The 234963-nt window shown below is 54.7% G+C and overlaps 4 protein-coding genes and 1 long non-coding RNA gene across 10 annotated transcripts; 2 read left to right on the top strand and 3 right to left on the bottom strand.

Annotated features, from left to right (window-relative positions):
- Window positions 1-2628: 2628 nt before the first annotated feature.
- MXD4 (MAX dimerization protein 4) lies at window positions 2629-17718 on the bottom strand. 2 transcript variants are annotated; one of them, XR_009503407.1, is made up of 7 exons: window positions 17563-17718; window positions 17363-17462; window positions 13670-13699; window positions 7432-7546; window positions 6252-6414; window positions 5292-5940; window positions 2629-4682 (listed from the first exon to the last, which is right to left on the bottom strand). XR_009503407.1 is itself a non-coding variant. In XM_059923734.1 (6 exons), the coding sequence occupies exons 1-6, from the start codon at window positions 17624-17626 to the stop codon at window positions 5786-5788; spliced, it is 627 nt and encodes a 208-aa protein (XP_059779717.1). In that variant the 5' UTR covers window positions 17627-17718; the 3' UTR covers window positions 2629-5785. The 2 variants fall into 2 exon arrangements, 1 of the variants encoding a protein (XP_059779717.1); XM_059923734.1 differs by having other exon boundaries at window positions 2629-5940.
- A 9897-nt stretch (window positions 17719-27615) lies between these two features.
- Window positions 27616-141194, bottom strand: ZFYVE28 (zinc finger FYVE-type containing 28). 3 transcript variants are annotated; one of them, XM_059924295.1, is made up of 13 exons: window positions 141124-141194; window positions 85864-86004; window positions 77565-77702; window positions 76066-76268; window positions 74851-74940; window positions 73585-73674; window positions 66959-67060; window positions 58677-59939; window positions 33434-33567; window positions 31789-31905; window positions 30612-30716; window positions 28305-28408; window positions 27616-28131 (listed from the first exon to the last, which is right to left on the bottom strand). In XM_059924295.1, the coding sequence occupies exons 1-13, from the start codon at window positions 141160-141162 to the stop codon at window positions 28000-28002; spliced, it is 2658 nt and encodes an 885-aa protein (XP_059780278.1). In that variant the 5' UTR covers window positions 141163-141194; the 3' UTR covers window positions 27616-27999. The 3 variants fall into 3 exon arrangements, 2 of the variants coding, with proteins under 2 accessions (XP_059780278.1, XP_059780279.1); XR_009503500.1 differs by lacking the exons at window positions 27616-28131; window positions 28305-28408; window positions 30612-30716; window positions 31789-31905; window positions 33434-33567 and adding an exon at window positions 55823-55974 and having other exon boundaries at window positions 58534-59939; XM_059924296.1 differs by lacking the exons at window positions 27616-28131; window positions 28305-28408; window positions 30612-30716; window positions 31789-31905; window positions 33434-33567 and adding an exon at window positions 55823-55974.
- A 587-nt stretch (window positions 141195-141781) lies between these two features.
- CFAP99 (cilia and flagella associated protein 99) lies at window positions 141782-184590 on the top strand. Its single transcript, XM_059924294.1, has 16 exons — window positions 141782-141937; window positions 148370-148496; window positions 158174-158318; window positions 158669-158763; window positions 162346-162458; window positions 164035-164212; window positions 167214-167294; window positions 167446-167520; window positions 168401-168472; window positions 168698-168789; window positions 169411-169615; window positions 181790-181931; window positions 182041-182192; window positions 183008-183213; window positions 184172-184334; window positions 184474-184590. The coding sequence occupies exons 1-16, from the start codon at window positions 141879-141881 to the stop codon at window positions 184588-184590; spliced, it is 2022 nt and encodes a 673-aa protein (XP_059780277.1). The 5' UTR covers window positions 141782-141878.
- A 1176-nt stretch (window positions 184591-185766) lies between these two features.
- On the bottom strand, window positions 185767-187661 carry LOC132366690 (uncharacterized). 2 transcript variants are annotated; one of them, XR_009503499.1, is made up of 2 exons: window positions 187280-187661; window positions 185767-186164 (listed from the first exon to the last, which is right to left on the bottom strand). It is a non-coding gene; the product is annotated as an uncharacterized LOC132366690 (long non-coding RNA). The 2 variants fall into 2 exon arrangements; XR_009503498.1 differs by having other exon boundaries at window positions 185767-186105.
- A 171-nt stretch (window positions 187662-187832) lies between these two features.
- RNF4 (ring finger protein 4) lies at window positions 187833-229666 on the top strand. 2 transcript variants are annotated; one of them, XM_059923732.1, is made up of 8 exons: window positions 187833-187916; window positions 206487-206648; window positions 210060-210174; window positions 212262-212341; window positions 225656-225665; window positions 225985-226144; window positions 226854-226902; window positions 227474-229666. In XM_059923732.1, exons 2-8 carry the CDS (start codon window positions 206640-206642, stop codon window positions 227621-227623), a joined length of 573 nt encoding a protein of 190 aa, XP_059779715.1. In that variant the 5' UTR covers window positions 187833-187916; window positions 206487-206639; the 3' UTR covers window positions 227624-229666. The 2 variants fall into 2 exon arrangements, with proteins under 2 accessions (XP_059779715.1, XP_059779714.1); XM_059923731.1 differs by lacking the exons at window positions 225656-225665; window positions 225985-226144; window positions 226854-226902; window positions 227474-229666 and adding exons at window positions 217440-217508; window positions 222137-222352.
- Window positions 229667-234963: the final 5297 nt, after the last annotated feature.

Here is a 234963-nt window from a genome sequence, read left to right as displayed (position 1 = left end):
CGGTGTTAGCCTCCAGGGTACAAATGACAAATACTAGAGAGTTAGCTACCCAGACTCAGAAAGTTTTCCTTGGGAACTTGACTTATTAGGTCACTTCTTTACTTGAGGTTGCATTTGGAATTTAAGAAAGCAAGCGTGTTACACTTACTTCCAGGACAAGCTTTCTTTCCTCCAATCAAAATCATTTGGGGTTTTAGTGGGGAACCTAGGGAGTCAAAAGGTAAAGGGAACCGGTAATGATTCTTCCCTGAGAAAGCCCGTGAGACTCAGTTGGACTAAACAGAACAAAATGTGTTTGTTATTTCCTTCCTTCCTGTGGAAATCTTTCTTCCCCTATTGATATTAAAAAGAATTTTAGGTTTTGGATGATTTCTTTTCAGATACGTTAAACTTCAGTCTGATGTTGAAGATCTTTTGTTTTCAGATGTGGGGATAGCTTTCAGTGGTGGTGGTGGGAGTCCATCCTTCAGGTGGGGGAGTGACACTCTCACACAGTGTTAGAAGTTCGATTCTGCAGTCACAAAAGTGACCATCGGTGGCAAGAGACAGATGCTGGGAGCATCCTGTGCACTGGCGGGGGTGGGGAGGTTGGGGGGGGGGGGGTAGGGCGGAGAGCGGCCTGGAGGGCAGACGCCTGGGGCCTGATGGCTAGGGAGAACCAGAGTCTGGATGGACTCTCCGTGTGCAGCTGAGCAAGAAGTGGCTCTTGTTCCTTTTCTCCCTCCTGGTCCTTCCCCTTCAGAAGAACACCACTTGTGTACCTTACACTGTGGTGCTGCAGGAGGGTGGGAGGAGAGCGCGCTTGTCCTCCATCGCATTGACGATCACGTGACGAAGGTGAAAACTCAGTCCTCAAACTCCTGAGTGGCTGGGGGTGAGGAGGTGACCGAGATGACCCGGTGGGGGTGGGGGAGATGGGGGTGGGGCAGCAGCGAGGCACCTGGAGGGGGTTGGCGTCTCCTAAGGAGCACCAGGACAGGCTGAGGAGGCGGCAGGCAATGAGGAAGGAGGGGTTGAGAGCCACCGCAAACTAGACGGCTAAGAGGATAATCCCACTGACATTCTGGAAAGATCTCTGTGGGGCTAGTGTGCCCTGAGGCTTGGCCTGGCGAGGAGCTGGGAAAGGAGGGAAGGAACCAGCCTGAAAAGGGCCCGGCCACTGAGTAGTCAGCGTACCCCAGCACCGATCTGGGCGGCCATAACCCCAGCAAAAGTGTGATAGGAAGACCCACTTCCCAGAGGAGTTGGGAGCTGGGAGCTGGGAGCCGAGGGGTTGGTGAGTGTGGAGGGACGGGGGAGGGAGCTGGGGTGGGCTTGGGCAGAGCTGAAGGCACAGGAGTGGGTGGGGAGAGGACAGGGCAACTGGGTTTGATCCTGGAGGCGATGGGGGCAACAGGACCACCAGAAGCCATTCTGGCTGCCGAGGAGAGCGCGGGCGGGAGGGTTGAGACTGAGGCAGGTGTCCTCCCGCTTGGGGCGTGGGTGGTGCTTGCTATAATCCAGGCCTGACACTCAGAGATGGCACTGGGCTGTGGAAGGGCTTCCCAGAGGGCTAGGTCGGGTCCCAGGGCCACCACGTTCCGGCGGGCGACCTGAGGAAGGCAGGCACCTTCCCTGAGACTCAGCTACCTGTGAGACAGGCCCAGGGTGAGGACCTTAGGTGCTAAGTACCTCAAGTGCTTAGCCCTGACGCCCTCAATAAAAAGTGATGGTGATTTAAAGTCATAGTAATATTTAGATTCAAATAGTCCCACTTAAATTCATACCCAAGTCCTGGCGGCTCAAGGCCCCAGCTGCATTCCCAGTAGGATTCCCTTCTTTTCTAGAGGTGCCCCCAGGGGACTCACACAGGTTCAAGAGGCCAGAATACTGCTTCCTGCTGGGGGAGGGAGGACGAAGTCAGGTGCCCCAGGGCCCCTCTAGGTCCTCTCCCACGGATGCACGCCAAACCCGCTGGCAGGTCTCGTGGAGCCGCCTGCGTGTGCTGTGCCTGAGCCCAGCTTGGCAGCCCCGGTTCCCAGGAAAGCCCGGTCCTGGCTACCCGACTCTCTGGGTGGGCACTTCCTCCCCGGGCTGCCCTCCCTGGGGCCACACTGCTTCACACCCCTATCCTGCACAACAGGACATTCTGGGGACGCTGAGGACAGGTCCAAGGAGGGTTTCCTTGCGCTGCAGCCCTTAGAGCCAGCAGCCGCCGTGCAGAAAGGGCACAGGCACACGCGGGTGGGCTGCGGGCACCAGCAGAGGACACCTGGCTGGCACGGAGCACCCTGAGGGCCTAGCTGTCCTCATGGGGCAGTGCCCCAGCCCCAGAGGCAAAGTCTGAGGCTGGCAAGAGCTCCTGCTTGGCAAACAGGCCAAGGCGGGGGGGGCAGGGCTTCCACCTTGACCCCCACCTCCGTCTCCAGGTGACTGTCCAGAGAGGCAGCTGTGATGGTGGCGTCTTGGTGGCCGACTTGTAGGAGGGGGAGGCCCGTGGTCTCCTGGGACTCCCAGAAAGCTGAGGCTATGGGCAGGGTGCTGAGGACCACCAAGGCGCCCAGTGGGCTCAGGCTCCCTATGGAGGCCGAGGGGAGGGGAGCCCAACACGGTAATGGAAAGAACCTGGAAAGAACGAAGCCAGAGAGGTGAGGTATAAAAATCTGTATTTATGTTACAAAGACAGAACGGTACAGCACAGTCCCTCCCGGTGCACAGGCTGAACGGGCGGGTGGGTGGCCCATCTCTCTCCAGCGTGGCTCTTGTAACATGCCCACCTGGCCAGCACCAGGCCCCCTGGGCGGCCCCCGACTCTGGCGCAGAACCTGCCCTACTGCCCAAGACGTGGCCGCGTGTGGTCTGAGTCCTTTGTGCACGCCAGTGGCGGGGCCCCGGTTAGCTGGCCCAGAGAGACGGGGTGGGAGAGTGCGGGAGCCCCTCCCACCCAGCAGGTGGGAACTGTCTGGGGCAGACGTGGGGGCGGGGGCCCTCGTGGCCGTAGTTGAGCTCATGGCTCCATCCGCCCGAGAAAGTGAGCTTGGGCGCCGTGCTTCTGAGACCCGCTCTGCCAGGGCAGAGGCAGGGCCCACGGGGCGGGGGGCTGGGGGGAGCCTTCCTGCAGCCGCCCCAACCGGCTGGGCCTGCACTGAGGCATGAGGGCCGCCTCACAGTGAGGGCGTGGACCCAAACCTGAGCCTGGGCTTCCAAGCTCTTGGCCATCGAGGTCCAGGTGGGTGTGGGAGGGCACACGCAGAGAGGGCACAGGATGCCCTGGGCCCTGTTCTGGTCCCGCTGGCTCTCTACGGACCCCACAACACTCAGGTTTGCTCTTAACAACTCTCTGGGTCCCCCTGGCCAGCAGCAGGGGCTGTGCCGATGGCCGGGGGAGGGGGGGGTGTGGGTATGTGAGTAGCTCTAGCACCAGACCCTCACTGGTGTCTGCTGGTGGCGAGGAGTGGCATCTGGGACCCCAGCACCTCTGGATGGCCAGTGAGGCCAACTCCCCGGTCCACATGGGAACCGAGGCCTGAAAAGCCATGGGCTGAGCTGCCCGGAAGGTCGGCTGAGGGCCACAGCTAGTCACCTGGGTAGGATTCTGCCAGCCAGGGAGGGGAGCAGAACCTCCCCCACGTGTTGGGGCTGGCTGGAGAGCGGATGCTTTAAGAATTCAGAACACGGACCATCCCGGGGACCTGGAGTTATAGCTCCTGAAGAAGGCTCTTAAACGTGGGTGTTACTGCCCTGCTCAGATGGTGTGGGGTCCTCGCAAGGAGCGCTCAGTGGGTGTGCTCCGGCAGACGGCAGAAGCCCCTTCCGGGCACGCTGGACCCCAGGGGACCCCGGGGGCGCTGGAAGGAGGTGCCAACACAACGCTTTGCCTTGCAACCACCGGCAAAACGTTCAGATGGTCTCCCTGGCCGCGTGCACCGCCCCCCGACAAGCCTGCTCTCCACCGCCATCCCCGGCCCGTGGAGGGCAGGTTCTGTGCCAGAGTTGTTTCCAGAGATCCCTTTCTGCTTCAGCAGGCCACCCCGCTGGGGTGTCCGTCAGCGTGACAAAGATAAACACAAATCTTCCCCCTGCGATCTGGAAATCGTCTGCAATGCACCAGACAGGGTGGCCGACGCTGCTGTGAGTCAGCCCAACAGCCCTCCACCTGAACGCTGCTGTGTGGTCCCCGGGGACAAAGACTCAGGGACAAAAGGCCAGGAGAAGCCTCCTAATGCCCAGGCCAGTCGCCCAGGGTGAACAGCTGTCCTCAGCAGCTGCCGAAGCCTGACACCCGGAGCCCTTGCTCAGGTCCGGAGGAGGCAGGCTTCAAGCTAGGTGCAGGGAGGAACCTATTTCTCTGGTAGCAGCCGCACCCACACCCCCACCCCCGGCCCCAAGGAGGCCAGGCTGCATGGGTCACAGCCCCTCCCACCAGGTGACAGAGCGCCGCCCTGCTGCTGCACAGCGGCGACCTGACCTGGCCCGGCAGCCGCACTCCCAGGAAGCCTGGCGGCCGGGAGGGGCGCCCCACGAGGAGGCGGCCAGGAGGGCACCTGGGGGCGTCCCGTGAGCCACGCGGGAGATGCTGGTGGTGGCGGTCGGGTGGAGCCAGACACGGGACACAAGGCACGCTTGGACAACGGTGACAGACAGACGAGTCCCTGAGACGCTGGGTCGCTCCCACCCCTCAGCAAACAAGGACGCGATAACGGCTAGGAAAATAGAGTAGAAAAATCTCGTACAGGAAATAGGCGACACACACCGACATCACGGCCTCTTTCTCTTTTTAAAAATGTTTCTCCTTGGTTTTTTGGGAAAAGCTTCTCTCCCGGGAGCCTCGTTCTGGGCTGCTGGGCAGTGCAGCAACTTTTTGTTTTGTCTTTTAAAGGGAGACGAGCAAGCCCTCTGAGGACCCAGTGGTTTCAACTCGTAGCCCCCAGCACTCCTCAGCCCCTGCTGGGAGGAGAAGTCCCTTCCCTGGCCAGACTGGGCAGGGGAGCCGGGGGGTGGGAGGAGGAGCCAGGCACAGGCCGCGGGCCACCATTTGCCCAACTGACCCTTGAAGGCCCCAGGACATGTGCCCTCTGGCTCACAAGGACCTCTGGGTCCAGTGACCACGTGTGTCTGCATGTGTGCACGTGTGTGCGGGCAGGCGTGTGTGCCTAGGTGCATGCGTGTGTACATCTGAGGGGTCTAACGACAGAGCAGAAGCCGCCCAGATCGGAGTGGGGTAGCCTGGCACTCCCCAGAAGCCCAGCCCTGGCTCCTGACACTTGGGGGTGCAAAGGCCCCCGTCCGCCCACCTGCCCCAGGGTGCTCACCCGAGTCCCGCCCTTCATGGATCCCTCTGTCCACGCCTCAGGAGCCTACGTGGACCGACAGATAGATGGACGGATGGACGGAGAGCCACGCCTTCCTTCCTTCCTCGGTCCACTCCTTTCTCCTGGGATCCGGGGTTGGGGTCTGAGCTCCCCGTGGTGGTCATTAAGCCCCTCACACGGCGCCCGCCGAGGTTTGCAGCAATGATATTTAATACTTCTGGAATGATTAGGAATCTGAGAACAGACCGTGGGCGGCTATGCGGGGCTCCGGGACGTGGGAGCTGGGCCCCGCCTCCCCGTAGGGGTCCCTGCCTGGGTGGGAGGAGCGGCGGCGCCGCAGGCCCTGACCGGCAGGCGGGCGGAGGCGGGCAGCCCAGGCGGCAGCCGGAGCTTCCAGAATGGCACAGCAGTGGGCCCGTGGAGAGACTTCAAGGACCGGAGGGTTGACACGCTCGGCTGGGCGGGCAGGCGGGCCGAGGAGCAGAGGGCAGGGCCTACGAGAGGCCGGGGCGGCCAGGCCGCCTGCAGGGGGGCCCGTAGCTGCCGTGGCTGCAGCCGCCACGCAGGCTGTAGTGGTCGTCCACGTCACTGCCGCTGCCAACACTGTCCAGCTCGCCGGTGCCAAACTCCATGCCCTCTACGTCCACTTCTGCAGAGAACAGACGGGGTGGGGTCAGAGGCCGTGCCAGTGCCAGCTAGGCCTCCCGAGGCACGCTGCCGGGCCCGAGCCTAGCTCTGGCCCTCACGTGGGCAGGTCACCTGGCCTCCACGCCTCACCTTCCTCATCCCGTCCCCTCTGCCACCTCACACAGGGGCCCTGACATGCCTCTGACATGCCGGGGACTTTCGACCCATCCTCCCCCAGGCCTCCCCGAGGCCAGCCCCACCCTCCCAGCTTCCCACCCAGGGCCGCACGACGCCCACGCCCAAAGCCCCTGCAGGCGGCCCGCACGTCCCCACCTTGCTCCGAGTCGTCGGTGGAGACGGCGGAGCCTGTGCTGTCCGTTCTCACGCGCTCCAGGCTCTGCACCGACAGCTGCTCCAGGCGCCGCTTCAGGAAGCGGTGCTCCCGCTGCAGCTGCTCCTTGATGCTCAGCGCCCGGCGGTCCTGCTCCTCCAGTTTCTGGGGGCACAGGAGCTGTGAGCCCGCGGCGGGGCACCCCCCGCCACCGGGACGCGCCAGGGCACAAGGGCCAGGGCAGGTTCCCATCCCCCACTCGGCCTGGGCCCCAAAGGCCTGATGCACCCCCTCCTCGCGCCCACCGGGAGTTTATGTAGGTGCCACCCCCAGCCCCGTGCTCTGCGTCTGCTGACCAGCTCCAGAAGGCCTACGGCCACCAGCCAGCTTGGCCAAACGGAGTCACGTGTGGGCCTGAAGCCCTGGGACAGCGCCGCCCAGCCGTGGCCTGGCACCCGTCCCAGACAACAGCCCTGCCCACAGGGGCTCTTCCCTGCACAATCCGGCCGCCCTGCCCGCCCGACTGCTCCACACCTTCCCAGGCACTGAGCCGCGGCCTCTCCGTGAGGGGCCCAGGGCACCGGCTGTGCCCCCTCAGTGCTCCTGCCGCCCTGCCTGGGGGAGCGCACACCTGCGCAGGCTCGTGGGGGGCCCGGCGGGAGGACTGAGACCCTCCCTGTTTGGCCCAAGTGTCCCTAGACCCCCAAGCCAGTAGGTCTCCGTCCTAAGACTTAGGGGGCCAGCCCGAGGTAGCGTCTCACTCAGCCCACACCCCACCGCCAGGCCCTGGAGACCAACCCCTACCCCCGCCCCAGAAACTCCCTACACATCGGGGCCGCCTGCTTCCCACCAGCCTCCAACGATGGCATCGGCATGGAAGGAGCCCCATCCCACCCTCCCCCAGCCTTCCTTCCAGCTGCTGCCACTTCACACCCCAGGGTCCGGGGGGGCAATGTGCAGCCCATGCCCGCCTCCCACCCCCACCCAACAAAACCCAGCCTGTGCCTGCCGCTCCCTCAACCCTCAGCGGCTCCCGCTGCCGTGCCCCTCACCCACCAGAGTGCCCCCCACCCTGGCCCCGCTGTGCACCTGCTGGGCGGGCTCCCCACCCCACCCTCAGGCCCTCTGGCCACTCCCCAGGGTGCACGGGGACCGCCGGGATGGCGGCGCGGCCCTGCTCACCTTGATGTGCATCTTGGCACGCTTCAGGAGGCTCAGCGTGGTGTGGCGGGTGCTGTCAGGGCCCAGGGGCACCAGCTGCTTGAGCTGCTCCAGGTAGAGCCGGAGCTTGGCTCGTCTGAAAGAACCAGAGACGGAACGGTCAGGCGGGGGCGGCACAGCCCGGCACGGTGACAGTGCAGCAGAGCAGCCCGAGAGCTTTGGGGGCAGTGGGGTGGGCAGGGGGCGGCCAGCCGGAAGCCCGCACCGACCTGCTGAGGGTCCCTCCCTGGGCTCCCCTCCCAGCCCCCGGGAGCAGCCTGGCACCCACGGCCCTCCAGAAGCCCCAGTAAAAGGGCGGGGCCTGTGGCTGGGCCCGTGTGGCCAGCCAGCCCATCATGGCCCCCAGAGCCTCCGAGTGCTACAGCCAGGCTCTCAGAGCCCCAACTCACCCTGTTGTCCCCACCCTCCCCAGTGGGGTCCAGAAGGCGGTGGGGGGAAACTTGGAGGGGGAGAGGCACAGGGCACTGGTCATGCTCTCCTGGGCGGAGATCCGGGACGCCCCAGACAAGCCTTCCGTCCCCCACCTCGCCAAGTGCAGGGTGCTCTCTGGTCACTGTCGTCACCACAGAAACATGAGTCTGTCCAAGTCAGGGAAGGCCAAGGACGAGCCCCTCCCACCCGAGTCTGGGACCCCTTTGCAAACTGCTTTGTTCTAGGTTTTGTCCCCCCCGTCCATGAAGATGAATGCAGTTTTCCCACGGAACTGGAACCGTTAAACTCAACAGCGTTTGGTCACCTACAGGGCGAGGAGCTGTGACCTGGATGTGCCCTTCTTCCCTGGCTCATCTGGTCTGGGGAGGGTGGGTGGCAGAGGCCACGGGGGGGCGGGGGCACGGGGCGGCCAAGGTTCACCCCCAAAGCACGCTGATGGCACGTGACCCACCGGAGCCCCTGCAGGCTGCCCAGGTGGTTTCCAAACAAAGATGCCCTGCTTAGGCGAAGCTCTTAGGAGAGGACCGCAAGGGCACATGACAGGCTTCCCCGAGGCTCTGACGACCCACTGCCCCCCATCACCACTGCTGGCGTGCTCCTTCCCCCGAGGGCGCCAACCCTGGCGGCCCCACCTGTCATCCCCCATGATCCAAAGCCCTGGCAAATCCAGTCTCCCTTAGACTCTGGAAGGAAATCGGGCAGCAGTGGCCATGTCCCTAGGACAGAGGGGGCCCCCGAAGCGCAGGGAGGGAGTGGGCAGCTCAGTGCAGGGCAGGAGCCCATCTGCGGAGCAGCGATAACAGCCCCACCCGACGGGAGGAGGGCCCTACGTCTGTCACCCATGTCCACACGGCACCCTCCTGCTGACGAAGCTCCTCCCCACCCGGCACCCCAGCCTCTGGCACCCGGGGCCTAGAGTTCTCCTGGTGAACCTGAGTTTGACCTTAGAAAGAACTTCTAGAACACGAGACTGAGGCTGCACTCGGACACCAGGCCACGCAGAGCAGGGGTCTGAAGCCTGGACACCAGGGATCTGCGTTCCAAGCAGGCCCCAGGGTCCACCTCAAGGCTGGAAGATCTTCAGAGAGGAGCCCTGCCCCCACGCTCACACAGGGCTGCGGAAGGGGGCACACCAGGGGGCTCACTGCCGCGTGGTCCCCAGGGTCCGGCAGCCTCAGCCTCCCCACCTCCAAGGTGCTGGGACTGTGGGGCAGGGGGCGCAAAGCCCCCCCCCAGCGAATGGCGCTATGTGCTCAAGCACAGCTCACAATCAGAGACCCCGGACCCACCACCTGCACCAAGTTCACAAGCGGGGGTCCCTTGTCCACTCATCATGGCAAACGGCAATTCTTACAATCTACCGTTTGAGTACATACACAGTACGTGATCTTTGTGGAAAATTGGAAGATGCAAATCAAAAGAAAAAAATAAATGAAAAGTACCCCCCCAAATTCTACCACCCAGAGGCAAGCATATCATCATTTCAGTATATTCCACATTTTCACATCACGAACAGAAGTGAAAATATCAGAATACAAAACCACCTATGTGACAACTAACCCAAGATAGGGTCAAAAATAAAGCAACAGATGCACACGAGAGACTCCACGAGACACAATGAAGAGCAGGAAGCATGCGTCTCCGCGTGACGTGGTTGGCAACGTTTATTTCTTTGGCTTTGTGCGTTTTTTGTATTTTCCAGATTTTCTATGCTAAAAAACCCACATATTACTTTTACAATCAGAAAAGGACATATTTGTACATGAAAGAAAAAACACAGGTAAAAGACAAATAACAGCAGAAAAACATCTGCAATACACATAAAAGACAAACCGTTAGTATTCATGCCGTTTTGAGTTCATACACACCAAAACTAAAAAGAGGAGGATCTTAACGTGAAAACAGGCAAAGGACACAGACAGGCAAGTTGCAGAACACAAACAGCTAACCTAACACAAAACCAACTCCATCTGGCAGCGATCTAGAAAAGGAAAGCTTACCGAGGAGATGGTAATTTGGGCTGAAATGAAAAGGTGCAACTAGCTGTCGAGCTGGCCAGCAGGCAGTTCCGGCTTCCCCGGTGGGATGACAGTTCTGAAGGGCCACCAAGGCGATTCAAGCCCTCAACCGGCATTTCTAGGTCTAGGACTGCGGCCCCACAAATCTACCCCCCAGCACCAGACCCAGCAGACTGCAGCACCGTCTGTGTTTACTGGAGAGCCATCACTCAGAACCCTGCGGCGGTACAGCTGCATGTCCCGTGCGGGCACCCAGCCTAGGGGACAAGGAGGATGCATGGACACAGGCGGACAGGGCCCGCGGGGTGTCAGGGGAAGGGTCAAGTTAGGAAATAGCAGGTAACGAGGTTCTGTTCTTATCCCTCAGTACCCATGTGGAGGAGGAGGAGGAGGCGGAGGATGCAGGCTTGGCCTCCCCACTGCCTAGGATGCCGTCTCTGGGGTGGGGCACAGGCGGGTCCTCGCACGTCCATGAACAGACCGCTTTAGTAATCATAAAGCAGAGGCTTCTCAAGAGACAAAGAGAGGCCGCCGGCTGCAGCCGTGCCATGTTCAACACCGGACGACACGCCAAGCCAACTCCCGGAGAGCGTCCAGCGGGGCTGCAGGGCTGGGAACCAGCTCCGGCGGGGCCCCGGGCAGGCCCCCACCCATCTGAGCCCCAGGGTCCCACCCCTGTGGGGAGTGGGCATCGCCACCACCTCCCTGAAGCTGGAGGAGGTGCCAAGGACCCGGGCTACACTGGGCTCTCGCTCGGCCCTCCTCTGAAGCGGCTACGGTGCCCAAGCCCCGCGCCAGCGCCCCTCAGCTGTGCCCAGCATTCCTGGGAGCTTTGAAAACCCGCCGCTTCCTGAAGGAACCCCGTGCAGACCTGCATCGCTGTGAATGGCAGCTCCTGCCCGTGCGGCTGGCCCCAGCCCAGCCCTGACGCAGGCCTACCCAGCTTCTCACCGAGAGCCCCCTGCCCCTCAGAAGAGGACCCAGAGCTCCCACACCAGATCCCCCAGCCGCCGGGCAAAGCCACGCTCTGAACCTCCCCAAGCCTGGCTTCGGGAAGAGGCGACAAGGACACCCACCCGTGGTTCCTCAGGGGGTGGGACGGGGAGCGAGGTAGCCCGGTGCTGCCCGTCCCCCTGTATTTCCTAGCTGTTGGGAGGTCTCGTGTGGCTGCATCAGGCAGACGGGGCAGCTGCAGAGCAGGCCTCCCTCCTCCCTCGGAAGGATCCACCCAGGACCCGAATAACCATCTCCATGCTGGGGAGAGGTGGGCAGCTCCACTGAGGGCCCTGGGCTGGCCTCTGTGATGGGTCCTGCCCCGCCAGGGGGGTGCTGAGGGCCCCCTCTCCACCCCCCCCACAAAAGCGAAAGCCTGGAGCTGGGCCTGGGCGGGAGCATCCTGCCAAGGAACACGTGGCCATCACAAACCCCAGTCCCCGGGGTCAGGAGCCAAGCACTGGCCTGAGCAGACCAACTGGAGCTGCTGTCTCTGAGGGGAAGGGGAGGGAGGGGAGGAGGAACAGGACAGGCTAGGGTGGGCCTAGGGTGGGCCACTGGCTCCGAGCACCCGCAAGGGGAAGTCCCGCAGGCCCAACACGGCATGCCTCCCGGGGAAGGCGACATCCAGGGCCAACCTCCCCGGGGCCGGCCGGGTGACCCAGCCAGGTGCTTCCTTCCTTCCTTGGGACGGCACACGGCCCTTCCTGTGGCCAGCAGCCAGGGGCATCCGGCATCAGCATCAGGCGGCCACAGGTACAGCCGTGACCGAGGGCCCCAACAGGGTGCCAAGCCCCAGGTCTGTGGGCTCCTCAGGGCGGACCACACCTGCTTACGGGCCAGCCAGGAACAAAGGCCCCTGCACTGGGCTGGGGGGAGTACAGAGAGACCCCAGGCTGCCCACCCGCCCCGCCTCTGGGTCTCAAAAGGGCCCCACGAGGCCCAGCCTAAGGGCAGGCTCTGGGAGGAGGAGGCTGAGGCCAAGACCAGGGTCAAGGGGCAGTTGCAGGGGTCAAAGGCCAGCCCTCGTTCTCCTCCGCAGGCTGCCATGCCCTAGCCACCCACCCTCCCCCCACGTCCCCCGCCCCCCGCCCCCGTCTGCGCTCAGGGGCTGTTCTCCAGGTGCCACCGTGGGAAGCCGTCCCCAGAACAGCCCCACGTGCCTGCCCCGGCTCCGGGCCCCAGTCAAGGCTGGCCGTCTCCTCCAGCCAGGGAGCAACCCCAGGGCCGGCCTGGCTCTCTGGGCGCCTGCACCTGCCCCACCTCCATGGTCCCTCAGGAACCCCCCAAACGCACAGCAGCAGTCCAGGAAGTGCGACTCCTCCAGAGAACAGAGCGTCCCGGCCCCGCTCAGCGCCCGCCCAGCAGAGGCCCTGATCCCAGGGGAGAAGCAGCTGGCGCTGCCGTGGGTGCAGACATGGGGGGCGGGGACACAGGGCTGGCCGAGCTCCAGGGCAGCCTGGGAGAGTTCATCTTGTGTGCAGACCCCCATTCCCCACCCCATCCCAAGCCAAGAAAGGAGGAAAGAACTGGCCCATTCCGGAGATGGGAGCAAAGGTCAGGAGAAAGCTACCGACAGCATCCCTCTGGGAGTCACCCCTGGGCCTGGCTTCAGGGCTCCTGCCTTTGGGGCCCCTGTACGCACACACAGCTCCCACCAGCCCGGCTGCGATCGGCCATGAGGACACCTGTCCACCGCACCTCGTCCCCACTGCAGAGGGAGGCCTGGAGCTCGAGTAGCAGGCCGAGACAGCCAGGGAGAGAGGACGGCAGTCAAGAGCACAGGGCCCTGGGGCTGACCGGGGCTGGAGGGCAGAGGCCCTTCGGGCAGCCATGCTGTCCCTCCGGCTTCTCACGCAAGCCCCCCAACTCCCCAGAGGAGGACCAGAATGGACCCATCCCTGTGGTCCATGGGCGGGCACGAAGTGGACTCCCCTGGATCCTGCCCATGGGTGGGCACGAAGTGGACTCCCCTGGATCCTGCCCATGGGTGGGCACGAAGTGGACTCCCCTGGATCCTGCCCATGGGCGGGCACGAAGTGGACTCCCCTGGATCCTGCCCATGGGTGGGCACGAAGTGGACTCCCCTGGATCCTGCCCATGGGTGGGCACGAAGTGGACTCCCCTGGATCCTGCCCATGGGTGGGCACGAAGTGGACTCCCCTGGATCCTGCCCATGGGTGGGCACGAAGTGGACTCCCCTGGATCCTGCCCTGGGCCACAGCTTCCCAGCAGGCCCACGTGGCCAGCGACTGGCTGCCCATCCCACTGCCCGTGGACAAGACTCTACTGGGAACTCCTTGGAAGGCAGGCCCCAGGGCACAAGGGGTCCCAGACCAAGAGGGCTGAACCTTCCCGGTGGCAGGCCAGCATCCTAAGAGCTAAGGACCTGCTCCCAAAAGGGCTCAGACCCCCCAAAACAGACGGAGCTCCTCTTCCAGGGAGCCGGCCCTGAATGACACACAGCACAAGGGGCCCTGCCCCAAGTCACTGACCCCCACCTGGCTCCGGACCCCAGGCTGAGCTCGCAAGAGCAGGGCCTGGCCCCCCACCCCTGCCTGCTAGCATGGGAGTGCCTGAGAGCAGAGCCTGGCCTCTTCCGTCAAGAAGGCCCCTTCCCAGGACGAGGGCCATAGCCAGGACACAGAGGCAGGGAGAGGGGCTGGGGCTGGCCACAGCATGGCCGCAGCAGAAGGGTGGGTGGGGTGTATCAGGCGGCTCACGTGGCGGAGCGTGGGGAACAGGAGATCACTTACCTGTGCTTTTCTAGTTCATTGTGTGAAGACCTGTTTAGAGAGACACAAAGACAGAGCTCACTTCGCTGCCCACCACCAGAGCACCACCAGAGCACAGGATGAGGGCCCTACTCAGGGGCCCGGGGACCTGCAGACAGCGTGGGGATGGTCTGGGCCCCAGGATGGCCCAGGACAGGCAGGGCTGGGGCAGGTGAGTAGCTACTGACCAAAAGCTGGAGGACCTTGCACCCAATGACGAACAAGAGAGACACAGAGGTGCAGCCGTGTCCAGGGGTGCCCGGCTGGCAGGAGGGTCCAGTTCCCTTTCAGAAGGGGTGGGCCGGGCCCGAGGAGCCGCAGTAGCCGGTCCTGGGGCTTGGCCACCCAGTGCTTCCAAGGCTGCCTGGGCACCGAGCCACCTGCCTTCTCGGCTCCCCACTCCCCGAGGCTAGCGGTGTCCTGGGAGCCACCTGGGCTGGCACAGAAGGCCAAGGGCAGGTGACCACAGAGGCCAGGACTTCAGGACACGGGCGTCCTGGCCCAGTATCACCAGCCAGAGAACCATCCCCACCCCACCCGGCTCATACACCTGCATGATCATAGCCCACCATGCCAACGGGGACACCTGGCAACAGAGTGGTCCCGGCCCATGAGGGATCAGCCCAAAAGGGGGGCTCTGGGACAGGGATGCTTCTGGGCCAGTGGGGAGACCGAGGCTGGCCCCTCTGCTTCCCTGAGGGGCCAGGGCCTGGCAGGACTGGCCTCTCTGGGGGCGGCGGCCCCATCTGCTGCCCAAGCCCTGCCCGCCTTCAGACAGGAGCACAGAGCCTGCGTACCACAGAGAGCAGGAGCACGGTGACAAGGAGGCAGCGCAGCCCAGCTCCCGCTCCCAGGTCACCCTCCTCGTCCAGGCAGGAACCCTGGGGGCCAGCCAGCGCTCTGAGGCTTCCCAGGCGGCCTCACACGGGAGCAGAGGACCCAGGCCCCCGTGGAGCACACCCAGACCAGGCCCTGCGACCCCTACCCCTCACTCCTTCCCAGACACTCTGCCGCCCCTGCCTACCTGCCCTCGCTCTCTCCTGCTCCAGGAGCTCAGGAGTAGGTGTCTCCCATCCCTACCCCTCGGGCTTGCCCATCCTGCCTGCCTGCGCACCTGCCAGGGTTCATGGTCCCACCACAGCCAAGTGGGGCCCAAGGCCTCCCCTCCTCCCACCAGGGCAGCCGGCTCCCGGGTTGCCCTGTGTAGCCTCAGAACCTCCAGACCCAGGTTCCAGGGCCTCGAGGGCCTTGCTGGTCACATGGGCTGGGCAAGGAGCCTCCGAACCTCTGCCAGGGCTGGCTGGGGCCAGGAGGGGGCACGGCCATCAGGCTCCTCGCTGGCCTGAACCGCAGCCCGGCGCTGTGGATCTGTGGGTCTGCTCACTTCTCAGGGATGTGAGGGGCAGCGAGCGTCCCTCAGTGCAGAGAAGCCTGCCAGCCTGCCCCTCACGGCTGGCTGGACCCCATCCTGGACGGACGGGGCGCTGCTCGGGCAGCCGGGGGACGTAGAGGGGCCAGAGCCCTCCTGAAGGCCTCCCCTGGTCCAGACACTCGTAGAGCCTTGTGGGGAGATGGTCACTCAGGTCCCAGGAGCACAGTGGCCTGGGGAGGGGAGGGACTCCCTGGCCAGGGCCGTGCTAAGTGGGTTCCCAGCTTCACCATTCACTCATGCCTTCAACCCCTCGAAGTAGAGGCACCCTTCTGCCCACTTCCCTGCAGGATCTGATCCCTGGCAGGCTGGCTCCAGCCCCCTCCTGCTGAACCACTGCCCCCGAAAGCCCTTGCTGAAGCCCTGGCAACCGTGGAGGCCGCCGTCTCCTCCAACACACGTTGCCCTTCTGCCCCATGACTCACGCCTCATCCTGCTCCTCGCTGTGCCCATCCCTTCCCCTCACCTCAGGGGGACACAGAGCCTTGGAGGTGTGGAGCTGCCCTGCCGAGTCAGGGCTCTGCATCCTCTGGACCCTGCACCGCCCTGGACCCTGGGCTGGGCTGGCTGAGGCCCCGCTGGGCCAGGACAGCCGCGCGGGGCCGCCAGTGAGCCGTGGGGTGCCTGAAGCACTGGGGGAGCGGGGCTCCACCCAGAGGAGCAGCAGGGAGGTGCACCCTGGCTCGGGAGACCCTCTCGGTCCCTCCGCAGTGCCCTCAAGGTCTCCATCCCAGCAGAATGTAGGAGGCCGGGATCGCACCTCAGAACAGGAGCCCTAGAGATGGGAGGGTGGCCCTAGCAAGTAGTTCAATCTCCCTGTGCCTCAGCCCTAAAGTAGAGATAAAAATAACATTTCCTTCAGGCAGTGGGGTGACTATTAACTAGCACATGTGTGAGAACCTTAGCTATGATCCTGGTTATCAGCTTTGGGTACCCTATACCACGGAAGTAAAAGGTCACAGCCCAAAGTTTTCCACGGGTGGCAGGGCACTTGGGATCAACAAGTGAGAACCAACAGCAGGGGCCCAGCTCGCTCACTAAGGACGCCTGAGGCAATGGTGTCCCCCCACCCATGCATGTCCTTTCCCAAACTGTCCCCAGCAGGGCACCAAGGGCTGGGACTCAGAGGCATGTCCAGCCAGAGCAGATGGAGACTAAACCAATTCCTTGCCAGGCCCAGGGCGCCAGGACGTCACAGGAGATGGGTTCTTGTGCCAGCCTTTCTGTTTCCCAAGAACAAGTAGGCCACAGGAATGAGCCACACCCTCTGCCAAGGGGCCCCAAAGCCCCTGGAAGTACAGCTCCCAGCCTGGTGACATGGTCCAGGGCCAAAGTGGGCCCCTGTGCAGTGCCAGGTGTGCTGTGGTCCCCACGGCAGCCAGGGGAGTGGAATCCCATGGGAGCCCTAGCTGAGGGTCCTCTCTCCCACCCAGGGTTGTGCACGCAGTCTTTCGGGATTCCACAGCCTGGGTACAAGGCCAGAGGAAGGGGAGGATTACTGGCACCAGGAGAGACTGCTGCAGAGCAGCCTGCAGGCTCTTCCGGTCCCTTAGAAAAGGTCTTCTGACCCAAAGAAGAGTGCCCCTACACTGGTCGCTGGAGTTTCACTTGTGTCAGGACGCTGGGTGCGAGCGGTGGGCACCACTGTGCGAGGGGTGGGGGCCCAGGGCAAGGCCTCCACGCTCCGTCTTGCCTTCTTCGTGCAAACCCCTGAGTGTGGGAGAACTCAGCCCAGTAGCGGGTCTCGGCCCTTGGAGACAGTCGGAGAGATGCAGCCCACCCGCCCGCGGCGAGCAGAGGTCAGGGCGGGCAGCTCCATGCTGCTCTGCGCCGAGCCTCAGTTTCCCCAGACCCACGGGACACCGGCCAGCGCCCCTCAGTTTCCCCAGACCCACGGGACACCGGCCAGCGCCCCTGACAACACTTTTCCTGCCCGTTAAAGTCCAAAACAACTTGGGGGCGGGGAGCTGCTGCGGGAAGAGACCCCGGGCGGCGGGCGCTGTACGCGTGGCACTGTTTACGCGAGACGCCGAGGAGGCGCGGCCCGCGGGAAAATGGCGACGGTGCGGGCGGGGCCGGCCGGGCGGGGCTGCCGCGGCCCGGACGCGCCTCCTCCTCCAGGCTGGCCGCCGGGGCGCGCGGCGGCAGCCGGGCTACGGGCTGGGGCCTGGGCTGGGGAGGACGCTCCGGGGGCGTAAGCCCCTGGTGTCGGGCCGGGGCGGGGGAAGCCGCGCGGGGGGCGGTACCTGTTGTTCGGGGCCTTGCGCACCAGGCCGGCCGCCTTTGTTTTCTTCCTGGCGAAGTCGCCGTCGAAGGGCAGCACCGAGGCGTAGCCGTGCTCGGCCTCTGCGGACAGACGGCGCGGTCAGCGGGCCCCCGCCCCGGCCCCGGCCCCGCCGCCGCCCGCCCGCCCGCGGCCCGGCGCACAAAGGGGCGCGGGCGCTACCTCGGTCCCTGCGCTCCAGGTACTCGGCCGCCTCCAGCAGGATCAGCAGGGAGTTCAGCTCCATCCTCCCGCCCACCAGCCCGACCGCGCGCACGCGCGCGCTCCGGGACGGCGGCGGCCGCTGTCCGGCCCGCTCCGGCCGGCTCCGCTCGCCGCCCGCCCCGCGCGCCCGGCGGCCCCACTTCCCCGACTCCCGCGGACTCCCTGTGCGCTCGGCCGCCACCCTCCGCCTCAGGCTCTCAAATTGACACATAAGGGCGAGCGACGGCCGGTGCAGCCAATGGAAGCCGGCACTCCGGCTTCGGGGGCGGGCGCTCGGCTGGGCCGGGGCCAATGGGAGCCGGCCGAACGCCTCGGGCCGGGCCGAGAATGTTGACAGATGCGAAGCTCGGTTCCGATAGGCCCGCCGCGGTAGTAACAATTTAGAAGCGCAAGCTTAGCAACAGCACGTGGTGGCCCGGCCCCCGCGCTCGCTGACTGGCGGCCGGCGTGCATGTTAAGTAGGCGACGCGCGCCGATTGGCCCAGAGCGGTCTATGTAAAGTAGGTACGGCGGACCAATGGCCGGCTGCGGGGCGCGCGGCCAATGAGGGCTCCGCGGCCGGAGTAGTTGCCGAGAGGAAGCGGAGCGCGGTGGTACAACCCGCTGCCGGGCCCCGTGCGAGGGCCCGTTAGGGCGCTGGGAGCGTCACGGACAGCCTCGTCGGTCCGCCGGGTCTGCACCCTCTACGCAGGAACCTGTCACCCCGGGCCTGCTGCCACACTGGCTTCGCGGAAGCTCGGGGTCTCCCGTGGGGCTGCAAAACTACAACCCTCCCCGCCGGACATAGCGCGACCCCAGGAAAGGCTGGGGCTTGGAGAAGGAGCGTAGACGGTCTGAGCCTAAGAGCCAGGCCTCCTTGAGGATCTCAGTGGGGAAACTGAGGCCCAGAGCAGGAGGGATCCCTCAGAGCTGCCCAGTGGAAGGAAGGGTCTGAGAAGAGAAGGGGACAGAGATCTTTCACCACAGTCCAGAAGGGCTCCCATGAGTGGAGGACTTCGTGCTCACGTCTGGCCCAAAGGGTGGGGACATTCCAAGAGGCTAGCACTTGTCCCCTCTGGCCACGGAAGCGCTTTCTAGGGAAGAGAATTGCCCTTCCTGGGAGGGGAGAGAGCTCCTCATCAAGCTCCCGGCTGGCTGGCTGGCCGATGGCCCTGGTGACCCCTGACCCTAAGCTGGCCCAAGGGAGCAGGACTGGCAGCCTGGGGGCAGCCCCGGATTGGCCTCAGTCCCCCTTGATGTTCCCTCTCACAGGTTGTTGAGATTGATGGCCTGGGGGCTCCTGCGGAGGGGACCTTCAGGCTGGAGAGTGTGGGGTATAAGTGACTGTACCCACCCACCACACCCCACCCCCACTGCTGCTGCCAACAAAACAGAACGAAAACTAAAAATCAAGCACTTTCAGTCCTAGGACCTATTGACTGCTCTATATGGGTTTCCACATCCTCAATTTACAGACAAGAAGCTGGGAATCCTGAGGTTTAGGGACTCACCAGGGTCTCCCAGCAGTCCCAGCGGAATGGAGATCAGTGCTGTCATACACGTGACCCAGGGCTGGTGACACAGGAGCGTGGAGACCAAATCACCTCCTGGACCAGCACAACCTGATCTGAGAAATGGGGTTAGGAATGTGTGCCCCCCTAGGGTGTAGGACCCAGTGAGGAACTTGGAAACTGGCATTAGACAGCTCTGCGTGGACAATAAAACAACACCTCAAGGGAATTCCCTAGCGGTCCAGGGGTTAGGACTCTGCGCTTTCACTGCAGAGGGCCCTGGTTCAATCCCTGGTTGGGGAATGAAGATCCCGCATGCCGCGCGAGGCCAAAAAAAAAACCAAAAACAAAACCAGGGCTTCCCTGGTGGCGCAGTGGTTAAGAATCCGCTTGCCAATGCAGGGGACACGGGATCCAGCTCTGGTCCGGGAAGATCCCACATGTCGTGGAGCAACAAAGCCCATATGCCACAGCTACTGAGCCCGCGTGCCACAACTACTGAAGCCCGCGTGCCTAGAGCCCGTGCTCTGCAACAAGAGAAGCCACAGCAATGAGAAGCCCGCACACCGCAACGAAGAGTAGCCCCCACTCGCCGCAACTAGAGAAAGCCCGCGTGCAGCAACGAAGACCCAACGCAGCCAAAAATAAATAAATGAAATAAATAAATTTTAAAAATGAATAAAAATAACAAAAACAAAAACCTCGACGTTAACCCTGGCCTTTTCTGCCCCTGCTCCACAATCACCCCAGGGCCAGGGCAGAGCCCTATCAAGGGCTGGGTGCTGTGCCCCTCCAGCTTAGTCTGGAGGGCTGCTCAGGGCTGTGTGGGTAACGGAGGGCGCCCAGCTCTGGGGAGGGCTGGGTGCATTCTGGGCTGTGGGGTGTGGGCGGCAGGACACCTGGCTCACCACTTGGTGTTTGCAAGGTCACTCCATCCCTACTTATGTGAGGGGGGGCTGGCCCCAGTCCTAAAGCCTGCACTTATGCCGGTGTGAGTGCACCTGCTGGACGCCCACCGTCCTTCCTGCCGCGGGGCATGACGTGAGCTTTGTGCCACAGCGGACAGCACAGGTGCTGGTGCCGAGGTGTGACTGCAGGGGAGGGGCGTGGTCCCCACCTTGCCTCCGACTACATCTAGGCCTTTTGGGGGACCCCTCCCCCAGCCACACCCGGGACGAGCCACTTCCCCGTGCCCGCGGGGTCCACACTGCCTGTGAATGTGGGCACCACCGCGCCTCGAGGAGTGCGGGGAGAAGTGGGCGGGGCCGACGACGTGAGTGAAGCGTCGGGGTCCCAGGCCGAGGGGAGCCCTGCGGCGCCACGTGGGCCGGACGGCGGATGGGGGGAGGAGAGAGGCCTCGGGAGCAGCGGGCGTGTCCTCGAGCTGGACCTCGCTCCGGCCCGACGCGCAGCTGTGAGCGAGTCCAGAGCTCCCCGGGGAGATTCCGGAGGACGATGAACCGCGGGTTGGAGTGCTGGGACGGGGGAGGATATATAGGGGGATGGCCTTGCCCGGGACCCGTCAAGTCTCCACACGGGAGCCTCAGTGAGCCCCTGCCCCCAGGTGGGAGGGGCGGCGTGGGCGCCGCTGGCGGCCCTGGGTCGGCGCTGTCTGGTCCAGGTCTGAGGACAGCGCGAGGTGCCGCCCCTAGGACCTGTTCCATAGGGCAGGTCTCCAACAGGGCCGAATCACCTCCTCCAGGAAGCCTTCTCGGAGCCCAGGCTGGGCCTGCTGCCTCCTCGCCTACCCAGCTCTTACTGCCCCTTCTCCTGTGCGGGGACCTTCCGAGTGGGAACCGGCAAAGGCCATGCCGGGGAGGGAGGAGACGGGCGTCTCAGGCCTCCTCCCTCTGGGAGCCCAGGACCCCACCCTTACCTTCCTTCAGAGCCGAAGACAGGGCCTGGGCCGCTCCTGCCCTCAGCCCTGAATCCCCTCTCGTGCACCCAGGCCCCTAGGGGCCCCCCTTCAGTGCATCCCTCCTGGACCAGCCCGCATTACCCTTACTGCCCCATCCTCCCGGACTGTCCTCCCTCACTGCCCTCTGGGGAAGCCCAGCTCTCCCGAGCTCCCAGCCAGGGGCCCTGGGAGAGAGGGTGGGGCCTGAATCCAGAAGGGACTTAGGGATTTGGGTGGAAGGCGGGGTCTGCTCCCGGCGTTTCCTCCACCTGCCCACCCCAGCCTCAGCTTCCCTGGCCCTCAATTGGGAACGGCAGTGCCCAGCTCCGGGCACTGGGGGAAGGAGTCTGGTGGGAAGCTTGGGAACGGCTGGCTTGCTCCCACCCCCGGAAGCCTGCCAGGTATCCCTCTGAGGAGGCCCAAGGGAAAGAAACCTCTGGGAGACTACTTCCTAGCCTCCCCCATGCTGAGTGGGCCTGGGCTCCCCTTCTTCGGACCCCGTATCCCACCCCGCCCGCCCACCTGGCCACCACACACACTGATTTGGGGACACACCCGTGGCTCTCCGCGCGGCATCAGGAAGCACCCCCGCCGCTACCCAAGGTGAGGAGGTGTGTGAGGCCCTTCTTCCTCCAGAACGCCCCTCACACCTCCAGGATGACCTGGCCCTGGCCCTGCCTCCTCTCTTGCCCCGTCGTCGGTCACTGGGGTGGATTCCTGCTACCACCAGCGTCCCCAGGCCCAGCATTCGGGGCAGGAGGCTGGGAGTGAGGGTCAGGGCTGGAATCCTCCCCCAGCCGGACACTGCCGCTCCTCAGACCCCAGGCGGTGGCAGGTTCAGACAGCTCCCTTCCTGCAGGTTCTGGGTCTGTGGGGCCTGGGGACAGATGACTTCTGGGGTTATCAGGTGCTAGAGGGCTGGGCCTAGCCCAGCATTGCGACCGGCATCCCAGAAGCCTTGGCTCCCCTGTGCTGAGACGGCCTGGTGTGTGCCAGGACCAGGGGTAGTTCTGGGGGCTTCTGTCACTGGGTCCCTCCCCCAAAGCCACCCTGGATTCTAGTCTGGCCACAAGACCTTGGCCAAGTCCCTTAAACCTCTCTGAGCCTCGGTTTCCCCAGCTATAAAATGGAGTTGGCAGTAGCGACCTCTTAGGGTGGTTGTGGGGTGTGATGAAGGATGTGTGTTAAGCCCTGGGGAGCAGTGGGCTCTGGGTGGGGGCAGGAAGTGGCAGGGGTGTTAACGTCAGCCCCAAATCAGCAAGTGCTTCTAGCCCGGGCCCTCCACGTGGGGAAATGGGGCAGGACCTGTCCAGTCACCATCGGTCAGTATCAGAGTCACGTCAAAGAGCGCCCAAGCCACCCAGCCAAGGGCATTTGGGGGCCTTCTAAAAAGCTTAACACTCAGGAAAAATTGTCTCCAGAATACAAGAAGACAGCAAAATCAAGATGCATGAAGATGTAATAAATGTCTGCATAGTCAACATAATGTCAATATCATTTTTAAATTTAAAATAAGAAAAAAGTTCATTATACTTGTGAACAATGTGTGGGGTAGATTTTTTTCTCACTTTACAAGATTTTCCCACTCTACTCAATGACCCTGGAACAATTTAGACAATTTAGACAAATTGAATTAATTTCTTGTAGCCAAAAATGTCCAAAAGCAAGACAATGAAATTTTCTTTTAAAAATTTTTTACAGGAAAAAAAAGTTATGGAGGAGGGATGTAATGCAGATTCAGGCACTTGCTGTGGTGTCAGGTGTGGCCTCCAAAAATGAGAGGGTCTGGACCTCTGACAGCTCAGGGCCTCCTCCACTCCCAGGGGCTGGACCCAGGCTCAGGTGGGGCAGGACAAGGGGCCCAGCTTGGCCCTGCTGCTGCTCCAGGGGCCCTAATGGCTGTGATTAAGGGCCCTTTCTTCCCCGAGGCCTGGGGAGGATGAACCTGGAGTAAACAGGCAGATCTCCCTCCCTTGAACAATAGGTGCTTCGGGGCTCACCCCAACACCCCTCTGCCAGTCCTACCATCTAGGGTTCTCTGGCCTAGGCCTTCCTGGCCTGCTTCCCCACCTCTTCCAGGAAGCCTTCTGGGCCTTCCAGGACATGCCCAGGTGGCCTTCACTTGGCCCTGGCTGCTACACACAATCATAAGATGGAGACCTCCTAGTCTCAGGCTGGATGCCCTGAGGGCCTGAGCCCGGGAAACCCACCCCTGCCCCCCACGCCGAGGCCCCCCGTCAGTCATCCAGCTGCTTCTAGACCCAGAGGGCAGCAGATCAGGCTCTGGCAAGTGTGCCCTGAGCCGCCTCCGTCGGAGGGTGAAGAGGCCTCTCAGATCATAGCCCACGTGGCTCAACAGGGTCCTGAGTGATGGGGGCGGGGGAGACGGCAAGGTCAGAGCAGTGACCCTGGCTAAGCCATGTTACTGCCTCTGATGGAGCAGTGCGGGCCCTGGCTTCAGCCCCACCAACTCATCCTCCTTCCGAGGGGCCCAAACCACAAATCTGACCATGTCCTCCCCTGCTCAGCAAAAGCCCAGCATTTGGTGCCTGGGGTGACCCAGTCCTGTTCCCCATCTGAGCTCCACCCTCACCCTCACCAATGGGATCATCACCATTTCTAACTAGGCTGTGTCTTTGTAGCTCTGGCACCCCATTTTCCACTGACATCCTGCCTGCCCGCCAAGACCCAGTCAGCTCAGCCAGCTTGCGTGGCTCCCAGACCTGCAGCCCCCCAAGGGTTAGGGTTAGGGCAGGTCTAGAGTGTCTGGGTGCTCATCTTTGCCCAGTTCAGGTGCAGGATCCAGCCCTGAACTCCTGGAAGCAAATGAGCACACCAGCAGAACCCAAGCCACATGTTTTTAAGTCTTTGGGGTGAGGTTAAGTTTGAGCTTGTGCTCGCCTGGAATCCGCCCCTCCCCAGTCTCAGAGGCAGGAGAGGCTCTGAGAGTTTCGCTGACTCCTGCAAAGGGTCCCAGACTCTGCTCTGAAAATGTGTGTGAGGGTGGGGGCTTGGGGGAGCCCCTGTCTGGGAAGGCTGCCTGGAGGAGGTGGCTCTGGGTGAGCTGAAGAGACAAGAGCCGCCAGGACTCTGGGTCAGGTCATGGCGGTGGCCTAGGGCGGGCACTTTGGGTCCTGCTCACCTTCCCCCAGCTTCCACTGCAGAGTCCAGAGAACAGGAAGAGCTGGGAATGGCCGCGAAGCCACCCCTCCCCACGGGGTGTCAGCCCCCACCCCCAGCCCTGGTGGTCTGAAATGCCCAGCTCAGACCAGGACCCCTCTTCCCCACTCCCCCAGCCGTTTGGGGCGTGGTCTGCCCTGCCTGTGGTCCTTGCTGGGCCAGGACGCTCTCTGGAGGACTAGGGCCTGGCCGCCGGGTGCGTCTGTGCGGGGGGCCCTGCTTGGACCTGGAGTGCCCACCCACAGTGGAGCAGCTCCTGCAGGCAGCGCTCCAGCTGCCCCAACGCCTTGGCCGCCGGGCCACAGTGGGAGAGGAGGCGTTGGGCGGGGCGCCCCCTGGTGGCCATTAGGGGCTGCAGCAGGGACCTTGGAGGAGCCCACCCGGTGCCCTGGTGGGGGAAGGGTAGTGTCCCCAGCCCTGCCCCGCCCGCCCGCCTCCGGGGTGATAGTGCCCCACCAGCAGCATCAGTCTCCAGGGCACTGACAGTCTTTCTCCTCTCCTTCCCGCGCCCCCGCCCCGTGTGGGTGTCCGCCTGCCTGCCTGCCTGCCTGGGGGGGTGGGCCGGGCCTGGGGGCAGGCGGCTGTATGCGGGCATATTTGTGGGGCAGATTAGCCACGGATGGGGGCCGGCAGCAGGGGCACCTCCAGAGGCCAGGGTGTGTGGGAGTGGGAGTGGCCTGAGCCGAGCCTGCGGTGGAAAGGGCAGGACCGGGACCGGGAGAGGAGGCGGCCTTCTCCCCACCTCCCCGGGGACCAGGCTCAGTGGCTCTTCCTGTCCCAGGGCCTCCCCGACCGCTGGGACACAGAGAGCTCTGGGTACTCCCACCCTACACCCTCCCTCCTTGGACTTGGTGGTCTGCCCTGCGGGGATGCTGCAGCCTGCGTCTGGGTCCTGAGAGCCTGTGGGGGACCCAGCCAGGCCCAGGGCCCCCGCCTGTTGCCGGAAGCTCGTGGGGGGAGGTGCTGGAGCGCTCCCGCGGCTTTCTCCCCAGGCCTGTGCGTTGCCCCAAAAGGGGGTGGGGCGGGCTCCTGGCAGCTCCCCAGCCCCCCTCCAGCCACCAGCCCACGGCGTGCCATGGGCACTGTGTCCAAGCTGCCCTCCCTGGAGGTGGCTCTCCAGGCACAGCCAGCTGGGCCGGTGCTTCCTAGCACCCCCAGGTCACAGGGCTCCCTTCTGCCTCTCGCGTGACCCTCCTAAAGGCCCGTGGCCTGGATGGGCCGCCTGCTAACTTCTGTGAGCCCCGGTTCCCCATCTATGACATGGGATCCTGCCCCCTCAAGGGACTGTCACTCGAGGGATTGTCATGGGGAGCGGAGGGGACGGCCCTCAGGAAACAGAAGCAGGAACGAGGACAACGACGGTGACGACGGGGAAGCCGAGGCTCCGGAAGGGCACCTGCTCGAGGTCCAAGGCTGGCTCCCAAGGGCTGATTCCAAACCCCTGCCCCCACCAGTCCCGAGCCCCTGCTGTAGGTGGGCAGCAGGTCATTCCTTCCAGATCCTTCCTGAGCGGGAAACTCTGCCTTGGACCAACCCCTCCCCACCCCCAGGTCCTGGCTCTACCCTTGGGGTGGGGACAGCCCTGTAGAAGGGTAGAGTGACCACACGTCCCCCACTTAGCGTGGAAAATCCCGATTTCTGGGCAGATGGGACGGCTACTGACCCTCGTTGGGGGCTCCCGTGGCCACAGGCCTTCCTGCAGGACAGCTGGGGGGTAGGCTGCCGTCCCCTCCCACTGCACAAAGGCGGCCCAAGACTGGCTTGGAGACCACCCCTCTGTCCGCTGGGGTCTAGGCCGTCCCTCTGGAGGGCAGCTGTGTCTGGGCCGAGGGTGGACATCGGGGCAGACCCTCCTTCCTGGGTCTCCACTCCCTCTCCCACCCCGACCTGGTGAGTGAGGAGGACCACCACGTCCCAGGTCTGGAAGGTGACAACTGTGGGTACCTAGAGTAAAGGGAGGGGGACCCCCAGAGCATAGCTTCACGGGGGCTTCCTGCAGGGGGCTGACTTCTTGAAGGCACTGCTGTCCAGCCAGTGACACAGGCACCACCATCCACAGGGGTGGGAGGGACTCTGTCCAGGTGGGCAGGCCTGGCCTTGGGCAGCTAAGGACGCAGGTCTCCCTGGATGCCACTTCTCTTCTGCTCCCAAAGGACTCAGCGCTGCTCAGAGGAGCCCCTGCGTTCTGAAACACTTTCTCACCTACCAGAAAGAAAATGGGTGTGGTGGCCATTGGGGCCTCTTGCAGCCATGCCCCCATTCTCTGGCCTCCCAACGCCCACCTCAGAGGGACTGGGCACCCAAGTCCCAAGGGAAGGCCCCATCGCCTTGGCAACCCCAGGGTTTGGTCTGCCCTCCTGCGTTCTCTCCAGGGCCCCAGGTGGGGTGTCCAAGAGCACTGCCCACCCCAATGCACACAGAAGCCAGGGATCTGAGCTGAAGACACACGAGGAGAGGAGCTGGGCAGGGTGGGCGGGCAGTGGGGAGGCTGGAGCCATCGCAGGCAGCAGGAGCTGGGCGGGGGGCGGCCACCCCTCTCCTGGGGGCTGGTGGGAAGTCAAGTCCTGCCCTTTGACTGTCCCAGGAGTCCAGAAGCCCCCAGCTTCCTAGAGGACAATGAACTTTAGCAAGAACCCCGTCACCTGCCAGACCGAGAAAAAGGAGTCCATCCATGTTCACATGAGGAATAAGAGTGTCTGCAATCCTTAAATAGATTTATGGAAATGGTTTTGAATTACAGCATTTAGAAAATAAAAATAATCTCCATACATAATATACCCTCCATTATATGCTTTTCTTCTCCCACAGAAGCTGTTTTTGTGCGTATGTATTCCAGTGTCAAATAGTAATTGGATTTTATCCTATAAAAGAAGCAGTAGGTGTGTCATCTCTCTAAAAATAAAACTGCAATCGTCATTGCAATGTGAAGCCTGAGATTTAAGCCTGAGGACGTGTCCGTGCTGGGGCCCGGGGCCACTCTGGGGTCTGAGGAGGTGGGCCAGGGTCCCAGGGGTGCAGAGGGAAGGGGGAAGTGGCAGCCAAGCGGGCAACATCGGGGGTCCTCAGCCCCCTGGAGAGCCCTGGCCTCGGAAGCTGGGAAACCTCTGCCCGCCGCCTGACCCTGCCATCGGCTGGCAGACCTGGGTGGGCAGACGGCAGCAGGGGCGTGCCTGCTTGCCCAGAGGACCACCAGGCCTGCTTCTGCACGTCTCCTCTCCGACAAGAAACGAGACTCATGCTGTTGAGACAAGGTCCTGAGGGGAGCAGGGCGTGGGCAGCTGTGGGCTCAGGGCCCTGGAGAGAGAAAGGACAGCCTAGTGTTTCTGGTTTGGCCAGCATGTGGGGAAGCCCTGCGGTGCCCCAGGCGCCCCCCCCCCCCCCGCCGCCCCTCAAAGGTGTCCACCATCTCCCCAGACTCAGCCCCAGGGGCTGAGGCTGCCCTGAGCTCAGACACCATCCCCACTTTCCCCTTCCAGGGCGGACCTTCTGCTACGGTTCAGCCTCAAGGCAGCATCTCAGCAGGGCAGGGGGTCAGGCGGACGGGCAGGAGGAAAGCCCACCCCGCCCAGGCAGCCGCCTGGCACCCCCAGGTCCCCCCACTGGCTGAAGCTGCCCTCCTGTTGGCCCCTGCGGCTGGCCCGAGGTCCCCACGGGTGCGGAGGCCAGGGCGGGTGGGGCGGAGGCCTTGGACGTGCTGGAAGTCAGAGCGGCCCGCAGCCCCGGCAGCGGTGGTGGCGGCAGCTGGATGAAAGGCGGTGAAGACCCTCCCGTGGCCGGAGGCCTCCTCCCTGGAGTCCTTTGGGGCCCTCGTGGGCTTGGGGCACCGGGTCAGATGCCCGCCTTGTCGCTGTAGAAGGGCGTGACGTGGAACATGTAGCAGTGCGTGCACACGCGCACGGGCTTCACCTGCCCGTAGCGGGGCAGCGGCGCCGAGTGCGAGGAGCAGCGAGAGCAGAAGATCTGGAAGGCGAGCAGCGGGCGGCGGGGCCGGTGAGCTGGGCGGGGCCCCCAGCAGCGCCTGCGCCCCACCCCTTCCCGACTTCCGGACCTCGGCGCCATGTCTGCGACGGCCCCTGGGATGCCCGCAGCGACAGCCCGAGGGGCCGCGGGACGACCTCGGCCGCCCCACCTACCTTCCCACAGCTCCGGCAGTGGTGCTTCCTGCGGATGACGGTGAAGGGGGCTTTGCACGCGGTGCAGAAGCCGCAGGCCTCGTCTGGGACCCACTCGGGCGGGTCTGTGACAACGACAGGGGGGGACACGTCAGCCAGAGGGACCCATGCGGTGGCGGCAGTGGGGACCGGTGGCTGGGGTGGGGGTCGGAGGCTGGCAGGTGTGCAGGAGCCTCCGGTGGGGCAGCCTGCCCCCCACTCCTCCCTCCGGTCCTCCCTGAGGCTCGGTACCGGCTGTGGTTTCAGGAAACTGACGGTGTCCCATGGACGGGTCAATCTTTGCAGCTGTCGGCCGTGCTCATCGATCGGACCCCAGCTGCGGCCTGCACCTCGCCCCAGGACTCGGGGCACGGGCAGGGAGCGTCCACCCGGACAACCCTCTCCCAAGCCTCTCCCGGCCGGCACCCAGCCTGGCAGGGCCCTTGGGCAAAAATGGGGGCTGAGAAATGAAGAAATCAGCCCCCTGTGTGGACCCCTCCGTCAATCAGCCCCGCCCACCCCAGCTCCAGGGCTGTTCTCAGGCTCTTGAGGAGTGGGTGCTGAGGGCGTCTCACAGAGACCGAGGCTGGCCCTGGCCCCTTCCGACACCTGTGCAGCCCGGCAGCTGCCTGTGGGCCTGTCCCATGTCACTTCTCCAGGCGATCACTGGGGGAAGCCTCTGGGCATTTGCTCTGGAATTTGGGTGGGAGGGTGTGTGTCGGCACTGGGAGAAGCCATCTTGAATGGGGGGACATGCCTTTCCTCCCACCCCAGACATAAGATGCCCACTGCGTACCAACCCCGAGCCCAGTACCGCCGCCCAGAGGGGGAGCGAACACCTGGACGGCTCCCTGGGGCCACAGCGTGGGCTCAGGGGTCTCCCGTCCACTCTCACACAACCCCCAAGGGAACTCATCAAGGCCGCCCACCCACCAGAGACCGGGGTCTCCTCGCCTCCCTCTCGCCCCCTCTCCTCACCAACCTGCACCTGAAGACCTGCCCCTCCCCCGCCTGCCGCACAGAACCGCCCCTCCCCCCACCCCCTCCCACCCAGCTCTCCCGCTTCTGCTCTAGACCCCATCAGCTCACCCCCGACTGCAGGGAGATGGCTTCTCATGCTTGCCACCCGCCCCCGCCCCCGTGGGAAATCCTTGGCCGGCCCCAGTGACGCCCTGGACGGCGCCCGGCAGCTCCGGGGCCACGCCGGGCCACGAGGCCAGCTCCAACACTCAAGTCGAGACCCCCGCCTGAGGAGGATGGTGAGGGTCCTGAGGACTTGCTGGGTCCAGGCCCTGCCCCGCGAGCCACTCCCAGGAGGGGGCTGGACTGGCGGCCCACGGGGAGACGTGGCCCTGGCTGTGGGCTGGGCCCCTCCAGACCTCGCAGTTCACCACCTGCACGCTCCTCGAGCAGGGCGCTCCGAGTTCCCGGCAGGAGCTTTATTTATGGCCCGCGTGCAATTTTCACAGGAGGGTAGAGAAGACCAGGGCTCAGGGCGTTTAGGAAGCAGGGAAGCTTGTGTGGCCGCCCCCAGGGGATCCCGGCCAAGGCAGCCCCACTGCACACCCGGGTCACCAGGCAGTGCGAGGGAGGCCCTGAGCCGGGACCAGCAGGGGCCAGCGCCGCCGGCCAGGCACACCGGGGCTAGCCTCCTCCTTCTCAGCTCCGGTCGCATTCGACGCTCGCTCAGGCCTGTCTGCCGCTGCCCATCTGAGCACCTCTCCAGGCCTCCGGCCCCTTCCAAAGGCCTTGGGCGGCCCCCTCCCCCCAGGTGTGTTGCCAGTGCCCCCAGCCCACCCTGGACGCTCCTTCCCTGACTGCAGCCGGCCGACCTCCAGGCTAATGGGGGAGCGGGCTCTCCCGGCTCCCAGGCAGCTACGGGAGGCCTTTCCTGCGGGGCAGGTGAACACTGGGGGGTCGGCAGTGTGCCTGTGGCCTGGGACCAGCCACTTCCAGCTGCGGCCAACGGCCTGGACCCCAGCATCTCCTTGCTCCTCACACCCTCCCCCTGCCCCCCAGGCTGAGATGTTCAATAACGGGCCTGAGGTTAGGTGGCGGCGGCTCAGAGGACCTGTGCCCACCCTGGGAGCCCAGGAGGGAAGCTGGAGTAAAAGGCTGCAGCCCCTGGGAAGCGGCACGTCTAGGCCTCTGGGGAGGGGCCCCCGCTGGAGGAGCGCTGCCCGCCCCGAGCCTGCAGTCCAGGGCAGAGCGGTGGACACATCCAGACAGGGCTCCTGCTCTCCGCTCGGCGCGCAGTGCGTTGGCCCCGGCTCCCGGCCCCTCACGCACCTTCCAAGTCTCCATCTCGGGTCTTGGCTGCGAGTTCGGAGGATGACAGGGTCTCCTGGCACAGAGCACAGTCCTCCAAAGCCGCGCTCCGCAGGGTCTGCGTGACTAGAAGAGAGAGGGTGGCCGCTGGGGTCAGTGGGCCACCGCCTGTCCCTGGGAGGTGCCGCCAGCAGGGAGTAGCCCCCGAACAACCCACAGTCCCGCATGCGGAGTGGGTCACCGCAGCCCTCACCCACCGTCCCCGCAGGCTGGGTGCTGACCCCGCAGGGGGCCTTTCCGTCCGAGTGCCCTCAGGTGTGCAGCTGGTCCTGCCTGTGGGCCCCTAGCCCCGGGACCCACCCTCCTTGCTTGCCGAGCAAGAAGGCAGCCCCGCCCAGAATTCCCTGGCAGATGGGGGCAGGGTTGTCCAGTGGTGTAGACCCTGGGGGGCACAGCTGGGTCGGCACACAGTACAGACTTCTCCTCCCTGTGGGCGAGGACGTGCCCTCCAGGGCTGGCCCAGCTGCCCCGTGTGTCCAGACGTTCCTGAGCAGAAGCCCCTATGATGGAGGTTGCTCGCCCAGAATGGGAGCCTCAGCCCAGCAGAGGGTGGGCGAGCAGGGCTCGGGCCCCTTCCCCACGCTGGGACCCTGCCACCTCCTTCCAGGGAGCAAGGGGCCAAGCTCCCTGTGCCTTAGCATCCCCTGCCTGACACCTGCTCCCTCACCAAGTAACTCTGTTCTGTGTGCGTGTGTGTGTGCACGCGTGTGTGAGTATGTGAGGCAGCTCACAGACGGCCGCTCCCCCGAGCAGGGGACCCATGTCCCCTCCTTGGCTCTCGGCTGGCCTCTGGCTGCTCTGACAGACAGGAGTTTGGTAGAAGTGACAGCGTACCACTTCCGGGTCCCGTCTCCAGGCTCGTCGGCCGTCGGAAGTGGGGTGGCCTGGCTGGGGCGTGGGCAGAGGGAGGGGAGCAGGAGCTGCACGCAAGGGTGTGTGCACGTGGGGCTGTGACCCTCATGCGTCCCGAAGCCCACCTCTCGGGGTACCCGGGGCCTGTGGTGTGTGCCCCCCTGCCCACAAAAGCCAGGTGGCGGTGCTGGGCCAGGCCTGGGGGTGCAGATTTCCGCAGGTCCCCCACTTCCGGGGGCATGACGGTCAGCCTAGGCCTCAGAGCCTGTCCCGAGCTGGCACTCACCCTTCTTTAGCTTTTCCTTGTCGTCCGTTTCCGGCTTGGTGGCCATGACCTGGAAGAGGGTCTTGAGAATACTTCTGAGGTCGCTGGCGTAGTTGGTCTGCAGCTGGTCGGCCACGCCTAGGGGAGGATGCCGGAGGAGGGGGGGGTTAGGTGCTGGCAGCTGGTGAACCCAGCCAGGGCTCATGGTCAGAGACCAACATGTCCTCGGATGAGTGGGCACAAGAAGAGGCCGCCCCGCCCCCGTGACAGCTCCTTTGGCAGAAGCAAAAGCTCAGGAGTCAAGGGAAGGTGGTGGAGGGGGGCAAACTACCCAGCAGCCCTCCCCCGGGGGTCAGTTATTCGCCTTCGTGCTTTTATCCTGGCCCCTCACTGAGGGACGACCCCAGAGCCCCCAACTGTGCCCACCCGCATGGCAGCACCTTCCCCCCACAGCCACCTCGACTGCGGGGGTGCAGTGAGGTTCCACGTGGCTGGGGGCCGAGGGTGGACCCTGCCCAGACGGGGGGCCCAGCACCGGCTCCTCGACACCCCCCGCCAGCCGGCCCCCGCTCCCTGGCAGGACAAGGCTTCTCCACCCTCACGTGCAGAGGTTTCCTCTGTCCCCCAGTCAGGTGGACTCGGCCCTTCTCAGCGAAGAGCGCTGCTAGCTCTCCAGGGGCACGAGGGGCTGCCGTTAACAGCAAAGCCAGGGAGTGGCCGTGCACATCCCAGCAGCACGTGGGCACCCCGGGACCCACCGCTGCGCTGATACCGTGGCCGGCGCATCCTTGCGTGCCAGCGGCCGCGCTGAGCACCAGCTGGCATGATGTTCCCCAGACCTCTGAACAAACCCGTGTAGGATTGCGGCAGATGTCTGAACCGGAGCTCAGAGTCACCCCGAGGTCCTCGCGCTCCCACCCGGCCTGGCTGGCGGCGGTGCGGAGGGACCCCGGGGAATCGTGACCCCGACTCTGCAGCGTCCGCCAGCCCACAGGCTGCCCCGCGGCTGCCCCTCCAGTCGGGGGCCCGGGAGCGCCGCGGAAGCTCCAGGCCAGGGGAGCTGGGCTGCGGGACGGACACTGTCTGCACCCGGCCGCCCCGGGGAGGTGTCGGGAAGGCAGGCAGGAGGCCAGGAGGGCGGACTTCACCGCACACTTGTCATACTTTTAAACCATGAGGACGCGGCAGCTATTTAGAACACACAAAACTAGGGAAAGCGCTGCTAAGAAGACCCCGTTTGTGCTCACTCCCCTCACTGAACTCCCCAGGGAGACAAAAGTCATGGTCCCCCGCCTGCCACCCCAAGAGAGGAAAGGAGGCAACATCAGTCGGGGCAGGACGCACGATGAACTCTGACCTACGAATTGAACAGAGTCTCCCGGTGTGGGCGGCAAGGGGCCACTGGGACCAGAATGGGGTCCCCCACCCTGCACGGGAGGGCCTGGCGAAGCACGGCGCCCGCCTCTTTACCGGGCCAGGCTCACGGCGGGGCTCGCGGGCGAAGGACAAAGTGACGCGGTGGGGAGGGCCCCAGGCAGGGCCGGCCCCCCACAACCCAGCATCAGTGGGGAACCTCCCGCACCCGGGCCAGCCGCTCCCCTAAAGCGCGGCCCCCCGCCCCGTGTGTCCCCAAGCCCACGCCCCGCCCCAGGCCCAGAAGTGGCACCTGAAATGCAGACAAACAGGCGGTGGGTCAGGTCGTGGCTGCCGTGGAACCGGGACCGGATCTTCTCTCTGAGGGCCACGGGGCCTGCGTCCGGCCCCATCTCGTCTGAGGAGCAGGATCCCGCCGCGCAGCCGCTGTGCAGAGAAGGAAACACAGGAGCGTGGGTGGAGGAGGCGACGGAAGGCGAAAGCTCTGCCCGGAGGCCCCCTCGTTGCGGGAGCGCACTGGGGCTAACGCCACGTGCTGAGTCCCTCCCGTGGGAGAGTCACCGCCCCTACTCACACCCTCTGCAGTGGGCTGACGGGCCCCCAAAAGATGTGTCCACACCCTAACCCCTGGACCTGCCAGCAGGACCTGTTTGGAAGAAAAGTCTTTGCAGCTGCAATCAAGGAAAGGATCTTGAGACGAGACATCATGGATTACCTGGTGGCCCTAATCTAAGGACAGATGTCTTTGTGGGAGACGGAAGAGGAGACACAGACACACGGGGGAGGGGAGGAGGCGAAGTGACCACGATACAGAGATCAGGGTGATGTGGCCACAGCCTGGGGGTGCCCGGAGCCACCAGAAGCTGGAAGAGGCAGGAAGGACCCTCCCCCAGAGCCTCCAGAGCGGGGGCAGCCCTGTCAGATTTCAGATTTCTGGCCTCCCGCCTGTGAGAGAAGAGATTTCTGCTATTTAGAGCCAGCCCCCAGGTCGTGGTGCTCTTTTACTAAGACCCGTCCTTCGTCCCCACCACGCACTTCCCTTCCCACGGCCCAGGGCTCCTGCTGCAGGTGTTGTTGCTAGCTCTGCTGTTCAGGGGTCACCCTGCGCCCTAAGTAGTGGCCGCAGTTGAGCCTAGACTGTTAGGGCGTCCACTGACCGTCCTGTAATTAAATCATTTATCTCCCATCTTCTATTTCTGCCGTTTTGTCCCACTTTCTGGGAAATTTCCTCCATTGTTTTTTTTTTTTTCTCCGATTTTCCCCTTGACATTTTTGCTACCACGTTTTTAATTTCCTGCTCTCTCTGTTGTTTCATGGATGTGAAATATTTTATCTATCTAGAAACATTAATTATAATTTTTTTTTGATTTTTTTTTTTTGGCCGCGCTGCGAGGCACGCAGGATCTTAGTTCCCCGACCAGGGATCGAACCCGTGCCCCCTGCAGTGGAAGCGCGGAGTCTTAACCACTGGACCACCAGGGAGGTCCCTCATTATAATTTTGTAAAAGTTGCCTTCGGTGGCCTGCACTATCTCTGTTTCCGCTTTTCTGTGGGGGGGTTGGGTTTTTTCATGCCAGAGGCCTGCCTCAAATGCACGGAGACCCCTGTCAGAGAGAGGCCCTGGCGTGGCCTCCTGGCATGGGTGGAAGAGCGGGCGTCCTCACATCACTGGTGGGAGTGTAAATTGGTGGATGACTTTGGGGAGACGCTCTGGCACCATCTCAGTGAAGCTGGCACACTCCTCAGCCCAGGGGCCGTGGTCGGCACACACCCAAGACCCTGCCCTGTGCAACTGCAGATGTGGCAGAATCTTCAGGGCGGTTCTGGAAGTCCCAGTAAAATCCACCAGTGACGGAGGAGGAGAATCCACTGTCATCTTGTCATGCCGTGGCCCGCCTGGTTGTGGGGGGTGAGCAGTCCTGGCCCCTTGTGGACGTGGACGACCCTCGCCGACACGGCAGAGACGCGCACAGCCGCCCGATGTCTCGCTTAGGGGAACGTCCCTTGGTGTCAAACCATCAGGAAGCTCGGAGATGTGACGCGCCGAGAATTCAGTGCAGGCGGTGCTGGGGCTGGAAGGGGCCCCAGACTGGCTTCACGGGCTCCCCCTGCTCAGCCAAGTGGGGATGCACGAGTGCGCGTCTGACTGGCACACTCTAGCGAGGTCAACATTGGTTTATAAGTAATATTTCTTTTTTAAAAAAATTTATTTTATTTATTTATTTTTGGCTGCATTGGGTCTTCGTTGCTGCATGTGGGCCCCTCACCGCGGCGGCCTCTCCTGTTGCAGAGCACGAGCTCCAGGCGCACGGGCCCCAGCAGCTGTGGCACGCGGGCTCAGCAGTTGCGGCTCGCGGGTCCCAGAGCGCAGGCTCAGCAGCCGTGGCGCACGGGCCCAGCTGCTCCGCGCCATGTGGGATCCTCCCAGACCAGGGCTCGAACCCGTGTCCCCTGCATTGGCAGGCGGATTCCCAACCACTGCGCCACCAGGGAAGTGCCCTTATAAGTAATATTTCACCAGAACGTGGAGGAGTGATGGGAGGCTGAGGGTGACGCTGGGTGCACTGCTCCACTGGGACCCTCGTGATGATCTACAGCTCTGCCCTCCCAGACCACCTGCCAGGTTTCCAGAGACAAAGCCCCTGACTTTCTGCCTGGGGCGTGTGGACTTGGCGGCCCCTGCCCTGGGAGTTGAGTAAGGAAAGGGGATGGAACATCAGTGTCCAGGGTGTCAACTTCCATCAACACCCCCAGTCTCAGTTCACAGCCTCACCCAAAGATTGGAAAGCGGGAGCCCAAGCAAATACTTATACACAATGTTCGCAGCAGCATTATTCACAAGAGCCCAAAGGGGAAACAACCCAAGTGCCCATCAACAGATGATAGATAAACAAAATGTGGTCCCGCCATACAATGGAATATTATCCAGCCTTAAAAAGGAAGAAAATTCTGACACCAGCTACCATATGGATGAACCTGTAGGACATTATGCCCAGTGACAGCAGCCGGTCACAAAAGGACAAACACTGTGTGACTCCACTTACGTGAGGTCCCTGGAGGAGTCACATTCACAGAGACAGAAAGCAGATGGTGGGTGCCGGGTGCTGGGGAAGGGGGCTTTAATGGGGACAGAGTTTCAGTTTGGGATGATGAAAAGTTCTGGAAATAGAGAGTGGTGATAGTTATACCACATTGTGAATGTGTACAATGCCACTGAATTGTACACTTAAATATGGTTAAAATAGTAAATTTTATGTTATATGTATTTTGCCAAAATTAAAAAGTAGGGAAAAAAAAAAGATTTAGGACAGGGGAGAGCAGAAGAAAGGGAACTGAAAAGTCTAAGTAGCGAAGAGAGCTGATGGATTTGGCATCAATACAACAGGTTGAGTGAATACATGCTAAAAACCATTAAATTATACACTTTTATAGTACATATTTTTAATAATTAAAAAATTGAAGTATAGTTGATTTACAATGTTGTGTTAGTTTCAGGTGTACAGCAAAAATTATACACTTTTAAAGGGTGAACTGAATGGTATATATACTATATATCAATAAAGCAGTTACTGTTAAAGACCCAATTATATTAAGATATAGTAGCAATAAACAAACTGAAAATGAAATTAAGAAACAACCCTATTTGCAATAGCATCAAAAAGATTTAAATATTTGGAATAAACTTAACAAAAAAGTGCAAGAGTTACACACGGAAAACTACAAAACGTCACTGAAATAAATTAGACCTAAATAAATGGAAAGACATCCTATGTTCATGGTTGAGGACTTAATATTGTTAAGATGGCAATACTCCCCAAATTGGTCAATAAGTTCAATGCAATCTGTATCAAAATATCAGCCGCCTTTTCTTTTTCCATGCAGAAGTTGACAAGCTGATCCTAAAATTCATATGGAAATGCAAGGACTCAGAACAGCCAAAACAATCTTGAAAAAGAAACAAACAAGTTGGAGGACTCACACTCATGACGTGGACTTTAGTATGAAATGCCGGTAAATAAGACTGAGGCACTGGCATAGGACACATGACGATGGAAGAGAATTGCGAGTCCAGAAATAAACCCACACATTTGTGGGCAACTGATTTTCAAAAGGGGTGCCAAGATCATCCAATGAGGAAAGAAGGGTCTTTTCAAAAGATGGTGCTGAGATAGAGAAAGACCGTCTCTCCAATAAGTGCTGCTGGGAAAACTGGAAGCTGCATGTAAAGGGATGAAATTAGAACGTTTTTTCATACCACATATAAAAATAAATTCAAAATGAATTAAAGACCTAAATGGAAGACTGGAAACTATAAAACTCGTAGAAGAAGACACTGGCATAACACTTTCTGACATAAGCCATAGCAATATTTTTTTTGGATCTGTCTCCCAAGGCAAAGGAAACAAAAGCAAAAATAAACAAATGGGACCTAATTAAACTTAAAAGCTTTTGCAACAGCAAAGGAAACCATCGACCAAATGAAAAGATAACCTACTGAATGGGAGAAAATATTTGAAAAAGATATGACCAACAAGGGGTTAATATCCAAAATATATAAACAGCTCATACAACTCAATTAAAAAAAAAAACAGATTAAAAAATGGGCAGAAGACCTGAATAGACATTTTTCCAAAGAATACATACAGATGACAAGCACATGAAAAGATGCTCAACTTTGCTAATCATCAGAGAAATGCAAATCGAAACCACGAGATATTACCTCCCACCCATCAAATGACCATCATCAAAAAGACCAAAAATAACAAGTGTTGCTGAGGATGTCGACAAAAGGGAACCCTCCCACACTGTTGGTAGGAATGTAAATTGGTGCAGCCACTTTGGAAAACAGTATGGAAGGTCCCTCAAAAAACTAAGAATAGAACTACCATATGATCCAGCAATTCCACTCCTAGGTATATATCTAAAGAAAACGAAAACAGAAAAGATACATGCACCCCAATGTCCACAGCAGCATTATTCACAATAGCCGAGACATGGAAGCAACCTAAATGTCAATCAACAGATGAAGGGATAAAGAAGGTGTGGTATATACATACAATGGAATATTACTTAGCCAGAAAAAAGAATGAAAATTTGTCAATTCCAACAACATGGATGCATGTGGACGGTATTATGCTAAGTGAAATTAGTCAGACAGAGAAAGACAAACACTGTATGTTATCACTTACGTGCAGAAATCTAAAAAGTAAACAAATGAATATAACAAAACAGAAGGAGACTCACGGATATAGAGAACACACTAGTGGTCACCACTGGGAGAGGGAAGGAGGGAGGGGCATGATAGGGGTAGGGGATTAAGAGGTACAAACTATTAAGTATAAAATAAATAAGCTACAAGGACATATTGTAACAGCACAGCGAATACAGCCAGTATTTTAGAATAACTTTAAATGGAGTATAATCTATACAAATATTGAATTTCTATGTCGTACAACCTGAAACTAATACAATATTGTAAATCAATTATACTTCAATAAATTTTTTTTTTTCTGGGAGAACTGCATTTCCACACACAAAAGAATGAAGTTAGACCTTACCTTATACCATATACAAAAATTGACTCAAATAGACCAAAGTCCTGTATCTATTCTAAAATTCTTAAACTTAGAAAGAATTTTAAATTCTTTAAAAGAATTCTTAAAAGTTCTTAGAAAAGAACAGGAATCTTTGTGGTCTTGGATTAGGCAACAGTTTCTTAGGTGTGAAACCAAAAACAGAGCAACCAAAACCAAATATCTTATTCAGTAGTTCCTCAGGCAGTATGACACAGCAACTCCACTCTGAGGTATCTACCCAAGAGAACTGAAACACATATTCACACAAAAATTAAAATTAAAAACTTCTGTGCTTCAAAAGATACCTTCAAGAAAGTGAAAAACCCCACAGAATGCGAGAAAATTTTTCCAAATCATGTATCTGTCAAGGGTATAGTATCTGGAATACAGAAAACTCTTGCAACTCAACAATAAAAAAATAAATAACCCAACAAAAGAATGGACAAAGGATTGGAAAAGACATTTTTCCAAAGAAGATATACAAATGGCCAGTAAACACATGAAAAGATGCCATCATTAGTCATTTAGGAAATGCAAATTAAAAGGATAATGTGCTATTTCATATCCATTACGATAACTATAAGAGTTTAAAAAGAAAACAGAACATAACAAGTGTGGGTGAAGATATGGAGAAATTGGAACCCCTGTACATTCCTGGTGAGAATCTGAAATGCTACCGAACTCTGGAAAACAGTTCAGCAGTTCCTCGTGCCGTATGACCCAGCAATTCCACTTCAAAGTATCTACCCAAGAGAACTGAAACATAGATTCACACAAAAATTTGTACGTGAATGTTCATACATACTAGCCGAACAATGGAAGCAACCCAAATGTCAGTCAACTGATAAATGGATAAACAAAATGTGGTCTAGCCACACAACGGGATTAATTTTTGGCCATAGAAAGTATTGATAGGTGCTACAGCGTGGATGAACCTCGAAAGCATTAGGCTATGTGACAGAAACCAGTTACAAAGGTCACTTATTGTATGATTCCATTTCTTTGAAAAGTCTAGAAAAGTCTAGGCAAACCCAAGAGACAGAAAGTAGATTAATGGTTGCCAGTGGCTGAAGGGAGGGGAGAATGTTTGGGGTTTCTGTATGGGGTGATGAAAATGTTGAGATTAGATACTGGTGGCAGTTGCACAACTCTGTGAATATGTTAAAAACCACTGAATTGTACACTTTAAAAAGAATAAAAGGATGTTTTCCTTGTAATCATCTAGCGAACTCATATTCAAGAAAGAGCTCAAGCTAAATGGCCGTCAATAGTGGGTTGATTCAGTAAATTAGCTCACAGTCATACAGTTTCCACGAAGGACAGTTAATGACGCTGGAAATGCTAAAATATTAAATAAAAAGGTAGCATTTTAAAAATTAGAGCTATCATATGTACGTAAGTGAGATTTGGGGAAATACAGTCAAGGCAAAGCATTAACATTACATTTATTTGAATAGTAGGACTATGGATTATTTTCTGAGCATCTTCTAAGATTGAGTATTACTTCTATGACCAGAAGAATAACTGTTAGGCTGAGGAGAGGCAGCGCCTACAGCAGGAGCCACTGCAGCCCTCCTGAGGCACAGAGTTTGTTTCTTAGTGGAGGGAAGGCATGCTCTGGGGCTCAGCCCCGCAGCCCCTGCCCCTCAGATAAAGCCCTGGAAGCGGGGAAGCCTTTCTGGACAAGGTGCTGCGGCTGGCAGGCAGCTAGCCTGCGAGAAACCAGGGGAAGGGCCCTGACTGTCAGCTGAGCGTTGAGAGCTACGAAGCCTGAGGCTCATGTTGTGCCTTAAAAGAGCAATGAACCCTCCCAGCAGACTGAGACCGAGGCTGGCCCACAGGTGGTGGGTGGGTCAGATCGCAGCCATGGTCTCAGCCCCAAGCCCTCAAGCCCTCTCCTGCTGCTCTGCAGAGTGGGGCGTGTGTGTGTGTGTGTGTGTGTGTGTGTCTGCGTGTGTGTGTTGGGGGCGGGTGTGGATGGAAAGAGAGCCAGAGGCTCCATAAAGAGCCTGGTTCTAGGCAGAAGAACCAACAAGGTGCTGCCCGCGGGCAACCCAGCTGGGCTTGGAAGGGCCACCGGGAACAAAAGAACAGAACACTGGGGGTGGGGCCTGGGATGTCACCTGGGGCCTGAGCTTGGGGCCCGGCCGGGTCAGCCCAGTCCTAGGGGCCACATAGATGGGCATTGTTTGGGCACCGGGGGCCCCAGGAACACTGCCCAGGGCCACCCTTTTGGAAGGGCGCTGGTCCTCCATGGGCAGCTGCTACGCAGCAGGCTGGGGACATGGAAGAGGGGCCCAAGGATGAATCAGACCCTGTGTGTGGCCCCCAAGAGCCCAGTCTAGCGGGGGGGCCACACGCTTTAACAAGACAGAGCTGAGAGGCCGGCTGGCGCCCAGTGGTCCAGGTCTATGGTGAGGGCAGGAACAGTGAGGGTGAGACATGGCCGGAACTTGAGACGCAGGGGGAAAGTGAGCGAGAGAGGCTAGGGTGAAGGCGTGAGGGGCGCCCACCTGCCAAGGGCTTCCTCTGTCTCACCAAGCAGTCTGAGCTCCTGTCACCAGCCGTATCTAACCAGGCACTCAACTTCAAATCCGCATGGTCACCTGGATGTCAAAAAGTCCTGCACCTTCTGTGACCGACGGCCAACTGGATTCTGTTTCCTGCCACTCTCTTTTATTGAAGGCAGCACATATTCCCCGTAACAACTCCACTTAGGTTTGAATTACTAGGAAGTGTCAATTTTCTAGTAGCAAAAGACAATGCAATTCTAAAGTTACATTAATACCAAAGGTTTTGTCCAGCCTGTGTCTTTGGCCACAGTCCATGTCAGGGCCCAGCATAGTGGCAAACTTTCCAAAGGGCACCCTCGAAAGGCACACGTGGAGAAGCATCTGATTCCATGGTCAGAGTAGAAAAAATGGCCTTTTGACAGGAAAAGGACTTTGTCATTTTGAAGTTCTAGGGGTCTGTGAAATAAGAGATAACACAACTTGGAAAAACTAATAGCATTACAAGTTGTTTCTGGCTATGACATCACATGGATGAATCTGTGAGCCTTTGAAACCCTTTGTAAAGGCCTAAGTAAGAGAAAAACAAGGAGGAACAAGAGGGACTGATGGAATCCAGAAGCAAGGTTTATGCTTGGATGTGGGGAAATGGAAAGTTTGGACGTTTGCACAACCACATACCAATTCTAATGAGCCAGCTTGGGCCCTGTTAGCTCCTCCTTACAAAATCCATCCATCCATCCATCCATCCATCCATTCATCCTAGTATGGTGAGGATTTAGCAGGGAGGTATGTGTGTGCTGATATGGGTTGAATTGTGTCTCCCCAAATTCATATGTTGAAGTGCTAACCCCCAGTACCTCAGAAAGTGGCTTTTTTGGGATATAGTCACTGCAGATGTAATTAGTTAAGATGAGGTCATTAGGGTGGGTCATAATCCAATATGACTGGTGTCCTTCTAAAAATGAGAAATTTGGACACAGGTGCACACAGAGGGAGAATGACATGTAAAGAAAAGGCAGAGATCAGAGCTTAGCATCTACAAGCCAAGGGGCCCCAAGGATTGCTGGCATCCATCAGAAGTGAGAGGGCAGAGGCCTGAACAGATCTTCCCTCAGGGCCTCAAAAGGAACCACCCTGCTGACACCCTGATCCAGGACTTCTGGCCTCCAGAACTGAGACAATCAATTTTTATGGTTTACCCCCAGTTTGTAGTACTTTGTTACAGCAACCCTACAAACGAATACAAACGTGATGGCACAAAGCTGACAGGCCCAGGCTGCCCAGGGGGTGTCAGCACAAATATCTTTGGGGCAGCAAATATGCTAATTTATTGTGAACAGACCAGATTTTCCTGCTTCCTCTACTCTCCAGCCATTTGCAAAGTCTTTTTTCTAGTGGTTTTAATGAATGACTCTGCGTTGGGAAGGAAGACAACTCTTACTCCAGTGCAACGTCCCCTTGGGGTGAGCACAGGCTGGGAGGGAGTGGGAGGAAGGATAAACCCCTCTCCCCAATGAGACCACAGCACACGGCTCAGGTCCACAGAGAGAACAAGAGAACAAGAAGAAATGACTGGGACCAGGAGGGCTGGTGCCGACCCAGGAAACAACCCAAAGGGGCTGTTTCAGTCTCTTCTCACCAAGGGACGGCCAACAGAAACATCGACAGCTCTAGATGGGAATGCAGCCTGGCCTATGCCTGGCTGGTGAGACTCTGAGCCGAGAACCCGTCTCACCACACCAGACACCTGACCCACCAACACTGAGATAATGAACGGGTGCTGTTAGAAGCCACTAAGTGTGTGGTAATTTGTTACGCAGCATAGCTGACTAATACAACTGGGCAGATGTTGTAACTGAGTGACCAAGTGGAGGCTGGCACCCTGAGTCAGGACTGATAGCAAAATGAAACCACTTTGGTGCAGAGAAGACTGACCTGGCGGGTACGTCCAGTAACAGCTCCTGTCTTGGGAGGCTCGGGGCATCCCCGGGGCTCACCTGAGTCCGTGCAGGTCACCACACCAGGGCCCAGGTCCTGTGGAGCAGCAGGAGGAAGTGTGGCCGCCACCCAGCACCTGTGCCTGACACTCTTGGTCAGCTTGAGAAGAGCCTGTGCAAGTGGACAATAAGCGATGGGTCCCCCACGGCAGGGGCAGCCACGTACACTGCCCAGTGACAGGCGCCCTCTCAGGGCACTGCAGGGTGGTGCTGGGGGACAGGGGCTGGCCTCAGAGCCTCCCCCACTGCTGACCAATGGCAGGCACAGGCCTCTAGTGGCCACCACGCAAGCTAAACACACAGGGGTGCTCACACCCACAGGGAGACGCCCGGTCTCCACACGCATCACATCTGCCGGGGCCTGTCCCCACCCCCGCCGAGGCAGGAGGCTGATGAGGGCTTCTGGGGGTCCAGGCAGCCTGGGGACTCTGGGGGTGCGGGCGTGTTCACTCTGAGCAGGGCTTGAGGGTGGGGAAGGCCCAGGCAGCCTGGGGCTCCACTGCTGACCACAGACCTGGACTGAATGCCGGGGGGGGGTGGGCTGTTCAGAGGCCAGGCCCCAGGGCTGCTACAGAGCCCCTCCTGGTGCGGTGTGCACACGGGGCGGCCCCTGGCGGGGAGCCCAGCACCCAGGACCCACCAGGCACAACTCCCCTGACCCTGTCAGGGGCCGCCACAGGAGCTGCAGCTCCTACCAAGACCCCGCAGGCCCCGGACAGAAAATCTTCTCAAACAAAATTCAGACCATATCCCTCCTCTGCAGACACGTCTCACTCCCTGCTTCCCAGGTTACTTGGAGTAAAAGCCAGAAAGCCTTCCTGAGGCTCGAAGGGCCCGGCGTGCTCTGGCCCTCTCTCTGTCAACCTCCTCTCCCACTCTCTGCTTGTAGGCGCCTCCCAGCCGTGCTCCTTGCTGTCACAGACACGACAAGCGCACTACGGCCACAGGGCGTTGCATGGACATCGCTAGGCCCAGAATGCATTTGTCTGGACGCCCCCAGAGGCCCCCATTCTTTTGATATCCGTTCCAACATCCTCTAACAGAGACGCTTTCCTTGGCCACCAACAGAACTTCCACTTCCTTCCCCCACCCCGCGTTACTGCTCCTGGGGCGCTTGTCTCCCCGACGCAGCACACGTGTGCCGACTAGCGGTCTCACTCCGGAGAACGCGGGGCCGGCCGCGCAGCGACTTCTGTCTGTTCTGTTCACTGCTCTGCGCCCAGCATCAAAGACATCCCACCCCCCACCCCGCGAGCCTCCCAATCTGTATCCACTGAACACACGGCACAAATTCATTAGACACAGAGGAAAACTAGGTGCGGGCTGTCTGTGGGAATAAAGGCTTTCTCCTGTGGTCGAGTGCCAGACGGATTCGGGAACAAATCAACCCGCAGGGCCTCCTCAAACCTCACAGCTTTGGAGGTTTCTGTCTCTGCGTCCTCCTCCTCTCCTGCTGCATCCAGAAAGTGTCTGACGGAATGACTCCTCGCGAGGGCCCCCCCCCCCCCACAAAAGACATGTCCACATCAAATCCCCAGACCTGTGACCGTGACCTTATTTGGAAAAAAGGCCTTTGCAGATGTCAGGAAATTAAGGATCTTGAAACGAGAATATCCTGAATTACCTGGGTGGCCCTAAACCCAATGACAAGCGTCCTCACAAGGGAAAGGGGAGAAGACAGAATCAGGGAGACAGCTACGCGAGCATGACGAAGAGACTGGGCTGAGGCAGCCACGAGCCCAGGAACACCCGGAGCCGCCAGGAGCCGGAAGAGGTGACGAAGGACCATCCCCAAGAGCTTCCAGCGGGGCTGCTGCCCAGCCCGCAGCCTGACTTCCGGCCTCCAGGACTGGGAGACTGTACATCTCTGCTGTTGAAGCCGTCCAGTCTGTAGTGCTCCGTATGGGACCACAGGACACCAGTCCAGAGGGGAGGCTGTGGTCCAGTCCCGAGTCCATCTCTCACCCGCCGGGCGACCCAGGGGGTGACATGGCCCAGACCCTGCTGCTCAGGCCCAGAACGGGCAGTAAAATAATCGCGGGTGGGTGCAGTGAGGACAAGGACGACCACGTCTGAAGGGCGGGCCCATCGCGGACGCCTCGGCGCCCGAGTGCTGGTGGGGGAGTGTGAGGCCACAGCAAGGGGGCTTGAGTGACGGAAGTGTCCAAAGCAGCGGGCACACCGACCACGTAATTCACAGACGGGGCACCTTCAGGGGTCTCTGGCAGTGAGACGGCCCTTCTCCGCCCGAGTCTCCCCTCAGCCAGTGGGCCCCGAACTGGCAGGGGGGTGGGGGCCGCCCAGGACCGTGATGACAGCCTCCCAGAAGATCACAGCTGCATCTTCCCCGAAGTTCCGAGCAGAGGCCACGGGGCTCACGAGGACAACCCCGAGGGCTCACCATCCCTAAGAGCGGCCCAGTACGTATTGTGCCCAGATAAGCCCTGACTTTCATCTCATTTGAGGACCAGCTGCAACCTCGAGTTCACATATTCCAGCCCCGCCTACCTGTGACCAGACCTGGTTCTGCGGTGGTTTTCAAACCCATTTCTAGAACACGTTGCGCTAGAGCTCATATTTTTAGAAGATATAATTTATTTGTATATTATCTGTGCATTCCTTTAAAAATGAATCCCGTCATGTTTTAAAAGTGAAAAGGTTTTTTCTGGCGGGGGGTGCCCACTCTGTGTGGCTTGCGCGATCTTAGTTCCCTGACCAGGGATCGAACCTGCGCCCCCTGCCACGGAAGTGCGGAGTCTTAACCACTGGACCGCCAGGGAAGTCCCGGAAAGGACTTTAAATGAAATCCCAGGTGTGTTACATGCTAAAGAGAGACCGTCGTTATGGGAAAACACTGTAGCTTGTCAGGCTGGACCATCCACTTACCGAGCAGGGCTGTGCCCTCAGACATCTCCTCCCCGCGGGCCAGCGCGGCCTCCTGGGTGCCATCTGTCCTGGGGAGGGGAGGGCAGCCAGGGGCCTGCACCACTGGGGTCCCCCACCAGCCCCCTGGGAGGCCCGGGGAAGGAGCCTGGTCCTCACTGGTCAGTCCCTGTGGCCACGGGGTGGGGGCCAGGACAGAGACATGCACACAGAGAGAGAGTGGGCAGGCCCCTAAGGGTGGAGGCCTGCACAGCCGTCGGGGCACGTGTGGGTGTGGGGACGAGTGTGACACGAGAGCACACACGCTCAGGCTCCCGTGACCATGGGAACAGCAGCGGTCTCCGCATGCTGCACTCGTGCACACCGGGGTCTCATTCACACGTCGTCCCTCGAGGGATGGTTTCGGGCCTCATCATTTTCTTCTATAACATGGGAATAATTACACCCACATGGCAAGGACTAGGGACAGTGCGTTGAAAGCGGACGTGCCTGGCCTAGGACAAATGCTCCGGAAGCTGCAGTACTTTCCCACTGGATTCCCACAAGACTGGAGATTAAGGAAATAGAGCAGTGAGTCCACAGCCAAAACAACAACACAGCGTTTTAACAAGGCACCGTCACACACAGATCCGCACTGTGGGATCCCGTGGCACTCGGGGTGCAGCCCACCCCCCTGCCTCCCCTCCCTGGGGCCCTCACGGCTGCTGTTCCCATTCCACGAGGTCAGCAGGACCTCTGAGGGCCCCCGGGGAGATCACTGAAGGACAGTAAAGACTGCAGTTTGGTTCCAAATACTAAATGTAAACAAGACACTGAAAACTAGCTCATTTCCCGTTTCCTCTAGTTAAGCAGCACGACCACTGATGTCCCGTGAGATGAGCCGGTAGGAGGGAACAAGCATCCTTTGTGTTCTCCAGACTGTCTCCTGCCCACCTCCGTCCGAGCCCACAGGCTCCTGCCCTGCCCAGGCCCATCAGGGCTCCCATCTGGGGAGACAGAAGCAAGTATCGTGTCATCAGAATCCCATCAGCGCCTATGCCAGCTGGGGACAGTCACCAGGCAGCAGGGAGGGCTTCATGGGGGCGGAAGCACGGCCTGGCAAGAGGCGTGACTCTACCGTCTGTAAGTCCACGAAGACCCCAGCCGCCCCACACACGGGGCCCATAGTGCCCGAGGACTCCGCCTCCCCAGCCTTGGGCAGCCCCACCCGGCGCCTGCCACCTATAAGTTCCGACCCGGTTCTGCTGCCTGCGACCCCTGCGGAACCGGAACCCTCAGGGCTCCCCGCCTCCCCACCTTCCCGCCACCTTCCCGGCGCGGCGCGGTGCTTGTCCACCGCACACACACCCCGTAGCCCTGCCTGTACCCGGGTGGGGCATTTCTCGCAGATTCTGGCCTCAGGGCCCACTCCCCACAGAGCTGCTGACCACAGCATCTGAGAAGTGCCGGCCTCCCTCCCCCCCGGGCAAGGGCTTCTGCCTCCCGGGCCCCCATCCTGGCCCCAGGGCCAGCGCCCAGGAAAATCAACCAGGAGCCTGGAAGAGGGCCTGGCTCTGAGGAGGTCAGGCCCCTGTCTGTGAAGTCAGGTGAGCACCTGCTACTGGGTTGGGGGTGGGGGCAGATGAGGCCCTAGCTGGGTGCACCTGCCCTCGATGGGCCCTGGGCTGGTGGCAGGGAGGGGAGGCCCTGCCGTGGGGAGGGCTCCCAGGGTGGGTCTGGGAAGTCAGGAGAGGTCAGACAGCTCAGGCTGAGGGCCTTTGGGCATCACTCCCCTGCTGTCTAGGCAGGAGAATGTAACCTCCCAGGACCTCAGTTTACTTGTCTTTAAAATGGGAAAACAGTACCACCACCCAGGGTCCTCTGGAGAAGGACTCACAGTGGGGGTGGGATGGTGGGTGCGCGAGTCTGCCTCGTGCTGTGTGGCCCTGGGTCTCTAACACGGGGCTAATCACAGCCTCTGCAAAGGGCCGGGGGTGCCAGCTGTGAGGCTGGGGGTGGGGGAGCGGCCTCAGGGCCACAGGCTCCCACCACCACCGTGGTCCAAGAGGCCAGCCCCGGAAGGTCATGCAGGAGCTGGGCATCAAGCAGGGCCCAGTCCAGGAGTGCCCGAGGTCTGCCCCAGGCTGGTCTGTGGGCACACGTCCCACTGTGACCACCTGGAGTCTCTGGTCATCACTATGGTGATCCAGAAGGAACGTCCCCTGCGACACTTATGGGGAACAGCCAGGGAACCGCAGCCAACCCCTTGTCACCAGGGACACTCTGCAGAGACCTTAGGGGCTGAGGAAGTTCTGGGAACCCGTGGCTTCCCCAGACAGGGAGGAAAGAGAGCAGACACCCTGCCTGGTGCCTGCTGTCCTCACTGAGCCATCCTGCCCTGGCGACTGACTGATGGCGTGGCCTCAGCCAGCAGGGTGGACCTGGGCTCCATCAGAGCCACTTCCCCTGTCACAGGCCACAGGCTGTGCTCAGAGGAGGAAGGCCACCCAGGCTGGTCCCCCTGGAGTCCAGAGGGAGGGAGAGCCAGCGGCTCCCAGGTCCATCTCATCCGCCGGCCACACCCCCCCAGAGGTGGGTCTGTGAAACAAGGGGCAGCTCCTCCTCCAGGGCTGGGGAGGGCCTGATGCAATGGTGCCATGTGACTGGAGGGTGGCAGCCCCAGCAGGTGGCCTCCCGTGTTGCTATGGCGACCCCTCCATGGATCCCACAGCTGCCCTGGCAGGTCCTACGTGTCCACCAGTCCCTGGCACATGTGCCTCTTCCAGCTTTGTCCACTCATGAGGCTACAATGTTGCCAGGGCTCAAGGGGGTGGCGGGTACAGCAGAGCTGGGCAGGGCCCCCAAGCAGCTGCTGACACCCACCACCTATATCTAGTAAAGAAATTGAAATTGTAGTTAAAAACCTTTCCATAAAGAAAACTCCAGGCCCAGATGGCTTCACTGATGAATTCTACCTAATATTTAAGTCAGAAATAATACCACTTATACAAAAAATCTTCTGGAAAATTGAATAAGCAGGAATGTTCCCCAACTCATTTGAGGATCTCAGCATTACTCTGATACCCAAACCTTAAAAGGACATTACCAAAAAAGGAAAGTACTGCCTAACATTCCTCACAATCAGATGCAAAATCCTTAACAAAAGTTTAGCAAATTGAAGCCAACACTACATAAAAAGGATCACACCTAGTGACCAAGTAAGGTTCATCCCAGGAATGCAATGGCTTAACATCCGAATATCAATCAATGTAATTCATCACATTAACAGACTAAAAAATTATAACTATACGACAATCCCAAAAGATGCAGAAAAAGTACTTGAGAAAAGTCCAGCAAACCGGGAATAGAAGAGAACTTCCTGAACCTGAAAAAGGGCATCTATAAACATCCTACAGCCAACATCACACTTAATGGTAGATACTGAATGCTTTCCCTCTGAGAGCAGGAACAGGGCAAAAATGTCCTGTGTCAACTCTTCTGTTCAACATTGTATTTGGAGGTCCTCCCCAGTGCAAAAATGCAAGAAAAAGAAGTAAAAGACATCTAATTAGAAAGGAGACATAAAACTGGCTTTATTCACAGATGACAACATCTGTGTAGAAAATCTGATGAAAATCTTCATAAAAACTACCATATCTAACAAAGTGAGTTTAGCAAGGTTGCAGGAGATAAGATCAATATACAAGAATCAAGTATATCTATATAAGCAATGAACAATTGGAAATTGAAATTATAAAGCAATACCATTTACAGTAGCATCAAAAATATAAAATACTTAGGGATAAATCTGGCAAAAGATGTGCAAGACCTCAACAACACAAACTATAAAACTTTACTGAGAGAAATTAAAGACCTAAATAAATGGAGAAATATACTGTGTTCATGAATTTGAAGATTCAGTATTACTAAAGTGTTAATTTTTCCCTAGTTGATCTATAGATTAAACACAATTCCAAGCAAAGTCCTAGCAGGCTTGTTTTTTTTTATTTTTTATTTTTTTGGTAGAAATTGACGACCTGGTTCTAAAATTCATGTGAAATACAAAGGACCCAGAAGAGCCAAAACAACTTTGAGAAAAAGGAACTAAGTTGTAGATTTATACTACCTGACTTTAAGGCTCATTATAAAGCTACCATAATCAAGACAGTGTGATGTTGGTGTCAATACAGACAAACAGATCAATGGAACAGACTAGAAAATCCAGAAATATATGGTCAACTGATTTTTGACAAAGGTGCAAAGGCAATTCAGTGGAGAAAGGATAGTCTTCAACAAATGATACTGGAATAATTGGCTATCCTTATGCAAAAACAAAATAAAACTTTGATCCATACCTCACACCATATACAAAATTAACTCATAATGGATCATAGACCTAAATGAAAAACCTAAAAGTATAAAACTTGTAGAAGAAACAGAAGAAAAATCTTTGTGACTTTAGGTTATGAAAATAACCCTTAGATACGACATCAAAATCACAATCCATGAAAAAAACATGGATACATTGGACTTGCTCAAAATTAAGAAATTTTCCTCTTCAAAAGATACTCTTAGAATGAAAAGGCAAGCCATAGACTGGGAGAAACGATTTGCAAATTATATATCTGATAAAGGACTTGTATACAGTATAAATAAAGAACTCTCAAAACTCAATAAGGACCCAATGAAAAGAAACAGCAAAAGATCTGAATAGACACTTCACCAGAGTACAGGCCGATGGCAGGTGAACACATGAAAAGGTGCTCAGTGTCATGAGTCCTTAAGGAAAGGCACATTAAAACTGCGATGAGACACTACTCACACCATTGGAACAGCTAAAGGTAAGAAGCCTGACCATGCTGAGGGCTGGCAAGGTTGTGGAGGAACTGGAACTCTCATACGCTGCAGTTTATCGTATGACAATTATATTTCCATAAAGCTGTTTAAAACAACTTTAAAATACCAGACTGTGTTCTCACTGTGCTTACACGCTACCGCCTCAGATGCTGGGCCTTCCTCCCGGAAAAACATCACCTGCCCTGCTGCCCTCCAAAGCTCTCTGGGGTTCCCCACCCCCACCTCCTCTTGCCCCCTCTGCTCCTTCTGGCACCTGGGCCCCTCTATTCAGGTCTCAGTGAAGTCACTGCCAGGGCAGGTGCTCGCTGAAGGAGCCGCCCTGCACCCGGCCGGCACTCTGCGTCTTAGGAGTCAAGTTTATCTTCCCCGGGACCAGGGGCCTTGAAGGCCGGCACTGGGTGGGATCACGAGGTGGGGCGGGTAGCCTGGGGGGGGAGCCGGGCCAGGGGCTGTCCTGGGTGCCGGGCTCAGTGCCCCTGCACCCGCTCCCCCCCAAACTGTGGCCGCTGCCCCGCCAAGCCCTCCTCCTGGCCCAGAACACAGCGCTCAACACCCAGCTGTGAGTTAGTCAGAAAGACTCCAGACGCTGGGGAGGCCCATCTAGGAGGAGGGCAGCACCCCTCCCAGGATCCCCAGACCCAGCCCTGCCCTCTGACCCCAAGCCGGTACTCAGCCGGGCTTCTCTCTCACCCCGCGGGAGCCCCATCACTTGTGAACGGTTGGTCTGATGACAGTCATTAGGCCTAATCTGTTTTTCAAGCGTCTCATTAATTCCAAGTTCTCCTCTATTTTTAAACCGCTCATTCTCGTTTTTCCTTCCAGGGGCAGGACGTGGGTGGGAGACCCCGGGGCTCCGTGCGGCAGCCGGGACACCTGCCACGGGGACAACGGCTTGCGCCCACTGCCCAGCCCCAGGGAGGCTCTGGCGACACAGCCGCGATGTGTCCATCCCGATGGGGCGGGAACTGGGCACCGGGCGGGGGCGGGGGTGGGGCAGGAGCTGGTGCCCAGGGTCACACAGCCACCAGGAAGGGGTTAGGGTTAGATCCAGCCCGACCCTGTCACCGCATGCCGGAGGTGGTCCCCTGCGGGGCCCCCAGCAGCCCCCAGCAACGGGGCAGGCGGGGCCAGCCAGCGGCTCCTGAGTCTCGGCTCACTGAGCCGTCGGTCAGTCCAGGCAGTGCCCTGTCCCCGTCACTCCCATGTCTTGGTTCACACCCCTTACCCTCGGGGGTGCCAGCTCAGGACGTGCACCCCATGACACCCCCCCCCCCCGGTCCCGACGGCCAGCACCAGAGGCTGTGGGTGTTGATCGTACACTGGAAAAGGAGGCACATCCTTCCAGGCCATGGCGGCTGGTGGACAGCAGTGGCCCTGGGACAGGGCAGGGGCTGACCGGCCCCTGGCTCCATCTGCTGGAGGGAAAGTGGATTCAGTGAAGCGTGGACAGAGCAGGTCAGAAGTGCAGCCCTGGGCCTCTGGGAAGGTTTCCCAGTGACAGAGACCCGCTCACCACATGCTGCTCGAGGAGGCTCAGCCGTGCCAGCTGCATCCGGCCCTCCCCGGGCTGGGCAGCAAGGCCGGGCTGACGTCCACAGGCACTCGCGGGGCGGCCTGGAGGGGCCCAGGAGGACCTCCAGCAGCCCTCTCCGTACGGGGAAGCAGTCAGTGGCCGTGGGGGGCTGGAGCCCTGCTCCAAGGAACAGAGGATGTGGCCTCCTCTCTGTAGCCCCAGCTGCTCAGGGCTGGACCCAGGGCGTCCCCAGGTCCCTGGGGTCCCCACCCCGGCACAGGGCAGTGGAGCCTGGGTGGAAGCACCGGAGCGCCGCGGCTAGCAGGAAGGCGGGCGTCCCCTGGAGTCGGAGCCAGGCGGGCAAAGAGCACAGTCAGCGAAGCACAGAGCTGTCGGCCCAGGACTAAGCTCCGCCGCGACGTCTGCGACCTCCCTGTCCAGCGGCCCCCCCCCCCCCGCACCCCGTGGGGAGTGAGGAAGTGGAGGAGGGGCCGGGAAGCAGTGAGACCGGTGATGGGGCAGGGAGGCGGCTCAGGACTGGTAACAGCAAAGGACGAGGCAAGTAACAGCCCAAACAGCAGCGGCGAGTACGGACCAGGGCGGGTGAGATGCGAGGGAGCAACAAGGAACGGAGTTACTCGCTAACAAGAGGCCTCTTGGCTCCTCCTCAAGGGGCCGCCAGCCCACGGGCGCCCTTCCTCCCCTGGACCCCCTCCCGCTGCGTTCACGGGGCAGGAACACATGCTCCAGGGCCACCCCCCAGGCAGGCGAGGAAGCACCGCGCGTCGGAAAGTCCCCTCGAGGAGATGTCCCCAAGGTCCACTCTTTGCCACTACCACCACACTCAGCAAGGAAGGAGCACGTGTCACCAGTGCTCGGGGCACAGGTCACCAGTCTAAGGGCAGAAGCTCAGAGGCCTGTGCCCTTCCAGATTCCTATCATTCTAACCAAACTGACAGCCAGGGAGGCCCCCTAGTGGGGAGGCAAAGGCACCGCCAGCCGCGGAGCTGAGTAACACAGAGCAGGCCAAGCCTGCCGGTGGCACAAGTGGTGACGGTTCCTGAGCCCTGAGCCAGGGCCCGGGGTGGGCCTGCCCATGTGTCACGATGGCCGTCGGCCCTGGCCCCCTGGCCCCCTCCAGTGGGCGGAGACAGCCTCAGAAGGCAAGCCGGCCTGGGCCTCTCACTACACACCAGGGCAGAGCGGAGGTAACGGCAAAGAAGGAGACCCTGGGACACCAGGAGGCAGTGAGGGGAATGTCACCCGGCCTTGGGGTGGGAGGAACGGCACCGCAGACCGACTGGAGGAAAAGAGAGGCAGAGGACCCGAGTCTCTAGAATGCTCATGAATTTAATTACACAAAACAAAATTGAAGACATCTGTAAATCGGAAGACGTCAACAAATAAGACCAAAGGGCAAATAACAAATTGGGGAAAGCTACCTTCAACAAAGACACCAGGCAGAAGGAACATTTCCAAGTCAGCAAGAAAGACACGAAAACCCAACTGGAAAACAGGCAAAAGATAGGCAGAGTCAATTTGCAGAAGAATCAGGAGGAAATGCCCAGGGACACCGATCACCAGAGAAACACAAAGCAGAGCAGCGACTCCACTTTGCCTCCCAGATGAGTCAGTGCAGCCAGCGCTGCCCAGGCGGGAGGAAGGGAGTGTGACGGCAAGGGTCATGCCTTCGCTGGGGCGACTCTACTCCGAAGGGTGGATTCCAAGAGACAGACACAAAACCGTAAGGAGAGGGACCACAAGGCTAATCGACAAAGTACGGAAATGGGAAAACGTACAGCAAGTGAGCGTTAAGTCCTACGAATACTGTGTTTCAATGAATTTTGCAGATAAATGATCATTAAATAATATTCAGTGAAAAAAATAATAAAACTGCTCATCAGATTTGGAATGGTTTTTATTTCCTTCTTTTACTCTTTTTTATGTTTTCATAAGTTTCTACAATGAATGGGGACCACAATTATAATTAGAAAAAAGCAAGAGTCAGGGTTATTTTTTCAGGAAGGCTGGAAACACACTTTAGTAAAATGTCCACAGAAAGGACCAAACAGACCCAAGAGAGGGCGAGTTTCCGTCTTCTAGACCAGTGAGCTCTCCAGCCAGCCTCGAGAGTGTGGACAGTTCTGGATGATGAGGTGAGTCTAGGCAAGAAACAGGAAGCTTTTAAAAACGCTAAGTTTTCCCCAAAAAAGATTAATCTTCCAGCACTGAAAAGGTAAGAAAGAAAAGATCTGAAGGACACTTGGTTCTGAAACATTCTGCCCAGGACTGTGCTGGGGCGACGTCCCCCACCCCGGGCATCAGCACGGCTGGAACCGGCCTGTGTGCAGCGGGCTGAAGGCCGGGCCTGGGGGAGTGTGCAGGGCTCTTCCCGCCCGGGCCCTTGCTCCAGGACCCACCTCCGGCCTGCGCCGTCCCCCCGGCAGCCCCGTCCTTCCACCCGGAGGCTGTGCGCTGCTTGAGTGGGAGGTGACACTCCGGGCGTCCCAGGGGAACGTGGCCCCAAAAGCAGACTTGTGGTCATGGCTTGGTGCGTCCCCTTCATGACACCCGACTCAAAGGTGGCACAGAGGTCTGAGGCTGCACCCGTCTGACTCACGCACGGGGCCACACGTGCGGTCACTCCTCCTCCCGCGCATGGCAGGGACCACAGGGGGACCTGCTGGACAGGCAGGCCTCATGGTCAGCTCAGGATGTCGGCTCGTCACGGCCGAGTGATGACCAAGCACGTCACCAGACAGACGGGCTCTCGCTCAGGCAGGTCAAGGGTGATGCCGGCCCCTCCAGGCACTTTGAGCCACGGCGGGTGCCAGCCTCTCCGGGGTCCGTCTCTCCGTCTGCCAGGGGCGGGGGGTCACCTGCACCTGACACAAGCCTGGCTGTGTTCATGGGAAGCTGCGCACCGATGGTACTAACAACGCCAACCGAGGCCAGGGATCTCGCCGTCCGAGTTCTGGCGAACTTGCTGCCTGTGTGAGGCTGGTCTTCTGTGTCTGTCCGTCTGTTTCAACAGGCTGCTTTCGCCCCTCCATTCGTGTTAGATCACGTTCCGCAAGGTCGGGCCGCCTCTCGCGCACCCTGCTCAGCCACCCAGGAACCCACGTGCGACGTGAATGGATCATGCTTCCCGTGTCTGCGCTGCCCGCGGAGGGCACGGGCGCCACCTGCTGACCTGATTCCCAGCTGCTCCTGGCGCAGTGCTGGGCCCCGGGCGCCGCTGTCCACGGTCCTGGCCCAAAGGCCTGGCTGCCCTGATCCCACGGCCACCCTCAGACCCTCTGCACCTTCTGGAAATGCTTCCCTGGGAGACGGGAGCGTCTCCCGAGGCCTCCATGGAGGCTGTTTCCTGTTCTCAGCTCAGCTTCTGCGTTTGTGCTAAGCCGGAGGAGGCCTGGGAAGCTGCCGGCCTGACGTGAACGAGCAGTGTCCACGGCGGGACACGTCAGGAAAGCAGGAGGGGGTTCCAGACAGAGTAAGTGTCCACTGGCTGTCACCTGGACACAGAGCAAGAAAAGGGGGGCAGGTCAAAAGTTGAAAAGTCCATATATCTGGTCAAAGAATTTGTGATGGTTTCATATCAGCCTTGTACGAAAATGATTCACTTACCAATCAACTCTGGGCCACTGAGTTGGAGGCCCTGAGGGAGGAAGCCGCCCCTTAGGTTGTGGACAATAATTCATTCCACTGGACATTATGATGTTGGGCTTGCACCTAAAAAACGGCCTCATCAAAAAGAGCTGCTCATTGGGACTTCCCTGGTGGTCCAGTGGTTAAGAATCCACCTTCAAATGCAGGGGGCGCAGGTTCAATCCCTGGTCAGGGAGCTAAGATCCCACACGCCATGGGGCAACTAAGCCCGCGTGCTGCAACTACTAAGCCTGCGCGCTCTGGACCCACGTGCCACAACTAGAGAGAAGCCCACGCGCCACAATGAAAGATTCCGCATGCTGCAAGGAAGATGCCGCATCCTGCAACTAAGGCCCGACGCAGCCAAATAAATAAATAAATATTTTTTTAAAAAAATAGCTGCTCATCGCAGCGCTGTCTGTAAGAGCAAGACTGGAAACAACCACAAGGCAGGTGGCAGGGCCTGACAGCGCGGTGGTCCAGCCACACAGTGCGGTCCCACGTGGCTGCAATTGACAGCGGGGACATCTCTAGAAACTGTCATGGACAGGCCACAGGCTTTCAGGCTAGAAGGTCAGGAAAGCAAGGCAGAGAAGGACGAGGTCCTCTTCCAAAGAACAGGAGCGGAAAACATGTGCCCGTGTGTGTGTGCCTGTGTGTGTGTGCCCGTCTGTCCGTGTGTGTGTCCGCGTGTGTGTGTGTACATCCTTGCTTCTACTTTTTAGTGTCTGTGTGTGTGTGCGTGTGTGCCCATGTGTGTGTGTCCGTGTGTGTGTGTGTACATCCTTGCTTCTACTTTTTAAATGGAAGGATAAATTATAAAAAATTGGAAAACTGTAGCTTTAGCAGAGGAGGAGAATAAGGTGGAAAGACAGATTTCTCTGGGTATATCTTATTTTGTAGATTTGGCCAGGAACCATGCAAATTTTTCACATAATCATAAAATTAAATTAAATGCAAATGGCAATCTCTATACAGCTCATGCTAAACGGAACAAATTAACCTGCTGTGGGTAAAGCTTGGGCATGACCTCAGAAACAGAACGATTCCAAGTGAGCTGAAAGCAGTCACTCAGCTGTATATTCTAGTGGGATATGCCCGAAGGTCAAAAGAACTGTTAAAAAAACTCTGAGACGATGACAAGTATTGGTGAGGACGTGGAGAAAGAGGAGCCTCGCACATGACCGGGGAATGAAAACTGCCCGTGACAGCTCCTCAGAACGTAGAGGCACCGTGTGAAGCACTGATTCTCTCCTAGAGAGACACCCAAAGAACTGAAAACTCACAAACACACAAAATGTTCACAGATGTACACAGATGTTCACAGCATTACTCAATGATAACCAAAAAGTGGAAACGACACACCCGCCCATCGACAGATGAACAAAATGTGGTCCATCCGTACAGTGGAATATTATTCAGCCATAGAAAGGAAGTCGCGACACCTGCATGAAGGTGGGTGAACCTTGAAAACATGATGCTCAGCAAAAGAAGCCAGCCACAAAAGGTCACATAATGAGTGATTCTACTTATATGAAACGTCCAGAACAGGCAAATTCACGGAGCCAGAAAGTAGATTTGTGGCTGCGAGGGGCTGGGCAGTGCCTACAGAACCCGCACAGAAAAGACTGCGGCGGAGCCTCCGAGTTCAGCTCGAGAGGAAAGAGCGGCCCTGAACCCCACGGGCTCCCGGCCAGCCCCTGCCCACTGCTGGGGGAGCCGGCCACACGCTGCTGCAGCAAGAAGGCGGCCGCGGCTGCACAGCCCTGCAAGGCGTCTGCCCCTGCACCCAGACGGCCCCTCCCTGCCGACCGCCCCTCTGTGCACAGCTCCCACGGCTGCGGGCAGGGGCCTGTCCAGCCTCCGGGCTGAGCCCCCTCCCCTCCCCATCCTCCCACCTCCCTTTGGACACAGTGAAGCCAGGATGGGAGTCTGCAAGGCAGGGTCTGGTGAGAGGACAGTGCAATAGCCGCGTGTGAAGCCCCGAGGCTGGGCCCAGCTCCTCCTTTCCCACGTCCAGGATGGGGGCCGGGGGCATGTGGTGGGCGCCGGGGCAGTGCTAGTTGAATCTGCTTCATTCAGGATAAAGCCCCGGGTGTGGGGCAGGGGAAGGAAGAGCTGCCGTGAGTCAGAGGTGCAGGAGCCAGGGTGTCACAGAGCCCCGCCCCCCCTTCCTGCTCAGCTGCCTCTGGGGGAGAGAACAGGGTCCTGGGAGCACTGCCCGAGAATCTGCCCCAGGGTGGTCTCGGGATCCCACCGCTGCCCCCGGGTCAGGGCTGAGGGTCTGTGTGGCTAACCGCGGCCCATGGGAGCTGCCACGCCGGTCAGGTGGGTGCTGGGCCCCAGCCCCGGCCGGTCCGCACACGCCGGTCACACCACAGCAGTGAGAAGGGGCGAACCGAGGGCCCGGCGCTGCGCCCACTCACCTGAAGGTGCCCGTCACGCCAGAAACGGGGCGGTCGGGGCTACGGGGCACGCTTCTCGGTTGGATGTGGCAACTGGGTCCCGGAGGGCCTGACCAGCAGCTAAACCGACTAGAGGTGAGTCCAGGGGCCAGAGCGGCTCTTACCTGGAGCCCGACAGGTGCTGGGGCTCCTCCCCGGCCGCCCCTCCACGCCGACTCTCCTCCCCGGCCTCTGCCTCCTTTGGCTCACTCGCTCCGCCGCCCCCTCCAGGCAGCCCGTCTGCCGCGTCCACCTGGGGCCCTGAGGTGTGTGCCAGGCACTTGTCGGAAGCGGGGGCCTTGGGCTCCTGCCCGCCGGGGGCGTCTTCCGCGGGCCGGGGGTCCGGGGCGCCCAGCGCCGTGGGCAGGGCGGCCGCGGCCGGCCGGGCCTCCAGCAGTCCCGCGGCCGAGCCCTTGGCGCAGGCCCTGGCGGAGCCCACGTAAGAGGGGCGGATGGCGCCTCCCGCGCCGCACTTGCCCCGCAGGCTCTCCGCCGCGTCCTCCCTGCTGCCCGCGCAGGCCCTGCAGCACACGCAGGAGTTCAGGAGGCTGTTGGCAGCCGCGGCGCCGAGCTCGTGGGCGCCGCCCTCCGGCTCCCCCGGGGAGACGCCGTTGCCGGGGACCTCCGGGTTGGCGAGGGCAGAGTCCAGGGAGGTGGGCGACTTGGGGTTGAAGATGACCGTGGCCGAGAGCTTCATGCCCCCCGTCCGGTGGGCGATCAGCTCGGCCGTCTGGGCGTCCTCCGCACTCGCCTCCCAGCCGTCCAGCTGCGGCTGCGGGTCCAGGCAGCTGCAGGAGCCGGGGCCCCCCGCCCGCGTCTCGTCGCCGGGCGCGCTCGTGCTGCTGCGCAAGTCCTCCCGCTCGGCTGCGGCGGCTGCTCTGACCCCCGCCTCTCGGCTCTCCCCGCCCCGCCCTCTCTCCCGGGGGTCGGCCCTGGCGTCGCCCGCCCACCCAGACCGGCCGCCCGGGGGCTCCGCCGCCCCGTCCACATCCTCCATGAAGAACACCCTCCCCTCGTCCTCGTCGCTGCCCGGCGGCAGCCGCGGGCAGCCCGGGGATGCCTGCCCGAGGGGACCGCCCTCGGCGCCCGGCCTGTGCGCGGGGGGCTGGCAGGCGTTGGGCGGGGACAGGAGGGAGGACATCACGTCCCCGGCCCTGTGCACCATGCGGCTGAGCTGCTCCAGCTCCTGGTCGTCATTCTGCATGGAGCACGCCAGCTCCGCCTCTGCGTGCCTGGGCTCCGCCGGGGCGAGGGGTGCGGGCAGGGCGGGCTCCAGGGCAGGGGGCACCGGCGCGTCCGCCCGGATGGGGAGCTCCACATCTTGGGAAATACAGAGGTTCCGTTCCAGCGTGTGAAGCTCCTCCTCGGTCAGGGTCCGCAGCAAATCCCTACAAGGGTCAAGGCAGAAAAGAAGAGTGTGGGTCCCAGAGGCCACACCAGCCCCCAGGCCGAGTGGGCTCGGCACCAGCAGAAGAGCAACATGGTGTCCACTACCTGCAATTAACCTCCCACCATGTCGCTTCCTCCACCAAAAGAGGTGCGTCTCCAGGGGTCCCCGGGGCCGCGGGTCAGGACAACAGCCATGTGGGTGGCTGACTGTGATTCCAGAATGTGCTCTTCCTTAAAAATGAGACTCTGAACTCTCTTGCTGAAAACAAGAAAGCCCTGATTCTTCGTGATAATGATGTTAATAAATTAATAAAATTATAGATTAATAAATCAATTAATAAAAACTTTCAGGAGTGAAAAGATATCTATTGGTTTATATATAGATTTTCATCCTTTGCTTCAACAAATATTACTGAGCACTGCCTATGTGCCAGGCCCTGGGTGACACACAGGAAGACTGGCATGGTCCCTGCTGTGCAGGTTCCGTAGGAAGAGGCAGATAATAAACATATTTATGAGCGAAGATTGAAGTACAATAATGACAACAGCAGCAAAGGAAGGAGCCCACCAGAAGGAGGGCACAGCAGGGTGCCTTCCCTGGGGGAAGCGGCATTGAACCGACCCCCAAGGTGCAGTGACTCTAATGACAATGACGGGATGAGCCCATGGCGGGTCCCACAGGCCGGTGTGTGCTGCTCTCCGCTGGGAAGAGCTCAGGCCTGAGGTCTCAGCGCCTGGTTCAACATCCCAGTGCAGTCGGGGAAACACATGGAAAGGTGCCCTTCTCAGAACCGCTCAGCTGTGGATCTTCATACACTGAACACACCCTGCAAACAGTACCCAGATCAAGAAATACAGCGCTACCCGGGCTCCCAGGCGCCCCCCACGTGCCTTCCTGGTCACTCCCCGCCGTGACCACCATCCCGACTTCCACAGCGGTGGTCTCTCCTGTTCTCCTTCTCTAGATAGATGGCAATCTGTGGTCTGCACTCCTCCGTGGCAGGCATGTTTGCCAGTGCTACGTTTGTGCAGAGGTGCCAGATGAAACACAGGACACCCAGTTAGACTGGAATTTCAGATAAACAGCAAATACTTTTTAGAGTAAGTATGTCCCAAATGGCCCCCACTGGGGACATATTTACAGTAACAAAGTATTAGCGTTTATCTGAAATCTAAATTTAATTGCACTTTTTTTTAAAATGAACTGTTTTTGTTTTTTTTTAATAAATTTATTTATTTATCTATTTATTTTTGGCTGTGTTGGGTCTTCGCCTCTGTGCGAGGGCTTTCTCTAGTTGCGGCGAGCGGGGGCCACTCCTCATCGCGGTGCGCGGGCCTCTCACTGTCGCGGCCTCTCTTGTTGTGGGGCACAGGCTCCAGACGCGCAGGCTCAGTAGTTGTGGCTCACGGGCCTAGTTGCTCCACGGCATGTGGGATCTTCCCAGACCAGGGCTCGAACCCGTGTCCCCTGCATTGGCAGGCAGATTCTCAACCACTGCACCACCAGGGAAGCCCTGCACACTTTTTTTTTTTAAACCTTTATGTGCAATTACATTTTATTTTTCCTATGCTTTTTTTTTTCTTTTTTTTTTTTTGGCTGCTCGGCTTGTGGGATCTTAGTTCCCTGACCAGGGATTGAACTCGCACCCTTGGCAGCCGAAGTGCAGAGTCCTAACCCCTGGACCACCAGAGAGCTCCCCTTAATCGCATATTCTGCTGTTTCCCTTTGCCAGCTCTGACAGCCCTCTCTGGTGAGATTCATGGTCGCTGTAGATCATTCTGTCTCCTGGTGGAAACGCATCACAGCTCACCTCTGAAGCTGATCCACCCCGGAGGGGGTCTGGCTGCCGGGGACCCACAGCTTTGAGCCCCCGTCCTGGGGAGCATGGGGTGCGTTTCTGCAAGCGCGCATGCTGAGTGCTGGCGAGGGGTGTGTCCCTGCCGACAGCCCACAGGGTCCGCTGACAGTTCTGCGTGCCCCACACCCTCATGGGCACTTGGACTTTTCCACTTCGTCGTCTCTGGTGAGCGTGCAGTGGTATCTCGTTGTGGTTTTAAACTGCTTTAGCCTGCTCATTCAGGAGGTCGTGCACCCATTTATACGCTGATGGACCCTTAGACAGCCTCTCTGAAGTGCCTGTTCAGGACTTTCGCCCATTTTTTATTGGGTTAACTGCCTGTTTCTTACCGACTGACAGGAGCTCTTTATGTATTGTGGATTTGAGTTCTTTACTGGATGTTGTGTCCAACTCTGCGGCCTTTTCACTCTCTCAATGGTGTCTTTTGACAAACTGTGAAGTTTTAAATTTCAGTAAAGTTCAAAATGTCATTTTATTCTGTGATTAGTGCTTTTGTGCCCTGTTGAAGAAATCTTTGCCTACTCCAAGATCACAAAGATGTACTCGATTTTTCCCTCTGAAAACGTTCTTTTACTTTTCACGTTTGTATCTGCAGTCTACCTAGAATTGATGTTTTCATATGAGTGTATTAAGGATCTTTTTCCTTGTATGGATATTTACTGATTCAGCTATTCATTGGAAAAAGCCAACCATTCTCCACTGTTCTGCTCTGTCACCTCTGTCATGAATCATGTGTTGGTCGCTCCAGACCCTCTGTACCATTGAACGCCCTGTGCACTACATCTCTGCCGGTACGACTACAGCTATACGGGAGGAAGTGTCTCCAGCTCTGCTCATTTTTTTAATGAAGCATACCCAGCAGAAATGCACACATACGTTCCAAGCTTGGTCACACCAGCACTGTCTGGAAACGACCCAAAAACCATCAAGAGCAGAACAGATAAATAATATTCTTCTTCTTTGTCCTTTTTCTCCAGCAATCTTTTTCTTCTTGGCTATTCTAGGCCCCTTGCCTTTCTATAGGAATTTTAGAATTAGTTTGTCAATTTCTGCAAAAGAAAAAACCTCCTGGGATTTTGATTGAGGTTGCATTGAATTCATAGATTAATCTGAGAATCACTGATATTTTCTCAATATTAAGTTTTCCACTCCCTGAATATGGAATAGCTATTTACTTAGGTCTTTAAAATTTTGTATAAAAAACATTTTGTAACATTCAGTGGAGGTCCTAGACATCTCAGATTTATGCTAATTAATATTTATTGACGCCATTGCAGATGATATTTAAATTTTTTATTGTGATAAAATACTTATAAAATTTACCATCTTAACCATTTTAAGTGACAGTTCAGTGGTATTAAGTACATTCATATTGTTGTGCAGCCATCACCACCATCCATCCCCGTAAAAATTTCATCTTGTAAAACTAAAACTCTGTTCTCATGAAACAATAAATCCCTGTTCTCCCCTCCCCCAGCCCCTGGCAACCACAGTTATGCTTTTTGCCTCTATGATTTTGAGGACTCCAGGGACCTCATGTAATTGGAATCATTCATTATCTGTCTTTTTGTGACTGGCTTATTTCATTTAGCATGTCCACAAAGTTCATCCACATTGCAGCATGCGTCAGAATTTCCTTCCTTTTTAAGGCTGAATAATATCCCAGTGTATGGCTGGACCATGTTTTGCTTACCCATCCATCCGTCAACAGTTGCTTCCATGTCTTAGCTATTGTGAATGATGCTGCTATGAATACAAGTGTACAAATATCTCTTCAAGATGCTTCTTTCAATTCTTTTCGGTATAAACCCAGAAGAGGAACTGCCAGATCATATGGTAGTTCTTTTTTAATTTTTGGAGGAACCTCCACAGCAGCTGCACCATTTTACATTCCCACAAACAGTGCACAAGAGTTCTGATTTCTCCATATCCTCCCCAGTACTTGTTTTCTATTTCTTTGATAGTAGCCTTCCTCGTGGGTGTGAGGTGGTATCTCATTGTGGTTTTGATTTGCGTTTCCCTGACGATCGTGATGTTGAGGATCTTTTCACGTGCTGTTGGCCATTCATACATCTTCTCTGGAGAAATGTCTATTCAAGTCTTCTGCCCATTTGCATCAGGTTGTTAGGCTTTTTGTTGTCGAGTTTTAGGAGTTCTCTATATAGTCTAGATACTAACCCCTTACCAGATATATGATACGCAGGTATTTTCTCCCATTCTATGGGTTGCCTTTTTACTCTATTGTAGTGTTTTTTGATGGACAAAATTTTGAAATTTTCACAAAGTTCAATTTGTCTACTTTTTTCTTCTGTTACCTGTGCCTTTGGTGTTACATCCAAGAAACCACTGCCAAAATGCAATCTCATGAAGCTTTTGTCCTATGTTTTCTTCTAAGAGTTTTGTAGTTTTACCTCTTACATTTAGGTCCTTGATTAATTTTGAGTTAATTCATATTTATATGGTGTTAGGTAAGGGTCCAACTTCATATGTGTGTGCATATGTGTGTGTGTATTTCTTATCAGATTAAGGAAATTCCCTTCTATTTCTAATTTGCTAAGAGATGTTTTCATCATAAAATAGGCATTAATCTTTCAAATTATTTTTCTGTAACTTTCAAAATGATTTGGTTTTTCTTCTTTTTTAAAAAATTAATACAGAAAAACTGATTTTCAAATGTTAAACTATGATGTATATAATTTAAACTCCACAAGACTATTGTTTCGTACAGCCCAGATTCACTTATGTTCATTCACATCAGGGTCTTAAGTCTCTCCTGTGCTTCCACATTCCCATCTGAGATTTTTTTCCTTTGCAGGAAGAATTCCAATTAGTTTTTCCTTTATGTGCAATCTGCTCATAACAAATTTCTTCAGCTTCGTGTTTCTGAATAACCCACTATTTCACCTTCATTTCTGAAGGATATTTTTCCTGGTTGTAAAATCCTGACTGGCAGCGATTTTCTTTCAGCACTTTATTATTTTTTTTAATATTTACTTATTTATTTATTTTGGCTGCACCGGGTTGTGGCACAAGGGATCCTTGTTGCCACATGTGGCATCTTCGTTGCAGCATGTGGGATCTTCTTCTTAGTTGTCGCATAGGGGATCTTTAGTTGCGACATGGGGGATCTTTAGTTGTGGCATGCAGGATCTTTTAGTTGCAGCATGCATGCAGGACTTAGTTCCCTGACCAGGGATCGAACCCAGGCCCCCTGCACTGGGAGTGCAGAGTCCCAACTGCTGGACCACCAGGGAAGTCCCGCTTTCAGCACTTTAAATATATATCATTTCATTGCCTTCTGGCTTCCATTGTCTTTGAGAAGACAGCTGTTGATGTACACTCTTTTCAAAGTAATATGTCCTTTTCCTCTAGCTGTGTTTAAGGTTTTTTCTTTGTTTTCAGCAATTTTACTGTGATATACCCAGATGTGTTTTGTGTTCATCTTGCTTGTAGTTTTCTGTAACAGTTTCCTGAATCTGTGGACAGAGATTTTTCTTCAATTTTGGAAAATTCTTGGCCATTATCTCTTTGAGTACTGCTTCTGCCCGTTTTCTCCATTCCTTCCTTCTGATTCCAGTTATGTGCGTCAGCCTTTTGAGTATGTCACGCGTCTCTGACGCTCTGGACTCTTCCCCTGCCCAAGTCCCCAGCATCTGGCGTCTCCCCCTCCCCCCTCCCCTCCTTGCGCCCACCCTTCCCCCCATGGCCACTCCCAGCCGTGGCCCAGGCCACGCGCTTCCCTTCCTGGCCCAGCATCGTCCGTCCTCTCCCCTCCTTCCTTGTCTCCTCTCCCAGCTGGACACCCAGAGAGGGCAAGAGCCTCGGCCTCTGGTTCCAGGGTCAGGTCCTGCTAGGGACACTCAACTGTGGCTCGCCCACCCTGAGCCCACTGACCCTCCAAGGACCCCCCGGGTCACTCCTCACTGGATTCAGAGCACGTTTGGCTCGTGATGGGGCAAAGGGCAGTTTGCAGCAGGCTTCTGTGCTCTCTGGCCCCCAGAAAGGACAGGCACCAGCAGAGGAAAGCCACCCTGGGCTGGGAAGTCCCGCCAGACCCAGGAAGGGTGTGGCAGGGGTCCACGGGGTCAGCCCTGGACCGACAGCCTGGGAAGAGGGCTTCTCGGAGACCAGGGACCATGGTAGGAAAGACCTTGGCATCTGAGACCACGGGGCCAGGGAGGTGCTCAGAGGACATGCGGCCACAGCCCTCTGCTGTCCCATTCCTGCAGGAGCCGGGCCCTGTCAGCTCACAGAGATCACCAGCAGTGAGGGCTCCACACAACTTGATGTGAGGTTTCTCAAGGGAAGGTTGAGGTCAGGGGTGCTGGCTGGAGGGCCGGCTGCTGAAGGGCAAGGGAGGCCCTCAGGGCAGAGCTCGGTTACCCAGGCCAGGTGTCACAAGCCCACAGGACAGCACAGATGGTGCCAACGCCACCCAGGGATGGTTGGGGGGTGGGCAGGATGAGCCACAGCATGGGGCGCCCGCTGGTCACTCAAGAGAACTGAGCACTTCACCCCCTAAACTAGTCAAAGAACTAGTAACAGCCCCCAACCTGGGCCCCAGCCCCAGCCAATGTGGAGGGCGTGGCCTGGCCCAGGGGGACGTCCTCCCCTCGCAGGCTGTGTGGCCCTGGTCCGGCCCACACCACCCCGGTTTCAGGGCCTCGCCTGTAAGATGGGCCCCATCCGTCTCGCAGGGCCACAGAGACGTTTCTGTGAGAAACCAGAAGAGGGTCTGGTTTCCAGGCCATAAGCCAGGGCAGCTGCTGTCTTAGGACCGGACATTTGCGTAAAGGTCTTAACGCTACTGGCCAAGAACAAAGAACTTGTTCTGTGAGGGAGGAAGGGTGTGGGGTTAAAGGAGCTCCAAACAGTAGAAACCAGGAGCCGACGACAGAGACCAAGGTCCCAGCACCCCCAAGGTGGACAGAAGGTAAAGAATTAGCTCACACAGAAGTGTGAGGTTTACCGCCCTCTAAAGCTCAGCAGGGACAAGCTACCCACCCTGGAGGTGTCCTGTAAAGGCAAAGCAAAACCAGCCTTGTCCAGAGAGGTCATTGCCAGCCCCCAGGACCGGTCACAGAAGGGAGGGGGCTCAGGGGTAAACACCGCCCTCCCCTCCCCTCCCCTCTCTCCCTCACCCCACCACCCCCCGCAACCTGATTTTCCGCAGCAACGTGTGGAAGGGACGGAAGAGCTCGGACATGTCCTCTGCCTTGCGGTCCAGGTTCAGGGGTCCATCCGCATAGACCACGAGGCCACTGTATCCAAGACACAAAGCCAGCCTGACGTAAGGTCCTGCAGCCGCGTGGCCAGCCCAGACCACACCCCGCACACGCTTCCGCTCTGCGATCGAATCGTAAGTAAGTTTAGAAAAAAGCAGTGAAAATTATTACCCAGATTTTATCCTCTTTCGAAGTTGATTAGCCTATGTTTGTTTGAGGGATCATAAAATAATGATAAAAATATGTCTGCACACCTCCCAGCTGCAATCAGATAAATCAGCATCAAGATATGTTGCCTCCTTGAAAATGGAAATACTGGATTTGTGTTTAAATATACCACAAATGCAGAGGTTTGTGAGAACTGGCCCTGGAACCATCTACTCCAAAAGGGAAACAGGAGTTGGAGGTGAAGCCCAGCCCAGCCCTCCCACCAGCGTGGAGCCCTGACCCCAGGGCTGGCCCCTGGGGGTGTGGGTCCTGCAGGAGCACGGCGCAGACAGGGCGAGATTTTCCAGACGGCGCCCTGCAGGCTGTCCTCCCAGCTCTCCCACCTCTCCCTCGTTCCGTCCACAAGCCCCAGGTCCGGGGGCTGCCCGAGACTTTCCAACTCACACTGGCCACAGCCTCTCCCAGTTCCCGGCCCCGCCGGGCTATGAATGTCGTGTCCCAGCCACTCCCACCCTTTCCAGGCTGTCTCCAAAGCCCCCTTCCCCTCCCAGCACTCTGGCCCATGGTCAGGCACCCTTCAAGACTGGAGCAGCCTCCTGTCACCCCTCAGGCAGGATGGACCCTCCTGCTGGGCGTCCCTGTGCCTCGAGAGGACCCCCTTCGCTGGACTGGGCCCCACGGCCCGTCTGACTCTGCTCAGATGCCAGCTCCGGGCGCCCCGATTCCGCGGGGGAGTCCCGTGTTCACCTCCGTAGGCACAGCCCCACCCATCTCCAGGCGCATGACCATCATTCCAGACCCGTCTCTCGGAGAGAAGACCTATCCCTGAGGACCCTTCTCTGGATGCCTCCTGCGCCTCTCGGGTGCCCAGGGACCGTCCACCCATGAACACGGGCCTGTCCCCTCGCGGCCCCATGGAGCACAGATCAGCACCTCGGGGGCTTGTTTGTGTAAATGAGGAGCCGCCAGCACTTCTCTGAGGATGAACAGGATCTTATTTCAGGCCTCAGGGTCTGGTCACCCATCCAGCTGGGAGCCCCCACTAGTTCTGGAAAACATCCAGTTCAGTGAGAAAAACTGATAAACAAAGTTGAATGAGGAGACTTTTCCCCTAAAAAAAGGTCCGTTTCATGGGCAAAAAGATCTCCTTTTTTTCTAAAAACAGGAGAAACATGGGCTGTGAGGCCCCCCTGGGGCACACCTGGCCGCGACCAGCATGACCAGCGGCCTCCAGGCCCCGAGGAGAGGCCAGCTCGCCCGGCCAGCGGGAGGGCCTGTGTCCTGAGCCAGCGGAGGGCAGAGGGCACGGCCGGGCCTCCATTCCTTCTGGGCTGTTTCACGGATCTTCCATGAGCTAACGGTCATGGTTCAACTAACCGTGTTTGAGGGACGATTTCCCAAGACAGAGCCTTAACTTGGTGGGTAAATGCGGTGGTCTCAGCGCAAAGGCAGAGTGAAAACAGGCAGAAGAAAGGCGAGTTTGGGGAATCCTGGCCATCTCCTCTTTCAGAAAGCAGCGAAGGGGGCAGGGAGGGACCCTGTCTCCTCTCCTGGGTCCTGGGGAGGCCTGGGCTGCCCCCCAGTGAGCAAGCAGGGGCCCTCCTGCCCAGCACGGCCTCATGGAGCTGTGAGCCCCAGAAAAGAATCCATTCAGCAGGAGAGCTCTGTGCACAGACCCCTAAAGCCACCGTGCCCACCCCCTCCGATGGGGGATCGGGGGACCTAGGCCGTCCCCACGGCTCTGTCCAGCGGTGCTGCCACGCGCCCAAGCACCCCGGGTTCCCTCCCGGGAAGTGCCGCCAACTGCCAGGATGGGCAGAGAGGAGGTGGTGGAGCGGCCACGTTTCTGCGTCCCCACGACGGGGCGCCCCTGGGGACAAGGGTGAGGCTGGCCTTCGTGTCCCAGGACGAGCTCAGCAGACACCTGTTCAGTGTCCAGCTGGCCCGGGTGCTGATGCAACGGGCGCGGGTGGGGAGGGGAGATGGGGGGAACCAGGCCTGGAAACAAGCCATCGGAGGGCGAGCTTCAGCCCCAGAGGGCTGGTGACCCGGGCATCGCGCCCTCTCAGCCCACACAGCCCGCGTGCACGCAAGGCAGCCCCACAGCGGAGCCTGGCAGGCACGTGGCTGGGCCTGGGGGTGCCCCGGCATAATGCGGGGGATGGTGAGGGGTCGGCCCAGGTCCAGCTCACGTGGGCCGGGGGAGCGCGCCCGGCATGGAGGGAGGGCCCGCCCCACCCCCACTCTTTAGGTGTCTTTCACTTTCTTGGTAGTGTCCTTTGATGCACAGAGTTTTAATTTTGATAAAGTCCAATGTATTATTTTTAAAAATTTGTTGCTCACACTTTTGGTGTCAAATCTAAGAATCCACCACCAAATCTCAGAAGACAAAGATTCACCTCCTCATATACACACTACTATATATAAAATAGATAACTAATAAGGACCTACTGTAGAGCACAGGGAACTCTACTCAATACTCCGTAATGCCCTATATGGGAAAAGAACCTAGAAAAGAGTGGATATATGTATATGTGTAACTGATTCACTTTGCTGTACACCTGAAACTAACAGCATTGTAAATCAGCCATACTCCAATAAAAATTAATTTAAAAATAAGAAGAAAAAGAAAAGAGAAAGATTCACATGTGTGTTGGTCAGAGTTCTCCAGAGAAACGCAACCAACACACATGCGCACATGCACGTGCTCACACACACACACACACACACACACACACACACACGGTTGCACGATGTGAATGTACTTAATGCCATTGTGCACATTCAGAAAGGGTTAAAATGGTCAGTTTTATGTCATGCATATTTTATCACAATAAAAAAGTAACATTTATTGCTTTGATTTCTGTTACAAAACTTATACCTATCATGTTCAGAAATCTAGTAGAGACACACTGGTGACGATTTTTGTACTTGATACACTAGGAATTCTTCTCTGACATTTGAGATTCATCCTTAATGTTGTTTAAATAGCTAGAGTATCATTTTTAATCAATCTCTTAATTCTGGATCTATACCACCCCCATCAAATTTTTATGATGAAAAGTAAAACTTCAGGGAAAAACTTTACAAATTCATATTTGTGCCCTGTCAGATCAGCACAACAAAATTCTGTGAAAATTCACCATACTACCACCTGCCAGGCACTAAGGACATGTGAGTGAATGCGGGTGAGCACCGCTGCCCCGTGACACTTATAGGCCCGTGGGGGAGACACAAAAGTCACCCAAATCCTATTTACATGAAATATCCCGAACAGGCAAATCTACAGAGAGATGGGATTACAGGGTGGAGGTGATGGCTGAGGGGTAAGCGGTACCTTTTCAGTGATGACAATGTCCTGAAATTAGTGGTGACGGTTGCACAACTCTGCAAATTGACTAAGAACCACTGAATTGTACACTTCAAATGGGTGAGTCATATGCTATGTGAATTTTATCTCAATAACATGGCTTAAAAGTAATCTCCTGGGGCTTCCCTGGTGGCGCAGTGGTTGGGAGTCTGCCTGCCAATGCAGGGGACACGGGTTCGGGCCCTGGTCTGGGAGGATCCCACGTGCCGCGGAGCGGCTAGGCCCGTGAGCCACAATTGCTGAGCCTGCGCGTCTGGAGCCTGTGCTCCGCAGCAAGAGAGGCCGCGATGGTGAGAGGCCCGCGCACCGCGATGAGGAGTGGTCCCCACTTGCCGCAACTAGGGAAAGCCCTCGCACAGAAACGAGGACTCAACACAGTCATAAATAAATAAATAAATAAATAAAAGAACGTGAATTTCTTAAAAAAAAAAAAAAAAAAAGTAATCTCCTGGGAGGAAACATGTGAACACCCTGTGCAGGAAGTGGTGAGCACCAGGGAACGAGTGGGCTGCAGGTGAGGCGGGGAGAGAAGGTTGGAGGGGACCCTGAGATTGCGGGGGGTAGGGCAGGGGGCACTGTCCACACTTGCCTTTGCTCCCACGGGCTGGAGCCACAGGAAGGCCCGAGCCCTCGGCTGCCAAGAAGCAGGTGGGCCAGGGGACTGGAGGGGAACCTTCGCTGGCCCAGGAGAAGAGATCCACCCCAGAGGGTCCCTGCACCAAACCCCCAACCACATCCCAGCATCCAGAATACTCCATGGCAACTGCCTGTCTTGTGTACGTGTGCGCCTCCCTCACGGTCATCCCCTTATCTCTGGGGACAAGCACAGAGCCGGCATGCAGTAGGCGCTTAATACGTGCTCACAGGTGAATCCAGGAAAGAGTGAGTCCTGGGCCCCAAGCTGGGCAGCAGTGGCCACTGTGGGCAATGAGGAATCGAGAGAGGGAGCCGGGTGGCTGCACCGTGGGTCCCGCAGGGACCCTGTGAGCGTCCCCGAAGGGGGCGGCTGGCTCTAGGACCAGCTGCTTACAAGCCAGCTCTCCCCGCTCCTTCTGGTTAAGCCTGGCGCTCCTCAGACCCTCAGACCCACAGCCTGGCTCCGAGGTTAGAGACCTGCTTCTGATGGGGGGCTGCGGGTTCTAGGGGGCCTGAGGGCTTCTCAGTGGCCACCGTGAAGCACCCCCCAGACTCTGGGCTCCTGCTCCCCCTCCACTTCAACTTCAGACCCAGCCTCTGCTCGCTGTGACTCAGAGCCTCCCCTCATGACCTCGGAGGTCCCGCGGCTCCGCTTCCAGGCCTCCCTCCAGCCTAAGCTGGAGAGGACCCCACGCAAGGCCTCCAGGAGGTGCCCGACAGGAAAAAGGCCCCGCCCAGGGCACTCCCAGGACAAGGACCCAGACAAGTTCAGGTGTCAGAAGGTGGCCTGAGGTCAGCAGAGAGGGCCCAGTGACCCCACTCAGGGAGAAGTGGCCTCGGAAGGCCAGCTAGTGAGCATGGCGAGGCCGGACAGCACCATCCTGCACACCCTAGCCTTGGGCTGCAAAGAGCTGAGCACACACCACGGACTCGAGCACGGAAACCCAGAGACACGTGTTTCTGTTCAACGTCCTCGCTTTTATCTTAAGACAGGCGTGCTGTCTAAGAGTCTCTAGCCCTCCCCTGAGATTTAGAACAGGTTCCCTCTAAGACAGTGGAAAGTGACGGGAGGTTCTGGAAAGGTTCTGGCTCCTCCCAAGACCACTGCAGAGACCTCCCAGAGGGAAGGCAGCTCTGGAGCACAGTGAGGCCAGGAAGAGCGAGGTGGAGGCCAGGCCGGTCCCCAAGCCCAAGGGAAGACGCAAGTGCGGGGCGCTGACCCTGCACCCCGGAGGCGGCCGCTCAGGCTTTCCCGCAACGCTGGGCACTGGCAGCCCCACCCCGCCTGCCCCCCCCCCCCCCCAGGCCCTCATCGCCAAGTCCTCTCTGCGCTTCACGGCACGTCAGGCTCCCTGCCATTACACCTCCACGGTCCCGGGCAGTGGAGGACGCTTCTGGCCCGGCCCAGGGTCGTCTGCCCGGCCTGCTCCCCACCCCTCCTGCACGCGGCACACGACTCGTCCAGCTCCCTGCGGCCCAGGGACGCCCCTCTGTCCCAGAGGCTGGGCCATCCTGCAGCGCTGCCACCGCCCCACGGACCTGCTGCAGGAGGTGCTCCCCCGCAGCGAGGCCTCCCCAGGCCTGTGTCCACCCCACGCCCCCCAGGCCAGTCCGCTGACATCCACACCTACAGCCGGCTCCCTGCCTAGCTGCCCCCCCGGGCCCCCGGGCCCACCCGCCCCACGCTCCCTCACCTGGCGGGAGGGAAGGCGGTCTCTGGGAGTCCGGGTGCGGCTGAGCAGCAGCGGACCGAGCCCAGAACAGCTGGGCTCTGACCTTGGCTCTGAGAGGCTCCGCAACGCTCAGCACATGACCGAGTACTTCCCGTCAGGCGTGCTTGACGACCGACCCCACGTGCTGCCGTGACACCTTTGAGGCCACAGACCCCAGAGGCCTAACCCAGCGCCCCCCTGCTCTCAGCAGCCGTGCTCCCACCCCATCGCAAGGCCGGCGCCACCCACCTGCCCCTCACCCAACAGGCTCCACCTCCCTGCCAGCCCATGAATCCTCCAAACACGCCCAGCACATCCTCCTGCGGGGACCAGGGGCACCTCGCCTCGCGTCCCTACAAAGCCGCTCCCACAGCCCCTGCTGGGCCCCCGTGCCTGAGCGTGGAGGCCTCCCCCCAGGGCTGGGAGCGCACGTGGCTGTCGTGCTCACCCGCCCCGCACCGTCTAGGCTGGCTGAGTGGGGGGCACTCGGAACACCTGGCTCCTGGGCTGCTGGGACAAGGGCAGGACCGCCTGGCAGCTGCTCTGGGGCGGCTGAGCAGCCACCTTCGGGGTACGAGTACCACTTACCACCACCCAGAGGGGCCTGGCACCACGGACCCGACAACCCTGCCAGGTTTCTGAGAAACGACCGTCCCGGGCAGGGGGACACTCACCACACGATGGCCAACCTGGGGATGGTGAACATGAGGGCTGGCTCGTAGTCATCGATCATGTCCTGGGTCAGGTACCCGAAGTCCAGGGCCCTGGCAGGGGAGGGAGAGAGTGAGCAGGGGCGACCCACGGCCAGACGGGGGAGGGGAAGGCAGCCGCGCAACCCTCACCCACGTCCGCGCCCGGCGGCCAGCTGCTGGACGAGCCCCGCTCTGCAAGGTCCGGCGCAGGCGGCCGACGCTCGGCCTCCCCCATCTTCCCACTTCCCGACCCCACCGCTGACGGGAAGAAGCAGGGGTGAGTGAGAAGTGCTCGCCGAGGGGAGCTGGTGAGGACAGCTATGCTGTCCGGCGTCCAAAGCGGCAAGAATAAACACGGAGCAGGAACGCTGCTCTGAACCATTTAACGCCACCAAGAAACCCGAATTGCTCTCCTGGATTTCTTCTCTCTCGCAGGCATACGAGACACTTTCTCTACATGCATGAGCAAGCGCTGCTGGCATCATCATGTTCTAAATAAAAGGTATTTCCTGTCATCTTATTCTTGGGTGATTTGAAATATCTCTCAACATATAACAGTGAAAAATCCGTCTTTAATATTAACAAACTTACGATGTGATATTAGACAGCTTCAAAATCTACCTACTACTGAAGCACAAATCACATATAAGGAACATTCTAGGTTAAATCTTAGTCCCAAAGTCTATTCAGAAAATCTGATCTCAAATCTGACCCTACACACCCCATACAAGCCATGATGAGAATACTGATGATTCACCCCCAAAACCCAGCTCAGCAAGGGTTCCATCCTGGCCTGTAGGGAAGAGGAGTGGAGGAAAGGAAAGGAGGAGGTGGGGAGTGAGGAGGTAAAAATGTGAGGAGATGAGGAGAGGAAGAGGTGAGGAGATGAGGAGAGCAAGAGGTGAGGAGATGGGGAGGTGAGGAGAGGAGGAGTTGAGGTGAGGAGGTGAGGGAGGTGAGGGAGGTGAGGGAGGTGAGAAGGTGAGGGAGGTGAGGGAGGTGAGGAGTGAGGGAGGTGAGGGAGGTGAGGTGTGAGGGAGGAGAGGAGGTGAGCATGGAGCCCTTCCCAACCATGTGAGCTCCACCTGCAGGGTGTGGGCCCAGAGAAAGGGGACGCCGGGGCTGAGGAACAGGTGTGTGTGTGGAGGCCCCGTGGCACATGCACATGGTGCCCCTGTCCGGGTGCAGCCCTCGCCAGGCCTGGGGCAGCAGGAGGAGCCGGGCCCCGCCATTCCCGGGTGGCCTCACCTCTCCACCGTCTCACAGAACAGCACGATGACCTCCTGCTGCACGTAGTACTCCCGGGGGGACTTCACGGGCACCATGGCCGACACGTAGCTGCAAACAGAGAGAAGGGAGTGAGGGCCACCTGGTGTCTCCCGGAACCGAGGGTGTCTTAACTGACAACCAAATGAGGTCCCTCCAACTGCAGCCCGGCCGCATCTCAGCAGCTTCATAAACACACCCCCCCAGCATCACCGTTTATATTTTGAGCCAAAGCTTCTCCCTGGGTCAGGCCTCAACCAGCGCCTCCTTGGGTCCCACAGCCCTGCCCATCCTGGAACCGCCACTGCCCACTGCCGCGACGGTCCCCAGCCTCGAGGGAGTGAATGACCCTGTTTAGGGCGGACGGACAACCCCTGGGCCCCCACGCAGAGCAGGGCCAGGGGGCTCCACCCACTCCCCAGGTGAGAACATTTTTCTGTCACTAACTAGTTTTTCTTGTTACGAAAGCTCAGTTGGAAAGATGTGGAGCAGACAGAGCCGGCCGAAGCTATAAACCTCACTTGTGGCGCCCACTCCCTAGAGAACCAGCTGGAATGCCTGACTTCCTTCTGGGGCCCACACGGCACAGGACGGACAGCTTTCATTAACCGGGCCACCGTGGACGGGCTTTGGGGTCCTGCTCCTCATCTACCTCCAGCGTCTCCGTGTCTGTGGACACGGCGCAGGCCCCTCCCCGCAGTCCCGGGTCCTCCAGAGCCCGTCCCGTGAGGGCCCCAAGGACCACGCCATGTCCTCAGCCGCGGGTAGGCACGCCCCAGGGAGCTGGTGGGGGTGGGGAGGGCAGACCCGCTGCTTTGGAGAGGCGCCCACCTCACCCCACGGAGCTTGGGGCCCCAGCAGGCCCCTGAGCGGCCACCACTTCCTCCTGGCTTCTGCCGCGTCCCACGTCCGGGCACAGAGACGTGCTGGGGGCGGGGCGTTGTGCTGACCGTGACCTTCACCCGCAGGACCACCAGCGGCAGAGGTTCTGGGCGGCACCCGGCGTCCCCTGCGTCCCTCGGTCGCCTCTGCCCGCCTCCGCCCCTCCCCCTACGCCGTGCCCCCGCCCCCCCGCGACGGCCCGGAACCAGCCCGCGCCTCCCGCCGCGGAGCTTCCCAGCTGCAGACGCAGAGCCCGGCGGAGCTGCCCGCCCCCAGCCCTCCCCGCGGGGCAAAGGGTTAGGGTTCCTCGGTCACCTCAGCTCGAACTCGGCGAACAGCACGTCGAAGTGCCTGAGCGCCTCCCGCATCTTCTCCGTGTAGGTGTTGAGGTCCCGCAGCGCCTGGTCGCGGAGGGCGCCGCGCACGTCCTCCAGGCTGCGGGTCAGCTCCTTGGCCAGCGGCCGCATGGCCATGCTCTCCAGCTCGCGGTTCATGATGATGGAGCCGGCGGCCAGGCACTGCGGGCGGCAGAGGGCGTCAGGGAGGCCCCACCCGCGTGTCCTCGGCGCCCGGAGCGTGCGGGCTTCCGGAACCCACGACAGCGGGCGCTGAGAAAGGCCCCCCCACCCACGGCGCCCGAGAAGACTGTACAGCCAGAGGTGGGACCGGAGGGCAGAAGAACGGCGGGGCTGGGGCGCCTCATCCCGGAGACGCCTCCCGGGCCTCCCTTCCGGGAGCCCCTCCCTCATATTCCTGCCCCCCTCCCCCCTCCGCTCTGGGGCGCCTGCTCCCTCCTGGTTTCTCTTAGATGCAGAGCCATCATGGCGGTGAGGACAAACGCCCTCGGGTTTGGGGGCTCCATGCAGGGGCCTCCGGGCCATGTGACCCCTGTCCCCTCCCCACCCGGCCCACAGACACCAGGTTCCGGCCATACTCCAGGTCCACCGCACCGGGGCTGACCGCGGCGCCCCAACATCTCCAGGCGTTCTAGGAAGCAGACGCCTCGTGTCCATAAAGGCTCCCTGCATCACCTCATGGCTTCCACAGCTGCCCCTGCCCCTGGGACCCGCTTTGCAGAGCTGAGCACTGAGGCTGGGGGGAGAGACGGCCTACCCAGGGCCCCAGCAGGGACGCCCCAACCAGGTGCGGCTCAGAGGAGCCGGGTGGAATGGGCTGAAACGGGGGAGCAGGTGGGCACGAGAGCCCGGCAGCGTGGGGGAGGGGGGCATTCCAGGAGTCCTGCAGAGCTGAGGCGGGGAGGACCGGGCCGCGCACGCCCCTAGGGTCCCGAGAGCAAGGCCAGGGGGTCGTCTGGGTGTCCCACGGGTCACCCCTAGCTGGGGTGAGGCTGGTCCTGCCTCCCCGGGCGGGCACCTCCCTCCCGTGCCTCAGGCTCCTCCTTGGGAGGTGAAGACCAAGACCGGAGGGGCTATGTGAGTGGCGGCTGGAGTGTGGGCCAGGGCGCAGCGGCCCCGCCCCGCAAGAAGAAACAGTCCTGCGGGTGCGGGCGGGCAGTGCTCTTCCGAATACCAGCATTACTGTCATAAAGAACCGCTTTTAGGCCCTACGTGTCTGGGGGCCTGAGAACCTCATAGAAATCACATGTGAGGCCTCCTGTCTGTATCTGCTTGTGTATAGTTTCCAGGGAGCATGTTCTCGCCTCCCCGCGACCCTACAGGCTCAGCACCATGTGTAACCCCTGGAGGAGGAGACGCCAGGCCCTGCACCTGTAGCTGCACACGGGTGAGCGTCGTAGAGGAGCAGCTGGGCAACGCCCAGCATCGTGACCCCGGACCCCGGCGGCCACCCACTACCTCGGCGCCAAACCAGAGCTGGCCGGCCAGGTTGTCGTGCCGGATCTCCTCGGGGAACTTGACACAGAAATCCCGCGGGGCGCGCTCCTGGGGGATGCACACATCCATGATCTGGTTAATGATGTTCAACACGTTGTCCTGAAACAGAAACAGGAAGTGCGCTAAGACGCAGCTCCAGCTGGCGGCTGGCAGGACTGCTTGGAAAGTCAGAGAAGCAAGCCCAGTGCAGCTTAGGATGACCAGGTGATGTGGTAGCACACGTGGGCCTGCTCTGCAACTGCTACAAGGAGCTCAAACTTTCCAGAAGTATCCAGAGTGAAGAGCACACCCTTCCCCACGTCCAGGTGTCTGGAGCACCCGCCATGAGGGCTGAGGGCGCTTCCCACGTCAGTCACCAAGTTCATGGTGCATCGCCCTTTGTGACGGCTGTACCTTTCCCTGCTGACCCGCACCTGGGCCCCTGCAGCCTCAGCCACGATGGCCGCCCCGAGCATCTCGCTGAACTCCTGTACACACATTTCTTAGGAGAGAGCTGGAGAGATGGAATTGCTAGGTGGACAGACACACAAAAAGTGGATTTTCTCCGCCCACTTGCTGTGCTTCTCTGATTAACAGTATAAGTCTGTGTCATCCTGGGCATGATCGCGACACAGTCAGGCAAGACCTGCTGTCGGGACAGACTTCAGTAGGAGACCACATGTAAGACTGGTCTTCTCCAACCTGTTTTACTGCATCTTAAATCACATCCCATTCTTTTCTCAAAATTGTCCTGTTCTTGAAACATCTACCATCCATTCAGTAGAATTGCAAGAACGTTGAAAGTTTAGTTTGTTTCTTTAATTTGTTAAAGGTAAGATTAATACCCATTCATCCCAGAGACACTGGAAACATGGGAAAGTGAAGGGGCAGGGAATGTCCTTGGGACAGTGTGACTGCAGGTGGCACGCTTCCTTCCGGGTCTTGTCCCCGTGGGCTGCTTCCCATCAGCACGGTTGGGATCATCTGTGGACATAGTTTTGTACTCTGCTGCTGTCATTTACTGTTGGGACGTGTTATCACCACTTGCCACAAATCCAACTTGTGACGGGGAGCCACGTAAGATTCCAGCACGTGGACCATCCTTTTAACTCCCTGCTTCCTCTTCTGCTGGACATTTACGTCATTTCTAATTTACCGTGAATAACGCAATCACCACTGTGGTGCCTGACACTGAATTCTGGGTTAGTCCCTCAGAATCCACTCATCCCTAGAAGTGGCATTACAAAGTCAAGAGTGTGAAGTGCATTTATAGGCCCTAATTACATTCCACCAAATTGCTTTCCAGAAAAAGACAGCACACCCTCACCCTCAGCAATTCTGTATCTCAACAGTCCTCCTCTCCACCCTCTGAGGCTTGAGTTTCATTTTTCTTAGGCAGTAGATGTGAGCGGGAAGCATGACTTTCTAATGCAAACAACTGACGCACTGAACTCTGAAGGAAATTCTGCACCATAAGGAAATCGCACAAAACATAAAAATAAATCCAACCAACATCAAGTGGTCCTACTGTCAGCTCTATTTAAAAGGTTTTCTGGGTGGGCAGGTCTCTTTCTCACGATTCAACAAAGTAATGAGCAAATAATGGCAAAAATAACAGCAAGTGCTCAGGAAACGTCAGCTGGTATTGAGAGCCAGGGATCTCAGCCCAGCAAGGTGGCAGGGCTTACCCAAAGTTGTGTGGCCTTTGAGTGGCAGTGATCCCACCCTGCCCAGCCTCAGGACGGCAGCTGCCTGAGGGTGAGGTCTTTTTTCCTGCACTGATGGGTCCCCAGTGATAGAGCAGTGCTGAACACATGGTGTCCCTCAACGGACGTTTACTGGGGCGTCCCATTCCAGCCAAGGTGGAGCAACATGCATGAAATTTACCTCTTCAAACAACAGTAATGGAAGCAAATGAGACAGCGGTTCTCCAGACACTGGATGTCAGGCAATAAGTGATCCCAGAGAGAAGAGAAACAAATGAGGCGGGAGCTATGACTGCCCAGCTCACTGCCTGGAGGGAAGTTTCAGGTCACGGCACGAACAGAGGGTACCCACGTGGGACCCAGCAGACCCCCTAGTTGAAGAGATAGGGCTGAGAGCCCGGGGAGACCAAGGCAGCCAGAACCCAGAGGACAGAGTAGCAGACGTAAGTGAGCTGCCCAGGGAGACAGCCTCTGGGGAGACCCCTGAGTATTCAGCTGGGCACAGGGCCAAAGAGTAGAGAAGTTCACGGTTCACAGGGCATTGGGTAGATACCCAAAAGTGTCTCGCCTCAGTAGCAGACTATTCTTAGCCCCAGACTAAACACAGCTCTGATCCTGCCTCACATCTTAAAGAAACAGGATGCAAAAGGATCAAACCATTTCTAAGTAACCAAACTGTATCACAGAACAAAGCTCAAACAAGTTTATGGAAAAACAAAAATATTCAGCTCTCAGCAAGGTAAAATTCCCAAGGTCAGGCATCCAATTAAAAAATTACCAGGCTTGGGCTTCCCTGGTGGCACGTGGTTAAAAATCCGCCTGCCAATGCAGGGGACACGGGTTCGAGCCCTGGTCCGGGAAGATCCCATATGCCACAGAGCAACTAAGCCCATGCACCACAACTACTGAGCCTGCGCTCTAGAGCCCGCAAGCCACAACGACTGAAGCCTGCGCGCTGCAACTACTGAAGCCCTCGCTCCTAGAGCCCGTGCTCCGCAACGAAGAGAAGCTACCGCAATGAGAAGCCTGCGCACCGCAACAAAGAGTAGCCCCCGCTCGCTGCAACTAGAGAAAGCCCGTGTGCAGCAACAAAGACCCAACGCAGCCAAAAATAAATAATTAATTAATTTAAAAAAATAATTTAAAAAATTACCAGGCTTGCAAAGAATTAAGAAAATATGACACCTGATGAAAAGAAAAAGCAACCCATCGAAACCAACCCAGACCTGACAGAGGTAATAGAACAGGGGATGAAGGCAGCTGTCATAACGGACTTCCGTGTGTTCAGAAAGTTACGTAGAATCAATGAAGAAACAAAAAGGTCTCAAACTGATCCAGAGACAAAACTTACAGTATCTGAGGTGAAAACAAAAATACACCGGATGGGATTAACCTCAGATTAGACAGGTCAGAAAAAAAGAACAATAAACCTGGAGACATAGCAATTGAAACTTTCCAAATTTATCAGAGAGAAAATACCAATAATAATAATAGAAGAGACCATCAGTGAATTCTAGGACAACCTCAACATGTCAAAATACATACAATTCAAGACCCAAAAGGAGGAGAACTGAAACAGAAAAAAATATGTGAAGGAATAGTGACTAATTTTTTCCCAAAATTTAATGACAACTATAAACTCACAGATCCAAGAAGTTCAATGAACCCTAAGCACAGGAAACACAAAGAAAGCGATACAAAGTCACAGCATAATCAAATTGAGGAAAACTAATAAAAAGAGAAAATCTCACAAGTAGCAAGAGAAAAAAATTTACGTACAAGGAACAAAGGTAAGATGACATTAGAGTTCTCACTGGAAACAATGCAAGTGAGAAGAGTGGAAGAACATCTTTCAAGTACTGAGGGGGAAATGATTAACAACTTAGGATTCTAAACCCAGCAAAAATAGCTTTCAAAATTGATGGCAAGATAAGAATTCATGACCAGCAGACTCGCACTACAAAAAATGCTAAAGAAAGTCTTTCATGCAAAAGGGAAAAGACACCAGATGGAAACTGAGATCTTCATGAAGGAACAGAGAGACCAGAAAGGGCGACTGCACGGGAAAAATGCAAGATCCTTTATTATTGTTTAGTTTTCTATACAAAAAATTTGACTGTTTAAACAAAGACACTGACAATATAGTGTGAGTCTAAACACATGTAAGACGAACATGTATGACATAAAGACATAAGACTGCTTTCAAAGAGTTCGATACCACCTCACACATACAGTAGGAACCTTACAGGGGCTTATCCCATCTGTCCCTCCTGGATCAGCTGCTGTTACTGCTGCTGTTGCTGTGGGTGATGGGGCGGACAGTAATAAAAATAGTTAATGAAATCGAAATGTAATTTACCATATCAACAAACTAAGAGGAAAGAAAAACACAGGATAACCTCAACAGACACAGAGAGAGCATTTGAAAAAAATCCAACATCCATCCATTCCTGATAAAACTCTCAGCAAGCTATGAATAGAAGGCAACTTCCTCAGCCTGAAAAAGAGCATCTATGAAAACCCTACGATAGCTAACATCACACTGAATGGTGAAAAACTCAATGCTTTTCCCAAAATTGATCTATAGATTAAATGTGATCCCAATCAAAAACTCAGGCTTTTTTGTAGACATCTACAGGCTGTTTTTAAGTTTCATATGGAAATGCAAAGAACCTAGAACAGCCACAACAACTTTGAAATAGAAGAACAAAGTTGGAGATCTGACGCCCTCTGATTTTAGGACTTACTTTAAACCTACCATAATTAAGACAGTGTGATACTGGCCTTAAGACAGATCAGCAGAACAGACTAGAGAACCCAGAAATAGACCCACACAGATATGGACAACTGATTTTCAACAAAGGTGCAAGAACAATTTAGTACAAAAAGGACAGTCTTTTCAGTGAGAAAGGATGGTCTTTCAACAAATGATGCTAGAACAATTGAAAATTCATTTGCAAAAAAAAATATGAATGTTGGTTGAAAGCTCACACCATATACTAAAGTTAGGTCAATATGGATGAGAGACCTAAATATAAAACCTCACAACTACTGAAGCCCGTGCACCTAGAGCCCGTGCTCTGCAACAAGAGAAGCCACCACAGTGAGAAGCCCGCACACCACAAGGAAGAGTAGCCCCCGCTCACTGCAACTAGAGAAAGCCCTCGCACAGCAACGAAGACCCAACGCAGCCAAATAAATAAATATAAAACCTTTCTTTCTTTCTGAAAGAAAATGAGAAAATTTGATGACCTTGGGTTAAACCAAGATTTCTTAGATATGACACCAAAAGCATGATGTATATAAGAAACAAATAGGTAAATTGGGCTTCATCAAAATTTGAAACTTAGGCTCTTCAAAAAACTGCTAGGAGAATGACAAGATAATCCACAGACTGGGAGAAAATGTTCGCAAATCATCGTCTGATGAGGGATTTAGTGTCCTCACATGGTCGTCCCTCTGTGCCTGTCTGTGTCCTAACAGCCTCTTCTTGTAAGGACACCACTCAGATTGGATCAGGGCCCACCCCAGTGACCTCATTTTACCTTAATCAGCACTTTAAAGGCTCCATCTCCAAATGCAGTCACACCTGCGGTACTAAGAGTTAGGGCTTCAACACATGAATTTGGGGCGGGGGGGACACAGTTCAGTGCATAACAACAACCCAGAATTCATTTCATCCTACGGCGTCATCAGCATTTCTTAAATCCTTTATGATTTTCTGAAGCAAGAAGGAAAACGAAAACCCGTGCAAAAGTCATCAGAAACCACCTGCATACTCATGTGTGCCCTAGTCCACAATTTTCCTGAAGAAAGTTTAGTTTATGCAAAAGCGCATTACTTAGATTCCTTCTAACTGGGATGAGAGTCAGCCCAGTGAGGCTGAACCGTAATGCACCTGCCTCACCCTCCACAGTGCCACATGGGAGAAGAAGCAGCTGCGGTTCACTGGGCCTCTGCTGCGTGCCTGGTCAGGCTGGAGACTTAGCTAGAAGACCCCATTTCGGGTCAGAAGGTTCAAAACACCACACCCAGCATGGCACCAGCCTGTCCAGCTGACCCCAGCCAGAAGGTATGACCTGAGCAGCCCTGAGACCAACGTGAGGACCCGCAGGGGCCCCCGGAAAGCAGAGCTGGGCCAGGCTGGCGTTGCCATGCGTGCTCTGAACAGATGCCCCCTGCTCAGCTGAGGGTCCACCTGGTCTGACGGGACCTGGGAGGCCTGAGGTGCCCCTGATAGGGGGCTGAGCCACTACCCACGGCCGAGAAATTCATGACCTCTGGGTACTTGGCAGGGGCGTCCACATCCTCTGGAACTGACTCACAGGTGCTGGGAACTTCGGGGGATGGGGGACCAGCTACATCTGGAGTTGGGTGACCTCCCCAGGGCAACCGTGCTCTAAAATCAAGGCCAGCAAGTGACCCGGCAGAGTGGGCCGCAGCCAGCCGCCTCCGTCAGACCTGCACGTTATCTCGGTTCTCGTGCTGTGATCACACACATCACCCCGTGCTCTCGGCCTTTGTCGAAGCCCCTCCCTGACCGCAATGGCCTGCCAAATGCCCACCTCCCCTGCGCCTGCCTGGCTCCCTCCTATGACATCATCCACCCTCTGCCCAGGGGCACCTCTGCAAGTGAGCGCTGTCGAATGAATGAATGAATGAACGAACTGACAGCATCATGAAGGTCAATGAAGATTAGAAATGGCAAAATGCCTGTTTCGGGGAGTTCCCTGGTGGCCTAGTGGTTAGGATTCCGGGCTTTCACTGCCATGGCCCTGATTCAGTCCCTGGTTGGGGACCTGAGATCCCACAAGCCGAGCGGCACAGCCAAAAAAAAAGCCTGTTTCAAGAAAGATGTTAGAAATGAAAGTGACTTTCCAACCTAAATAGCTGAGCTTTGTAGAAATTCACTGTAGTGGGAGCCCCTGACAAAACAAGGAGCCCCAGTAACTGGCCAGTGAAACGAATGTGACAGTGACAAGCCTTTATGAAGTTACGGTACACACGGGGAGGCTCACTTTGGCGCCTCTTCTAAGTCCATTTTCCTGGGGCGGGCAGCTGAGTACAGAGCCAGCACCCAGGATGCCTCAGCCATAACTTTCAGCCACGCGTTTGTGGGGAGAGGAGTCCTCCCAGCGGGCCTGGCTGCCGCCCTCTGCGAGGCCTGCGTGCGGGGCTGGCGTCGGGGAGCTGGGGTGTCGGGATCGGGGGCTCCCTGGGCCTCCCCTGCTGTGTCTGTGCTGACACCCTTCCCCCCTCCCCGGGGCTGCAGTTCGGTGTGTGCCCGGCAGAGGGGCCTGCGGAGCCTGCGGGCCCCCAATGAGAGCCCCGGTTCTGAGTCTCTGACGAGCTTCCCTGGGGACAGCGTGTCGCTGGGGGTGGAACGCGGCCCGCGTGACTCCGCGGGACGGGGTTCTGGAAGCTGGCGCCTGTTTCCTCTGGACCTCGCCCCCGGGCCCTCTCCCTTGGGTGGTTCTGCTTCACAGCCTTTCACTGTGATGGATCAGAGCCCTGAGTATGTGAGCCCTATGTGTCCTCCTGCTGGAAGCCCAGGGTGGCTTTGGGGACCCCGACACAGGGGTCTTCAGAGAGGAGTGAGAAATGAAAGATGCTTGTGTCGCTATGTGAGCGTGAACTACTTTAGCTGATTTTTATGACTTGTTTCTCGACCTTTTTAAAGCGGCCTCACCCGCATCCAGTCCCAGGGCCGTCCTCCCTCTCTGATTTTCCCTGTGGAGGCTCTGCAAGGCACAAGCTGAGTTTCACCCCACTCGGTCACTCTGTGTAACATGCAGTTACAATAGCCAGTGAGCGGGCATGAGTGGCCTTGGGAGTAAACACAGTCCCCTGCAGGGAGCCCTACCCTGCGGTGGGGGGAGGGGGCAGAGAGAGGCCTCCTCGCTGCCAGCGGTGGGCGAGCTGAGGGCACAGGAAGGACATCCTCCGGTGGGGAAGCAGGGCATCGACAGACCAGCCAGTCAGGAGACCCTCCTGTCCCCTTGGTCCCTGGACCCTCCTGAGAGATGGGAATGGGATGGGGTGTGCTCCTCCCGCCCCCTCAAGCATTCTGTAAGAACCCTTGATGCTTGAAACACACGACGGGACATTTGCTTCCCCGGACCCGCCCTGTGATCTAGGACGCACAGCCCTCACCTCCCCGGTGGAGAGGCTCAGACTGGTGGGCTGAATACACCGAGAAGGTTCCAGAACTTGGTGAACGACCCTGACGGTCACTTGACAAAACTTGCTTCATCTACGTGCTCTCGTGCTGGTGTAGCCTCCCGGGTGTTCGGGGAACCCAGAGGAATTCCCAGCATGGTGTCCAGGACCAGCTGAACCCTACAGCAGGAGGTCGCCACCGTGCCAGCTTTGCGGCGGCCCCGCGGGCCGTCGTCCCCTTCCCCGTGCCGGCTCCTCGTCCTCCCACGTTCCTCTTGGAGAGTGTCCCGCGAACCCGCCCCTTCCAACCTGCTCTTGTCCCCGGGATGTCCCCCCCGCCCCACTCCGGTCCGGTTTCCCTCCCTGAGACGGCTCCCCGGGCCCGCGCCCTCCTTCCCCTCCGTCCCGCCGCTCACCTGGCAGGAGCGGAACTGGCTGACAAGCAGCGTGCAGCGCTGGGGGTCCTTCCGCCCGTCCAGACTGTCCAGCTCGGCGGCCACCTGGCTCAGCTCCTCGTCCGCGTGGTAGAACTGCGCCAGCAGCTGCGGGTCCGACCGCTGCGGGGAGAGAGGGCGTGAGCGCCGCCCCGGGGGGCGTGGCCTTGTCCCCACCGTGGGCGGGGCCGTCGCCCCGCCGGCTCCCCTGATGCCCCGGGGGCGGGGAGAACGACCCCAGACCAGGGCTGGGGCGGGGCCGGGGCGCGGGACGGTGGAATCAGCTCTCAGAAGGGAGTTTTAGTCCTAAACTAAACTGAAGTGATGAAGGCGGCCGCTGAAGGGAGGACGCGGCCCGCTCCCCAGCCTCCTCCCAGCGCTCAGCCCAGTTTCCACGACGCCAGGAGGGGCGGGGCTTTGTGGCGGGAAACGCTCTCTCAGGGGCTCACCTCCCACGAAAGGCACGGGGCGTTCTCCTGATTCTGGGTCTTCAGGCGTAACCCCACCCTTGGAGCGAAGGCCCAGCTCCGTGCGCCTCCGCCCGTCCTGCCGGCCACCTGACCGCCCCGGTCTGTCCCCAGCTCCAGCCCCACCGGCCACGTGCTGTCCTGTCCACACGCTCACGCCCACCCCAGGCCTCCGCGCTGTGCTCCCTCCAGCCGAGGTGCCAAGGTCTGTCCCCTAGGAGCTGAGTCTCCAGGATTAGGACAAGCCCACGGGAAGGGTGGCAAAGCCCTCAAACATGTTTTTATAAAAGGTGCCCTTCATGATGGGACAGCGAGATACAGAAGAGAAGGAAAGACAACCAATCAACCCTCGGTTCCCTCCTCCTTCTACCTAAGAATCAGCACATGGCTGTCTTTACGCTCTACATTTTGTTGAACATAAGGTAACTTATTTTCGTAATTTCTCTCAGCTCACTGCTCGATGGAGCTCGTGTTCTGCCCCTTCCCGCTACGTGGCCCGTCCCAGGGTGGTTCTTCCTCCGCTCAGTGGTCTTGGTCATTCATCAGTGCCTGACTCTGGGTCACTCGCGAGGCTGGCCCAAACCCCTGGGGTGGTGAGGAAGCCCCTCAGGGAGGCTGAGCCAACCTCGGGCAGGGGGGAGGGGGCTTCAGTGATTGGCCCAGGAGGCGGGCATGTGACCCAGGCAGGGCCAATGGGAGACCTCCCTGGGACTTTCCACCGGAGAGTGGCAGGGGTTCACTGATCCATGCACCAACCCAGCAAAGGCACCTGAGCACCCACTGCCAAGGATGCAGGGCTGGGGACACGGCCAGGAATGCGGCAGGTCCAGACCCTGGCCCCCTCCATGGGCTCAGCTGACTCATGCCCAGGAGGGCCACCAGTGACCCCTCTGTGATGAGACAGGAACCAGGTTGGGATCAGGGGCTGGCAGTACATTTTTGCCCCTTTCCTGTTGTGCTGACCGGAAGGAAAGACGGAAGGAGAGGGTCTGGGAGGTGGGGAGCCGGCTGACTCCCTGAATGGTGCCCTCACGCACTGTCCCTACCACCCTGGAGTCAAGCTCCCTCCACCCCGACCCACATCCCTCCATTAAGGCCCATTTGGACCCATTTCCCACCCTGGAGCCTCCTCTTAGTTTCAGAAGCTGGGAGGAGGGAGAGACACTCTTGCCCTCTGACCCCCCAACCAGGGTTCAATCTCGTACCTTCAGGGCCTGGCAGACACCTACATGGGGAGAAGACAAAAGGGAGCAGTGGGGCTTGTGGAGAACTGGAAAGGGCCTGCCTGCCCGGGGAGAGGCCAGGGAAGAAAACAACAGCACCCAGTACTGGAGGACCCCAGCCAACCACCGCAAGCCTTGCGTGGGCTAAACGTCTCCATGACCACGAACAGCCTCCCGCTCTCCCTGTGGAGGGCACGGGGTGGGCGTGGTGGAATCTGCCACCTTGGAATCGATGCACAGAGACAAAGCCTTTGGGCTCACCTTGCTTTGCTTTCAGTAAATCAAAGACTTTAAGAGCAGACCTACGAATGTGTTGACCATTAGCAAAAAGAGAGCTGAGCACACACACACACACACACACACACACACACAGCAGAAACTAGAGAATTAAGAAAAAAAAAAATTTAAACCTAACAATTATCTTTATTTTCTTGAGACACAAAAGACCTGTGTGATTTTTAAATTTTAGTGATACTCCGAGACAGCTTTCCAGCCCCCTCAGGACTGGCATTTCCAAAGAAGAATCAAAAGTCCCCTGTGTCTCCCGGGGGTGCCGAGGAGCAGAAGGAGAACCTCACTGATTGTGGCAGTCACATTCACCCGGAAACCCCAGATGCTAGGGAGACAAAACCTCCAGGCAGAAGTCCAGGAAATGAATGAACACAACTTACAAAACTCAATCTGTGCTGATTAACAGAATCCAAAAGAAAATTTTGGTGCTACATTTCCATTTCTAAGTATGCAGAGAATGAAGCAAACACAGCAGTCTCCAGCCGGCTGATCACTCACAACTAAATGGGTCCAGCAGGGCAGGGTCACCCTCAGGCCAGCTCGAAGGCCTGCCGACTGGAGGAAGGTAAAGATTAGGAACAGGAACTCTTTCTCTTTGGTTTGAATCAGTCAGCCTCATTCAACAACATTTAAAATCAAACTATAAATTAGACTTTTATTTATTTATTTTATAGTTATTTATTTATTTGGCAGCACCAGGTCTTAGTTGCGGCATGCAGGATCTTTGTTGCGGCATGCGGGCTCTTAGTTGCAGCATGTGGGATCTAGTTCCCTGACCAGGGATCAAACCCGGGCCCCCTGCACTGGGAGCGCAGAGTCTTAACCACTGGACCACCAGGGAAGCCCCTAAATTAGACTTTTAAATGTCCCTAAGTAAAATGTCCACAGCAAAGAGAACCAATTGATATAAATACGAAGAAGTACTCACCCTATTTTGAAATAAAAACTATAAGAGAATAAAATAGAGCCCAGTAGTAATGTCTTTTTTGGCACACGATGTCAATATTTTCTCAAAATAAATTCATAGCAATGACAGTTTTCACTGTTACAAGACAAAAATAAAACTAATGAAGGTAGCATTTAGTTTAGGAGGTTAGAAGAGTAGTGAACAAGCAGCCCCAAAGAAGCCTCAAACACCCAAAAACACAGCAGTACTGAATCAGTCCAAAGTGCAAAAGTTGACTAATTCAGAACTAATTTTGTAAAGCTGATGAAATTATCCATTCATTCAAACACCTGTTCTGCGATGCAGGATGGGGATGCGGGATGCAGATGTGAATGCAGATGTGGGATACAGGATGCAGGTGGGTGTGAGCTCAGGCCCCGCCCTCAGGAGCCCATCTGAGCCAGGCATGTGACAATGCTGGAGGGACCCCGCCTTTGTGAGGCTGGCCAGCTGGGCTGTGGCAGAATGTGGCATGAACCATGAGTGTCCCCAGCCCGGTGCAGAGCACTGGTTGTGCCTCGGCGGGTACCACCCAGACCCCTCTGTGAGGTGGCCCAATATTGACCCAGATGAAGAAGACTAATGGCCAAGCTCACATCCGTGGACACGGCAGAGCTGGCAGCCAGCCCAGGTCTCACTCTAAGGATACTCAGGAGCCCATGTGGGAGAGAGGAGGAGGTAAGAGTGACCAGGGCGGGATCCCTCTCACGCCTCTTGCTTCCCAAACAGGAAGTGAACACTGCAGCGGAAGAGCCTTAGAAGGATGCCTTGTCACTGTAGGGCAGCAGCGCAGTCGCAGCCAAGCTCCAGGAAGGGAACGAGAAGAGAAGGCAGATGGTGGGACAGGTGGGCGGGACAGATGGCAGGTCAGGCAGCACGGCCAGGGCAGAAAGGACCAGCCCCCTCACTCCCGCCTCGCAAGCTCAGCGATGGAGTGCAGCCCCGGGTGCGCAGAGTCCCAGCCCGCTGCCCCGCCAGCAGCCCCCCAGCAGCTGTCCCAGGACACGACCTGGGCTCCGAACGCTGGTTCCCGAGACGTACTACCCCACGGGACCCCCACCACCCTGACACTCTGCAGAAGAGAGCCTTGCGGATCTCGCTGGACCCCCCAGGTGGCTCTTCAGCTGGACAGAGTGCAGGGAGCTCAGGGGTGAGGGATGGGTGCCTAAGAGGCCAGCCCAGGCCCTGGGCCTCGCTTGGACCAGTTTTCCAGTAAAGCCTTGGACTCCCCACTGCAACACCCAAATCCAAGAGCATCGCAGAGAAACCAGAGAAAAGCCTCAAGTCACACACTCTGAATCTGGCAGCTCCCTGTGCTGTGCGCCCGACCACCCGCTGATCCTCAGGCCCCGGGCACGGGAGAAGCTGACCAGGCCATGCTGGACTGCCAAGGAAACCCACTGACCACTGGTCACCAGGGCTGGGACCCCTCACTTCCTCCAAACACTCACCCAGACCCTCCTGCAAGTCTCCACCACCCTTCTGTCCCCTCTGAGTCCTGGAGTGCCCGGGAGGCCGTGACCCATATCCGCAGGGTTGGCCTGGTCCACATCAGTGCATCAGTACACCAGCGCTGACCTGGCGGCACCACCAGCCACCGTCAGCGGATCTGGCGCCCCAGATAGGCACACACTCCTGTAGTCACGTGGTGGCAGCCCTGCCATCTGGCCCGTGGATGGCTGGTGGCCGGTTACTCCTGCCCCACCCCCACTCAACTGCCCGCCTTCCCCCCAGGCTCCTCCACCAGGGCTCCCGCTGGGTGCCCCTCCGGCCCCTGCTCTCTCTCAGGACTCGGGCACCTGCCCTCCCTGTGGCCATCAGGCCTGGGTGCGGAACCGACCAGAGGCACGTCACCACGCCCGTAGTTCACTCAGTCTGCCCAGCACCCCCCATCAGGGAGCCCCTGGGGAAGCCAGCTGCTTCCTACCGAGACTCGAGGGGCGCCCATCCCTGGTGGTTGTAGGAATTGGTGGCCAGGGTTCGGGTGCAGTTTAATCACAAAGATAACCACCCAGAGCTGAATGTGTGTCATCTAACTCCCCTAATCCAACACCTCCACCTCCCCAGAAGGTAAGGGCTATTCCCCAATTTACAGAAGGAGAAACTCAGGCTCAGAGAGCGAGATTCATAAATCCACCCAGTATCCCATACCCAGTAAGCAGTCTCACCTGCCACTCGGCCTCCCTGACAGAGGAAGGCCTTTTCCCGTGACTCAGTTTCCCTACTGGCTCCTGCTGGGTGATGGGGACAAGAGAGCACAGAGCCATCATCCCGGCTGGCACCATGTGGCCCTGAGGGCGAGCCGGCAGGTCCCACCAGGCCTCAGGCTCTGTGGCTCAGGGTCCAGGCTCGTGGGCCCACAGTGGGTCAGCTTGCACCAGACACCACGTGTCAGGTCTGTATGCCCGGGGAGCGTCCATCCCCCCGGGAGGCTGGCCCTGTCCTGGGCTGCAGACCAGCTCACTGCCGAACCCCAGGACCCACCCACCCTGGGCAGGTGCCAGTGGACAGTCAGCTGGCCCCACACGTGCCTGCAGCCTGACCTGGCACCACAGGTGGCCTGTCCTTAGCTGTGCGGAGGCCAGCCAGGCCACTGTGAAACCTGCTGCCTCTAGGGCACAGCCCTTTGCAGCAAAACACTGCCAATTGCTTGCCCAGGAAAGGCTGATGGCTTTACCTTCGATTTGCATCAATAAATATTTTACCCCTATCGTATAATAACAAAACAAGCCATTTCGGTTAGAGGAATCAAGGGCCCTCCAGAGCATGGGGGCAGAGTCTGAGGCTCAGACAAGAGGTGGCAAGAGGAACCAGGTGGGCACCGAATGTAGAGAATGCGTGCTGGACACGGGTCCAGGGTGGGCTCCAGGTTCAAGTCCCGCTCAGTACCTTACCGGCGGTGACCTTATCCCACGCCTCAGTTTATCATCTGCAAAGTGGGCTTAAAGCACACGGGGTACCTCGCACGGCGCCCGGGGGTCTGCACCTGGTGCAATCATCGCGGCGGTGGCGTCAACTGACCGTGATAAGTGAGAAATGAGACGCTAAGGAACCACGTCATTCCTGAGAACATTGCCGCCACCCCCAGCGCCCTGTCCCGGAACTCGGCTGAACACGCCCTGACGTCCTGCCGGCAGAGCCGCACGGGGGCCTCAACCCCAGGAGGCGGCGTGACCCACAGCGAGGGTGCGAGCGACCCCTCCACCCGGAGTCCCAGGCCGGGGACAGGCGCAGCCACCGCGCATGCCCCCTGCCCACGGGCCGCTGGATCCTTCGAGTCAGGCAGAAGGGGGCGCCCAGAGAAGGGCGGGGAGGTGGGCAAGGGCGCAAGGGCCGGGGTGCAGAGAACCGGAAAGGGGTAGAGGGCGGGGCACGCGGAGGGGCCCTGGGACGCAGGTGTCCAGGTGAGCCCGGAAGAGCGAGCGCGCGGAGGGGAAGGAGGAAGAGACTGGCGCCCCAAACGCGGGGCCCCCCCACATCTCGCAGGGCAGGACCAAGTCGCGACGGCCAGGCGGGCGCAGCGAGGGGGGGCCTCGGGGCCACTGCCCCTCAAGGCGGGGAGGTCGCAGTGTTCGCAAAGCGCGACGTGGGAGGAACAGGAGGCCGAGGACCAGCAGCCCCAGAAACGCAGGCGAGCAAGAGGGTAAGGATGCCGGCGCCTCTCCAGGGCTCCCAGGGGGCGCTGAACCACCCACTGCCCGTGTGCACCTGCGGGGGGGCGGGTGTGTGTGTGTGTGTGTGCGCGCCGGCGCGGGCTTCGGGTTCTGGGCCGCTCAACCGCCCACCTGCAGAAGTGGACCTGGGCCCTCGGCCTGCCAGCCCTGGCCCACAGTCCAGCACCCAGAGCAAGCCCATCCCTAGTCTCTGGCCCTTCAGAGCCCCGAACCCTGGGCCCGACCTGAGGACACGTGGCCAGCGCCAGGCCTGGCTGGTGGGAAGCACTTCTCCAGACTCAGGCTCAAAAATGGCGCAGCGCTGGCTGGATGGGCTTGGTTCCCAGTGGGCCAGGGGAGGCCCTCCCCAAGCCCTCCAGCTCGGGGCCTGGGCTGGAGTCTGGGTTAGGGGGCTTGGAGAGGCACCTCCACTCCAGAAAACCTCCACTGAGCCAGCTGTGGAATGAATTCTGGAAGGAAAAGTGGACACACATGGTCCAGACACAGAATGGGGTGCTCCCCCCTACTCCACAGGAGGGGTGCCTATGGGAGGGCAAGTCCCTTTCTAGTGGGAGGGGCACCTCCTCCTTAGCAGGGCAAGGCAAGGACTTAAACACCACACCAGTCGAGTGGTACTCAGGAAGCCCAGGTGAGCGGAGGCAACCCAACCTCACGGTGAGCTTAGACACTGCCCTAGGCCACTGCCCCAACACAGCCTGGGGCTGAACGTGGACGCCCAAAAAGAAAGCACCACATCTCAGAGAGATCTGGGGGGAGGGGGGAGATGCAAAATGTAATTACATCTAGGGTCCAGTTACTCCAGCAAAAAATAGTCCTGAAATCTTATCCACACCTAAGAGATTCATGTAAATCCTGAGACAGAGTTTTATTTTATTTTAATTAATTAATTTTTTTACGTTTGGCTGTGTTGGGTGTTCGTTGCTGCACGCGGGCTTTCTCTAGTTGCAGCGAGCAGGGGCTACTCTTCGTTGCAGTGCGCAGGCTTCTCATTGTGGTGGCTTCTCTTGTTGCGGAGCACGGGCTCTAGGCGCGCGGGCTTCAGTAGTTGTGGCACGTGGGCTCAGTAGTTGTGGTTCGTCGGCTCTAGAGCGCAGGCTCAGTAGTTGTGGCGCACAGGCTTAGTTGCTCCGCGGCATGTGGGATCTTCCCGGACCAGGGCTCGAACCCGTGTCCCCTGCACTGGCAGGCGGATTCTTAACCACTGCGCCACCAGGGAAACCCTGAGACAAGTTTTAAACCTCACTAAATTTTTGTTTCAAATACTTTTATCGCTGTAACCAGTGTTGTCCAAAATGATGTTTTATAAGAACCTTGTTATGCAGAGCTGACCGTGGACTGCACTGAGGCAAGCCCAGGCTTCTGCAGCTTCCCAGATGGTCTGCTAAATTAGTACCCTGAAAGCTTTAGACTCTGGGACCAGTTTAGATATCCAGTAAGTCAGTTCCCTGCACCTGCTATCTCACCGAGCGGTGCTCCTCCCAGCTGACTTGGTCTCATTTGTAGTGAAATCCACAGCCAGCTCCGAGGGGGCGGCTTCCCCACCGCCGGCCACTCTGGAGAGCAGCCCAGCAACGGCTCAGGAGAAAACCCTCTGACTGCAGAGGGTCCCTGCCCGTGGGGCACAGCGAGGGGTCCCTTTATAATTCTGCTCTAGTCTCATCTGGAGACGGATCCCCATCATGGGAGGAAGTTCTCCTGAGTATCAAGCCCCCAGCCCTGGGAGGAGGCTGGATTGGCCCTGTGAGAATGAGGTGTCCCCTATCGGGCTGGACACCCCTCTTCCAGGGGAGCACCTGGGCTCGGGGCCCTGCAACACCCCAGGTGACCACACTTGCCTTGGCTGCAGTATTTGCAGACACAATGCCTGGAGGTAACTGAGCGTCTAGCGAAGGGTTTTCAGAAGGAGAGTGAATTCTCAGATAAAACTCTCAATCAAGTGCTGTATAATGACACGCCAAGAACACTGATTGCAAGAAATTTAACTGCAGCAGCTGCAGTGGGTCATAAAGAAGCTCTTCCGTAACTGCAGAGGAAAAGAGCCCAGGGTGGCAACAGACCTCGAGGGGGAGTGTCACCGCAGCACCAAACGGAACAAATGGTATCTGACAGTCGGGTTTTCACACTGCAGGAGATCTTGTCTTTGAATTTCAATAGGCTGAAGATTCTTTAAAAAGAATTTTATTTTTAAGACTATTACATAGTAAACCTGTTAGGATGCCCATCAATTCTGTTCCCATTCTGCTAACAGCCACAGGACACTGTCCCAGGAGCCCTGGGCCTTTGGGGTGCCACTGGCCATGCCCTATTGCGGGGACAAGTCCTGGGCTTGGCCCGGCCTGGCTGACAGCAGCCCAGGAAACAGCTGAGGGGAGGTCGCAATCTTCTCAGCTTCTAGGACGGATGGAAATCCGCTCGTGGGAAGTGGAAATTTAAATTGTTTATTGTGAATTATTCCTCTCCTTCAAAAAGGATTTGAGTGACTTAATCAGAACGCATGTGAACTGAACTTATCTGTTTAATCAGAGGAGCAATCAAAAAGCCCGAACAGGGGTCCCGGGTTCCGGGCCACGTTGATTACTGCAGGTGGTCACCCTGATCTCTGCTTTGCCGACCCAGGCTGGGGCCCATGAGGGTCCCCCCCACTCCTGGGCACATCACCCCACCGGGCTGGGACGAAGTGGGCTGGCAGAGGCCATTCCTGCCTGGGTCCCAGGAACACACGGGTTGGGGAGGAACATGGAATCCCAAGGGATGTCCCGAGGGGAGGACCTAAGAGATCGGACGTCACTGGAAGCCACCATGAGGGAGGCCCCTGGTGCAGGAGGGGGTGATGCACAGTTCCAGACCCCTGAGGGACCCAAGGACTTAGAAACCCAGCATGGCTGCTGCCACCTCGGGCCCAGACCCTCTGGCCGCACCTCACCCGGGGCCACCTGGGTGGTGCTGCTCTGTGGACAGGCAGCTCCAACGGGTGGGGACGAGCCCAGCGACCCTGTCCCCAGAGAGTGTAATCCTGGCTTCTAGAAACACTTTTATTGAGATGTGACTTACATCCCATAACATCCTCCTGGTTAAAGTATGCAGTGCAGAGGGTTTACTATATTCACAGAGTCTGCACCGTCACCAGGATCTAACTTTAGAACCTTTTCATTGCCCCAAAAAGAAGCCTCACACCCATTTCCAGTCATCCCTCCACCAGCTCCTAATCTACCGTCTCTATGGATTGGCCTATTTTGGATATTTCAAGTAAATGGAATCATACAAGATGTGACCTTTCATGTCTGGCTTCTTTCACATAGCGTGTTTTCAAGGTTAATCCATGTAGTAGCATGTGTCAGTACTTCATTCCTTTTTATAGCTGAATAATATTCCACCATGTGGATGGACTGCATTTTGTTGATCCATTCATCAGTTGGTGGGTATTTGTTTCTACCTTAGTTATTATGAATAATGCTGCTATGAACAGGTTTTTGTGTGGATATGTTTTCTCTTGGGCATAAACCTAGAAGTGGAATTCCTGGTCATGTGGTAACTGTGTTAAACTTTTCAAGGAACTGATTGTTTTCGAAAGTGGCTACACCATTTAACAATCATATAACAGCAAAGTTGCCATATACAAAATTAATATACAGAAGCCTATTGCATTTCTATACACTAACAAACAAGGAACTATCAGAAAGAGAAACTAAGAAAACGATCCTATTTACAATCACATCAAAAAGAATAAAATAACTAGGAATAAATTTAACTAAGAAGGTAAAAGACGTGTACTCAGAAATCTATAAGACACTGATGAAAGAAACTGAAGATGACACAAACAGATGGAAAGATATACCGTGTTCATACACTGAAAGAATTAATACTGTTAAAGTGACCATACTACCCAAGGCAATCTACAGATTCAATGCAATCCCTATCAAAATACCAATGGTATTTTTCACAGAACTAGAACAAATAATTCTAAAATTTGTATGGAAACACAAAAGACCCTGAATAGCCAAAACAATCTTGAGAAAGAAAAACAAAGCTGGAGGTATCACACTCCCTGATTTCAAACTATACTGCAAAGTTATAGTAATCAAAAAAGTATGATATTGGCACAGAAACAGGCACACAGATCAATGGAACATAATAGAGAACCCAGAAATGAACCTACACTTATATGGGCAATAAATCTATGACAAGGGAGGCAAGAATATACAGTGGGGGAAAGACAGCCTCTTCAATAAATGGTGTTGGGAAAAACTGGATAGCTACGTGCTAAAGAGTCAAACTGGACTACTCTCTCATACCATCTACAGAAATAAATTCAAAATGGATTAAAGACTTAAATGTAAAGCCTGAAACCATAAAACTTCTAAAAGAAAACCTAGGCAGTATGCTCTTTGGCATTGGTCATAGTAATATTTTTTTGGATTTGTCTCCTCAGGCAAGGGAAAGAAAAGTAAATATAAACAAATGGGACTACATCAAACTAAAATGTGTCTGTACAGTGAAGGAAATTATTAACAAAATGAAAAGGCTACTTACTGAATGAGGGAAGGTATTTGCAAGCGATATATCTGATAAGGGGTTAATATCCAAAGTATACAAAGGACTCATACAACTCAACATCAAAAAACAAACAACTCAGAAAATGGGCAGAGGATCTGAATAGACATTTTTCCAAAGAAGACATACAGATGGCCAACAGGCACATGAAAAGATGCTCAACATCACTAATCATCAGGGAAATGAAAATCAAAACCTCAATGAGATATCACCTCACACCTGTCAGAATGGCCATCATCTAAAAGAACACAAATAACAAGAGTTGGCGAGGGTGTGGAGAAAAGGGAACCTTTGTGCCCTGTTGGTGGGAATGAAAATTGGTGCAGCCACTGTGGAGAACAGTATGGAGGTTCCTCAAAAACTTAGGAATAAAACTACCATATGATGCAGCAATGCCACCTCTGGGTATTTATCTGAAGAATATGCAAACACTAATCTAAAAAGATATCTGCACCTCCGTGTTCATCACATCATTATTTACAACAGCCAAGATATGGAACCAACCTAAGAGCCCATCCATAGATGAATGATAAAGAAGATGTGGTACATATACACAATGGAATATTACTCAGCCATAAAAAAGAATGAAATCTTGCCATTTGAGACAACATGGATGGGCCTAGAGGGTAAATGCTTTGTGAAGTAAGTCAGACAGAGAAAGACAAATACTGTATGATTTCACTTATATGTGGGATCTAAAAAACAGAACAAATGGACAAACATAACAAAACAGAAACAGAGTTATAGATACAGAAAACAAACAGGTGGTTTCCAGAGGGGAGGGGGATGAGGGGAGGATAGAAATAGGTGAGGGAGATTAAGAGGGACAAACTTTCAGTTGCAAAATAAATGAGCCACGGGTATGAAATGTACAGTGTGGGGAATATAGCCAATAACTGTGATATCTTTGTATGGCGACAGATCATAACTAGACTTATCCTGGTGGTCATTTTGAAATATCAGATCACTGTGTTGTGTAACAGGAACTAACACAGTGTTGTAGGTCAATTATACTTCAGAAACAAACCAACAAACTCATAGAAAAAAAGATCAGATTTGTGGTTACAGAAGCGGGACAGTGCGGGGAGGGGGACTTGGAAGAAGGGGGTCAAAAGGTACAAGCTTCCCGTTGTAAGATAAAGAAGTACTAGGGATGTGATGTACAACATGATAAATATAGTTAACACTGCTGTGTGTTATATATGAAAGTTAAGAAAGTCCTAAGAGTTCTCATCACAGGGAAAAAATTCCGTCTCTTTCTTTAATGTTGTATCTATGAGAAGATGGATGTTCACTAAACTTACTGTGATAACCATTTCGTGACGTATGTAAGTCAACTCCTCATGCTGCACACCTTAAACTCATGCAGTGCTGCGTGTCAATTACACCTCAGTAAAACTGATCATGTAACAGCAGCGTTGAAGGTCCGATTTCTCCATGTCCTCCCCACCACTTGCCGTCTGGCTTTCTGATTCTAGCCGTCCCGGTGGGTGTGAAGTGCTGTGTCATTGGACTTGCGTTTCCCTGGTGACCGGCGCCGTGAAGCATCCTTCCGTGTGCTGCCATCCGTCTACCTGTAAGTCTCCTTTGCTCCCACCATCTTTCCACACGCGAGTGAAGTTGCCGAGGTGCTCTCGGGTCTGACCAGATCTACTCTTCCACAGCCCCGTAGACAAACGCACGGTCTACACTGGGCCTTCTATCTGGAGGGACGAGGTCGCCATACGACCTCACCAAAGCTGTGGGCAGGTGTGGACTGTGCAGTGCGGCAGCTTCGCCAGGATCAGGACCCAACTTGCTGTACAGAGAGTCCTTCCTTGGGACAAGGCAAAGGGGCTCCCCATCACCTGCACTGGGACCCCCGAGGTGTTCCCTACTCACCTGTAGCAAGTGGGATAGGTGGCCCTCAAAAGTCCACCCGGAACCTGTGAATGTGACCTTCTTTGGAAAACGGGTCTTTGCCGATGGAAGGAAGGTAAGGGTCTTGGCATGAGACCCTCCTGGATTGCCCGCGTGGCCCCACCTCCTATGACAAGTGTCCTTACAAAGGAAGGGGACATACACACAGAGGAGAGGCCACAGGAGAAACAGGCAGAGATCCGAGGGACGCGTCTACAGGCCAAGGAACGCCTGGAGCCCCCAGAACCTGGAGGAGACAAGGGCCAGACTCTCTCTCAGAGCTTCCAGAAGAAACCAGCCCTGCCAACACCTCGCTTTCAGACTGTGGCCTCCTGAGCTGTGAAAGAATACATTCCTGTTGTTCTCAGCCGCCTACTGTGTGGCCACAGGAGCCACGAGAAAGGAACGCACCCTCCCCGCCCCCCACCCTGACTACCAGGTGCGCCACAGCACAAGCAGGCAGGAGAGGGGACCACCGTGCCCCGGTTGTTTTGGGGGGCCTGGGAAGTCCCTCTTCTTTTTCCAGCTTCAGTCCACTGGAACGTGTGTGAACGTGCCCTGGGCAGCAGCTCCGCCCAAGGCCCTACGGACACACGGAGGTGAAAATGACCACAATCCTGGGTCCTCCAGAGCTTGCCCGGATGCCCCAGGCCGCAGACAGGGAGTCAGGTTCACGCGCCCTGGGTCACACGAGGGGGCCGCGGGTCTCCCCACTCGCCTCCTGTGCCTCCGAGAACAAGCCTCACCCCACGTTCTGGACACTCTCTTCCCACAAGCCTTCCGCCAATGCAGGGGACACGCCTGCAGGACAGAGGCGGTCCCGGACCCGAATGCTGCTGGCCGAGTCCCGAGGGATGCGGGAGGGGCCTGGTGAACGGCTCGCCCAGAGGGAGGGCATGATCCGGATCCTGCCTCTGTTCGTCATGGTGGTGCTGCCGTGGGCCCTGCGTGGTGTGCCTGCCCAGGGCACCGGCTCGCATCCCTTGGCGGCTGTCCCCCTGCCCCGCCCTTGACTCCGATGGCCTCCCTCTGACGGCCCCACGGAAGCAGGATGGGCACCGTGCCCTGGCCTGTGTCCGTGCAGGGCTGGTGTCGGTACCGCCGACCTTTCTGTGTGATGCGGAGGGTTCCAGATGGTTCCACAAGAGGACACAGTGCCCACTCTCCACCAAAGTGCTGCACAGGAAAGGCGACGGGGTCTTGACGTGGAACACAACACGGGGGAAGTGTTCGCAACATGGATTTGGAGTCTGGGTCTTCGTGTTCAAACCTGTTAGGTTTGGGATCCCGCTCCTTATGGGAGAAGCAGGGGGGGCGACTTGGAGCAGAGAGAAGGGGGAGGGGCCTGGTCTAGGGTGTTGAGTGGGGAAAAGGGAGTGGGGAACGGGGTGATGGCAGGGAGAGGGCAGAGGGGCCCTTGGACCCGTGGGCCCAGCCGGCTCCAGGCCGTCCAGGCCGCTTGCAGATTCGCCGGGGCCCACACCGAGCTCCCTTGGCAAATTCTCCTTTTTATTGTGCTTGCTGCTGAGTTTATCAAATAAAACTTAGAAGCACTTGACTCACAGGTTGCTATTCACTAAAGGCAGGGATCAGAGACAATGAGCTCTCACCGTTCTTTAAAAATAGCCATCCTAACAGAACACCTGTTCTCACCAATGTGCCGTTTCCCCAGAGGATAAAAATTATCTGCAATATAGTCCAGCAAGAGCCTGTATTTGGTTTTTATGCATTTTTAGAGGAAAAAATACAGACGGACGTTCTGACATATGGCAGAAGAGAAACAGCTGGGTGTCTGCTCAGAGAAAAACAAGGACAGGGTCTGCGGCGAAATAATTCAGATGCAAGTTCTCAGGTCAGGGCCAAACCACACACACACACAAAATAAAAAGACTCCCTTCAGCAATAGTGGACAAATAATTAAAACTCTTCACGTGAATCCGCAACAGTGGCAAAAGCTGAACAGCCCGTGGGCTCCCACTGTGGACGCCCCACCCCCGCCGTGTGCCCGCACCCGACTCCCTCGAGGTGGGGAGAGGCGGGGAGAGGCGGGAGCCTGGGGGGCTCCTGCAGACAGGCTGGCCCACCCGCCCGTCAGCGGCCACCTCCTGAAGATTTGGGCTGAAGTGGGGGCCCGGGCAGGGCAGGTCCTAAGCGCTGGGCCATCTGGGAGGCAGGCAGGGTACAGCATCAGGGACAAGCCCTCAGCCTGTGTCCACAAGGGGCCACCTGAGGGCTCAGGTGAGAAGGTGGCCCAAGTCGGGGAGGAAGGGCAAACAGGGCCATCCAGACCAGAACGGTTACCCAAAGAAGAGTCCTTTTCTCCTTGGATGCTTGGAATGTTCTTCCTCAAGGGCACAGACTTAGTGTCACAAGGCGCTGTTTCCTCTTCTTATTACCTGGTTACATCCTCCCAACGGTGTGAATGCTGCACTTTGGGTTCCCGTGTTTAAAACCAGCCTACAGTCAGTGCCACCCAAGTGGGTGTTTGGGTATAGAGAGGGATGGTCTAGGCTGTTACCGTGCCTGGGGATGCCACAGAATGGAGAGTCCAGAAATAAACCCACACATACACGGCCAATTGATTTTTGACAAGAGTACCAAAGAAATGCGATGGAGAAGAAGAATCCTTTCAACAAAAAGTGCTGGAAAAATTGGACAGCCATGTGCAAAAGAATGATCCTCAAACCTTGCTGATCACACACACAACCATCAACCCCCAAACAGAAAAATCTTAGTGACCTTGGGCTGGGCAAAGTTTTCTTAAATGGTTCACAAAGAGCATGAACTATTCAAACAAACAAACAAACAAATAAATAAATAAACTGGACCTCACCAACATTCAAAAGTTTGCTCTGTTAAGAAAATGAAAAGTCAAGCCACAGACTTGGAGACAATATTTGTCAAACATGTCTATTTCAGAGGACTTACACCTGAGATACAGGAGAACTGTTACACCTCAGTCAGAAGACAACTGGATTTTAAAATGGGCAAAAGATTTGAACAGACACAACTAAAGAAGACCTACACGAGAAGATGCTCAACACGTGGTCATCAGGCAAGTGCAAATTCAGGCCACAGTGACCTACCACCTCACACCCGCCAGGATGGCTAAAGTTTAGAACCCGACCATACCAAGTGCTGACAAGGGTGCAGAGCAACTAGAACCTTGTACAGCTGGTAGCGATGCTAAGTGGTCCAACCTTTGGAAAACAGTTTGGCAGTTTTCTCAAAAAGTTAAATATTCACCGACCACATGAACCAGCCGTTCTACACCCAGTTGTCCCAAGAGAAGTGAAAGCCCCGTCCACACAGAGACTTGTGCACGAATGTTCGGAGCAGCTTTATTTGTAACAGTCAGAACCTGGGAACAACCCACACGTCCGTTACATGCGATGGACAAATAAGCTGCAGTCCGTCCACACAGTGGAACACACCTCAGCAATAAAAGGCAGCGAGCTACTGACACCCTACAATATGGATGAGTCTCAAAATATTTAGGTTGACTGGAAGCCAGACCCAGATAGACTGATTCCATTTATACACAATTCTGGAAAATGCAATCTATACCTAATGACAGAATACAGATCGGGGGTTGCCTGGGGACAGAGGTGACAGGCCAGTGCACCATCTCAGTGAGGGGCTGGGGGTCCAGCCTGGGGTCAGCGAGAATGCCCAGGGGCAGAGTTGGGGTGAACCCGGGAGGCCCAGGGAGAGGATGTGACAATGTGGCCAGAGGTCACCCACCCACTGCCCCTGTGCTCTTGCCACCCCTCTGCCGGGGACGCCCCCAGCTCTGGGAGGAAGAGGGCCAACCCCTGTGGCAGTTATGCCCGGAACGCCCCTGGGGGTGCGCTGGCAGGTCCCTGCCCGTGGCCCAAGCCCACCGCGGGCCGACCACCAAGGCACAGGGGGCAGGACTGGCCAGGGAGACAGGCAGCTGTCACCGCCTCTCAGGGCCCACGTGGAAGTGGGGTGAGGCTGCACTCGAGCTGCTGATGGTCACTCGGGAAGGCCGTGCCAGGAGGCTGGTCCTCGACCCAACAGCCGTCAGCCCCTGCCCATCCCCCAGAGGTGCGGAGCCAGGAGCCAGGCCTGCTCAGTGACAGGGCCGCAGGTGGGGCTGCCGGGCCACCGGCTGAGGATGTCCTGGCATGGTCCAGAGCAGGAGGCTGTCCAGGGCTGGGCAGCCGCACGGGAACCCAGCAGACCACAGACCCCAGCCCACAGCCCACTGGGGCAGGGGGACAGCAGGGTACAAAACCACACATGAGGGCTTCCCTGGTGGCGCAGTGGTTGAGACTCTGCCTGCCAATGCAGGGGACACGGGTTCGAGCCCTGGTCTGGGAGGATCCCACATGCCACGGAGCAACTAGGCCCGTGAGCCACAATTACTGAGCCTGCGCGTCTGGAGCCTGTGCTCCGCAACAAGAGAGGCCGCGATAGTGAGAGGCCCGCGCACCGTGATGAAGAGTGGCCCCCACTCGCCGCAACTAGAGAAAGTCCTCGCACAGAAACGAAGACCCAACACAGCCAAAAATAAATAAATAAATTAATTAATTAAAAAAAAAATGTCCCCATTCCTCTATCTTTAAAAAAAAAAAAACCACACATGACCCTTTGGTCACCTGCAGCAGAAGCCTGGGGGGGCCTAAGGAGGAAGGGGGGGGGCTCTGAGGTGAGGCCTGTCCTTGGGGGGACTCTGCCTATGCAGATAAGGAAGCCCAGGAAAAAGGCCACGTGTCCTGTCAGAACAGGACGCGACCGTTTAGTTTGCTGTCGCGTGTTCTCGTGACCAAGAGGAACCAAAAGAGCCCTCCAAAGCACAGAGATCTCAGACTGGGAAGGACAGCCTTGATGGTGTGTCTGGTTATAACAAGAGCTGGCAAAAAGCAAAAGGAAACAAATGGGACCTAATTAAACTTAAAAGCTTTTGCACAGCAAAGGAAACCGGCAACAAAATGAAAAGACAACCTACTCAATGGGAGAAAATATTTGCAAATGACATGACAGATAAGGGGTTAATATACAAAATATATAAACAGCTCATACAACTCAACACCAAAAAAACAAACAACCCAATCAAAAAATGGGCGGAAGACCTGAATAGACATTTTTCCAAAGAGGAAATGCAGATGGCCAAGAGGCACGTGAAAAGATGCTCAACATCACTAACCATCAGGGAAATGCAAATCAAAACCACAATGAAATATCACCTCACACCTGTCAGAAAGACTATCACCAAAAAGAACACAAATAACAAATGCTGGAGAGGGTGTGGAGAAAAGGGAACCCTCGTACACTGTTGGTGGGAGTGTAAATTGGTACAATCACTGTGGAAAACAGTATGGAAGGTCCTCAGAAAACTAAAGATAGAACTATCCTATGATCCAGCAGTTCCACTCCTGGGTATATATCCAAAGAAAATGAAAACACACTAATTTGAAAAGATACTTGCACCCCAATGTTCATAGCAGCATTATTTACCATAGCCAAGATTTGGAAGCAACCATTGACAGAGGAACAGATAAAGAAGATGTGAAATAGATATAAAATGGAATATTATTCAGCCACAAAAAAGAATGAAATCTTGCCATTTGCAGCAACATGGACGGACTTGCAGGGTATTATGCTAAGTGAAATGAGTCAGACAGAGAAAGACAAATACTGCATGATATCACTTATACGTGGAATCAAAAAAATAAAAACAAACTAGTGAATATAACAAAAAAGAAGCAGACTCACAGATACAGAGAACAAACTAGTGGTCACCAGAGGGGAGAGGGAAGTGGGGAGGGGCAAGATAAGGGTAGGGGATTAAGAGGCACAAACTATTATGTACAAAATAAGCTACAAGGATATATTGTACATCACAGGGAATACAGCCAATATTTTATAATAACTATAAATGGAGTATAACCTAGAAAACATGTGAATCACTGTGTTGTGCCCCTGTAACTTATATAATATTGTACACCAACTATACTTCAATTAAAAAGAGGAAGAAGCAGGGCTGGCACAGGAAGGCCCACTGCCCTGTGACCTCCTCTCGTGCCCACGCGGCTGCCCTTCCCCAAGCAAACCCGAGGGGCTGTACCTTCAGTGCGCTGCCCACTCAGCAACCCCGCCCCTCCCTCAGCCACCCTCCTGTCATCACTCGGCGGACACCACCCGCCTGCTCTAGCTGGAGCCGACGCTGGTCCCCTTTCCTCCCCCACCCCTGCCTGCAGCCCCGGGCCCACTCCCCACGCTGGGCCCACCTTCCGTTCCTCAGCCTCCAGGCCTCTGCCCTCACGTCCCCGACCCCCGGGCCCACTCCTCCATTCAGGGCTCTGCCCGAAGGTCGCCCGTCCCAGGCTTCCCTGGCCCCCCGCGTGCAGCATCAAGCCTCACCTCCGGGCCAACACTCAGGGCTCCCCCCAGGTTAGTGCCTCCCCCAGACAAGCCCCCCAACAGAGACCGGAGGCTCTGGCTAGGGCAGCTGATGGGTGGCAGCATTCTCCGATTACCAAAAGGTGAACTAGAACTAAAAATAGAGCTACCGTGTGATCCTGCAATCCCACTCCTGGGCATAAATCTGGAGAAAAACATGGTTTGAAAGGATACATGCACCCCAATGTTCACTGCAGCACTGTTTACAATAGCCAAGACATGGAAGCAACCTAAACGTCCATCGACAGAGGAATGGATAAAGAAGAAGTGGTACATATATACAATGGAATACTACTCAGCCATTAAAAAGAGTGAAATAATGCCATCTGCAGCAACATGGATGGACCTAGAGATTGTCATACTAAGTGAAGTAAGTCAGACAGAGAAAGAGAAATTTTCATATGTGGAATCTAAAAAGAAATGATACAAATGAACTTATTTACAAAACAGAAACAGACTCACAGACTTAGAGAAGGAACTTACCGTTATGGGGGGGCGGGGGGGAAAGGATAGTTAGGGAGTTTGGGATTAACATGTACACACTGCTATATTTAAACTGGATAACCAACAAATAGCGCAGGGAACTCTGCTCAGTGTTATGTAACAACTAAATGGGAAAAGAATTTGAAAGAGAATAGATACATGTATATATATTACTGAATCACTTTGCTGTACACCTGAAACTAACACAACATTGTTAGTCAAGTATGCTCCAATATAAAATAAAAATTAAAAAAAAAAAAAAGTAGAGCTTCCCTGGTGGCGCAGTGGTTAAGAATCTGCCTGCTAATGCAGGGAACACAGGTTCAAGCCCTGGTCCGGGAAGATCCCACATGCCATGGAACAACTAAGCCTGTGCGCTGCAACTACTGAGCCTGTGCTCTAGAGCCCGTGAGCCACAACTACTGAGCCTGCGCACCTGGAGCCCGTGCTCCCAACAAGAGAAGCCACGGCAATGAGAGGCCCGCGCACCGCGATGAAGAGTAGCCCCCGCTTGCCGCAACTAGAGAAAGCCCGCGCACAGCAACGAAGACCCAATGCAGCCAAAAATAATAATTAAATTAAAAAAAAAAAAAAGATTAACTAGAAAATTCCACTTAAACTCAGGCTCTAACCTTCTAAGGAATGACATGCCTTGATAGAGTGTATTAAACCCAAAATGATTTTTTTTTAAATAAATTTATTTATTTATTTTTATTTTTGGCTGTTGGGTCTTCATTGCTGCACACGGGCTTCTCTCTAGTTGTGGCAAGCGGGGGCTACTCTTCATTGTGGTGTGTGGGCTTCTCACTGCAGTGGCTTCTCTTATTGCAGAGCACGGGCTCTAGGCGCGTGGGCTTCAGTAGCTGTGGCACGTGGGCTCAGTAGTTGTGGCGCACGGGCTTAGTTGCTCTGCGGCATGTGGGATCTTCCGAGACCAGGGCTCGAACCCGTGTCCCCTGCATTGGCAGGCGGATTCTCAACCACTGAGCCACCAGGGAAGCCCACAAAATGATTTTTAAATATTATTTTTGATTGTAAAAAGTACAGAAGCTCTGAAATATATAAAGAGGAAAATAAATACCTCCTGGAACTGAACATAATTAATTCTTCATCACCCCAGACCCCGAGCAGAGGTTCTCAAACCCACGCAGTGGTAAATGCAAATGCATATGTCTTGGCAGAAATTCACGTTCCTGGGGCTTCCCTGGTGGCACAGTGGTTAGGATTCTGTGCTCCCAATGCAGGGGGCCCAGGTTCGATCCCTGGTCAGGGAACTAGATCCCACGTGCATGCCACAATTTAAAAAGTTCGCGTGCCACAACTAAGAAGGCGGTGAGCCGCAACTAAAGGAGCCCGTGAACTGCAACTGAGGAGCCTGCCTGCTGCAACTAAGGAGCCCACACGCTGCAACTAAGACCCAGTGCAACCAAATTAATTAATTAATTAAATATTTTTTAAAAAAAGAAAGAAATTCATGTTCCTTACAGAACCCCTCAAAAACACTGATGTATTCGATTCATCCTAAAGACTGGCAGCAATTCTAACAAGGCTGTGATGGGCCCCTCCTGCCTACAGGTCGTCAAGAGCGAAGGCAGTGTTTTCACCCTACAATTACAATATATACAGTCACATGTAGCCCGTCTTGTTCGTAGTTCAGCCCCTTCAGTTTAGAAAAGGCCACAGGGATAACCGGAGTGCAATTACACAGAAAGAGCCAAAACTGATGCAAAGATCTGTCAAAAAAGAAAAGCCTTCTAATTTTTTAGGAGCTGAGAGCTGCTAAGACAGGAACAGTCATCTGTCAGAAACCTATGTTTTAAAGTAACTCTTTGTATGCTCAGGAGGAAAGACGCCCGAAGTATCTATGCACAGGCCTGAAATGTAAATATACCCACATACACCCAGACGGCAGACGCAGCGGCTGCACTCACATCCCGGCAGGCACTTGACCCCCTTTCTGTCAAGGGTCTCGGGAACAGTCGGGAGCGGACGGCCACATGCACCGAACGCGTGGGGCTCTGAAGCGTCTGCTGAGCCGGACAGGCTTCAGGTGGGAGGGTGGCCGAGGACGGGGCCCAACTCTTCCCACAGGAGATTCTGGGCTTCCAGAACGGAATTCTCCTCGAGAACCTTTGTCTTTCTCTATTGCTTATGAAAACGCTAATTCAAACGACATGAACATGAGTTCAGACGACCAGTATTCATCCACAAAGCGCGTCTGTCCCGAGCTGTCTGCCGGGTGACCTCTCCCAGACACCGCCGTCCACGCCAGGCCCCTGGCACGCGGCCCCTGCCCTCGCTGCCGCGGTGGCAAAGCATGAGGAGGGGTTTGTCCCGGCCTTTTTCCAAAGCCTCCAGGAAGGTGGCGTTCTCTTCTCATCCCCAAGCACTGATTTTACAAGAAAATGTTAGAATCAAGTTGTTCCTACTCATTTCAAGCAACTTGGCATCAAATGGACGGTTAAGTTCCAACAAGGCCCGGTCACCCTGGCTGACCTTGAGGGAGCACCCCAGGGCCACCTCCCAAGAGAACCGCCCGACTCTCCCCCGAGCTGGAGAGCCAATGCCCAACCCCTGGGCCCCAGACGAAGTCACGGCTTGGAGGTCGTGTGGAGCAAATCCCTCCGTGGGCTGAGACGCCACCCTAGGCGGGGCACGGCGGCCGCCCCAACACTAGACCTTCAGATCTGCCTGGAAATCCACGAGGTGTGAATAACGCCTGTGCCCCCATCACCTGCTGTCACAGGCCGAGGCCAGCACGTCCCCAGGCTCAATGGCAGCCCGCGGACAGCCCGGACCCCTCCCTCTGGTCCTGCCGTCCCGGCTCCCCGTCCACGGCGACAGCCACCGCCCCAGGGGCTGGCGACCCTCTGGAAAGGGGCGGTCGGAATTGAGAGGTTTCAGCGCGGAAAACACTCTGATGTCAGTCAAAGCCTGTGGCGTGAAGGTACTGGGTCCCGTAGTCTGCATGTTGATTATATGCTGAAAGTATAATATTTTAGATCTAGCTGATTAAATACAATATATTATTACAGTTAATCGTGCCTGTTTTTTTAAAAGATTTTTTTTTGATGTGGACCATTTTTAAAGTTTTTATTGAAGTTGTTACAGCATTGCTTCTGTTGTTTATGTTTTGGTTCTTGGCAGGGAGGCACCCGGGATCCCAGCTCCCACCCTGGGGATCCCAGCTCCCCCGCCAGGGATCAAACCCACACCCCCTGCATTGGAAGGTGAAGTCCCAACCACTGGACCGCCAGGGAAGTCCTCCTCTCCTGTTTCTTTTTTAACGTGGATACTAGAAAATTTACAATTCATACGTGCTTGTGCCCGGGGCTCACACTGCTTCTAGAGCTTTACTGTCACCTCTGTTTTAGACACACATGTTCTCAGACCATCAACACCTGATGACACTTGTCAACACTTTGCCAGTTTCCATCCTCGTGGCTGCTTCTGCTGTCCCTTCCGCTGAGGGAAAGAACCCTGAGTTCTCTTTGCCTCTTGCCGACACACATCCGATGATGGTAAGTCTTATAAGGAGGCACAGAAGGTCCACAGAAGGTGAAACCCACCCTTCGCAGGAGTTCATCGGCATGGAAGCCGGGCTGCGGTCACCGTCTCTGCACTGAGGCTCTTCCTCCCTATGTCCTGTGGCACTTGGGGTCGTTGAGACAGTCCGCCCGACTTTCCCTGTCTCTGGAGCTACACTGTCTTTTCTCTTAACTTCTAAGGTTTCCTCTCTACCTCGATGTTCTGCAGTTTTCCCACACATCTCAGTTGGATCTATTTTTCTTTATCCCACCTGGAACTCACAGTCTAGGACTGAGGTCTGAGGACTGTGGCCTCTCTTCATTTGGGGGAAATCCTCAGCTATGACTTCTTCAAATACTGTTTCCACCTTCCTTTCTCCCCCTTCCTGTCCCGATTCCTCTGAGACACTCCCTGGAGCCTCTCTGTTCAGAAGCTCCATCTCTCCATGTCCACCTTAGGGCAGCCGCCAACCCCCGGGCCCGTGGACGTCCTCGGGAGGCCCCACCCGCGTTCCTCTGTGCTCTCCCCAGGACTGACTGCTGCACGGGTCTCTGCCCAGCTGATGGCAAGGTCCAAGAAGGCCGGAACGCCCCTGTCTCAGGGCCGGGCACGTGGCAGGAGCTCAGGAAACGTTTGCTGAACGAGCAGGTCCAGCCAAGACCCGGCAAAGCTCCCACGGCCCCTCCCCACCCCTGCTCCATCCCTTCACTCAGCCCTGCATCCTGGGACCAGCCAGACAACTGCCTTTTGGAGCCGTAGACTCTACACCCAACCTTTCAGTCCCCCAAGAGCGCCATCAATCCCGATTATTCAACAAGCTGAACCAAGTCAGATCGCCGGGTCCACCTGCCCCTGCCCACCCCATCCTGGGCCCCCACGAGGGAGGCAGCCGGTGCAGGGGTGCTCTGAGCAGAGGGCTTTTCCTCCGGGGGCAGGTGACGTCCTGGTGAGCCCCTGGGAAGACGGCCAGCCCACCTGCCCCACGTGCTTGGCAAGATCTGGCCCAGGTGGGGAGGCTGCTGAGCTGTCCCACAAGGACAAGGGGCCGGATGAGGGCTGGCCACATGCACAGAGAGCATCCCAGGGTGGCTGAGACCCAGAAATGCACCGCCCCGCTGAAGATCTACGCGGAGAGTGGGCAGCTGTGCAGGTGGGGGGAGAATTCCTGGGAGAGGCAGGGCCCTCAAAGATCATGGAAGAGCCACAGTGGGACTACAGTTTCCTCGCCTACCAAATAAAGATAACCTCAGAACCCCAGGTTCTGTCCAGACAGGAGGAGCTATGAGGGGCAGGTGCCCCCCATCCCAGGGCCTCAAACTTGAAGATCTCTCCTCTCAAGAGAATCAGGAAAAACCAAGCCGACAGCTAAAATTGCAGCTACAGTTTATGAGAGTCCAGAGGCTGGGACTGCCAGCACAGTGTAACTGTTGACATTTAGCAATAAAATGAGCCCATCACTCCTGGCCTCCAAACAGCTCTGACTTGACTGCCCCTGGTCGGCAGACAGACAGAGCACTGCGCCAGAAATGGCTCCTCTGCCTTCCTAAATTCACATTTCCACCCCACTTCCTCGTGTGATGCATCCTCAGGGACTATATTTTTATGCTTCGAAGTCTTTTATTGATCACCCATCAATATTTATTTATTTATTTATGTATACAATTTATTTTATTTTTGGCTGCATCGGGTCTTCGTTGCTGCGCGTGGGCTTTCTCTAGTTGCGGCGAGCGGGGCTACTCTTCGTTGTGGTGCACGGGCTTCTCATTGCGGTGGCTTCTCTTGCTGTGGAGCGCGGGCTCTAGGTGTATGGGCTTCAGCAGCTGTGGCACTCGGGCTCAGTAGTTGTGGCTCGCGGGCTCTAGAGTGCAGGCTCAGTAGTTGTGGCGCACGGGCTTAGTTGCTCCGCGGCATGTGGGATCTTCCCGGACCAGGACTCGAACCCGTGTCCCCTGAATTGGCAGGCAGATTCTTAACCACTGCGCCACCAGGGAAGCTCCACCCATCAATATTTTAATATTTGATCTCAATTGTTCGATATTATATGAATTGGATTTAAAACTTTTCAAAGAATCTCCTGTGCCTGCAAGGCTCTGAGTGTTACAAGTTTCTTCCAGATGGAGTCATCATTGTGATGAGTATTAGCACACAACTGAGAAAACAACATAAACGTGAGACAAAGCCTGGTGAACGATCGTTTCACGGTAAAGTTGTATTAGAAATGCATTTTTTTTTTTTGCCTGTGCCATGTGTCTTGCAGGATCTTAGCTCCCCGACCAGGGCTCAAACCCGGGCCCCCTGCAGTGGAAGCAGCCGAATTGAGCTTCCAACCTCACCACTAACGGGCTTTCCAAGGGAAGGCTGTGCCGGCGTTTCGTCCTCGGGAACAAAGCTGCACTGAACAACCTGGCATGTGTCCGCCCACACGGGCACGAGAGTACGTTCTGGTACAGAGTTCTGAGACAAAAGGGGATGCATTTTAACTGTTCCAAACGTGGGGTTTGCAGGGCTGAGCAGGGCCCGTCTCCCCAGGGCAGGTAGCCCTGGTGTTGGCGCTTGTGTCAGGCAGGGTCCCGTGAGAACCTGGAACAGAGGGGCTTTGGTGCAGGGAACTAGAGGGAGTGACAGAGCTGAGAAGTCAGTGGGGACCGGCCGCTGGCCAGGCTGGAGGGACAGCTCAGGGGGCGGGGGGGGGGGTTGGCGGTCACTAGAGGAAGACGGGGGAGGGGATGGGGGCTGGAGCGGTGGCAGGAACCACAGCAGCTTCGGCTGGAGGGGGAACCCAGACAGGGGGACACGTACCCTCCCCACCAGCCCGTGTCCCGCCAGAGCCTCCTGCTGGCTGAAGCCGGGTGGGAGCCCACCAACCCGGGAGCCTGAGAAACACAGTTGATGCGGGTCAGCGTCCCCACCCAGACGCACAGCTGGGCAGGGGGAGGGCTGAGAAGGGGTCAGAGGACACGGCCCGGGACCCACACAGTCACCGACAGGCGAAAGGCTGCTGTGACTCTCTGATCCCCCGAGTGTTGGTGAGGTTGACCTGCTCCCCATCGCCACTGTGTACTACCTGCCTGTTTGTGTCTATGACAGAGGCTACACTTGCCCCATAACCTTTCTTCCACTCTTCTTCCTGGGGGAGCAAAGCCCTCCCATCTTCAGAGGCTCACATGGTGCCCTGGAAGAAACACAGCATTTCCCACCTTGAGATGTAGGCTCTGGCCAATGGGTTATAAGCAGGGAGAGCAAGCCTGCCTTCCTCTCTCCTCCTCCCTGTAGGCTGGAGTGCAGATGTGATGGCTGGCCCTCAGCAGTCATCGTGGTTCAGGAAATGTAAGCCACAGACTGAGGATGGCAGAGCCGGGCCACCACGTGGGCCTCACCGCCCGACTGCCCCTGGGTTACTTTCCAGTTTCCATCATGTGCCACTCACACCAACCCTAATGGGTGCTGTGTCCCTTGTCCATGTCTCCCTGGAGCAATTCTCTTCCTCTAAGTGATTTGTGGTAAGATTTTGTTTTTGTTTTGTTCTGTTGTTTTATCATTCAGTATGCATTTTATTGTGTTAAAACACATACAACAAAATTTACCATCTTAACCATTTTAAGTGTACAGTTCAGTGGTATGAAGTACATTCACGTTTTGTGCAGTGATCACCGCCATCCATCCATCCCCGTAACTCTTTTCATCCTGTAAAATGGAAACTCTATACCTATTAAACAGTTAACTCCCCATTCCCCCTCCCCTCAGCCTCCTGCAACCACCAGTCTACTTTCTGTCTCTATGAATTTAACTAAGTACCTCGTATCAGTGGAATCATACAGAATTTGTCTTTTCATGACTGGCTCATTTCACTCAGCCTAATAATACCTTCAACGTTCATCCATGTTGTAGCAGGTGTCAGAATTTCCTTCCTTTTAAGTCTGAATAATGTTCCATCACGTGGATGGACCACATTCATCCATCAACGGACACCCAGGTTGCTTCCACGTCTTCGCTGTTGGTGAACATGGATCTACACATGTCTCTTTAAGACCCTGCTTTCAATTCCTTAGAATATATGCCAGAAATCAAATTGCTGGATCATATGGTAGCTCTATTTTCAGTTTTGTAAGGAACCTCCCTACTGTCTTCCACAGAGGCTGCACCATTTTACGTTCCCACCCACAGTGCACGGGGCTCTGCTTTGTCCGCATCCTTGCCAGCACTTGTTGTCTTCTGTTTTTTGATAGCGGCCGTCCCCGTGGGTGGGAGGTGCTGTGATAGCTTTTGTATGTTACCAAAGCCAACAAGCTGCCTGCCATATCATCACCAACACTCCCCTCTTTGGCACCTGTCTTTTGACTCGATGGTAGTCTTCTCCACGGGGAAATGTTTTAGTTCTTAAGTTGCTGAATCTCACTTCCGCAGCCGCCTCTGCCTCCTGCCCCTAATGCCACACCTTCCAAGGCCTTCCTTATTGCAGGATACAGACACACCTGTCTACACTCCGCATCTTTATGGTTTCTTTCATACAGTAAAATGTTTAACCTTCCTAGAATTTATTTTCCTTTAAGGCGCTGGCAGGGACCCATCTCACCTTCCCAAGCAGCCCCCAGAGTCCAGTCTCACCTCAACAGAAACTGTGGGGACCACGAGGCAGAGGGAGCTTCAGAGTCTTGGAACAGACACAGCAGAGCTGAGGCCACCAGCCATCCCCTGGGACCTGCGGCACAGGGCCGGGAGGGCTGGACAGCTACTGGCAACCGGGCAGAGGAAGAACCAAGCCAGGATGAAGCAGCAGCAGCCCAGCGTCTGTACATCCTTGCTGGGGGTGGGGCTCACCTCCCTGAAGGCTCCCCACAGCGCTGTACCCTACCCTCAGCATACACCTCCCCTCCCCCTCTACCCCCAGGGCTGCCCCCAGGTCTTTCCCGGGTCTTCCTGGCTTGGCCTCCTCCGGGTCTGTCCCTCAGCCCCCCTTTCTGCTCTCCCCTCCTCCCGTCCCCATGGTTCCTCCCCCTCTGCCCCCTGAGTCATTCCCCCTCCCCCTCCCCCTCCCCTTCCCCCTCCCCTTCCCCCTCCCCCTTTGGGTCCAACCCCCCCTGGGATGAGCCCTTCTCTGGCCCCCCCTCTACTTGCCCCCTGGGTCTACCCCAGGCCCACTGGGGAGGGGTCTGCTAGCATCCTGAGAACACCCGTCAGGGTCTTGGTCAGGGTAGGCCGGCCATCCTCAAAGAACCCCACACAGCAAAGCACCGGGGCCAGGACCCCCGCCTTGGGCTGACAGTTCCCACATCTGCTACAATAGGAACGGCTCTGTGAGTGTCCCTCATGACAGGCTGTCGTGTCGGGGCCACCTGGCTCCCCACTCACCTCGGCCTCAGAGCTGCCCAGGAACAGAACTGGGGCGTTGGCGTCAGCAGAATCGACGTGCCCACGGGAGAGAGGCCCCTTGGACACCCACCGGCCGGACGCAGCTCTGCTGCAGTGTGAGCTGACGGCCGCGAGGCCGCCCCGGGCACAGCAAGAATGGGACCCCTGAAGGACACGGCGCCCACTGACCCGTCTGGGGGCCCCCGTCCTCACTGCAGGCCTCCCATGATTCATCTGACAGCGCTGCTCCCGTAAATTCTCTCCGAAGCCTGAGCATAAATTTAAGACGTCAAGACACATGTAAACTGGCAATTACGGCCATATTAGACATGGATCCCACCGGGAGAGGCAAATTCAAGGCTTTCAAAACGTCCATTTCCCAATTAGCTTCTCCAGGTCACTCCTAGTAACACTGACCCCAAGCACAGTCACCCCCCGGGAATCAATCCTAGAGGCAAAGGAAGAGCCAGGGACTCGCCTGCCCGCGGACAGCTCCCACATCTGCTCGGACCTCCTTCCCAGCCCCCGCGACGTCGCCGCAGAGGAACAGAAGAGGCGGGAGGGGCAGCCCGGAGCATCCCCGGGAGGCGGCACGCCGAAGCCGGCCCTCTGCTCACGGGACCATTGGAGTTTATTGAGAGGAAGGAACACGCTTAGGAAACCAAACGCCGCTGCTGCTGAGACGTGCCTGGATGTCGAGGCATTGCAGTGAAGGTCTCAGGGCTCGGCTTCCCGGGGGGCCAACCCAGGGGAGCCCAGACCCCGCCCCCCCCACCCCCGCCCTGCCCGGCCAGAGGATTCACCCCGGTGGGAGCAGGGAGCTTAGGGTTTTCAATGTGAAACTTAGGAAAGGGACCTATCCTGGGAAAATATGCGCCGAGAACAAAGGAAGTGGCCACAGAGCGAGGAGCGGGGACAGGCAGGCCCCAGGCCCCAGGCCCCCTCGGGGAGCTGTGCTGCTTCCCTTTCTACAGTCTCGCTCTTGCAGGGAGGAACCGGGAGCCCACGAAGCCCTCCTTGGGGATCCCCATTATCTCCCGCCACCAGCACTGTCCCCTCCCGCAGAGCATGGCTCCCGCCCCCCACAGTCCCAGTGGCCAGAGCCAGCCCCCGCTCTCACCCACGCCCAGCCAGGCCATCGGGCCAGGGGCTGCCCACACGCCTACCAGAGGGCGTTCTGGCCTCCACGGCTCTGGAGCACCCGGGGTGCCCTGGGTCTCAGGCCAGGCTGCCAGGTCAGGGGCCAGCATCGCGCAGTGTGCGGCCAGCCCGCCCGAGGCTCCCTGTGCTGTGTGCCTGCAGACTCACTGCCTGACCTTTCCCTGGCCTCGGCGTCCAGCCGCACGGGGAGCCTCAGCCCGCTAGATTCCCGCGGCCTCCCATGACCCAGAAGACGCTGCAGGCTGCTCCCTGCAACGCTCACAGGGGACGCTGGGCACCGGCAGCCCTGGCGCAGACGCACCGCCCCCACCTGGGTCCTCCATCCTTCTCAGGGTGTGACTGCAGCTGGGAGCCCCCTCAGGGCACGTCTGTTCTGCAGGGGACCCCAGCAGCTGAACCAGAGTGACAAAGCAGCCAGAGTCCACACGGAGAGGTGGCCCTGAGACACCCCCACTGAGCACGGCAGGCCATGCACTGGGGCACCCAGCCCCTCTGCCCCTGCAGCCTCAGATGTGCACCCTGCCGTGCACAGCAGACCCCCCTCTCCCCGCCCCACAGTGGTGTTGTAATGGGCTGAATGGTGGCCCCCCAGACTGGTCCACCCGGAACCTACAAATGTGACCTTATTGGCAAAAGGGTCCTTGCAGATGTAATTAGGTTAAGGATCCAGTGATGATTTCCTGCATTATCAGGCCCCCGGGGGGGCCCTAAATCCAGTGACAGGTGTCCCTAGAGAGGCAGCAGAGGAGGCCACGCGATGACAGAGGCAGAGGTTGGCGCGATGCAGCCATGAGCTCAGGAAGGCTGCAGCCGCCCAGGAGCTTAGGAGAGAGGCCTGCCTCTCCCTGGGGGCTGGTCTCCTCAGGAGCTCAGTTCCCCTGTGGCCCCAGTGTTAGTTTTCTGGGCGGCAAACAAGTTAGCCCAAGCTTACCAGCTCAGAACCACAGCCCCCAGCTGTGTGATCAGACATCCAGCCCAGCAAGGCGCTCTACCCAGGGGCTCTCCAGGCTGGAACCCCGACGTCGGCCTGGCTAAGCCTCTGCCTTGGGAAGAATAGGCGCCCCAGCTCCTCAGGGTCTGGCAGATCCAGGCCCCGTATCCTTGCTGGCTGCCTCTCCGCTCCTGGGCGCCCACATCCTTGGCATGTGGCCCTGGCCCCTCCATCACGGAGGCGGCAACAGCGCGTGGAACCCCCATCTGAGTCCTTGTCCTGCCACCAGCCAGAGAAAGTCCTACTTCGAGGGCTGCCGAGACCAGCCCGGGCCTGCCCGGATACCCCCCTGCCTTGAGGTCCGTGAGCCACACTCACAGCCATACACACGATCGAGGCCGTGAAACCCACCATATCCTGGGGGTCTGGGACCGGGAAGCTTAGGGGGCCATTCTTCGAACCAGGCTACCAACCCCCTGTGACTCAGCTCTCCAGCCAAGAAAAGTCCTGGCTGCAGGTTCTCAGTCTCTACGCTGCTGGGCTGGGCACCTGACAGCGTAGGTTTATCCGCCTCCCAGCCGTAGTCCTCCCGCTGAACTCCTGCCCCTGCGGTGGGCAGGGCTCCATCCTGCTCCGTAAGCACCACCCCCCCTCCTCTCTCCACAGCCCTGAACACGATGCCAGCCTGCAGCGTCCGGAGGACACGAAGCTGAGGCACAGAGGGGCCAGGGCCAGGTCACAGGGCAGCACGGGATGCAGCGGGCCCCAGCGCCCAGCGCCGTGCGCCTTCACCGTCTTAAATATGCTGCTAGCGATGAGTCATCACAAAGCCGAATGTAATCACTGAGAGCAGCTCCGTGCGCACCTTCCACGGCAGCTCCCCAGCAGACGGGTGTCTGCGGGGGCAGGAGTGCAGAGGGGAGGGGGGGTGGGCACAGGGTCTCCCTGGGATGACGGCAAGGTTCCAGAACGAGACAGAGGTGGTGGCTGCACGACACTGGGAAGGAACGAAATGCCACTGAATCGTTCGCTTTAAAATGGGTGCTTTTGGGCTTCCCTGGTGACACAGTGGTTGAGAATCTGCCTGCCAATGCAGGGGACACGGGTTCGAGCCCTGGTCTGGGAAGATCCCACATGCCACGGAGCAACTAGGCCCGTGAGCCACAATTACTGAGCCTGCGCGTCTGGAGCCTGTGCTCCGCAACAAGAGAGGCCGCGGTAAAGAGAGGCCCGCGCACCGCGATGGAGAGTGGCCCCCGCTCGCCGCAACTGGAGAAAGCCCTCGCGCAGAAACGAAGACCCAACACAGCCAAAAATAAATAGATAAATACATAAATGAATAAAATTTAAAAAAAAAAAAGAAAAAAAAATGGGTGCTTTTATGTTACCTGTATTTCACCCTAATTTAGAAAAAAAAAAAAAAAAAAAAAAAAAAGGACCGCCTTGAGGGAAAAAAGCAGCACCTCGGCACAGTGCATCCTGGGAGAAGCCCTCACCCGCAGCCAGGCTGGCCCGGCACCCCACGTGCCAACTCGAACGCTGCAGCCCTCTAGCTTCCCCCCTAAGTAACCAGGACCCAGCGACTGCTTTCTGGCCAGACCTAGAATCTAATGCCTAAGTACCTCCTACACTGGAAACAAACGACCGTTAAAAATGGCTGAAATGTATAAAATAGGCAGGACTCTCAAAAAAAGTGCATTAAGTTCATATTATTTTTTTTTCTTCATCAGGCTTATCGTGTGTGTAATTTGGGCAAGAGATTGTTCAAAGCCAGGGTTTACAAGCCAGTCTGGATAGATGTATCCTTTCCGGTGAATGAAAGTAAATTAGGGCTGCTAAGAGGACTACACAGGGCGTCTTACTGACCCTTCACCTTACAGGGTCACTTAAATACAACTCCATTTTACCGCACACAATGCATCCTTTATAGCCTTTCTTCCCTTCTCTTAATTCCTCACGTAACTCAAAGCAAACGTTATCAAAGGGAGCATCATGCTCTCCTAATTCCTCCGTCACCCTCCCACCCCCTCCTCCCTACCGGCCGCTGAGCCAACACCGCGGAGAAGACTTTGGCCATGAGTGTAATGAGAACCGCCTGGCACACACCTCAGCCGTGAGGAATTTCCAGAAATGCAGCGAAGAATCGACCCTGCTGTTCCCAGAAAAGGCTTTATCCCTCTCCAGATCCAGGCAAAACAGATGGGGTCTTTTGCTCCTATCCTGGAAGGAAGCAAAATTGCAAAGCTTGCCCTGAAAGGACCAAAGTCTGCATCCTTCCCGCCGCCAAAGGCGTCTTCCCGACCACAGGAGTGGATGGGTTCTCGCTCACAGAGTCCGGGGGGACCGCGCAGCTCTGGAGGCTGAGGGCGGGCACTCACATCTCACAGCCCTGCTGCAGAAACGGGCCCCTGGTTCACCTTGTCCTCTGCACCCAGAACACGCCCTCCCCTCGTTGGCACAGACCATCTGACCAAGCCCGCGCTGTCCCACACAGAATGCTACTGGCAACGCTACGCGACACTCCTGGGCTGGGATTCTCCAGAAGGAGGCAAGCCACAGGCCACACAGGCCCCAGAGATGGACTATTTCTCAACTACGCACGAAAGGTAAGCAGCGCAGTAGTTACTTTGAATCGTGCAGGAGGCACCCAGGAGCCCGACGCCCGACCTGCAGGTAGAACCCCGCCAGTTCCGCAGCCCATCGCCCCGCCTCCCCACAAAGCTACCTGCACCCGGCTGCTGACTCACAGGGCCCCTTTAACACAGCTTGTTGTTGCCATATGTTGTCCTAAAATGTATTTTTGGTTGTTCTTAACTCTATAAAAAGGACGTCACGCGTATGTGATATTTGGGGACTGGCTTTTGATTTGTCACATCCTGTGCGCTCTGCCCTTCCGCGGACGGTCCCGCCACGGCCCCGCGTGCAGAGTCGGCCCCCAGGGTCCTCAGCCACACGGATTCCTCTGGGTTCCGCTTGGTAAGCAGAGTGCCCCGGCCGGGTGGGCGCAGCCCCGGGACGCAGGGGTCGGTGTCCGGCAGCTGCTCTAACCAGTCCACAAACTCAGTGGCTTAGAACAACACAGCGTAGCATCTTACAGATAATTCTGGAGGGCAGCATCCCAGCTTGGGGCTCAGTGGGCTAAAATCAAGGGGTCAGAAGGGCTGTTCCTTCTGACCCTTCAGAAGGGTCTAGGAGAGAATGTCTCCTTGCCTTTTCCAGCTTCTAGAGACCCCGCTTTCTCTGTGGCATTTCTGGGTCGCCCCAATTCACGCCCAGCAGCCGAGTCTCAGATCCCAGGACCACCTTGTCCAACCCCCAGGGCGGAGGATGGCTTCGCGGGGCAGCTGAATGGGGCGAGGTGGTATCTCGCTGTGGACGTAACTTACGGCCCCAGGACCCATCGGTGCTGAGCTTCCCCTCACAGAGTGGTTGACCGCCTGAGCAGGTCAGACCTGCGCGCAGGTCACGGGGCTCCAGCTGGTGCACCTGGGGTCCTCAACGTACCAACACCGTCTTTCTAACGAAGGCGAGTCTTTCCAGCCCGCGGTCCGCACGCAGAGGGGCCCGGTGTCTGGACGGTGGCACACGGGATCTGCAGTCATGGGGACAGTCACACGTTGGGTGTCCCGGCTCTGACATCATCCGAGGTGCCAGCAGGCGGGCACTGGTCAATGAAGATTGGGAGTCTCTTCTGCGCCAAGGGCAAGGCCAGCCTCCTGAACTCTCTGACCTTCCCATTCAAAATCCAACCTCATCCAGCTGGAGAAGGGCCCACCTTCTCTCCTAGAAATGGAATGAAACAACGTGGGTACAGCGGAGGCCCCTGGTGTGAAGCCCCTTTTGTACAAGGGCTGAAGAGACGTGTATCCAAGGGAATCATTCACCCCACTAATCAGCCTGAAATGTCGCAGCTCCCGTGTTCCCAATCCCGGCAGAGTCACGCCAGCCTCTGGCCCTCAGAGACCCATCACAGTTACTTTCGCAGAGTGAATGATAAGTCACACGCTCCCCGGAAAGAGCTACAGCTCACGCTCGCTGCTTCCTTTCGTCTAGATTTTAGAAGACTAAGAAGAGAGGAATTCAGACAATACACTTAACATTTCATGGAAACTACTTAATTGTATTGTTTATTTTCCAAGAGCAGATGACAACGCAAAAAACGCAAAAGGCAGCCTTTCTCTTAACCGCTTGATCTACTCTCGGGCTGAGCAGCCTCGCCTCCCAGGCCCCCGGCGGGACTGGCCCAGGGGGCATTCACACCCAAGCCCAGAGCTCCATCGTGGTGGCCCCTGGCACTGCGCTGGACGCCTTGTCCTGGACTCAGGGGCAGGAAGCAGGGCCTTCCTGAGGTTCATCCCCTACCCTGGCTCTTCCACAGCCAAGGCCACCGAGAACGCCAGGCCAGACCCAATGCCACAGTGCCGTCCCCTCGAGGGACCACACACATCACATCATGGTCAGTGGTGCGGGGAACAGGTAGCAGGACACGGGAAAGGTGTGCAGCAGGGAGGGCAGGGGCCCCTTAGATGAGAGCCGGTGACACCCTGTGGAGGGGGGGGCGTCCCGTGCACTGCAGGATGCTGAGTGGCACCCCCGGCTGCCACCCACGGGAGGCCAGCAGAACGTCCCCCTCCCAGTTGTGACAACCAGAAATGTTTTCAAACATCACCAAATGTCCCCTAAAAGTCAAAATCACCCCCGGCTGAGAACCACCGGATTAGACAGAAAACAGGCATCTCCGATAAGGTGGAATTGAAAGGGCAACCTGATGAGGGGGAGCCGTCCTGGCAGAGGGGACCCCGAGGAGGGGCGTGATTAAGGAGCAGCACAGAGCCCGAAGGTCAAAGGGGGCGCCTGACTCTGGGTGGGGGTCACAGGAGTTCTGGGCAGAGCGACAAGATCAGAATTTAAACGATGATTCCAGCTGCTGTGTTGAGACCAGCCTGGGGTGAGTGTGGGGCAAGGGCAGAAGGTGGGAGGCCAGTTAGGGGGCTCCTGCAATAACCCAGGGAGATGATGGTGGCTGGGAACAGGGGACGCGTCAGAAAGGGTCATCTCCCAGAAACACTTTTTTATTACTTATTATTTTAAACTGCAGTAACAGGGACTTCCGTGGCAGTCCAGTGGTTAAGACTTCACGCTTCCACTGCAGGGGGCACAGGTTCGAACCCTGATCGGGGAATTAAGATCCCACATGCTGCACGGCATGGCCAAAAAGAAAAAAAAAAAAAAAATTAAATTGCAGTAACATACAAAATAAGACAAAATCTGCATTTTAACCACTTTTAAGCGTACAGTTCTGTGGCATCAAGGACATTCACAATCTTATACAGCCATCACCACCATCCATCTCCAGAACTTTTTTCTTGCAAAACTGAAACTCTGTCCCCATCACACAGTAACTCTCCATCCCCTCTCCTCCCTACCCCTGGCAACCACCCTTCCCCTTTCTGTCTCAAGGAATTAGGCTGCTCTCAGTACCTCAGGTAAGTGGAATCATACAGTGTTTGTCCTTCTGTGTTGGGCTGATGTCACTCAGCACACTGCCCTCAAGGTTCACCCATGCCGTAGCCGGTGTCAGAATTCCCCTCCTGGTTAAGGCTGAGCCATACACGTACCTACCACATCTTGCCACCCATCCGTCCGGCGATGGCCACTTGGAATAGCGCTGCTGTGAAATGCTGCAGGACGTGCCTACCGGCTCTGCTGCTGGCGGGACAGACGGCGAGAAACCAGGAGAGTCAGGCCTGAGCCCCGCGTGAGCAGAGATGGGAAGGATGGGGGGAGGACGGGCAGGCAGGGAGCAGCCTCATTTCCAGGAGATGCGACGGAGGTGCTGAGTGGGCAGCAGAGTCAGGGAGGCCAACGCCCAGCAGAGATCAGGGCTGGGGATACACGTGTGAGTGAGGTCGGGCACTGGGGGCTCAGAGCTGGATGCTTCACGGGTTGCCTGACACGCAACGGGAGGAGCAGCCAGTGAGACAGGACGCAAACCAGGGGAGCAGGGTCCTACACGCCGGGGGAGAAGTACTGGGGAGGTGAGGACAGCAGCGGTCTACAGGTTCTCAGTGGTAGGAGTCAGGTCTTCCGCTGGACCTCATGCAGGAAGGGCGGTGACCCAACTGGTGTTCAGACACAGGAGAGGTCACGGCAGGGGTCACCTCTAGGGGGTGACCTAGAAGACTGGGGGACACCGGGACAGGACAGGCCACAACCCTGAACAGGCAAAGGGGGTGACCATCCAGTGCACAAGGTTGGGGGAAGATCCAGTGTGTGGGGGGTGAGATAGAGTGTACAAGGGGGAGTGAGATCTAGTGTATGGGGTGGTGAGACCCAGTGTACAAGGTGAGGTGAGATCCAGTATACAAGGGTGTGTGTGAGAACCATTGTACAAGGGGGGGGTGAGATCCAATGTACAAGGTGGGGTGAGATCCAGTGTACAAGGAGGGGGTGAGACCCACTCTACAAGGGGGGGTGTGAGATCTAGTGTACAAGGGAGGGTGAGACCCATTGTACCAGGGGGTGTGTGAGATCTACTGTATGGGGGGGGTGAGATCCAGTGTACAAGGTGGGGGTGAGATCTAGTGTACAGGGGCTGGGGTGAGACCCAGTGTACAAGAGGGGGTGAGACTCATTGTACAAGGGGGTGTGTGAGATCCACTGTACAAGGGAGGGGGTGAGATCCAGCATACAAGGGGGGTGAGATCCAGTGTACAAGGGGGGGTGAGATCCAGTGTACAAAGTGGGGTGAGGTCCAGTGTACAGGGGGGTTGAGATCCAGTGTACAAGGGGGGTGAGATCCAGTGTACAAGGTGGGGTGAGATCCAGTGTACAAGGGGGGGTGAGATCCAGTGTACAAGGGAGGGTGTGAGATCCAGTATACAAGGGGGGGTGAGATCCAGTGTACAAGGGGGGGTGAGATCCAGTGTACAAAGTGGGGTGAGGTCCAGTGTACAAGGGGGGTTGAGATCCAGTGTACAAGGGGGGTTGAGATCCAGTGTATAAGGGGGGTTGAGATCCAGTGTACAAGGTGGGGTGAGATCCAGTGTACAAGGAGGGTGTGAGATCCAGTGTACAAGGGGGGGGCAAGATCCAGTGTACAAGGGGGGATGAGATCCAATGTACAAGGGGGGTGAGGTCCAAATACAAGGGGGGGTGAGATCCACTCTACAAGGCGGGGTGTGAGATCCAGTGTACAAGGGAGGGTGTGTGATCCAGTGTACAAGGGGGGGGCAAGATCCAGTGTACAAGGGGGGGTGAGACCCAGTGTACAAGGGGAGATGAGATCCAATCTACAAGGGGGGTAAGATCCAATGTACAAGGGGGGGTGTTAGATCCAGTGTACAAGGAGGGGGCGAGAGATCCAGTGTATAAGGGGGAGTGAGATCCAGTGTCCAGTGGCGGTGAGATCCAGTGGGCGGGGGGAGGCAGACTGCCTACAAAGATGCACCTGGACCCCCACCTCCCCTGTGGCCAGGCCTCTCCTCCCACTGAAGTGGGGTCTCTTTCCCTCCTTGGACCTGGGCTGGTCCGTGACCTTCCTAGGCTGAGGGAACGCAGCCAGCGCTCCTTGTGAGCACTCAGGGCTCTCCTGCACCATGTCCCTCTCTTGGACCACTGGCCCCGGCGTAGACAGAAGCCCAGCGCCGGTGCTGAAAGGTGGGCGGCCCCATGGAGACGGAGGCCTGGCGGTCCCAGCACAGGGAGCTCGGAGACCGTCCCCAGATGAGCCTGCCTCCCTTACGGGCGGAGTGACGTCACTCAACAACGGTAACGTCAACCCCCGCGCCCCAGCCACGAGAGAAGACCACAGACCTGGCAGTTTAAATACAGACATTTATTTCTCACGGTCTGGAAGCTGGACGTCCAGGGCCAAGGTGCCCGGGTGGCCGTTCCCGCGAGGCCTCCCCCTCGCCGTGTGCTCCCGGCAGAGACAGTGCTCCTCAGGCAGTAGTCAGACGGGATCAGGGCCCCTCCCTACGACCGCAGTTATCCTTAATTACCTCCTAATCTCCAAACACAGTCACGCTGGGGTGAGGGCTTCACGTGAGTTCGGGGGACACATTCAGTCCACGGCACCCCCGACCATGGTCCCACCGCTGAACGGACTTTCTAGAAGCTCGTTTTGTTCCGCTTTGTAAATCCCCACAAACCCCCGTGGCAGGGTCAGGGGCCCTCGCGGTCGTCCTTAGTTAAACACCCTTTTTTTAATAGAGAGTTTAAACTGATCTATAATGACAGCAAGCAGACCAGCATTAGCCTGGGGGTGGAGATCCAGTATACAAGGGGGGGTGAGATCCAGTGTACAAGGGGGGGTGAGGCGGAGGGGATGCAGAGGGGCCAGGGAGCATCTGGGGGGATAGTTATGCCCACTGTCTTCATTGTGGTGACGGTTTCACAGGTGTCAAATCCTAACCTGTCCACCTGAAATATGTGCCGTTTATTGTACGTCAATTGTACCTCAATGGACTTGTTGAAAGGTTATTTTTATTAAATGTTTTACTTTGAGGTAGTTGTAGATTTACACGCAGTCGTAAGAAACAGCACAGAGCGGTCCCGTGCACCTTCGCCCGCTCGTTCCCCTCGACGGTGACATCTGGCAAAACTGCAGAACCGTATCGTAAGCAGGACACTGACAGAGACCGGAGCTGCCCATCTCAGCCAACCTCCCGTGTGCTCCGCGCACTGCACCACCGTGCGTGTGACGAGTGCCGCGCGACCGTATCCCACGGGCAGGTCCCTGGATCCACACCACGACCAAGACACAGAACTGCTCCATCGCCCCATCGGCATTTAAAAAAAATACTAACTGTGGTAAAATGCACATAACATAAAATTTACCATCCTAACCTTTTTTAGGAGTAGAGTTTATTGGCATTAAGTGCATTATGCCTCAATAACGCCATTTAAAAGGTTGTTTTTTTTTTTAAAAAGAAAGTTTTAAAAAACCTGGACTTGGGGAGCAGGCTGTCTCTCAGGTCCTGAGTCACTGCCCCTTTTCCAGCCCCGCGGGATGGAGGAGACCCCCGCTGGCTCCCATCTGCTGTGCCCTCGGTCCCTTCTGTGTCGATGACTGCCACCCCCAAGACCCCCTGCTGGTCAGCACCCCGTCCAGAGAGGCGGCTCCCCAGGGTCAGTGTCCCCTGAAGAAAGACCCTGGGCTGTCACACCTGCAGGGTGACTGCACAGGGTCACGTGCAGAGGGGGCGAGAGGTCCTGGCGTCTCAGACACGCCGAGTTCCACACGTGGACCCATTTGTTCCATGAAGGCCCTCGGCCCCAAGCCTCTGCGGGGAGGCTTCAGGAAGCCCACCTCCCAGACTGGACGGCCTTGTTCTGTGCGCCCTGCAGGCCTGGGAGCCAGAGAACATGCCTGGGGGACGCTCTTGGTGATTTCCAACCTCCTGGGAGATGAAGCTGTCGTGTGGGCAAGCCAGGATCCCACAGGCTCACAGGGAGGTGTCCCTGCAGCTTTCGGGTCACTCAGCTCTCCCCCCACCGCACCCGTGACCATGCCGCCCTCTGAAACCGCTACTCTGGCCACTCGCTCCGGGCACCCAGCTTTATCCCCGAGAAAGTCCCATGTGAAGCCAGGGCCTCTGCTGCCTTGGTCTCTGCCGAAGTCCCAGCCCAGTGCCTGGAGCAAAGTACCTACCCAAGTACTGCCTGTTGAATGAATAAACGATTACCTTAACTGCCGTCCTGAGATGGGTAGGAGGGGCTCACGGCTTCCTTTCATCACACCAGACGGCGTACAGGGAACAGCCACAAGGAAACCGCCCCCCTCCCTCCTCTCTCTCCACAGCGAGACTCCGCCCCACGTGCACATCTGCGCAGGGTCCTCTCCCCCTGTCCCTGGCACTGTCCCCTTACCCGGAGGAGATCTCAGAGCAGGGCCAGGCGGTGGTCGGGACCCCAACCCAGCGGGACGTGAGCCACGCCAGCTCGTGCCCGCAGTCACCGGGCCACATGGAGCTGGGTTCTCCGTCACGCCTATCCAAGCTCCCTCAGCACAGGGCGGAGGGCGGCGGGCCAGGCCGGCGCCCACTAAGACGCACCATCACCTGCATCCTCCCCAGACAGAGCCCGAGGGAAACGCTCACCGAGCACAGCTGGGCAGGCACGCCCCGCGGCGCACAGGGCTCCGCTTCGGTGCCAGTCGTCTACACAGGGCCCTTCCCCGCGGAGGTGGCCAGAGCCTTTGGGTTTTTTGGTCGCTCCACACAAGCTTGCCGGCTCCTCCGGACGGGCACACAGGCCTGATCCTCCCTGGTTCCAGAGTTTCAGTGACAACAAGAACCTCCCAAAGGCCTCGGAGAACCACAGGTAGGGTGGACTGTTCTTTTTAACTTGATTGCACTTCATTCATCTACGTGAAGGGCCTTGTGGCTAGTGTTTTTATATGTTGTTGGTTCATCACAGAACATTTGGCAACATCAAATGACAGGAGATGACTTCCGTTTACATAAAACACGCACACAAAGCTAATCTCTTTGCGCTTCTCAGTTTGGCTGTTAAAGCACAGGTGTTTGAGCAGCAGTGACTCTAAGCAACCAGGTGTCCCAGACTGCCTCGGATGAGGGTCCTGGAGGTCACCAGCCACCTGGGCTTTGCTGGAGGGAGCAAGGCCAGAGCAGCAGGTCAAAGCTATTCACTCTGATCGACTGATGCCCTGCTTTGTCCACAAAGGACCAGAGGTGGCTGCTGTCACACGTGGCCTGAGAATGGGGCCAAAGACAGCACAGCAAGCACAGAAGTGGAAATGCCACCTCAGTAAGTAGGCCAGGCACAGCCCAGGTGTGACTCACCTGGGGAAGCAGGTATGCAGTCACACGACCCCTCCCAGCACCCCAGTGAATCCTGAGCTCCGAATTCTAAGAGGGACTTTTCACACGGGGTTTAGTGGGGAATCCCGCGGGGAACAGACAACAGGAGGTGAAGGCATTAACCGCCCCCTGGGGAGCCACCACCGTTGGGCAAGGCTTCAGGGGCCACGGAAGCTCTCGTGGGTGCAGGCTGGGTGGCCCACCCGTGGCGCCAGCCGAGGGCTCAGCTGATGCTCAGCAAATGTTCCCTGAAGATGCCAGTTCAGCCCATTCAGCCCCAAACCACCTCCCCTCAGATCCCGCCTGGGTGCTCCTGGTGAGGGTGCCAGCAGGGCTGGGGGCGGGAGCCTGTGGGCCCCAGAGTTCCCAGGCTTGAGGCAATGGGGAGGCCCGAGGCCAAAGATGAGCCAAACCCCAGGGCCATGGAAGCAGCTGGAATGTGCGGGAATTCCTGACGCACAGCCGAGTCCGCCAGCCCAGGGCTCGGCCACCTCTCCGGGTCGGCTCTGTGCAATCTCGCCATCGCTCAGGCTGCCAGACCAGGTACACAGACGTAGATTCCCATAGTTCTGAGGCTCTGAGGAGACGCTGTCCCTCTCTCCCCCGCAGCTGCTGGGGGTGCTGGCAATCTTGGCGTTCTTTGGCTTGTAGAAGCATCACTCCATCTCTGCCTCTGTCTGCACATGGCCTCCTCCCTGTGTGCATCTGTGCCCAAATGTCCCCTTTTCATAGGGACCCCAGTTCTGTTGGCTCGGGGCCCACCCTGATGACAACATTTTAACTAGACCCTGTCTCCAAATAAGGCCATGTTCTTGGGTACAGGGCTTAGGGCTTGAACTGTCTTTTGGGGGATACGGTCCAACCTATTAACAGCTGGTCACGCAGATCCTAAAATGTCTGGGTGGTGCCCATGTCCCACAAACTCGGACTGTAATCTTGCTCTCAGGACCAAGGAAGGTCTGAGCTTCGAGCCTGGCCCTTCGTGCCCAAGCCTGCCAGCCGCAGCTCCCCTCCTGCCCAGGCGTCCTCTCCGGCTGTCAGAACCTCCTGCCTGCCCCTGCCCAGCGTGCCCGTGGCCCCGTTCTCCAGCCTCCTGAGCACAGGTCACCAAGTCTGGCTCCTCTTCAGAGGCCCCCACACCTGGTTCGCACGGGCACTTGTGACGGCGCAGAGCTCTTTTCTAAGAGGGACCTCACCCACCTGCAGCCCCGGCACCCGCACCTGCTGCAGGGCCAAAGCCTCTGCCTGAGTGGACAGCCCGTTCTGGCTGGAACCCAGATGCAGAGCGAGGGCTCCGTCCCTCACCAGGGCCCAAATGCCCCCGTGTCCGAGAGCCACCAGAGGCAGCCACCGCCCGCAGCAACAGCCCAGGGGCAGCCCCACTCTCTGCTCAGCCGCGACCAGCTCCCGGGACCCAAGGCAGACAAAGAACGCCACCACCCCCATCCAGGGGACCTCGCCACTGCGCCCGGCGGGGGGTGTGGGGATGCCGCGTGAGAAAGGCCCAGTCACGCAGAGGAGAGTTGGCACACGCTACACTACCTCGGAGGACTCCTGGAGCGTGGGCCCGGCCCCCCATGAGCCTGGGGGTGTCGGAGGAGAGGGCACAGCCCATTTCGGAGGACCACCAGGCCTGCGATCCCAAGGAGTCTGTCGTGGTTGCTGAGCGCTGAGAAGTGGGGATGCCATCGGGACACCTGCTCACCAGGGTTGGGGCGGCCCAAAGGCCAGAGCACACAGGCCTGGCAGCCATCAGTGCCCCGTCTGGACGCCCTGTGGCTCTCACAGGCCCTACCCCCCTCCTCCACCACCCACCCTGCATTTGTCAAGAACCACAACGGGGAAAGAGTCTAGAAGTTCCTCACGATGTTAGGCACAGACTCTGCTCCTGGGTACCTGCCCAGGAGAATGAAAACATACGTCTACACGAAAACGTGTACACGAAGGTTCACAGCAGCCTTACTCACAAGGGCCAAAAGGTGGAAACAGCCCAATGTCCGTGGATGGATGAATGGACAGATAAAGGGCAGCCTATCCATACAATGGAATATGACTCATCCTTACAAAGGAAAGTCCTACACGTGCTACAACGTGGAAGAAACGCACGTGAAGAAAGTCAGACACAAAAGGCCCCATACTGTGGGGCTCCTTTTATACGAAATGTCCAGAAGAGGCAAATCCACAGAGACAGAAAGCAGACTGGAGGTTACCGGGGGCTAGGGGAGGGGAGAGTGGGGAGAGGTTACATCAGGGATACAGGGCGCTTCTGCGGCTGGTGGAAGAGTTTGTAAACCGGGGGAGACTGCACTGAATGGGCGCCCTGACATGGTTCACTGTATGTCATATGAATGTCACCTAGTTCTTTTAAAAAACAAGACATATAACAAAAAAACAAAAACCGACAACAGGCCTCATCAACAAGTCGATCTGTGCCTCAAAGCACATCCTTGGGAAAGCGCTGAGGGGAGCCCCAGACAGCAGGGCACGGACACCAGTCCACCCACACCGGGTCTGGGCCTTTGAAGTAGAAGCCACGATTCCCCGGCCCCTCACAGGCCGTGCTGCACAGGGAAAATGGGGGACATGTCACATGTGACACTGCCATTTGCCTTTCCAGTTTTGTCCCCATGGGGAGGCAGGGCGTCCACTCAACCGTCCTTGACTCTACGATAATCTGGAGCACATCTGTATAGACCAATCAGACCTCCCCAGGGCCCCAGCACCCGTTAGAGGCCGCACGCCGACCGCGTCCCTCGGCCCACGGTGGGACACTGGGGGCAGAGGTGGGGAGCGGGCCAGGCCCGACGCTGTGGTCTTGGTCAGAGGGAAGGTGCCGGTGGGCAGGGGGTGGTCCCAGTGCCGCTGGGACCGGGAGGGCAAGGAGGGGCAAGCAGGCGGTGCCGCCACGTGACAGTGGAGCCCAGCATCGTGCACTCGAGTCACCGTCACGCAAGTGGGCCCCTTGGTTCTCTCAAAGCAGTTTCCAAGCACCCACCAGACAGGCTGCCAGGGATCTAGGGTTCCGCCGTGAGGGGGCCCGCGCGGTGGGACGGGGCGCCGGGGAGGCCGCGGACGCTTGGCTGCCCCCGCGCCGTCCCTTCTGGGTGTCCCCGACTGTGGAGAGCTGGTCGGTGACCCCACGGTCCCAGAGAGCCCCAGCCTGCTCGCCCCAGCTGGCCCAGAGCCGGCCAGACACGGGTGCGCTGCGGGCACTCAGGCGGACGATGCCCGGGGCACCGGCGTGGCGGATGCCGGGGAAACGGCCCACCGTGAGCGCCTCGTCCGGCACCTCGCACGTCCCTGATCAGCAACATGAGCAGTGGGTGTCCGGGCGGGGTCCCCTCTGCCGGCCCCGCACGACCGGGCCCCCGGGAGCCGGGTCACGGGGCCGCGGGGCTGGGCGGCCAGCCCTGGGGGTGTCCGAGGGCCTCCCGTTCGGCCAAGGCACAGAGCCCGTCAACACAGGGAGCACATCCGTCACCCCCTCGGGTGAGGAGACCAGAGCTGACCCGGGGTCCTGAGCCCACGTCCTGCGCTTGTGCCCACCCACCATCCATGTGAGCAAAGCCACGGCCGGGCCTGGCTGTGGGGTAGGGGACGGACGCCTCCTAACAGCCTGCGGCCTCCAGCGCCCCTCTCCACACGGAGACAAGAGCCTAAACCAGCAAGACACACGAGAGCGCGAGAGACACCCAGCGGGGTGGGAGGTCCCGGGCTGAGCCGTCCTCCACGTGCAAGGGTCCTGTCCGGGGGCAGCGGCCCCCAGGACCACGTGTGACCACCTCCTCCTCTGGCACTCAGGGACACCTGTGCACGACCTCAAACGCGGGGGGAAAATGGCCCTGCACGGACCTCCAGTTACACAGTGCTGGCCAGTCAACCCAACAGACACAGCCCTTCTTCACGAGGCTCTTGGTCTGAGCAGAAGAGGTAAGGGATGGAAGTGAGGAGAGGGGATGCCGCGTCCCTGGCCCAGACGCACCCCAGGACGGAGGGGCCCACCCCCCAGCCCCCAGGACGGCCCTTGGCTGAGAAGGGCCCTCCCCGGGCAGCCCCGTCCACCACCCGTCCAGAGTGGTGGGAAGGCCGCCCTGAAGGGCCAGCCCGTCAAGGCCCAGCTTCCTCCCCCTCCAACCCCCGTCCCTCCCAAAACACCCCACCCGCAGGCAAATCCCCTGGAGCCTGCTTCCCTAGCTCGAGCCAACCTACTTCTCGGTGGGGTGGGTGGGTTACCTGTGGCCCTGCTTACAGCGCAGGGATAGAGACCCCTCCCCGGGGTTGCCCCTCCTTCAAGCTGCCCTGGGGCACCACCTGGCAGGCTTGCTCCATCTGCATTTCTGAGAACACCAATGCATTTGCCACGATTCCTAAAGCTTTATTTCTTGCTTTTTATTTACTGTGCTTTGGCTTTGCTGCTTTCTTGCCTCCTTTCCTGCTTCGACTGCATTGGTTACATCTACTTTATTCTTTTTTTCCCTCTCCTGGTCTGGAACTCACCCTTCTGTAGCTATCATCCTAGGGTTCGCCCGAGTTAATTCACACACTCAGCTCAGGGTCTGAGGCCGGCCAACACCTCCGGCCTCATCCTGAACCAGCGGAGGCCGTCCAGGGCGTTACGGGCGTTACCATCCAGGGCTTCCATCCCGGCTGGCTCTTGAGGCCCCTTGTCGCCAGAATCTCCGCTCCCGGCATCTGCCCCCACGCTCACTTCTGACTGCTTCTCGCCTCCCACTCCCTCCTTCTGACTTTGACTTTGCTTTTGGAGAACATCTCCCAGTTCTCTTCAGCAAGGATTTGGGGGCGGTTACTTTTTTGTCTTCGTGTAAAACTGTCTTCATCTGACTCTCCTCTGCGGATGGCAGCCCAGCCCCGGCCGGGACTCTGCGTGGAGCCAGGTGCCTCCTCCCGGCAAGATCCCTCAGCCCCCAGAGTCTCCAGGCCTGGAGGCCGCAGCCCGGCCCACTGTCCTCCCTCGAAGTCCCGACACGGCGTGCATCCAACGTGCCCGTCTACTTAGTAACGTTTACTCCGTTTAGGGCTTGGGCTTCACTGAACCTGAACATCCACACAGCTGACAAAAGCCTCCCCTTCTCTCTGGCCTCTCATCCTGGAAGCCCCGTCAGATGCACCTTGAGCCCCCTCATCCTGTCCTCCATGTCCCCGACCCTCTCAGGTTGCCTTTCACCTCCCTGGCCACCTGCTGGGTGATCTCCGCAACCACCTGCCAGGTCAGCGACCCCCTCCAACGTTTAACCCATTCCTCGGGGTGGGTTCCAGCTTTGAGTTTTCAAACCCAGTGACTGTCTTTTTCATTCTGGGAGCTCCATTTGGCCCTTGTTTAAAAGAAGCTCCATGTTGCCTTGTGGTTTCCTTTCCCCCCACACCTTGGACTGTTCTAAACGGCAGTTCCCTTAGCCTTTGCTGTTCCTGATTCTTGCTCAGGGAGAACCACTTTCTCGGGAGTTTTGTAACTTTTTACAGTGAATTCCACCTCAGAGGTGCGGCAGGAGGGCCCTTCTGGGATGGTTTTGCATTTTATTCCGCCAGGCACCCAGGTGACTCTTAGCACCAAAGGTTGCGGGGGGGGGGTGAGTTTCCCAAGCTCCCTGCCACTGAGGGCGGGGCTCCACGTGTGAATCCCTCCAGCCCACCCCCGCCGGCACTCAACGTGTGACCCAGCAGGCCCCTGTCCACCCACCCCTCTTCCGGGGGCTCTCGCCAGGCTGCAGCATCCCCGCCCCTACACCACCAGGAGGGAGAGTTGGCGGCCCCTCCCCCGATGGGGCACTGGCCCTGTGGGGACCTAGAAGCAGCTGGGCCTCGGAACGCCAAGCCCCTCAAGAGATGTGGCCCCGAGCATCTTTTCACTCAGCTGCGAAACATCTTTTCCCTTGTTTATCTCAAAAAACACTACAATTCGCAAAAAAAAAAATCTTTCTAAAATGCTGAAATTCTTTTTTTTCAGTTGAAGTGAAATTCACATCACGTACAAGTAACCATTTTAAAGTGTGCAATCCAGTGCCGTTTAGTGCATTCACAATGTTGTCCACTCTCCAGTTTTAAAACTTTCTCATTGCCCTCGCCAAAAGAAACCCCATACGTGTTTGCTATCACTCCTCATTCCACCCCCTACCCCGCAGCAACCACTGACCCACTTCCTGTCTCTGTGGATTTGCCTTTCCTGGACATTTCACATAAATGGAATCACACACTATTTGTCCTTTTGTGTCTGGCTTCTTTACACGTAGCATCAGGTTGTCAAGGCTCATCCACGTTGCACTAGGTACTTCATTCCTTTTCGTGGCTGAATAGTATTCCATTGTGTGTATATAGCCCATTTTATCGATATTTACCTGTTCACTGTTGATGGACATTTGGGCTGTTTTCACCTGGCTATTCATGTTACTGTGAGCATGGGTGTACAATTCTTAAATGTATCTAACCTCTAGGTGGTTGATTCTGCTTTTAGACCTTTTTATAACTACAATATCCCTAAAAACAATTGGAAACATTTTCAAAAACTGAAAATGCAAGAAAAGAATTACTGTTCTAAAGACATCATCCCTACAATGGGTACCCAGTGTACCCCCATGGTTGGAGGGTGGTTTGTCAAGGGGAAGGCATTAGCTGGAGCAAACCCCACCACGGCAGAGACTTACAGAGCCCCCCATGCAGAGCTCAAGGGACCCCCTCAGCCATGAAGGGAGCCCCATGTGAAGTGCCCCCAACATTCCCCTGTCCCCACCCAGCACGAAAACTATGAGAAAATGGAAGGGCTTCAAAATACTTACTGTAAGAAGGGAAAAAACATTCCATTCATCTTAACCAACTACTCTACATAAATTACCATAACATGAAATGTTCTATTCTACTTTTGCTTAATCTATTCAGATCAGTGGGAAAAAATCCATTCATTTTTGTCTTCCTCCTTCAAACACTTGAATTGCCCATCAATATCTAAGTTTCTTTGTAATCCAACTGTAAAAAGTACAGAAGTAATTGTTTCACCAAATGGAACTCATGTAAAAATTACAGAAGTAATTGTTTCACCAAATGGAACTCATGTAAAAACTGATGGCAGCGACAGTTCACTCCCACAGGACGCGCACAGCTCAGGATGGGGTGCTTACGGATTCCAGCTCTGGGGTCAGACAGACCTGAGTTCAATCCCAATCCTGCCTCCCCCTGCCTGTGAAGGCTCCAGCAAGTTAACCTCATTTGTAAGACGGGGTGCATTAGGATAATCAAAATGTTAACAAGCACCCCCAAAGCCTCAGTGCCTTAAGCAACAGAGCTCTATCCCAAGCTGTCACTCACACCCAGCCCCTTCCCCAGCTCCTGCACTGCCCCATGGCCCTGGGGTCCTCTACTGGATCCTGAGCCTCCTGCCAAGGAACCAGGGACGCAGACCACATCCACAGGAGGACAGCTCAAGAGGTCTGGTGTTGGGCCTGACACAGCGGACCCCACTGCTGACCACAGTGGCTGAAACTCAGTCCCAGGACTTTCACTTGGGAGAGGGTACCCAGATGGTAGGCAGCGTCTCTGCCACCGGGGAGGGCGCAGGTAACCGGACCCCCGGGACGCCGGAGTGCCCTGAGTCAGGGTCTGTTCCCAGCAAATGAGCACGAAAAGAAGTCGGGGGGGGGGCACCCGTCGAGACACTTCATTCTCAAAATGACCCAGTAGGAGTAGCCGGCAGCCACGATGGCCTCTGGGACTCCATAAAGTCCTCCACGCACGGTTCTGTTTCAACCCCACACCTCCGACCCACCTGCAAGTTCCGCTGATAGTGACAGAGGTCATTTCTTGAGCCATCACTGTGAGTCTTTGACAGAGATGGTCCCCTCAAGTTCCACGCAACGGGTCCCCTCACCCCCGCCTGGCAGACAGGGCTGCGGGAGGGGCCGTCAGGGTTCCCGCCCAGGCCCTGCTGCCCTGTCTGTGGCTTCAACACCATCAAAACACATAAGCCACGTGGGCCGCAAAGACTTAGGGCAATAAACACGGGAGAAATGCTGACAACTCACAACATTCTAGACATTTATTTGTCTTTGAACTGGAATCAGCTCCCCTTTGTCCACCTTTGTGTGGGCACACGGCACACACTTAAGGGCTGTGGCTACTCGATGCTATCAACTCCAGCAAGACTCTGCCTTCAAAACCAGCGGATGACCGTCCAGTCACTTACGGGCTCTCAGATGTGCATTTTCACACTTGTAAAACAAGCCTATCTGGTGTTCTGGGAACGCCTGGCAGCCTTAAGGAGAGGCACTAAAGCCTCCCGACATCACCCACCTCAGAATGGAGGGTCAAATGAAGTCGCCCAACACACTTCCCGTTCAGAGGGGGGCAGTACACCGAGGGTTCCCTCCCCGCCACGCCACCGCCTGCTGGATGCCAGGGCCAGATATCAATTAGGCGAAGCTTAAGCCTCCCTGCCTATGACTCACCCATTTAACAGAAACCGTATCATACATTTCCCATAAATACAATGCACTGATGGTAAAGCACAGAGCCCTAAGTGATGACATCAGAGTTGGCACAGAGTTGGCACAGAAATTGATGCTCGCAGCCTGTCTGCATCTCAGCCTCTCCCCTCCCGGCCAGTGTCAGCGGCACAGGCTGGGCGTGTGCGGCCCCACAAGCTCCCGCAGCCCCAGACAGAAGTACAGCGAAGCCTGGGGAGGGAGGCGAGAGCTGCCCCTGAGTCTACCTAGCAGAGCCGGCGTGAGTGCTACAAGCCTCCTTGACAAGTGGACTCTCGGGCCCTCCCCTCCGCCCAGGTGGACGATGCCTGTGCGTCGTAAGGAAGGCTCTCTGGGGGAGGTGGGGCGGCCAGAGCCGGCAGCAGGGAGGGGGGCCCAGCGCCTTCTGAATTCAGGGACAAAAAGCAGGTGCACTAGGCCAGCCAAGCCCACTCTGACTCAGCATAGCGGAGCATCCTTCCCGGGGCTTCCGAGCCCCACGCTGGGCCCGGCACCCGCTGGCAGAGGGAGCTCGGCGCTGGCACAGCCTGTGCACTGGGCGTCCGCACCACTGGCTCTCCTGCAGCTCACCTCGGAGACAAACGCGCAACTCCAAGGACAGCCTCAGCCGCAGCTGGGCACTCAGAGTTTATCGGCCGAGAAAGAACTAGGTAGCAGCCTGGCTAGACGTTAACACTAAAGTCCCAAGACCCTGGAGCAGTGTCTGTGCCCAGCGAGGGCTGCACTCAGTGCTCTGAGGACAGCCGCTCGTCTCCCACTCGAGCGGGCGGGGAGGGCGAGGCCCGTGCTGGGGCTGCCGCGTCCCACTCACGGTCACGCTCAGCCTCCTGTGCAGAGCCCGGGGCAGCAGGGCCAGGTCGTGGGAAGACCACCGTCTCACTCGCCTCCACCACGACCCCTCCCGCCACGCTCCGCACCGGGGGCTTTGCTGACCGTGTGGCTGGGCTTCTCTGGGTCCCCGCCATCCGTGCCATCACCGCTCACCCTCGGCCACCGTGGGGCAGCCGGTTAAGCACAAGCGAGCTGCTCATCTCCTGTGCGTGCCGGGGGCCGTGCAGACACAAGCCCGGCCTCTCCCCAGCCCTGGGGCCGCTCATTTAACACCTGAAGGGCCCCCAACTGCCGCTGCACTTCCAGGCTGTGGCCCCCTCCACCTGGTGGTCAACGTGCAGAGTGCCAGCCACCAACGGGCAGCTCCATGCCCACTGCCCACGGCCGGGGGGGCCAGGACTCTGGAAACAGGGAGGGGCCCTGGGCGTGGCTCTGGACGCCCAGCTGCTGACTGAGCCCAGGTTAAGTCAACAGCCACGGTGGGAAGCGCCACACACGTCCCCCCGCCCCCAGCCCACAGCAGGCAGAACTTAACTCTGCAAAGATCAAAGGGCTGTTCGTTCCAGAAGCGCACACACCCAGCAGGTTACTTGGCTTCTCTTTGAGAAGGCCATTTCATCCCTAATCTGAACCCAGAATACTGACAGAAAGTTTCCAGATAAACATCACTCGGCAAAGCACTGTGTTTACAAGGAATGCTTCCCCACGAAGAAGGGGGACAAGGAAAATTAATGACCCGCATCCCAGAAGTGGTTTGGGGGTGCAGACAAGACAGTTCTTCATGAGGTGCACGTGAAGCGTGGTAATTACCGTGGTAATTACCATGAGCGTGGTAATCGCCATCCATCTGGACAATGCCACCTACCCGCCAATCAATTCTTCCTCAAAGATGGAAAACACAAGTTCATCCTGTACCATTACTAACATGCTCCTTGACGGTGGCCAAGAAGACCTGGTGGGGGCCGGTCAGGGTCCTCCAACCCCCGCACCAGCACTTCACCCCTTAGCACAGTCAGCAGGGATCAACAAGAAAATTATAACCCAGCATGAAACACAAGTATTGAGACTTTTGTTTCAAATGAAGACCCCGGTATTCCAAAATGTTTCCCCTTCTGAACGTTAACTCTCTTTTGGAAAGCCTTTCCCTAAACAAAAGCAAAGACACTTAGAAATCCTGAACACTTTCCATGGAAAAAAATCATAATAGTGTTTAAAAGACTGCCTTAAAGAAAATAAATGGAAATGCGAGAGTCTGCAAATAACTACTGTACACATCAGGTTGGTTTGTTTGTTACTCAACTTCGGTAGTTATTAATGATTCAGATATCAAAAATTCTAAGTGTCGTATAAGAATGTTTTAAAGCATTTCCAAACGCTTTTTAGATCTACAAGAACAATGAATATTTTTGGTTTCAGAATGTTTTCCACTGCACTGTAATGAACAAGAAGCTCAGTGTTCAGTTTTAAACCAAAGCAGGGATTAAATCAAGAATTCAGTTTCAATTGTACATCTATCTAAATACAACAGTGCAAAAAATCCTAACTACAGGCAACAATCTCTCTGAGACACATCCTCCCACAGCTAACATTTAACACTTCAAGGCCCGGAAACCTCCCAGAACTGACTCCTGCTCACTTGCGCCCAAATGTGTTAAATTAGACAGGAAGGGGAAGCATAACATTCAATTCATAACCTGAGGCCAAAATATGAGCTTCGGTTTGAAAAATGAAAAGCTACTGGGGTGACCTAACCTACTCCAACCCTTCAAATAATTAAGACATTTAACCCCAAAGACAGATGTCCAAAAAGGAACTGCCATGCTCAGACTGACCGCAGGGCAAACACAAGGATCTCAGACAGAGATGTGTCTTGAGTCCAGGGGTCAGACAGCAGCCCAAGACACCACAGTGAAGGAAAGGAGAGGACCAGATGAAACGCTATCCCCTCCCTTCTCCTACGGCGCGCAGCTCTGGGCTGAGTCGCTGGGATTGGCTGACTCACCAGCTCTCCACCTTGCCCTGGTCAGCCCGGGGGCTGGCTTTGGAAGGGCAGCTGCCTGCTGAGAGGGAAAATTAGGGACACGACTCTTAATTCCGGGGCACAGTCTCATGGGTAGTATCATTTTCCACGTTTAAAGACTTTTCCCTAAACTGAAACAGGCAGGGCCACTGAAATTATTCAGCTGTAGATGAAACAGAGATTCCACGTTGCTTTTCCGTCCCTTCCAACAACGTAATACAGTTAGGCAATCCTAGAAACAAGTCCTCTTCCACAGCCACGTCTGGGAAAAGGCATGCGGAGCCCTAGGACCCTTGGCAAATGTGTTTTCAGAGACGCCAGAATGTTCCTATGATACGTTTCTCCGCTGGCCCTTGCCGTTTATCACTGAAAACCTGCTGCTGCGGCTCACCCTCACAACGGCCTTCTGACAAGTCCCCTTGGTCTTTCCTTAACTGGTGGCAGAAGTCACACAAACAAAAAGCCGCTCCTTGTACACACATCGCGTGCACAGGCTGCCAGCCTCCCCTGGCACCCTACCCAGCACCAGCAGGTAGGATCAGAGCCGCCTCGGGGGGACTGCAGCAAGGAGAGGGCTGGGCAGGGGGCTGCCAAGGGCAGGGAGGCCCCAAACCACAGGCAGCTCCGGGAAGCACCAGGGTCACACCAAAACACCACTAATAAGCAGCTGCTACAAAGACAGGGAGGTGCGAAGGGGGAGCAGGGCTGCGCAGCTGCACCAAGCAAGAAACAACCCGAATCCCCTCTGGGCCAGGCCAAGGCCGAGCAAGGGGCGGTCCCAGGCACCCTAAGCCCTCGACCCAACACTGGGAGAACTCTCCGACCCCAAAGGCGATGAAGCATGAGCCCTTCCGGTCCCAGAACTCGCCCCAGGACCTCGGGTGCCCATCCTCCAACGGACCCGCTGCAGGAGAGCACAGATTTCAGGAACACCTGCCCTCCCCAGCCCACCGTGGGAGATCACCCATGGCGGGGGAGGAGAGCAGAAAAGCCAGACCCAGAGAAGTGGTCAGCCCTGGGGGGTGGGGGCGTGGCGGGGGCAGTGTTCCTTGGGTCGCTCAGGCGCACTGTGGATGTCCGAGGCACCTAGACGTGACGACTGGCCCCACCCCGGCCAATACCCCCACCCCCAGCCAAGACCCCAGCGCCCCAGCCCTACCGCGGTGCCAACCCCCAGGGTTCGACCCCCGGACGCCTAGGATGCTCCCAGGACTCTGCGCCCGGCTCCTGGGCACCGCCGCACCCAGACTAGGACTAGCTCTGGCCGCAGCGGACACGAGCTCTGGGCGGGCGGCAGGGACGCAGCGCCCGCAGTGCGACTGGCGCAGCTGCCGAGGAGCAGGGCGCGCTGCCCAGACCCCGACCCCACGGCCGGGGAGGGGCGCTGCGCCGGGAGGACCCCACCTCTGGCCCCGCTGAGCCTGCGGCCCCGGGCGCGCTCACCCCGCCGCCGCCGGGCAGGGGACTGCCCTGGATTTGACAGCACGCGGGTGGGCACGGGCGAAGGATGGGCACGGGACAAGGATGGGGACGCGAACTGGGCCGAGGCGCGTATCGGTCCTGGTTCGGGAAGGCAGGGCCGGGACAGTGGGATGGGGACCCGCTCTGGACACAAGGAAGGAGGGGTCCGTCCGGGACCCGGGAGAGGGACATGGGGGTCCCCTCCAGAACCTGGGGTAAGTGGGGAGAGGGTCTGTTCCGGATTGCGGAGGGAGGTTAGGCGGTACATTCCGGGTCCAGGATAATGGCGGGGTGGGGGGAGGCAGAAGAGAAACGGGAGAGTCATCCCTGGTGTAAGGAGGGGGGATGGAAAGGTTTTTCCGGGACCCAGGAGAAATAGGAGGGTGTCTGCTCGGGCTGCGGGTCGGCGACCACGAGGTGTGAGCAGGGCACCACGCAGGACCGGAATGAGAAGGGAGAGGGGCCCATCTGGCAGCGGGCAGGCGTGGGGAGGTAGTGCACCCTGGCCCGAGGGTAAAAGCAGGAGGGGCGGTTTGGGACCGGGCGGGGTGGGGGGACCCGTGGAAGGGGGAGAGTGTGAGCAAGTCGCGGAGTGGAAGGTAGGGTGTCGGCGGCACCACGGAGAGGCCGGTCCCGACCGGGAAAGGGGATCTGCCTCGGCAGCGAGGGACGGGTCCACTCACCTTGGGTTTGTACAGCCACTTTCGGAACCTGTTCATCATCGCCGCGCCGGCCCGTCCCGGCCCCGGCGGCCCTCACCTCCGCAGCGCTGCGCCTGGGCCCGGCTGCGGCGCGGGGCGGGCGGACGCGGGGCAGGGCCGGGCCGGGGTCCCGCGTTGACCCGGGGCGCGGGGCGGGCGGCGTCAGGTGCGCGGAGCAGGTGCGCCGCCGGGAGATGCTCGGAGAGCTGCGCGCGGCACTGACCCGTAGACCCCGGTGGGCAGGCGGACGCGCGGACTGACCAGGCACGGGGGCGCCGGCTCCTCGCGGCTCACTGACACCAGGTGCCTCGGCCGGCCACCGCCGCCCGAGCCACACATGCGCCGACGCGCCGCGAGCCCCAGACCAGCCGCGAGCCACCGAGGCTGCCCAATCCGGTCGCTGCGCCGCGCCGCGCCCCGCCCGAGGCGCGCTCCCCCGCAGGCGACCCGGCGCGCCCGGAGGGGCCGAGAACTACAAGTCCCGATGGGCATTGCGGGGAAGGCGGGGCCCTGAATGTGGCGACCCTTCTGGGCCGCGGGCGCTGTGCATTCTGGGGGTTGTAGTCTTCCCGCGGACGGCTCCGGAGCGTGCAGAGGTTGCTAAGTGACAACGCCCAAACTGCGCCCCAGCACCGCCCCTGCCCTGAGGGTTGCCGGGGTTCTGGCGGAGCAGAAGTGGAAGGGGAGATCCACTGCTATTCCCCAGTCCCCTCGCGCCCGCCAGCCCTGCAATTGCTATGCGACCGGGCGGTGGCGAGAAGGGAGGTTCCGGAGCGCCCGCGGAGCCCGCTGACAGGTACGGGGGGAAGGGAAGCAGGCGAGACCCGAAAGGGGGGCGAGGCGTGTCCCCTCAGCACCAGCACCACCCACGTGCAACTTCCCTAGATCTGCGGGCCAGTTCTCGTCTTTCTTGCTTCCCATCTTCTTGCTTTCGCTCACCACCTTTTTTGGTCTTCTTCCCAGCTCCTTGACTAAAGTTAACGGTGCTTTTTTTTTTTTTTTTAATCGCCACAATAAACGATGCTTTTTAAAAAGATATTCTCCCATATTCACTACTTCCCCTAGCCATGCCCTAATTTGGATCCATAAAAACAATCAACAAAATCTGAGAATCTATTAAGTGCTAAGCAGAAAGCTAAAAACAAGTGTGTGGTCTCACTTTAAACTCCCTCTGGTACCTGAAGAATCAGGCACAAAGAGGCTGCTGCGCTCTGGCTGTAGGAAAGAACCCTCCCCCAACCGCCTTGCGCTTTCCCCTGCCCCCACCCAGCACCACTTTGGGTACGTGCAGATTTAGGGTGCACAAGAGGGAGGTAACTCTCTCTTGATAGAGGATTTATTCTCTGCTGCTCATGTTATCACTGGCCCAGGGTCCAGGTGCTCAGATGGGCTGGACTCCCTGGCCCCTCTATTCCATTAGAGTCAATTTGAGTCTAGGCACAGGCAGCCGTGAGATTTCCCTGAGTGCTGGCAGTCCTCCGTGTTCGTTTTTGAGTACCTGATTGATCCTCCCCACTCCCCTCCAGCTACCACCCAGTCACTTCTCCCCTAAAGAGCAAAACCCCTCCGGAGGTGCCTCTTATCTCCAATTCATTTCCACCTTTTCTCTCTTGAGCCTGCTCCAATCAGATTTTCACCTAGCCCCTCCTCCCAGGCTCTTTATCTAAGTCATTCTTGACCTCCATGTTGCTAAATCCAACTATGAGAGCTCAGCCCCACCTCTTCCAGGAACAAGTGTCCCAGCTGAGTACTCCCCTCCTGGACACACTGTCCTTACTTGGCTGGAACAGATCTCACTCTCTGCCTCTCCTCCTGTGGCTGCTCCTCCTCAGTCTCCTTGGCTGGCATCTCCTTGCTCCTCAACATCCTGACACTAGAGCCCCGGGACTCGGTCCTTGGAAGCCCCTCTATCCACCCTCTCCCTGGATGATTTCCTGCGGTCACATGGTTCAATAAACAACCATTTTCTCCTGACCTTCCAAAACCTGCATCTCCAGCCTGAACCTTGCCCCACGACTCTAGACCCCTTTTCCTGTTCTTTGCCAGTTGGATGTCTACCAAATTCCCCCAAACAAAACGTGTCCAACTGCACTCCCAGTCATCCCCCATAAATCCTGCTCTTCCCCCAGCCACTGTTTCCAGTCCGAGAACTTGGGTAGACACTCTGTGGGTGTGCCCTTGGCCTACTCCAAGTCTGGGACTGTTGTTGCTGCTCAGAGCCTCCCTTCCTATGCTTCCCAGTTTGAAACTGTGCTCAGGATGAAGGCTGACCTCAGGGAAATGGGTGTATAGTTAGGATTAGATTCAGCTTTATGCAACGAAAAATTTCAACATCATAGTGACCCAAACAAGATTATTGGTGTTTCCATAAAATAGGTCCATGGGGAGGCAATCTTGGGAGATATGACACCCCCAAAAGTCATCAGGGATCTGGGCTCCTCTAGCTTGCTCTTCTGCCATCTTTGCATGTTTCCTCGTGGTCCAGAATTGCTGCCTAAGTTCCTCCCATCACCCCTGAGTCCAGGCAGCAGGGTGGAAAAGAGAAGAAGTGTATGCTCCTCCCTTTCAAGGAGACTTTCCGGAAGTCTCTAACTCTTCCACTTCTTGGCATACCCAGATGCCAGGAAGGCTAGGAAATGTCATCTTTCAGTTGGGCAGCAATAGACTCAACTAAAAATCAGGGTTTTGTTACTCGGGAAGAAAGGAAGAGTGGAGATTGAAAAGCAACCAGCAAAACCTGCCACATGGGTCTGTACTTTAAGCAAAGCCATCAGAACATGACTTAGCAGAAATCCTTAGTAGACTGGCTTTAATCAGAATTAAAAGCCAGGAAAAGAATGTATTTTAATTAACACACATTTGGGATCCATGTAAATGAAGCCTCTCTAGTGGTTGAGAGTGTTGAACTAGTGTGTGTCTGATGGAATTTAAATCTCCTCATGTAATCTCATTTCTGTCTGTAAAGGATTTGCTAAGAAAAGACTTGGTCCAGCCCACCTTTAAAGTTTTCTTAAATATGGGACAGTCAAGTCCTGTGAGTGGAGTTAAAATTAATATTAAAAAAACAATAAGCTTGGGAATTAAATCTCCCTACCCACACGTATGGTTTTACACCATTAAAATAAAGCTGAGGTGCTAAAAGCATGCATCAGGATTGGATGAACTTCAATACCTGTTTCCTACCGAAAGTTGTGACTATTTTGACTAAGATTATAGGCTAATTTCAGTGGGAATGCAGAACTCTAGTGTCTCTTCGCGATGTCCACCCGCATGGGCAGCTCTCTGTGCCAGGTGTGGGGTGCCCAGCTCCCACCCCGAGGAGCCCTCAGGCCTGACAGTGAGCCAGAATTGCAGGGGGGTCGGGCCCAGCAGCCACAGCGCCCCCCCCCCATCCTCCACCCAGCCCCTCCATTCATTGCTTCCGGTCCCTTCCATCCAGGCCCCTGTGAATGCGGGGAGGGCTTGGGTGGCTTTCTTGCTCCTCCTGGACTTGCATCATCACTAAAGCGCCCATCAAGTCATCCTTTCTTCAGAATGTTCTGGCTCCAGGACAGGAGGGGAGGGCAGGAAAGCCCTCCTGCCTGGGTGCAGCTTCCCCTACACACACACACACACACACACACGCACGCACGCACACACACACACACACACACACACACACGCACGCAGACTGTGCACTCTCACCACCCACGTCAGGTACAAGAGGGGGCACTTTCCATCCCGTTCCTCCAGGCTGAGCCCATCCAGGGCAGCCCACCACATGACCACAATGGGGTGGGAGGAGGAGAAAAACTCAATCCTTAACATTGTTTCCATAAATACAGACTTTTTACCTAGGTTCAGGACTCGCCTTTTGAGCCCTGGAATGTGACTGCTATTTCCCTTTACCGTGTTGACATGGGTGCCTCTTTCACACAGTTCTGGGATCAGGCAGAGTGGCTGGTGGGAGGACTTTAGACCCCAGCCTGGGCCTCAGCAGTTGCCACAAGCAGAAAATCCTCCTTGGGGATGAAGAGGCTGACCCCCCGACCCCAACCCCCAGCTCAAGGCTGGTTTGTTCTCTTCCACTTTAACCTGCCTAGTAAATATTATTGGGATATCTATTATTTTTCAATTAAATGAGACAGTAAAACTGAACTCTGTTGAACTGTAGGATCTGTGGAAGCAAAGGTTTAAAAAAGCACTACTATGATCTTTGGGTAGGTCTATCTCTGGATGTTAAAGCTGTCTTTCAGATTGAAATACAAGCACCATTTAGGGTGCTTGATCCTCTTGTACATTTTTACAGTCCCTCATTCATTCCACAGACAATTCTGTGGCTCTCACTGGATGCCAGCTCTGGGGTAAGGGCAGAGAATTCAGAGGTGATAAGGCAGGGCCCTGCACCAGAGGCTCACAGGAGTGTAAGGGAAGTTTGGGTGACTTCGGAGTAGGCACAGAGAAGGGGAGAGCTAAGGGAGGAGGAAGGGAGGCTTCACAGGTGGTGATATTTGAATGGGGTGTTGACGGATGCCTAGGAGCTCACCAGGAAGAGCAGAAAGAAGAGTATTTGAGGCTCTGGAGACACATGTGATGGGGCTTCTGAGCCAGTGAGAAGCCCAAGTGGACAGGGCTGGGGCGAGGAAGGAAGAGGGTCCAGGGGCTGTGACCCTGGGCTGTGAAGGGGTAGGACAGGCTGAGGAGACCCTGCTGGGTCCTGCAGCAGCTGAGAACTTGGAGGATGTGTTAGTGATGGATGGAATGGAAGGGGACTCCCCTGACCGGAGACCACTCCTCCCAGACCTCCCGCACTTCAGAAAGCGGCACTACCACCTGCCCTGAGGCAGTGACGCGTCCTGGTGGTGCCGGCAGATGGCTTACTCAGCACCCATGGCTCACGAGCACTTTGGGACAAGAACTGATGTGGAAATAGGAACTCTCAGGCACCCCCATAAGCCTTCGTGGGTCTTGGCCTTTGCTCATGCAGTTTGCCCTGGTTTCCATAGACCCCATCTCCGGATCCACGGACCCTCCTGAGACGTGGTCTCCAGGGCCTGCCCTCGGCATCAGGGCTTCAAGCCATTTCCAGCACATTTCCGAGTTCCAAGAGACCTTTCTTCTGGCCTCATTCGGGAGAGGCTCCTGCCGGCTTTTGTGTCCATGCACAGCTGGGGCTGGGCCCTGAAGCAGCCCCTAAGGAGCTGCCCCAGTCAAGCCTCTGTGCTGGGTGGCGCTGGGGCCCATGTGTGCAGCTGGCAGAGGGGTGAGGACGCATCCCCGGGCTGACAGGCAGGCAGCTGTGGAGCTTCCTTCCCTGTCCTTTTTTTTTTTCTGGCCGCATGGCATGTGGGATCTTAGTTCCCCGACCAGGGATTGAACCCACACCCCCTGCGTCGGAAGTGCAGAGTCTTAACCACTGGACCACCAGGGAAGTCTCTCCTTCCCTATCCTGATGAGGGCAGGTGTCAAAGCCTCGGTAAAACTGCTCCAAAACGGGGGACCTGAGAGGTGCAGAGCTCCCCTTGGAACCCCTGTCCCCCGTGCTCTGGGGCCCTTGGCCTGCCACCTGCTGTCACCTTCCTGGAAAATCTCTGGCTTCCCAGTCCCAAGCCTGTTCCTTTCTGGGCTCCCTCCCCGGGCCGGGTGCAGCGCCCCCCCAATCCACAGAGCCGTCATTCTTCTTGGTTGGAGATGGGTTCCCTGAACCCTGGTGCCCAGAGTTACCACTGCACCCCTCCTGTCCCTTCCTACACGACCTGCTTCAGGGCGCTCAGGGACCCTGTCCCTCAGTTCTGGGATATTCCCTTGCATTATGTCGCTCCCATTTTTCTGGAACCCCTGTTGATTGGAATTCAGATCTTTTGGAGTGGTTCCCCGATTTTCTTGGTGTTTTTCTCCTACTTCCTACATCTTCATCTTTTTCTGCTCTCTGGGAGATTTCCTCAGCTTTATCTTCTGCCTCTTCTATTTATATCTTTAGTCCTGCTGTCATATTTTAATTTCCAAGAACTCTTTCTTTTCCTGCAGATGTTTCTTGGATACCGTATCTCTCTCCATCTCTCAGAGGTGGTATAGTTGTTTGTTTCCGGGGTTTTCCTGCTGTGTATGTTGTCTGCTTTCTCCTACTTCCTTTTTTGCTGGTTTCTGTTTCCAAGTTTGGTGTCAGAGGCTCTCTGCAGTGTCTGGTGGCATTTGGCCTTTGTTCTCTTTCAAGTGACGGTGGGGAGGGGGGACTCACCCAGTGGACCGTGATTGGCTGGGATTGGCCATCTCACTGGTGACCCCCAGTGTCAGTGTATGTGGCTTTTGTTTTTTCACTCAGTCTCCATCCTGGAGTGCCTCAGTCTGGGTGCTGCCATCCAGAGCCATTCCAGCCTGTTGGGTGGAGAAGAGGTACCCCTGCTGTCCCCAGGGCACTAGCAGCCTGGCTTTGCCAATAGCTGGGGCCCAAGAAGCCAGCAGCACGGTGACCCAGGGAAGCTGCCCAGTCAGCGTGGAACAAGGGGGGATGAGAGAGGAGCTCCTGGGGGGCTTGGCCACCCTGCTCTGAGGACAATTTGGGGGTCACCTGTTAGAACCACTTCCTGGGGTCCCATTCCTACCCCAAGCGGCTTCTCCAGGGTCTGCCAGAGAAGGGCTCTGAGCAAGCCAGTCTCCTGAAGCTGGTCTGTTTCTGGAATGCTCAGGCCTGGCCACTTACCGGCTATGCATCCCCTCTGGGTGCTGGTTACCTCATCTTTAAATTGGGGGTATTGAACGTGGTGACCCGAGGATTCTCCTTGCCCCAAACTTTTGTGTTTAGGTCCCCCTCTCCCTCCGAGCAGGGCCTGCTGAGTCATCCACCACCAAACCCCAGGTGGGCTGAGGGCCGCTCAGGCTGACTCACAAGGTGCCTCCACTCTCTGGCCTGGCCTCTCCCAGGGGTCATCCCCACCCGTGCACAGCTGGAGGGCTTGGGGCCACGTGGGGCAGCCAGGGAGCCTCCAGGGGCGGGGCAGAGAGGGCTGCTGGGGCTGTGGGTGAGTGGGAGCCTGGGGGCGGGCTCCCCAAGGCCTGCAGGGACACAGCCCAGGAAGTGGGCCTGGGCTTACCCCCGCCGGGGTCCCCACTTCCCTCCAACACTCCTCGCCCCGCGAGGTCCCAGGCTCCCTGGTGGACCTCCTGTCAGTTTGGTGAAGGTCCTTTGCCACCTGCCGAGCTGACAGCCCAGGGTGCGTGGAGGGCGTGACCTGGCACGGTTTGCTTTTAGGGTCCCACCTGGGAAGATGGCCTACGATGGAAAATGCATTGAAACTGTGATTAAGCTACTGGACCAATTTAAACCTGAGAAGGAGAGTCCCGAGCAGTTCCTGGAGGCTGCGGCCACCTCCCTGCAGGTAGGGTCCGAGTGGTGGCTCAGGGCTCACGGGGAGTCTGTAGCAGTGACACCTGTCAGGAGCTTTTTTTTTTTTTTAATTTATTTATTTTACTTATTTATTTTTGGCTGCGTTGGGTCTTCGCTGCTGCGCGCGGGCTTTCTCTAGTTGCGGCGAGCGGGGGCTACTCTTCGTTGCTGTGCGTGGGCTTCTCACTGCGGTGGCTTCTCTTGTTGCGGAGCACGGGCTCTAGGCGTGCGGGCTTCAGTAGTTGTGGCTCGCGGACTCCAGAGCGCAGACTCAGTAGTTGTCGTGCACGGGCTTAGTTGCTCCGCGGCAGGTGGGATCTTCCCGGACCAGGGAACGAACTTGTGTCCCCCGCATTGGCAGGAGGATTCTTAACCACTGCGCCACCAGGGAAGCCCTGTCAGGAGCTTTTTAGTCTCATTCCTAACAGCCGCTTTCCTTCCTTCACGAGGAGAGGCCCAAGGCGAGATTCCCAGCTAGCCAAAGGCTTACGTCAGCTCTCACTCTGAATCTCGGGTGCCCTTCAGGGATGGGACCCCCTCTTTGCTTCAGGAGGCATTCCTAGCTCCCAGAATGTGCATCTGACTACTCTCGTGACAAGGGAACATGGACGCCGTAACTCGGGGTGCGTCTGTGGGGTCGTCCCATCCTCGGCTGAAGGTGGACGGGAGTCAGCCTCGCAGGCACCTCGGCTCAGCACCCTCCACTGGGGGACATCTTCGTCCCCCAGGGCAGGGATGTGCGTGGGGCAGAGGGGCCACACCTGGAAGAGCTACTCGGCTCTTGTTCCCGTGCCCCGGGGGTCCCTGTCCTACCACAGCCCACCCCACTTCAAGCGTATGCAGAGAGACCCCGGGCTGAAGTCTCTGGGCCCAGGTCTGTCCTCGCTCTAGCACCTCGGAGGCCTCCCTGTGACTTGACCCCACATCTGTCCGTCCGTCAAGGGCAGGTGCTAGGAGCAGGGGCACGCGTTGCAGGGGTGCCACCTTCAGGACTCCGGGCCGTGGACTCCGTTGGACGGGGCATCCAGAGGAGACTAAGTCCACCCAGGGAAGCGCTCGGGGATTACCACTCGGCCTGCTGCCCCCTGGAAGGAGGAGCAAATGGGGTCTTACGGGGTGAATCGCCAGCTGCAGCCTTCCCTTACTCTGCTTAACAAGGCTTGTGAGCTGCTTTGCGGGCCCTGGGATGTGACTGGGGCCAGGCCCCACCCCCATACACCTGCAGGGGCGTGGCCTCTGCTGTGCCGCAGACAGACCCACCTTCCCTTTCTCCGTCAGCCGCCTTGTGGGGCAGCAGCTGGAAAACCTGGTTGGGAGGATGGGGGGCAGGGCCCCGGCAGTGCACGCAGAGCCGGGGCGTCTGGAAACCAAAGCCTCTCTCACAAGAGAAAGCTGGGCACCGCTGCCCCAGTCCCTGCTCCCCTGTGTCATTCAGAAAAGGATGTCTCTGCCGGCTGGAGCCTGGCAGTCAGCAAGGACTGGGGCGTAGGCTGCACCTCCCCCCCCCAAGTCTCTGCTCCCCCTCCTCAAACTCTCCCCTGAGACCCTAAGCATTTTGGGGGAATGATGAAAACAGCCAAGGCCAGGCCCATCCACAGTCCTGCTCTTTCCCAGTCTGAGCTGGCCTTGCACAGCTCAGCGCAGCGCCATCCCGGCCGGCCTGCCCCTCCCCACTGCAGGCCCGGCCCCTTTGGCTACTCCTTCTGTCTGTCCTGCCTCACTCGCCTCAGTGGGTCTTTCCCGTCACCCACAGCTGCTATGCCTTCCCTCATCCTAAGAAAAAGACCTCTGTACTCCAGTTCCCTGTGTCACCCACGTTTCTCACTCTCCATGTCCAGCGAGCCTCCTTGGTGTCCTGCCCTCTGTCCCCAGCCCCGGCCCCCCAGGCCCTGCAAGGCCTCCCTTACCGCTCAGCAAAAGTGGTAAAGTTAGTGTCCTGATTTCTCCAGAATAATTACAGAAAGTGGGTTTGTTACAACAAATAGTTTGGGATGGGAATTCCCTGGAGGTCCAGTGGTTAGGACTCTGAGCTTCCACTGCAGGGGGCAGGTTCGATCCCTGGTCAGGGAACTAAGATCCCACAAGCCGCACGGCACAGCCAAAAAAAAAAAAACAAAGTAGTTTGGGGATTTTTTTTACCACATCCAATGGATTATTAATAGTAAATGAGTCCTAGTTGTCACTGGTGAGCCATGGCATGATGACAGACGTGTGCAAGGCCATGGGGAGGGAGGCACCACGCCAGCTCGGCCCCCAACCCAGCGGTGCCCTGAGTCTTCCAAGGGGGCCATCTGAGTCTTTGAGATGTGCCTATGCTGGACGGATGGAGAAGCAGCTTCTTTTACAGATGCACCTGTCTTTTACAACCTTTCAGAAAGCCATCCTAAGTCCAAGTGGAATGGTACACTGGAAACTGACCCAGTTTGGACAACGTACCTTTACTTCCAGCTGTCAGAAAATTGGTGCAGTACACCGCTCTTGTTAGGCCAGGGCTCAAGACTGCCACCTGGCAGAGAATTACACAGCACATAGACCCACTGGCAGAGAGTCTGGGGAAGGGCAGGGCTGTGGATTCAGCTGGGTCCCCCAAAAAGAAATGTTGATGTCCTCACCCCGGTTACCTGTGAATATGACCTTATTTTGAGATACCATCTTTGCAGATATAATTAATAATCTCAAGATAGGGAAAACTCCAAGGATTTGCGGATTGGGGGCAGGGTGTGGTGACTCTCCTTCTCTAGACTGAAGCCTGGGAACCCCTCCCCTGACACACACACACACACACACACACACACACAGAGCAGCCTCCCAGCCCTCTGACAGGGGTTCCCTCGGGCACGGTCCCGATGGCATTTCTGCACAGAGAACATATGTCAGTGGGAGAAGATTTGGTCTAAGGTCAGAAAGGGATCCATTTACCATTGAGAGAAAGTTCTCCATCAGCAGCACCGTGCACGAGGGGGGCTAAGGTGTGGGGAGCAGCCTCTCCAGATGCCAGTCTGCGGAGTGGTTGTAGAAACAGAAGTGGCCTGACGTCTGGGAACAGCACTGAGGACCTGGCTGGGGGCCTGGAGCTGGAGAAAGGACGGAGGGCAGGAGGGGGCGGCACCAGCAACAAGGCACTGCTGCCAGCCAGTGCCTGGTCCTCAGTGGGGAACAGGAGGGAGGAGGTGCTTCCCACCCTGCCTCCCTCCTGCCCCAGGCTTTGCCCACCCCCACTGGTTAATGTCTCTTTGGAGCAAGTGTCATTTCATTAGTGCACCAGCTATAAGGGGGATGGAGCCTGGTGGGCGTCACTCCTCCGGGCTACCCAGCACCACGGCTCAGGCACCAGGACCACCAGGTTGGGCGTAGGAACGTCCAGAGAACTGCCCGGGCCTGCAGGACAGGGGTGGGGTGTGATAGGCACAGCAGTCAGCTTGGGGTACCCAGAAAACCCATGAGGTCTGAGTAGCCCTCGCAGAAGGGTCTGGCTTTGAGAGAGATTCCCTGGGGGTGGGAGGAGGGGGGAGAAGGAGATCCGGCCACTCAGCAAACAGTGGGCAGGAGGGCAGGTGAGCGCTGAGCAGGGGAACGAAATGGGCTGGCAGGAGAAGGGCCCTGCAGCTGGTCAGTCAGACAGTCTGGGGGTGAGGCAGGGGTGGGGAAAGGCCGGTTCCGCAGCCCGAGGGAAAGGGGTGGGGGGAGGTGGGCGGGGAAACCGGAATGGGCTTGTGCAAGAGGTTGGGGGAAAAGCAGGAGTGGGTGGAGCCTGGAAACACCAGCCCAGGTTCCTGCGGGAAGGGCCAGGGTGGGGGGGGTGGCAGTGGCCAAGTACCAGAAAGCCTTGTTTCACTTTCTAGTCCGTAGTGTCAGAGAAAACCTGGGCTCAGGAAATATTTTTTATTTTAATATATTTTTTTAAATACCTTATATGTTGACATCAAAGATCCAAAACCCAAAATGTTCAAAATGGTATCCATTGGGGGTCTCGCTCCCACACCGGCCCTCCCAGGAGACCAGTGACCTGTGGTTCCTTCCAGAGACAGTCCAGGCCTGTCTTGCATAGATAATAGATCTGGAAAAATTTTGTTTAAGCTATAAATTTTACGTTTAAAAGTTATATATAATTATATATGTATTTTTAAAATCTTTTTCAAAACGGTAGTGCATTGTAACACAGTCCTGCCCTTTGCCTTTTTCACTTAACGAGATATCCCGGGGACTGTTCCACGTTCTTGTGAAGCCATAAGCATCCTTCTGTCTGGCTGTGCCAGAACCGTCACAGTCGTCCCCCGTGGACGGGATCATGGCTGTTTCCAGTCCTTTACTGTTGCAAATCGCCGTGGGACAGACTGGCCCACTTGTCCCGCTGCACCTGGGCAGACGCGCCCAGGGTCAAGTCCCAGAAAACACACGTGCGAGAGTATTGGCCCTCATGATTGCAAAAGATCTTTCCAGTTGACCCTCCACAGAGACCTCCACGTTGACACTCTACCTGGCAGGTGGGGAGTGCTTGTTCCCCTATGGCTTGCTTACGTAGCGTGCTAGCAAATGTTATCTTTGCCAACCAAATAGGTGGGAAAAGGCAGTTGGTGTAGTTATAATCAGCATTTTTCCTGTTTTATATATATATGTGTGTGTGTGTGTGTGTGTGTGTGTGTTTGTGTGTGTGTGTGTGTATGTATATATATATATATATATATATATATATATATATATATATAAAGACAAAACCCATACTTTCATTACAGTTTATTTATTTATTTATTTATTTAATTTATTTATTTTTGGCTGTGTTGGGTCTTCGTTGCTGTGTGCAGGCTTTCTCTAGTTGGGGCGAGCGGGGGCTACTCTTTGTTGTGGTGCGTGGGCTTCTCATTGCGGTGGCTTCTCTTGTTGCAGAGCACGGGCTCTAGGCGCGTGGACTTCAGTAGTTGTGGCTCACGGGCTCTAGAGCGCAGGCTCAGTGGTTGTGGCGCATGGGCTTAGTTGCTCCACGGCATGTGGGATCTTCCCGGACCAGGGCTCGAACCCGTGTCCCCTGCATTGGCAGGCGGATTCTTAACCACTGAGCCACGAGGGTAGTCCCTCTCCTGTTATATTTTCATGAGTATTTCTTTCTCTGGACTATCGCTTGGACCTGTGTCTGTTTGGAAACAGTGTTTGGCTATAACAACACCAGGAAAGCAGTGGCTTAAAGAAATTAGAGGTATATTTGCTCACATAAGAAGCAGTCTGCACATAGGCAGTCCAGGATGGGTTCAGCAGCTCTGTGGTGCCATTAGGAACTCATTCTCCTTCCTGTCTGCTTATCCATCCTTAGACTGTACCCTTTGCCTTGTAGTTGCAAAATGGCTGCCCTACTCCAGCATTGCATCCATATCCCAGAGAGAAGAGGAGAAAGGCAAACAGTATAAGGCAGGCACCAGCTGAATCTCCCTAACTTTCAAGGAGCTTTCTTGGAGGCCACACCTAGCAATTTGCCGTCAGATCTCATTGATTGGAGCCATGTGCCACATCAGCTAGGGGCCCGGAAAAGTTTTAGCTGGGCACATTGCCTCTTCCAACGAGACAGCTTTCTCCTGTAAGGCAGGAAGAAAGGGAGAAGGGCTTGTGTGGGCATCTGGCAGCCTCAATTTCCTCTGCCTACTTTTCTGACTTCGGTCTTTGCATCGCTGATTAGCAGGAGGCCCTGTGTATTGGTGATGTGAATTTCAAACCCTGGGTTGCAGTAAAAGCAGCGTCCCGACCCCGGCCCCTGGTCTAGCTCTGTCCTTTCCCTGTGGCTCCAGCAGACAAGCTGGGCCTGTGAACTCTGAGGATCTCTCGTAGGAAGCACTACAGGTTGTGAAGAGCCGGCGGGCTGTGGGCCTCTGCTTCCCCTGCCCACAGCCCAGCCCCTCCCGAGGACTGCCCATGAGACCCTTGTCGGAGCACTTGCTGCTCTCCCCGGAACCTGCCCCGGTCCCCAGACTCAGGAGCGCTGAACTTGACCAAGGCCCAAGAGTGTATCAGGAACTCAGATGCCCTTGGGTGGTAGCCCTCTGGCCTCAGTGACCGAGGCTGGCCCAGGATTCGGGGCCGGCTCCGTACTGGGGCCTTCTCAGTGGGGTCCAGGCCTCACCCTGCCTTCTGTGCTAGCCTGGCCAGGAGGACCTGGTCTAGGACTCAGTGCCCTCTGACCTGCGTGTCACCTCTGGGCCTCGGTCTCCTCTCTGTGACCTGCTGGCCTGACCTTCCCGGCAGAGAAGACCTGGCATGTGGGCCAGAGTGTCAGGTCCCGCCTGGCTCCCCACCTTCCCAGACCCCTGGGCCAGTGCAGCCCTGCCTGACCTCCTCACTGCGGGCAGATGGCATCCTGTAGCCGCAGGCTCAGGGCTCTGGCCTTATTAAAATTACACATTCACACCCCCAAACACAGACGTTCAAATGAACGAGAAGTGGAGCTGCTGTTGTCTGAGCCTGGGAGGCCGGGGAGGCTGCAGGCTGGCATCCCATGGTGTCATGCCGCCTCAGCCCGGGCAGCGCTGACTCAGGGCGTCCTCCGTGCCAGCCCTGCTGGCGCACTGCTTTCCGAGCTGCCTGTTCCGGGCCCCCTGGGCTTCCTTTCACCAGTGCAGTAAGTTAAAAGCGGGGACTGGGGCCCAGCTGGGGCTCGTGCCCTCTGGTGTGGGCACAGCCCAGGGGTTAGAGGAGCCTGAGAGGGAAAATGAGGCAGGATCCTGGTTGCTGAGACCAGAGCTGACCCCGAGCAAGAGCCCCCCACCTCCCCCTCCTGGCTGTGCTCCGCGGGGAGGAGCCTCCAGTCCGTGCCGGCCTGCACTGGGACGTCACGGGGTCCCCACGGCCTCCCACGGAGGCAGGGCGCTCCACTCCCTCCCTCTTGAGCGCCCAGACGACATCCCAGCAGGGAAGGGGCAATAATCCCGGTGTGCGCCGCCAGCTGAGGGGGCCAGGCCGTGTCTGACCCTGAGGGGTGGTGAGGGATGCCTCCCGGGTCAGGTGACATCTGAGCAAAGACCTGATGGGAGTCGGGGAGCAAGTGTGCAGGGAAGAGCTCTGCAGGCAGAGAGGACAGCCAGCGTGGAGGCCCTGAGGAGACACCCCGCGTGTTGGAGAAACAGAGGGCAGCCAGCGTGGCTGGAGTGGAGCCTGGATGGGGCGGAGGCAGGGGGTGGGGGTGGGGGGGGCCTCAGAGGGAGCTGGGCCTTGCCGGCCCTTTTAAGGACTCTTTTTCTGGAGGGTTCTCCGGAAGGACAGACATGATCTGACTTTCATTTTACAAAGAATTGCTTGGCGGCTGGCGGGTTGAAAATACACTGAGGAGGGGCAGCAGGAGAAGCGGGAGAGCAGCTGGGACCCCATAGCCGGAGCCGAGGGATGGGATGGTGGGGTGGGCATCAAGGGCTTGGTCTGAACGGTGGAGCAAGGCATTGTGTTTACGGAGCCGGGAAGGCGGGGGAGGGCAGGTCTGGGCAAAGCCCATGGGGTCAGACACCCAAGCAGGGAGGTGGAACAGGAGCAGACAGCACTTTCCGAAGTCCAGGGAGAGCCGGCCCGCCCGGGCTGGGGCACATTTGAAATCAGCACGTGTCAGCCTTGACAGCGGGTGAGTTCACCCAGGGGACAAGTGCAGATAATGGAGAAGAGGAAGAGGAGCCCGGGAGCGGAGGTCGGAGGTCGGAGGTCAGGTCATAGGAGTACATCATTACCCCGGATCAGATGGGGTCCCCGCAGGAGCCCAGAAGCCACTCGGGGCACTGGAAGGGCGGCTGAGTCAATGTCGGGGCCCGGCCCCTGCCGAGGGAGGAGGGGAACGTCACCCCTCTCGCCTCCCATCTCTCCTGCAAGTACGTCTCACCAGCAGAACCCAACTGTGCTCAGAACCCCCCCAAAAGCGGCTGGAGAAGGCGGCTCTCAGGCCTTCAGCCCCTGTGGTGCGGAGACTGGGAGGGCGTGAGAACGATGCTGTCTGCCCCCCGGCGTCCAGCCAGCCCGCTCACACACGTGGGGTCCGGGGCTCCCCGAGGGCCTGGGCTCGTCCAAGACCCCTCAGATGATCTCATTACTCTGTTGTTTTCTTAGCATAAAGACAAGGGAAGAAATCACAGAGGAAAAGGTAGATTTGACCTCAAAACAAAGTAAAATCGGGACTTCCCTGGTGGTCCAGTGGTTAAGACTCTGTGCTCCCAATACAGGGGGCACAGGTTTGACCCCTGGTTGGGGAACTAAAATCCCACATGCCACATGGCGCAGCCAAAAAAAAAGAAAACAAAGTAAAAACCTCTACGCTCTATATGCTAAAAAATGTTTTACGCAAAGTTAAAAGGAAAATTACAAGCTTATGACAAATAACGATCACACTAATGACCATGTTAATTCCCTCAATATGCAAAGGGCTCCTAAAAATATTATCCAAATAAAAAAGGTTAACCAAGGATATAAATTGATAATTCACAGAAGAGAAATACAAATAAATGTCCAGTAAACGTATGAAAATTTCATTGATAATAAAAAATTCAAAATAAAGCAAGGGAATGCCAAAATTTATCTAATAGGTTGTCCAAAAAAATTTGGAGGGAGGAGGGGAATGATACTGCTAGCGAGAGTTTATTTTGATGTGTTTTACATCTGTTGGGATCCTGGTCTGCATTTTCAGTTTTACACGGTATTAAGTATTTTGTCATCTTACTATAAGTTTTCCAGAAACATCATTGTAATGGCTGCGTCCTACTCACCCACAACACGAAGAGATCGTATCTGATTCCCTGTGTTGACATTTAGGCTGTTAATACTTTCAACCACTGCACGTACCACTGCCCTGAGCTGCTTGTACATGGATATTTTCTGCTTTTGGTCTGGTTTCCTTAGATTCCCAGAAGTGTGGTTACTGGATTAAAGTGTATGGAAAATACAAGGCTCTTAAACATGTTTCCAGATTGCTTTCGGGAAAGACTCACCAACACCATACCACCAGCCCTTCTCATCGCTGCATTGGCAACATTAGACGTTCTTTTTTTCTTATTGTCAAAAACTTAACTGGTTTTTTGAATAGGTAACACGTGACACACACAGGTCACAAACCCCACAATATTCCAAAGAGTAAGTGGAAAAAAGTCAGTCTCCACAAACACTAATTCCCTCCCCCAGAGATTTTCCTTGCTTGGTTTTTCGTTTTTTTTTTTTATTGCGGTAAAATACACATGACATAAAATTTACCATCTTAACTGTTCTTAAGTGTACAATTCAATGGCATTAAGTACATTCACGTGTGAACATCACCACCGTCCGTCTCCAGAACCTTCTCACCTTCACAAACTGAAACTCTGTCCACATTAAACAACAGCTCCCCACCCTCTCCCCCTACCCCGGCGCCCCCCCTTCTACTTTCTGTCCTGGGAATTTGAATCCTCTAGGGGCCTCATATGACCGGAGTCACACAGGACTTTTCCTTCGGGGTCATTTTCCGTGTTTATTTCCGTCTTTGCCCCACCGCACTGTCACCACCCAGGAGAGCCGACGGGACCGATTCCTGGGGGAGGACCTGCAGGGTCCGAGGGTCAGTGTTCCTGGCGGCTGGGGCGCTGCCCACTGCTCCAGGGGGCACTGGGGACCCCCACATCGGGAGGCGGCTGCCCTCTCCCCTGGCTTGGCCGGCGACCCCCTCCCGAGCTGTTTCTCCTCCAGACCCTGAGCCCCCAGGAGCAGGCGTTCATCATGGAAGTTCTGTCCGGATGCCTCGAGTACCGGAAGCTGCTGACCATCGTGGTGGACGCCTTCTACGTGCAGGACGGCCGGCTCTGCCTGTGGGCCGATTACAGCCTCTTTGAGGGTAGGTGCCCGTGGCCAGCCACGGTGGGGGGCCCATGGGTCCCTGCGGGCCAGGCCCTGGCCTCCTTGTCAGCCGCAGACCCTTGACAGCGACGGCGCCCCCCCGCCCCCCCGTATGAGATGACGTCATTTGTACTGTTGTATCAGGTTATTTTCACGTGGGCCCAGATGGAGCGCTTGCCTCTGGTCACATGCCCTGATGGAGGCGGGTGCCTTCAGCTCAGTTCGCTGCACCTGCAGTGCACCTGTCGGGCCCTTAGCCTCCGGCTGACTCCCCCAGGGTCAAACGCCAGGGGCCCAGGGCGGGGACCCCCATGTCCTCCTCCCCGCTCTTGCACCCTCTCTCCTTAGTGATCTGCTACCTGGCCACTTTCCAGCTGGAGGAGCTCGGCTTTCAGCTCTTCTGTAGCATCATGAAGTCCCAGCCCGTCCACAAGGTGTGCAAGGTGAGCCCCACCTGTCCCAAGTTCTATTCTTAAACCCAGGGTCAAAGGTCTGCCCCATCTGGCGCTGACCTCTTACCTTTCTGGCTCACTTTAACGAAAGAAACTGCTGGGTTTGTTCTGTATTTAAAACGAACCCACACCCTCTCTTTGCTGCGAACGTGCTCTTTTTGTGCCCGGGGAATTTGGTTTCCGTTCCTCATGGTCCGGTGGGTGGTAGCTGCTGGATGCTAGCTGCTAGTCACGACAGGGAGTCCTTGCCTGTTCAGTCCGGGCCTCTGGAACCTTCTCGGGCTCCTCTGACTCGTGACCAAGCTCCAGGCCCAGGGCAGCCTCTCCTTCCTCCAAGAGGGGCTGTGCAGCTTTGCAGGGCCGAGGGAGCATTTCTGAGTGGGTCTGAGGACTGGTACCCTTCGAGAGGGAGCCTGCAGGAGCCCACCCCCTTGCCCTGCCCAGGAGCACTCCTGTGGCTGCCTGTTTCCTTGTGTAGAAAGCCTGGGACTCCCGGGCCTTGGGGCCAGCAGGACCATGAATGAGCCTGAGGGTCCTGCCCTCTGCCGGCTACTCCCACAAAGCATTTGCTGTGGGCCCGGCTTCCTCCGCAAGCAGCTCTTGCTTCACCCTCACAATTACCGGATAAGGTCACCCCTACGGGCATTCATCCCACAGTTGAAGAAACTGAGGCACAGAGAGGTTCGGTAACTTGCCCAACGTCACACAGCACATGAGTGGCAGAGCCAGTTCTTGGACCAGGCTTTCAACCGTTGGCTCGCTCCTCCTTACTTGGCTTGGGAGGGGGTGGGGGGTGGGGGTGGGCGACACACAGTCACCAGACCAGGACAGGGACTCCCTGGAGAAGAGCAGGGAGAGCTCAGGCCCCAGGAGTGCTTTGAGGCCTCTCTGGAAGGAGGCTGCAAGCTCTGCAGGGGCAGCTCAGGCAGGGTGGGGTAGAAGCCTTCCCACTGCCCCCGCCTGGGGAAGGGGAGACCTGGAGCAGTGACACTTGCCAGGACCACAGGCCCCAGAGATCTGCACCCTCCCCCAGCAGGTAACTTGAGGCAGCATGTTTTTTTGTTTGTTTGTTTGTTTTTTTAAACCAGATTTTATATTTTATTCAAATCACATTTATTTTAAATTTATTTATTTATTTATTTATGGCTGTGTTGGGTCTTCGTTTCTGTGCGAGGGCTTTCTCCAGTTGCGGCAAGCGGGGGCCACTCCTCACCGCGGTGCGCGGGCCTCTCACTATCGCGGCCTCTCTTGTTGCGGAGCACAAGCTCCAGATGCACAGGCTCAGCAATTGTGGCTCACGGGCCTAGCTGCTCCGCGGCATGTGGGATCCTCCCAGACCAGGGCTCGAACCCGTGTCCCCTGCATTGGCAGGCAGATTCCCAACCACTGCGCCACCAGGGAAGCCCAGCATGTTATTTTTAATGACTGTTTTCCTATTTACGTATAAACATAAGCAATTCACAGTGGGTAAATATTTGCATAGTTATCTTAAACAAGGGCTTCATTTTTTTTTTTTATAAATTTATTTATTTATTTTTGGCTGCCTTGGGTCTTCTTTGCTGCACGCGGGCTTTCTCTGGTTGCGGCGAGCAGGGGCTACTCTTCGTTGCGGTGCGCGGGCTTCTCATTGCGGTGGCTTCTCTTGTTGCGGAGCACGGGCTCTAGGCGTGCGGGCTTCAGTAGTTGTGGCACTTGGGCTCAGTAGTTGTGGCACATGGGCTCTAGAGCGCAGTCTCAGTAGTTGTGGTGCACAGGCTTAGCTGCTCCGTGGCATGTGGGATCTTCCCGGACCAGGGCTCGAACCCGTGTTCCCTGCATTGGCAGGCGGATTCTTAACCACTGCGCCACCAGGGAAGCCCCAAGGGCTTTATTTTTATGACAGCATTTTCTGAGAGATCTTTGGAGACTGCCCAGGGCCAGCTTCCCGGCTGGAGCGCCTGCGCTTGGTTCACGCTGTGCTGTCAGAGTCCTGAAATTCTTAGTTGTTGAGCAAGGGGCCCACGTGTCAATTTGCAGTGGTGGACCAGCCCCACCCCGCCTTGGCCTGCAGGGCCTGCAGAGCCCATGGAGAGCGGCTCTCGGCCAGCGCAGCGCCTCCAGTGCAGGTTCCTGGGCATTTATCTCCCTGGAGAGTTTCTGGGAGAAGATTCATGGAAACGGCCCGTTCACGCTCCCAAAGGAGCTGGGAGCTGCAGGAGGGGGTGCGGCACCCATCAGGGCCCTCCTCCCTCGGCCCACACCTCACGCCCCAATCCCCACAAAGCCAGTCCCATTAGGGTCCGCCCGCCTCGGGTTCGAGGACAGGGAGCAAGCTGTTGGGGACAGGACGGCAGCCCAGGGAACCCCCCAGACCACACCCGGGTGCTGCCACCACTGTGGTCAGATGAGCTGGTGCTTGGGCAGCCTTGGCCGTGGTCTCCTTGGGAGACAGTGCTGGATGTGGGCATTGGAGGGGGACTGGCCCTGGGACGGCACCTGGAGGGCGCTGGCCGTCCTGCTCCCTCCAAGGACGCTCACGCTCACATGCTGGAATCCTCTGGACGGCCAGGGAACCCACCTGGCAGCCCACCCCCGTTCCAGCCCGTTCCCTGGGGGCGCTGCCTCCACCGCACCCCCGGAGAGAAGGAGGCCCCCTTTAGGAGGGCCCTAGCCCCAGGGCGGGGGGCAGTATGTCCCCAGATGGGGGTCAACAGACCAGCTGCACTTTGTGGGAGGAGGGGGCTTGGGGATGGAGGGGTTGGCTGGGATGGGGAGTGCAGAGACCCCAGGGCCCAACTACAGGGGGGGCTGGGAGGGGGAGTGCAGAGACCCCAGGGCCCAACTACAGGGGGGCTGGGAGCGGGGAGTGCAGAGACCCCAGGGCCCAGCTACAGGGGGCTGACTGCCTCCTTCTGACAGGAAGTGGGAGCAGGGCTGAAAGAGTGGGTGGGAGAGAGGCGGGGGGACTGAGCGGGGTAGGGCGGGGAAGTTGAGGAGAGGCCCCTGGGGTGGGGTGGGGTGAGCAGGGGCCAGGCTGCCAAGTGGGAAGCTGTGGAAGGCTCTAGAAGGACACCTGGCTGCTGCCCCGTGAAGAAGGGCGGGGAGGCCTGAGGGGAGGTGGGAGGTGAGCACGTGGCTGTGGGGCAGCGGCCCCCCTGGGGAGGCAGCCGTGGGGACCAGAGACCCTGCCCTAGCCCACCGCTACCCCCTGGCTCAGCCGCTCGAGTTCACCACGGCTGCAGGGGCGCCTGCTCAGCCCACCGGGCCCCACGTGCGGCCTTTACTGCCCCAGCAGCCGCTCAACCAGAGAGGGGCGGACAGGCTTCTCCAGCCCGCCGGGAGTCGGCCCAGGTCCACAGAGGGTGCGAGGGGTTGGAGCCCAGGGGCCCACGGCAGGCAGGGACCCACTGGCTCAGGCGGAGCCCCGGCGAGTGAGGGGCAGCTCCCCCAGCCCAGCAGGAGGGGGCGAGTGGGGTGGGGCCCCCTGCCTGCTGTGGACCGAGGTCCCCTCGTGGGGCGATGGCCACACCTGTCCCCTCGGCCCTGACTCTCCCTGTGGAGGCACCTGGGGCCCACGGCTCCCTCTTCCCTCAGTTCCTTGGGTTCCTCTTCAACCCCTTGAACCTGGGCTCATGGATCAAGGATGAGTGGAGCCTCATCTACGAGACCACCCACGTGAAGGAGCAGTGGATCGACCCCCTGATGAGGTGGGCAGCGCAGGGCCGCGACCCGGTGCAGGGGGGGTGGGGCGCCCACGCGGGCAGCCAGCCAATGGCCAGCAGGGCCTGACGCCCAGAGTGGCTTTAGGACCAGCTGGATCGGGGGGCGGGGAGCTGGCCCCTTCTGCTCTGGAGCCCACTGGCTGAGCAGGGCGCTGTGCCGGTGCCACCTTGCTGCAGGGACCCTGCAGGGACCCTGCTGGTTCGGCCCTGGTCCAGGAACGCAGGGGCGGACGTGGGGCGGGGAGCTGAGGCAGCAACAGCCCCCGGTGGGCTCAGGCCCACATCTCTTCCCCAGCTGCCCCCAGAGTGCCACTCCTGGGCCTGGCACCCCAGAGCTGCCCTCTGCCTTGCCCTGCCTCTCCCTTGACAGGCTCCGGCCCATGCTGGTTTTGCTGGTACAGGCCAGGACCCCCAGGCAGAGGGCCAGCTCAGGGGTCTCTGGGGAGAGGCCTGCTAGGGCCAGGGTGCAGCTGCCCCCTCCAGTTGTTTCCCTTCTGACGGGGCTGGGGGAGCCACCTTATCTTGCTGGGGACAGGTAGACAGAGGGCTCTGGCACAAGCAGACCCCTGAGGTGCCAGCTACGTGTGGGAGGCCGGGGGCCCCGGGAAGGTGGAAGCCCCTCGTGCGGGAGAGGAGGCCCTGGCCCTGGGCAGCAGGGTGTCCCCCAAAGCTACTCCTTCACCAGGGGGACGTCCTTGTCCCCGCCAGGCTGGACTCGCTGCCTGTCCGCAGGGCGGCCACCAGTCACCTGGGCCTGCGGGGCCCTGCGTCCCTGTCCACCACCCCATGTGCAGCCTTCCCCGCCCGCTCTGTGACCAGCCCTATCAAGGACCTGTCCCTTCCCCCACTGCCCCTCCTGAGACCCCACTCCCTGTTGGCCCTCAGACATGCCCTTCCTCCCCCTGGTGACCTTGGTCCTCAGGCTGGGGCGGGAGCAGTTCAAACCAAGCTGTCTCCCCAGGGGAGCCCTGCAGGAGGGGACACCACCCAGGTGGGCAATGGTGGGCTGTGCCCACCCAGGGAATGGAGGCACGGAGGGAGCCCAGACTTTGGGGCAGCCCAGTAGGGCCCTTCCCAAACCCCTGATCCGGGGTCCCCCCACCTCGAGACTCTGAGACTCTCCCCTGCCCCGTCCCCCTCCCGAAGCCCCGCACCCCCTGCCGCTGGCACAGCTCCAGGGACCTTCCTTTTGAATCACCAGCCTGCTCCCTGCTCCTGGCTTCCTCCCCCTGTGCCACCTGCTGGGGACCAGATTAGCTCCACTTCCCAGCCGCCTCTGGTCCTCAGAGCCCCCGGATTCCTGCAGCGGGGACCTGCACTGTCCCCATCCTCCCGGCCCCCCCACCTAGGACGAGGATGCCGCTGGGCCTCAGTCTCCTCCGTGCTAGGGGAGCGCTGGGAGCCGGCACCCGCGAGTGAAGAGCAGCTGTTGGTCCCACCGCTACCCACCCCCACAGGCAGACCCAAGCTCCTGGGGGTCCTTCAGGTCCCGAGGGACTGTCCCCTTGTTGGCGTGCTTAGGAAGTCACCCTAAGTGGCTGCTCCCACATTTGCCTTCAAGGTGGCAGCCGGAGGTCCAGGAGCTGATCAACCAGCTGCAGGGGGCGTTGACCAATCAGCCTCCTCTTCCAAAGACCAAGGCCAAGGTCACAGAGCCCAAGGAGTTCAACCTGACTGCCCCCAGGCCCCGCGCCATCCCAGTGCCTGAGCCAGTCCCCGTGGTGGCCAAGACCAGACCAGTAAGTGTGGCTGATCGCAGTGGGCTTAGGGTGTCCAGGCAGGGAGAGTGGATCGTGTGGGCCAGTGGGGCTGGGCTGTTCCAGGGCTGAGGTGCCTGGACCAGAGCAGGAGCCTTTGATCACCCTCCCCAGCCCCATCTCACCCCACAGAGAGGGAAACCCAGCTGACCCAGAGCCTGCCCAGTGGAGTGGGTTCCCGCGCTCCACCTCCTGAGGTCTGGTCAGTAGGCGTGGAGTGGAGCTGTTGGCTGCGGGGCGCAGGCCTGTCTGCACTTGGCACTCGGAGCCCACTTTTAACCCTGTGGCAGTGTACCGCTCCCTCCCCGCTGTGTTTGTGCATGTGTAGGTCTCGGTCTCCACTCCTCGGGCTGCGGGGGTGACCCTATCTTGCAGGCTTGTCCGCGCCTCAGGGCCTCTGCCTGTCTATCCCATCTGCCTAGGGCCTCTTCCTCTACCTCTCCCTCCCCTGCCTTGCTGACTTCTGTCGGTCAGGATGCTTTGTATTACAAGTAACAGAAAAAAGCAGCTCAGTCTGGCTTAGACAATAGAGAGCCAGCTGGCTCTCATGGCTGAAGTAGGATAGGCTTCAGGCATAGTTTGATCAGGGTTCTAGAGCTGCTTCTCTGTGACTCTCTTGTCCTAGTCCCCTCCAAGGGTCAACTTTATCTTTGGGCTAACTTCCCTCACTGTAGCAAAACATCCAGGCCTCACACCCACACTGCATCATCCAGGGCATGAGAGGACATGTAGGGCCCAGAATTCTGTGCAAGTATGATGAGACCAACTTAGGTTGCATGTCTACCCTTGAACTGATCACCATGACTGGGAGTGTAACGTTCTGACCGGTCATGGGCTCTACGCTGAGCATCTGGGATGGACTCAGCTTCCCAGAACCAATCTGGTTCCCCAGAAGAACTAAGCACTATATGGAGGGTAAGGGGGTAGTGCCGGGAGGTCCCGAGGTCCCAGACCACTCCCACCACCTGCCAGGTCTCGTTACATTCTCTGCCCAGAGAGGCCTTCCATGAACCCCTCGCCTATCAGGTCTCTCTTAATTTCCTTCTCATTGACCCAGATCCTTTTCTTCATGGCATCAATTAGATTTTAGAGTTGTTTAGTAATTTGTGGGTCATTTATTATCTGTCTCTTTTATCAGACCTCATCCATCTTATTTTTCCCATATCCCCAATGCCTAGCACAGTCCTGGCTCAGAGCAGACCCTTGGAAAATATCTGTCGGATGGATGGATGGATGGATGTGTGGATGGGTGGGTAGGTGGGAGAATGCATGAGTGGATGGGTGGACAAATGGATGGATGAGTGGATGATGGATGGATGAAGAGATGGATGTGTAGATGGGTTTATGGGTGGACGGTGGATGGGTGGGTGGTTGGGTGGGTAGGTGGGTGAATGATGGATGGACGGTGGGTAGGTGAGTGAATGGATGATCACATGGATGGAGGGATGGGCAGATGGACAGAAGGATGACGGATGGGCCTTGTTGCTGAGCAACCCCACAGTTACCCAATCTGTAGGAGCCTCAGCGTTTCTGACCCCAGCTCCTCTGGTCTAAGCGTGTTTATCTCATGTCACTCTACCACCTGCATCTCTCTCCCTCTCTGCCTGGCCCCTTCCCATCCCCTGCCCTGCTCCTTAGCTGCATGAGCTGTGAGATATTGGTGGACCGTCTCCTTCCCTGGGGTCCACAGATGTCTGTGCTGGAACCATAAGCTTGTTCCCTCCACACTCCCTGCCCTGCTCCATGCCCAGGACCCTCTTCGCCTCCTGGGTTGAGGGCTCTTTCCAGTTCACTCATTCAACAAACGTGTATGGAATGCCCAGTATGTGCCAGGCACTATGCCTTCATGGAGCATGTGTTCCAGTGAAAAAACAGGATGAGTAAAATGTAAGGAGTGTCAGTTGGTGAAAAATGCTGAGGAGAAAATATACTTCAGGGAAAGGGGATAAAGAGTGTTGGAGGGGCTGCATGGAGTTCTGGATGGCACGGCCAGGAAAGCCCTCCTGAGAAGCACCGTGGGGTAAAGAATGAGAAGTGAGCAAATGAGCCATGGGTTTGTCTGGGGGAAGAGCATATCAGACAGAGCAAAGCCCGTGCAAAGGCCCTGGGGCAGCGCCATCCCTCCCCCAAGGGTCAGGGGGCAGCCAGGAAGGGAAGGAGGGGATGGGAGGGGAGGTGTTCAGGGGGCAGAGACACAGGATATGGGCTCACAGGGTCCCTCTGGCTGTGGTGGCAGAGGAGGGAGGTGAGGGGTGGCCTTGAAGCAGGTGGGCAGTTTTTGAGGTGAGCGTGGCTGTGAGAGACCGAGAGGGGTTGAGGAGGGCACCGAGGAGGACCCCAAGGCCTCGATGTGGGCCAGGGATGGACAGCAGTCAGGGTCAGCAAGGCTGGGGGAGGGGAGGGTTTTGGGGCAGAGAGGGTTTCAGGTTTGGACATGGTGAGTTTCCTACGAACATTAGACGTGCAGGGGAGGGGACACGGAGTTAGGAGTCTGGAGTTCAGGGGTTTCCAGGCGGCTCTGCCCCACCCACGTTGTGGACACTGCTCCCCTCCAGGAGCCCCCCTGCTGTCTCAGTGTTACTGCTGCAGCCCCTCCCCTTCACGGGCAGCTCACTTTTCTGGGGTCTGTGACACTCTCAGCCCTACGTGTCCCCCCAGCCGCTCCTCCTCCACCCCCTGCAGGCCAGTTGTCCTCTGCCTGTCCCTCCAGCGTCTGCTGGGCCTGGGCCCTGTGCCTGGCCACCTTCCTTCTTGCTGCTGGCGTGACGTCCCCCCCTCTCCTCCGCGGGTGACCACCAGCACCCAGCGGGTCCCAGTCAGAGCTCAGCGGCTTCCCTTCCAGCCCTGCTCCTCCTGGCGGGGGCACCACCGTCCACCCTCCTGGCCCTGGCACTTTCCTTCACCCACATCTAGCGGGCACTTCTACTCACCCCTCCAAATTGCCACGGCTCACCACGGGCCCTTCCTTCCACCACGTCACCAGGTCCCCAGGAGCACCTACCGGCCGCCCAAGGAGCAGCGGCTCCTGGAGATGACCAAGAGATATAATCACCGGAAGGCCGAGGTGGGCCCCCTGTACACAGAGACCCCGGTGTGGGCGTCAGGGGCGAAAGGCAGCTGCGGAGGGCAGGGAGGAGCGGGGAGCTGGCCCGTGCCTTTGCAGCCCGGGACACCCGTGGTGGCCGGCGGGCTGGAGCGGCTGTCTCTGCGCGCAGGAGCTGCTGCTACGGGCCAGCGTTGAGGAGATGCGGTGCGCGGGGCCCAGGTCCCGCGGGGAGCCCCCAGTGGAGGTAACGCCAGCACACCCACAGCCTGGCCGGTCTTCCCGGCGGCCTCCCCTCACGTCGTAGACACGTCCCTCCCCGTGCCACGGCAGCGGCCACACTTGGAGGGCCACGGAGGGGCGGGGCCCCGCGCCGCCAGGCTGAGCGCGGCCCGAGTGGGCAGGTGCATCAGCTCCCTTCCCTGGGTGTCTCCAGATTTTCCATACTGAGCGCTTGGTATTTCTGTAAGGAAAACCCCAGGGTGTGTTTGTCAATAAAGAAAGTCAGGGAGCAGGACAGGGAGGGCCCATTCTGGGTGGATGCTGAGTGGCGCTCGCTCAGGAGGAGCTGGCCCGGCCCCCCCGCCCTGGACCCGCCTGGGCGGCCGAGGTGAGCCCCCCAAGCAGTTGGGGCAGCCCAGGAGAGTGGGCACCCCACAGAGTAGCAGCAGGCCCCGCGGTGTGAGGGCTGAGGTCCTGCGGTGGGGAGCTCTACCCGCTGCTCGCCCACCGTGGGTGTGGTGCCCACCCTGAGGGTGTGTGCAGAGCAGCGGCAGGTGGGCAGGGAGCAGCCCAGGAAAGGTCCTGGGGGCCGGCCCCGGGGGCAGTGGAGGAGAAGGCCCCCGAGCCCAGAGGCTCCAGCCCCCCGACTAGGAGCTGCGGTCCCCGGCCCGGCAGGCTCTGCACCTTCCCGGCCCCTGCCTGGGTGGCTGGACGGCCTTGGAGGGCAGAGGTGCTGCGGGGGACCCAGTGCAGGGGGTGGGCTGGGCTGGAACGCGTGGATGGGCAGCTGGAGTTAGGACAGAGGGGAGTGGGCCAGGCCTCCCAGGGGTGCAGGGCCCCCCGCTCAGCTGGGGTGTGTTTGGGGGCACCTTGTGGGCACAGGTGCCAGGCCCTGACCCCCATAGGACTCCAAGAAGAAGCTGCGGCTCCGATTTCCACCTCGAATCGTCAAGGCTCCGAAACTGACCTTCTACAGGGTGAGCGGTGCTCCTGACCGTCGTCAGGGTGGGCTCGGGGCAATGGCTCCAGGTCCCTCCCCCTGGGGACCCACCTCCGGGCCTGTTCCCCAGAGGACAGCCCCGCCCTTGAGGCAGAAGGAAGCGCCGGGGAGGGGGCAGGTGTGGAGGGCAGGAGGGCAGAGGGGCACTTGCTGCTCCGCGGCTCCCCTCCCCCATCACAGCCGGCCCTACTCTCTCCTGCAGCCCAACGACGCCTCCCCGGTCAAGCTGAACACTGCTGCCATCCTGCGAGAAGGGGCCTTATACCAGCGGCAGGTGGAGAGAGAGCTGCAGAGGTGGGTGGCAGCTCCTTGGCCTCCCCTCCCCTCCGGGAGCTCAAGAGGGGGCGGCGCCTGGCCGCTGCAGTCCTGCAGAGGCGGCTTTGGTGGGGGTGGGGTGGGACCCAAGCAGGCCAGTGTCAGGGTCACAGCTGCATCCTAGGGAGATAATCTGCACTCAGTGAGGGAGATGGACTGGGTAGGAGGAGGCTGAGCAGAAGCCTGGCCCACCCCGAAGCTCCCTGAGGGGTCACCTCCTCCTGGGAGCCCTTTCTGGTGCTCCCTCCCCCACCACCAGGGCTGCAGACCCCTGCACTTACCCCAAGAGTTGGGCTGTGGGTGGGAGCTTGGGTGGCTGACCAGATGGATGAGAGGATGGACAGACACACAGGTGGGCAGGGGTGGCGGATGGACAGACGGGTGGGCCACAAACGAGTGGATGGGGGTGGAGGTGTGGCTGGAGGGCGGACGCACAGGACCGGGACGGGTGGACAGGGCGTGGAGCGGGTGACTGGTGCTGGTAGAGGGCGGCCCACGCCTGTGAAGGCCACTGCCCCCAGGGGAACTGTGGCCTCCTGGTGGCCCATGCAGCCCCACCACAGGAGACCCCCAGCCCCGCCTCTTGCCTTCTCTCCCCAGGGTGGATAAGCTCGTGGACGGGGCCGGGGACCTCTCCGAGTTCCTCAGGTGGCAGAGGAAGATGCAGGCAAAGGACCGGGAGGAGCAGCTGGCCACAGGCGAGTGCCGGAGGCTGCAGGGGAAGCTCAGCCACGAGGAGGCCGTCCTGGCGCGGCAGCAGGTGGTGCAGGAGAAGAAGCAGAAGGCCGACCAGAAGAAGGAGGAGGTGACGGGCAGGCCGGGGCGGCTGGGGCCTGGGCTGGCGGCGGGCCTGGCTGTGCCTGTGGTTGCCGCCCCCAGGCATCTCCTCCTAAAACCCACGGAGTGGAGGTGCTTCCTCCGGCCCCACCTCACCAGGCGGGGCTTCTGGAAGCATCTGGGGTCAGCTGGCCTGCGTGGACTGTCTGGCCAGCACTTCTGGTCCAGACCGCCCCCCGCCCCCACTAGCACGGTCAGTTGGTCCGCACATCCACACGTGAGGGAGGACCTGAGGTCTGGCAGAAACTTCCGGAAGGCCAGCATGTTTGCATAAGATGCGAGAGGGTCTGTGGACACCCACGTTTCCACTCTGGATGCTCTGGACGTCAGTCCTGCTTTTCCTCCTCCTAGGACGGACGTCCTGGCCGGGGCCTTCCTGCCCGTGTCCCTTCCAGCGGGCCTGGCGGTGGCCCGGATGAGGCAGGAGCCTGCAGGGCCCAGAGGCCCAGCCGTGGCCCCCTCTCCTTAGATGTGTGTCACTGAGGGCCGCCAGTCGGCAGATGTGCCCCAGGTTCACGCGAATTACTTCTCCCGGCGGACGCGTCTGTATCTGCTCTTCGTGTTAGGGTTGGTTTTCCTTCCTTTTTAGCTCACTTCTTAAAAATACAAAGTCAAAACAATATGACACATAGCCTCAGAGAAGTCTCACTTCTTGTAAGTCTGTAACTTACAGCCCATTTCCACCTCCACCCCAGGTCCTTATTTTCATGAATTTCTGTCTTTCCTTCCAAGCAAATATACACACTTCTTGTTTCCCCTTTTCTTACATAAAATGTCCCAGCCTGCTTTACCGGCAATGAAAAATGTTGTGCAAGTTTTTCCTCTTTGTGGAGGTGGCTTTTCGAGGTCCGCTGCTAGAGGAGGGACTGCTCCGTCAGAGTAGCAGATGTGGAGGTTCTGTCTTGTTCTTGTGGCTGTTTTTGTTGGGGGTTTTGGGGTCTTATTAGAGATGCCACATCACCTTCCCTGGGCAGGAACTTCAAGGCCCCAGCACCAGGGGAAGGGGCCCGATCCCCCTGACCCACCCACAGAGGTTACTGTACTGAATTCAGGAATTTTTGCCAGTCTCAGAGGTGAGAAATAGTATCTCAGTATAGCTCTGGTTTGCATTGCATCTATGAAATGTCAATTTGAGGATGTTTTCATATAAGAACCACTTCTGTGTCTTTTTCTGTGAACTGTCTGTTCATGTCTTTTGTCATTTTCTTTTTTTTTTCCAGTTTTATTGGGGTATCATAGACAAGTAAAATTTGTATATATTTAAGGTGTATAATATGATATTTTGATATACATATACATCGTGGAATGATCGCCACAATCAAGCTAATTAACTCATAGTTACTTTTTTGTGCATGTGGTGAGAACACTATCTACTGTCTTAGCAAATTTAAAGTGTACAAAACATCATCGTTAACTCTAGTCACCATGCTGTACGTTAGGTCCCTAAAGCTTATTCATCGTCTAACTAAAAGTTTTTACCTTTTGACCAACATCTCCCCATTCCCCTCACCCCCAAGCCCCTGGTAACTACCATTCTACTCTTTGTTACTATGAGTTCAGCGTTTTTAGAGTCCCACAGAAGTGAGATGAGACAGTATTTGTCTTTTTGCGTCTGGCTTATTTCACTCAGCATAATGTCCTCCGGGTTCATATATGTTGCCACAAATGGCAGGATTTCCTTCTTTTTTAAGGCGGAATAATATTCCATTATGTACGTATACCACATTTTCTTGATCCATTCATCTATCGATGGACACTTAGGTTGTTTCCGTATCTTGGCTACCATGAATAATGCTGCAGTGAACATAGGAATGCAGATGTCTCTTCAACATAGTGATTTCATTTCCTTCAGATGTACCTCCAGAAGTGGGATTACTGGGTCATACGGAAGTTCCATTTTTTATGTTTTGAGGAACCTCCATACTGGTTTCCATAGTGGCTGCCCCAATTTACATTCCCGCCGACAGTGCACAGGGTCCCTTTTCTCCATATCTTTGCCAACATTTGCTATCTTTTGACTTTTTATGCTAGCCATCCTAACAGGTATGAGATGATATCTCATTGTCACTTTGATTTGCATTTCCCTGATGATTAGTGATGTGAAGCATCTTTTCGTATACCTGTTGTCCGTTTGTATGTCTTCTTTGGAAAAATGTTTGTTCATGTCCTTTGCCCATTTTTTTTTTTTTCTTTGCCCATTTTTAAAATCAGGTTACTTTATTTTACTATTGAGTTGTGTGAGTACCTTATATATTTCGGGCATTAACCCGTTATTGGATATATGATTTACAAATATTTTCTCCCATTCCATAGGTTGCCTTTTTATTTTGTTGATTGTTTCCTTTGCTATGCGGAAACTTTTTCATTTGTGTAGTCCCACTTGTGTATTTTTGCTTTTGTTGCTTGTGCTTTTGGTATCAAATCAAAAGTAAATAAATAATCGCCACGACCAAGGCCAAGCAGCTCTTCCCCTATGTTTTCTTCTAGGAGTCTTATGGTCTCGGGTCTTACATTTAAGCCTTTGATCCATTTGAGTTGATTCTTGTGTGTGGTGTAAGATAGGGGCTCAGTTTCATTCTTTTGGGTCTGTATATCTGGCTCTTCCAACAACATTTATTGAAGAGACTATCCTTTCCCCATTGAGTTTTCTTGGTGCCTTGGTCAAAGATTAGTTGACCATGTCCATCTTCTGTTGAGCTGTTAACCTTCATTTCCTTGACTTTATTATAGAGTTCTTTATATATTAGGGAAAGTAACCCTTTAACTATAGTATGTTGTTACAGATATTTTGTTCCAAGTACTCATTTGGCTGTGCGTAAATGATGTATTTTTGCCATGTAAATGTAATTTTATGTCATCAAACTTATCAATCTTTTCTTTCTTTGTATCTGGATTTTGAGTAATTAGGAAGGTTTTTCCCATACCCATGTTATAGAAGAATTCACGCATGTTTTCTTCTAGTATATGTGTGGTTTCATTTTTACATCTGGATCTCTATCCACTTGAAGTTTATTCTTGTACACGGTGTGAGGTCTGGATCCACTTTTATCGTTTTCAGATGGCCATCCAGCCGAGTCTTCCAATCCATGAATGCGCTATGTCTCTCCATTTATTTAAATCTTTTATTTCCTTCATCTGGTTATTTAGGTTTCTGTATGCAAGTCCTATACAAGTTTTGTTAGATTTGCACCTAAGTATTTCTTTTATTATTTTCGAGTGGTTGTAAATGGTGCTGTATTTTTAATTTTGGTGGCCATGTGTTCAATCCTAGTATGTAAAAATGCAATTGGTTTTGTGTGTTGTTCTTGTGTCCTGTGACCTTGCTGAACTCCCTTATTAGTTTTCTAGGACAAACAAGGAATTTTGTTGTAGATTCCTTGGGGTTTTCTCTGTAGGCAATCATGTCATCTGTAAATAAGAACAGTTTTATCTCTTCCTTTCTGATCTGCCTATTTATTTCCTCTTCTGCCTATTGCACTGGCTAGAACATTTGTGCCTAGTTCACCATCCTGGCGGAAATCAGCCTTTCACCATTAAGTGTAATGTTAGATGTAGGTTTTTCTGTAGATGTGCTCTTTATGAAGTTGATGAAGTTCCCCCCATTCCTATTATTCTGAAAGTTTTTATCAGGAAATTCTGCCAAATGCTTCTCTGTATCAACTGATACGGTCATGTGATTTTTCTTCTTTAGCCTGTTAATATGGTGGATTACACTGACTGAATTTCACATACTGAATCAGCTTTGCATCCCTAGAATAAACCCCACTTGATTATGGTGTATAATTCTTTTTATTGATGTTGAATTCTATTTGCTACTATTTTGATTTTGTTAAAGTTGTTCTTGCATATAGTTTCATAAGGGGTGTTAGTCTGTAGTTTTCTTTTTTGTAATGTCTTTTGTCTGGTTTTGGTATCAGGTAATTCTAGCTTCATAAAATGAATTTGGAAACATTTCCTCCTCTTATTTTCTAGGAAAGATTGTGTAGAATTGGTATTAATTCTTTGAACGTTTGGTAGGATTCTCTAGTGAAATCATCTAGGCTTGGAGTTTTCTTTTTTGACTTTTCTAAATTAGAAATTCAACTTCCTTACAAGTTACGGGGCTATTCAAATTATCTGTTTCATATTGGGTAAGTTGTAGTAGTTTGTGTTTTTTGAGGAACTGGTCCATTTCACTAAGTTTCCAAATTCATGTATGTAGAGTTGTTTGTAATATTCTATTACCATCCTTTTTTATTTTTTAATTTTTTTAAATTAATTTATTTATTTTTAATTTATTTTTATCTGCGTTGGGTCTTCATTGCTGCGCATGGGCTTTCTCTGGTTGTGGTGAGCAAGGGCTACTCTTCGTTGCGGTGCACGGGCTTCTCATTGCAGTGGCTTCTCTTGTTGCGGAGCACGGGCTGTAGGCGCGCCGGCTTCAGTAGTTGTGGCTCGCGGGCTTAGTTGCAACACGGCATGTGGGCTCTTCCCAGACCAGGGCTCGAACCTGTGTCCCCTGCATTGGCAGGCGGATTCTTAACCACTGTGCCACCAGGGAAGCCCTACCATCCTTTTTTATGTCTGTAGGGTCTAAAGTGTTTCATTCTTGAATATTGGTGATTTATGTTTTTTCATTTTTTTCTATTAGAATTGCTAGAGATTTGTCAATTTCATTGATCTTTTCAAAAAACCAGCTTCTTGTTTCATTGATTTTTCTCTATTGTTTTTCAATGTTATTGATTTCTGCTCTTTATTATTTCCTTCCTTCTGCTTGCTTTGAGTTTATTTTGTTCTTCTTTTTCTAGGTTCTTGAGATGGGATTTAGATTACTGACATGAGACTTTTCTGCTTTTCTATTGTAAGCACTCAGTTACATTTCCCTTTATTTGTTGCTGTAGCTGTGTCCACAAATTTTGATATGTTGTATTTCATTTTCATGCAGTTCAGTGTACTTTTTCATTTCACTTGAGATTTTCTCTTTGACCCATGGATTATTTAGAAGTATGTTGTTTAGTTTCCAAGCATTTGGAGATTTTCCTGTTATCTTTGATCATTGATTTCTAGTTGATTCCATTGTGGTTGTTGAACATACTCTGCTCTATTTATTTTAAATTTGTTGAGATTTCTTCGTAATTGCTTGTTCCATTTTTATGAGGGCTTCTTTAAAAATCATTGTCAAATCTAACATCTGTGATCTCTGTTCTAGCATCTACTGATTGTGTCTTCTTTCAGTTGGAGATCATCCTGGCTTTTGGTATGATGAGTGATTTTCCACTGAAACCTGGACATTCTGGGTATTGTGTTACAGGACTCTGGATCTTATTTAAGCCTTCTGTCTGAGCAGCCTCTCTCTGACGCCGCTCTGGCAGGGGAAGGGGGGCACCGCCACATTACTGCCAGGTGGGCTTAGCAACCCACCATCCCCACGTGGCCTCTGTTGACCCCTGAGAGGGTGCCCCTGAGGATTTGTGGGTAAGGGCTCCAGCTAGACCTCCATCAATACCTCCCTGACTGGGAGTGGGAGGAGTACCTTATAATTGCCCCCCACGTGGCCTCCACTGTCATGTGGCAAGCATGGAGGTGAATGTCTTCACTCTGCACTAAGCCTCCTCTGACACCACCTCAGTGGGGATGGGGAGGGACCCTTGTTCCCGTGGGTGGGGGTGGACACCAGGTTGCCATGAGCTCTCCTCTGACACCACTGACACCCGGGGGCAGGTCCCAGCTCAAGCTCCTCTGTGCCACCTCCCCATGATCTGGGGAGGGCAGAAGTCTTGTGCCCACTCAGCCTTTGCTCAGGTTTTGCCTGTGATGTCTGGTTGGAGCACAGGTTGTGTCGCACAGTTTTCTGTGTCTGTAGGCGGCTCCTTTCCTGGTCCCTTGGCAGGCTTTGGTTGGGCTTTTTTGTCTGCACCTATGGCATTTCTGGGTCCTCCGGCACCCAGCCTGGGACACACGAGGTAAAAGAAGACCCAGGGACACCCCTGCCCCCGCCACTGCACCATTCTTCAGGTCCCACGGTCCCAGCCTTCTTCCCTCCACCTTTCATAGCCTTCTTCTGTGTGTTTAGTAATTTATATTCAGGGGTTTTAGTTGTGCCTAGTGGGAGGAGTAGGGGAAAGCACCCCTACTCCATCTTCCCAGAAGTGGAAGTCCCAGGTGTTGATTCTGATAAAGGCTTTTGCAGCATCTGTGGAGATAATCATATTATTTTTCTCCTTAGCTCTATTAATACGGTGAGTTATATTAATCATCTTTTTTTAAAAAAACATCTTTATTGGAGTATAATTGCTTTACAATGGTGTGTTAGTTTCTGCTTTATAACAAAGTGAATCAGCTATACATATACATATACCCCCATATCCCCTCCCTCTTACGTCGCCCTCCCACCCTCCCTATCCCACCCCTCTAGGTGGTCACAAAGCACCGAGCTGATCTCCCTGTGCTATGCGGCTGCTTCCCACTAGCTATCTATTTTACATTTGGTAGTGTGTATATGTCCATGCCACTCTCTCACTTTGTCCCAGCTTACCCTTCCCCCTCCCCGTGTCCTCAAGTCCATTCTCTACGTCTGTGTCTTTATTCCTGTCCTGCCCCTAGGTTCTTCAGAACCATTTTATTTTATTTTTTTTTTAGATTCCATATATATGTGTTAGCATACGGTATTTGTTTTCCTCTTTCTGACTTACTTCATTCTGTATGACAGACTCTAGGTCCATCCACCTCACTACAAATAACTCAGTTTTGTTTCTTTTTATGGCCGAGTAACATTCCTATTAATGATTTCTTAATGTTGACCAATCCTTGCCTTCCTGCGACGAATCCCGTGCGGCTTCCCTGGAATTTGAAAGTGCTCGGACTCACATGGAAAAGTCCAGAGGCAGGAGGCAGTGGGTGGAGAGCAAAGGTGGGCTGTAGTCAAGCAGCCATGCGCTTCCCTTGATCAGAGACCCTGAGAGGATCCCGGAAGAAGCCACCTGGAGTCACCTTCAGAGGTCCACCTGGAGGGGCGAGGACCCCATCAGGGGGGTGGGTGCTGGAGGCCAGGGCTCGGACTAGAAGCTGCGGCCTGACAGACGGTCTCGCTGGGCAGAGGGACTGTGTTCAGGTGACCCAGCCGAGGTGCAGAAGGAGCAGCTCCGCCAGGGAGGAGAGCCGCGGGGAGGGAGGGAGGGAGGCAGGGAGGGCCCCCCTCCCGCAGGCTTTTCCCCGGGGGCAGGAAGGCGTTTGGAGCCCCTACCTTTTACTCCTTGGGGCTCTCTCAGTATTCCTGGAATGGGGCTCTTCTTGCGACAGCAAGGACAGAACAGCCTGCCCCTACGGCCCCTCCCCTCATCGGCCTGTCCTGACGCCAGGTCAGCAGGAGGGGCTCCAGCCCGCACAGGCCGGCACCCCCTCCCATGGCTCGATGGCGGCTTGGTGAGGTCCAGCTCCGTCCCTCCCGACCCCGGGGGTCTCGTGAGCCAGAGGCCTCCCGTCAGAAGCACAGGAGTCGTGGGCCTCCAGGGGACAGCATGGGAGAGGGCACCCTGTGAGGGCTGGCGGCCCAGCCACGACTGGGTGCTCCCCCCAGGCACCCTCGGCCTCGCCTCATCATCAGGGCAGCTCCCCGAGCCCCGAGCCGTGTTCCCCAAAGCCCGGCCGACTCTGGCTGGACCATCCCGCACAGGTCCAGAGGCTTCTCTCCCCGACCTGGACCGTCCAGGTGCACGCATGTAGATGATCAGTGTGTTTTATGAACAACGTAACCTGAGTAGACGGTACTAAACATTTGAAGACAAAAGGAATCGTATTGTTTTCGTGTACCATTCATGCTGGACTGGTGACTTTTACAGCCTCCGTGTCTTTTTTTTTTTTTTTTTTTAGTATTAATTTATTTAGCTGCGCCAGGTCTTCCTTGCGGCATGCAGGATCTTTAGTTGCGGTGGTGTGCATGCGGGATCTAGCTCCCAGACCAGGGATTGAACCCGGGCCCCCTGCTTTGGGAGCGCAGAGTCTTAGCCACTGGACCGCCAGGGAAGTCCCCAGCCTCCGTGTCTTAATGGGACTTTGTCTCCACCGGAGGCTCCGCTGCCACAGCCTGGCCCGCGGAGCCCCGTCCTCGCCTCCTCTGTGCTCTCAGCGTCCCTCTAGAGCCTGGACGCATCCTTTCTTCTGAGAAGTAGGATGTTTTGGGCCCACCTGAATTTTCTCTTCTTGAGACATAGATTCAGTTATTCCCCCCGAGGCCCTGGCCCTCACCACAGAACCCAGTGTTGATTTCCATAGCTGGGGGCTGGGTGGGGGGAGCTTTCCTGGTGTTTCCGTGGTGACCAGTATTAAGGTGCTCTAGCAACAGGGCTGAAAAGGATATATTTGTAAGGTCATGAGTGTAGCTCTGACACTGTTTCATCAAAAACAATTTGAATATATTTTCTTCACTTAATTTTATCTCCCTTTATTTATTTATTTTTTTGGCTGTGCTGCGTGGCTTGCTGGATCTCAGTTCCTCAACCAGGGATTGAACCTGGGCCCTCAGCAGTGAAAGCGCCGAGTCCTAACCACTGGACCACCAGGGAATTCCCAATTTTATCCCCCTTTTAAAATAATTTGATGAACCATAGAAATAAGTAGCTATATTGGAAAAAAAATGGATAAAGTTCACATAATTCTTGCTTTGTTTTTTTTATTTAATCCGTCATCACAGTGAAGTTAATCCGGAGTAGCAGTACCAATATTAGCACAAAATCCACTGGGTGAATAACATTTCACACTCCGGTTGTCATGGGTGACCATTCTTAGAGTATATTTTACAGAAGTATTCAATGGATTTAGTTTGGAGGCCCTTGGAGCATTTTTCTATTTGGCTTTGTTACATCAGTGCTGTCTGGTGTGTTCTGTGTTCACTTGAATTTAAAGGTGTCCCCGTGCTGGTAGCTGAAAGCCCTTGCTTGGGGCGAGGTCAGCCAGCAGCCCTTGTTTGGGTGGTGTTAGTTGCGGGAGGGGTGGAGAGATGTGCAGAAAACCCAGCTGGGCTTCCAGCGTAGGGCCCAAGGATGCATTAGGCCAGCCTGGCCCCTGAGTGGACTCTGGGCCGGACCACGGGTCCAAGGTTTATGTCAGAGCAGACAGAGCCAAGAGTCAGCCCAGGACTCCAGCCAGCCAGCTGCCCTGTGAGCCGCTCACCACCCTGGTGGCCCCGGCCCTGCTGCAGGCCTCTCCAGGGGACCACACCCCTAGCTCGCCAGCACCTCTGCCTGCCCACAGATTCGGCTCTGTCACCTCCTTTCGATCTCTGAGTGCTCCGTCCTCCTCTCCGCCAAATCCTGATGCTGTGCTGACACTGATGCCACGACTGATGGGGACACCGTGCGGGGGTGGCTTGGGAGGTGGCACCGCCGTCCCCACTCACCAGCAAACACACTGGAGCCGGGGAGGGGGTGATTTGCCCGAGGTCACACAGCTGGTCGGGGCGGAGGCAGAGCTAGAATCCTGGGGCCTTCTCCACGGCCTGCGCTGTCTCCTGGGTTCTGCGGGATTCGCTCCGAGCCAGGAGATGTCGCCCCTCTTCCTCACTCCCAGGACCAGGCTGCCAGCTGTCTCTGTGCCTCCCCAACCAGCCGGGGGTCCGGGGACTCGGCTCAGCTCCCTCTCCTCTGAGCCCAGGTGTCTTTCCTTGCACGTAGTTTACTTACTTGGGGTAAGACTCCTCCACGTTTCGGTAGCCTACTTTTTCTCACCTCATATTTCCACACAAGCATTTCTCGAACTTATTACAACGTTTTCGAAAGTACTTTTTAAAATAAACGTTTTACTTTGGGACTTTTTTTAAGCAGTGACAGAAAAGTTGCAACTAGTATGGAGGGTTCCCCTGTTGTCATCCAGCCTCCCCTGCGGGTCACATCTTACGTCAGCACGTGCCGACGGGGTTTCTTGCACTGTCACAACAAAGCACGGAAAACTGGAGGGCTTTAGCTGCCGTTCTGGAGGCCGCAAGTCCGAGATCAAGGTGTTGGGTGGGCCCTGCTTGCTCTAAGCAAGGCTTGCTCTAAGCCTCTTCCGGCTCCTGGTGACCCCAGGAATTCCTTGGTCTGTGGCAGCCTCACCCTATCTCTGTCTCCACCTTCACAAGGCCATCTTCTCCATGTTTCTCTGGGTCTTCTCCTCTTCTTATATTGACACTTGTCATTGGATTTAGGACCCACCCTAAATCCAGGATGGTTTCATCCCAAGATCCTTAACTCATTACTTATTGGATCCTTAACTAGTTGGAAATAAGATCACATTCTGAGGTTCCAGGTGGACATGAATTCTGGGGGGGCACCAACCCAGTACACCAGGGTATATTTGTCACAATCAAGAAACCAATATGGGCACGTAACTTAACTGAACTCCACACTCTATTTCGATTTCAGCATTTTTTTTTTCCTACTTATGGTCCTTTTTCTGTCCAAGATCCCATCCAAGGATGTCCCAGACTCGTCTTGGCCATGACATTGTCTCAGGCTTTACTTGTCCTTGGCGCCCTTGGCAGTGGTGAGGCGTGCTGGTCAGGTGTCCTGTAGAACGTCTGTCTGTTGAGATGCTCAGACTGGGTATAGGAGGAAGACCACAGGGGCCACGTGCCTTTTCATCCCATCCCTTCAAGGGTGCCCGCCGTCAGCAGACTTATCACTGAGGATGTTGGACTTGATCACCTGGCTTCTCACTGCGGTCATTCCCCCTTTCCACGTTGCGCTCCTTGGAAGGGGTCTCTAAGCAGGGCCCACACTCAAGGAGGTGGATTCTTCAGCACAGAAGACATGTCTCTTCTCCCTCATTTACTTGCTTATACATCTATATATATCAGTCCACTCATTTGTATCAGTGTGGACTCATGCATATTTATTTTATACTTTGTGTTATAATCCAATACAACGTGATTTATTTTGTTGCCAGCTTTGGCCGCTGGGACCCCTTTCAGGCTGGCTCCTGTGTCCCTTCGACATGCCCCCATACCTCCCACCATCCTTTTGCTTTTTGAGCACTTCCTTACTTCACGGTGCCATAAAATGCTCCAGGCTCATCTTGTATCTTCCCTGCCCCAGCCCTCAAACGGCCATTTCTACAAGAACCGTGGTTCCTTTTCTTAGAACCTGGAATGAACCTGCACAGAAAGGGATGGTCAAAAGCCATTTTTATACGTGCTGGCAAAGTGCTTTACGAAAGGCTTCCTTCCTGCCCAGCGTGCCTGGCACCCACGATGCCACAGATGGACCCTGCACGTACCATGCAGTCGGAGGTGAGCCCCCAGCTGCCCAGACCTCCAGGACTGGGAGCCCAGGGGCTCCCTGGCAGCGCTGGGCAGTGACAGGACGTATACATCCCACCCTGTCCTTTGTAGTATCTTGAAGACTGAAAATAATATTCTGAATTGTTCACAATAGCTCCACGCTGGAAACAACCTGAATGTCTGTCAATGGTAGACTGCATCAAAGAGTTGCTATATATTCCCCGAAACAGCGAGGAGAATAAGCCAACCCCACTCCCGGTGAAAAGGTGGATGAGGAAAGTACCCCCAGATACTGAGCAGAAGAGGGAAGCCGCAGCCAGGACACGGGGCGAGTCCTGTTGTGCGCGGTTCAAAGTGGCAACGCCCCGCCCCGCGGTTTAGAGCTGCGCATTTCTCAGGCTCCCCCAGAAAGAAGAGTGTGGGGTGACCGTCAGGACGTGCCCGGGGGCGCGTGTGATGGGGAGCCTGGGGCTTCCCGGGGGCTGGCGTGTCCTCCGCACAGACCTGGGCAGAATCCGGACAGCCGGCTCCATGTGGCTGCAAAGCAAGCAGTGCCCTCCTCTCTCAAGCGGAGTCAGCAGCGGGTGGGCTTCAGGGCGAACCCAGTGGCTCTGACTTGGTTTCCCCAGGACTCTGTTGGCTGCACTCCTCAGCTTATTGTCAGATCTGGGGGGGTGGCTGCGTAGTTCCGGGCTCACACCCCCAGGACCACAGTGGAGGAAGGGAGGACGTGAGGCGGGACTTCCCCAGCAGGCCCCACCTCCAGACGCTGATGAGCTTAGACCCAGGTTCCAGGGTGATTCAGGGTCAGGGACTGGGTCCGCCGTCCAGACCTCAGGCTGCTCCCGGGGCTAGGGCGGGCCCAGGGTCAAAGGCAGCGGCTCTGACGGTGGCCGGCCGGTTGTCCAGACAGCTGAGCTGATGCAGCAATGTGCCGAGAGGCGCCTCCAAGAGGAAAAGTCCATGAAGGAGCTGGTGGAGCAGGTGATGGAGACGCAGAAGAACGTCAAGGTGGCGCAGACAAAGCTCCTGAAGGGCCGACGGCAGATGGGTACAGTGTGTGTGGGGGGGTGCTCGGTACCCTCCCAGGGGAGCTACCCGTGCCCAGTGCCGGCCCTGCTGCTCTCTGACCCCCTCAGCACCCCCCGCTTGGCCCTTAGTTCAGGAGGTGATAGACGAGAGCCGGGAGCTGCTACAGCGCAGTGCAGAGGCGGCCAAGGAGGAGCAGAGGCGGCGCTGTGAGCTCATCTCCCAGTTGCGAGCCCTGGAGACTCAGCCCACGCGCAAGGGCAAGCTGGTGGACCTGACCCAGGTGAGGACGTGGCCCCCGGAGCCCATGCCCATGTGACGACCTCGGGGAGCTTCCCCGGGTCTTACTGGGCCTGGCATTGCCGTGAAGGATGTGTCCAGAATTCCCACCAAGGCCAAAGGCAGTCTGGACCCAGGCCGAGATCCACCTATCCGCTCATGCCCAGCTCCCCCGTGCCCGCCATGCTGGAGGCCTGGGTCTGGTCCAGATGCTCAGTCCTGCCAGGGAGGCCTCCATCACCCCTGGGGGTGGGCAAGGTAGCCTTCGTGGAGCTGCGCGTTGAGGGAGCGCCCGGAACTCACTAGGCCTGGGTGGAAAGGGCAGTGTAGGGAGAGCGCAGGTGCACGAAGGCCCAAGGCTGGGCAAGCAGGAGGCTAAGAGAAGGACAGCAGCGCCGGGAAGCCTGTGTGAGAAACACCACGAGAGGCCAGGCTGGCGCGCGGTGACGTGGGGCAGGCCTGGTCCTGGGGGGTGGGCAGAGTCCAAAGGACTCTCTACCCAGGCCCCCAGGTCCTGGCTGGGGAGACAGTGCTGAGCTCCATTTGGGCCCTGCCACAGCGGAGGGGCCTACAGGGCACCCAGCTGAGATGTCCCCACAGAGGTCGAGGGCTGCAGAGCAGGCCCAGGCTGGAGAAGCTGGATGGTGGACACGTCATACAGGCACCACTGAGTAGATAGGAGGAGGTCTCCTGGGCACAGGGCCAGGCCTATGGCACTCCGGAGGGCTGCTGGTACTGGTGCCAGCGCCCTGGAGATGGCCAGGCAGGCTGGGCCTGGGCCTGGTTCCCAGCCTGGGGCCTCCCCTGCCCACCCTGCAGATCCCCGGCTATGGCCTGGAAGGGGAGATGTCGGTCGTGGAGCTGCGCGAGCGGCTGGCCCTGCTCAAGGAGACCCAGAGGTGCAAGGAGGAGGAGAAGCGAGACCAGATCATCCAGGGCAAGCGCGCCAAGAGCCGGGCGCTGCAGAACACGGTGGAGCAGATCTCGCTGTGCCGCGCGGCCATGGGGAGGTCTGCAGCCTTGAGGTTAGTGCCAGTGGTCCGGGGCGGACGCCTTGGGTGGGCAAGGAGCAGGGAGCCTGCTTTTGCATCCTCCTGGGTGGCTTCTCCTCGTAGCAACCCACCACCCTCCCGCCCAGGCAGTTCCCTTGCAATCACTTGCCCCCAACTATTTTCTTATTAAAAAAAAAAAACATTTATTTACTTATTTATTTACTTTTGGCTGTGTTGGGTCTACGTCGCTGCACGCGGGCTTTCTCTAGCTGTAGAGAGCGGGGGCTACTCTTCGTCGCGGTGCGCGGGCTTCTCATTGCTGTGGCTTCTCTTGTTGCGGAGCACGGGCTCTAGGCGCGTGGGCTTCAGTAGTTGTGGCTCGCGGGCTCAGTCGTTGTGGCTCGCAGGCTCTAGAGTGCAGGCTCAGTAGCTGTGGCGCACGGGCTTAGCTGCTCCGTGGCATGTGGGATCTTCCCGGACCAGGGCTCGAACCCATGTCCCCTGCATTGGCAGGCAGATTCTTAACCACTGCGCCATCAGGGAAGTCCCTTTTTTTTTTTCCTTTTTAAACCAGGACTTAGTTGGGGTTCACACATCGAATTTGGTTGTCAAACATCTCTCTTTTAACGGAAAGCACGTGGACACACGCACCCCTCTTTGTTAGGAACACTGTGGTGACTTTTCCGGCCCCTTGTGGCCAAGTATGGAAGAGATCTGCAAAGATAGCAGAATATTAGCCGCCGCTATCTCTAGGCAAGAGTGGCAAGAGGAGGGCAAGATGAAAGGGCGTTCGCTTTTTTTATCCCCAATACCAAGATAGTTAATACCTATGGAATACTTTTTAAACTGCGAAATACAAGGAGCAAAAAGGAAGAGGCGCTGGGGGGAGCCCCGCCCCGAGCGGTCCTCGGGGGGCCTCTCCCCCTGCACCTAAATCCCTGGAGTCAACCCGCGGTGGGGTTGTCCTGAGCCAGCCCCGCCGCCCGCCCAGGTGGGAGGAGAAGAAGGCGCAGTCGGCGGCCGCGGGAGCGCCCTCCCGGGACGAGCGGGTGCTGGAGCTGCAGCGCAGGATCCGGGAGAAGGCGGCCGAGCGCCGCGGGCAGGAGGCACTGCTGCACGTGCCGGCGCCGCGGGCAGCTCGCCCCAAGCAGCAGGTGAGCCCCGGGGGCGGGCGCGAGGGTGCGCAGCGCAGGCGTTGGAGGTAGCGGGCGGGCGGGGCGCGGTGTGTGGGGGCGGGGAAGCCGCGGTGGGGGACGGCCCCGCCCCGCGCCGACTTCCACCGCCCGCCCGCAGGCGCAGCTGGAGGCGCAGCGCAGGCTGGAGATGGAGCAGAGCCGGGAGCGCAGGCTGCGGGCGCTGCAGCGGGGAGGCTCGGCAGGCGGGCCCGCTCGCTGCCTGGGTGCCGCCTGAGCCGGGCGGGCCCGGCGGGCCCGCCCCGGGACCCCGAGACCCTCGCCCAAATAAAGCCTGAGCGGCGGTGTGCACCTCCCCTTCCTTGGCCGCGCCCCTCGCCCCACTCCGCCCCAGTCTCCTCCCGCCCAGAGCAGGGTTGCCAAATAAAATGCCAGTTATTGCGTGGGACAAGCTAATGCTAACAGAAGGATCCGCTGGAATTCCAATTTATTTGGGCGTCTTGAATCTTATGTGCTAAAACATGGCCACCCTAGCCCAGATTCTAGCCCTTCCTACGGCCTAACGCTAGGCATTCCTGCCCATGCCCCCCATCGGAGTTCCCAGAGCCTGCTCTGCTTGTGGAAACCTGGAATCCCCATTCTCTGCCCGGAGTCAGGTGGCTTAATCCAGGAACCCCCAAGACTGAGAATGTGATTGTGCTTGTGCGATTAGTAGAAGTCGCCAGGATCTTGAGCCGCTGGGAACTGGCCCTTCTCGGCCTTGTCTCCCAAACCTCACGGCGATGGGGGGAGCTGGCCAGGGATGTAGGAACTGTCCCCCACACCCCGTCTGCTGATGAGGCCACTGGTGCTCAGAGAGGTGAAGTGACCTGCCGGGAGAGCCAGGACCCAAAGCTAAGCCTGGATGACTTTAGAGCACTGCCCAGCCTTCTCCAGCATCACTGAAGGAACGAGGTTAGAGCCACTGGGCAGGAGCTGGCCCAGGGCCTGGACAGGAATGGAGTGATTCCCCTGGGTCCTCAGACCCATCACTGGACTGGAGGTGCGTGGCTCTGAGGACAGGCTGGCTGAGTGAAAGCCTCCTGGTGTAAAGCACAGTATGCTGCAGCGCCCAGGAGAGAGAACGGGCAAGCCCATGGGGTGCAAGGCAGTAAGAGAGGGGCTGGAAACTGCCAGGCGGATAGATGTCTAGGAGAGACCCCCACACCCTACATCCTTTTTGGGTCTGCAGAGGGGGGAGGCTGGACCCCAGGGCACATTCAGACTAAGAGGGTGGACATCTCAAAGGGACAAGAACAGACTAAAGACCAGCGTTCTCCCCCAACATTCTGAACTGTGTCAGAACCCCAGGACTTCCCCACAACTGAGGTTGGTAGAAAGAGGAATTTCCCACCCCCCTGTCAAATTAGAGCTGGGAGCGGATTAAATTTCATTAAAAAAAATAAACACGGCATTTCTTACATCCTGTGTTGTTATTCAAACCCATTTCATTTGATATCGAGGAAATACGTTGATGATGACCTGTCCCAAGAGAGGCTCTCAGGAGCTCTGAGGGCTTCAAAAGGGGAATTATTAGCTTCTATAACTGGCAATCCAAAATAGGGTAGACTTCAGGACATGCCTGATCCAGGAGCTCTGTCTCCAAGCTGGTAGCAGTTCCAACCTCACATGTCTGGAGGAAGAAGGGCCATCTCTCCCTGGCAGGTCTCGTAGGAGGGAAACCTCTCTGTCCTCCAAGCCTTGTGCTCCAGTCTCACTGGCCTGGATTGAACATGCTCTGCTGAACCAGTTCCTGTAGTGGGGGAAGGTCTGCATGGGGGCCCTTGCAGCACATGGGGGCCGAAGCAAGCACTGTGGCAGAGGGAGAGAATTACCCTTCACCTATCAGATTGGCCTCTGGAGCAGAGGGGAGAGGTGGTGGCCCAACAGACTCAGGGTGCTATTAGGAGTAATGCTGGTTGGCAATCCACAGGGTCCCCACCTGCCCTCCTGGACTGGACAGCTGCTCAGAGCTGCCTTGAGAGCACCTGGGGCTTCTGCCCCATACAAACCCCAGTAGGGTCAGGTCTTGGACCATCCCCTGAGTTTATGGGCTGAGGGCCGGCCTTGTGCGGTAAACTGATGGCAACAATGTCTCCCGGTATCCATGTTCCTTGCCTTGTGACCTCTGCCAAGGCAAGGAACAGAGTAGGAAATAGGCAGAGTCTATTTCCCCCAGTCCTTGAATCTGGGCTGACTTGCTTTGGCCAATAAGGTTCAGCAGGACTGGCTGTGCACCAGTTTAGAGCCTGGACCTCAGGTGGCCTTGGAGGTCCCTCTTGTTCTCTACCTGTGTGGGCATGTCCAGGGTGGCCTGCTGGGATGACCTGGTTATTCTCAGAACAAGAGAGACAAGCTGGGCTCTTTTCTGGTTGCCAAATCCATGCCCAAGTCCAGTTCTGGGAGCTGAACTCAAGGAACCCACCACCAGATTCTCTAATCCCAATTCTGACATGCAGCCCCACCCAGGGTTGGCATGCACCTGTGTTCACAGTGTTGAGTCCTCCCGACTCCCACCTTCCCCCTGAGATAGGTACTGCTGTTATCTCCATGCTACAGGCCAGGGAACCGTGAGACTTGCCTGAACCATGGAGCTGGGATTCAATCTCAGGCAGGAGGGATCCAGGGCCCACACTATCTTCTCGATTCTTGGAGTTGCACCAGATGCCCCAGAGACCTCCAGGCTTTTGCCTGGGCCATGGCCCCTTTCCCAGGACCGGGCTGGACCGGACCTGGGCGAGAGGAGTACTCCACGGGTTCAGTCCTTCCCTTCCTGACACCTATTGTCTTCGGGATAATCCAGACTCTTAGCCTGGCATGTGGGCCCTCCAAGGTCTGACTCGTGCCTTCCCCGACCCCCACTTCTCCCAACCCCTGAATCCGTGGCGCACTGGGCAGCCTTCAGTTTTCTGGATATGCTAGCCCACCTTTCCCCATCCAGGCTCCCTCTTTCTGGAACTCTCTCCTCCATTCTAGTCCTTTCAGTTCCCAGCTCGTTTCCTCCGGGGAGCCCTCGCAGACGTCCTGGCTGAGTGCCTCCTCCAGGATCCCGAAGATGGGCCGGGCTGTGCTTCCCTCGCGTCTCCACCAACAGCCTGGCAGAGCCCGGGATCGCAGGGATCAGGCGCAGGCCCAGGGCCTGGCACGTCGTGGGGAGCGGGCGCCCGGAGGACCTGCAGATCCAGGCCGATAGTAGAGACCCCAGGAAACAGGTTGGGAGAGGCGCGCCCGGCTCCGCGCCGCGAGCAGGGCAGCCGGAGCCCAGACCACGACTCCCGGGAGGCCTTGCGGGCCGAGGGGCGCCGACCGCTCTCTCGCGGGAAGGCAGGAGCTTGAGCTCACGAGCGTGGGCGGAGCCGGAAGGAGGCCCATTTCAAAGTGGTAATAGATGGTTTCTTACCCAATAAGATTGAAAATATACCTCCTCGACCGGCCGACCACGGGAGTAGGGTCAGCGGTGGCCAATAGGAACGCGCGGGGGGCGGAGCCGAGGTCTCCGGAGCGGAAATGGGTCGCTGTTGAGGCGGCGGCGTCTTGTTGAGGGCTTCTCAGCGGCTTCCAAAGGTGCTTCCTCGCTCGAGTGCGTCGACCGCTGCGCCTGCCGAGCCTCACCAGCGCCAGGCAGGGCCAGGCTTTGCGGGAAGGGGGCGGCAAGGCAGGGCCGGGCGGATTCGGGGTTCGGGCGGATTCGCGGCCTGCGGAGGCCTCGGCGCCGCGGCCCAACGAACCGCCGTGGCGCGGCCGACCACGCTCGGGCCCCGACCTCCGACCGGGCCCGCGGGCCGGCTCGCCTGCCCGCCCGCCCCGCTGTCCGCGCAAGCCCAGCTCGGCGCGGGGACGGAAGTGGGGAGGCCCTGCCGCGGGTGTCGGCCGCCCGTGCAGGCTGCGGCGCCTCGTCTTAGCGTCGCCGGGGAAACTGAGGCTGGGCGGGGAGGGACGCGCCCAAGGTCACTCGGAGGGCCGGGCGGGGCGCGGGGCGCGGGCCTGTGTCGGAGTTCGGGGAGACCGGGCGAGAGTTTGGTCCCCACCGAGACTGTCGCCTTTGTGTGCTCGCGCAGCCGTTCCGCCACGCGGGTCTGCGAGTCGGCGCGGGCGGCCGGGCGGAGTCTCCTCCGGGTTAGGACGGGGCTGGGGCGCCCGCCGGGGGCAGAGCTCAGCAGGTCCTCGGCTTCCGGGCGTTGGCTGGGCGCGTGGCCGCCGAGGCCTGCGGCCGAGACCCCCCGCGGGCGCCTGGAGACAGGTGCCTGAAGTACAGGACTCACTGCACGCCGCTTTCCACCCTTTGACCCGTCGAGGGACAAGGGGAGAGTTCAGAGCCTTGGTAGCGGTTTTTGTGAGGTTTTGGCTTTTGTGTAACTCCAGTTCCTCCTCATCGACGGTCACGGCCATACCTTCCTTGTGTTTCTGCGTCACGTTCTCGGAGCCAGACCTGGGGTCTCAGCTCTGCGGTCCTGCACTCGCTGAGGCTGCCTGAGTGGCCAGGGAGACTGAGGTGGTCTCCCCAAGGTCACAGCCTCGGTTCCCTGACTGCGGAGCTAGCCCTTTGAATTCAGTGACCAGGAGTTTGCTAATGAGAGGCAGAAACGTTGAAAGGAATCGTTTTGCTTTGTCTTTCTGGTGGTTTGTTTTTTGATGGATGGGGGGACATATTGGGTAGTTTTGTGTATGAGTTTGAGGTGAAATGGGAATATTCAAGTAGAAAGATGTGTAGCTGGCTTCTGTATTGCGTGAACTTGAGTTTCCAACTTTGACTCACATCTTGCTGTAATCCAGTATTTATAAACCTTTTTACAACGACGACTCCGGCCCCCCCCCCCGCCCCCCCGCACACCCGAGCTTTTTCACACGTTGTTTTCCTGATTGCCCACTCCAGGAAATTTTAATGCTGCTTTCACACTGTATGTCTTTTTTATGTGGTATATGCATGTTTATGCTTTGTACATAAAAAGAGGAGGCTTTTTTTTTCCTCCTTTGAGAACACGTACGTTAATTTTTTAAGTCATCACATTTGAGGTCTTCTGCTTGCACAAAAATAGGCATGGTACAGGCCCAGGAGCCAGAGTGGAGAGAGTGAGAGACATTCCCTGAGGTTGAAATATAAATGGCAGAAAGGTGGGACTGGAGAGGTAAGCTGGAACTAGATCACAGAAGGTCTCCGGTGTGCCTCCGCAATAAGGAGTTCAGAATTCATCTTAAGGCCGGGTGGGAAATCACTAAATTGAGTTCTAAGCAGGGAAGTTAACAGGGTTAGGTTTGCGTTTTAGAAAAATCACTGTGCTATGAGAAGGATGGTTAGAAAGGTGGACAAAACTAGTGGCTTCAGGACCAGTTAGGAAGAGAGAAAAGGATAGCCTGAACCAGGGTAGTGACTAGTCACTGAACTTGGTAATGGCGATTGCCAGTCATGGCAGTTCTTCACTGGCTCTTTACTTAAAAGCTCTTAGCCAAGTCCATGCCTGGTAGTTTATACCCCTGCCAATTTTTGGAAACGTTTTGGGGTGCTACTCAATGAAAATATGTGCACAAGGTAATTGGTTTGTATGCTGTATAAAAATGGCTTTGTATGTTCTTGTGTATCTGTTATCCATGTCTCATTTTGGAATGATTTACGTACATCTCTCACCGTCCCCAAATTAGGAATTTTTGAGGGATAAGGTGGCTCCTGTAGAATATTACAGGGTTGGCTCTGTTATTGAGATATGATTCACATATGTGCTCTTCTAACTTATCTTTCTAAATAGCTTGTTTCCCAGCAGGACTTTGGGAATTTTAGAGCGAGGCATTTCGAGGTTTCCTCTCTGAGGGGGAAGGCCCAGAGCACAGATACTGACTTACTCCAAGGTCACAGTTCAAGTGTGAGAAAAACGTGAGGTTGAGATGGAGGGTGCCACTATAGGGTTATGGAATCTCCTTTGGAAGCATTTTTTTTTTCCCCCGGCATAAATAAGAATTGGCAGGTTTATTGAATACCACATCATGCAGAGTAGGAAAGGCCTGGAAACATTTCAAAATGAGTATTATCAGTAGCCTGCTGGTGCAAAAGAGAAATTGTGACCATCAGGCCTTCCTGTACTCTTTTGAAACCACATGGTTTCCTGGAGTATCCAGTAGGGTACATTAACTGCAGAATGTACCTCCAGATAGCTGATTAAATTAGCTTGCTATATATATTTAGATTTACTTGACATACACAAATTTAAAATGAAAGAATGTCTGCTAAATGGCATTATTATCTGCTAATGCCTTTTTGTTTTGGAATCATAATTTCTGGTTTTAGGAATGCGACTCCGTTGTCTGTAAGGGTTACTCTAGGTTTGTGATATCACGTCTGCTGTTTAGTAGTCTCTACCACTTACAAATCCACCCTGCCAGGTAGTTGTGGTTGGTTCCATTTTATGTGTCCTGAAGCACAGGAAGGGCACAGTCACTTGCCCAAGGTCACACAGTTAGTAAGAAGAGACCTAGCATCTGGACCTCAGATTCCATTGTCTTTGTTCCTTTTGCTGGACTTTGTTATGTCATTCACATTTTTCTGTGGTGGGAAAGCACAGGGCTGGTGTTTCTAGTAGCTTTAAATAGTGAAGATAAAACTTAAAAGTGGGGGATATTGTCTTTACTTTTATGTTTGTTTTTTCAAGTAACGTTTACCCAGGAAGGGTCTGATTATAAATATTCTCAAGAAGCTGAATTTTCAGTGACTGCGTTGTATTCCTGAAGACTAGTTATTTTTCGTGAGTCCCCCCCAACCCCCAACCAAAGGAGGTGGTCTTAGGACCTGGACATTTGTCCGTCTGCTGCACCTCACCTCTTATTTCAGCCAAACTGTTGCTAAATTCTCCTGCTTAACTATAGCAGACCGGTATAAAATTTGCTTTGTTTCTAAGCACCTTCTTGATATTTTTCAGTTCTTAACTAATGTTTAAGAACTTTTTGCTCTGGCCTCTTTTTCCAAGTTGAAAATGCTTCAGGTAGAGATGTTCTGTCCTGTTCTCCCATGATGATCATCTGTTTTTAAGTTTTCCTTTGTTTCCTGATGGTGGCTATATTTTTACTTGCAATGTCAGGCTCCGTTTTTCTCATCTCTGAAAGTCATCCTTTTTTCCCCCCCTCTCAAAAACACTTTATGCTATCTTTTCTAAGTATCTGCCATCTCTTTCAAGCATCTAATGAGCTTGATAATTTAATTTCAATGGAAAAAAATCATTATTTTTCACCATGTTTGTGCCAAGTGGTGTGCAAAGAAGAGGGCATGCCCTGATCAGTATTTGACATAGAGTTATGCTTAGCGTACTTGTACAGTAGAAGAAATTTAGGGTCAGGAGTGAGAGAAATGTAAGTAACATTTGAGGTAGGCCTTGAACAATGAGGAGTTCCCCAAAGTGGAATGGGGGTAGGGGAACCTTTGTAGGCAAGGCAACGGCATGTATCAAATTATGGCACTGTGATAGGAAAGAGCATGGAGTGGATACTGACATCCAGGGTACCTGAAGTAAGGTACAGTCAGTTCTGCTTTAAACACTTGTTTGGAAGCATGGATTTGTTCCAACGGGATTGATACTTTAGGAAACAAGTTGAATATAACGGGAATATTGAGTTTAGTGTGCATAATTTCATCTGTGGGTAATAGGTAAACAGAAAATTGAACTCAGCTGAACCAAGCCACATAGACCATATACACTTCAGACATCCACCAGCTATCTCAGTTGACTGTGTGTGTTGTGAGCCACATCCTGTGCACGTCTCTTGTTACAACACTCACCCTATTTCCCAATAACTCATGAGCTGCAGACCTGGTTAAGTGCCATAGTTGTTGTAGTATATATGCATTTCTTAACCATTTAATTTGTCAAACTGTGCTGCCATTTTTGTTAGGTTTTTGTTAGCTTCTTACCGTGTGTGTGTGTGTGTGTGTGTGTGTGTGTGTGTGTGTGTGTGTGTAAGTTTACCGTCTTAAGTTTTTGGGTGTTACACCCCTAATTCCACTTTTTCCCATAAACCCTGTGGACTTTTTGTGTCGTATGGTGATTTTTAGGAAAACATACGTCTGTAACTACAAATGAGGCCAGACCGGTGAGTTGTTGGCTATACACGTGAACACAATGGGTTTGATCATTTTGGAACATTTGCAATATTCTTGGGCCTCTTGGAGTCTGGCAGATTTTTTTGAGCTACCACGTGAAGCTTTTAACTTTCTCTGGCCCACTTAATGTTCTTCCTACTGCTTTCCTGCTTTTTCTCTTAGAACATTCCCAACGTTCCCTTTATAATAGGTGCTTGCTGTCCTGGGAGCCAAGGACCATTGACTTAATATTTTACTTCCTAGGAAGGGAGTTGAAGAGGATCTGGATTCCACTGCCAAGATGAATGTCTTTAGAGAATTGGGTTTGGCTAGCCATTTGGTGACTGCATGCATCCATTCATTAGCCAGCGCGCTTGTGCAGCTGCCTGAATGGAAGGCTGTGCCTTGTGCTACGGCGTCCTGGGGGCAGTGCTATTTGAGACCAGGTCCCCTCTTATGCAGATGAGGGAACTCCCTCTGTGGGGTGCTGCTGGGCTGCCCTTTGCTGTAGGTATACAGCATTTATAAGCTTCTGCCTCCCCGCTGCCACCGCCACTGCAGTCTGCATGTCGGCTCTGTTTAGTGGCTCTTGGTTTACTCCACACACATACACCCCACCCCACCCCACCCCAGGTTCATGGTTCAGTAGAAGCAGCTAAGATTCCTAGCTTTGTGCTTGGGTGCCATCCACACAGGCCCAGCATGCCTGCCTCCTGTGAGTTTTAGAGTTGGAGGTTGTTAATGGCCTCGGCACCTGAGGTCAATTTGTCCCCTCGGCCTCTGGTATCTTTTCAACCTCTGGTGGAAATCTTAGGTTTCCTTCATTATATTACCCTTGCTCCTGGCCCCCAGCAATTGCCTTGCTTGTATCACCGGCTCCCTCCAGAGCCCAGACCACTGTGACTGAAAGAAAATTAGAAGTTAGGGGTCAGAGAGGTGGAGAGGCCACTCGGCTTTGCTTCTGTGCTATGCCAGAGAAACCCTTCTGCAAAGGAGTAGTTACAGGACCAAGTAGGCAGCTTCTGAACTGCCAAAATTAGTTGGTTGAATTTGGTGTCTATTAATATCCCTCCCAGTTGTGAAAATCCTCCAAATCAATCACTGATACAGCCTCATCAGACGTGGCTGTGAGAGAAGTAAGGTGCCCTTCCCACCTGCACCCCTCCACCCCCCGCCCCGCCCCAGGCTCCAGGGGTTTCATTGACAAAAGGGTCAACCTAGTATTTGGGGGGAATTTGTCATAATCCTGCATGTGAAGCTGTGGAGAAATTCCTAAGAACAGTGTCACTGAGTAGAGAATGAGCCAAGGTCCTCTTTGGCTGTGTTAGAGTCATAGGTGTGTCCTGCAGATCCCAGGACATGGAGGAGACTGAGGGTCCCAATACAGGTGAGCTCCTTACAGGTGTTTCTGGGGCTGTACCCACTGCAGAGTGTTTCTGAATGCTCGGCTAAATCCTATTTAAACTATCTAGGAAAAAAGCATTAGGTGAAGTTTATTTTTTAATTTTTTTGTTGTGGTAAAATATACATAACGTAAAGTAGACGATTTATAACCACTTTTAGGTGTTCAGTGGCATTAAGTAAATTCACATTGTTGTGCAACCATCACCATCTATCTCCAGAACTTTTTTCACCTTCCCAGACAGAAACTCTGTATTCATTAAAGGATAACTCCCTGTTCGCCCTTCCCCTAGTCCCTGGCAATCACCATTCTACTTCCGTCTCTGAATTTGATGTCTTGGGACTTCACATAAGAGGAATTATGCAATATTTGCCCTTTTGTGTCTTATTTCACTGAGCATAATGTTTTCAGGGTTCATCCATGTTGCAGCAGGTATCAGAATTTTCTTTTTAAGGCTGGATAATATTCTTTTTACTGTGGAGTTTTTAAATTTCATTTTCAAAAAGCTGAGGTTCATTCTTAATTCTGGAGCCTTGTACGGCAAGGCCTGAATCACAAACAAAAGTAGAACATCGCTATGCCCAAAGAGCTGTTCTTTTTCTCTAGTATGAAGCAAAAGGCAATCCTTGACGGGTCCTTTGTTTGGAGAAAAGGAAAGAACTTCCCTGAGTGACAAATCACTGAGCAGGTGTGAAGTCTCCTTGGCTCTGGTGCCCGTTTCAGGCTTCTGAGACTGACTGCTTCATCAGGGTCATAAGATTAATGTGTGAAAGACCCAGTTACTGTCTCTCAGCTTCGTCAGCTGCTTTCTGTTTTTGCCAGATCTAGTCTAGTCCCTGCAAAAACCTCAGGGGAGATCCGTGGTCGAGGCTGCTGAGCCTCCTTTAGGAATAAATAACTGGGAGAGGGTTGCCCCACTGCCTCTGTGCTGGCTCGTCAGCTTCCTCTAAGCCTAAGCAGGAGTGATTAGCCACATCCTGCCAAGTCTTTTCTGGAAATGAATTAAGCCTTGCTGAGAGCCGGAAACATTTGTACCACTTCTTCCTGGGGCTGAAAGTTTGCTTTGCTCTCATCTAGTAGCACTCAACACTTGTAAGAAGAGCTATGGTTTCTGGCTTTTCTGATGTAATCCATATTTATTACTTGATTTATTGATTGTCTTTCCACTTAGAGTATATGCTCCAGGAGTGTCTCTCTCTTTTTTAAAAAAATAAATAAATTTGTTTGTTTGTTTATTTATATATTTGGCTGTGTTGGGTCTTTGTTGCTGCGCATGGGCTTTCTCTAGTTGCGGTGAGCGGGGGCTACTCTTCGTTGTGGTGCGCTGGCTTCTCATTGCAGTGGCTTCTCTTGTGGAGCATGGGCTCTAGGCGCACGGGCCTCAGTAGTTGTGGCACGTGAGCTCAGTAGTTGTGGCTCGCGGGCTCTAGAGCGCAGGCTCAGTAGTTGTGGCACACAGGCTTAGTTGCTCTGCGGCATGTGAGATCTTCCTGGACCAGGGCTTGAACCCGTGTCCCCTGCAGTGGCAGGCCAATTCTTAACCACTGCGCCACCAGGGAAGCCCCAGGAGTGTCTCTTGTTCACCATTATATTTCTAGCCCCTGAAGCAGTGTCTGACCAGAGTAGGCACCTGTACATAGTCGCTGAATTACTCAGCTGATAGGGTGCCTCCAGGGTGCTGGGAACCTACTGGGCCCTTTGATTCATCATCACGGCTGCAAGGTAAGGGATATTTTTCTGACATTGAAGATGGTAAAACTGAGGCATGGAAATCAAGTATTTGTGCAGGGCTGTGGAGCTCATTTGGCCAGTCTCATCATTGCTGTCTATACCATGCACCCTCTTTTGTATAACAAGCAAGAGGTTCATATTTTTCTTAAGTGCTAAGGTCTGGATGTTGATGTGACAGTGGCATCAAAGTTCACTTAAGAAGCTTTGAAGGGAATTCCCTGGCGGTCCAGTTGTTAGGACTCCGCACTTTCACTGCCTAGGGCTGGGGTTCGATCCCTGGTTGGAGAACTAAGATCCCACAAGCCGCGAGGTGCAGCCAAAATAATAAAAAGGAGAGACGTGACCTAGACTGTTGGTATTAGCCAGTGCCTAATCAGTTGCCGATAAATTGGCCTCACCCTGATGAGATTCTATAGGATTTAGGCTTTTCTCTGCCTTTACCATGCCGACATGAAGGGGTTGCCCTGGCCAGTTCAGTCAGACTCACTCTGCTTGTGTCTCAGAATGGCCACTTGTGAGCTTACAGTGAGATCGGCTTTATAGTTGCCACACACAATGAGTGAGTGACCCAGTGTGTCTGAGTGTCCTCTCCTGGAAGGAAAACGCGCAAGGAGCCACCTTAGAATCCAGATTGCCTGGGGCTGTGGAAGCAGTGCCGGGGAGTTTGGTCGCAGGTTTTCAGTGAGTGGTTGTGTCAGCCTCGGCTGCCCTGGCCCGTGTGCGGGCTCCGTGTGCCTGCCGTGGGGCTGGGCTGGGTGGAGCCGCGCGTCCAGACACCTCCCCTGGACTCGCTGCGCAGCTGCTGCTTCCTTCTGTTTCTCGCGCACCCCTCCCCCTCCCCTTTTCTGCTGACTCTTCCTTTCTTGGCTTGTGGGAGAACTCTGGTGGGAGATACGGTGACAGAATCCGGCTCTAGTCTCACACTGCCAAACAGTCCTTTTCTAACCATCATGTGTGTAGACGTACACATATAATCACATCCACATAGGCGTCACATACATATATATGATTACGGGTGTCACACTCCTAACTAGAGTTGGGGGGTATCACCCTTAGTGTCCATAATAGCTTCCTGGGAAAAAAATCAATCTCTGACAGTAACATCACAATCGAGTAGACCATTAAATCTGTAAGAACACTGAAGGTACTAACCTCACCAACCCCGCTCCCATCTAGTAGGTGGCCTCACGTCTTTCTACTACCTCCAAGCCACACAGCTTTCTTCTTGCTTGGGTTCCTGTAAGTCTCCACGCAGGTTTGCATTCTGACTTGTCCAGTCTCCCATTGGTCCTCAGCGCACAGGTGCCGCAGTCTCTCCAAATGCATCTCTTATCTGAAACCCTTGATGGCCCTGCCCCCGGGGTGTGGGTTAGGAGGCCTGTGGTGTTGCGTCACGCCACTGTGTGGTCCTCAGTTCTCACTGCTGACACAGTACTTGTCTAGGGCAGGTATTCCTCTCCCCTTCGATGCCCTGCCCACCCGATTTGTTTGTTAAATAACTCCAGTCACTTTCCGGCCTCATCTTCAGTGTCACTTCCTCCAAGCAGCCCAGCTTGGCCCTCAGTAACAGTTTGGGCCTCCACTTGCTTGGTCGACAGTGTCCAGCTCCCTGCGGCGGGCTCACTGGCCTCATTCTAGTTCCCCTGCCTGTTTATTGCTGCTTTCTCCTTGAAATGCCAGCTTTTGTCTAACTGATATTTCCAAGTTCTCCAAGCTTTGTTTCTGGCTTTTTATTCTCTTTACAGGCTTCTTTTTTTTCTACCTAACTCCCCAGATTTTAACACAGATTCTAAAACCTCTACCTCTACCCTAGTTCTCTCTCCTCTGAGTTTTTCAGCTACCTTTGGACCTTTCTACTTGGACACCCCACATGCAGCATTTCTAAAACTAAAGCTCTCTACCCTTGACACCTGTTTCTTTTTATCCCTTCTCTAGCCCGGTTTCATGGCATTACTGCCGTGGAATAACCAGTTAGACACCTTGGCGTGGGTTGGTCTTCCCTCACCCTCCTGTCAGAGCTTTCGGGATTACTGGCATCTGGCCTTCTTGACCATTCCCAGTGCCAAGCTCTACCCCAGGTCTTTTCTTAGTGGCAGGGACAACATTTACCACTCCTCTCTCACCTCCAAGCCATTTATTCCTTCAGTAAACATGAGCATCTGCTTTGGGCAAGAGACGAGCTAGGTACAAAGTGTCCTCTGTGGCACTTCCATCAAGTGAGGGCATGCTGGGACTTCCCTGGTGGCACAGTGGTTAAGAATCCACCTGCCAATGCAGGGGACACGGGTTCGATCCTTGCTCCCAGAAGATCCCACATGCTGCGGAGCAACTAAGCCCGTGCACCACAACTACTGAGCCTGCGCCCTAGAGCCCTCAAGCCACAACTACTGAGCCCACGTGCCACAACTACTGAAGCCTGCGCGCCTAGAGCCCGTGCTCCGCAACAAGAGAAGCCACCGCAGTGAGAAGCCATGCACCGCAACAAAGAGTAGCCCCCACTTGCTGCAACTAGAGAAAGCCCACGTGCAGCAACGGAGACCCAGTGCAGCCAAAAATAAATTTTAAAAAAAAGTGAGATCTTGCTGAATGACTGCAGTTTGCTTTGGAAACCAAGGGGTGGCGGGGCCATTTGCTAAGATGGAGTGCTGGCATGTTAGAAGGAGTTTCTTTCTGGACACACTAAATTTGAGAAATCTGGAAAACATCTGTGTTCCATATTGTTTCTGGAATTAATACATCTGATTTTGGCTCAAATTTGTTTAAGGCTGGGGGCCTTCTGGCATCAGACTGCCCTGGTTTAAATCTAGGCTCTGGTGTTTACTCAGTGTGGACTTCGGGCAAGTTACTTAACCCCTGGTCATCCTTAGCTCCTTTGTGTGTGAAATGGTGATCATAATAGTACCTGCCTCCTTGTTGGGTGAGAGGAGGATTACAGGAGATGGTGCTTGGAAAGTGCTTAGTGTCTTGAACGTAGAAGTGGCCTCTAAGTTTTAGCTATTGTTAGTTTTATTGTTCTAATGACCTCTATTAACCTGCATGATCCAGAACCCTTTGCAGTTGGTGAGAGCCGCCTTTCCCATGACCCCTCGCCTCTCTGTTCACACACTACACTTCCATGTCCCCATACTGGTCTGCTGGGAATGCCCCCCCCCCCCCCCCCCCCCGCCCTGCATCTTCCCACCTCCATTCTCTGGTGAAAAATCCAGCCCCTTGGCAGATTTCCCTAAGGCCAGCCTTCCAACTTTTTATGTCGTCTGACCACTGACCTTTATTATCCCCTAAAGAAAAACACAGATATGGAACAAATTGCTAGTTGGCATTGGGCATGGGAGGGCGTGGCAGAACCTGGAGAATGAGGAAGCTCCGGGAGGCAGCCGCTGGGGCTCAGGAGGCTGGTTTCAGAGAGCAGGGAGGGTGTGCAAGCTGAGGAATGGGGGCCTCTCCAGACGGTTGCAGGACATGTCTTTAATGACCATATTTGAAAACCTAAAAATTAAACAGGTAGGAGGCAAAAGGCTTATGGAGCAACCAAGGTATGTGCATTAAATTATTTCCCTTTGCTCAGCGGACTGATCTCTCCCTCCTCTGTCAGTGACATTTTTATCAGATTTTTCTCAATTCTAAGAGACACCATTGAGATAAGGTTTCCCCCAGAAAGCTGCGTCATGGGTGTATACTCAAACATAAGATACTTCGTGTGGTTAGCAACAGGAAGTACGGCGGATCTGGGACTATGTGTGATCTGGTCTTTTGAGTCCTAAGTGACTGTTGAGGTGTTCAGGACACCTGGCTTGAACACCTTCTATTCAAGCCAGGTGTCCTGTCCTCATCTCGGGTGGTGTTGCTTTGGGAAGCGTTTGTGCCATTCTCGAGTGAGAGCACCTGTGGGCCAGCCTGAGGGCTGTCAGGAGATGTTGTGCTGTAGGCCAGCCGCGAGTCTCCCTGGAGAGAGTGATTCGGTGAAGAGATACTCTCTCTAAACCACCGAGTGGATAATGGGGGATGGGGGCGTGCACGGATGCAGACCACCACGTGCTGGAGAAAGAGGCTCAGCTGGCTGGACAGTCCTTTTATCTTTATTTTCTTAATCTTTTTTTGAATTTTATTTAATCTGTTTTTTTATATAGCAGATTCTTATTAGTTATCCATCTTATACATAGTAGTGTATATATGTCAATCCTAATCTTGCAATTCATGACACCACCACCACCCCTGCTGCCACTTTTCTCCCTTGGTGTCGATACGTTTTTTCTCTACTTCTGTGTCTCAGTTTCTGCCCTGCAAACCGGATCTGTACCACTTTTCTAGGTTCCACATATATGCATTAATATGCGGTATTTGTTTTTCTCTTTCTGACTTACTTCACTCTGTATGACAGTCTCTGGATTCGTCCATGTCTCTACAAATGACCCAATTTCATTCCTTTTTATGGCTGAGTAATAGTCTATCGCATATATGTACCACATCTTCTTTATCCATTTGTCTGTCAGTGGGCATTTAGGTTGCTTCCATGACCTGGCTATTGTAAATAGTGCTGCAGTGAACATTGGGGTGTATGTGTCTTTTTGAATTATGGTTTTCTCTGGGTATATGCCCAGTAGTGGGATTGCTGGGTCATATGGTAATTCTATTTTTAGTTTTTTAAGGAACCTCCATACTGTTCTCCATAGTGGCTGTATCAATTTACATTCCCACCAACAGTGCAAGAGGGTTCCCTTTTCTCCACACCCTCTGCAGCATTTGTTGTTTGTGGATTTTCTGATGATGCCCATTCTAACTGGTGTGAGGTGATACCTCATTGTAGTTTTGATTTGCATTTCTCTAATAATTAGTGATGTTGAGCAGCTTTTCATGTGCTTCTTGGCCATCTGTATGTCCTCTTTGGAGAAATGTCTATTTAGGTCTTCTGCCCATGTTTGGATTGGGTTGTTTGTTTTTTTGATATTGAGCTGCGTGAGCTGTTTATATATTTTGGAGATTAATCCTTTGTCCGTTGATTCATTTGCAAATATTTTCTCCCATTCTGAGGCTGTCTTTTCATCTTGTTTGTAGTTTCCTTTGCTTTGCAAAAGGTTTTAAGTTTCATTAGGTCCCATTTGTTTATTTTTGTTTTTATTTCCATTACTCGAGGAGGTGAATCAAAAAATATCTTGCTGTGATTTATGTCAAAGAGTGTTCTTCCTATGTTTTCCTCTAAGAGTTTTATAGTGTCTGGCCTTACATTTAGGTCTTTAATCCATTTTGAGTTTTTTTTGTGTGTATGGTGTTAGGGAGTATTCTAATTTCATTCTTTTACATGTAGCTGTCCAGTTTTGCTAGCACCACTTATTGAAGAGGTTGCCTTTTCTCCATTGTATATTCTTGCCTCCTTTATCAAAGATAAGGTGACCATATGTGTGTGGGTTTATCTCTGGGCTTTTTCTCCTGCTCCATTGATCTATATTTGTTTTTGTGCCAGTACCATACTGTCTTGATTACTGTAGCTTTGTAGTATAGTCTGAAGTTAGCGAGTCTGATTCCTCCAGCTCTGTTTTTTTCCCTCAAGACTGCTTTGTTCTAGTTCTGTAAAAAATGCCATTGGTAATTTGTTAGGGATGGCATTGAATCTGTAGATTGCTTTGGGTGGTATAGTCATTTTCACAATATTGATTCTTCCAGTCCAAGAACATGGTATATCTCTCCATCTGTTTGTATCATCTTTGATTTCTTGATTTCTTTCATCATTGTCTTATAGTTTTCTGCGTACAGGTCTTTTGTCTCCCTAGGTAGGTTTATTCCTAGGTATTTTATGCTTTTTGTTGCAGTGGTAAATGGGAGTGTTTCCTTAATTTCTCTTTTGGATTTTTCATCATTAGTGTATAAGAATGCAGGAGATTTCTGTGCATTAATTTTGTATCCTGCAGCTTTACCAAATTCATTGATTAGCTCTAGTAGTTTTCTGGTGCCATCTTTAGGATTCTTTATGTATAGTATCATGTCATCTGCAAACAGTGACAGTTTTACTTTTTCTTTTCCAATTTGTATTCCTTTTATTTCTTTTTCTTCTCTGATTGCCGTGGCTTGGACTTCCAAAACTATGTTGAATAATAGTGGCGAGAGTGGACATCCTTCTCTTGTTCCTGATCTTAGAGGAAACGCTTTCAGTTTTTCACCGTTGAGAATGATGTTTGCTGTGGGTTCGTCGTATATGGCCTTTATTATGTTGAGGTAGGTTCCCTCTACGCCCACTTTCTGGAGAGTTTTTATCATAAATGGGTGTTGAATTTTGTCAAAAGCTTTTTCTGCATCTATTGAGATGATCCTATGGTTTTTACCCTTCAATTTGTTAATATGGTCCCATTGATTGATTTGCATATATTGAAGAATCCTTGCATCCTTGGGATAAATCCCACTTGATCATGGTGTATGATCCTTTGAATGTGTTGTTGGATTCTGTTTGCTAGTATTTTGTTGAGGATTTTTGCATCTATATTCATCAGTGATACTGGTCTGTAATTTTCTTTTTTTGTAGCATCTTTGTCTGGTTTTGGTATCAGGGTGATGGTGGCATCATAGAATGAGTTTGGGAGTGTTCCTTCCTCTGCAATTTTTTGGAAGAGTTTGAGAAGGATGGGTGTTAGCTCTTCTCTAAATGTTTGATAGAATTCACCTGTGAAGCCATCTGGTCCTGGACTTTTGTTTGTTGGAAGATTTTTAATCTCAGTTTCATTAGTTGTGATTAGTCTGTTCATATTTTCTAATTCTTCCTGGTTCAGTCTTGGATGGTTATACCTTTCTAAGAATTTGTCCATTTCTTCCAGGTTGTCCATTTTATTGGCATAGAGTTGCTTGTAGTAGTCTCTTAGGATGCTTTGTATTTCTGTGGTGTCTGTTGTAAATTCTCCCTTTTCATTTCTAACTTTATTGATTTGAATCCTCTCCCTCTTTTTCTTGATAAGTCTGGCTAATGGTTTATCAGTTTTGTTTATCTTCTCAAAGAACCAGCTTTTAGTTTTATTGATCTTTGCTGTTTTTTTCTTTGTTTCTATTTCATTTATTTCTGCTCTGATCTTTATGATTTTTTTCCTTCTACTAACTTTGGGTTTTGTTTGTTCTTTCTCTAGTTCCTTTAGGTGTAAAGTTAGATTGTTTATTTGGGATTTTTCTTGTTTCTTGAGGTAGGCTTGTATTGCTATAAACTTTCCTCTTAGAACTGCTTTTGCTGCATCCAGTAGGTTTTGGATCGTTGTGTTTTTGTTGTCATTTGTCTTTAGGTATTTTTTGATTTCCTCTTTGATTTCTTCAGTGATCTCTTGGTTATTTAGTAACATACTGTTTAAGCCTTCATGTGTTTGTGTTTTTTATGTTTTTTTCCCTGTAATTGATTTCTAATCTCATGGTGTGGTCAGAAAAGATGCTTGATATGATTTTAGTTTTCTTAAATTTACTGAGACTTGATTTGTGACCCAAGACGTGATCTATCCTGGAGAATGTTCCGTGCGCACTTGAGAAGAAAGTGTAATCTGCTATTTTCAGATGGGATGTCCTATAAATATCAATTAAATCTATCTGGTCTGTTGTGTCATTTAAAGCTTGTGTTTCCTTATTAATTTTCTGTTTGGATGATCTGTCTGTTGGTGTAAGTGAGGTATTAAAGTCCCCCACTATTATTGTGTTACTGTCGATTTCCTCTTTTATAGCTGTTAGCAGTTGCCTTATGTATTGAGGTGTTCCTATGTTGGGTGCATATGTATTTATAATTGTTATATCTTCTTCTTGGATTGATCCCTTCATCGTTATGTTGTGTCTTCCCTTGTTTCTTGTAACATTCTTTATTTTAAAGTCTGTTTTATCTGATATGAGTATTGCTCCTCCAGCTTTGTTGTGATTTCCATTTGCATGGAGTATCTTTTTCCATCCCCTCACTTTCAGTCTGTCTGTGTCCCTAGGTCTGAAGTGGGTCTCTTGTAGACAGCATATATATGTTTGCTTAATTGTTTAATTGTTTGCTTTTGTAGGTCCTTTTCTTCTCTTGTGTTTCCCAGTTAGAGAAGTTCCTTTAGCATTTGTTGTAGAGCTGGTTTGGTGGTACTGAATTCTCTTAGCTTTTGCTTGTCTGTAAAGCTTTTGATTTCTCCATCTAATCTGAATGAGATCCTTGCCTGGTAGAGTAATCTTGGTTGTAGATTCTTCCCTTTCATCACTTTAAATATGTCATGCCCCTCCCTTCTGGCTTGTAGAGTTTCGCTGAGAAATCAGCTCTTAACCTTATGGGAGTTCCCTTGTATGTTATTTGTTGTTTTTCCCTTGTTGCTTTATTTTTGTCAATTTGATTACATGTTTTTCCTTGGGTTTATCCTGCCTGAGACTCTGTGAGCTTCCTGGGCTTGGGTGGCTATTTCCTTTCCCATGTTAGGGAAGTTTTCAACTATAATCTCTTCAAATATTTTCTCGGTTCCTTTCTCTCTCTCTTCTCCTTCTGGGACCCCTATAATGCGAATGTTGTTGTGTTTAATGTTGTCCCAGACGTCTCTTAGGCTGTCTTCATTTCTTTTCATTCTTTTTTCTTTATTCTGTTACACAGCAGTGAATTCCACCATTCTGTTTTCCAGGTCACTTGTCCATTCTTCTGCCTCAGTTATTCTGCGATTGATTCCTTGTAGTGTAGTTTTCATTTCAGTTATTGTATTGTTCATCTCTCTCTTTTTTTTTTTTTTTTTAAGAAATTCACGTTCTTTTATTTATTTATTTATTTATGACTGTGTTGAGTCTTTGTTTCTGTGCGAGGGCTTTCTCTAGTTGCGGCAAGTGGGGACCACTCTTCATCGCGGTGCGTGGGCCTCTCACCATCGCGGCCTCTCTTGTTGCGGAGCACAGGCTCCAGACGCACAGGCTCAGTAATTGTGGCTCACGGGCCCCGTTGCTCCGTGGCATGTGGGATCTTCCCAGACCAGGGCTCGAACCTGTGTCCCCTGCATTGGCAGGCAGATTCTCAACCACTGCGCCACCAGGGAAGCCCCGGTATTGTTCATCTCTTGTTTGTTTGTTCTTTAATTCTTATAGGTCTTTGTTAAACATTTCTTGCATCTTCTCGATCTTTGCCTCCATGCTTTTCTGAGATCCTGGATCATCTTCACTATCATTATTCTGAATTCTTTTTCTGGAACGTTGCGTATCTCCACTTCATTTAGTTGTTTTTCTGGGGTTTTATCTTGTTCCTTCATCTGGTACATAGCCCTCTGCCTTTTCATCTTGTCTATCTTTCTGTGAATGTGGTTTTTGTTCCACAGGCTGCAGGATTGTAGTTTTTCTTGCTTCTGCTGTCTGCCCTCTGGTGGATGAGGCTATCTGGGCAGTCCCTTTAATGTGTTTTCTCCTGGCAAACCTCCTCTGGCCTCTCCTTATCCTCCTGGTTTCTTTGGCACCTGGCTCATTTGCCCCAGTTACCACAGCTGAGCTGCCTGCCAGCAGCCACCCCCGGATAGGAGCTGGTGGCTGGATTTATTCATCGCTGTATTCCGGGGTAGGAGCCATACTGATAAGTGAATGAGGTGGGGAGATGTGCAGTCGTGGGTTCTTTTTTAAAGCTGGATTGGGTGCAGTGTTGCACAGCACTTAAGGGCTTGAGCAAAGGGGTGGAGCTGTTCAGTGGGCAGTACATTTGGAGAGACTGCAAGGCTGGTGCTGGCAGAACAAGTCAGTGATACCCACCCACAGTCCTTGAGCCTTTAAAATGTGCACACTGGTCCAAGTGCTCTTTGCATTAACTCCTGTAATCCTCACACACCCATTGAGGTGGGTGCTGTCTTGTTCTGTAGATAAGGAAGTAAGGCACAGAGAAGTTCAGTGTTTCGCCAGAGGTCACAAGTAGGGGTTTTGGAGGCCTGACCCCTGTCCAAGTTGTCTGGCTCTGGAGATGTGCTCTAACTGTAAGGCCAGCTTGCTTCCACAGGCCATGCTTAGGAGTTAGGACATGATGGGGAACCAGGGAAAGGCTGTGGGGGTCGGCTGTATGTTTTAGAGAGATGCGTTGGCAGTAGGGTAGAAGGGTACCAGGAGATGGGCAGTCATTTGGAGGAGGTAGCGGCATGGGAGATGAGAAGAAAGGTGGGTTTGAGAGTGGTCCTGCATTAATTTCGCTCAGATATGACTAGTTCTCCCCAGCTCCGAGGCCATTGTCCTAGGCCATTGGTTCTCGTGCTGTAGCCTCTGGAGCAGAACCGTCAGAATTGCCTAGGAGGTTGTTAGGAGTGCAGAGTTTTGAGCCCCATCCCAGACCTGCTGAATCAGAATCTAGTTTAACAAGCCCTCCAGGTGAGCCTGACGTTCAGGCCACTATCGCCCAGGACCGGGTGACCACAGAGCCTTCTCCTTGCTTTGACTCTCCTCTGGTCCCTCAGCCTTGCCCTGAGCTCAGGCCCTCCCCCACTAGAAGCCCTTCTACACGGATTACACCCTGACTCCTGGCTCCACGTTTTTGCTTCTCATTTGTTGCTTTATCCACTGCATCCCTGAACACTGATTTATCGTGGTTAGTTGCCACCTTTCAGTGGGCCCTGAGTGAATCCAAGGGCCTCTCATTCTCCAATAGCTTCCGCATCTGCTGCCTTCTCTGCTCTTCCTGGAACCTGCTTGGCTTCCCAATCCACGGTTTCTTGGGTTTTCTCTACTTGTGTTGCCAGTGACAGAAGTCTCAGCTGGGTACACAGGGTGGGTTTCAACGGCCAGAAAGGAGGGCAAGAGGTGGCATAATGTTTCCAACTGCAGGCTTTAGGGTCAGGTAGTCCTGTATTCTACAAGAATGCTTACTTCTTAAGAAGAATATGGATTAAGAACATAAATTGCATAAAGTGTTCAGCAAAGCACGCAGCTGGACAGAAAGGACCAGTAAGTGATTGAACTGAACTTTGCTGTCGATGATGCAGGGGGCAGCATTTATCAACTTGATATCTTTGTTTTTCAGGGCTTGAAGATACTGGAAATCTATCTGGCTCCAAATTCCTATGCTAGCCAGAGGATGAATAACGAGCAGGCATGAGAGGTTGAGGCATTCAGCTTCCCTGCAAATCTTGGTATAGATCACGTCCTTCTCTATAGGTTGGAACCACAGAGCACAATGAGTACGGTGAGTTTTGTAAGTTCATGAATTTTATTTTTTCAGGTTAAACAATTACTTCATTCCTTGTGTACCTTAATGAGAGTACCATAAAGGTGCTTCTAAGTAACCCTAGTTCTTAAAGGAGCGTGTACAGGACCTTCTGGTAGTTACACCCACCTGGTTGTCTTTGGTCAGAGTCCAGTGTTTTGGGTGGTGCCCTAAAGACAGAAGCCTGAGGATGGTTGAGGGTTTTGAAGTTTTATACCTCCAGAGCAGCTGTCAGTGTCCTGGAAATATTAGGGCTCTGGTTTATTTAATTATTTACAGCCCAATTTTCCGTTTTTCCTTCTGTTTCTTTTCCCTGTGTAGTTCTTGGTCCGATGTGAGCATCGGTAGCCGTAATAACCCTTGGTGAGTTTTCTTACGGTCAGTGACCAAAGTTGGTAAGTCACTGTAACTCCTGTTTAGAGCTTTTATCAGACTGCAGGGGCAGGCAGCTCGGTTTGGTGTAACCCAGATGTCACCTGGAGCCCTTTGAGTCCGGAGAGTGCCTGAAGGTCCCCCTCCCCACTTTACACCCTATTAACAAGGCTGCTCATATGATCTAAACTCAAAACAGCTGTTTTCTGAGATAGTGCGTTCACATCAGGTGGACCAGATGTGAAACTCATACTCTCTTTCCAGGTTCCAGAAGTGCTGTGAATGGTGTTGGGGGGGGTGGTGCAGGATAAGGCTGAACAAACGGTTCCCAGGGTGATAGAAACCGTGGTAAAAATCCTGTAGACTCTGTTCACCGACCCCCACCCCCTCCCCTTGGCCCATCCCTTCCGACCACTCCTGGCCCCCACTGTGTTCCAGACCCATTGTTGACATTCTTACACAAAAGGGCCTTTGTTTCCCTGGACCTACCTTTTTAAAGGGCAGATGACCTCCCATCTTGGTCCCATATCTGCAGCTTGCCACCACAGTTCACCTGCAGGGAAACCTCCTAAGCCTGGGCACCTCACCTCTGAAGCCCACGCTCTGCCCAGGAGGATGTGAACAGACAGAGCAGTGTAGCCTCTTATAAGGGTGTGTGAAGAATTTGGTTAAAATTTCCTCAGAGTGGTGTGAATAACTTGTGTGGAGGTGATCAGATGGTCAGTTTTAACTGGAAGCTGTGAGGGCTCTGCTGTTAAAAAGCAGGAGAGCGTGACAAGAGTAGCAGGAAGGCAGAGGGGGCAAAGTCTTTTCCCGTGTTCTAGGGTTTCTTGAGCCTGGCCCTGTGCTAACAGCCACCTCCTGCCTGCCCTCAGGGAGTACAGGTGGAAGAGGAGGTGGAGTAGCAGTTCTGGAGGCTTCTTGCGGGGAGAGGGAGGAGGAGGAGGAGGTCATGAGATGGTCAACCGGAGAGGATGAAGAATGTCCTCATAATGGAGCTGACAACTGAGTAGCTTCCTGAAAGCTGTGTAAGAATTGGCTGAGTGAAGAAGGGAAGGGATGGGTGGTCCAGGCTGGGAAGGATGCCAGGTTAAGGGCAGGGAGAGGCTGAAAGAGCAGCCAGGAAAGGACTGCTGTTGGGGGGGGTTGGGGGTGAGAGTTGGCAGGACACATTACTGCAGTGACCACAAAGGGGTTTTTAGGGTTCAGCACCTGGACTTTGGCCAGGACCTATGACTGCTTCTTACCTCCCTCAGTGGGAAAGCTGCACAGGTAGGGGCATGAAGGGTTCTGTTTAGCAGTGTCTGCTAAGACGGATTTGGTCGTTTTCAGAGGATGGAAGATACAAGGGCAACTTCAAAGAGAGTGGGGTGAAAGTTAAGGAGCCCTAAGTAATGTGGTAGCTGCTGGGGCAACTCATGTCAACACCAGGTCGTGGCTCGGGCCTGGGTGCCAGCTCCCCCGAGGGACAGAGTGGCTCCTCACTGGACCGTTGGGAACAGCTGCTGTCGCTGGCCTCTGGGCCTTCCTGGGGATGCTTCCCTGTTCCTCAGATCCGTGGGAGCTGCTAAACCCAGCTACATTTCCGAAGCTTCTCACGCTGCCATTTGACAGACAGTCAGAACACAAACGGAATCAGGCTTCTCTGTGTTGCCAGAGAGCTGGGCTGGGTGATGGATGTCCCGAGTCTTGTGCACATCTCACGGACACTTGGCTGTCCTCCAGCGTTCCCAGGGACAGGAAGCCTGGTAAGGCGTATGCGGAACTAGGGTAGGAGCGCTGTCTGCCGACAGCACTCAGTACTATGCGTGCGGTATGTCGCCTCACCCTTGGGAGAGCTCTGCGAGTCTGGTACTGGTGAGCAGGTTCAGACTTAGTAGTGAGGTGACTGCCCCACGCCGCCCAGTGTGAAGCAGAGCAGGCCCGGTGCCAGTGAGGAGCGGGACGGGCCAGGGGAGAGAAGCCCCGAGGCACAGGGAGCCAGGCTTGGCTGGGGCCGCACAGGGTGGGAGTGATGAGGCTGCGGCTCAGCGGGCAGGTTCTGTCTCTTGAGGCAGATGGCAGGGGGCGGGTTCTCAACGCGTCGTTCACGGCCAGCCAGGCCCCAGCCAGGCCGGAAATGCTGGAGCACATTGGTAAACCAGCTCGAGGATGTGGAAGAAAGGCTGGTTCAGGGAGTCTGGGCTGCAGATAGGCTGATTAACAGCTCGGACCTTCCAGAAGGCATGTCTCTCGGGCAGCCCCTGGGAACAGCCTTTTAAAAACTTTGGTTCTTGGAGTACCTACTGTACAGCACAGGGAACTCTGCTCAACACTCTGCAATGATCTTTATGGAAAAGAGTCTAAAAAAAGAGTGGATATATGTATATGTGTAACTAATTCACTTTGCTGTACAGTGGAAACTGCACAACATTGTATGTAAATCAACTATACTCCAATGAAAAAGTTTTTTAAAAAGTTCTCATCACAAGAAAAAAAAATAAAATTTTGGTTCTTGGAGCTGTGGCGGGGGATTATTAGGGTGTAAACTACAACTTGATAGTATCCTAAAAGGTTAGAGGCCAGAAACCTTTCCCAAAGAAAGACCCACTTTTCCAGTGAATAGAAACTTGGGAAACTGAAGGGCTTTGGGCTGAAAAACAGAAAGGGCTCAGTGAGGCCAAATACAAATCCAAGGAAAATAGGTCTGTAACTTTTGGTTAAAAGAAGGGGTTTCTGGCCAAATCCCAACCTGGACCAGAGGCTTCCATAGAGTTATGTGTCATGTACTTTTGACAGACCAATAGTCTTTATAACAAAAGTTTTACTTTATAGAATTTGTATTCACTATATGTTCTGCATGATTTCTTTCTATAAACATTCAGTGTTCTAGAATCTCAGGTTTTGAAAGGACCCTGACCGCAGGTCTGCTCACTAGCCTCCTATTCTTCTTAATGAGTTGATCTTTTTATTCTTCTGGCTGAAATCTTACTGGTCAGGAGCTTATGTAACTGTTTCTTTTTCCCCCGATACCCTCAGAGAAAGCGTCGTGGAGGAACAGTAAATTCTAGACAAGCCCAGAAGCGAACTCGAGAAGCGTCCTCCCCCCCTGAGATGGCCCTGGAGGCAGAACCCATAGAACTTGTGGAGAGCGGTAAGATTGCCAGTGACACTGGGCATGAGTGAGCACATATGCCCAACATGCCACCTACCAGCCACGGGTCTTGTGCAAGTTACACAACCTGTAACTCAGCCTTAGTTTCCTCATCTGAAACGGGGGATAATGTTGTGCATATATATGCAGTAGCTGTTGCATAGAGTTGTCATAGCACTGAGATGAGTCAATGACACAGAACGCTTAGAACAGTGCTTGGCACATAACACTATACGAGGTTCAGCTTGTATCAGTGTATTTATAAGACCTACAGTCTCAGACTCACCTACCGTTCGCAACTTAAAAAAGCTAAAGTGAGCAAGAGCTGCCCCCTTGGTTACCCTGAGACCTCCACAGGTTTAGGAACGGCCACTCAGCTGGGCTAACCATCCAGCCTTTCGGGGATGTGCAGCATGGAAGTGGAGACTGCCGTGGGTCCACCTTTTCTCTTTGAAACTGTGCCTCAACTTAGTTGGCCTCGGGAAGTACTCAACTTTCTTCCTCTCTCCTTCATTAAGACAAAAAATTGCCCCAGCAGGCAGACTTGTTGACAGAGCTGCGTGTGTTGGAAGGAGTTTGGTGCAGGCAGAGGCCAGATTGGCTTTTTCCCCTTCTTCCTGCCTCCTCAGGGGAGTGGCACATGGCCTGAATCAAGTCCCTCAGCTCTGCATGTAGTAAGATTGTTTTTATAATTACGATGCCTGAAAACTGACATTTGAAGAGAAGCAAGCAACTTGTCTATAGATTTCATGGGCCCTTCAGGGGCGTGAAGTTGTCCATATTGTCTCTGTGGTCTCTGAGCTTCACTTCTAACATAAATTCACAGCCCGGGGCCATCCTCCCGTCCACCCCAAAGCTGATGCCCTGGTGTCTGAATTCTGCCACCCTTCAGGAGAGGCTGGTGCAGGAGGCTCCTCATTTGGGACTCTGAGCCCACAAGTGGAATCTCCAACCTGGCCAAGATCCACTGCTTTCCACTGCAGCACTTCTCGTCCTCAGGCAGTCTTACACCCGTGTGCAGGGCTGTATGTATGCACAAGCTGCCCGTTGGAATACCGTTTTATTTGTAGGAGCCAAAAATTGTGTCCATCAGAAAGAGAGCGGTTCTGTAAATTATGGTATATCCATATATGGACTATTCTTTAAAAAGAATGAAGTCATTTTGTATAAATTACGTTGGACATCTTTGATGTATTGTGGTTTTTATTCCTGTGAAACTTTTTAATACATGAGAACAAGTTTGAATATGTTAAATGTATTACAAGTCACTTTCCCTGAGTATTAAACAAACATTATTTCTAAAAGTTCTTCCCTCCTACTTTTTAATGTTAATAATAATAGAAACAAACATGGTTGTAAGTCTTGTTTCAGTTGATATAAATGGAAGTTGTACTCTGCCCTTCCTTTCTGCCTGCTGGATGTAAGCGCTGGTGACCGTTTGGCACGTGCCTTTCCCCCCTTGTCCTGTGCTCAAGTAGACAGACGGTGCGCTGTCCTCTAGGGCTCAAAGGCAAGTTGCAGAACAGGCCCGACCCATTTGGGTGGGTTGGGGTTCTAGGGGACCAGTAAATAAACCCTTGTTGTCCACCCAAGTGGGAAGCACTTGAGAGCTAAATGGAGATTAAAATGTAACTGATGAAGGTGCAGAGCTAAGCATGACCGGAGGTCTGAGGGGAGCAGAGGTTTCAGACAGATCCGTCCCAAAGCCCAAGCTGAGCATGCTTGGTCCCTTCCCCAGATGTGCACCCCCCATCCCACCTCAGGTAAGTCGCTGCCTCTCCCCTGTGAATGAGCTGAGCAGGTGCGGGGCACGGAGGCCTAGCTGTGTGGCAGTGTGAGGCCACGGGGAGAGGTGTGCGTGTGCACAGACACACACAGGATGGTGTATTTGTAAAGCCCATATACCCTGTTGCTCACAGCAAAATTCTGGAAGAGTATTCATTGCCTGTCACCCCTTTACTTCTGTACTTCAGGGATTTTAGTTTGGTATAAGACTGTGCTCTGTTTGTAATCATATTAATAATGAAACTTAGAGCAATAGGCCTTTACTTTCCTCCTAAAGCTTGTTAAAATGCTTTATTTTGAAGCTGGAGATGAAATAGTGGACCTCACCTGTGAATCTTTAGAGCCTGTGGTCGTCGACCTGACTCACAGCGACTCTGTCGTGGTAAGTGCTGGAACGTGAGGCTTGCCCTTTCTTGGCTGTGGGCCCCTGGCCTGCACGTCTGAAGGCCTTGGTCACAGGCTACAGCTTGGGCTAAAGAAGGCATGCTTTCAGTGACTGGTGCTCAAGATGGAAAATGTTTCAGGAAAATCATTTGTTGTGACTTTATTGCTTAAACTAATCACATTAGTAAATCTCTGTGACCCTGTCCTTTACATAGCTGGCCATAAAGCCTTTTGGGGGGAACTCTGAGGCCCGATCTCTCTTTGGTCCCTGATTCTACACTTAACACCAGCTGTGTGACCTTGGGCAAGTTGCTTAGCCTCATTCACTTTGTCCATAAAATGGGGATAATGCCATCCATGTCAGTAGAGTATTGTGAGGATTAAAAGAGATCCTGTATTTGAGTGCCTGGCACCTAACGTGGTGCCCAGTAAAGCTGAGTAAATGTGAGTTTACACCCTCGCGGCTGGTGGGAATGGGGATATTTGCTCAGCACTGCCAGTGGGAAATCTCTCGAGTCCCAGAAGCAGCTGCCTCGGAGGATGCAGGCCCCCTGCGTTGCCACCGGATGCCTTGGTTGTGTCGTGCCTCCAGGGAGGGTGGCACCTGGGAGGCTGCTTGTGCCCCCTCCCACAGGGGGCATGCCTGCCCCTGTGCGGCCCTCAGGAAGGAGACCTGGTCTGGTCAGGGGACATGTGGAGAAGCGGTTCTGGCAGACTGGCTCCACGGGTCAGGGGTGCATAGCTGTGTGTGGGTCTGGGAGTCTGGTCAGCCCACAGACCCACATCCTGGGGACGCACTGGCCTCTTGGGATGCTTCTGCAGTGCCTTTTGATGCAGTGTGCAGTTGTGTGGAGTGGAGGTGGTGACACCCTGGACGGTCTTGGGCCAGTAGGGGGCAGGTGCTGCTGAGGGCTTCGGTTTGGTGGGGCGAGTGGGGTTGCTAGGAGCTGAGTCTTCCCCTTGGCCTTGGGGCTGTCCTGGCTGTGCTTAGAACCGTAGACTAGGGTTGCACTGAGAAGCTTCAAGACTTTAAAAGGAGAAAAGAGTGAGGACAGGGAACTGTCTTGACAAATTAAGAGATTTAGACCCTGGTCAGTCTGAAACTGCTGGGCTGTCCTGTGGGGTGTCCTTCCCTCTCATTCCTCCCCTCCCCCCATCCCAAAGGCAAGGCAGCTGCCCTTGCTGCATCATCAGACCGTCCCCAGCAGATTTTGGATGAATGCTCAGGGGAGACCATGGCCCCCAAACAGGAGGCAGTAATTTCCCTGGAGACCGGTGGGAACTTTCTGAGATAAGCCTGAGCAGGTTTAGCTGTAAGTGGTCCCTTCCTGGGCCTGATTAGTGTGATTTCTAAGGCAGTGGGTCCCCAACCATTGGGCCGCAGACCGGTACTGGTCCGCGGGCTGTTAGGAACCGGACCGCAGAGCAGGAGGTGAGCAGCAAGCGAGCAAAGTTTCATCTGGGGCTCCCCGTTGCTCGCATTACTGCCTGAACCATACACCCTCCGCCCACCACCCCGCCACTGGTCCACAGAAAAATGGTCTTCCACAAACCCGGTCCCTGGTTCCAAAAAGGCTGGGACCGCTGTTCTAAGGTACACACATTTGGGTTGGTTCATTCCGGATTTTCCGTGACATCTTCTGGGAAAATACCCGAATGAACTTTTCAGCCAAGCCAATACATACAGCTTTGCCCCTGCTCCCTGCAGGCTCCCTGAGGTCCTGGAAAGGTAGCTTAATTTGGTACCTTGGCTGCAGCCTCAGCCCAGTTGCTGATTAACACTTAAAAGTGCTGCCAGTCCTGAATTTCTCTAATACTCCGTGCCCGCCTGCAGTGTGCCAGGCCCTGGGGAGATGGCCAGGATTCTGCTCACAAGACCGTGTTTTCTGCCCTCAAGGAGACAATGATTGGCTTCTGTTGGGTGACAGACCCACACCATCATGTCCCCTTTTACGCCTTGGTTTTGTTTTGATGGCCAGTCTGCCCTCCCTACATGGGCTTCTTTTCTGAGCTTTCCAGCCTTCTTCCTGTTTCTCTGGGTGTGGAGAGTCATTGAGAGACACCAGGATGGGAAGGCTAGAGTTGGGGGGGCTGCCCTGGGAGTGGGTGGATAGCCAGGGGCAGGTGGATAGGTGAAGGGGAGGCTCTCTTGAGAAGCAGGAGTCCTCGCTTCTCGTCCCAGAGGCACCAGCCAGTTTGGTCAGAGGACTTAACCTTCCCATGACCTCAGTGTCCCCAGACATGGAATAATTGTTTTGGACTTAATAGCACCCCTTATTCTAATCATCCTTCATTCTTTGTTGGTGTTTAATAAATCCAAATGCCAGTTTTAAAATTTACAGTGAGAAGTATACCTGAGGCTGAAATTCTCACTCTCTAAAGCAGATCTACTTGGAAAACCTAATAGTATTATTAACTTATCAAGGGGCATCTATTAGAGGAGTTACAAGTTTAGGGTTACCTCAGGCCCCGCCTACAGGAGAGTATGAAATGAATAAATGTATCGCTTCCCAAATTGGGGTAATCTTACCAGTTCCACCAGAATGCCGGGGGACAGGCTTAAGTGTACCACTTCAACCTCACCCGGGAGTAGCTCTGCATCTTCACATCCCAGGATCCAGGGACAACGTTAGAACTCTTGTGAACCCTCTTAAGACTGGATGAGAAACTATGCAGGCTATGTTTTTCTAACTCTAAGGAATCCTAAACCCCTGATGAATTAGGAGAAATTTTAAAAGCTGTAAGGTGCAATGAGACCTTGTACATCTCTGCTTTGATATTTTCCCTCAAAATTTAACTTATTTTTGGCATTGCATACCCAAAAAAGGCCGTCACTGCTGGGTCCTAGGGTGTGTATGTCTTTGATTGTCACTGCATAGTGACAAGCTGTTTTCCAGAGAGGATGTACCAGTTTACGCTCCCACCAGCGCTGGAGGTTCTTATGCTTCCACATCTCACTGCCACTGTAACTTTTAGCCAGTCTGGTGTTGCCTAGAGTATCCCATGTGGTTTTAATGTGTGTTTTCCCATCACTGGTGGGGTTGAACATCTTTTCATGTTTAGTGGTGTTTCATTTTCCTCTTCGGCGAATTGCCTGTTGCAATCTTTTTTTTTTTTTTTTTTTTTAAACACTGAGTCTTTTTTTCTACTCATTTTTCTGTGTGATTGTCGACCTTGTCTCATTTTTTAGGAATTCTTTATAAGTTCTAAAAATATGAGCCTGCCATTAGTTGTGTTTTGAATCTGCTACTCAGAGGCTCGTCTTTTCTCTTTTTGGTTTATGTACAGAGGTTCTTAATTTTAATACAGTTGAATTTATCAATTTGTTGATGAAAATCCCATACCATAAAAATATGTTCCTCTATTCCAAAAGTTTTACTGTTTTGCGTTTCACATTTAGGTCTATAATCTATATGAGTTTTGTGTTTTTTTTTTTTTTTAATTTGTTTTATTTATTTTTGGCTGCATTGGATCTTTGTTGCGGTGCGCGGGCTTCTCATTACGGCGGCTTCTCTTGTTGCAGAGCACGGGCTATAGGCACGCGGGCTTCAGTAGTTGTGGCTCGCAGGCTCTAGAGTGCAGGCTCAGTAGTCATGGTGCATGGGCTTAGTTGCTCTGCGGCATGTGGGATCTTGCCAGACCAGGGCTGGAACCCATGTCCCCTGCATTGGCAGGCGGGTTCTTAACCACTGCGCCACCAGGAAAGCCCTTTGTGTATGGTTTGAGATAAGATTAAATACCTCTCAGTGAAGATTTATAATATTCCCTGGAGTGATTTTGCAAGTCTTTTGTTAGAAGATTTATTTCTAGGTACATGGTATTTTAGGATGCTATAAAAAAAAAGAAGGTGTTTAAATTTTTCACTTTTTTGTTTTTATTATTTGCTAATATAAAGAAATGCAGTTGGTTTTTCTTTTTTTAGTCTAACAGTTCTTAATCTGTAAATCTTTTTTTAAAAATTTATTTATTTTTATTTATTTATTTTTGGCTGCATTGGGTCTTTGTTGCTGTGTGCGGGCTTTCTCTAATTGCGGTGAGCGGGGGCTACTCTTCTGTTGCGGTGCGCGGGCTTCTCATTGAGGCGGCTTCTCTTGTTGCGGAGCACGGGCTCTAGGTGCGCGGGCTTCAGTAGTTGTGGCCCGCGGCCTCTAGAGCGCTGGCTCAGTAGTTGTGGCGCATGGGCTTAGTTGCTCTGCAGCATGTGGGATCTTCCCAGACCAGGGCTCAAACCCATGTCTCCTGCACTGGCAGGCGGATTTTTAACCGCTGCGCCACCAGGGAAGCCTTTAATCTGTAAATCTTTGAATTTCTGTGTACACAGAACAAGTTTTGGTTCTTCTCTATTTCCCTTTTTTTTTCCCTTGGCCTTAACACACTGGCTAAAAAATTCAACACTGACTGAATAAAAATGGTGACAGTCATGGACATTCTTGTTTCATTCTAAATCTGAAAGAGTCCTTTCAGAGTTCCACCATTAAATAAGACTTCTGCTGTAAGTTCTTTTGATTTGTTTATATCCTTTACCAGAGTGGAAAAGTTTCTCTATTTCCTGTTTGGCTATAAGTTTCATCTTGAATCAATGTCGAAATTTAACAATTTCATCTAATGTTGCTTTTTCCCCTTTCATATGTTGAAGTGGAGAATTATGTTGGTTTCTAGTGTTAAACCACTTAAGCATTGTGGTCATGGCATTATCTTTTTATGTTGCTAGATTTGGTTTGCTAATGTTTTATATATAATTTTGCCTCTATTTTTATGAGTAAGATTGGTGGTCTGTAATTTTTCCTTATAGAGTTCTGGTATCAGCGTATTGGTATCTTTACAAAGTGAGTTGGGCACCTTTTTTTCCGTTCCACAGAAGATTTTGTAAGATTGGACTATTTCTTCCATGAATGTTTGTTAGAACCCGACAGTGAAGTACATAGAGTTTTAATAGATTTTGGTAATTACATTTTTTAGGAGTTTGTTGATTTCATCTAAAGTTTTCACTTTTATTTGCATAAATTTGTTCATAATGTCTTATGTTCTGTGGAATCTATAGTGATGTCTCCTTTTTCATTTCTGATACTGGTTATTTGTGTTTTCTATTTTTTTAGATTAGTATCACCAGAGCTTTATTAGATCTTTCAAAGAACCAACTTTTAGCTTTGTGGATCCTTTCTCTTGTAAGTTTTTCATTCATTGATTATTCCTTTCTTTGCTTGAGTTTATTTTGCTGTTTTTCTAATTTTCATCATTTCTTTTCCAATAAATGCATTAAAGATTTATACTGTGTTTAGCTATATCCTACAAATTGTGTTACTGGTACTTTACATTTAATTCAACATTTATCAAGTTTATATTTTTTAACTTCCAAATGTATGGGTACTTTCTTTTTGTTATTGATTGCTTGCAGTATTGGTCAGAAAATACATTCTGTATGTCAGTTCTTTGATACTTACTGGGTCTTGCTTTAAGCCTGGCTTGCCCCCGACGGCTGGCCTTCGCTAGATAACCTGCCCCCATGGCTCCTGCCTGGGCCTTGGTTTCTCTGTGGGGCTTTCAAAAGTAGGCTTCAATTTTTTAAGAATCCTCTGTGCTTTTTTTCCCTCTGGATTACTGTATTCCCTATACTGTTGACCGAATTCTTCTCTTTTTTTGATACCTCTTTATTTAAAAATATGTATGTTTTATCTTGTTTTTGGTTGTTTTCAGTGGAAAAATGGATGGAAATACCAGCCTGCCATTTATTGGAAGTCTCTGCTTGTTTTCCATCCTTCTGCTTTCTTTCTTTTTTTATTTTTTTAATTAATTAATTAATTTTTGGCTGCATTGGGTCTTCGTTGCTGTGCATGGGCATTCTCTAGTTGCGGCGAGCGGGGGCTTCTCTTTGTTGCGGTGCGTGGGCTTGTTATTGCAGTGGCTTCTCTTGTTGCAGAGCACAGGCTCTAGGTGCGCAGGCTTCAGTAGTTCCAGCACGTGGGCTCAGTAGTTGTAGCGCACGGGCTTAGTTGCTCCGCGGCATGTGGGATCTTCCTGGACAGGGCTTGAACCCGTGTCCCCTGCATTAGCAGGTGGATTCTTAACCACTGCGCCACCAGGGAAGTCCCATCCTTCTGCTTTCTTATCTGGTTTGATAGATGAATTAAAATTTTCAGACCACTTTTCATGAGCATTTGCAGTATGCCAGTCTCTGTTCCAGCTGGAAGTGATGCAGTGATGGAAAAGAGACTCACTCCTCTTGTTAAGAAACTGAGTCTTCCAGGGGGAAGTTATTAAAAAGGGTACTTGCTTGGACTATTTTCCTTCATTGAATTTCAAAAGATTGTTTCTTTTAAAGTCAGGTTGGTTTTCCTGGAATCTTGTTTTGTTCTGTTCCCATAGTGTACTAATGTATAGAGCTATTATACTCTGTGTTATACTCTGTACCTCACCTGGTTTATGATTTATGAGACTGTTGAAAGGGTCTGCTTGGTGAAGGCTTCCTTGCAGGCAGGGACAGAGCCTGGTCTGTCTCTGGCTGGGAATAGTAAAGGGCATGAGAGGTACACAGTGACTGCTAGAATGAGTGAATGAACCAGCGTAATTATATATGAAGGAAGAAGAGCCAGACATCATATCGAAGAATTGGGGAAACGAAACAGTTGTCCGTGGAATCTGATATGATTGCTTACTCGACTGGGATGTTCATGTCAGCACCAGTCTTCCTGGTGCTCGTGGCGGTGCTACAGTAAAAGTACTCTGTAGTTGTGTGATGCGTGCACCTGTTGGATCTGAGGAGTATCCTTTGTGGGCACGGTGGTTGCAGATGGCTGTTTCTTCCAGTGGAATGATGTGCTGTGCTGCCTTGGAAGGTCATTTAAAGCAAGCGGCTCTCCGAGCTCCCAGCTGGATGAGCTTTCTTAGAAATGCCAGAGGTCAGCTTGCCTACAGAGGACCCCAGTGACCCTGCTACTTGGTTCCATTCTGTTGTTTCACCCCAGCATGTTGCTGTCACCCTAAGAATGCCAAGCGTTTTGTCCACTAGTAGAAGAAAGGCTTATCCTGCCCCACTGACCAGGAGTCTGTGACATGGGTGTCAGCGTTTGCAGGTGTTCTGAGGCTCACGTGTGCTTCAGAAGCTCACAGGGGCTCTGGGTGCCTGACCTGGAGTCAGTGTGCCCAGGTGTGGAAGCAGGCGGCACCGGTGCTACTGTGGGTTGTTCATGCCCCACGTGTCTTCTCCACTTGTCTCTAACACACTGCCTGTGGTTTATTCTAGAGTCAGGAAAGAGAAGCCAGGCTGAAGGTGGGGTGGAATGTGTGGGTCTGAGCTTGAGCCAGTTTGTCACAGTGTTGATTTGGCTGTTCATACTTGGGGACTGGGGAATTGTTTCCGTTTGGTATTTTGTTTCTTTGAAAGGCCTCTCAGCCAGATGAGAGGCCCAAGAGCTTGTATTATTCCTATTTCCATCTGTTTACTCCTAGAGTCAACATTTCTGAAGCCCCGATGCTTTTCCCCACCTCTGTCTCTTGTGCTAGGTAAGCACTTTGTTACCTGCAGGGCTATGGCCACGGGGAAGGGACATTCCAGAGCACCTGCAGACACCTGCAGAGTTCTTGATTTTTTCTTTTTTTTTTTTTTTTGGTCTGCGTTGGGTCTTTGCTGCTGTGCGCGGGCTTTCTCTAGTTGCGGCGAGCAGGGGCTACTCTTTGTTGTGGTGCGCGGGCTTCTCATTGCAGTGGCTTCTCTTGTTGCAGAGCACGGGCTCGAGGCACGCAAGCTTCAGTAGTTGTGGTACGTGGGCTCAGTAGTTGTGGCTTGCGGGCCCTAGAGTGCAGGCTCAGTAGTGTGGCACATGGGCTTAGTTGCTCTGTGGCATGTGGGATCTTCCCGGACCAGGGCTCAAACCCGTGTCCCCTGCATTGGCAGGTGGATTCTTAACCATTGCGCCACCAGGGAAGTCCAGAGTTCTCGATTTGTTGCGATTCGGCTGCTGGGTGGAGGGAACACCAGTGATAGTATGTCACCTCCATCAGCTAGGAGGTGGCTCCGGGTCACAGGAAGGCATGGAGCTGGGAGGCCAGGCTGTGGTGCCATTCTTTTCTGCCCTTCGGGCAAGAAGCCTCATCTCTGAGCTGTTCTTCCATTGAGCATGGGGACAGAGTCATCACCAGTGAAGGCGGCTCTCTGGCCACCGTGTATTCATTTACCTAGTAGTTAAGTATGGAGCACCTGCCGTTGTGCCAGCAGCATCCTGGGCCTTGGGACTTTCCTGGGGGCTCAGTGTTCAGGTCCGGCCCCGGCTTGGCACTGCCAAGAGGCGAGCTGGGTCTGACTCACAAGAGCCTGTGGAGACCTGGTTGCCACATTCTGGTGGCCTGGGACCCAGTGGCGTCACATTCCTTCCAGGTGCATCCACACCTGGTCAGTGGTCCTTCTTGGCAAAGGGCAGTAAAAGCAGTGTTGGAGTGGAGGAAAACTGGGGTCTTCCCTGCCCACAGCAGAATTTCCTTCTCTTCTTGGCTAACTTCAGAGCTCCCCTTCTAGACTTCACATGGACAGCACCTTCTGCCAGCCCCAGCTTGTCTTCCAGTTCATGGTCCTGGTGATGAAGTTGACTGTCGCCAGTTCCACAGTCACACTTTCCAGCTTCTTCTGGGGGGAGGGGAAGTGTCTTCAGTGGCTTCTCATCTGCAAAATGGAGATCTTTATGCTCAGACCTTCTTCCTTCCTGCGATGGCCATTTGTATTGGTCAGGGTTGAGGTTGGAAAAACCGAATCCACTCTAGTTATTCTGGAGCAGAAGTGGATTTTAATACATGGGAGGGGGACTTCCCTGGTGGCAGTGGGCAGTGGTTAAAAATCCACCTGCCAGTGCAGGGGACACGGGTTTGATCCCTGGTCCGGGAAGAATGCCACATGCCGCAGAACAACTAAGCCCATGCGCCACAACTACTGATCCTGCGCTCTAGAGCCCGCGAGCCACAACTGCTGAGCCCGCGAGCCACAACTACTGAGCCTGCGTGCCACAACTACTGAAGCCCGCGTGCCTAGAGCCCATGCTCCGCGACAAGAGAAGCCACCGCAATGAGAAGCCCGCGCACCGCAACGAAGAGTAGCCCCTGCTCGCCACAACTAGAGAAAGCCCGCACACAGCAATGAAGACCCAACACAGCCAAAAATAAAATATTAATTAAAAAAAAATAGACACGGGAGGAGTTGCTTCGTGGTGTTTAAAGGCTGGAGGAGCAGGTGTCTAGGAATAACTCCGGACATCTCAGCCTTGACGCACCATGGGAGCTGCTACCTCTGCTCCAAGCAGAAGGATGGGAGGGGGCAGCTACCACCTGTATTAATCTGTTCGGGCTCAAGGAAATGCTACTGTGTCTCCTTGCTTGGGAGGACAGACCTGGGCTTTGGACATTGCAGCCTCGGCCACGACTGCCTTTTGATACCCGCATCTGTGTCCACCTACAGCAGCTGAAATTGTCCTCCACCCTTCTGCCCTCCAAATAGCATGAGCGTGTCTCACTGAGGGAATTTAGTTCATGTCTAGAATCCCCACTGCAAGGGAGTTGGAATAGAGTTGAGCTTCCCATCTCTGCGGGGCAAGATGGTGTGCCAGAAAGGGTCAGCCTCCGTGCCCCCTGAACAGGGGGGCAGCCAAGGAGAGGTGGCAGCAGGGCTTTCAACAGCAGTCCTGAGAGCTCTCCTGAAGTAGTTGATCACACACACAAGCGAGAGGGAAAAGGGGTGCTACTGGTGATGGTGTAGACAGACAGGTAGTAGCTCAGTGAGAGAGCTGACTTGACTGGTTTGAAACTGTTGCAGAAAAGAGTCTCAACAAGCTCTGAGTACAGGCACACCTTGGAGATGGTGGGCTCGGTTCCAGACCACCGTAGTCAAGTGAGTACAGCAAGACACAACGGACCTTTGTGTTTCTCAGTGCATGTAAAAAAGTTGTTTGTGCGATACTGCAGTCTGTTAAGTGTGCAGTCGCACATTATGACACTGTGCATTCTTTAATTTACAAGTACTTTATTGCTAAACGCGAACCATCGTCTGAGCCTTCAGCAGGTTGTAATCTCTTTGCTGGTGGAGGGTCCTCCCTCGAGGCTGATGCTGCTGACTGACCAGGGTGGTGGCTTCTGAAGGCCGGGGTGCCTGTGGGAATTTCTTTTTTTTTTTTCCCCTTAATTAGACTTGTAGCTTATTCTTGACTACTTATAATCATTTTATTATATGTGTTCATTTTAACAATTATTTTGTTTTTGCTACAGTCTTTTTTTTTTTTTTTTTAAGATTTATTTATTGATTGATTGCTACGTTGGGTCTTCGTTTCTGTGCTAGGGCTCTCTCTAGTTGCGGCAAGCGGGGGCCACTCTTCATCGGGGTGCGCGGGCCTCTCACTATCGCGGCCTCTCCCGTTGCGGAGCACAGGCTCCAGACGCGCAGGCTCAGCAGCTGTGGCTCACGGGCCCAGTCGCTCCGCCGCATGTGGGATCCTCCCAGACCAGGGCCCGAACCCGTGTCCCCTGCATTAGCAGGCAGACTCTCAACCACTGCGCCACCAGGGAAGCCCGGAATTTCTTAAAGTAAGACAGCGATGAAGTTTGCTGTATTAATTGACTCTTCCTTTCATGAACAGTTTCTCTGTAGCAGCAATGCTGTTTGACAGCATTTTACCCATAGTAGAATTTCTTTCAAACCCTGCTGCTGCTTTATCAACTAAGGTTATGTAATATTCTAATTCTTTTTTGTTATTTCAACAATCTTCACAGCATCTTCACCAGGAGTAGCTTCCATCTCAAGAAACCACTTTCTCATCGGTACGAAGCAGCTCCTCATCTGTTCAAGTTTTACTGTGAGATTACAGCAGTTCAGTCACATCTTCAGGCTCCACTTCTAATTCTAGTTCTCTTGCTTTTTCCACCACATATGCAGTTCCTTCCTCCACTGAAGTCTTGAATCCCTCAAAGTCATCCGATAGGGTTGGAATCAACTTCTTCCAAATTCCTCACCCATGAAATCACAAATGTTCTTAATGGCATCTAGAATGGTGAACCCCTTCCAGAAGGTTTTTAGTTTACTTTGCCTGGATCCATGAGAGAAATTACTGTCTATGGCAGCTATCCTTAGGAAATATATTTCTTACATGATAAGACTTGCAAGTTGAAATGACTCCTCGATCCCTGAGCTGCAGGACGGATGCTGTGTCAGCAGGCAAGACGACAACATTCATCCCACTGTCCGTCTCCATCTGAGCTCTTGGCTGACCAGGTGCACCGTCAGTGAGCAGGAATATTGTGAAAGGAGTCTTTTTTTCTGAGCAGTATGTCTCAGTAGTTTAAAATATTCAGTAAACGATTTTGTAAACCGATGTGCTGTCATTCAGGCTTTGTTGTTTCATTTGTAGAGCACAGGCAGAGCAGATTTAGCGCCATTCTTAAGGGCCCTAGGACTTTTGGAATGGTAAAGGAGCACTGGCCTCAACCTAAAGTCATCAGCTAAGGAGAGAGTCGGCCTGTCCTTTGAAGCTTTGAAGCCAGGCACTGACTTCTTCTCTCTAGCTATGCAAGTCCTAGATGGTATCTTCATCCAGTAGAGGCTGTTTTCTACATTGAAAATCTGTTGTTTAGTGTAGCCACCTTCATTAATGATCTTAGCTGGATCTTTTGGATAACTTGCTGCAGCTTCTACACCGGCACTTGCTGCCTTACCTTTGCAATATGATGTCATGGAGATGGCTTCTTTCCTTCAGCCTCATGAACCAACCTCTGCTGGCTTCACACTTTTCTTCTGCAGCTTCCTCACCTCTCTCAGCCTTCATAGAATTGAAGAGAGTTAGGGCCTTGCTCTGGATTAGGCTTCAGCTTAAGAGAATGTTGTGGCTGGTTTGATCTTCTATCCAGACCACTCAGACTTTCTACACATCGGCAATAAGGCTGTTACACTTTCTTATCATTGTGTGCTTACTGGAGTAGCACTTTTAATTTCCTTCAAGAGCTTTTCCTTTGCATTCACGACTTGGCTAACTGGCGCAAGAGGCCTAGCTCTAGGCCTGTCTCAGCTTTTGACTTGCCTTCCTCACTAACCTTAATCATTTCTAGGTTTTGATTTAAAGTGAGCCATGTGCAGCTCTTCCTTTCATTTGAAGACTTAGAGGTTATTGTAGGATATGTATTTTTTTAATATTTATTTATTTATTCATTTATTTATTTGGCTGTGCTGGGTCTTAGTTGCGGCACGCGGGCTGTTTTAGTTGCGGCATGCAGGCTTTAGTTCCCTGACCAGGGATTGAACCCGGGCCCCCTGCTTTGGGAGTGCAGAGTCCCAACCACTAGACCACCAGGGAAGTCCCTATTGTAGGATAATTAATTGGCCTAATTTCAATATTGTTGTGTGTAGGGAGTAGGGAGGCTCGAAAAGCGGGAGGGAGTCATGGAACAGTTGTTCTGTGGAGCAGTCAGACACACATTTATCAGTTAAGTTCATCGCCTTGTATGGGTGAGGTTCATGGTGCCCCAAAACAATTACAGTAGTAACATCAGAAATCACCGATCACATATTGCCATAACGAATATAATAATAATGAAAAAGTTTGACATATTGTGAGAATTACTGAAAAGTGACACAGACACGAAGTGAGCAAATGATGTTGGAAAAATGGTACCAATAGACTTGCTTGACACAGGTTGCCACAAACCTTTAATTTGTAAGAAACGCGGTATCTGTGAAGCGCAGTAAAACAAAGCACAGGTGTGCCTGTGGTCAGGCGATGGGCTTGACAAGTTCTCGCTAGCTCGCTCTGTAGGCCTCGAACACAGGATTGGATTGATCTCAGTCCTTGGTGTATGCTACTCTCTGTAGTCCCTGCATGGCCTATTTTGGCTGTTTAATTATTTTTAATAAAGGATTAAGCACTGCAAACCCTTCTGCCAGTAAAGGCTCCGTCTCCGGCAGTAGGCCACATGCAGTGAAGACAAGGAGAACGTGTGGAGCTGGTGGTGGGCTTCAGGCCCCTGGTGCCCCGTGGCATCGTTGTGATCTCACTTAGTTCTCACAGCAGCGAGGGGGCGCTGTGAGCACTCGTGCCTCTGTTTTTCAGAAGAGGAAGTTGGCAGTTCCTGAGGGTATGGAACTTCCCCAGGTCACGCAGCTCCCAGAGACTCACTAAACACCTGCGGGCTGGGGCGCAGTGTGTCAGCTGCTGGGAGGCTTTGCTGCTCCCGAGGATTTTGCATTTGAAACACATGCTTCAATTTTATTGTTTAAAAGTTTAAAAGAATACAGAATATTTTATGTCAAATTAATTGTGTATTTCTCTCTTGTTTTTCTCCTTTTTCAAAGATTGTTGAAGGTGAGTGGTTTCTTCTCCTTCCTTGGGTTTGGGTAGAGGACTGACGAGGGTGCGGGGGCAGGGCCTCGGGCCTTGCCAGCTCTGTAGGTGCGGGAACACGCCCAGGATGGTGCCCTGCTCACGCCTGCAGTCAGTCCCCTTCCTGCTGAGGAGACGCCCCCTGGGCATCTGCACGCAGCAGGGGTGGGGGCTTCTCTTGGGAAGACGGGAGGGTGGTCTCCGTGCAGCTGGGACTGGCCTTTCCCAGGCACAAAGGAGGGCGGGTGGTGAGGGTGGTGGGACTGGGAGGCCCTGCCCTGAACATGGGCTCACATCTCAGAAAGGAGGCGGCCAAGGAGGAATGCCAGGAGGCTGCGGCAGGAGCACGCCGATAGCTGTGTGCTAAGCAGTGATGACGAGGAGCTGCCCAGGGACAGGGACGTGTATGTGACCACCCACACCCCCAGGAACGCCCGGGAGGAGGCCGCTACCGGACTCAGGTACCAGCGTGCCCGCTGCTCTGCTGCCGCCGTGCTGGGGACAGGCTCTCTGCCGGGAAGCTTCTGGATCCGTGGGACCCCATCGTCCCTGGAGTGAGGATCCTCTTCCTTCCTCTCCATATTTCAGTGGAGAGGTTGGGGCAGGAAGCAGGGTATTAGACATACTGGACCTTCAGCCCTGGGCTCAAGAAGGGCTCGTTGTAGCATCTGGGTGGCAGGTGAACCTGGAGCTGGGCTCAGCTGTTCCCACTGTGACCAGGGCGTGCCAGGCACCGGCTGGGCGGGTGTGAATAGCTCCAGGCTGGAGGCAAACCCCCACCACCTGGGGTGGAGAACAGACCCAGCGGCCCCCAGCCTTCCGCAACAGGAGTGCTTGGAGGAGGGGGTGCTAGGTACAGCCCCTGCCCCGGACAGGGAGGCTGGAAGGGGGCTCTGAGGGAGCGAGCGTAGGCCAGAGATGCGGGGAGGGGACAGGGCGACTCCAGTTGCCTGCGCCTTCTCTTGCCCCCATCTCTTTCCTCCCCTTTCTCATAGCCTCCCCCACCCCGCATCGGGACAGCCGGCCATCTTGTAAGAGTCCTGGGTGCCTGTGCTAAGGCAGGGTCAGTGGAGGCTCTTGTAAGGGGATGTGGGCTGCTTACGTGAAGCCACTTAAGAGTAATTGATGTTTGCGCTTGCTGAGGAACTGACATGAGCACTGTGATTTTAGGCCCTCTGGTACTGTCAGTTGTCCCATCTGCATGGACGGGTACTCGGAGGTAAGCAAACTTAGCTGTGTCTTCCCTGGTTCTGGTTTTCAAACTGCTTCAGTGAAAGAATTAGATGAGAGAGCACTCCTCACTGGGTGGGCTTTGCTGCCTCTGTTTTGCAGTCACGCTTGGGTTGGCACACGGCTTGGCACACCTCTGTGAAGGGGGAGGGTGCCATCTTCTTGGGTCCTACGGTCTTGAACTCTGGGCTGCCCTGTGCAAGTGCATCAGTCCTGTGTGTTCCCCACCTGGCCTAATTGGAAGCTACTAGTGCTCAGTGTGGCCCCAGGCCCTAGGGCACTGCCCCACTGGGTGCCGGGGGGCTCGTCAGACCCCCTTGGGCTGCCGCTGCCGGAGACCGGCTGCTGCCCCTGCCCCCGGCCTCAGAGGCGCCGCTCGTCCTCGCCTGAGCCTGCAGGGCAGTGTCCTCAGTTCCCCAGGCCGCCCCCCTGCTTCTCCTGCTGCAGCCCTGGGCCCCCTCCTCGCACTCGGCACCGTAGACATGGGCGGCAGTGGATTCTCTGGGGGTCCCGCTGCTCTGGTGCAAGGCCAGACGTGAAGCCTGTTTTATGTTTTCTAGATTGTGCAGAATGGACGTCTCATTGTTTCTACAGAATGTGGCCACGTCTTCTGTAGCCAGTGCCTCCGTGATTCCCTTAAGAATGCTAACACTTGCCCAACTTGCAGGAAAAAGATCAACCACAAACGGTACCACCCCATTTATATATGAAGTGTTGAGCTGCTCAGGAGAGACGGATGGACAGACAGAGCCTGGCTGGGTTCTCTATGGCCTCACGTGGGCTATCTGCCGCCACTTTCTTGAGCTCAGAAAGACTATTTCAGAATCAACGTCTGTAAAGTAAACTGCTCTCTTGTTTCCACCCCCGTCTTTGAGCCCTTTGTTACCTCTAGTTTGATGCTGAGGAGCTGGACCCAGGGCTCCCCAGGCCAGGGTCTACATCTGCTTCTCCAGGTAGTCTGGTTCCAGCGTAGGAGAGAGGGAGTCAGGCACATTGGAGTTGAGAATCGTGGTTCCAGCCTCTTTCCGGAACCTGCACGTTTGCCAAGAAGTTTTCCCCATTTGGAAAGTTTGTCCCAGCTTCCTACTGGCAGTGTGTCGAGGGCTGGCCCCGGTCGGAGAGCAAACAGGTCCGCCCAGCTCTCCTGGGCACGCTACCTCCTCCCAGGCATCTGCCCACCACAGTGACCAAGCCAGACAAGGTCCATCTGGCCTGAGGATCCCAGGTGCAAGCATGGCCCCGGAAAGACCAACCGCTGGACTTTTTCTTCTTCCCTTTGAGTTTCAAAGGTCACCCGTGATTCTGCCTGCATTGATGTCGGGTTCCTGCAGATCACAAGGACCTCTGCAGGGCAATCCCCAGTCTTCTAAGAACGAAATGTGCAATAAAGCCTGTTCTTTGCCTACTTTTCAGCAGCCCAGGAGATGTAGCACTATTAGTGTCCTTCAGAGGCCTCATGTCGCCTACGGAGCAGTGCCTGTCTTGCCCCGTCTGGTTCACCACCTGTTCTCAGGAACTTCACCCATGCCCGAGTTCACCTGGCGCAGGCCGTGCAAGGTCAATGGGGCAGGCACGTCGTCGAGTATCCTCTCTCTTTTCTGATAAAAACCCATCTTGTGTTTACCACGTGCCCTCCGGTCCTCAGTTCCCACTGCCTAATGTCTACTCAAGCATAGACCCTGGGCGGTGGTGGCAGTAATTGTGGCCTTATTAGCCGCCCGTGTCCATGCTGTTGCCCAAGTCACAGCCGACCTGCGTTTAAAAGACCTCGGCTCTCCAGACTTGAGCTGGGCAACCCCACCCCTGCAACTGACATCCATTTCCGAAGCTGCTCTTCTGGCCACTGGGCTTTGATCCTTCGGGCTTTGATTGCTCCTTAGGTTTTGGTTGGCAAAGTACGGTGGCCTCTCCCCGCCAGGGGCCCAGATAACACCCTCTGCTCGACTCCACGTGGGTAAAAGCCTCTGGTCTCAAGGAGGCGGAAGGTGGCCCGAGCTGACCTGAGCTGCCCCCCGCTGCACAGGGCTTGCCTCCACCTCTGTACCCCTCCTTCCTCCGAGGCCTTCAAGCCAAACCAACAGCCTTTTCGTGTGAAACATCTTCGAGGTGGAAAAGGGGCCGCCTCTGGCTTTGCTAGCAATAACTGACCTTCGGTTTCTCCTTCTGGAGGAGCAGGGACTCAGCACAGAATTCACTTTAAATGGGGCTGAAGGAGTATCCCTCCTCTGTGTGAAAAGGAAATTGTTTCATTCTTCATTCTGACTTTTTAACTGTTTGGCTCACTTCCAGTTCGTTTGATGAAAGTACTGTTTTCTACTTGGAGTCGAGGAGGGCAGGACATCAGTTCTCATCTGCGTGCTGTGCAGTGTGTCTGCCCTTCGATTGGACGTCATTGCCATTGAGTTCCTTCTGGGCTTCATGGAATGCTCTTTCTTTATGTTCTAACAATACCCAGACTTCAGGAGCCAAGACAACCGTGCAGCCAAAATTTCTTACGTTTTATGCTTAAGGACAAATGGTTGATCATAAAAGTTGTATTCCTTCATACTAACTTAAGTTGGAAAAAAACGTTTAGTTTCTACTATTCAGAAGTTGCAAAACAGGAAAAGGTTGATACGAAAAATCCTTTCCCTCCCTCCGTGTACATAGTTCAAATCTTTCTTTGTTACGTTTAAACTATATCCATGTATGTCAGTCTGTTTTGGACTCCTCTGCTAGTGTTACAGGTGGAAATAAACCATCAATTTGAACCAGTTATCTCGTTTGTGCATTCATTTGCTCTTTTGGATCAATATCACCCCCCACCCTTGCCCAAGGTGTGTGATTCCTGTCTGCCTCATGTTTGGTGTATTTTGCGACAGTATGTGTGCAAGAAAGTTGCTTGGTCATCTGCTGACCCAGAAGCCAGCAGGTAAGACGTCATTCTTGGAGCAGAACCACAAGTCCAGGCCCTGGAATCCCTAAACGAGCAGCATCTTAACCTCAGGCCTGAAGAAGTGAGGTTGGCTGCGGGCTGTCTGCTCAGTCTGGCCAGAGCCAGCTCAGGAGAGGAGCTCTGAGCAGTGTGGACTCGGACTGACCTGGGGTCCTGGCAGTGCAGCGCACCTGCCCCAACCGCTGTATACAGTTCGCCCTCCGCGTGGGAGTGGGGGCCCAGGAGTGCACGGCGTGCCTGTTAGAGCCCCAGGCAAGCTGTGCGGGGAAAGCTGAAAAGACAGCATGGGCTTGGCTTACTTCCCAGAGAGTAAGCGATGGCAAAGCTGGCCTTTGCCTGCCTGCTCTTCTCCATTCCTGTCAAATGGTCCCCAGAGAGAGAACAGGCTAATGTGCTGGGTGCGTGGGGGCACAGAGGTGCTAAACTTCAGAGGCCTGCCTGCCTTCTGTTGGAGACCACCAGAGACAAAAGTTATTCAAATGCTTATTGCACATTTGCCATGCTCCTGGTACCACCCTTGGCTTTGGTGGGTATTGAGAAACCCAGTTGCATCCCTGCCCTGCTAGGCTGTACATCATCGAGGGAGACAGTTCCCCAGGCCAATGGAAAATAAAACTGGCAAAGGTGAGGTACAGGAGTCCAAGAGAACAGGAAGGGATGCTCAGCTGTGCTCCTCAAGGTCTGAGACTTGTCTAGGTAAAGAGAAGAGGAAAGGGTCCTTGAGTGCAGATCCCAGGCCTGGTGCCCTCCCAGTGTACAGGCCTCCCGAGACCTGAGGGTGTGATGGACCAGACACTTCCTTGGTGGCCACCCTAGACCAGCAGTGTCCTGAAGCCAGGAGCCAGGTGAGGCCTCCATCCTCGGCAAGCCCAGGGAGGAGAGGAGAGTCCCATGGAAGGGCGGGGAGTGTGTGCCACAGGCATGCACTGGCAGAGGGTGTCCCCCAAAGCTGGCTGCAGAAGGGGCTTGTTTCTAGGTTTCTTAATTTTGAAACTTAAGTGGCGTCTTAACTACCTTTTTTTGTTGTTGCCATATGGAAATTTAATTGGTTTTGTAGATTAGTTGTGTAAGCATTCTTGCCAAAGTCTCATTCTAATTAAGAATCTGGATTCTGTTAAATTCTCTACGTTCACAACCGTATCATCTGCAATGAAATGTTCTTTCTAATTCTTGGAACTTTCTTTTTCTTTATGAACTTGTTAGATAACAGGTAATGGAGGTTCCTTTTCCAACCACAAGATAGGAGTTTGTATTTTATTTCTGCTTTATTTTGTCACAATGGATGTATCACCTTATTGGTTCTTTTTCTACTTCTACTGAGACAGGATTTTCCCCCTTTAGATCAGTTAATGTAGTGTATCACAGTGATTCTTTTTCAGTGCACACCAGCATATTTCATGGGTAAATGGACTTTGTTCATGATATTTTATCTTACACATTTCTTACTTTGTTTTGCCAATATTTGGTTTAGGGTTTCTATATATCCATGTTCATGAGTTATATTGACCTATCATTTTCTTACACTGTCTTTGTCAGGTTTTGGTTTCAAAGTAAGTAAGTTCCCTACAGTGAGACTAAGGAGAATTGTCTCTATACCCTGGATTCGAATTATTTGTTCCTTGAATGTTTACTAGAACTCAGCAATAAAATTTCTGGGCTATTATTTTTATTAAGGAAAGATTTTAAAATACTGATTTGATTTTTTAATGTTTGGGAATTATTCACATTTAAGTCAGTTAAGTTACAGGTTTCTGGGAATTTGTGTATTTCATCTCTTTACAAGTCTTTGGTATAAAGTTCAGAATATTCTCTTGTAAGCTAATTTGTCTCTGCAGCATCTTTTTATCATTAATACTAATTTATGCTTTCCCTTTTAATCAGTTTTAGAGATTTGTCTGTTTCATATTCTATTTATGTTAATTCCAGTACCCAGAGTCTCTGTGGGTCTAATTCTGAGGCCTTATATTCCGGCTGGCTCTCACTAATGATGACTTCTTTCTTTGTGTGTTTTGTAAACTTTTTTCTCCCTTACTTTGAACCCAGGTAACTTGGTAACTATCTGAAAACTCTTTTGAGACCTGAATTGAAGGTGGGTTCCTCCAGAAGGTATTTACCCTTGCTTTTATGAGGTGTTTAAGGCTTAGTTACCAACTCAAGGCCACTATATTTATTTATCTTTTATACTGTGAAATATACCACACAAAAAGCACACCTCACTGAATTACTTCAAAAGTACAGTTCAGTGAATTACCATAAAGCAAAGGCCTGTGAAACAACCAACGGCAACAATAAACTATTACCAACACCTTAGAAGCCCCTTCTTGTCCTCCCTCCTGGTCAGTACAGTCTGCCTTTTCCTCCAAGGTAATCGCTATTCTGACTTTTATGAACATCACTCCTTTAACTATAATTATAGTTTAATTACCAAAACACACACTCCTAATCACGTACTTTACTTTTGCCTATTCTTCGCACTTCAAACAGATGGAATCGGGGACTTCCTGGTGGTCCAGTGCTTAAGACTCACTCTGCGCTTCCACTGCAGGGGGCACAGGTTCAATCCCTGGTCGGGGAACTAAGATCCTGCATACCGCATGGTGTGGCCAAATTAAAAAATAAATAAATTGATGGAATCACTCAATGTGTATTTTGTGGAGGAGGGGGGGGTGGCCTCTGTTGCCCAATATTTGTGAGATTCACGTTGTGTAGTTCATTTTCCTTACTGTATAGTATTTCATTAGATGAATATGCTTCAGTTTATCCATTCTTTCATTAATTTATGTTTTTTGCTATTAGTAGCCAAATGTGAACATTCTGTATATCTCTTTTGGTGCAGTTTTGCTCACATACCTGCTGGACATATACTTAAGTGTGAAATTACTGGGTTATAGGGAATGAACATTTAGGAGAACCCACAAATATGTGGACATTAAACAACACACTTTTAAATGACCAGTGGTTCAAAGAAGAAATCACAAAGGAAATTAGAAAATACTTTGAGAAGAATGAAAATGAGAACACAGCATACCAAAACATGGGATGCAGTGAAACCAGTGCTCAGGGGGATAGCCATAGCTATAAATGTCTACATTAGAAGATCAAATCAATAACTGTATGCCTTAAGGAACTGAAAAAAAACCAAACTAAACCCAAAGCTAGCGCACAGTTACAGTACAAATTCAGCAAAGTTGTGGGGTATAAATTCACAAATCAGTTGTATTTCTATACACTATCAACGATCTGAAAGGGAAATAAAGAAAATTCCATTTTCAATAGCGTCAAAAAGAATAAAATACTTAGGAGTAAATTTAACGAAGTAGGTGCAAAATTTGTACACAGACATATGCATCCCTACAAAACATTGCTGAAGGAAGCAAACCTAAAGAAATAGGCATCCCATGCTTGTGGGTTGGAAGACAGTATTAAGATCGCAATAGTACCCAAAGCAATATAGTATAGAATCAGTGCAGTCCCTACCAAAGCCCAATGTCAATTATAATAGAAATTTGTATGGAATTTTAAAGGACCCAGGATAGCTAAAACAATCTTGAAAAAGAAGTTGGAAGACTCACTTCCCAATTTGAAAACATTATAAAGGTACAGGAATCAAAACAATGTGGTGCTGACTTAGGGACAGACATACAGACCAATGGAGTAGGATTGAGAGCCCAGAAATGAATCCTCACTTTTATGGCCAAATGATTTTCACAAGGATTTCAAGACCATTCAATGGAGAAAGAAAGGTCTCTCCAACAAATGGTGCTTGGAAAATTGGGTATTCACGTGCATAAGAATGAAGTTGGTGGGGCTTCCCTGGTGGCGCAGTGGTTGAGAATCTGCCTGCCAATGCAGGGGACACGGGTTCGAGCCCTGGTCTGGGAAGATCCCACATGCCACGGAGCAACTGGGCCCGTGAGCCACAACTACTGAGCCTGCACGTCTGGAGCCTGTGCTCCACAACAAGAGAGGCCGTGATAGTGAGAGGCCCGCGCACTGCGATGAAGAGTGGCCCCCGCTTGCCGCAACTAGAGAAAGCCCTCGCATAGAAACGAAGACCCAACACAGCCAAAAATAAATAAATTAATTAATTAATTAAAAAAAAAAGAATGAAGTTGGGTCTTTAAACAGTATATAAAAATTAATGAAGAAATGGATCACAGACCTAGATTTAAGAGCTAAAACTATAAAATTCTTAGAAAAAAACATGAAGGCAAATATTCATGACTTTGGATTTAGCAAAGTTTTCTTATATATAACACCAAAAACACAGGCAACAAAAGGAAAAATTAATTTGACTTCATTAAAATTAAAAACTTTTGTGCATCAAAGGATACTATCAGGAGAGTGAAAAGACAACCCACAGAATGGGAGGAAATATTTGCAAGTCATCTATTTGATAAGGGCCTAATAACCAGAATATATAAAGTGCTCCTACAACTCAACAAGAACAAAAAATCAGCCCAATTTAAAAATTGGCAAAGGACTGAAATAGATATTTCTCCAGAGAAGACATACAGATAACCAGTAAGTGCATGAAAGGAACGCAGCATCATTAGTCATGAGTGAAATGTATATCAAAACCACAGATACCACTTTACACGCACTGGCTATTATCAGAAACACAGAAAATAAGTGTTGGTGAGGATGTGCAGAAATTAGAACGCTTGTGCATTACTGGTAGAAATATAAAATGATAAAGCTGATCTAGAAAACAGTTTGGTGGCTCCTCAAAAAGTTAAACACAGAATTACCATGTGTTCCAACAATTTCTCTCCCAGATAGATACCCAAAAGAATTGACTCAGATACTTGGGACTCAGGTATTTGTATACCAATGTTCATAGCAACATTATTCACAACAGCCAAAAGGTAGAAACAACCCAAATGTCCATCAACAGATGAATGGATAAAGTGTGGTATATCCATACAATGGAATATTACTCAGCCTGAAGAATGAAATTCTGATACATACTTACAACATGGATGAACCACGATAACATTATGCTAAGTGAAATAAGCTAGACACAAAAGTACAAATACTGTATGATTCTACTTACATGATGTATCTAGAATAGGCAAATTCATAGAGACAGTAGAGTAGAGGTTACCAGGGCCT

Source organism: Balaenoptera ricei, chromosome 5, assembly GCF_028023285.1.
Source record: "Balaenoptera ricei isolate mBalRic1 chromosome 5, mBalRic1.hap2, whole genome shotgun sequence".
Classification (NCBI taxonomy): domain Eukaryota; kingdom Metazoa; phylum Chordata; class Mammalia; order Artiodactyla; family Balaenopteridae; genus Balaenoptera; species Balaenoptera ricei.
This window is presented reverse-complemented; position numbering and strand designations above follow the sequence as displayed.

What these genes read in the sequence shown, in the direction of transcription:
- MXD4 (XM_059923734.1), bottom strand. Translation starts at nt 17,626, where the DNA reads ATGGAGCTGAACTCCCTGCTGATCCTGCTGGAGGCGGCCGAGTACCTG. An exon ending in AATGAACTAGAAAAGCACAG is followed by an intron (nt 7,547 to 13,669) that starts GTAAGTGATCTC and finishes TGGTTCTTTCAG; the next exon opens with ACGAGCCAAGCTCCGGCTCT. An exon ending in CACCGACGACTCGGAGCAAG is followed by an intron (nt 5,941 to 6,251) that starts GTGGGGACGTGC and finishes TGTTCTCTGCAG; the next exon opens with AAGTGGACGTAGAGGGCATG.
- ZFYVE28 (XM_059924295.1), bottom strand. Translation starts at nt 141,162, where the DNA reads ATGATGAACAGGTTCCGAAAGTGGCTGTACAAACCCAAG. An exon ending in CAGCACCTGTCGGGCTCCAG is followed by an intron (nt 33,568 to 58,676) that starts GTAAGAGCCGCT and finishes TTCTCTGCACAG; the next exon opens with CGGCTGCGCGGCGGGATCCT. An exon ending in CCGAGATGGAGACTTGGAAG is followed by an intron (nt 28,409 to 30,611) that starts GTGCGTGAGGGG and finishes TCGTTGTCACAG; the next exon opens with ACCCGCCCGAGTGGGTCCCA.
- CFAP99 (XM_059924294.1), top strand. Translation starts at nt 141,879, where the DNA reads ATGCGACCGGGCGGTGGCGAGAAGGGAGGTTCCGGAGCGCCCGCGGAG. An exon ending in CTGCGGCCACCTCCCTGCAG is followed by an intron (nt 148,497 to 158,173) that starts GTAGGGTCCGAG and finishes TTTCTCCTCCAG; the next exon opens with ACCCTGAGCCCCCAGGAGCA. An exon ending in GTGGAGAGAGAGCTGCAGAG is followed by an intron (nt 168,790 to 169,410) that starts GTGGGTGGCAGC and finishes TTCTCTCCCCAG; the next exon opens with GGTGGATAAGCTCGTGGACG.
- RNF4 (XM_059923732.1), top strand. An exon ending in CATAGAACTTGTGGAGAGCG is followed by an intron (nt 210,175 to 212,261) that starts GTAAGATTGCCA and finishes TTTATTTTGAAG; the next exon opens with CTGGAGATGAAATAGTGGAC. An exon ending in GAGGCCGCTACCGGACTCAG is followed by an intron (nt 226,145 to 226,853) that starts GTACCAGCGTGC and finishes CTGTGATTTTAG; the next exon opens with GCCCTCTGGTACTGTCAGTT.